The sequence below is a fragment of the Geotrypetes seraphini genome, chromosome 4 (assembly GCF_902459505.1).
Source record: "Geotrypetes seraphini chromosome 4, aGeoSer1.1, whole genome shotgun sequence".
Classification (NCBI taxonomy): domain Eukaryota; kingdom Metazoa; phylum Chordata; class Amphibia; order Gymnophiona; family Dermophiidae; genus Geotrypetes; species Geotrypetes seraphini.
Window position 1 is genome coordinate 256,685,424 of NC_047087.1, and position 288,358 is coordinate 256,973,781.

A 288,358-nucleotide genomic window follows, 5' to 3' on the forward strand; every position below is an offset into this window, starting at 1 on the left:
ACAGTGAGAGGGCAGAGTCTCAGCGGCAAAAACTGGGACTTAACTGTTCATTTTTTTTTTTTCTACCGTGTTTCCCCGATGATAAGGCAGGGCCATCAAATAAGACAGCCCCCCCCTTTTTAGAAAAAAATGTAAAATAAGGCACCCCCCCCCCCCGCAAATAAGCCACCCACCGATACCTGCGCTTACCCGAATCGGGTGGTACGGTGGGTGACTCCGTGTGGTCCCTGGCACCCCCGACACGATCGGGGCAAGAGGGAGCTCAAGCCCTCTTGCCCCCCCGACTCCCCGACACGATCGGGGCAAGAGGGAGCTCAAGCCCTCTTAACCCCCCCGACTCCCCGACACGATCGGGGCAAGAGGGAGCTCAAGCCCTCTTGCCCCCCCCCGACTCCCCGACACGATCGGGGCAAGAGGGAGCTCAAGCCCTCTTGCCCCCCCCCGACTCCCCGACACGATCGGGGCAAAAGGGAGCCCAAGCCCTCTTGCCCCGCCGATTCCCCAACTCCCCGACAATATCGGGCCAGGAGGGAGCCCAAGTCCTCCTGGCCACGGCGACCCCCTAACCCCACCCTGCACTACATTACGGGCAGGAGGGATCCCAGGCCCTCCTGCCCTCGACGCAAACCCCCCCTCCCCCCAACGACCGCCCCCCCAAGAACCTCCGACCGCCCCCCCAGCCAGCCGGATTGGCCCATCCGTCCCAAAGCTCCGCCTACTGGTGGGGCCTAAGGCGCCTGGGCCAATCAGAATAGGCCCGGGAGCCTTAGGTCCCTCCTGGGGGCAGGGCCTGAGGCACATGGTCGGGTTGGGCCCATGTGCCTCAGGCCCCGCCCCCAGGAGGGACCTAAGGCTCCCGGGCCTATTCTGATTGGCCCAGGCGCCTTAGGCCCCACCAGTAGGCGGAGCTTTGGGACGGATGGGCCAATCCGGCCTCATTCCGTCGTTGGCTGCCTGCCGGACAGGCGGGTTTGGCTCCCGTCTGTCCGGCCAACTACAGAAAGGTACGGGGAAGGGGGTTGGGGGTGTCGTGGGGGTCGGCCAGGGGGGTCGCGGGTCGGCTGGCGGGGCGGTCGGAGTTTCTTGGGGGGGGCGGTCGTTGGGGGAGGGGGGGTTTGCGTCGAGGGCAGGAGGGCCTGGGATCCCTCCTGCCCGTAATGTAGTGCAGGGTGGGGTTAGGGGGTCGCCGTGGCCAGGAGGACTTGGGCTCCCTCCTGGCCCGATATTGTGTGGGGAGTTGGGGAATCGGCGGGGCAAGAGGGCTTGGGCTCCTTTTTGCCCCGATCGTGTCGGGGAGTCGGGGGGGGCAAGAGGGAACCAGGCGGAGAGAGGGCAGTTAAGCGCAGTGCCTGCGCGGAAGGATGCAGCTCGGGCGACTTCGTTGTGTGAAACGAAGTTCGTTGTACGGATCAAGACATAAAGTTCGTTGTGCGCAGCGTTCGCTGTGCGAGGCGTCCGTTATGCGAGGCACCACTGTAACTTAGTGTGAAGTGCTCAGACCAACTACCCTTTGATTCAGTGATCACATCGAGCTGGGGTAAGTATAGGGACCATCATACAACTTCACTGTCCCTATCCCGCTCCTCGCCACAAAGATGTATTTATGTAGGGATGTAAAATATCACTTATCTTAATGAGTTGACTGAGTGGCAGGTGCGGTCAAAACATAAAACCCCAGCGGTGTTGAAGAAAAGTGCAAACTAGTGCAAAGTGGTGCATAAATGAGTGCTATTTCAATGCCTTGCCCCCCGACTCGAGTTTCGTACTCTTCATCAGGAGGGGACTCTGTTAAAAACAAAACTTTAATTAAAACCTATATTAAAAATCTTGTTATCTGTAACATATCTCAATAAATATAAATCCAACAATACCTAATATCGAATCTAATTTCTTTTTCATACCTGTAAGGCGTTCAAGACCGGGGACGGCACCGGAATAAGAGCTAACTTTAGATGAGTACTGCTGGAAGCTTTATATATCCCATAACTCCTCTCAACCCCTCTTACGTACTACCCAGAAATGACATCAAAAACGCCGCACTATATGTTTAACCATTCAATTTCGGAATTTAATCCATTGGCTTCAGGAGTCCCATTTGTTAGAAGAATTAAAATATACAGTTTTAATCCATATTAAACAATATGAGGGGGACATATCAAAACTTTTATTGCAAAAAGAACGTTTTATTTATAATTGGAACACACTTTCCTCTCATGGATTAAATTCCGAAACTGAATGGTTAAACATCCCTACATAAATACATCTTTGTGACGAGGAGCGGGATAGGGACAGTGAAGTTGTATGATGGTCCCTATACTTACCCCAGTTCGATGTGATCACTGAATCAAAGGGTAGTTGGTCTGAGCACTTCACACTAAGTTATTTATAGATTTAATTAAGAGCTGTGATAATTTTGTGATTTGTATTTGCTTCATCACAGAATATAATTAGTTTTCTCCCTACCAGTTTGTATGCAAAAGAAGGAAGCAGAAGAAGAAACACTGATTAGCCGTACTCTTCAACCTCTCCCTGAGTACGGGAAAAGTCCCTTTGAACTGGAAAACAGCTAACGTCGTTCCTCTGCACAAAAAAGGTTGCAGGGCAGAGGCTGCGAATTATAGACCGGTGAGTCTCACTTCGATTGTGAGTAAGCTCATGGAAACGCTAATCAAACGTGAATTAGACACTATCCTGAACGAGGAGAATCTATGCAACCCCCACCAACACGGTTTCACCAAGGGTAGGTCATGCCAATCCAATCTTATCAGCTTCTTTGACTGGGTAACTAGAAAGCTGGACCAAGGAGAGTCCCTGGATGTCGTGTATTTGGACTTCAGTAAAGCTTTCGACAGCGTCCCCCACCATAGATTATTGAACAAAATGAAATCAATGAGATTAGGTGCAACACTAACTCAATGGGTCAATGACTGGCTAAGTGGTAGACTTCAGAGAGTGTTGGTTAACGGTGCCCTCTCCAAAACGTCGAGGGTGACCAGTGGAGTGCCGCAGGGTTCGGTCCTGGGACCGATCCTTTTCAATATATTCATAGGAGATCTGACCCAGGGGCTTCAAGGTAAGATAGCATTGTTTGCCGACGACGCCAAACTATGTAACACTAAGTAAAAATGATTTGTCCGACAGCATGAAGCAAGACCTGCTTTTACTGGAACATTGGTCCACGACCTGGCAGCTGGGCTTCAACGCAAAAAAATGCAAGATCATGTACCTTGGCAACAATAATCCGTGCAGAACATACACACTGAACGGCGAGACCTTGGCTAGGACGGCAGCAGAGCGGGACTAAGGGGTGATCATTAGTAAAGACATGAAAACAGCCACCCAAGTGGAAAAGGCTACATCCAAGGCTAGACAAATGCTGGGTTTTATCTGTAGAAGCTTTGTTAGCCGAAAGCCGGAGGTCATAATGCCATTGTACAGAACTATTGTGAGACCTCATCTGGAGTACTGTGTGCAATTCTGGAGGCCACACTACCGTAAGGACGTACTGAGAGTTGAGTCGGTTCAGCGCATGGCCACTAGGATGATCTTGGGGCGTAAGGATTTCTCATACGAGGACAGGCTGCACAGATTGCGGCTATACTCTCTCGAAGAGCATAGGGAGAGGGGAGACATGATTGAGACATTTAAGTACATCACTGGCCGCATAGAGGTGGAAGACAACGTTTTCTCTTTCAAGGGTCCGTCGGCCACAAGAGGACATCCGCTAAGAATCAGGGGCGGGAAATTTCATGGGGATACCAGGAAGTACTTCTTCACAGAAAGAGTGGTAGACCATTGGAACAAACTCCCAGAACAAGTGATCGCGGCCAGCAGCATACAAGATTTTAAGAATAAATAGGATGCCCATGTCGGATCTTTACGAGGGCAGTGTAGAGGTGATGCCACCTGTGAGCGACCCCTTAGGAGGTTGTTTGGGGAGGGTTAATGGTGTGGGCAGACTTGATGGGCTATGGCTCTTTTCTGCCGTCATCTTTCTATGTTTCTATGATTGGGTTTGCCGATATGAAAAGAAGCGACTGCTGAGGCCCAGTTGCTTACTATCCAATCCTTGCCGACTCTGTTGCACTCTTCTGCCCTGAAATATCAGTATCAAGGTTACAACCCCATATAAAACAACCATCAAAATTAAAAATAAAACTGTAAAATATCTTTACATATGCGTAAGAATTCCTTTTTTATATATTCTGTATATAGCGCATTGCGAGCCCGTGGTTAAAACACGGATTTAAAATGTGTTCTGTTCGATAATCTGGCTATACAAAATAATTCACTGCATCGGTCACAAATCATTCCTTTTTAAAAATGTCCAACTCGGGCCAACAAAAGTAAACTGCAGCCACCTCTCCACCTTTGTTTTGAGCTCACTTGTGCTTTGCCGCCAATGACGTGAGGGAAAGAACCCCACCCACTAGTAAGGGCAAAGAGCTAGTGCATGCATAAATTGCGTCAATAAACAACAAGGATAGTCTGTGCATGTGTTTCATTGCTCTTACAGCGATCAGTGGGATCACTATAGGGTGTGCGTCTGATCAGATCATTTTCATATAGAATCTATAATGAATCGGTCGGTCGGCAAAATTCGGCCAAGAATCTCACAACGACGATCCAGATTGGTAAGTTTAGTGAATCGTGTTTCGACAATAGTGTCTTCCTCAGGGGTCCCCGTTGGTCCTAAGATAAGAACTCGTGGATTATTGATCAGTCCAAATGAACAGGTTCCGCAGTAACTCCGCATAAGAAGCTCTTTATTCATCATAAAGCAACAGCACAGAGGAGCATATCGCTGGGCTGCAATATTAACATCCACAGAGGCGACTAGTGACACCTAAGGTCAAAGTAGGTGTGGTTTCGGCCAGAAATGACCTTAGACACCATTAGGCATGATTCTCTGTCAAAGATAGGCACTGGTAATATAGGCATTTAAAACCCTGGTCTACATTACCGGTGCCTACCTTTAATGGGAGCAGCAATTCTACAAATGGCGCCGTAACGTGATTCACACGCAATTGGCATCAGTTTTGTAAGTGGCCACTGATTACCACACCATTTGCAGAATCTGGCCCTTACTTTCTGTTTTAGAATACCAGCATAATTGGGTACATTTATGCATATGGTCTTATATGTTGCACGTATATCTCCGGTCTAACAATTCTATAAGGTATGTGTGCGAGGCCTTCCCATGTGTATTCCCACCTGTAAAATAAGCCCTATGTTAGATATGCATGCATTTACCAAACATTGCACAAGTAGATTTTTAGCATTTATGAGCAAGTGTACACATACGATGCACACATATGCCAGTATTGTTCCAGCCAATCAAGTATCCCCTCATATAACGCCCTTCAAAAGTTTAGTGGTCCTCAGAAACACCACCTTGTGTTCAATAAGTTTTCACTACACAAAAGCTTTATGTGTTGCATCGTCATTGGATCAATAGATATTTTTTTATTATTATTATTTTGATTTTATCTTTAAATATAAATATTTCTTTCACACTCAGAAAACTTCATTCAGTATTATAGTTAAGTATTAGCTAGTACTTCACTTTCTCTGTGGTCTAAATCAGAGACACTATTTCACATGTTTCGCAGTATATTGCTTTCTCAAGGTGAAGGCCCTAATAGTATTATCGCCATCCTCAAAGACTACTTTATCTTAGAAGTATTGTTCCAACAGCACATCCCTCCCAGCTCCTCATCCTTTACTAAGGCACCCATTTCCTCCTACAAAGTCAAAAGAAAACTGCAGGTCCTTCATGCGCTCAGAGCATTACGTACGAACAAAGAGTTCTTGTTTCTCTATAGCTGGACCATCACTGTGGAATGCTTTGTCTGGGACGTTACAATTTTGTGGAAATCTGCAATTTAGGAAGTTGCTTAAAACCCATCTTTTGTTCAAGCTTTCTTTGAGAGAATATATAAGTTGTATTTTGAGTTATTACTGGAAAGCTATGTACTATATGTAAAAATTATGTTACTTGAGATTTGCTTAGACATACCCCATTTTACTAAGGTGCCCTATGCATTTATAGCACACAAGCTAACGCGTCCATAGACTAACATGCACGCGCTAGCGGTTAACTCACGCAAATATTTAGCGCACGCTACAAACGCATACATTTGCTTTTTTTCTGATCTGAAGTTTACCTTTGAAAGCTCATCATAAAATGTATTGAATTAGTCCAATAAAAAAAGTTTATCACCTTGTTTTTTTTGTTTTATTTCTTTATATTACCTTAGAAAGTGGACTAACAGAGCTACCACACCATTTCACTCAAGTTGCATTCAAGAAATTCCCCAACCCTATATGTCCTGTCTGTATGTCTGTCCAAATTAGATTGTAAGCTCTTCTGAGCAGGGACCATCTATTGCATGTTAAATGTACAGTGCTATGTACACCTTTCAGCGCTGTAGAAATAATAAATAGTAGTAGTAGTAGAGGTAGGTGCAGATTTTACATGCAAGTCAAAAAAGAGGCACAGAAATGGGTGGGTCATAGGCAGATTGTCGGCATTCCTTTAAGTTATGCAAATAGTTAATAGAATAGAGGTATCTGTATCTCAATTTAGGCTTGTAATAACAGTTCGTTCCGTCTGGCTACAGCCATTGGAACGAACACCAGTATCACACCACTCGCCAAGAGCTCCACACTGATATCTTATAAATAGAAGAAAATCAATATTTTTGGGGACCATCAGATAATATGAATAATCTAGTCACTTCCAGATTAAACATATGAAGTGACTGGATTACCGTATCCCATATTTAGATAGTCATCTGTTAATGGAAAAATCATATTTTATATGTTATCAAGGGTGCCTTTATGCAGATGAGGGTTCTTTCAAGAGTGAGACCAATGTTATCAGCATTAGATTTCCAAATTGTGGTTCAAAGTCTTGCCATGAACAAAATAGATTTCTGTAATGCACAGTTTTTAGGCATTACCAAAGCTAGGGTTCGTGCCTTGCAGATGATACAGAGCACAACTGCGAGGTTCATTACTGGAATGTCATGATATGATCGTATAACTCCAGTTTATTAAAAAAAAAAAAAAAATTACTTTGGTTGCTCGTTGAATTTTGAATTGCGTACAAAATTTTGACTATCATACACCATGTACCCTATGGAGAGGCACCATGGTATTTGACCCAAGCTTTGAGGAAATATATGCCAAATTGGGCTTTATGATCAGAATCTGCAATGAGACTAACCTTGGAAAATAATCATGAAGTACATTACAGAAAAACTTGTCTGGCAGCTGTCTCTGTGGCAGGTCCAAGGCTATGGAAGTCAATGAAAGGCTCACAAAGGCTGTATGCAGACGTCCAAGTCCTTTAAAAAATCTTTAAAGACATGTTGATTTGTAAGAGCATTCCAGATCTAAGTATTTTATAAATGAGCAGATGTTGATACCTTTCCTATGATGACTGAATCTGAGATGATAGTCTGATGCAATCTGTCTTGTTTGACTTGTGAATGATAAATTTTATGGGTTTGCTTTTTATTCTTATGTATGTGAAGGGATAGACATTTTTAAAATAAATATCAGTGTAAATTTAGGCTTGGGCATTTGCACCACCTAATTTTAAGCACGACTTATAGAATAATGCTTTTTTGGCACTGATTTTTTTAGGCGCCATATATAGAATATACCCCAGAATGCCCATGGTTGTACACAAAATTGTGCACAAAACCCATGCTACGTTGTGTACAAAGCCTCCTGCATTTTTTTTTACACCGGCTTCAGAGTCCAGTAGTCTGTTTTATGAATTGTGTAAGGCTGTACCTGAATGCAAGAATTGTAAGGGAGATCAGAAGACACCGAGATGAAGTAAACAGTCAAATCCTACAATATTTTACACTGGAAATTTTGAAGTTAAATTTTCTTGAAGTTTTAGATATTTTTTTTTTCCACCACCTTGGAATAGTTTTAAAAAATGTTACCAATGGAATTACAAACAACAATTTGTTTATTTCAAACATTTTGAATCACAAGCCAGAGGTTATGTCTGTTTAGAAGTTGTTTTCCTCGCTCTCCTTCCTGGCTTAGGGCTCCTTTTACTAAGGTGCGTTAGGACATTAGCGCGTGCTAGACGCTAACGCCTCCATAGAGCTTGCATTAGTATTTTCATCTATAGCATTGTTTTGCGCGTGCTAAAACCACTAGCGCACCTTAGTAAAAGGAGCCCTTAGTAAACTATGCATGGCATGAATTTTCAATGCAGTTGAATTTTCTTTGATTATATAGTTCTAAAAATTTAGAAACATTCATGGCTCCATTGTTAGAAACATTGTACTGTATTCCAATTTATATTATATCAATGTATAAACTAATAAAAATAGTTATCCAGTTCCAGCATTTATTTTGCATCACAGTAAAATGGTTTAATTCTTACACCCTCCTCCTCACCCTTTTCCAACATACAGTATCTAATGATAACTGATTGATGGGCAGGAAGTTGCCTTAATGAGCTTGGTAGCATTTCCACTTACTCTGCTGCATCATTGTCCAACCTAACATAAAGGGTCAAAAGCTGGTTATGATTCTGGAAAAGGAGGTCTGGATGAACTGCAGTGGAATACAAATTTTATGTTACTTTGATTCATTCTGGCATCCCACCCAGTTGTTGGTCAATTTTTATTAGCTAATCCTATTTAGATAATGTTTTAAAGGGAACTAGAATTGCAGAAAAATCCCACAACAGGTACAAGATCTGCATCAAGCCTCAGAAGTCAAGCCCTGGAGCTTAGGATGGCCAATTTGCCCTTCATTTGGAAGGCAAGTTCTTCATTTCGGAAGATAAATGGTCTTTCTTTAATACCTCTCAGACTGTATCTGACTGCTGAGCACCCTCCAGCACTGAGGTCTTATTTTCTTTGCACTAGTTATTCTGTTAATGCATCATCTGTAAATTCACTGCATATTTATACAGTGTGATGACTCACAGAAACAAAACACAGGGCCTTCAAGTGAATTTGTCGATTTCTCAGTCTCATCCTGTTGAAAATCAACACAACAATTTGCCCACACTTTGGAGAAACCATCCTGTTTTTCTTTTCCATGAAGGTGATCTCCAAAGGAAACCCAGGTAGTGCAGGAGTAAGAGCTGTCTGCACACGGCAGGCGGGAACATGGACGCTCTAGCCATCTGTTGCTCTTCCTGTTTGCCACTTAGGCCCTAGGTATCTTTTTGATCCCACTCTCCTGTTATTGAATAAGCTACTGTTCCATTAGTCCATATCTGTTGTTTGGGATCAATATTTGTTGCACTTAATGTCTTTGGGGTTTTTTTCATTTTCTTCACAAGTTTAGAAACGCAAAGTAATGCTGAGCAGAATATCATAGAGAATCCACTCAAGAGGAATGCTGCAGTGTAGCTACCTGTTGTGTCCACCAGCCAACCTATTGGAAGAAAAGAACAGTGGTGTAATTACTTGCACTAAGGTTTCCCACAAATGTCTTGGGGACCCCACAGCCAGCATACATGGAAACGCCCAGTACATGCACATTTGTCTCAGGAATATTCATTTTGGATATCCTGAACATCCAAGTAGCTGTGGGTTCTTAGAGCCTATTTGCAAAGCTCTTGTGTATATTATATTATGAATATTAACATCTCAGAAGAGAAACAGATAGATAGACCGTGAAGATATAAAGTTAATTAACAGGACAAGTCATCTAGTAAAAAAATATTGGTTAGGTGAATTTTGTCCTTGAATTATAATTTGAGGTTTCAGTATAACCGAAAAGCTTTTCTCAGTACAAGGCCAATGAACTCAGCAAATCCATTAGTGCATAAATTTTCTAGATATGAAAATTAGCTGTGTAGAAATTTTCCCTGTGAAAATAAGCACCGGATGAAAAAACAGATAACTGGACCTCATTAAGGTGTAACTATCTTTTCTGCAAAAAATCAACTTGCAAAGGCATCTCCACACTTTGGCTTTTGCAGAATTCTGAGGTAATGATACAGCTCTTTTATTTTAGAACAGTTACACATGTTTATTTATAGTGGATTATACATGAAAGCTTACTAGATGTAAGAGGACCATTTGGCAAATGTTTTCACAGTGAAGGCCTTGTACTTCCTTCTTAAGAGACAGTAATGTACGCCGTAGGCCTGCAGGAACAGGCCGCTGGAGAACCTTGTTACATCCAAGGAATATTTTTGGATTTATTTGCTCTTCCCCACCTGTGAATGGACACTTACCTGATTATTTATAGTAAATAGTATTTTCCTTTACCTGCACCCATTATGTGACTCTACTTTGTCTTAACTCTAGGCCCATCCTCATTCGTCTACAGCGCTGCGTGTGCCCGTTGGTGCTATAGAAATAATAAGTTGTTGATATTGCCACACCCATGGATTCTATAAAGTGAGGCGCCCAGATTTCTGACTACTGCAGAGTGCAAAGTTGGGTGCTCAAGTTATAGAACAGTGCATCTAACTTAATAGGGATTAAGTACCGTTGCAGAATCCGGGCCATAGTGCCTAAATATTGCACTGCGCAATTACAAAGGGTGCATGTACATGGGCAGGTTTTGCAGTTGTACCTGTAAGTTACAGAATACTATCACTTTAGCAACTGCCAAATTTATGCATATGTAGAACTCTTCTGTGAAAGCATGACATTAACCTCTATCTAACTGACCGACTGACTGACTGTGTGCATCTATCTACATATCTATGTAATGTGACAAATACATATTAGAATTGAAATGTGACTTTAAACTGACCTGCAATTGGTGGGCTTAGCAGGTATGGTACGGAATGAAGGAAAAACACCAAGCCCAGGGCAGATGATAAGAATGCTGTCCCGACCACATCGGCTGTCACGACAGGAATCAGAGCTACATAGGCACCGTCAAAATAGCCAAATGTAACAGAGAATGGAACAAGCAGAGGAAAGCTCCAAAGAAACGGAAGGATGAGGCAGCTTATCCCATCAAGTCCCACAGCAATGAGGTAGCAAACATTACGATACTTCTTCAGAAACCTGTGGATTTGGGGAAAAAAAAAAATAAGCCACAACGCTATGAGTAAGGTGGACCTGCTCAATTCCCATGGTTAGATAAACAAATCACAGTGATTCACTGGTTTCTTGTTTATAATCCAAGCAGAGGTATACCCCCCCCCCCCTTGGCCATAAAAGGAATTACCGGTACCTTGTTCTTACAACACAGGACCATGATAATAGATACTAGTAGGTTAACAGTTATCATGCTGAAGGAGCCTGGGACTGGTTTTCCAAGTACTGAAGGAGTCTGGGTCTGATTTTCCTAAGTGTTGAACTAAGTTTTCTCTTTAATAAAATGCTGAATTATGTTTAGCTGCAGACCTAACTTATCTCATGTTCTAGCCTGCCTGCCTTGAGTGTTAGCTTGGACATTCTAACTTCTTATGGCTATCCCAGCATAAACAACATGCAACAGAAAGACTGCAGGGCCTAGATAAGTGACTTGCTAGTGACCTGCTAGTGTGAGCTGAGGAACAATGATTGTTAAGAAAAGGAACACGTGAAAAGTTTTTTCTAGAATTCAGTTGTATAGCCAGAAGAATGTATAAATATCTCTGTAACGTCCTGTTTTCGGCACTTCTGAAGCCAGCTTGGAGCTCGGGAGTCGCATACGTATGCTAATAAACCATCTGTGCCTTCTTCAAGTCTCTAGGTTTTTTGGCTAGTTCCTACTTTAAAAGAGCTATTGGGGAAAAAACAGTGTTTTGAGGGAGGGGACTGTATCCCAGAGTTAACATGGATATTGTTATAGTATAACCGTTAAAGCAGCAAATAACACAGCACAGAAAGATTAAGTGGAGGAGTAACCTGGTGGTTAGTATAGCAGATTTCGATTCTGGTGAACTGGGTTCAATTCTCACTACAGCTCCTTGTGACCTTGGGCAAGTCATTTATCCATATGTTGGCTCAGGTGTAAAACTTAAATTGTGAGCCCACTAGGGACAAAGAAAGTACCTTTGTGTGCATATGTCTAATAGAGCTTTAGACATGATAAGAAGTGGTAGTTAAAACCATCTCAAGAGGTGTTAATTTACTTATTAAGGCCCTGATTTTATAAAGTCCGCCTAAAGTTAGGCGCCAATGTCGGCACTGATTCTATAAAACTTAGGCACCCAATAGAGAATCACGCTCAGCGTCTCTTAAGAGCTCTTAGACTGTGCTCAGCATCCTAACATTTAAGCGTTCCCAATTTATGCCAGGATTTTTCAATGCCTAAAGTTAGGCACCGATAGCAGAACCTAATGGCACCTAATTCACAAAGAGGCGTTTTGGGATAGTTGCCTTCTTTTTATAGAGTCAAACTTTCAATTAAATCCAATTAAGGCTTAATGAGAGGTGCTGAGTGCCAATATCAACACTGATTAAGCCTATTGCTCAATAAATATATCGGCATCTACCTTCAGGTGGACTTTATGAGAATCACAGTCTTAGGCCCTTTTATAAAGAGAGTCGACCAATGTGGTTTACAATACACTGAATAGTAATCAATTTTAATTATTTTCCCTATCTGGCCTGGCAGGCTTACAGTATAACTGTGGTACCTGGAGCAATGAAGGGTTAGATGACTTGCCCAGAGTCACAGGGAGCAGACTGGAAATGAACTCAAAACCTCAGGATGCTGAGACAGCAGCTCTAACCACTAGGCCACTCCTCCCCCTCCCCTTTAAGCTTGAAATGTCCGTAGCAAACTGGAACTATTGATTCAGTTTGCGGCTGTACTCACTTGAGGAAAGAAAGAGAACGGGGAGATATGATTGAAACATATAAGTACATCACGGGACGCATTGAGTCAGAAGATGATATCTTCTGGCTCATGGGACCCTCGACCACCAGAGGGCATCCGCTGAAGATTAGGGGAGGGAAGTTTCATGGCGACTTCAGGAAGTACTTCTTCACCGAAAGAGTAGTGGATCATTGGAACAGACTCCCACTCCAGGTGATAAAGGCCAGCAGCGTGACGGATTTTAAGAGAAAATGGGATACTCAAGTGGGATCTTTAAGGGAGTAAATTCAGGGGAGGGGATACTTGGAATGGGCAGACTTGGTGGGCTATAACCCTTTTCTGCTGCTTTTTTTTTTTTTTTTCTATGTTTCTATTCACAAAAAGAAAATTTGGCCTGCTGTAGACACTTAGGTGAAGGGATGCCATTCTAAAACAGGGCGAGATCGGCACAATGATTTCATGTGGCCTTGTGAAAAAATGCAGACTCTTTCCCTCTTTCCCCCCTTACCTGGCACAAATTAACCCTTATCTTAATTTGATTAGTCTTTAGTTGTAAAGGACATCAGACAGGCATTGCATACCTGCAGAGAATCAGGTTTTGTCTAAGTGTTAATCAGGATATGCCAACGTGCAGAGTTGAGGGTGACACGATGTAAAAGCATGTACCTTTGTCTCAACCAATCATTAGAGATGCACCTAGGGGAGTTACTATGATGTCATTAGCCTAGAAGCATAATAAAAGGGTCTAGGAGATAGCCACTGGCAACGCCTCCTTCCCAACTCCTATCCTGTGTGTGTGTTTGCTGTGTTCGCATCCCTACACTTAGGCCCAGATTCTATAAACAGTGCCTAAATCAGCTGGCGCCTAAAAAAATAGGCACTTGCCGCATGTCAGTCGCACTTAGGTGCTGTTTACGGAATCCCGGCTAGCGGTGCTTATGTAAAAACTTAGGAACCTGAAATGTAGGCGAAGGTTTTAAAGGCCTACATTTCAGACACCTACGTTTTTAGAGAATCATGCTTAGCGGCACCTAGGTCATACTCTGCCCATATAAACGCCCACTTAGGAACCACTAAACACCAGGCGATAGGCACAATTAACTTTTTTTTTCCAATTATTGCGCCTATTAAGGATATTTTGCCAATTAAGTTAGGTGCTTAACCCTTTAATTGGCAGATGGTGAAAATGGCTGTTTTATGTAACTTGATGTTGAACGAGAGCAACAGTGCCAAGGTAACAGGCATTTGGAGATGAAAATCTCCCATAAGAGCCATAGAAACACATGTTGCTTCTGAGCAACAATGCCAAATAAAGGGTAAGAGGCGCCTAACTTTAGATACCCTTTATAGAATTTGGGCCTTAGTTAAATAGCAATAATAGTTAAGCTCTGGAACGCGTTGCCAGAGGATGTGGTAAGAGTGGCTAGCATAGCTGGTTTTAAGAAAGGTTTGGACAAGTTGCAGGAGGAAAAGTCCATAGTCTGTTATTGAGAAAGACATGGGCGAAGCCACTGCTTGCCCATTTATTGGTAGCATGGAATGTTGCTACTCCTTGGGTTTTAGCCAGGTACTAGTGACCTGGATTGGCCACCGTGAGAACGGGCTACTGGGCTTGATGGACCATTGGTCTGACCCAGTAAGGCTATTCTTATGTTCTTATGTTTAACTGCATCATGCATTATCTACCTGTGATACCAACATTTTCTTTGCATTAACTGCATAGTAGCCCTTCCCTAAATGCTAGGAATGCCCCCAACAGCTAGTTGCATGTGTTAACTTGTTCTATTGATCACTCTCTCCTCAAAAATGGATTTCCTGTCCTATTAACCCTCTTTCTTCCTCCCCTCTTAAAGTCAATCAATTTGTACCTTTGCTTAATCTTTGTAAACCGCATGGAACTTCACGGTATTGTGATATATAAACTGTTATTATTATTATTATTATTATATGTAAAACCTTATTGCATAGTGTCTACAAGATGCTAAGCAATTCTATACAAATTTTGCACAAGTCCTCATAAACATAAGGCTCCGTGTTTTAAAATGGAAATAGCATCTGCAAAAATTTGCAAACACATTTGTATGTTATTTGCTATCTTAAAGCATGATATCACATTTGTGAAGCTGTTTGTACCTTCCTACATCAGCCTTTGCGTAAGGTAAATCACCACTGCTACAGAACAGAGAACATTTGTGACTGCAAGTTTACAACCGAAGACTTTACATGTGCAATAATGATTACTGTAAAGGTTTCTTAGAGTGAATTTTTAGTTCTTAGTGACTCGTCCCCCTAAGGGGTTGTCACAGTCACTTCAAATTGATAGTGGTGAAATGTGGCAACATGGCACTGTACTTCCACTAAATGGTAAGAATGAAAAAGAGAGACTGGGGAGGAAAAGAAAGGAAGATTAATGCTGGGAAGAAGAAAAGTTAATGGAGGGGGAAAGGGAAGGAGCAAAGAGGGAGGAGTGAATGGGGAAGAAGGTCTTCTAGACTACTGCACCATACTCTATCTCCCCTGCCTCGCAACCATGATAAAACAACTACAAACAGTTTAAAATACAGCGCTAAGACTTATGTATTCACTGAGGAAGCACGACCACATCACGGCGGCATACCTCGACTCACACTGGCTCCCAATAGAAGCAAGAGTACAATTCAAATTCTACTGCCTACTATTTAAAATCATAAACGGAGACAGCCCAGCCTACCTAAACAACCGGCTAATCCAAACTACCCCAACCAGACATAGGAGAACCCACAAACCATTCAAGCACCCCCCAATCAGAGACGTCAAATGAAAAAAACTGTACGATGGCCTTCTAGCCACACAAGCAGCAAAACTGGACCACCAACTCTCCAATTTACCGATAACGACCCCAGACTACAAATCGTTCAGAAAATAAATAAAAACCATGCTATTCAAGAAATCCTTGAAGACAAACACCGCAAGATTCTTCCCAATTTCTCTGAAACAACTCGCTCTTCTCTTCAATTCCTCTGGAAATGGCCAGATAACTTCTTTTGTAATCCACCTTGAACCGCAAGGTATTGGCGGAATAGAAATCACTAATGTAATGTAATGTAAACAATAGTTCTTGGTATCTGGAAGGGAGGAATATCTCTGCCGGCACAGATCCCAACAATCGACAACATTCCCTTGGAAATGGTGCATAACACTAAAATCCTTGGGGTAATTTTAGATCAGAAACTATCGTACTGTGAGCAGATAGGTTCGGTGGTAAGAAGCTGCTTCTATAAGCTCCACATGATAAGATCAATTGCAAAGGTTTTAGAAACAGCAGCATTAAACACCCTTATTCATTCTCTTATTTTCTCCAGACTAGATTACTGCAATTCTTTATATAAAAACATCACCCAGATTCAAGATGTCTACAGTTAGTCCAGAATACATCTATAAAACTCTTAACAAACTCCAAAAAATTTGATCATGTGACACCTTTATTACAAAATGCTCACTGGCTGCCAATTTCACATTGGATCACAGATAAAATAATCTTGCTCTGTTTTAAAACACGACAGTCAAACTTACCGGCATTTCTTGATAAACTCCTAATTCCATATACACCCCTTAGGACAGGGGTGTTAAAGTCCTTCCTCGAGGGCCAGAATCCAATCGGGTTTTCAGGATTTTCCTAATGAATATGCATGAGATCTGTTAGCATACAATGAAAGCAGTGCATGCAAATAGATCTCATGCATATTCATTGAGAAAATCCTGAAAAACCCGACTGGATTGTGGCCTTCGAGGAGGGACTTTGACACCCCTGCACTAGGACCTTACGATCTGCTTGTAATCCCCTTTTTAAAAATAATCAACACTCAAAAAAATGAAATTTTTACAACTTATGCTCCGCAACTATGGAATAAGTTACCTTCCCATCTCAGAGAAGAACAAAATCTTGATCGTTTAAGAGCTCACTAAAATCCTTCTTAAATAGAGATGCCTTTCAAACATAAAATCAAATAAATGTTGTTTCTCTCCATAGGAACCTGAACCTCAGGAGGCTTCAGACACCTTCCCTATTGGCTCATTTTGTACTACCCTTATTTGTTTCTTTCCTATAATTATTGTATTTCAACCCCTGTCCCTATTGTATCATGTTGGTCTTGTACTGTTCTAGTATATGTCCATAATTTGTAATATTGTTTCCCCATTTTTAAATTGTACATCGCTTAGAAGTATTATAAGCGATATAATCAAATTTTAAGTAAACCTGAAACCTGAGTAAGAAATAGAGAATGAGAATCTAGGACAGGGGCAGGAAGAAGAGAGAGGGAGATAAAGAAATTTTGGACTGGAGTGGGAGAATAGGAAGGGGTCACCAAAACTAATGGACAGGAATTTCTGGGATCTTGGAGGGAATTACAAATGTAAAAAGGAGATGTTTCTTCCCAGGTTCTGGTCTTACTTGCCCTCCTATCTGCACTCTTTCTCTACCCATCTTCAATCCAGGCCTCTTTCTCTCTCTAGCCCAAGGTGCACCTCTTTCAAGCCCCGCCTCAAGTACTCTAACTCCCTTACCAATCTCCTTTCTTCTTCTCTTCCCCCAAGCTATCACTCTTTTCCAACCAATTCTCCCAACTCTTCCTCTCCATCCTTCCAAACTACACACCCCTCCACCTCTCCCCTTTCTAATCCCTATATTACTATACAATTCAAATCACCAGTTACTGTAGGTCTGAACAAGCAGACCAGGCAGCACAAACAAAGGTTCCACCATGCTCTACCTGCCAGCTGCTGACCTGGTTCCTAGTTCCTACAATCCCCTGGAGACCCGTCACCCAGATTATTATTAATCGAGGAATTTCAGGAAACTGGACGTCTAGAATGAGCTACAAGTAGTAGAGTAATACTAAAATGTATTTTTCTCCACTAGAGGGCAGTCACTTAACATCACACAGTTCATCATTTCTTATGTTGCAGAAAGCTTTCAAATTATCATGGGATAAACCTTCACTGTCACCATTCTTTAACTGGCTAAGAAACTGAATTTCAAATGGTGAGTAAAAGAGTGAACTGTATGTAGAAGCTGGAGGGAAAGAAGTAACAGAAAAAGAAAAGGAATTAGGGTACCTATGACCAGTATACACAGTACGTATTTTGAATACCTAAGGGCTCCTTTTACTAAGGCGCGCTAGCGTTTTTAGCGCACGCAGGTAATTACCGCACGCTATGCTTCTAGAACTAATGCCAGCTTAATGCTGGCGTTAAGGTCTAGCGCACGCGCTATTCCACACGTTAAAGCCCTAACGCGGCTTAGTAAAAGGAGCCCTAAGTCACCACAGCTTCAATATTCAAACAAAGAAGAAAAAAAAGGAAGTCCTCATAGGTATCAAACAGCAAGCATTAAAGGGTAAGATCAAAAATGGGAAACCCTTAGGTTTAAATTCCGTGCAGGCTAATGCCAAAAATAAACTTCATCCTTAGCATGATCCCTTCTTTCTTCCTGACTACATTATATAGCTAAATAAATTGCTTTCCCAATTATTCAGTCTCCAAAAAATTGAAAATAGCATTAAAAACTCTTAAAAATCTGCAGGAGTCTCATGTCTCTGTTTCCCTATATATCATAAAACTTTTATTATGCAAAAATCCTGTCTTTTGGATTTACTCTTCCTTAGAATATACCATATGTGATAACTAGAAAAAGAACTCTTTGACCCTTTTTTAATGCACTATTTTCTTACAACTCTTTTTCCAAACTTTTTGAAACAAAATACTATATCATCTCAACAATGGTTATTAGAACTAGATAAACAATGGGCATTGCATATTCTAAATTAGTATCTGCCTTACCCCTCCCCCCTTTTATTAAACCGCGATAGCGGTTTTTAGTGCAGGGAGCCGCGCTAAATACTCCGTGCTGTTCCCAAAGTACATAGAATTCCTATGAGCACCGGGCAGCGCGAAGCATTCAGCGCAGCTCCCTGCACTAATAACCGTTATTGCGGTTTAGTAAAAGGGGGGAAGGTTAATTTGAAACAGTCCAAAAATAAAAATGATTTAATTTCTTGGATAGAATGAACAACCAATAAATATGGTCACTAAGGGGGGGATTCAAGAAAGGGCACTACGCGCTCTAGCGCCCGCTAATTGCTAAAGACGCTCATAGGAATATAATGGGCATCTTTAGCGGTTAGCGTGTGCTAATACAATTGCACATACTAACAAAATTGCACATGCTAAAGTTGGGCGTCCATGAAATTGTGGAAGGGCCTACAAAGTGACGTCCACATCCTTTGGACGTCCATGTGCCAATTATCGCTCATTAAGACCCTTAAATGGCTCATTAACTACTTAGTTTGGACACCTAAGTCCCACTCAGCATTAGACAAGACTTAGGCGCCCTTTATAGAATCAGGGCCCTAGCGCCCTTTCTTGAATCCCTCCTAAAACAGCTGATTGATATAAAAGTAAACAACTGTAATCCTTGCAAGAATTGCAAATACAATTCTTCTTTCACCCAAACCAGTATTATCATTGGATTCAATTAAAGCACCGTCCCCCTCTTTTACTAACCCCCTGTTTTACTAAGATGCCCTAACCAATTAGCGCACGCTAATCGAATTAGCGTATGCTAAACGCTAACGCATCCATAGAATATAATTTTATTTATTTATTTTTAAAAATTTCTATACCATTTAGAGATAAATGGTTTACATAATTTACATACATAAAATTATTTAAAAAATAAAAAATAAAACAGACACACAAACAATCCTCTGAGATCTTATCTGCAAACTAACACGAAGACTTATATAAAAAGATCATGTTTAATTTAACAACTATGCCAGAAAAAAACATTATTGACTAGAAAAAGGCATCTACAAATATTTAGCGCACGCTTAATCGGCTAGCGCACCTTAGGGCTCCTTTTATTAAGGTGCACTATGCTTTTTAATGTGTGCTAACCACATGCTAAACGCTAACGGGTGCATGTTAGTCTATGGACATGTTAGCGTGCGCGTAGATTTAGCGCGCACTAAACACGCACTTAAACGCTTAGCGCACCTTAGTAAAACAGGGGGGTTATAGTAAAAGGACCCCCAGGTGTTGTATTATTAAACATAATATTCTCTCAGATATGCTCTCACAACCTCCTTCTATCTTTGCATTTACTTAAGTCACCTTTAGGTTAGGTCACGTTGCTTCCCATATTCATCAGCTATACAATCCAGTTTGCATAACTGATACTAGATTTACATTTGCCATGCGAGAATCGCCAACGCGGCTTTGTAAAAGGAGCCCACTGTCTCCAGAACAATGATCATTATTTTGGTCAAAGCTTAGCAGACCATTAGCTTCTGCAAACATGATACAATCACTCTGTTTTCTTCATCCTAGATCAATATGGACTCCACAACAATTATATGTAGCAAAAGTGACCCCTACAAAACATAAGCTGGTCCTGCAAAGAGAAACAGAGCGCTTTATTACGTTTGCTGTGCTGACGGCCTTTGCAATTTTGTAGAGAAATTTGGAACATTATCATGCAAATCTCAGCACGTAGGAATTATCACCCGGTGCAACTGTCTTTGGATCTTTGATTTTCAGTGAAGACCTCTCTATATCGTAATCTAAACTTTATGACCTAACTTCCGTTGCAATCCAGTGCATTCTATCAAACCAGAAAGACAATCATCTTCTTTATGTGCATCTATGGTGGCAATTTGTTCTTCAAAACCTATAAGCTCAAAGGGCCGGATTCTCAAAAAAGCCACCGAAAGTTAGGTGCCAGCAGAGTGCTTAGATCGTGCCTGCTAGCACCTAACTTAAGTGTTTTAATTGGTTTAATTGATCACACCATTAGAAACCAATTTAAAACAGAATCTTTTTTTAAAAAGGCTCCACTAGGTGCCCTCCGAGACCAGCACATGAATCCATGGCACCAAGTGACGCCAAAGCCTGGAAATGGGCATGTTTAAGGGCAGTGCTGGCCTTTGGCATCTGGCTGCGATTTTACAAAGCCCCTATGCACTGGGAATGTAGGCCAGTAAAACTCTGGCCTACATTTCCGGTGCCCAGGGTCCTTGACAAGCCACAATTCTGTAAGCATCGACTGTCCATGATTGGCACACCGCGGGCACCACTTTTTCAGGCGCCTGCAGCATCAGGCACCGCTTACAGAATCAGCCATAAGAACATAAGAATTGCCGCTGCTGGGTCAGACCAGTGGTCCATCGTGCCCAGCAGTCCACTCCCACGGTGGCCGTTAGGTCAAAGACCAGTGCCCTAACTAAGTCTAGCCTTACCTGCGTACATTCTGGTGTAGCAGGAACTTGTCTAACTTTGTCTTTAATCCCCTCTTGTCTTTGTGTTTCCCCCCTATAACAGCCTCCAAAAGAGCATACCTGTGTGTCTCTCTAGACCAGTGATGGCTAACCTTTTTGAGCCCGAGTGCCCAAACTGCCGCACAAAACCAAAGAATTTCCTCAAAGTGCCAGCACGTCAATTAAACCTTAATAACAAGATTTTAGTATCTAAAAACTCTTTATAAAGTTGCCTGAACTATGTAACATCAGGCAGCCGCGAGGAACACATTGCCAGGCAGGGCCGGACTGGGACAAAAAATAGGCCCAGGCATTTTAGGTTGAGCAGCCCAATCACATGACCTCACGCAGGCCCCGCCCAATGGCCAGTCCGGCCCTGATGCCAGGTGAGCTGCAAAGCAGACACAGGCACACTCGCCTCCCGCCACACCGCATATCTTAATTGCGGACCTTCCCGCGTGCCAGCTGCAAGGCCTTATCGTGCCACAGTTGGCACGCGTGCCATAGGTTCGCCATCGCTGCCCTAGACGCACCACAGATGCCTTCCTCTTAGGTGTGCATCCTCGGCAGCATTTTTTTCTATAAATGTGTGTCCCAATGGCTGCCACCACCTTAAAACAGGATGCACGGTTCGAGAATCAGTCCCTATTTGCACGTATTTCCACTTGCTTTAGCAACAGAATAAAGTTGACCAGGGGATGTGAGTTTATAAAGACAACCTGGGCTATCTTAATTAAGCCTTTTTTAAAATTCAAGTCCCGTGATCTACATTCTTCTATTGCTACTACTGACTGTGGATTTCATTTGCCTCTTCTGTACTGATTGATACCCCTTCCCCTTGCTTTTTCATGATCCTAAAATCAGAATCCCAGGCCTAACTGGAATTATACTTCATTTGCATTTGGGGGCAATGCCAGATTCTACTGCAGCCAAGGAAATGCTTGTACAATAGGAATCTCATGTAAGTTTATGCCCATTCTTGTTCTGCATTACCTTCTGTCTGTCAGCCATCCAAATGTGACATTGCCCACAATTCCCATCACACCGAGGATGGACATTAGAAATGCAGCTTCTTGATGGCTCACACCAGCTCTCAACGCATAGGGCACCAGATAGACAAATGGAGGGCTGCAGCCATATGCCAAGAAGAGAAAAGACAGAGCCAGCACAATGAAATCTGGCATCAGAAAGAAGCTGTACTCCTGCCGTGAACAGTAACAAAGGCTTTTGTGTGAGCAATTCCGAATTAAAGGAGCGCAGGTGTAAGATCGCTTCAGATCTGGTTTTGGTGCCTCGGACGCATATCCTGGTTTGAGAAGCGCCGGAGTACTTAGCAGTTCCTCTTTCAGAGTGATAGGCCGCATCAAGGCTCCACACACGCACAGGTTTAAAACAAAACCTCCCAGGATAAGTAAAGCTCCTCGCCAGGAATACTCTTCTATCAACAGCTGGACAACAGGTGCCAAGATAAAGGTTCCAATTCCGCTTCCTGACATGGCTATCCCATAAGCCAGTGCTTTTCTTTGGTTGAAATATTTGCCCACCATTGCAATAGCTGGGGTGAAACAAAGTGCAAATCCAAGCCCTAGAAAAGAGAGAGAGAGGAAAAAAAAAAGATACTGTAAACCAGCTGACTAAATAACAGAGAAAATAGTCTGTGGACAAGAATCTGCAGTAGTTCTCAATGCTGTGTGACTGCAATCAGAAGACTTCAAAGCAAAATGGAAAAGAGAGAAATGGCAGTAGGTGGGACACAGCGGGCAGAACACTGTTTTGTTGTGGGGGGGCGGCAAAAGCTCCACTCTAGCCAGCAGAATCCTGTGGCACAGCCTCTCACCCAGTGGCGTATTAAGGGGGTGTGTGGACCACCCTAGATGGTGAGTCAGGTGGGGGTGCTGGCACCTCCCCGCCTCGCCCTGCCACATCATGCCACGCTTGTGCCATCACTTCCCCCTCCCTCTGTAGATCTTCGTTAGCACGCGCATCTGCTCCTGCCCGCTGCTTGTGCTAGCCTGGTTCCCCTCTGAATCACTTCTGGGTCATGGGGTCGGGAAGTGACATCAGAGGGAAATTCAACACTGGCACGTGGAGCATGCTGGAGAAGAAACTCATGCTGGCAGGGGGGAAGGGAGAGAATGAATGTGGAATAGGGGGCAGGAAGGAGCGGAGAGCACGGAATGAGCGGGGTCACGGAGAGGAGGGTGGGGGGGCACTTCCCTCGGCGCCTCCTACCCTTACTACGCCACTGCTTTCAACAGCTCCTGACTCCCACACCCACCTCCTCCTGGCGCTGTACTTTTAAATCTTCAGGTAGCCGCCGTGCAGCTTCAACGAGCAGGCCGGCCCCTGGAAGTAGAATGAAGGGTTCCGGGGCAGGCCTGCTCATTGACCCTGCAATACGCCTGCCTGAAGATTTAAAAGTACAGCGCCGGGAGGGGGGTGGGTGAGCGGGTCCCGACCGCCAATCCTTAGGGAGGCCATGGCCCCTGTGGCATCCCCCGTTCCAATGCCCATGGGTGGGGGTTCTGCAGGAAGGGATGCAGTGATCAGACCAGTACTTGTCCTGCAGCAATAAGAGCCAATTAAATAAATGGTAATTTTTTAAAAATGCAAGTTATAATTCAGCATTCTCTGGAGGCAATTTTATAATTGGACACCTCCATCTAGGTGCCTCGGGGCACTTGGTAGAAGCCTATTCTATAAAGGAACTCAGGTGCCTAAGTTCTGTTATAGAATTCAAAGTGTAACCAGATTTTGACGTACCTAATATTTAGGTCCTCTCACATTAGCCACAGAGGTGGCATAAGTGTGAGCACCTCAGTGCAGGAGTGATGAGCATAATTTACAGAACTCTGCAAGTTACGAGCATCAGTGGGAACCCTGTTTATATCCTGCCCATGTTCTGCCCCTGTATACACTCCCGTTGCAAATACTGTATGTGCTATGTAAGCTAGGCAAGTATTTGCAGAAACATAGACATAGAAAAATGAAAGCAGATGAAGACCTTTTGGCCCATCCAGTCTGCCCATCCATGCCATCGACTCTCCCTTTCACTCCCTTAGATATCCTATGTACTTGTCCCAGGCTTTCTTGAATTCAGATCCATGTGGTACAGTGGTTGAAGCTAGAGCCTCAGCACCCTGTGCTGTGCCTTGTGACCCTGGACAAGTCACTTAACCCCCCCCCCTCTCCAGTTGCCCCAAGTACATTAGATAGATTGTGAGCCCACCAAGACAGGGAAGGAAAAATGCTTGAGTACCTGAATAAATATTCAGAGCTGTCCTGGGAGAATGGTATAGAAAAATTGAATAAATAAAATAGATATAGTTTCATCTCCACCACCTCCCCCTGGAGGATGTTTCATGAATTCACCCCCTTTTCTATGAATAAATATCTCCTTAGGTTACTTCTGAGTTTCACCTTCATCCTATGCCCCGTCTTTTTAGAGCATCCTTTCATTTGAAAGACACTCAGTTCCTGTATATTTATGCCATGGAGGTATTTAACTGTCTCTATTATATCTCTAACTGAGACAGTTAAATACCTCCGTGGCATAAACATACATGAACTGTCCCCTTCCGTGCCTTTTTTCCAAAGTATACATATTGAGATGTTTAATTCTGTCCTAATATACTTTATGATGAAGACCACTGACCATTTATTAGATGCCCTCTGGTCTGACCCCATCCTGTTTATATCTTTTGGGAGGACTGACTAGTGGGATACTTGCACTTTCTTTAATTTTCTTATCTCAATTGCTTTCTCCTCTTATTCTTTTGAGAAAATATTTGAAGGTTCTGCTTTCCCAAACAATGAAGAGATCAGACTCTGCAAATGTTATCAAATACATAGAAACCGCATTTCCTAAGACACATGAGAAGGTGTGATGCATCGAGCGACATCTTCTGACAGTCTGGACCTTTCAGGAGTTTTAAAGATGTCTCAAGAAAGATATCATGGATCATTCCATCCTCTTGGTCTCTTATGTGTCTCGGCCCAGCAAATATATTTTAAAATTGTACTTCAAGAGGAAAGATGCAGTCTTTTGTGGCCAGAAAATCCAGAAATTCTAGATGCTGCACATGCAACAGAATTATGTAGGAGCATTCTAGAGTCACTGCTCATATTGCAAACTGTCTTCTAATTTTGTGAAACTGGCTTTACAACTAAGGTTGTCCAACGTCGGTCCTCAAGGGCCGCAGATTTCAGGATTCCCCCAATGAATCTGCAAGAGATCTACAGTATTTGCATGCACTGCTTCCGCTATTTGCAAATAGATCTCATGAATATTCATTTCAGAAATCCTCAAAACCCAACCTGGCGAAGGCTGAAAGTTGGACATCCCTGTTCTAAACCATATGGTCAAAGTTATTGAACAAGAATTAATATCATTCACTCTCCTCAAATAAATGATACTGAAATCCAAAATTTTCAACCACACGAAGTAATGGTCTACAAAATATATCGAACAGAAGAGGCAAAAGATAAACCTCGAGATAACTCACCAGCAGAGAGGCTGGAGCTGCCATCTAACCATTCCAACTGACCCTTTGATAATGGTTGGTAATATTAAGAGTGACTTATCTGAGGAATGGAGTTCTCTGGGGGGTGTATAAGGAGAAAGAAGCAAGGAGAGATATTGAGGGGCAGCAGAATGAACACACTTGTAAGTCAGCAATAAGATCTTGAACTATAGGCGATGGCAGATAGGGAGCCAGTGAAGTGACTTAAGGAGAGAAGTGATATGAGCGTAGTGAGGCTGGTAGAAGATGAGTTGCGCAGCAGAGTTTTGCACAGATTGTAAGGGGGAAAGGCGACACTGAGGGATACCAGTTAGGAGTAGATTGAAGTAATCTAAGTGTGAGGTTATGAGAGTTTGGACAAGAGTCCAAGTAGTGTGCTCATATCAAAAGTGACTTTGTGGCTCTGGGAGAGAAAGTGAAGCAGTCAGATGCGCAGATGGTATTCTCATCCATCCTCCCCGTCGAGGGTAAGGGCCAGGTCAGAGAAGTACGCATCCTGGAGATGAATGCGTGGCTATGTGGATGGTATCATCGAGAGCATTTTGGCTTCTTGAACCATGGGATGATTTTCAAAGGGCTGCTGAGCAGGGATAGTATACATCTATTAAGGAAGGGAAGAAGTGTCTTTAGCAGCAGGCTAGCTAATCTACTGAAGAGGGCTTTAAACTAGAAGTGATGGGGCAGGGCGATCAAAGCCCCCAGGTGAGTATAAGCCCTCAGGTAGGTAAATCACTGAATACCTCTACATGGATGGCAAAAGGGGGCAATGTCTGGAAGGCAGGATATACTAATGCTCAAAGTTTGGGAAACAAAGTTCTGGATCTAGAATCTGTGAAGGAAGAAGAGGAGTTGGATATAGTGATGATCATAGAGACATGGTTCACGGAGAACCATGACTATAATCTGTTTAGGAAAGACAGGGAAGGGAGTAGCATTATATGTTAAAGATCATATTAAAGCCACACATTTGCAGGATCTGCAGGGCAAGGAAGAGGCACTGTGGATCATTTTGGAAAGAGGGAATGGTGAATATATTTACACTGGTATGATTTACAGGCTTCCTTCACAAATGGAAGAAGTGGACAGAGATTTAATAGTAGACATTCAGACTATATCTTAAAAAAAGGGGGAAGTTTTACTAATATGTGATTTTAACATGCCGTATGTTGATTGGGGTATCCCTATTGTGGGGCCTTCTAGAAATAGGGAGATCCTGGATTCTCTAAAAGGAGAACTGTTCCAGCAGTTGGTAATAGAATCCACACGGGATGGGGTCATACTGGACTTAGTGCTTACAAACAGGGAAAGTGTTTCTGATGTTACAGTGGGTGATCATCAGGCATCCAGTGATCACTGTATTAAGACTGGTATAGAGAGGGCTCATTCAAAAGCAAAGGTTCTAGACTTAACAAAAAAAAAACTAACTTTGGTCTGATGGGGGAATATGTCAAAGAATTGTTTTCTGGATGGGAACATCTCGAAGGAGTGGAAATGCAGTGGGCAAAACTGAAAGGAGTAATTGTAAGAGCGACAAAACTTTTTGTGAGGCAAGTAAGTAAAAGTAAGAGGACGGCCGCTTTGGTTCTCAAAATTAGTAGCTGAGAAAGTAAGGAATCAGAAGTTAGCTTTCATAAACTACAAAAGATCGCAGAATGAGGAAGACAGGCAAAAATATCTGGAAAATTTGAGAAGCTGGTCGGGTAGTCAGAAAAGCAAAGGTACAAATGGAAAACACGATAAAATGGGGAGGCAAGACTTTTTTTTAGATATATCAGTGATAGGAAGAAGTGCAAAAGTGGCATTGTGAGACTCCAAGGTAAAAGGGAGGAACATGTAGAAGCTGATAAAGAAATATTTCTGGAGCGGGATGGCTGGAGATCTGGGAGCGGGACCGCAGAAGATAAATGCAAATAGGGATGGTGGAGTGGTAGACCCAGATCAATTTTCAGAGGGTTGTGTTCGTGAGAAGCTAGCTAAATTAAAGGTAAACAAAGTGATAGGGCCGGATGGTGTACATCCGAGGGTGCTGAAGGATGTCATAGGGAAGTTCTGGTGGTTCTGTTGACTGACATTTTCAATGCTTCTCTAGAGTCAGGAGTAGTACCAGAGGACTGGAGAAGGGCGGATGTGGTCCCTCTACACAAAATTGAAAGTAATAATAATAATAATTTTATTCTTATATACTGCCAAAGCCATAGAAGTTCGAGGCGGTTTACAGCAAGAAGCGCTGGACAATCAGCGAAGAGGTTACAGTCAAAGTCAGCGAAGAGGTAAGGAATAAGTAGGGAATTACATGCTGGAAATTGGTACAATGAGCGAGGTGATAAAATTTGCAGATGATACAAAGTTATTCAGAGTAGTGAAGACACAGAAGGATTGCGAAGACCTGCAACGTGACATAAACATGCTCGAGAAATAGGCCTTGACATGGCAAATGAGGTTTAACATGGATAAGTGTAAGGTGATGCATGTCGGTAACAAAAATCTTATACACAAATATAGGATGTCGGGTGCAGTACTCAGAGAGACCACCCAGGGAAAGAGTCTTGGGAGTACTGGTCAACAAGTCGATGAAGCCATCCGCACAATGTACGGCGACTACAAAAAGGGAGAACAGAATGCTAGGAATGATTAAGAAGGGGATCACAAACAGATCGGAGAAGGTTATCATGGCCCTGTACTGGCCCATGGTACTCCCCCACCTGGAATACTGTATCCAGCACGGGTCGCTGTACACGAAGAAGGACACAGTACTACCCGAAAGGGTCCAGAGAAGAGCGACTAAACTGGTTACAGGGTTGGAGGAGTTGCCGTACAGTGAGAGATTAGAGAAACTGGGCCTCTTCTCCCTTGAAAAGAAGAGACTGAGGGGGGGACATGATCGAAACATTCAAGATAATGAAGGAAATAGAATTAGTAGAAAAAGACAGGTTGTTTACCCTCTCCAAGGTAGGGAGAACGAGAGAGCACTCTCTAAAGTTAAAAGGGGATAGATTCTGTACAAACGTAATGAAGTTCTTCTTCACCCACGGAGTGGTGGAAAACTGGAACGCTCTTCTGGAAACTGTTATAGGGGGAAACACCCTCCAGGGATTCAAGACAAAGTTAGACAAGTTCCTGCTAAACCAGAATGTATGCAGGTAAGGCTAGACTCAGTTAGGGTACTGGTCTTTGACCTAAGGGCCGCCGCGGGAGCAGACTGCTGGGCACGATGGACCACTGGTCTGACCCAGCAGCGGCAGCGGCAATTCTTATGTTCTTATGTACTTCTGTGGTAAGCAAATTAAGGGAAATGCTTTTAAAACAGGGAATGGTAAAGTTTCTGGAATCTGGTGGATTACAGGACCAGAGGCAACTTGGATTCACTAGAGATAGGTCTTGTCAAACAAATCTGATCAATTTCTTTGATTTGGGTGAGCAGAGAATTGGATAAAGGGAGTGCGCTAGATGGGCTTCTTTGCATTAAAGATGCCACTAACCGGCAGTGTCGCTTTGTATAAGGTTACCAGATTTTAGATCGAGAAAAAGAGGATGCATGGCTCCACTCCCAGCCCCCTGTCCCACCCCTTTCTACCCCCAAGCCCCACCTTGTTACACCCTCCCCCCCCCTCCAACCCTAGCCCTACACAAACCTCATCTCTTCAGAGCGAGTCTGGAGTGCATGTGCGTATCTATGGATGTGACACAATGACATCGCACTCATGCTTGCATGCATGTGATGTCACTGCATAACTCTTGCGCATGTACAGGTGCACTCCAGACGCAGCTCTGATCTCAATGCTTTTCAAAACCTGGACAAAGTATTGGATTTTGAAAAACCATCCATACACCTGGACAGTCCTCTACAAAGCGAACATGTCCGGGTAAATCCAGACGTCTGGTAACCCTAGCTTTGTAAAAGGAGCCCTTAATATTGATTTTAAGGGTAAATGATCTAATTCTCCTCATATAAGTCGAGCAAATGCTGAAAACCAAATTTATCAATAAAGTTCCCTACAAATACTAGATTGGAGATGAGTCAAAAATCCTTTGAATTGTCTGCATCCTTAGCACTGCTGTTTTAAATTAAAGGTCGTACTACAGTTTCCTTTAAATTAGAAGGCAGAGATTCACCATGGTAGTGTGCAGGTTGCAGAACACTTTACCAGACTAGGAGAGGATCCAAGGTAAAACAGGATGGCTTAACAGACATTAGAACTTTTTCCACTATCCTAATTTGTTTTCAACCACAAGAGCAACTGGGAAAACAAAATCTCAAGTGCACATAAGTGAGCTCTTCAGGTGAGCCCAAGATCATAGAGTGTGGCACAGTGGTTAAAGCTACAGCCTCAGCACCCTGGGGTTGTGGGTTCAAACCCACGCTGCTCCTTGTGACCCTGGTTAAGTCACTTAATCCCCCCATTGCCCCAGGTACATTAGGTAGATTGTAAACCCACCGGGACAGACAGGGAAAAATGCTTGAGTACCTGAATAAATTCATGTAAACCGTTCTGAGCTCTCCAGGGAGAACGGTACAGAAAATTGAATAAATAAATATTATTTCTCTCTGGGTCTACTCAAGGGGAATGTTGTTCCCTCTGGAGTTTTCCCCAAAAGAGACATAAATGGCTTTCATTTTCAACCTAAAACAGTCACTAAACATTTGAGTAGTAAGATTCTTGCCTTCCAGAATACAGTAATTCATACCAAAAATATCTTTAGTTACTGAAATAACTCTTTTTAGCAGTGTTCTGGATCACTACCTGGCTATTCTCTTTGATTTATGTAAAGGGAGAAGGGAGCAGAGATTTTGAGAGGTTGTTCACTGAGACTGAAAGCTAGTTAATAAATGCCTTGATTAGCCAGCTTACATCTGAAAGTATTCTCTCTGGCTGTCCTAGTAAAATAATGGATTTTTTTTCCCTAAAGGAGCTCAGAACAGGTTACAAATCAAGCATTTTCCATATCTGTCCCAGCAAGTTCACTGGCTATCTAATGTACTTGGAGCAGTGGAGGTTTAAGTGACTTGCCCAGGGTCACAAGGAGCAGCACAGGGTTCGAACCCACAACCTTAGGGTTACCAGACTTCCGGGAAAACCCGGAAATGTCCTCTTTTTAGAGGACTGTCCGGGCTCCTGGATGGACTTTCCAAAACCCTGCATTTGTCTGGGTTTTGGAAAGCCCCTACAAGCTCAGGCCGCATCTGGAAGGCCTCTGGGCATGCGCGGATGATGTCACATGCAACTGCGCACATTCCAGGCCCTCCAGATACAACCAGAGCTTGTCGCAAAGAGAGGAGGCTTTCTGGGGGCAGGGCTGGAGGCGGAACGGGGCAGGGTCATGTGTCCAGAGCTTTCTTTTTTTAATATGGTAACCCTACACAACCTCAGAGTGCTGAGGCTGTAGCTCTGACCCCTACTGGTTGGACACAGTATATTGCAAATAAATGGGCAGTTTCTCTTACGACGCTATATTCTATTCCCTGATATTCATAGAAACATGACAGCAGATAAAGGCCAAATGGCCCATCCAGTCTGCCCATCCACAATCTCTTCCTGTCCCTAAGAGATCCCAAATGCCTGTCCCATGATTTCTTGAATTCAGACACAGTCTTTGTTTCCACCACCTCTGCCGGGAGACTATTCCACACATCCACCACCTTTTCTGTAAAGAAATATATCCTTAGATTACTCCTGTGTCTATCACCTCTTAACTTCATCCTATGCCCTTTCCTTCCGGAGTTTTCCTTCATTTGATAAAGGACTCCCCTCCTGTCCAATAATGCCACGGAGATATTTAAAAGTACCTATCTTATCCCCTCTCTCCCGTCTGCAGCTAGCCGGCTATGTCACATGACTTAGCCATCTATGCACGAAATTCAAACCGCTGGCTGGCTAAGTCAGGCCACTTAAATAACTGATCTGTCTTTGGTCACTATAAACTTAGCCAGCCAACGCTGAATATCGACATGGATGGCTAAGTTTTTAGTGGCTAAAAATAGACCAGATTCAATGCTAGTCATCAGAAACGGTTAGGCATTGAATGTCGGGGCTCAGCATTGACCGTGGGAGTCAATCTAACTTCCATGGTCTGAAAATTGGCCCCTATAAGCGCACACCTAGATTTGATACTTTTTAGATGGGCATTCACATGGGTGCAGTTTGGGTGCAACATGGGTGGGCTGCATACTTTCTATATGCAGTCTTTTGTAGTCTACATCCGAGCACTTTACGGCCAGTGTAAATGTTTGCACTTGATTAGAAGACTGTTTTCAGCTGCTAGGCCAGTATTAGATAAAGAAAAGTGGACGCCTACATTTCTTCATAGAATAGGTTTCAAATAGGTGCTTTTATCATGCTAAAATCTAGGTGCCATTTCATAGAATTGTGCTCAGGAGAATTACAACTAACGATGGTGCAGCTTAGGATGAAATCAGAATGGCTCATCTCTTCCACTTGTCAGGGTCTCGCTGTTTGGTTTAACCCTGTGCTGTGCAAAACAAATAGGCTGAATGTAGGGTTACCAGATTCTAATATTGTAAAATATTGTAAAGTGCCGGGTTTCGAAAAGCTGTCTGGACGCCCGGACATGTCCTATAAAATGAGGACATGTCCAGGTGAATCCGGACGTCTGGTAACCCTACTTGAATGAGTCCTAGTGTCTGCTACCTGTAAGGGCTCCGAGTGTAAGATACAGGTACTCCAGGCTTGTGGCAAATGAGCTTAGGATTAATCCAGCAGAGGCGAGCAGTCCTCCGAGAATGATTCCTACTTGACAGGATAAGTGATTGCTCACAAGGCTCCCAAGGGGTGCTGAAAAAACCAAAACAAAGCATAAAACTTCATAAGGAAAGGAAAAAGAAATCAGAGCATATATGGGGAAATTCTACAACCAGCGTTGAAACTTAGGCTGAAACCGAAACTTAGGCACCGCTAGCCACCTAAGTTAATTAACAAATGCTGTTAGAAATGGGAAAAAAAACCCCAATGTTCAAGCGCCTACCGGTGCCTAAATAAAAGGCGCTGGAATTGCATCCACGAAGGTGCTATCCAGCGCATAATGCCAATATAGACATGGCTAATGCCAGAAGTGGCATTAGGCGCTAGAAAGCACCTATGTAGCTACGATTCATGGCCTAGATAGGTGCTGGAAATGTAGACTCGGAAAAACCTGTCCTACATTTCCGGCGCCTATCTTGCCCGGAGGCGCATTTCAGCATACGGTGCCACCGCGTGATTGACATGCGATTAGCGTCCGCTTTTTAGGTGACCACCGACAGTGGCGCCATAGACAGAATCCGTCCAATAGAATATACCTTCACGCCTGGGTTCTCTATAGGGCGCCGACCTTGATGGGCACCAAAAAAGCGGCCACTGATTGCATGTCAATCACCCAAAAGTGCCCTATAGAAAATCCCGCCTCCTTGAAAGATAGGCGCTGGAAATGTAGGCCAGGGTTCCTATCTTTGTGGTGCTCATAGTGGCGTTTGGCGACCTGAAGTGCCTATGTAGGCGCGATTCCGGCATATATTATTTAGGCTCAAGTAGGCACTTTAACGATGCCATTTTTTGCCATTTTAAACGGCGTATGTTACTTAACTTAGGTGCTAGTTGGGCACCTACCGCCACCTAAATTTAGGCACCGTTTCTAGAAGAGGAGGTGGGTGGGGGAGTAGAGTCATAACTGACTCTTCTGACCGCCAAATTTTGGGGAGGCCACAGCCCCTGTGGCCTCCCCCGTTCCGACGCCTATGCTAAGAGTGACTTTTAGGGGCACAGTCATCAATGTGGGCTACTGTTAAAATGTGATATTGGTAAGTAGATTCCATTGCATAAATTGGGACCTGTGTTAAAACAACAAAATTTAGTGATAAAATAACACATCTTAAAGGTAGCCTTGTGATAATTATGCCTCTTACTCACATATTCAATCTTCATGTGTAAATGGCACTAATTACTGTGCAAGCCTTCTAAAATTACCTCCATGATGTATTCAGGAATTCTAATCCCCAAAATAAATTTCTGCACTTCCTTTCATGTTTAAGTAGCCTTAGATCCTCTGCAAACTAATTATATAATGGTTGCCATTCTATGCTGAGAACAAGTGCTGTATTTCAGTTCACACTAATGTGTGTGACCAGCACATGCAGAGTTAAAGAGCAAATGAATTCATTAACTTTGATGTATAATACTCACCACAAGCCATTGTGGCACAATCTGCTATGGAATGTATCCAAGCTGTTCGAGCATACTCTTGAGCAAAGTATGTTTGGAACTCCACAAAAAAAATAGAGATACATCTGAAAAGAAACCAGAGAGCCAAATGCAGCTGTTTACTTGAAAAATGAATGCTTAAATGTATGAAAAAGTACAAAATGCATGAGACACATGGAATTTGGAATATCTGAATTGCTATAAGGCTTTTGCACTGTTAAATAAAGCATACTGTACACTGAACAAATGAATACTTGGAGGTTCACATGTATTTTGAAAGCTGGCATACTTTTTTTTCATTCTGGCAGAAAAAGGTCTTGTTTCTACCTCTAAGGGCCTCCCTCCTGCCATATCAGTTCATACGGGGGGGGGGGGGAGGGACGACGATGGTAGGGAGGGAGTGGGTATCCCTCCTGCCATATTCCCACAGGGGGGTAGAGTTGAGGTGAGTTGTGGTGTCACGGCAATTGTCAGGGGAGGGGGGCACGTCATTGTCATTGGGTCGTTGGGGAGGGCCATCAGCGGTAATGGGGGATTTTTTTTTTTTTTAATGGGACAGATATTTTGTGTGTGTAATACATGCAAAATATCTGTGCCATTAAAAAAATTTTTTTTTTAACCCAGCAGACTTTGTTACCGTCAGGTCTGCTGGGTTAAAAAAATGTACTCACGATTTGCATGAAGATTATTATTAAACTACTCCTTAAGCCCGTTACATTAACGGGTCCTAGAATAGATTTGTGTGTCTGTCTTTCTTTCTGTCTCTCTCTTTCCTCGGCTGTCCACCACCACCCCTTGCCTTTTTCCCCTCTCCAGCAGTAGCCCTTCTCCCTTTCTTTTACCTCCCCTATGTCCAGCAGCACCCCTTCTCTGCTCCCCCTGTCCAGCAGCAGCCCTTCTCCCTTCGTTTTATGTCTCCCCTGTCCAGCAGCACCCCTTCCTTGATCCCCCTGTCCAGTAGTAGCCGTTCTCCCTTCCTTTTACCTCCCCAGCACCCCTTCCCTGCTCCCCCTGTCCAGCAGCAGCCCTTCTCCCTTCATTTTACCTCCCCCTTATCCAGCAGCACCTCTTCCCTGCTCCCCCTGTCCAGCAGTAGGCCTTCTCCCTTCCTTTTACCTTCCCCACTGTCTAGCAGCACCTCTTTCTTGCTCCCTTGTCCAGCAGCACCCCTTCTGGCCTACCAGCATGAACCTCATGTCCATATCTCTCCCTCCCCCTTCTGTCCCCTCCCTAAATCTCTCTGCCTCTCTCCATTTCTCCCTACCCACCGCTTCCCTCACTCTGTAACGCACCCCTGCTGGCATCTACTCCTCCCTCTCCTCCCTTCCACCTGCTCATCCGCCCGCCGTGTTTAAATTCAAAGAAAAGCACTGCACTGTTGCTGCACGGTGGGGGGGGGGAGAGAGGGACTGGCAAGTTTAAGTAGAGAGAAATGGATTCACCCTCCCCCGAGTTGCAGCTGCTGCCTGGGCTCCCAGCACACTGTCTGCCTGCAGTTCGCGCCCAGCCCCGCTGGCTCGTAGCTCACCAACCAGAATCTGGCACACCTCGCTGGCGCCCGCTCTCAGGCAGCCCTGGTAATACTCGCCCTTCTGGCTGCAGCGGATGAGCTGAGGCTGATTGGTCGCCTGAACCGGCATGCTGGCGAAAGGCCGTTAAGGCCCGTTTCCCATATTCCTGCCCCCAAGCGCCAATTTGGCCGCTTCCGAACGACCACCTTGCGGGCTCCTTCTTTTTGGCAGACAGAGAGAGGGCGGGAGGGGGGAGTTACAGCTGTGGTGATTGCCAGTGGCTCCGGTTGAGGCTTGGGAAGGCGACGGCAGGACTCCGCGTTCGTTTGCTCCCTCTGCCACATGTGATGATGTAGTAAGCGCGCATGCGCACTCTTGCCAGCACAGCACGACAGATCAGGGATCAGGGAAGCACAGGGTAACAAGTAGTTAAAATCTCTTCCCATCTATATAATAAAACGCTAAGCGCATGCGCGCTTAGCGTTTTATTATATAGATGGGAAGAGATTTTAATAGTTAAATTTTTGATATTTAGTTTTTAAACAATAAAATAATGTGGCAGTTAGGGTTGTGATATATAGTCATGATATTTTTTTAAGTGAGGGGTGTTTTGGGAAGTAAGTTTAGTAGGTTGTTCTACATCATTTAAATAGTTTAAATAATTCTTTTCAGAGTGACATAGCAACAAATGAATTTTCCCCGATGTAGGTCAGATGACTGAAACGCCCAAATGAGAATAGAGCATCAGGCAGTTGATAGGTAAGACCAACGTTGGACTAGCAACAGGATGTTTAAGATAAGTGTTGCTATTGTATGGGTTGAATTAAAAGTTTTTTATAAGGTAGCTTCTTGAATGAATTAGGAGTTGTGCAATTTGAAAAAGGAGTTTTTTTAGTAGTAGCCCCTCATGAATAAAATTAAGCATTATTGGGGATAATGATTAAATTTGTATGATGGGAATAATAACAAAATTTTTTTATAAAATGAATAAAGTTTAATAAGTGAGTTTGAAATACTAAGGGAAGTGAAGGAGGAGTTGGCATAGATGATTATACCGGGATAGCAGAATGTGGACCTGAGATAACTTAGGTTATGGGAGGTCCTATGCACCGAGAGCCACCAATGACATATGATATGCTTTTCCTCCTAATTGTTTCACCTAAGCCATTAAGAGAAGTTTTGTGCTAGATTTAGGGTAAGTTAAAACTATTAATGGGCTAATTTAAAAAAAATTCTTCTATAAATTACAAGGCATGAGATAGACAATCTGATCTGTATAAAGAGGTTAGTTTTTTAAATATCCGGGAACCCTATTAGTTTATTAAAATGTATTTATTGGGTTGGATTATATAGAGAAGGATCCGTTTTCTGTATTTTTGGTAACTGTGTTACTGACAAGTCTACAGCAGTCGGGTTTTAGGATAATAAAACCCAATTCAAAATAGCCAAGCAAATGTTAATGAATCAATCACTTGGCTATTTTGCATGGAATTTTACAAATTTGCATGGCCGGAGCGGAAAATGGGCAATCGAGGGGAAAAACACACAGTTGGCCTTTTTGTGAATCGGTTCGGTTAGCAGCGATCATCGCTAACTTTGGTGAATCAGAGCCTTTGTCCCCAGGTACAACTTAGATAACCGAGAACCTATTGTTCACTTCCCTCTCTCTATTCCCACATTTCTCTTCTGGTAAAGAGATCTTCCTATTCCCCTATAATGATTAGATCGATTAAACATATCCTGGATGTTAAGTCTTGTATCTGCAATGTCTTCTCTGATGATGCCACACAATTGCTTGTTGATAAACATTTCATTATTAGTGATCAAATTAATACTATGCTGATAATGCAAATAAATAAATACAATGCATATGCTACATTAATTCTGTCTATAGAATAAAAAACTGTTGTACTAATCACCTTTATTTTACTTCAAACACAAATTACAACACAAGTTGATGTGGTTAATTGAACACTCAGACCCGCAGCTGAGGTCCGGTGAAACAAGTTCACAGAGCAGCTGTTAAGGAGACCATCATTGTTGTTCACAGTCTCCTCCACCAAACAAAGACTAGATAACAACACATAAACTTGAAGAAAATAAAATAATAAATTTAACAGCAACTTATCTTTGAATGGTGTGGATGATACACATAGCTGCTCCGGGCTCCTCCATTTATTCACAATACCGACCCCCCAACCTAGGTTTCACCCGCTGGCTTCTTCAGGAGGGGTACTACAATTACAAGATGACTCAAATCAGCACTGCACCACACAGCTTGCTAACTTAATAAGCAATACATTTTGAAATACTCAATTTAAGCACTCTCTCTGCAACTTACCGGCACAAACACTCCATACTGCACACACACGCACTGCTGACAAGAGGAACTTCCCAGCAGGCCATGCTTTAAATACACTCCCCTTTACTACCTATTACATCATCACTCCTTACATCATGAGTGAAAGGTTATAGTTGAAACCATTCAATATCATTGTTTAATCCTGCTGGGGCCAAGGTATGCCATTGAAATATAAACTTCTGCTCTAAATAAAGAAGATGTTGAGTAATATTTCCAGATTTTTTATGAGCACACATAAGAACAGTATATTGTAATTCCTCAATGGAGTGCTGTTGTTCAATCCAATGAATCCAGTTGAATCAGGCAGATCCTAATATAACTCTTACTCATGAAGTAAGTAGTGACAGGGTATCCTTTTTGGATATCCAAGTAGTAAAATCTCAGATCAACTCTCAAGTATGTTATGATACTACTCTGTATAGGAAACCTTCCGATTGAAACACTCTCCTACACTATCATAGTCATCATCCAAAACCCCTCAGGGACAGCATCCCGGTGGGACAATTTTTAAGGTTGCGGAGGATCTGCTCTGACGAGTGGGACTTTCAACAGCAGGCCACGCTTTTATACACAAAGTTTTTGGAGAGAGGTTACCCTCCCCGGGTAGTCAAACGGGCATGGAAGAGAGCCCGTAACTGCCAGCGGGAGTGGCTATTTCATCCCCAACAAAGGGAGAACAGTGGGGCCGTGGTATGTGTATTGCCTTATTCCAATCGAAGTCAACAAATTAGAAAAATGATTTTGAAACACTGGCCAGTGCTGCAGGTACATGAGAGCTTGAATGACATCCCTTTATTTGCTCACACTAGGGGCCGGAATTTAGGTCAGATTTTGAAACACCGTGACCCTGTCCAACAGAATAGAGAGGGTCCTCATGTACGCTGTCATCAGTGTGTGTATTGCCCTCATGTCCTCAACACTGACCGAGTGATAATTCCTCAAACAGGGGGCAAGAAATTCTATTAAAGAACAGGTACTAATTGTTTGTCATCTGCAGTAATATATTGTATTATTTGCCCTTGTAGGCTATATTATATAGGACACACTCGGCGTGCTATTAAAATTCGCATTGCCAAACATTTGAGCAATATAAGATGCAAACGTGTTACTGCCCCCTTAGTCAGTCATTGGATTGAACAACAGCACTCCATTGAGGAATTACAATATACTGTTCTTATGTGTGCTCATAAAAAATCTGGAAATATTACTCAACATCTTCTTTATTTAGAGCAGAAGTTTATATTTCAATGGCATACCTTGGCCCCAGCAGGATTAAACAATGATATTGAATGGTTTCAACTATAATCTTTCACTCATGATGTAAGGAGTGATGATGTAATAGGTAGTAAAGGGGAGTGTATTTAAAGCATGGCCTGCTGGGAAGTTCCTCTTGTCAGCAGTGCGTGTGTGTGCAGTATGGAGTGTTTGTGCCGGTAAGTTGCAGAGAGAGTGCTTATATTGAGTATTTCAAAATGTATTGCTTATTAAGTTAGCAAGCTGTGTGGTGCAGTGCTGATTTGAGTCATCTTGTAATTGTAGTACCCCTCCTGAAGAAGCCAGCGGGTGAAACCTAGGTTGGGGGGTCGGTATTGTGAATAAATGGAGGAGCCCGGAGCAGCTATGTGTATCATCCACACCATTCAAAGTTAAGTTGCTGTTAAATTTATTATTTTATTTTCTTCAAGTTTATGTGTTGTTATCTAGTCTTTGTTTGGTGGAGGAGACTGTGAACAACAATGATGGTCTCCTTAACAGCTGCTCCGTGAACTTGTTTCACCGGACCTCAGCTGCGGGTCTGAGTGTTCAATTAACCACATCAACTTGTGTTGTAATTTGTGTTTGAAGTAAAACAAAGGTGATTAGAACAACAGTGATTTATAAGTATCACCTTGGATAAATATATTCCCTTGCTGTTTTTTGATTATAGAATAAAAAAGCCACAGTGCATTTACCTAGTGACTGCCCTGGTACAGACAGTGACAAAAAAGCAGCCAGCGACTATCATCCATCCCCAGCCACCATCTGGCGGAGCTGCATGCAAACTCCTCTGTGGTTGGACCATAACTGCAGCTTCTAAAGCTGGCACCAGTAGAAGTCCACAGCACACTTCAAAAGGTGGTTCCACTTCCTGGTTCTGAAGGGAATTTCAGGTGACTTGTAAGATCCTCATGGAACATTATCTTCTGTAGCAATTCTCATTTGCCATCTGGAACAATTAATAATAATAATTAAAACAACAACAACAACAACCGTGATTCATTATATAATGCATGGCTTCAATATCCTCCCAAAAATTAAACAAAAATTATCTAAAGAAATGTTAAATATCATTTATTATAAATAATCTATGATGTACAAATTCTATGCATTAGTACCAACAGCACAATTCATACAACAAACAATACCACTCCCTCAAAACACCACAGCATACATACACTCATGGTAAGCATTACTGGATTTCCCAAAGGAAATATGCAGTGATAATGTTCAAAAACCAAGTCTTATTATTGGCTGGTGGGGAAGGAGTTCTAAGGCTTTTTCCTACCTCATGGGGTTTTTGGCTTTGAAAGTTGGCCTAGGTCAGACATGGGCAACTCTGGTCCTCAAGGGCCAGAATCCAATCTGGTTTTCAGGATTTCCCCAATGAATATGCATTGCAGTGCATGCAAATAGATCTCATGCATATTCCGGCCCTTGAGGACCAGAGTTGCCCATGTCTGACCTAGGCCAACTTTCAAAGCCAAAAATCCCATGAGGTAGGAAAAAGCCTCAGAATCCCTACCCCACCAGCCAATAATAAGACTATAAAGACTATAAATGCAAGGAGTAAGTTACTTCATCGGCATAAAAAAACCTCCTCAAGTGGGTGTTTACACAAAAAAAAATGCCTTGTGCAATGCAGAGCTTCTGGCGTTGAACAATTCACCACAAGATCATTTGAAGACAGAGAAGTACTTATCTAGTATTGAATCCACTGCACACTGACGATGGCCAGCGTTTTGCTAAATTCCAGCTGCCTCAGGATGTGGAGGTGTTAATTATTCCTTCTCAAGAAACTCTGTATCTCATCATGGCTGCTCCCCTTTGGGAAACCCAGTAATGCTTAGCATGAGTGTAGGTATGCTGTGGTGTTTTTGAGGGAGTGGTATGGTTTGCAAATTCTATGCATTGACATAGCCTGGTCTGTGAATATTTTCCATGCACATCCCTATCAGTTAGCTTATCTATGGCCAAGTTCTAATGAATCCTACTGCTTTTGTCTAAACTTTCAAAGTAATAATTCATATCTGTGATAGATTGTCCACGTGTCCTTTTTCTCATTTTTACAGAATTGATGGAAACTGATGCTACAGTACAATCTCTAAGGGCACTTACCCCCTCCTTTACTATTTTTAGTCATAGATATGATATTATTTTATCTCATTTAAGACTTTATTTTAGTAATTTTATTTAATTGTTAACCGTTTAGACATTTACTTGATAAACAGTATATAAAAAATAAAGAAACTTGAAACTTGAGAGAGGAGAGAGAAGGGTCAGGTGCTGGGTGGAAGGGGGAGAAAGGAGGTCAGGCTCTGGATGGAAGGAAGTAGAGAGAGAGGGTGGAGATGCTGGATTGAAGGGGGATAGGGAAGAGGGGACAGAAGCTGGACGGAAGGGGAAGAGAGGAGGTCAGGATCTGGAAAAAAGAGGGAGAGAAATAAAGGGCAGATGCTGGATGAAAGGGAGGGAAGAGATAGATGCTAGATGGGGAGAGAGATAGTGGGCTGATTCTGGGAAGAAGGGGGATAAGAAGAAAGGGAGCAGACACAATAGAAGGGGAAGAGAGAGCAGGGGCAGATGCTGAATGGAAGTAGGAGATAGGGTCAAATGCTGAATGGGGGAAAAGAAAGAAGACAGAGTTAGTGAGAGACTGGGAAATAAGAGGAAGTGAAATAGGAGAACCTGAGTAATGGAAAGAGATGGCAAGCTGTAGATGAACACAGTATAAGAAAAAAAGAAAAGAAAAGGGAAACTGCAGACTGGACTAGGAAAGAATTAACAAAGCCATTCAAGCGTTTTAGCACCGACTGTCGCAGTAACAGCTCCAACACTCATAGAATTCCTATGAACATCCAAGCTGTTACTGCGGTGGTTGGCGCTAAAAACGCTAGTGTGGCTTTGTAAAGGAGGGGTTAAATTTGGACAGAGGCAGAAAAATAAATTGAAGAATGCCAAGTGGAAAAGAAAAGGAAAAAAGAGAAAAATGGCAAATTGATGAGAATTATTGGCAAGAGAACTACGAGGAAAACAAGGAAAGCAGAAAACAAAGACTGGGACCAACATATTTAGAAAAAGTAAATGAGCCTCTATTATTGAAAATTCAACATAACATAACTGTTATTGTATAGGACGATTGTTGGTTCCTATGTGTAATGTAAATCGGTTATGACGTGGTTGTATCTATAAAAATTTATTGAACTTAAAAAAAAGAAAAAGTAAATGAATTTTATTTTTAGTTTAGGATAAAGTAGTGTGGTTGCTGTGTCAATAAATGTTAAGAAATAATGAAAATGGAAATAAGGTGATATCTTTTTATTGAATGAATTTTAATACATTTTTGATTAATACTGTTTAGGGACCAAACTCCCTTTCTCATATCAGAACTGCTGTATACTTTCCTGACCTGAGGAAAGAAGTTTTGGCCTCTAAAAGCTAATTGAAAAATGTATTTAGTTCAATAAAATGGTATCATATTACCAAAATTTTGTTTTATTTGTATTTGTTAACCTATAGTGTAGTGATTGTAATCTATCAGTTTTGGAAATTTACTTCTGCAATTTGTATATTTTGCATAGTAGAGTGAAAGGTGCATTATTACTTTTTCTCTTACTCTAGTTTTGTACTGTGGCTTTTTGGGAGAGCATCAGGGAGCGGGCTGGAGAAAATTTTGAGAGGGGGGGCTGTAGAGGAGACATTAGGGAGGGAGCTGAAGAACATGGAGGGGGACTATAGAGGAGAGCATTGGAGAGGGGTGCAAGTAGAGTAGAATGTAGGACTGAATTTAAAATTTGGCCATTTTAATTTAACTATCATTTATATTCTACTCTTTTCAGAGAGGTCAAGGCAGATGATTCTATAATATGCAATGTCGCCTCAGGAACTGGCAGTTACATGTGAATTCATGCCTGGAGTGCAGCATCAACATGTAATTGCCATTATAGCAGTTCCTGAGGTGGCATTTCATATTTTAGAATCATCTGCCTTGACCTCTCTGAAAAGAGCAGAATATAAACAGTTAATTAAATTTTCTATGCACTTTGTCCGGGTTTTCAAAAGCGTCCAGCTAGCAGCGATGTCGAGAGGGCATCTGCGTGGATGCAATGTGGTGATGCGTGTGACATCGTCCCATCACACCAGTGTATGCGCAGATGCCATCCTGACAAGCGAACAGGTTGAGGGGCGAGGCTGGAGGCAGAACAGAGCTGGGCGAGGCTGGAGGTAGAACAGAGCAGGGCTTGGTGGGACTGGGCGGGCCTGAGAGCAGGGCCATGGGTCTGGATTTTCATTCCAGAAAATCCGGTAGCCCTATTGGTGTAGAAGGACTGAGGTTGAGATAGACGCTAAAGAATGACTTGGGGTGGTTTCCCGCGGTTATCCGTGGGGTCGGGAACGGTGATGAATTTTGTTACCATGTCATTCTCTAGTGTGGAAGTTTTTTTTTTTATTTAATTCATTTTCTATCCCGTCTAATGGAGCATTTATTGTTTTGAGTTTCTGTGAATTCATCTTACTGCTGGTCGTCCGTGTCCTCTTTTTTCTTTCAACCGTTTCTAGTATAATTGCTTTTCTAGGGATTTTGGCTGTCACATAATAATAGCAGAAATATGACCATTTCAGTCTAGTCATGTGAGTTTCTAGTGAGAAATTAATCAAAGACCTGTTTGTTCGATTTCTTGACTGTCCATGATATTTGTAATTTAAATTCCAATGTATAATAGACTGCTCAGTACCCGAAAGACTAGATCTGGGGCGGTTTTCAGAACAAATTAATAACACATGACCCAAACTATATAAAAATCTACATACAAATCTGACCTAACACAAATCAGAACCCCACCAGCCCCCAAGAACAGGAAGACTGATAGCCAGTAGAAACATTAAACTGACAATGTAATTTCTAGCCATCAATCAGCTCCAGCCTCCTGTCTGCTATTCCCGTCCCTTGTTATACTTTCCAAACAGGAAGCCCACACTGAAGGAGATGGGGCTGCAGGTGCCATTATATATTAAGTCTCTTATCACTTAACAAGACTCTTATATGCAGTAGTGGTGCTTTGGGAGACAGAATATCTGAGTTAGAGAATGACACGGGGACAAATTTTTCCCCGTCCCCCGGGGGAACTCATTTTCACGTCCTGTCCCGTCCCCGCGAGTTCTTTTCCTGTACTTGCCTCATTCCTGCAAGCTCCATTTTCATCGACAGAAGCCTGAAGCATTTTTAAAATCAAAAGTGTTTGAGGTTTGTGCAGTTAAGGCAGAGCTTACAGGAACGGGACAGGGGCAGCTACAAAACTCCTGGGGACAGGGCAGAGAAATTGAATTCCTTCGGGGACGAGGACAAATTTGTCCCCCGTGTCATTCTCTAATCTGATTGACCAGGGACTAGGGTGGTCGGTGGACTGCAGGTACCCAGAAGGAGGAGGAGGGTAAGGGAAGCATGCCAAATGTGAAAAAGGGGCTGAAGCACTTCCAGGGGGGTGAGGCTAGAGGTCGGACAGATGTTAGGAGTCTATAGCAACATTAGCATCAGCACTGCTTTATCGTAACAGGGTATCTCTCACTGTCTGCAGTGATAGGAGGTGAAGGGTCAGTGCTAAACATGGAGAAGAATTCGCTTTCCTGCTGTTTTTGTTTAAAATGTCAAAGGGGCTAATTTCTAGGCATGCACACAGATTTGCCATGTAAAAATCATTTGTATTAGCTTAAAAAAGAGATTCCACAGCTTTATAACTCAGGTAAGAACTGTAGCATGTTAAAAGTTGACGAGAAGTTTAAAGTATTACTTTTCATTACAGTGTCAAGAGAGTGGGGCATAGATTATCTTTTTTATCTGTGTCGCTGGCAATGAACTGCAGAGCTGGCCTAATGGAAAATCATTAAAAGACAGAAGTAGATAGTTATATATGACATACTGTACATATAATGGTGTCACAAAACTGTCCACAGAGCGAGGAGGTCAGAAAGAGGTATATGTAGTAACTCAGACACTATCCATGAAGAGTTGTTTTGGGGGGGGGGCTTGGGGGGGAGAGGAGGAAGGAAGATGCTGTCTTATCACTCATGAACTCACTTTGGCTTTTGTTACTTTTTCTCCTCCTTCTTCCTTGCTTTCTGCATAGGAATGTGCTGAGGCTAAAAAGAGGAGTGCCTGGGTACCCAGAAGAGCAGGTTTTTGTAGTCAGGAGGAGACCCAAAGGAAGATTAGTGGCTTAAGAGGACCTGCAGTGAAGAGAATAAAAGGGGAGTTAAGGCTTCTTGGTAGGGTTACCCGATGAACATGTCCTCTTTTTAGAGGACTGTCTAGGCTCCCGGACAGACTTTCCAAAAGTTGGCATTAGTCTGGTGTTTGGAAAGTCACGACGAGCACCGGCCACGTCTGGAGGGCCTCTGAGTAAGCACAGATTAGGTCACATGCATCCGCGCATGCTGCAGGCCCTCCAGAAGCGGCTGGAGCTTGCCCGGAAGAAGAGGAGACTTCCTGGGGGTGGGGCTGAGGGCGGAATAGGGCAGGATCATGTGTCCGGGGTTTCCCGGAGAAAACTATGGTAACCCTACTCCTTGAACTCAATATTCAAAAGAGTTTAAATGGGCGGAAGAGGATGAGACCCAGATGCTGAAAGCTGCACCATAATTGGCAGGCGCCTGCACAATCAGTGCCGGTCGTATGTCACTCAGATTTACAGCACTGTTTTCAGGATTGCGGCCTGTGTCAAAGGTAGGCCCTGGAAATGTAGGCCAGGGATTTCTGGCGCCTACCTTCTCAACGTAGAATCATGCTTAGCAGCGCTGAGAGAGGGACCTTGGGGTGATTGTGTCTGAGGATCTAAAGGCATCCAAACAGTGTGATAAGGTGGTGGCTGTAGCCAGAAGGATGTATATAAAGAGGAATAACCAGCAGAAGAAGGGAGGTGTTGATGTCCCTAGAGTATTGTGTTCAGTTTTGGAGGCCGTATCTGGTAAAGAATATAAAAAGTCTTGAAGTGGTCCAGAAGAAGGCGACCAAAATGGTAAGGGTTTTGAACCAAAAGAAGTATGAGAAGAGACTGGAAGACCTAAATATGTATACTCTGGCGGAGAGGAGGGACAGGGGAGATATGATACAGATGTTTAAATACTTGAAATAGAACCAAATCTTTTCCAGAGAAGAGAAAATGGTAAAACTAGAGGGCATAATTTGAGGTTACAGGGAGGAAGACTCAGGAGCAATGTTAGGAAATTATTTTCATGGAGAGGGTGGTAGATACCTGGAATGCCCTCCAAAGGACAGTGGTAGAGAGGAAAACGGTGATGGAATTTTAAAAAGCATGGGATAAACCCAGAAGATCTCTAATTAGAAAATTAAGGATGTAAATTAAAGAACTAAGGCCGGTACTGGATAGACTTGCACAAACTGTGTCCAATATGTGGTGATTTGGTGTAGGATGGGATGGGGAAGGCATCAATGGGAACTCCAGTAACATGGAACGTGAGAATGTTACTGGCCAGACTTAATGGTAGATATCCTGCAAACAGGATGGTTGGATAGGCTGGAGTGAGTTTGGATGGCAACTTCAGCATTTGGAACGTAGGACAATACCAGGTAGACTACAGTTTATGACTCAAAAATATCAAAGAGACAAGTTAATTTAATAATGTGTTTTTAATGGATATAATTAATGGACAGACTGGATGGACCTTTCAGGTCTTTATCTGCCATCATTTACTATGCTACCATGTTATTATGAACGTAAACCTCACCCATAACCAAGTCTCTTTTGACGTCTGGAGCCACTAACTGCCTCTTTTACAAAGCCGCGGCCCATAGAGATTCAAAGGGCTTCGGGGCTGTTGCCACGCGGCTTTGTAAAAGAGGCCATAAGTGTCTGTGAAGATGCGATTCCAGCATCATAGGCTTTAGGTACCTCGTGGTGCCTACTTTTTTCTTTTAATTTGTTTTTAATGGTGCAATCAATCACCATGCCATTAATAGCCAATTAAAACAATTAACAGAGGCACTGTTAGCGTGCCTTCTAGCACCTTCCTAATGGTGCCACTTTTAGAATCCAGGCCTGAGTGCCTCAGGAGTGATTATTCAGCTGCATTTAGGACGTTAGCAGCATGAGCTATTATTAAAACATTGTTGTACTGTTAACCCCAGTTATTAGTGACTAGGTCTCATTGCGTAAAATGGGGGCAATATTCAGTTGGCAGTAGTAAGCGTTTCTTTAAAGGCTGTCGCCAGCTATATTAGCCCCAGATATTCAGTGCTGCATCACGTGTAGGCATCATAACTGAAGCCCTCAAATGACTCAGGACCATCCCTACCTTAGCATACTGAAAAGGTCTTAAAAGAAACGTGTTAAATTAACAGAATATTTCTAGATCAGTGTCTCGCAAACTTTCTGGCCGGCGATACACTAAATCCAGTGCCCAAGCTGGAAGTGCGCGGACGTCAACTCAATGATGTCACACAAATGCGCGGAGGCCCATCTGGCCACGACCTGCTTCGATGAAGGGATCCGGGCGGTGCGGGAGAGAGGAGGCGAGACACCGGCCAGGAGGAGAGTCGTCCACGCCGGCTGACTTCCTACAGGATGTGCCTCTCGACGCGAGAGGCACGTCCTGCAGGCAATCAGCCAGCGTGGGCGATTCTCCTCCTCGCCAGTGTGTCATGGCACATCTGAAATCTCAGGAGGCACACAGTTTGCGATACACAGTTCTAGATTATGCCCTTTCAGCAGTTATATCCAACTATGATCAGTTTTGACTTCCTTTGTCTTGACTGCAACAAATAAAAGTTTTATTTTTTTCTATTCTGGAAAACATAGGGTTAAAAGGCCCTGCTAAAAGTAATGGATCTCTTTCTCTGCTTCATTACCGTCATGGATTCTCACTGACAAGACCCGTTTCATTCATTTTGTATTGTTATATTTCACTGACTTCCCGGAGAGACTTTTGTGCCCTGGCTGCCCTAACCCTCGCTCATGCAGAATTTGGAGAACCATTGCAGGGTTGGGTTGAACTTCAAAGCCCCAGAAGAAGATAGGAAAACATCAACACAGAAAAAGGTCAATGGGTTCGTATTCTTTTTTGCTTGTTTTGCTGTTCTTGTTTACTTTCATTTATTATTGCAACCTTTTCAGATTACTTTCTTTATTTGGCAGAAGTCACACTTCTTCCACGGAGAGGAAGCTATTCTAAATGCAGAGTTCTTATTGTAAGTCTCGTTTTTATTGTTTGCAGTCCCCAATTCCCCATTCCTCAGAATAGTAAACAACAAAATGAAATACAATGGTAGGGCTTTATTGTAGAGAATGACACGGGGAAAAAAAATCTGTCCCCACCACCGGACCACCATCTCCTTCATTGCCCCGTCCCCACCGTCCCCTTCACCGCCCCATCCCCTTAGCATCCACCCTTCCCTCTCGCCACCTCACTGCCCTTCGGTACCCCTCGCGCGGTCCGTGCATCTCCCTCCCTCCCCCTTACCTTCACGGCGCATTTTAAGGTTTGAGTAGCTTGCTGAAAGCCGCCAGAGTGTTCGTGCAGTTGTGTGCGTGTGTGGAAGTTGCGTCAGAGGAGAAGCTTCTGCCCATACACGCACGCGACTGCACGTATGCTCCGGTGGCTTTCAACAAGTCTCAAACCTTAAAACGCGCCGCAAAGGTAAGGGGAGGGAGGGAGATAGATTCGGGTAGGTAGGAAGGAGGGAGGGGGGGCCGCGTGCAATCGGTGACCGCGCGCGTTCCCTCCCTTAACTGTGGGGACAAGGCACTATGGGGTGGTGGATGGTCTTGTCCCCGTACCTGCGGTGAGCACCTTTCCCCCTGCACCGTTTTGTCGGATTACCTGCGGCTACTCACGGGTAACATCCACCGTGTCATTCTCTACTTTGTTATTCAAGAATTATCTCCTTATGGAGGAGTAACATACAAAGCTGCAGCAAAAGGTGGCCTTAGCGCTCTCACACGGGTCTTTCCCACATGCTAATGCTACATTTTGCAGCAGCCAGAAAATGGTCGATGCTCTATTTTCTTGTTAATTTTTATTTTTGGACTGAGTCAGAGAGGAATTTGATAGGTGCTTTGCCAGGGGATAGCCAGTGTTTTATTTAACTCTTTTAGACAAGAATACTTACTCTTAATAACTGGATTATCTTTTGGGTGTTTTGGTAAGGGGGTGGATATTGCTAGATGAATAGGAATCAGATTCCACAACTCTTGTTCTCATTGAATCCAACTAGGCTTACGAGAGGGTGCTGAAAAGTTCTCAGCCCAACCTATCAACTTCCTAAATTCTGAGCATTATTTTGCCATGGTATCTGAAAGGAGTATTATCTTATTTTGTTATGTGCCAACTTGCAGAAATGAAATGCTATGTTTTGACATTGTTTCAGATCATTGATTGAACCATATCCATATCATTCTCTTCTTGGTTGGGCTGAGAACTTTTCAGCACCTCCTCGTATAATCTGCATCAGAATCTTGCCATTGAAAGACGTAACATAGTAACATAGTAACATAGTAGATGACGGCAGATAAAGACCCGAATGGTCCATCCAGTCTGCCCAACCTGATTCAATTTAAATTTTTTATTCTTAGCTATTTCTGGGCAAGAATCCAAAGCTTTACCTGGTACTGTGCTTGGGTTCCAACTGCCGAAATCTCTGTTAAGACTTACTCTAGCCCATCTACACCCTCCCAGTCATTGAAGCCCTCCCCTGCCCATCCTCCACCAAACGGCCATACACAGACATAGACCGTGCAAGTCTGCCCAGTAACTGGCCTAGTTCAGAGATGACAGAGATGTAGGCTTTGTGGTACAAAACAAATCCAGGAACATCACTTTTGTCTCTTTTAAGCCTTTTAATGACAAGCCTGGAATTTTTGGAATGCAGGAAGAAACGTATTAACAAGTGTTCTACTTGCTGATAAAATTTCCTGTGATAGAGTATAGGAATCATACTAAGAATGAAATCAACTTTAATTGTCACCATTATTTTAATAGTCTAATGGCTCCATTTACTAAGTTGCGCTGTATTGCTGCACGCACTAGACGCTAACGCCACCATTGAGTTGGCGTTAGTCTTGGCGCATAGCGTGGGGTTAGCACACACGGCAATGCAGTGTGCGCTAAAAACGCTAGCGCACCTTAGTAAAAGGAGCCCTAAGTTTCAAGCCTACCCTACCATGTACATTGGAGAGGAGCCCAGGATAACATTACCATTTGGATGATGTCTTACAAATTTTCTCTACTGTTTCTGAAATAGTGGTATAAAGACATTCTAAGTACCTGATTTTCTGAGCTGATCACACCAAGCCAATCAAGGAGGTCAAATCTGGGGTCACATGAACAGTGAGTGGGAGAATCTCCATTTTTGCTGGTTAATTTTATATCCTGAAAAGAGAGAAAAAAAAAGGCCCTTATATAGCAGAATGGCCTTCTTCAGTAGTACCATTTGACTACAGCTATGGGTCACTGGTATTATTTTGAACCTGGTGCCAGCAGAGTGACTGGGGATCACTCTTGCTCCATCCCCAGTATGCACCAGGGATTGAAAGGGTAGAGGTGGTGAGCTTTTGAAGAAAGGAGGGGCCATTGAGGGAGTTGTGAAAACAGGGGTTCTCAGGGGCTTTGTGGAAAGAGGGCCAACATGGGAGGTTTTGTTGAAAGGGGGCTATCGGCATCATATGAGCTGAGGGGTTCTTCAGGGAGATATGTGCTGAGGGAAACATGAGGAGAGGATATACGATAGGGGATCTTTGGAGCAGGAGGATATATGATGGGGGGCTTTGAAGGAAGGGTCGGTTCAGCCATTATTAGCAACAGACTGCAGCTTAGCAGCCAAATGCACCTAGGCAATATTAATGATGCTGCCTGTGGTAACTACCCTCCCCCCCCCCCCCACCCAATCTCCTGTTGCCTCAAATACTCATTTAGATTAAAAGCTCTATGGGGCATGGATTTATTGTACTTGAATTCTAACAATATTTGGAAAAAATCGGCTAAAATTCCAAATTTAGTATAGGTACAAGATCCTTTATCCAAAAACCGAAAAGCTCTGAACACCGAAATTTGACGCAAACTTATAGTAGTCAATTTCCTCGACATGACACACTGAAACTGATACAGATACATGCTTTTCTCCTGATCTCTGCACAATTCAGGTCAGAGGGCTGGAAAGTGGCAAAAAAGAGTGGCAGATTCCACTCAGGGTGGCAGTGAGAAGCAGGAAAGGTCAGAAGGCGGACTTAACATTATCATCCCGAAAACTAATTCCTGATTCCAAGAATTTTGGATAAAGGATCTTGTACCTGTATTAGCAACATAGCTCCTATTGGGAAAACAGAAAAATATGGTGTACACAGAAACCAAATGCTAGCAGAATACCACATGCTGGTCACACTGATTAAAAAAAAACAAAAACCCAAACAACCCTACTAGCTACAGAATAAGTGAACTCAAATCAGAATATTATGACTGGTATAAATCAGACATTTACTTCTCGTGCTACTTTAACCTTGGATATACATACTAAATTGCAAGCCCAGGATTTAAATATAGAGATTTTGGCTCAAAAGTGTGAAAAGTTGGAACGGATGAAGGCATTGCATGCAGGGTTAGTTCAGAATAAAATGGTTGTCCATTGTTGGTTGCAAAATGTGGTGAAATCCCTTAGGTCCCTTAACTTAAGGATTCTGGATTTTACAAAGTCTGCTCTTCCACCTCCTTTTTCAGAGGTATCTAAGGGAGATTTTAGAAATTTCTGAGGAATATTATAACGCAGGCAGCAAAACTAGACAGCCACATCTCCAATTTACTGATCTCAGCGACAAACTACAATACCTTCAGGAGGGAAATAAAAACCAGGTTATTCAAGAAATATGTCAAGACAAACTCCTGATACAACCAATAACTTCACTTCATCACCAGACTATAAATATTCCAGCCAATAACTTCCCTATAATCTTCTGGATAGGACCGGAATCTCATCCTTTTGTAATCTGCCTAGAACCGCAAGTTATTGGCAGAATGAAAGACACTGGAAATTGAAAATTGGAAGACTGGGCATCCAAATGGCAGATGAAATTTAATGTGGACAAATGCAAAGTGATGCACATTGGGAAGAATAACCTGAATCACAGTTACTGGATGCTAGGGTCCACCATGGGGATTAGCGCCCAAGAAAAGGATCTGGGTGTCATCGTAGACAATACAATTAAATCTTCCGCCCAATGTGTGGCGGCGGCCAAAAAAGCAAATAGGATGCTAGGAATTATTTAAAAAAGGATGGTTAACAAGACTAAGAATGTTATAATGCCTCTGTATCGCTCCACGGTGCGACCTCATCTGGAGTACTGCGTTCAATTCTGGTCTCCTTATCTCAAGAAAGATATAGTGGTGCTAGAAAAGGTTCAAAGAAGAGCGACCAAGATGGTAAAGGAGATGGAATTCCTCTTATATGAGGAAAGACTAAAACAGTTAGGGTTCTTCAGCTTGGAAAAGAGACAGCTGAGGGGAGATATGATTGAAGTCTACAAAATCCTGATTGGAGTAGAATGGGTGTAAGTGGATCAATTTTTCACTCTGTCAAAAATTACAAAGACTAGGGGACACTTGATGAAGTTATAGGAAAATAATTTTAAAACCGATTGGAGGAAATTTTTTTTCACTCAGAGAATAGCTAAGCTCTGGAACACGTTGCCAGAGGATGTGGTGAGAGTGGATAGTGTAGCTGGTTTTAAGAAAGGTTTGGACAAGTTCCTGGAGGAAAAGTCCATAGTCTGTTATTGAGAAAGACATGGGAGAAGCTACTGGTTGCCCTGTATCAGTAGCATGGCATATTGCTACTCCTTGGGTTTTGGCCAGGTACTACTAGTGACCTGGATTGGCCGCTGTGAGAACGGGCTACTGGGCTTGATGGACCATTGGTCTGACCCAGTAAGGCTATTCTTATGTTCTTAGTGCAAAATATTTTATCTCATCACAAGAGGAGGTGGAAGAATGAATGCCAATGGAGAAGGGGAAGAGAATATAAGAGATGATATAGGTACTGCCTTTCTATGCTACAACCAAAGCAGTTTACATTTATCATATGCAGGTATTTCTCTGTGCCTAGTGGGCTCATGCACTAAGTTGTGTTTTTTGTTTGTTTGGGGTTTTGGGTTTATTTTTTTTTAACTTGGGGCAAGTTGTTAGAAGAGTGACTTTATTAGCCACTATTTTCTCTCCACATCTGTTCTGATACTGTATTTTAAGGTCACTGGAAGTTATTCATGGAACACCAAGTCCACATTTTTTCCAAACCTATCTCAAAAAGTCCAGGCTAGAAGGTAGAAGATTCTGGAGATTCCCTTAGGGACAGTATTTTTGGGTCAATTTGCTTGTAAAAATATAATTTGATATGCAATAACGCTTTTATGAATAGTAAGTAAACAGAATAGTTTGATCTAAGTATTGGGTAGGAGGTCCTTGAAGTTGAGTAGTCTCAGGACCAAAACACACGAGACAATCGAGTGCCGACAATACGGAGCAGACAATCGCGCACAGGACATCAGCACACCAGACTTAAACTTAATTTTAAAGTGCTCCGAGGGTGTGTGTGTGTTGGGAGAACCCCCCTACTTAAGTTAGTACTATTGCCACTGCCGTGGGGGGGGTGTGGGGGAACCCTCCACATTACAGAGGAAATTGATGTTTTTCCCTAAAAAAGGGGAAAACGCCTCTTCCCTCTATAATAGGGGGTTCCCCCCAACACCCCCACCCAACGGCAGCACAAACAGTACTAACTTAACTGCAGGGGGTTCCTTCCCCAAACCCCCACTCGGAGCACTTTAAAATTAAGTTTAAGTCCGGTGCGCTGATGTCCTGCACACGATTGTCTGCTCCGTATTGTCAGTGCTCGATTGTCCTGCGCGTTTTCGACTAGGAACCAAGTTGAGTGGGTGAGCATAATAATTTGAGATGATATGATATCTCTAAATATGAATGTTTCCTCTCTTTATTGCTTTTAGCTCCCTCACTTCAGAGTTCTTCTTGGCTTAATCCTCCACTGCCCCAGGTACATTAGATAGTTTGAGTCAGATAGGGAAATGCTTGACGCACCCATATGTAAACCGCTTTGAATGTGGTTGTAAAACTACAATAAGATGGTATATATAAGTCCCAATCCCTTTCCCTTTTTCTTGGGCCAAAATATCAGGCAGACTCAAGGAGGTATGAATTCATTGTACCAAATCTCTTATTTTCTCTGCTTCCTTTTCATTTCTTAAGTTGATATTCAACATTACTGTGAAATGCTGGAATTAAAAATAAAGTAAATATGAAGTGACTACAGATTATAAATAGAAATATGCCAACATAAACCAAACAGTTTCCCCAGAGTGATTGCTTTTCTTTGCTCTGCTCTGTACACTGTGTCCTCCCCTCCCTTCCTCTTTCCTGCATATTGCCTGAGAGGGGAAAAAGATGGAGCAGGAAGCAGAGGGTTGTTCTCTGCTGCCTGAGCTTTGGAGCACTGGCCAACAGAGTAATCGGGCAGTCATATATGCTCAAGCATATCATAGTTTTTGAGCTCAAACCCACACTTGTTGCATTCTAGGCAGTTACTGAAGTCTGCATAGAGGAAGAGCTGACCCTGCCCAAGACTAATCTATAGACAACATATATGATAACACTGAAATTATAATAGTATATGAACACAGATGGTATTAAATAGGTAAAATGTATGTATATTTAGGGTATATATATTCTACATAGCATACCCAGACTGTATACTCAACCAAAAGAAAGACTAAACGTAAAGGATAAATGCACCATACTATGATGCCCCAAAGCACCAAAACCAACAATGACCAGCATCTGAAGCTCAGGTATGAATAACTATCACAGAAACACTGTAACTCTATATTATAACACCAATACTAAAGCTTAAATAGTGAAGCTCAATTATAACACCTCTACTGAAGATCAAGTGTTGTAACACATAAGAACATAAGAATTGCCATACTGGGACAGACCGAATAGCATAATTTTTATTTTTTTTCTGAAAATTTTGTAGTCTGGGGTCGTGATCAGTAAATTAGAGAATTGGTAGTCTAGTTTTGCTGCTTGTGTGGCTAGAACGCCATCGTATAGTTTTTTTTCGTCTGACATCTCTGATTGGAGGGTGCGTGAATGGTGTGTGGGTTCTCCCATGTCTGGTATAATAATATTCTAATGTATATTTTTTACTCTGAAGATGAGTCTGATTGCTGTGTTTAAATCATTTGCAATTTGTTTTGTAAAGAGGAATTTAAGCCCGCGTATAGCAAGTTGTAGTAGTCAAGCTGTGGTAAGACCAGCATTTGAACTAGGATGGCAAAGTACATTACATTACATTAGTGATTTCTATTCCGCCATTACCTTGCGGTTCAAGGCGGATTACACAAGAGTTGTCAGGAAGTTACAAGAACTGTAACATTACATAAGAATTGTCGTAAGAATTACATAAGAATTGTTGAGAAGTTAAGGAGATACATGTTGGGTAATTAGAAACAGTTTAAATTAGATATGGGTGGAGTGTGTGGCAGGTGGAGTTTGGGAAGGAACTGGTCGTGTTAGATAGGTTGGATCAGTCTTAGTTGCTTCAACCTGTAGAAGGTTTTTCTCCATAAGCTAGGAGATCTGGGGTTCTTATGAGAGAGTAGAGTCGAGTATGATTCCGAGGACCTGGGCCATTTTGTCTATGTTTAGGGTAGATCCTGATGGTAGTAGCAGGGATGTGGGGACTATCTGAAGTGAGTTGTTCAACCATAGTAATTTGGTTTGGTTGTTTTTAGCTTGAAGCTCATAAGGGGGGGCGGAGGGCAGTCCGCCACGGGTGCCATGATGGTGGGGGTGCTGGCACCCCTCCTCCTCTCCACGCCCTCCGTCTTTTCCCACTCCTCCCCTCGCCACGGACGGGCCCTCCCTTCCCCCATACCTCTAGCTGCTCACATTTGCGAGCAACATCTTCAATGTGTTCCTTGCAACCACGTTAGCTCTCCCACTGATATCACTTCTGGGTGCCACACATAGGAAGTGATGTCAGAGGGAGAGCCACCGGGGTCGTGAGGAGCATGATGAAGTTGTTGCTTGCAGCGGTGAACAACTAGAGGTATGGGGGAAGGGAAAGGGGTGCCCAGTAGGGGGGAGCGGGGAAGGAGTGGGGGGAGGCAGAGACAAGGGCAGGGGAGGGGCACTTCTGCCCCGGACGCCACCCACCCTCACTATGCCACTGCTTGAGTTTGTTACGTAACACCCAAGAGTAGATTTTTTTCTGTGCCATGTGCTACTTTTGTGGATGTTTCACTCAAGTCAGTTCCAAGTGGAATGAGTAGAAAGATCTCATCTGCATAGAACAGTGTTTCTCAACCTGTGTTACGTGTTCCTAGGGGGTACATGGGCCACCTGTTGGGAGTATGCGGGCTGACCACTGCCCAGGATCTCTCCCTGCCTGCCCCCTGCTGAAGCCACCGTTGATTCCTCCCTAACACCCGATATGTTACATCCAGTCGGCCGCTGCCCCCATCGCCGCCACCTGACATGCTCCATCCAGTCATCCACCGCCACAACTCTGGCCAAGGAAGGGCCAGATGCATGCAGCGATTGCGCACTGCCTACCCACAAGCCTTCCCCCCGATATCAATTCTGACATTGGAGAGAAGGTTCCGGGCCAGCAAAGCAGCGAATGGCTGACCCAGAATCTTCTCTCCAATGTCAGAATTGACATCGGGGGGTGGGGAGGGGAAAGGCTTGTAGGCCGGTGGCGTGCAATCAATGCACGCACCTGGCCCTTCCTTGCCTGGAGTTGCGGCGGTGGTGGGGGACAATTGGATGGAGTGTGTCGGGGGTGGTGGTGGAACGGGGGGGTGTAGTATGGCACGTGGCAGGGAGAAATCGGCAGCTGCTTCAGCAGAGGGCAGGCAGATTTCGGCGCGGACCAGCTTTGGGGGATGGAGGAAGGGGGTGGGACAAAGGCTGGAAGGCAGTGAGAGGGAAGGGGCATAAACTCGGGACACAGAAGGAAGGGAGGGGCATGAATGTGGGACACAAGGGAGGAAGGAAGGGGGAACTAACTTGGGACATAGGAGGGAGGGAGGGAATAGAAAGGGACAATTGTTGGCCCTGAGTGTATGAGTGAGAGGGAAAGAGATAGTGCACATGGGGAACAGAAGAGGAAAATTGGGCATAGAGAGAGAGAGAAGTGAGGTAGAGATGCCTGGGGAATAGAAGGATGAGAGGGAGAAATGTTGGATATGGTGGTGGAGAGGAAACAGAGGGATAGAGTGAAGGGGATGCAAGGGGGAGGAATGTTGGGCATAGTGATGGAGGGAGAGATGTGGCATGGTGTTGGAGAGGGGTGATAGAAGGAGAAATGGGCATGTGACTGGTGGGCAGTGGTGAAAAATGCTGCACATGATCTGAGGAATGAGAGAGGAAGAAAAGTTGGACTCATGGAGGGGAAGTGAGAGATGTTGGTTGGGGAATGGAATTAGGTCTGGAGGAGAGGAAGCATGCAGGAGGCAGAAAGAAAGAAATATCGTATGCACAGTCAGAAGGAAGTGCAACCAGAGACTCATGAAATCACCAGACAACAAAGGTAGGAAAAATGATTTTATTTTCAATTTAGTGGTCGAAATGTGTCAGTTTTGAGAATTTATATCTGCTGTCTATATTTTGCACTATATTTATCTATTTTTCTATAGTTGTTACTGAGGTGGCATTGCATATTTTAAAGTCATCTGCCATGACCTCTTTGAAAACCTACCAAATAATTAACATTTTCTCTGCTTGCAGTGTGCTTTATGTTTTTAAATTTTGTGGTTACCATTACGTATTAATAAGTTTATATTGTGTGTATATGAAAAATGGATGGAAGAAATTACATTATAATTAATATTATTATTATGGGGGTGGAATCAGGGGCAGAGTTTGGGCGGGTCAGGGGCGGAGTTTGGGCGGAACTTGGGCATGGGTACTCGATTGGTATTTGTTAGGCTTAGGGGGTACTAGGCTTGAAAAGGTTGAGAAACACTGGGATAGAAGGCATTATCCCTACCACTACTACTATTTATTATTTCTATAGTGCTACCAGACGCATGCAGTGCTGTACTTTAAACCAAAGCCGGTGTTAGGGGGGAGCAAAGAGAGGCAGCTGCCCTGGGCCCCACAGCTCTAGGGGGCCCCGTGAGCTGGCATATCCTCCCCCTTGAAGGTCCTGCACCTCAGTGCAGCTGCCAGTCCACCCCCTCCGACATTTATTCCGGAGCAAAGTTGGCAGCCTCACTGAAGTGCAGGCCGGCTCTGCTCCAGAAGAAGTAAGTGACGTCGGAGGGAGTGGACCGGCAGGACCTTGCCGCAACTCCCTGCGTCTGCCGGTCCACCCCCCTCCGACATCACTTACTTCTTCCTGAGCAGAGCCGGCAGCTGCAGTCATCGTAGGACCTTGCTGCATGGCACTGGTTTGGAGGGAGAGAGAAAAGAGCATAGAAGGGTGGTAGAGGGAGTGAAAGGGGGCAGGGTGGTATGGAAGGATGTTGGGGAAGGGTGGTATGGAAGGGTGGTGGAGGAAGAGAAAGGGGGCTGATGCTGATGGAATTGATGTTCAGGGAAAGGGGAGAGAGACATAAGGGGGGTGGAGTTGGGTTGGAGGGAAAGAAAGTGGGCAGATGCTGATGGAAGTGGGGTGAAGGGAGAGGAGAGAGTGAAATGCCAGACCATAGGGGTGTGGGAGAGGGAAGGGAAAGAGAGGAGAGAGATGCCAGACCATTGGAGGAGGGAAGGGAAGAAGATGGATGCCAGACCAATGGGGGTGAAGGGAAAAATGGAAGGGGGAGGCATAATTTCTGGAAGGGGCATAGAAGGAGAGAAGATGCCATATAGAAGGGGCAGAGAGAGGGTAGATAGTGGATGAAAGGAAGAGAATGACAAGAAGATGAGGAAAACAGAAACCAGAGAAGACAAAGGTAGACAAAAAAATTCTATTTATTTATTTTTTTGCTTTAGGGAACATGTGTCACTGTTTCTGTGGTGTTGCATTGTATGCAGAGTCCAGCTGCTTGGTGGTTCAATTTAACCTTTGTCTACGTATTTCTATTTTATCCCCCCTTTTACATAACTGTAGAGCTTTTTTAATGCTGGCCGTGGTGGTAATAGCTCTGATGCTCAGAATTCTATGAGCATCTGAGCTGTTACCACCGAGGCTAAAAACCACACTACAGTTTTGTAAAAGGGGGAGGGGTTAGTTGTGATTACATATTCCATACTAGGCGAAGGTGTTTTCTGTGTTCTGTGTGTTCGAAAGACATGGTTTTCTGTTAGGATTGACGATGCAGGATTGATCTGTACTAGTCTGACTTGTTTAGTTTTACAATGGGTGTATTGCTGTTGTACTGCTCACAGCAGTATGTACGATGCTGCCTTTTCCTAGGTACTCATGTGTGACATGTGGACTGTTACTAAAAATCATGTTTTTAATACAGATGGGGGGAGGGTCAAAAAATGATGGGCCCCGGGTGTCACATATGTGTGAAGAAGTCATTTAAAATTGTTTTATACGTATATGGTAGTAATTGTGGGTATGGAAATTGAGAGAGGGGCCCCCTCCTTAATTTCTGCCCTGGGTCCCAGCATGTCTAAAACTGGCCCTGCTTTAAACACACAAGAGACAGTCAAGAGCTCATGAAAAGGTTGAATAATATGAGGGATAGTGGGGATAATCTTTTCAATTGAGAATATCTGTCATCTGGGATGAGAGGTTCAAAATCATTCCAGATTTGATCGGCTGTGCAAGGGTCTCTGATTTGGGGATCTGGCTGGAATACTGGATTGTAGTGTTTTGAAGGTTATTTATATCAGTTTATACTTCTTTGATCTTGTTTAAGAAAAAGTTAGCTAATTTCTGTGCTGGTCAACTAATTTCTGTGCTAGTTAGCTAATTTCTGTGCTGTGCGAAAATTCGCAGGAACCATTCAGGAAGCCACTTAGCGCCGACCAGCAGCACCAAAGCACATTCCTGCTCAGTACGGCTCAGTGGTTGTAAGCCAGAACTCACAGTAGGCAGTGACCAACCAGATTAGCAGCGGGCAGGATGGCGGAAAGGTATAGATAGGTATAGACCACTTCTCAGGCGATGGGCCTGATGGGCCACCGCGGGAGCGGACCGCTGGGCAGGATGGACCTATGGTCTGACTCAGCGGAGGCAACTTCTTATGTTCTTATGTTCTTATGTTCTTGCTCCTGCCCGCTACACCTCTGGACCACCAGGGATTCCAGTGGCAGAGGAGGTACGATGGGCAGGGAGGGGGGACACAGGGTACAGAGCTTGGCGGCCTGGCAGAGACCTGCAAAAAGTTTGGGAGGGGGCGGGTGGGCGCTGGCCCAAATTTAAACCAGGACCCCTATTTTTTGGCCCTAAAATCCCAGTTTATATTCGAGTATATACGGTAGTAATCTTTAGTAAAAGACTCCTCTAGGCCCCCTTTTATTACACGGGTTAGGGTTTTTTATCGTCGGCTGCAGCAATAAAAGCTCTGATTCTCATCGAATTCCTATGAGTGTTGGAGCTTTTACTGCCATGGCCAGCGATAAAAAACACTAACACAGTGTGATAAAAGGGGATCTTAATTTGTTTTTTTCTTAAAACAACCTCCTCAAGGTGACATGAAATTAACATCTTTCAACCCCTGACACTATCCTTCCGATATTTAGTGGTACTTAGCCAGCTATCTACCGATATTCAAAGGGAGACAGCCAGCGACCAACTATGTCGTACGACATAGCCAATCATTGCCAATATTCAGTGGCTTGCCAGCTAATGCTAGGGGCTAGATAGACTCACCTAAAAAAATGCAGGTGTATCTTTCACCATTTTGCCTTAGTGGGCCAGCCGCTAAGTTCAAGGTGGCAAGCTTTACTCCAGATAGTCAATGCTGGTTGTCAGATATGGCTCCAGCATTGAATATCTAGGATCGCTACAGATTGCGGGATGTAGCCAGGCTGTCTCCTGATGTCTCAATAACAGGACCTATGGTTTTAGATATTTTTTTTGCAAGTCTAACTAAATTTCAGGCTCCATAAAAATTCCATTCCTAAAGGACAAAATTTAGATAAATGTTAAATTACATTTTCCTACATTAGATTTCTGTTTTTCTCAAAATATTAAAGTTGAAAGGATCAAATGTCCTACGAACATTTCCCGTTTTGCGTCCATGGGAAAAATACCTATTACATCTGCCCCAAAGAATTTTGGAGCCAGCTGAGTTTGAGCTCAGCTTCTGGCAACGCCTCCAGGTACGGATGTTTTTCTTTAGCTACATGGGGAAAATCTTAAAACAAACAGAAATATATAAGACTGGCCAAGAGAATTGAGAACTGTCCTTCCCTCCTGGCATTAATACAACCTCAGCTCTTTATCTCAGTCTCATATTGTACAATTGTATCGATTAAGATACTATTAAAATGGGAACATTCTACTTTCTGGTTCATTCTCTTGATTTAGTTGAAGGCAGACCTGAAAAAATTAGTGGTCAACATTAGAAGATCATACTGGAAAATTACTGGCACAATTACAGATTTAATACAACCAGGCACTACAGGTCCTTTTACTAAGGCGTGCTAGACGTTTATATTCTATGGACATGTTAGCATTTAGCGCGTGGTAAAACGGCTAGCGCGCCTTAGTAAAAGGACCCCCTAGGTGAGGTAGAACTACAGGCAAATCGCACTCCCCAAACATAGGCAATTAAAACAGGAAACGATCCACAGGTTCTACGGGGTTCGAAGCTTGAAGAAAATCTACTTTTTCATCATAAAGGCTGACAACCAGGGAAGCCCAGTTCAAATGCCATTGCTGCTCATTGTGATGTTTGAGAAGTCTAGTGGTTAGAGCTGCTGCCTCAGCACCCTGAGGTGTTGAGTTCAATCCCCGCCTGCTCCCTGTGACTCTGGGCAAGTCACTTAACCCTCCATTCCCCAGGTACCTCAGTTAGATTGTGAACCTGCTGGGACAGCGAGGGAAAATACTTACGAGGGGGCCGCTGAGAAGTTCCCAGGCCAACCAACAATGTTGGGGGAAGTCTCCATCGAGGGTATACATTTAGTCCAGCGATTTTTCACTTTTTCCATCCTGTATAATAGCGTTATGCGCCGGTAGATGCCTCCAGAAGCACAATTACAGTGTCTTTTGTTTAGGCGCTGGTAGGCGCTTTAAATTTAACGTTGCTTGCTGTTTCAAACAGTGTTTACCAATTAACTTAGCTGCCTAGGGTTAGGCACCATTTATAGAATTTCCCTCCGGCTCTGATTCTATAAAAAGCACCTACCATTAGGCACCTAGATATATATCGTGACCTTAAAATTACAGGGTTCTAAGTGACAATTTTCAGTATTTTTAACTCCGATGACTTCCGGGTTCTATCTGACATGTAGATGTTACAACACTCACGAGGATTTATTGCAACTTAACCATTCCTTCATTTCATAAGAAATTACATGGTTCTATGTACAGAAATTAGTCTATGCATGGGATCACAAGGTTCTAACTGCGAGCCAACAGCATTGCGATGCTTTGTACAGTTAGAACCATTTACCAGTTAGAAGCTCTGACATCGGAGGGAAGCCTTCTGGGTCGGCTTCGGTGGAGGCGGGGAATGCAGCTGGAGGGCATGGGATTCCTTGCGGAAGTGGCAGCAGTGGTGGTGTCCATTAAGGAGGAAGGGGTCAGGAGACCCGTGCAGTGTCGCGTACTCCCAACAAGTGAAGTGGCTCACGTACCCCTAAAGGTATGCGTACCACATGTTGAGAAACTCTGATCTAAATTCCTTGAGAACATTGATGGGTTACATATCTGAGCAGCAGAATATGTATGTTTCAAGATGTACTTGTTATTTGCTTCTTTTTTTTTTTTTTAGGAAATTTAACCAATGCACACATTGCACAGAGAGAAAAAAGAGAGAAAAATTATATAACACCAAAAGATGAGGAAAGTAACATGACTAGAAGTGGCAGAGTTTACCTGGAGAATTTGAGTTAAGCTTCTTGGCTGCAGGAATGAATCTGGATATTCGGAACATAGGCACCAAGAAGCAGAAGGGCATCTCTGTGAAGGCACAAGAGCACAAAATCGTTCTGTCAATATTTAGCCACAGCAATCAGGGTTTTAAAAAAAAAATGCCAGCTGCAGTGATAAAAAAATATCAGAATATACAGCACCATTATCCGGATCAGTTCCAGTGCTGAATATCCAGATAATGTAGTCAGCATTGGAACTTATCTTCAAAATTATAATATTCGTTCACCATCCGGAGTACAATCTATAACTTAGAACATAACCAAACACAGATTTCGGGCCAGTTTTGGTACTGAATCCAAAGCCAATTAAAAAAAGGAAATAGCCAAAACATCCAACTACAGAATTCTGAGCGTTAATAGCCGTTTCAGATGCCATGCCAGCTTGTGGGCTCAACCTCCATCTCATGCAAGTTTCTCTAGGCAGGCAACGTGATTCCACTAAACCCGTAGCTAAGCAATTTAAGCTGTGTGAGAGGAAATTCCAAGCTTCAGTTCAGCCTGGACTTAATCTGTATCGCTGCTCTTAAAGATAGTGCAAGTATTGTGCCAGTTTCTTTCCTCAGCGCTATCCCTTAACTAGAAAGTGGAAGTTTGTTGAAAAAATAGCTCAGAAAAAGTGGTTCAAGCACAGCTAGGAAGGAAACCAAAGTATGAGGAGAGAATGGGAATGTCAAGGTAAAGGTCAACAGGCAGCATATTAGGGCTGGATTCAGTAAATGATGCCCAAATTTGGGCCCTGGGGAAAAAAAAAAAAAAAAAAGAGCACCAAACGTTATTCTATAAATGGCACTCCGAGCTTAGCGCTAGTTTTGGGCGTCAGGATTTACATCAACTAAAACCTGGTGTAAATCCTCGTGCTTAAGGCCCTCTTTTACTAAGCCATGGTAGATGTTTCTTCCATGGCCTTGGGGGCGCTAAAAGCTTCAACGCTCACCGGAATTTTAAGAGCATCAGAGCACTTAGCACTCCCGTGCCGCAGATGAAACCTCTACCGCTGCTTAGTGAAAGGGAGGGGGGACTAATTAGACATGGTTCTCCCATACTGCATGCATCTTGAGTAAACACCCTGACATGCCCATGCCCCTCCTGACGCTGAAAAATTTACACAGGTATCTTTATAAACTAGCATTCAGCAAGATGTGGGCATAAATCCAAGTTGTTGCCAATTAGTTCCAAAACCTGATTGTTAGCACCCAATTATTGGGGCTAACTGGCTTGTTAATTAAATTGCACGAGTAAAGTGGGCACACACCCAAATTTGTGCATGCAATTTGTAGAATGTGGGAGTAAATGATACTTTATTCTTGGACTGAATAAAAAGGTGTCACCTATAGCTAATTTGTTGACCCTTACTTCAAGTGGACTTATAAAGTAACCACAATTCTTGGTTTACAATGAAATGCCAAACCCACCTTCATATATGATGCCCTCTACATAACAGACAGCTCAACACAAAAGTACATTAGAACACCATGGAAGAACCAAGCGAAAATGTTGCCAGCTGGACATAAATGATCTTATGCACTTGTACTGTAGATACATCAGGGTGGGCAAAATTGTCACAGGGAGCCCCAAACCTGTCTGAAGTTGATAAAAGGGCAGCCTGCAAGCAAGGATTTGGGCCTCTTGTTTAGCATCTGCCTTGGCCCCCATCATGTGGGCAAGGGGGGCGTCCGCCCCGGGCACCATCTTGCTCAGGGCACTAGCACCCCTCCTCCTCTCTACCCCCCTTCCCAATCTTCCCTCTGCTGCACTTGTGCCCCTTCCTTTCCCCCATACCTTAACTTTGGCGTGAGTAGCCACCAACTTGTTGCCTGTGTTGGCTTCGGCGCTCACTCTGACATCACTTCCGGGACCCGCACCTACAAATGACATCAGAGAGCGCACCAAAGCCAATGCGGGCAGTAAATTGGCTGCTCGCACTGAAGTTAAAAAGGTTTGGGTAAGGGGCGTGTGCGGCAGGGGGCGGGGAAGAGGGTGGGGGAGGAGTGCCACCGCCCCCAGCCACCGCTCACCCTCGCTATGCCACTGCTAGTACCACTCCTGAGATACATGAACACTTTTGCAAACCAAAGGGATAAATACACAATACAATATGAATCACTTTGAACATTAATCACCTTATCAATTTACAGTACAGCCAACCAAAAGATGGCTGTATCCTAGGTACAGATACAGATGTATGCCAATAACATACAATAACAGGGGAGAGTTTTGCCAGAATGTTTTTATGGGGGGTGGGGAGAGGGCTTTCCTTCTGGATGCCTGCTAATGTAACTAAATAAGCACTGCCATACTGGGACAGACCGAAAGTACATCAAGCTTAGTATCCTGTTTCCAACAGTGGTCAAACTAGGTTCAACTACCTTGCAAGATCCCAAAAAAATAAAACAGATTTTATGCTGCTTATCTCAGAAATAAACAATATATTTTCCCAAGTCAATCTTAAATAATGATTTATGTCCAAACCCTCTTTAAACCCTGTTAAGCTAACTACTTTTACCACATTCTCTGGAAATGAATTCCAGAGATCAATTGTACATTGAGTGGAGAAATATTTTCTCTATTTGTTTTAAATTTACTACTGAGTAGCTTCATTGCTTGCCCCTTAGTCCTTGTATTTTTGGAAAGAGTAAACAAGCAATCCACATCTGCTTATTTCATTACATTCAGCATTTTATAGACTTCCGTCATATCTCCCCTCAGCATTTTCTTCTCCAAGCTGAAAGAGCTCTAGTCTCTCTAGCCTTTTCTCATACAGACTCTGTCCCATCCCCTTTCTCTGTACTTTTTCTGATTCCACTCTCTCTTTTTTGAGATATGGTGACCAGAATTGCATACAATATTCAAGGTACAGTCACACAATGGAATGATTCAAAGGCATTATAATATTCTCAGTTTTGTTCTCCATTCCTTTCCTAATAATTTCTAACATTCTATTTGCTTTCTTAGCCACTGGTGAATGTTCAATTATGGGTTCATAGGACATCACTAGTACGGAAGGAGGGCATGGGATCCCTGGCAGTGGTGAGGATGATTTCTATCAGATTTCTATGCTGTGTTGGGCATCCTTTTTAAAATTCTGCTATGCACTGAGAAGGCCCCATAATATAATATTGATATAGATACATATAGATAAACATACGTACATACACTAATACAAGATAGGTATGTTATATTTCATAGAAATATACTGTATATGAAAAAATGGATTCACTGCACATCTTTACTATTGAGAGGTACAGATTTTAAAAACGCTTAGTGCCACCTGAGTGCAATCTTTTTCTTGTGGGGACGGCAGGCTGTCTCTTGATTATGCCAGGGGAAGGAAGAAGGCAGTCCCGTTATCCTGCAGTTCTGGAAGGCCAGACAAGCAGGGAGGCAGACTTTCCCACAGCACCTCAGTATGCCAAGACACTATGAACAAAAATGTGACATTTTTGCATGAAATGGGGACTTTTTGACTGGTCGTGTATCCTGGACAAAGAATGTGGATTTCTGCTGCAATATATATGTGCAGTGGGCTAAAATATAAGTTAAACAGATATCTGGAGTATCTATTACCATGATGATGGTGCTGGCCAAAATTTGAGTGGGATTTATTTTATTTATTTAAGTATTTATATACCACTTATAGTCTAAATGGTTTTTATATTCAGGTACTCAAAATCTATCTAATGCACCTGGGGTAATGGGGGATTAAGGGCTCCTTTTACAAAGGTACGCTAGCGTTTTTAGCGCACACACAAGATTACTGCGCGCTAGCTGATAAACTACCGCCTGCTTAAAAGGAGGTGATAGCTGCTAGCGCGCGGGGCATTTTAGCGCGCGTTAAGCGCATGGTAAAACCGCTAGCGCACCTTTGTAAAAGGAGCCCTAAGTGACTTGCAATAAAATATACAGGCAAAGAGAGAAAAAAAATCTATATCACTGTCAATACCTATGTCCTCCTGCCTGTTGTACTGCACATAGGGCTCCTTTTATGAAGCCGCGGTAGCGGTTTAACGCGTGTAATAGCGCGTGCGCTAAACCGCCAGACGCGCTAACTGCTACCGCCTCCCTTTGAGCAGGTGATAGTTTTTCAGCTAGCGCAGGGGTAGTGTGTTATTAAACATCGCGCGCGTTAAAGCCGCTACCGCGGCTTCTTAAAAGGAGTTTTTGAATGATTTAGATTGCTATTTAAATAATTGATATTAAGAAGAATTAAATTGATACTAAGAAGAATTGAATTTCACTATAAGTAATTGGATCGGGACAGGAGGTTTTTGAGCCACTGAGGTCTCTACACCCTTTCTAGTATGTTTGCTTAAAACAAATATCAACAGCACACAGGGTTCTGAGGCTCTTTTTCCTCCGTAGTAAAGTAATTTTGAAGCAGATCAAACGTACAGAAGATTCTTTGCAATTCAATAAATATAAAAATGGAATAAATTAATCTTAGAGGGGTAATGACAGTGTGGGATTAAGTGACTTGCCCAGGGTCACAAGGAGCAGCATGGGATTTGAACCCACAACCTCAGGGTGCTGAGGCTGTGGCTTTAACCATTTGCGCCACACTCTCCCTGTGTTTATTTTGATTTGTCACCTAATCCACTTATAACAAAATTTGCAAGTACATTAATACACCAGCTGGAAAAATATGCTAAGGCCCCCTTTTATCAAGCTCCGACACTCATAGGAATTCTTAAGAGCGTCAGAGCATTTACCGCAGTGGCCCACGATTAAAAAAAAACCCTAACGCAGCTTGATAAAAGGGGACCTATATGATTAAAAGAGGTAAGAAATTTTGGAACAGGCTCTGATGAGCAGTTTGAATGCCAGTCCTCATGTATTGCTGATCTCCATAGCTTATGCATTCAGCTGTGCTACCTGTCATGTATCACAAGACTGCACCATTACTGATTTCCTGCTATTTAATACATCAGGCTTTGAAATATCAAAATCTGAATGCTCAAACTCTGAAAATACTGAAATCGCCCCTCTGACCTGTTGCCAATAAAGTTATCCCATCAAGTGCTTATAATCTACCCGCTTACCTATGGAAGCTGGTGAATTAAGAAATATAGAGAAACGAGTCTTCAATTAACATCTTACCCAGCCTGTAATTCAGTCCAGCCCAGTCATTGACTGTTAATCAACCACTCTCCTTCCACAGGTGAAATGTTAACTTTCTGCCCATTCCAGATTCTCAGTAATTGCTGACAGATATTCTATTCCTGGAAACGTGTAAGAGAGGGCCAAAGTACATCACACGAAACGGACAAAAACAAAGCACCAAGGACCATCCAGATAAGGGACAATCAATCACAATTTATTTCTGGACCCAACACGGGCCATTGTTTTGGCGAGAAACGCCTGCCTCTGGGATCTAAACGAAATAATTTGAAAAGCATTACATTTAAATAAAAATAGCAATCGTCTGTTTAAAATCAAAAGGAGAAATGCAATGTATAAGGAGCAAGTAAGATGAGACAGCATAAAGAGCAAATAAGGCCGCATAATAAGTGTGGATGAAACAAATAAATTGAAATGTAGAAACCAATCCATTAAGTGGAATTGTGAAATTAAGTCAATAATAAATAAATAATGGTGAAAAACACCTCCAATTGAAGACTGGAAATGACACTGAAATAATGAAAATGAAACCATAAGCGAGATGACATTTGAATGATGTGCGAGATAAAATAAAAGTTTAAAAAACCCAAAAGCTAAACAACGTGATGAGTCTGAGATTGGGACAGGAAATATACGATACCAAGATCTGTAACAGAGTAGACACCGAGGAGGGAATGGAAAACATGAAAAAGGATCTACAAAAGTTAGAGAAATGGTCTAATATCTGGCAACTAAAATTCAATGCAAAGAATGCAGAGTAATGCATTTGGGGGATTAACAATCGGAAAGGAGCAGTATATGCTGGGAGGTGAGAGGCTGATATGCATGGATGGGGAGAGGGACATTGGGGTGATAGTGTCCGAACATCTAAAGGAAAAAAAACAGTGTGGCAAGGCGGTGGCTGCTGCCAGAAGGATGCTGGGCTGTATAAAGAGAGGAGTAACCAGTAGAAGAACGAAGGTGTTGATGCCCCTGCAGTGGCGTACCTAGCATATGTGACACCCGGGGCTCATCATTTTTTGGCAACCCCCCCCCCCATCTGTACAAAAAACATGATTTTTAGTAACCAGCCACACGTCACACATGAGTACCTAGGAAAAGGCAGCATCTTACATATGTAGTGAACAGTACAACATCAATACACACATTGTAAAACTAAACAAGCCAGACTAGTACAGATCAATCCTACACCGTCAATCCTAACAAAAAACCATGTCTTTCGAACACACAGAATACAGAAAACACCTTCGCCTAGTATGGAATATGTCATCACAAACTAACCCCTCCCCCTTTTACAAAACTGTAGTGTGGATTTTAGCCACGGTGGTAACAGCTCTTGACGCTCATAGAATTCTGAGCATCAGAGCTGCTACCACACCGGCTGGCGCTAAAAACGCTCCACAGTTTTGTAAAAGGGGAGATAAAATAGAAATACATAGACAAAGGCTAAATCGAACCAGCAAGAAGCTGGACTCTGCATACAATGCAACACCACAGAAACAGTGACACATGTCTTCTAAAGCAATAAATAAATAGAAAATTTTTTCTACCTTTGTCTTCTCTGGTTTCTGCTTTCCTCATCTTCTTGTTACTCTCTTCCTTCCATCCACTGTCTGCCATCTCTCTGCCCCCTATATGGCATCTTCTCTCCTTCGATGCCCCTTCCAGAAACTGTATGCCCTCCCCCTTCCATCTCTCCTTTCACCCCCATTGGTCTGGCATCTCTCTCTTCTCCTTCCCTCTCCCACACCTCTCTTCTGCAGTCCCTTTCTTCCCTCATTTTCCTTTTTCAATTTATTTTCTGCATCCATCTAGATTATGTTCTTACTACCCTCTCATCAATTTCCTTTTTTACTGTCTACCTACAGCTCCCCACCTCTTTCCCTCACCCCCTCCAGTATTTCCCTAACTTAATCCTTTTCCCCCATCATGTGCCCTCCTTTTATTTATCCCCTCCTTCCATCATCTACCCTCTTCTCTCTCCCCACTTCCATCATCTGCCCTCTTCTCTCTCCCCACTTCCATCATCTGCCCCTTCTCCACACTTCCATCATCTGCCCCTTCTCTCTCTTTCCCCTACTTCCATCATCTGCCCTCTTCTGTCTCCCCCTTCTTTCCACTTCCATCATCTGCGCCTTCTCTCTTCCCTTCTCCTTCCATCATCTGCCCTCTTCTCTCTACCCGCTTCCATCATCTGCCCCTTCTCCCCACTTCCATCATCTGCCCTTTCTCTATCTTTCCCACCACTTCCATCAGCATCTGCCCCCTTTCTCTCCCTACAACCCAATTCCATGCAGTATCGTTCCCCCTTATGTCTCTTTCCCAGCATCTGCCCCTTTCTCTCCCTCCACCACACTTCCATACCACCCTGACCCCCTTTCTCACCCTTCACCATGATTTCATACCACCTTGACCCCCTTTCTCACCCTTCACCATGATTCCCTACCACCCTGACCCCCCTTTCTCACCCTTCAGCATAATTCCATAGCACCCTGACCCCCCTGTCACCCTTCAGCATGATTCCCTACCACCCTGACCCCCCTTTGTCACCCTTCAGCATGATTCCATAGCACCCTGACCCCCCTTTGTCACCCTTCAGCATGATTCCCTACCACCCTGACCCCCCTTTGTTACCCTCCACACCCTTTCATGCCACCCTGACCTCCTTTCTGTCTCCATCCCAAAGATCCCGCGATGACTGCTTCTGCTCCGATGGAAGAGGTAAGTGACGTCGGAGGGGGCTAGGCCGGCAGACGCAGTTAGTTGTGGCAAGATCCCGCGATGACTGCGGCTGCCGGTCCACCCCCCCCCCCCCGTCACTTACCTCTTCCGAAACAGAGGAGTGAAACGGCGCAGTCATCGCGGGATCTTCTTCACTTCAGCGTGGCTGCCGACTCTGCTCTAAGTACAGCAGCCGCGCTGAAGTGCCGGTTGAAGCAGCGTGGGAGGTTCTGGATCTGGCCGGCTGTGCACCCCCTTGGAGCGTGCACCCGGGGCAGACCGTTCCCCCCCCCCCCCCTTAGTACGCCACTGTGTCCCTGTACAGGTCGTTGGCGAGACCCCACTTGGAGTACTGTGTTCAGTTTTGGATATCGTATCTGGTGAAGGACACAAAAAGGCTTGAAGCGGTCCAGAGGAGGGCGACGAAAATGATAGGAGGTTTGCGCTAAAAGACGTATGAGGAGAGACTGGAAGCCCTGAATATGTATACCTTGGAGCACATGTGTCAGACACAAGGCCCGCATGCCGTATCTGGCCCACCTGGCTGTTTTATGCGGCCTGCGGTTCAGGGCCAGCATCAGGGGGAAGTAAATAGGGCTTCAAGTTGTCGCCTTGGTTTCTGTTTTGGCCGGCCCCAGCGATGCACCCCATTACCGGCCAGTAATTTACACCACCGGTGTGATTGGCAGTGCACCAGATATGAATTTAACTGCTAGCCCTAGCGACGCATCCCAGTGCCGGCCCTGCAGTAATTTAACAGTGCCGGTCAGTAATTTACACCGCCGTGTAGTTGTTAACTCGCGCGTGCCAGCAGATCACCAGAAATAAATTTAATTGTGCCGGCCCCAGCCATAATGAGTCGCTGGGGCTGGCACAGTTAAGTTCATTTCTGGTGCGCTGCTAGCATGCACGAGTTGACAACCACACAGCGGTGTAAATTACTGCTGAAGAGAGAAGGAAGCCAGACCACAAGAGTAAAATTGAGGCAGCGAGGGGGGGGTGTGGTGCTGGTTATAACCATAGGCTTGCCCTCTTGATTTCCACCTCCAGCTCCATCTCCCCTCCTGACTTCCTCCTCCAACTCCACCTCCCCTCCTGACTTCCTCCTCTAGCTCCACCTCCCTACTGGTCTGGCCCAGCAGTTCAATGTGTGCAGGGTAGGGGAGCATGAGTACCTCTCCTGCCTCTAGTAATATTCTGCACAGCCGCAGTGATGAGAGAGGGAGACGACAAAGGTAGGGGGAATTATTTTATTTTCAATTTAATGTTTCAATTGTGTCAATTTTGAGAATTTTAATCTGCTATCTTTTGCACTGCTCAGGAAAAAATACATTTGTTTATTTTTCTCTGGGGTTATACTGCATGCAGAGTCTTGAATCTTAGGGTTTCTTTTTTATATATTAGTACTTTTAGTTTTTGGCCCTGTATTTGCATAGGGGTTATCTGTGTTCTAGTAGGAATGAATGTTGAGAAGCAAACAGTGTGCTTTGTGTAGTTTAATTTTGTGGTTAACCATTATGTGTTAATAAGATTATACTGTGTGTGTATATATATGAAAAATGAATGGAAAAAAATTGTTATGATTAGTATTATCATGGGGGCGGGGTCTGGGGCAGAGATTGGGCGGGGTCTAGCCCGCGACTTAGCCTGTGTTTTGGATTTAGGCCCCTTAGTGTGACTGAGTTTGACACCCCTGCCTTAGGGGAAAGGAGGGACAGGGGAGATATGATTCAGACATTCAAATACTCAAAAGGTATTAACGTAGAACAAAATCTTTTCCAGAGAAAGGAAAATGGTAAAACCAGAGGACATAATTTGAAGTTGAGGGGTGGTAGACTCAAGAGCAATGTAAGGAAATTCTTCTTTACAGAGAGATTGGTTGATACCTGGAATGCGCTCCCGAGGGAGGTGGTGGAGATAAAAACGGTGACGGAGTTCATAAAAGCGTGGGATGAACACAGAGGATCTAGAATCAGAAAATAATAGTAAATATTGAAGAACTACGGCCAGTACTGTGCAGACTTGCACGGTCTGTGTCTGTATATGGCCGTTTAGTGGAGTATGGGCTGGGGAGGGCTTCAGTGGCTGGAAGGGTGTAGATCAGGGGTCTCAAACTCCCTCCTTGACGGCCGCAATCCAGTCAGGTTTTCAGGATTTCCCCAATGAATATGCATGAGATCTATGTGCATGCACTGCTTTCAATGCATATTCATTGGGGAAATCCTGAAAACCCGACTGGATTGCGGCCCTCAAGGAGGGACTTTGAGATCCCTGGTGTAGATGGACTGGAGTGAGCTTTGACGGAGACTTCAGTAGTTGGAACCTAAGAACAGTACCGGGTAGAGCTTTGGATTCTTGCCCAGAAATAGTTAAGAAAAAAAAGAAAAAAACCCAACAAATTTTTAGATTGAAATCAGGTTGGGCAGACTAGATGGACCATTCATCTACCGTCATCTACTATGTTACTATTTTATTTACATTTAATGCTTTTCATATTATTTTGTTTAGATCCACGAGGCAGGCATTTTTCATCGAAATCAAGCCAACGTGGAGGTCCAGAAATAAACTGTGATTGATTGCCCTTTATCAGGATGAACCTTGGTGCTTTGTTTTCATCCACTCTACCAAGTTTTTTTTCTTAATATGTGTCAGAAACATGATAAAAATATAACTAAGGTTAGTCCAGGCCACACAACAGCATCATCTCATATGCATGAATGTGTAAGAGAGCTAAGGTCATATTATAGACCTTTGCCTGTACCTCAGGCAGCTCTGATTTGTTCCTCAGAAGTCTTTTAGATACAGTCTCATAGACTATTCTCAGACCAGGTGAGGAGACATTGTCCAAGAAAGGTCTTGAGAAGGGCTTACAAATGAGCAAAGTACAATGACCACACTTGACTGTTGGCCACTAAAAATACAGTATTAGAAGAGGAAATAGTGAAGACCTGTTATGAAGTTCATGACAGGAGAGGAAGAGATGGCAAAAGTAATTAAACGGAATGTAGATATTATGCGAACTCACCTGCTTTTTGCACAACATTGTATCCGTGTGGCTTTTGCTAGAATTATATTAGCTTATTCGAGAAATCGTAATCTCCAAGAGCGTATATGTCCAACTTGCAAAGGCTCTATGCCACATCAGCTATTTAATAGTGGATATGGGAGGGTGGGACATTTTAAATGTGGCCATTGTCATATAGGCTCAATTACCCAGGAGGAAAAGATAATAAAAGCTATTCACTCAGATATAATACAACGTGTGACTCCAAAGGTGTCATATATGCTATTCAATGTTTATGTACTAAATTGTATATCGGACAAACCTCTAAGAAATTTCAAACTCTTATGACGGAACATAAATCATGCTTATCCTGTAAGGGCTTAGAGGCACCCTTAGTTGAACACTGTCTAACTTTGCAACATTCTTTTACTGATTTGAAGTGCTGGATTATAGAACAGCCACTCCTGCCGGTTCGAGGTGGTGATTATAAGAACATGCTGAGACAGCGGGAGCAATGCTGGATTTTTGCTTTAGGCACTTGCGCTCCAACAGGACTTAATTCATACATAGAATGGAATGCTTTTTTTTAAATGTTTTTTTCTGAAGTTGTATACTTAAATCCTTGTGATTTTGAAGTATATTTTTTGAATTTCTTTTTTTGACGGAGTTGTCACGTTTTGTTACGTCATTACATTTTTTTTGGCGTTGCTGAAGCCTATTTCCGGTACGCCGAGGGGCCATTTTTGGAGGCAGAAATTTTGAAGCGTTACGCTCGAGCTAAAAGTATGGTGCAACTTTATTTTTTTTTTTAGATTTTCTGAGAATGAGCTATTTTTTTCAACCGATGATTTTTTATTGTTGCTGCTTATTCCCCTGACGAAGCTTATTATAGCGAAACATGGGTCCTGTCGGGAGTTTGCTGAAGGGGGTCCGTTGAAGAATGTTCTATGTTTTGGAATTGATTCGGACCCTCTGCTATCCTTAGACTCTGCTTACACACCATATAAAGAAGATCTCTGCAGCAGAGTTATCTATTTACTTTTTTTGTTTTGAGTTTTCTTGGCTAAGATCATTTTTAGCAGTGAAAAGTTATGAGAAGCTACTTATTGATGTTAGATTTTTACTCAAACAAAGTAATAATTTAGAATGTGGAGTTTTTAAAACCGAGGATGTATCTGCATCTTTAAATTTTTTAATTAATGTTGCTCTGTCCGGAGGATCCAACGTGACACTGATCAATAATAACTGTTTGCTGCTTCTTCTCATACTAGTGTGTTCCTGAATGCATTTTTGTTTAGAGATTACTATAAGGAGCATTCATTCTGATTATTGTTATTTTGGTCATATTTGCTAAGATCAAACATTTGAAAGAATTTTTAAGTCCAGCTATGCTTCCTGTAATTAAGGATTTTGGGATAGCAGGTGGTGCGCCAGTAGAGCCCCGTGGACATTGCCGTACAAGTGAAGCGAGCTCTTTTATCCCAGTGGATAGCAAGGCATACATATTAAAATGCTTTACTACCTATAAGACTACCCATGTATTGAAATGTGTGAGAGGTATTAACAAAAAACAAAAAGAACAAAATCTTTTCCAGAGAAAGGAAAATGGTAAAACCAGAGAGCATAATTTGAGGTTGAGGGGTAGTAGACTCAAGAGAAATGTTAGGAAATTCTTCTTTAAGGAGAGGGTGGTTGATTCCTGGAATGCGCTCCCGAGGGAGGTGGTGGAGAGGAAAATGGTGACAGAGTTCAAAAAAGCATGGGATGAACACAGAGGATCTAGAATCAGAAAATAATGGTATATATTGAAGAACTAAGGCCAGTACTGGGCAGAAGAAACTTCTGGGGGGTAGATGTACTAAAGCCTCCGATCATCTAATGATCATCGCTAAATCAGTTTGTCCGGTTTAGCGACCGATCATATTTGCCAACCCGATACACAAAACGGCTCACCGCGTGTTCTTCCACGTAATCGCTCATTTTCCAATCTAGCCATGCAAATAATTGTCATTAATATTAAAACGCCATGTAAAGTAGCTGACTGATCGATACTTTAACATCAGTTCACCATGCACAAAAATAGCAATCACCTCTAGCAATCTGGAAAAAAATGACAGGTCTACCTGGGTTGGTTTTTTTTTTTCCTATGGGCACAGACTGAGCCAATCAGGGCCTTAGGCTCCTCCCCCTCATATTCCGGGAAACAGAGTGGGAGGAGCCAGATGGACATTTTTTAAGCATTTTAAAGCACGGTCTCTGTCCTGTATATGGTCATTCAGTTGAGGATGGGCTGGGATGGTTTAGATGGCCTGAGTGAACTTTGACGGAGACCCCAATAGATGGAACCTATTAACAGTACCAGGCAGAGCTTTGGGTTTCTGACCTTGAAATAGCTAAGAAAAAGGACAATTTAAATTAAATCAGTAATTTAAAGAGAGGGTATGGTTGGGCAGACTGGATGGACCATTTGGATCTTTATCTGCCATCATTTACTATACTATGTTTTTTTATGCTAAAAATGGCCTTAGCTCATGGGAAAGGGCCACATAAGAGTGTGCTAAGGCCACTTTTTTTTTTTTTTTAGCACAGCTTAGTAAAAAGAGTCATATAACACATAGCATAACCTAGTGCCTGGTATGCTTACACACCTAGCTGCCAGCGTTGGCACTTCTGACACCTGTAAGTGGCATGTAAGTTTAGGCATCAAGTTACAGAATTGCCCTGAATGTTTTTTTTAAGAGCATCAGTTGTTACCTTCATTGGCCAAGCCTATCTTTTCTACTGAATAGAGTTCTAGCATGTGACACACTGTTCACCAAAAGGCCTGAAACTCTGAAATGCAGCCTTTGTGAATTCCGTACCATCATCATTGTTTAAAGGGCTCATTTTACATAGAACATTGAGACCGGAATTCAGGTGTCCAAGTGTAGAGTAAGGACATGAAGGAGTGCACATGTATTTTGCCAGCAGACACCAAAGGAACAGCATTTTACAAATATACTGTGCACATGAAAAAAAATAAGCAGCAGGAACCCTGCAGTTTTTGTGCGGAAGTTTCGATACTTTCACATGGAAGTGGTTATTCTGCATCGTCCACATGTAAGTGGCACAACTTCCATGTGTAGCTCTCGCTTCTTACAAACCTACGTAGATGTCTAAGTGCAGCAATTAAGTAGAGAGGCTACAATTTTTATTTTTCTTCATTTTGGAGGCAGAAATAAACAACAGAGGATTAAGGAGATTACTCCTTTAATTCCTCATGTAAAGCCCTGGCTGAAATGAGCACTTTAAATTCTATATGCTTGTCAGTGGTGTATCGAAGGTAGGAGGTACTGAGACGGTGGTGCCCCCACGCCCTCCTCTCTGCCCCCGCCCCTTCCTTGCACCTCACGCCACACTCATGCCCTCCCTTCCCCTGCCGAACCTCTTTAAATCTTCACTAGCGTGAGCAGCTTCTCCTGCCTGCTGCTCATACCAGCATTGGCTTTCCCACTGATGTCACTTCCTGTTCCTATGACACGGAAATGATTTCATAGGGGAGCCAGGCCAGCGGGAGCAGAAGGCCTGAGAAGCTGCTCGTAGTGGAGAAGATTTAAAAAGGTACCGGTAGGGTGCGAGCATGGTGTGCGGGGGGCACAAAGCGTGGCATGGGGGCAGAGAGGTACCAGAGCCCCACCAAGATGACACCCGGGGCGGTCCACCCCTCCCTTACTACATACCACTGGCTCTCATACAAATGTAAATGCCACATTTCACGTTGCAACCTAACCTTGAGTTTTGCATTCAATTCTGGTCACCGTATCTCAAAAAAGATATAACAGAATTAGAAAAGGTTCAAAGAGCGACCAATATGATGAAGGGGTTGGTCGGTATATTAGTCCAAGAATCCCTGGCTTAACCTTTTCCTATCGTAATAAATTTTACGTTACGCTGTCTCCAATCGTAATTATTTTAGCAAAGTTTGGTATTATTCACCGTTATCATTTACAGCTATTGTAAACATAATGTAAATAAGTCATAAGTCTGTAAATTCAAATATTTTGTGTTCCTGGCTCTTTTATTAGTCCATACAGACTGTTTATCCACGATGGCAATGACATATTTGGAATGTCCCGTCATCCGGGACACACGATAGGAAAAGGTTAATATACCAGCGCCTAAGTCAATTTAGGCTCCACTAGGCTCAATTCTACAAATGGCACCTAACTGATTGGCATGTGGTAGGTGTTGCTTTTCTAGGCACTAGCCAAGTTATTTATTTATTGATTTGATTTTCTATACCGTTCCTCCAGGGGAGCTCTGAATGGTTTATATCAGTGGTTCCTTACCTTGTCCTGGAGGACCACCAGGCCAATCGGGTTTTCAGGCTAGCCCTAATGAATATGCATGGAGTAGATTTACATGCCTGTCAATTCTATTATATGCAAATCTCTCTCATGCATATTCATTAGGGCTAGCCTGAAAACCCAAATTGGACTGGTGGTCCACCGATTTACATGATTGTATTCAGGTACTCAAGCATTTTTCCCTGTCTGTCCCGGTGGGCTCACATTTAATGTACCTGGTGCTATTTATAAAAACTGCCCCATAAAGTTGGGTTCACTGTTAGAAGTCACCAACCAATAACCCCCTTCTAAAGTATGGTGATCCCTCCAAAACTACCCACCTGTCTTCCACCCCAATAGTCCTTTTGGATTCAGGTGGCACTTATATGGCAGTATAGTAGGATTTTGGTGAATTATGGTGGACTCACACTCCCAAAAAAATATGAATAAAACAGTACATACCTGTCTGTAGAACAGCAGCATCTGTTCTGGGAAAGGTCAGTATAAAAGCATCTCGCGGGTATCTTATTTAGACTGTTGGATAGACTAATGAGCCATAGAGAGGGGGACCCAGGCCCATAAGACACTCTAACCATTACATTTATGGTGGAAAGTGTGAGGTCACCAAAACCCACCAAAATCCTCCTAGGCTACAATATAAGTACTACCTGCAGCCATAAGGAGGTTATGGTGAGATGTATATCTGGTACCCTTTATGTGAAGTTCACAGCAATGCCTTCTAAAGTGCCCCACTGCTCTATTGGGATGTCTATGTTGCCAGTCTATTAAAAGCGTGGCCCTTCTCATATCTAAATGGTGCTGATTTGGCGTGTCCATTACAATGCTGGCCTCTCCAAATGGTCTAGATTTGGACATTTCCAACTTGAATGTTTCTGTGGCCTCACACTTTCCACCATAAATGTCGTGGTTAGAGTGGCTTATGGGCCTGGCTCCTTCTCTCTATGATTCACTAGCCCACTCAATAGGCTACTTAAGACCTATGTGCTATTGTAGTAGGCTTTCCTAAACCTGGTGGTGCTGTTCTAGAGACAGGTATATACTTTTTCATTCAGAGTTTTGTGGAGTAGGGGGGGAGGGGGGTGACTACTGAGAGAGTTTGGGGTGTCATTACTTAATCCTTTCAGTGGTCATCTGGTCAGTTTGGGTACTTTTTTGGCACTTAGACGCTTCTAAAACAGGTCTAGCTCAGAACATCTAAGTTCCGTCTAGGACAGGGGTGTCAAACTCAATCACATAAGGGGCTGAAATCTATAACATAGGCAAAGTTGTCATTTCTTTAATAAGACATTAACAATTTTTTCTGTGGCCCTCCAAGTACCTACAAATCCAAAATGTGGATTATCTGAAATTATCAGAAGCAATTTAGGAAAGATTTATAAACTACAACCGTTATAAGTTATAAATCCTTCAGCTGAAAGCAGTGCAACATGCAGAAAGTGAAAAACTGCAAGAGACAAGATTTTGGACCAACTATTTTGAGGCCCTCGGTATTATAAATGATTCTTTATGGAAAACTTGTGCCTTAAGTGTCCGACAGCCGCGTCCACAAACGTCCGTAACAAACGTCAGCTCCCACCTCCTCCAGCACCGGACACATGCACAAGCTGCACTGCCTCCAATGGTTACCTTACATTCTGGAACGTTGCCCGCCTCACTACTGTAACCTCACGCAAGCGCTTTCCTGCGTCTATATGGGATTGTCCTCTCCACTCAACCTCACAATCGCGTACAGACGCAGGAAAGCGCTTGCGTGAGGTTACAGCAGTGAGGCGGGCAACGTTCCAGAATGCGACTGCTGGACACTTAAGGCACAAGTTTTCCGTAAAGATCATTCTTTTAAATACCGAGGGTCTCAAAATACACTTCTCCCTCTGTATTCACTGTGATAGGGGATTAACAGACCCGCAAATACAGAAAAACCGCAAATAAACTTTTTCATGTTATTCGCTGTTTTCTATTAAAAACCATCGTGAATACGGTGAAACCGTGAATAACAAGGTGGGAGACCTGGCCTGTTCCTGAAAGAGAGGCAAAACACAGTGAAGAAATTGCTGGGAATGAGCAATTTTCTCTGTAAACGCTTGGAATCAGCGATTTCTCTATGCCAGTGGTTCCCAACCCTGTCCTGGAGGAACACCAGGCCAATTGGGTTTTCAGGCTAGCCCTAATAAATATGCATGAAGCAAATTTGCATGCCTATCACTTCCATCATATGCAAATCTCTCTCATGCATATTCATTAGGGCTAGCCTGAAAACCCGATTGGCCTGGTGTTCCTCCAGGACAGGGTTGGGAATCACTGCTCTATGCAAGCTAATGTAATTGTGGGGGGGGGAGGAGCCAGCAAGCTAAAAAGCCCAAATAATCGAAACGCGAATACGGAGGGAGAGGAGTACCTGGTCGTGAGTTTGAGACCGCTGATCATAGTGATCTGCCACATTTAACCCTTTCAGGACCATAAGGATCGTAGGCCAATTTTTGTGGTTTTGACGACATTTTTATGGTAAAAAGGGCTTGCAGAAGCCAAAAAATTGATTTTTTTTGTGAAATATCATTATTTTTTTAAATAAAATCACACTTCTGGCTTATGGACAGTGTGGCAAGTGAATCTTCTCGTCAATCTGGCAACGACGCTAATGAATGAATGTCGGAACCAGTTTGTTTACATAAAGGCAGTATCCTATGGAATCCGTACATATCAAATTTAGAACTGTAGACTATCCCAATCAAAATTTATAGGATTTTAAAGTTATGGGACAAATATGTCCCTTGGTCCTGAAAGGGTTAAAGTACACCTAAGAGATCCAAACTTCACCTATAAAACAGCACCTAAAGCTTCTAAGAAAGCATAAACACGGCGCCAAGGATCAGACAGAGAAGGGGGAGAGAAGCGCAGCTCGTGTCCCGACCTTCCCCCAAAGGAGCCGACTGTAGTACAGGAAAATGAGAGAGTTCAGCTCGACGGCTGTTTCCAGGTCACTCACTGCAATGCGACCGAGAAACTTCCATCGTTTTTAAATGCGGTTTCCCAAAGTTTTTAAAATTCTCTGCTAGGTACCCGGAAATTCGTTTAGGTTACCGGACAGCAAGAATCCAACGATGACTTTATACCGCATCTTTCATCCAGTGACTAATCGCCCAATTCGCGGAACGTGACTGACTTCACACCCACTGCAATTACTTCCTAATCGTGGACTCTGAAGTTGGCGCGAGTTGACGCTCCCGCGCGACTTCAGCAATAGCGCAGAGCATTATAGTCTCCCGCACTATATTATTGCCCTTGTGCTCTTTTTAAAAAAAAAAAAAAAAATCAGATAGTAGCTAAGTCATCCTGGCAAGCGCTCAGCCCTAAATCCCAGGGCTAAGCACTGCTGGCTGCTGATCAAAAGATCTCGCCATCACCTCTCAAGTTCTGAAAGTTCCCTGCACTGGGGGGAAAAAAAAAAAAGGCTCTGACAGACCTCTTAGCGCCGACGGACCCTAATACTTTCCCCTCCCTATGCTGAGACGGATCCGTCAGCACTAAATTGTCACCGAGGTCTGTCAGAGCCATAAACTAACTACAGGCCGTGCGGGTTTAGATCCGCGAGGTCCGTGTTTTACCCCTTCCCGCCTGCTCTCAATATGAACGTTCAGCCGCTTACCTTGAGCTCAGCCCATTCACTGAATGTGCGATGGCTTCTCTAGGAGGGGCTCCCATGCTAGACGCGACCCAGGTGTTCGCTAGAGTTCTGCCCCCTGGATTTAGACTGCGAGAAAGCCCGGCCTAAGGAATGTGAGAACATAGAACTGCAGCGTCGTTTCTCCGCCTATGGTTTCTTATAATCTTTAGGAGATTAGGTCGGTTTCCAGTGTGTTGTTTTCTTTTGAAGAAACCCCCACCCCCGTTATCATAGACTAATGAGACTTTTCCAGCTTTTCTGTTGGGGTTGTCTTTTTTTTTTGTTTTTAACTCAACCCTGTTTTTAGTATTGTATAATAAAAACAAATAGAAATGTGTTCATTATTTAGGGCTCCTTTTATCAAGCCGCGCTAGCGGTTTAACGCGCATAATACCACACGCTAAACTGCCGGCGGCGCTAGCCCTACCGCCTCCTCTTGAGCAGGCAGTAGTTTTTAGGCCAGCGCAGGGGTTAACGCCTGATGAAAAGTCACGCGCGTTAACCCCGCTAGCGCAGCTTGATAAAAGGAACCCTTAATGTAGCAGTACTTTGGTTTTCCATGGATTAGGCAAAAATCAATGTGCATGAGAATTACTTCATGAACCACCACCAGCTCTCTATAAAATAAATAGGGTATCTTATGTTATCTTTTTCACCTTTGCAGTCTTGCACCTTTGTAACTCAAAGCGCAATCTCCTTTCTCTTCTCCTACTTATGCTCTGAATATCGTTGACTGTATAATGCTACTCATTGTGAAACCGTGTAATACACAGACCCTGTAACTCTCCTGTTACTATCACTAGATGTTCAATGCTATACTCTGTAATTCGCTGTCTGTACAGTTTCTCTTCATTGTAAACCACCTAGAAGTCGCAAGATTGTGGTGGTATATAAGAATAAAGTTATTATTATTATTATTAATAAATATTTTGCCTTCTGAACAAAAGCTATATTGGAATTTATTAAATAGTAATTTATAGTATACATTTAAACAGAATTTGCAAATACAGAAAATTAAGTCAGGTGTCAATTAGTGTCTGAAATATGCATACTATTGCATCATTGTTTTCCAAGATCATAATAGTTCCAACTGATCTGTCACATTTACATCTTATAAGAGATCGAAAGTTCAGATTTACAACAACACAAAAACCTTATAAGAAAGCCGTTTAATTTGTAAAGCTAGTAATTTTTTTCTCTTGCCATCTTTAAAGCACAAACGTGGTGCTCCTTTCATCCAACGATCGATCATATAGAAAAGGGGAGAAAGCAAAACTCCTGCTCTGACTTTCCTCAAAGGACAAAAGCCAGGCTTGCAGGACCGAGCAGTTTCCCCTAAGCCAAGAGTGTCAAACTCAAATGTAATTATATTTGGTGCACAAGAAATTTCCCTCACAGATTATAACGCATGGTCAAAATGCGTGCAGATTGTGAAGTATTGCAGGCGGACCTTAGGAAATTGGAAGACTGGGCGTCCAAATGGCAGATGGAAATTTAATATGGACAAATGCAAAGTGATGCACATTGGGAAGAATAACCTGAATCACAGTTACCGGATGCTAGGATCCACCGTGGGGATTAGCACCCAAGAAAAGGATCAGGGTATCATCATAGACAATGCGATGAAGCCTTCCACCCAATGTGGAGCAGTGGCCAAAAAAGCTAACAGGATACTAGGAATTGTTAAAAAAAGGGATGGTTAACAAGACAGAATGTTATAATGCCCCTGTATCACTCTATGGTGCGACTTCATTTGGAGTATTGCGTTCAATTCTGGTCTCCTTATCTTAAGAAAGATATAGTGGCGCTAGAAAAGGTTCAAAGAAGAGTGACCAAGATGGTAAAGGGGATGGAACTCCTCTCGTATAAGGAAAGACAAACGGTTAGGGCTCTTCAGCTTGGAAAAGAGACGGCTGAGGGGAGGGATGATTGAAGTCTACAAAATCCTGAGTGGAGTAGAACAGGTACAAGTGGATCGATTTTTCACTCCATCAAAAATTACAAAGACTAGGGGACACTCGATGAAGTTACAGGAAAATACATTTAAAACCAATTGGAGGAAATTTTTTTTTCACTGAGAGAATAATTAAGCTCTGGAACGCGTTGCCAGAGGATGTGGTAAGAACAGATAGCGTAACTGGTTTTAAGAAAAGTTTGGACAAGTTCCTGGAGGAAAAGTCCATAGTCTGTTATTGAGAAAGATATGGGGGAAGCCACTGCTTGCCCTGGAGTGGTATCATGGAATATTGCTACTCCTTGGGTTTTAACCAGGTACTAGTGGCCATCGTGAGAACAGGCTACTGGGCTTGAAGGTCCATTGGTCTGACCCAGTAAAGCTATTCTTATGTTCTTATGTCTATTAGAACTGGCCCGCTGGTAGAGTTTTTTGACCCAATCGTCTCATGTCTCCATTAGGCACGTCATCACGTCTGATGTTTTTACAAGTTTCTGCGGTGTTCTCCAGCTCTTTTCACTGGATTCTTCTGCAATTGCATTTTTAGTAAGTATTGATTTTTTTCATAATTTTTTCTTCTTTTTAATCCCTTGTTGTATATAGTCTAATTTTGGCATTTTGTTTTCTGGCACTCATTCTTTTCTGGTGCTAGTGTTTTTCTGTATTCCTTTTCATTTTCTCTGCTTCATTTATTTGTTTAAGAGATTTCATAGCTGCCTGTAACTAGATGGTTTTACAAAAAAAAAAAAATATCATATAAAATAAAAAACATACAACACATATTATACAAATAACAACAGGTCCTTCATATCAGCCTTAATTTACAGCACTCGACAGCATATCAATAAAGAGAAATTCATAATCCTGGAAAAACACATTTATTGAAATGCTTCTATAAATAATGTAGTTACTTCTGAAATTCTACAAAAGCTCTTAGTGGTCCAGTCAACATATTCACACTGTGTTAATCCTATGAAAGAGATAGCGGAGGACCTAGTACTCTCATAGTGCGCTGCTGAGAAGCCTGTAAGCGATAATTGTATCGCCCCCTCAGATCGCATGTAATGGTTTTTATTATATTTTTACGCTTTTTCAAACATATGTTGCTAATTCACATGGTATTTTATTTCATCCCTTTTTGGTTTTAATCCCTTTGTAGTTTTTTCCAGTTTAAGTTTGGCTCAGCTATGTTAGTTGTACCTTGCGTCATTGTTTTTTTAACATATCGTTTTTAAAAAATATATTGTTTTTTAAACATATTGTCTACGCAGGGGTGTCCAACCTTTTGGCTTCCCTAGGCTGCATTGGCTGAAAAAACTTTTTCTGGGGCCGCACAAACGCTGCTGCAAGACAGAGGAGGGAGCTGGCAAGACGGTAAACAACTGGGGGCAGCAGAGGAAAACACTGCATCTCCCGCAACTTGGGCCGCACAAAATACTTCAAGGGGCTGCAGGTTGGACACCCCTGGTCTACAGTTTCCTTTTGGAGTTGTATACATTTTTTCAATAAATATCAAGGTTGGCCCGTGACTTTGTCCAAGTTTATAATTTTGGTTCACTATGTATTTGAGTTTGACAACCCTGCTCTAAGCTGAGCAGGAGTCCTCCAGGGACAGTGCTGCCAGTGGGGGTGTGTGTGGTGGGTGCTGTTTCACTATCACATTTTCAATAGTGAGGGACAGGTAAGCTCTGTAGAACTCCATGGAACCTATCTGACTCTATCTACTGAAAACACAATATTGAAACACCACCTCCCATTGGCAGCAATGCAGTTGGAGGACTCCTGCTCAGCTTAGAGCAGTGTCTCGCAAACGATTTCCAACCACAGCACACAAAACAGGTGGCTGCGTCTCGAGGTCACTTGGAAGTGTGCGGACGTTGATGTGATGATGTCATGTGCATGCGTGACATCATCACGTCGATGTTTAAGCATATGCGAAGGCCCTGCAGACAGGGCCTTGAACCGACAGTGGGGTAGGGGGGAGAGGTGTCAACAGGAGAGGCGTAGAGAGGAGTAGAGGTGCTGGGGAGGAAGAGAGGCACCGATGCCGGTTGACAAGCCTCTCTCTGTGAGAGGCACATCCTATAGGCCAGGGGTGTCAAACTCAATCACATAAAGGGCCAAAATCTAAAATAGGCTAAGTTGCAGGCCAAATTTTGTATTAAGATACTTAGGGGTCCTTTTATTAAGATACGCTAACCAATTTAACACATGCTAAATGCCCACCTTAATAAAAGGACCCCTTAGTCTTAGTAGAAGTATAGGATTACAACCTCTCCAACCCCACGCCGGCTCTGTGATGTAAACAAAATCAATAAAAAAGACTTTTCCCCTCTCTTTTAGGTCCTAGTTCACGCTTGCTGTCTAACACCAGCTCTGGCAGGATACATATTTCAAATTTGACATATTGTAATTACAAAACAGAAAATAAAATTATTTTTCTACCTTTTCTTGTCTGGTCATTATTCAAATCATGTTGGTCCCAGGCTCTGATTGTCTTCTGATAACTCGCTTGCAAGGGTCTTCTGCCCATTTGTCATTTTCTTCTTTCTCCATGCTAAGCATCCATTTTCCATCTCCGTCGTCCCCTTCCAATTCCCTTCCCTCCCCTAGAGGTCTGGGGTTTTTTTTTTTTGTCTCCATTCCCACAGCTGCAGCGATGGACCCCATCATCCCCTGATCCACCATCTCTCCTTTCCTCAACTACCCTTTCATCCAGCATTTCTCTCTCCTTCCCCACCACCCCAGGGTCCACCATCTCTCCCTTTCTCTTCCCAACCACCCTCCTATCCAGTATCTCTATCCCCCCCTCTAAACTATCCCTTGTGTCCAACTTCTCTCCTTTTCTGTTCCTTCCCTCCCTCCATCCCATTGTCTACCATCTCTTTCCCTCTCCTCTGTTTTTAGACCCATTATTTCTTTCTCTCCCCCACCCTCAGTCCGGCATATGCACGTCTCTTTGGACCCCCTCCTTTCCTCCCTCTGTGCACTTCTTTATACCGGGGCCCGCCTTCTTTCTAGCATTCTCTGGCTTCCCGGTCTCACCTTCAAAGCAGCCTGCAAAGGATCACCAGTGCTGTAGAAAACCTAGCAGGTTGCCGTCGGCCTCCGCAGCATGTTCCCTCTGCCGCAGTCCTGCCCCTCCTCTGACGTACGGGATTGCGGCAGAGGGAACATGCTGCGGAGGTCGAAGGCAGCTTGCTAGTTTTCGCTGCAGCTGACTGGTGATCCTCTGCAGGCTGCTTTGAAGGTGAGACCAGGAAGCCAGGATGGAGGGAGGGAAGGAACAGAGGGCCAAATCTAATTACCCTGCAGGCCAAATTTGGCCCATGGGCCTGAATTTGACACCCCTGCTATAGGCGGTCAGCCAGCACCGGCGACTCTCCTCCTTGCCGGTGTCTCACAGCGCACTTTGAAGTGTGTCGCAGCACACAGTTTGTGATTCACTAGCTTAGAGGGAACAGGAAAGTGAAAGAGTAGGTTTTCAGCTCATACAGCACGATCACTTCTACCCATCTGTTTCCAGATCACTCACTGCAATTCGGCCGAGAAACCACTATTGTTTTAAATGTGGTTTCCATATTTGAAAGTCTACTTGTCTGCTAGGTACCTGAAAACTTGTTTGGTTACTTGACAACAAGAATCCAACAATTACTTTATACTGCATCTTTCATCTAGTGACTAATCACCCATAACATAAGGATCTAGAATGACTGAGTTGTATCCATAAATCCCCACCTCCCACCTCTTACCATTAAATTAGCAATGCTCCTTCTACACTTGTCAGTATAAAACCTTAGACAAATCTCAGCAATAGACTACAATAATTAGGCAACAGACACTTTATTGTAGGAAAAACCTGGCCGCGGCTTTGTTTATTGATAAAACACAATTGAATAAGCGATTAACAATGCAAAGCCTGCCGAGCCACAAACACAGTGTAACTTTAAAATACCCAATTATAGTCCCCTGGCCCCGCCATATCAACTAGGGCCTGGGGGTAGATATGGACCTCCATGCCCCTTTTCCAGGTCACCTGACCTAAGGTGTATCCGCTCACCTGAGCACACTTCCAAATAACTGCTCATCACCTGATGAGCCAAATACCCTGTAGCCACAGGCCTATAAAACTTACAGGCCCCCCCCAATCAACAAAGCTGCAACCTAGGGTCACCTAGGATTAGCCAGCCTTTCAGAACATACATACAAGTCATCCCACAGCATATCCAATCCCAAAGCCCCACACAAGCGGCATCAGCCCACTCATTTCTTAATCGCAGGCTACCTCTGGCCATGAGCCATAGCCCCACCTGCCTGTTGACCTTGACCCAACCCCTGGTCCACCTTCTGAACTCACACTGCCTAGACCTAGGAATGATATCCGACCACACTAAATGCACAGCCGGATACCCTGCAAACACCCAGTGCCTGTCATCCTCGACAGTGTCAAATACATTTTTTCCATTTAGAGATGAGTAATAAAAAGGGTTGCAAGCCAAACTAGAGCAAATAGGCTCCACTGGACACCATGACAACCTGCACACCCCAACGCAGATGTAACACTGCTAACAACTTACTTCCACCCCTCCCCTGCGCTTTCCTACTTCCTGCCATGTATCCCCGTAGCATATGCTGGGAGGAGAGAAGCTGATATGCACGGACGGGGAGAGGGACCTTGGGGTGATCTAAAGGCGAAAAAACAGTGTGATAAGGCAGTGGCTGCTGCCAGAAGGATGCTGGGCTGTATAAAGAGAGGTTTAGTCAGTAGAAGGAAGAAGGTGTTGATGCCCCTGTACAGGTCATTGGTAAGGCCCCACTTGGAGTATTGTGTTCAGTTTTGGAGACCGTATCTGGCGAAAGACGTAAGAAGACTTGAGGTGGTCCAGAGGAGGGCGACAAAAATGATAGGAGGCTTGCGCCAGAAGATGTATGAGGAGAGATTGGAAGCCCTGAATATGTGTACCCTAGAGGAAAGGAGAGACAAGGGAGATATGATTCAGACGTTCAAATACTTGAAGGGTATTAACATAGAACAAAATCTTTTGCAGAGAAAGGAAAATGGTAAAACCAGAGGACATAATTTGAGGTTGAGGAGTGGTAGATTCAAAGGCAATGTTAGGAAATTCTACTTTACGGAGAGGGTGGTGGATGCCTGGAATGCGCTCCCGAGAGAGGTGGTGGAGAGTAAAACTGTGGCTGAGTTCAAAGAAGCGTGGGATGAACACAGAGGATTTAGAATCAGAAAATAATATTAAATATTGAACTAAGGCCAGTACTGGGCAGACTAGCACGGTCTGTGTCTGTGTATGGCCGTTTGGTGGAGGATGGGCTGGGGAGGGCTTCAATGGCTGGGAGGGTGTAGATGGGCTGGAGTAAGTCTTAACAGAGATTTCAGCAGTTGGAACCCAAGCACAGTACAGGGTAAAGCTTTGGATTCTTGCCCAGAAATATAGCCTCTGTTAGCCCGAGTATCCCATCTCCCTAAACTCTGTATTCTGTCATTTGCTAGCCTAGCAGTCCTGGCTAGGAACAGCCAGGAACTGGTTTCTCAAGAAGCATGCACTGGTTTTGTAAATCATAAGAACCTGACTAATGGGAGGTCGAATGTCAAGGTAAGCCGCCAGCTTAAGACACAAGGTAGGTGGTGCCACCAGGCACCCTTAGCCAAGTCGCCAACCGACCCCAACCAACTGGTCAGTTTTCAAGCACACTACGTGCAGTCTCAGCGTCTTACCATCTAACTGAGTGTGATCTTAATAATAAACCCCCCCGGAACGCTGGTCATCTGAGGGCTGCGCCAATAATGCACCCACTCTCATGTGCCAGAGAATGCCATTGAAAAACACTGCCTTAAACAATCTGTCCTCAGAAGCAGAGCAAACAGTCGTAGGCAAACCTGCAACCACTTATATAGCAGATCATGCATGCTAAGCAATCTGCCATCTGATTGGGCAGGAGTAATCCTCCCCCATTGTGGAGAGAATTCTACACACCATAACCCAGAAGCAGGGCTCTCCCAACAAATGCTTTACTGAAGAAAGTAAAATCATCCAGCTGACCTGCCATCTCTCTTCCGGAGGACCCCAAGCGATAAGACTCCACTACAAATTAGCTAACCAAGCATCTGGCACAGGGCATAAGATCAAAACTCTCATAAAGTCCACCATTTAATGGGGTCAGATAGAAGGGGCGCCTGAATGTCGCAGGGAAATAATAACAATAACTTTATTCTTCTATACCGCCATAGTCGGATTACTTCTAGGCGGTTGACACTGAAGAGAGCTGAACAATCAGTGAATTACAAAATGCAAATAGTGAAAGTACAACATATTACACAAGAAATAGACAGATGGAATATACAAATTTGGTGTGGTTTCTATCTGTCAAACAGTACGGTTTTAATTTCTTTCTGAAAGGCGCCGTAAGTCAGTCTGGCTCCACTGATGTAGTTACCTAACCAACACTTCTGTTTGCTTGCTTGGAACATAAAAGACCTATCCAGAAAGGACTTATATTTACAGCCACTGATCCTTAGGTATGCAAATAGGTTGCAGTTTCTGGTTGTCCGTGTGGAGCTGTATAGCATGAAATGAGGCAGGAGATAGGAAGGAGCTAGTCCCCAGGCCTGCATGAAACAGATACAAGCAAACTTAAACATTATTCATGCCTCCATTGGCAACCAGTGCAACAGTCTGTAGTTGAGACTTGTATACTGCCTTTTTGTAGTTATACAACCACATTCAAAGTGGTTTACAGATAGGTACTTCAAGCATTTTCCCTCTTTTTTCCGATGGGCTCACAGTTTATCTAATGTACCTGGTGCAGTGGAGGATTAAGTGACTTGCCAAGAGTCACAGGGAGCAGTGCAGGATTTGAACCCACAACCACAGAGTGCTGAGGCTGTAGCTCTAACCACTACGCCACACCCTCCTCCAAATTCCTGCAGAGTGGATGCCATCTACCACTGATGAGCCAGCATCTCCAGTCCTTCCTCCTTTGCCTCTGGAGCAATCGACATACTACAAAAATTGAAAATGAGATAACGTATCAGCAATTGCATTGTCATTACCAGGCACATGCTAAAGTTAAGGTGTAAGCCACACAACCCTAGCCCCCTAATCAATATATTGGCTTGAATACATTTGACCACCTGTTTGTTAATTACCTCAATCCCTCCTCTGTTGTCATACCAGAAAATGATTCTCTTGACATGCAGCCTATCAGGCCACAGCTCATGTGCCAGTAGAAGCGGAAACATCTCTAGTGAGGTGATCTGCTTAGTGATCCCTAGCCGAACCTAGTCATTCAGCCATTTTCCTGAACTCTGACAATACAAAGCAAAGCCAAAACCCCCCAGCTGCACCGAGCCAGCTCCATGTCACAATTGGTGCCTCGTTTATCTCTTTGCTCAGCTTGGCATGGATCACAATCTGGAGACGCCTGACTCGCAATGCATTTCATACCTTGATGTTCTGTAACTCCATACGAGATGACAAAACCTTATCTGAATTCCTTTTTCAAAAGTACATCTGCTGCTGTGGTACTGTATAACCTGATCTAAGGATGCATGACTCCCACATGCACCGCTGTGGGAGTTCAGGACATCAGTACCTCACTTTCCTGCAGTTGGAGCTCTGCTGGTACCCATTTTGGGACATTTGGAGGTGGTGTGATTTTGTCCACACTAAGAGCAAATGTGCTGAAATTTATAGTTGGGGAACAGACATATTGATTTTTTATACCTCCAACAAACCTCCTGGCCTGGTCCACCTCCCACTGCTCCTGCTCCTATTGAGGAGTAAAAGGAACATCCCGTGTTGGACCCTGAACCCCCTTGCCACCAATAAACCCCACCTGGTTTTGCCGCCATATGCACGAGACAAAGATTAATATCATGTCTCCCCCCCAAGACATATGGAAGTTTTCTTCCATCTTATCCCTGAATGCTTCATCGTAGCTGAGCCATACCAAACTGCCAAAGCGCTGATACAGTTTTAAAACCATATCTGCAGAAGCCAGCAGTAACCCATAATGCTGTGTGTGGGCTGCCCTCCAAACACTAGCCAACCTAAAAAAATAAGCACATCCAATTAACTATATTCCTAGACACTGGCAAAGTGTTTGCATGAGCCCCCTCCTTTTCAGCCTTCTTCTTGCTTTTCTTGCTGACCCTGCCCTCCATCAGTCTGACCAGGAAGTGACTTCAGAGGAAGAGCCGCAGCCAGAGCAAGTAGCAGGTTGGAGATGCTGCTCACGCCAGCAAGGAGTTAAACAGGTATGGGGAGAAGGAGGAGGAGAAGTGCCAGTGCTCCCACCAAGACGGCGCCACTCCACTGCCAACATGGCTACCCTCCAACCCACTGGATGGTCACAGTTGAGCAATATAGCTTGCAGGAGCTAACCAAAAGAGCTGTCCTAACTTATCTTGATAGTTATCTGGGTACTGACACTGAATATCAGTGGTACCTAAATAACTTCTAGTAGCCAGCTTATATCTGGATAGTCCGTGCAAATACCTGGGCATGGCCCAACACTGAATATCCAGGCAAAAATTAAATACCATAATCAATAACTGAAGTCAACACTGACTGTGCTGCTTAAATATCAGGGGGATAGTTTTTTAAATGGCACTGTAGGCATTTTAGAAATATGCTCACTTCTTTATTTACTACTATTAATTATTTCTATAGCGCTACCAGACACACGCAGTGCTGTACAGAGTCACAAAGAGTAAGACAACAGTCCCTACTCGAAAGAATTTACAATCTAAACAGGCAAAACAGACAAACAAGATGTCATGGATACAGTTAATAACTCATTGATTTAGCCCAAATTTGACTAGACTATTTTCTTTATCTTCAGATAAGTGATCTGAGCAATGGGGAGGAAGGAATGTTCACAGTGGTAGGGCCCTGGTAGAAATTCTGCCTTTGTCAAAGGGTAGGGAGAGAATCTGAATTCTTCTCACACACAATTCACTGGCTCTTGGGAAGACGGGGGACGGGAGAGGGTGTGACCCAGTTTTCAACCTTATGCTAATTCAACATCTTTTTGTATCTGTTACCAGATTGAATAGCAGCAATCATTGCGAAATCTTAATGTTATTGTAGGGTCATGAAATAGTTAACTGTTGTTTAAAATATTGCTCTGGCCTACATAGCTGAAAACAGTGTATAATCTATTGACTGCATCTGCCTAAAATGTATGTCCCTACCTTACCACATTGTAAGCTGAATAGATAAGAGTTTGAGCCATGATGTACCCTGCCCTTCTGTACATTTAACTGTAAGAGTTAGATAGGTGTCCTGCTAGTGACCTGCTAGTGTGAGCTTAGAACCAATGAGTGTTAAGAAAAGTAACATAATGTGATGCTTCTTTCTCCCATAGATTATATTTACAGAGAATGGGAGAGAACACTTTGAGCATAGTTTGTCAATACTTCTTTCGCCTTACATGTCCTTTGACTCTCCAGAGAATGGAAATCTGCATTGATGATGTTGAGGGTCCACTTATCAACTAGGCTCTTATTGTAGACCCCACTCGCCTGGTGTCTTTGTATTGTGATACATGTGTGCTATTTGATGTTTCTCAAGGTCATGGTACTACCCCTAATTCAGTTTTGTGTGGCTCCCTAGATTGACAGCGTTATTATACCAAATGTGCTAAGTATATAGGTCTGTATAACCTGATGCCTTTAAGAACTGCCCCTATGAGGAAACCTTCACTAATGGTGGAGCCTGTCCTTTATGAGAAAGAATACCCCGTCTGCCTCCCTTGCTATAGGTCCTAGCTCCGGCCCCTTGTGTACTACAGGCTACTGTAATCCCATGGTTTTCACTATCACTGACCCATATAACTGGAATGCCAATGTCCAAGTCCAGAAGGCCAGAGACTGCATGGCATTGTATATTGATGGTAAAAGGTGAGACCCAGGTACTGATGTATATGTCCGAATTGTATCCCACTCATGTGCTCCTGTCTATCACTCTGTGGTGTTTCCCCAGTTTTATGAAATTATGAAAGTAGATACTAATATCCTGTAATCACTAGAAATCTGTTTATATAGTTTGCTGAAACTATAGGTCAGACTCTTAATGTTAGCAATTATTTTGTATGAGGAGGGACTGGTATGGGAGAACAGTGGCTATGGGAGGCAAAGCAGCTGGACATGTTAAACCTGACTTCACAGACCCTCACTTTTACGTTAGGTCCACGACCTTCACGATGGGCCTTGTGAACCTCCATTGTTGCTTCCCACTGTCTTCAGCCCTTCAGACACTGCTTAATGGAACTTCCTATGAATGATGGTCAGCTCCTGATAGTTGATACTGGCTCTGTGATCTGTTTGCCTACTCTTGATTGCCTGCTAACTAGACTGGTTCATGTGTGCTTTGCATGATTCGTCCCAGCTTCTTCCCGATGGTGAACACCTGGGAGCCCCTGTATTCAACACCAGAGGTCGCCAAAAGCGGTCTACTTCCACCAATTCCCTTAAAATAGGTGAATGGGGTGATGACTGGCCTGCAGAACGGATTATTGCTGCTTATGGACCTGACACATGGACCGAGGATGACACCTGGGGCTATCAGACCCCAATCTATATGCTGAACTGCATTATTTGTCTATAAGCTGTACTTGAACTGATAACCAATGAGACCTCCCGAGCTTTGAGTACCATTGGCAGAGCGAATGCTAAAATGTGCACTGCTATTTATCAGAATCGTCTAACTTTGGACTATTTACTAGCTGCTGTGCCTGTGATAAATTCAACCTCTCCAACTGCTGCCTTGAACTTGAGTAAAGTGATTGAGAACGTTGTGGATCGTATCACCAAACTGGCTCATGTTCCCTGACGTGACCTTACTGCAGACTGGATCTCTGGTACCTTCAGCTCCTGGTTGCCCTCTGGTTCAGCATTGAAGATCATCTTGCTGGTTGCTGCCCTGTCTTCTCTGCTCCTTTGCTGCCTGCCCTGTATGGTCCCCATAGCCATAAAGCTGCTCCACTGAACTATGGACTCTGTTGTCAAACGTTCCACTGCTGCATTGGCCCTCTCCCAGTATCGTCCCTTACTCACTGGGGACCCCGACTTTCCTGACCCCTAACTTTATTTTGTCAGGCTTGGCTCCTTAGGTACGCCAGCCTGAAAGGGGGGAATGTAGGGTCATGAAATAGTTAACTGTTGTTTAAAATATTGCTCTGGCCTACATAGCTGAAAACAGTGTATAATCTATTGACTGCATCTGCCTAAAATGTATGTCCCTACCTTACCACATTGTAAGCTGAATAGATAAGAGTTTGAGCCATGATGTACCCTGCCCTTCTGTACATTTAACTGTAAGAGTTAGATAGGTGTCCTGCTAGTGACCTGCTAGTGTGAGCTTAGAACCAATGAGTGTTAAGAAAAGTAACACGTGAAAAGCTTTTTCTAGAATTCAGTTGTATAGCCAGAAAAATGAATAAATATCTCTGTAACTTCCTGGTTTCGGCACTTCTGAGCCAGCTTGGAGCTCAGGGGTCCAGCATGCATGCTGTGAATAAAACTTGTATTTTCTTCACGCCTCTGACTTTGTGTGTCCAAGTGACCTTTCATTATAAGAACTGAAAACCTGCTCGGTCACTTTTCAGTACATCCAGTGTCACTGCAAGCTTCCATTCTCTGGAGAGTCAAAGGACATGTAAGGCGAAAGAAGTATTGACAAACTATGCTCAAAGTGTTCTCTCCCATTCTCTGTAAATATAATCTATGGGAGAAAGAAGCATCACATTATGTTTTAAGAACATAAGCAATGCCTCTGCTGGGTAAGACCTGAGGTCCATCGTGCCCAGCAGTCCGCTCATGCAGTGGCCCAACAGGTCCAGGACCTGTGTAGTAATTCTCTATCTATACCCCTCTATCCCCTTTTCCAGCAGGAAATTGTCCAATCCTTTCTTGAACCCCAGTACCGTACTCTGCCCTATTACGCTCTCTGGAAGCGCATTCCAGGTGTCCACCACACGTTGGGTAAAGAAGAACTTCCTAGCATTCGTTTTGAATCTGTCCCCTTTCAACTTTTCTGAATGTCCTCTTGTTCTTTTATTATTCAAAAGTTTGAAGAATCTGTCCCTCTCTACTCTCTCTATGCCCTTCATGATCTTGTAAGTCTCTATCATATCCCCTCTAAGTCTCCTCTTCTCCAGGGAAAAGAGACCCAGTTTCTCCAATCTCTCAGCGTATGAAAGGTTTTCCATCCCCTTTATCTGACACGTCGCTCTCCTCTAAACCCTCTCGAGTAACGCCATGTCCTTCTTAAGGTACAGCGACCAATATTGGATGCAGTACTCCAGATGCGGACGCACCATCGCCCGATACAATGGCAGGATAACTTATTTCGTTCTGGTTGTAATACCCTTCTTGATTATGCCTAGCATTCTGTTTGCCTTCTTAGCGGCCACTGCGCTTTGTGCCGTCGGCTTCATTGTCATGTCCACCATTACTCCCAAGTCCCTTTCTCATTTAATAACATCCCTCCCATCATATAGTTGTACCTCAGGTTTCTGTTTCCCACTGTAATACTTTACATTTCTCAACGTTGAACTTCATCTGCCATCTCGTCGCCCATTCCCCTAGTTTGTTCAAGTCCCTTTGCAATTCTTCGCAGTCCTCTTTAGTCCGAGCTTCACTAAATAGTTTGGTGTCGTCCGCTAATTTATCTCACACTTCGTCCCTGTTTCTAGATCATTTATGAATATATTAAATAGCAACGGCCCGAGCACCGAGCCCTGCGGAACACCACTCGTGACCCTCCTCCAGTCCGAGTAGTGGCCCTTCACTCCTACCCGCCAACCAGTTAAAGATGGAGTCAGAAAATATCACTAAAACTTGGTCTATGACAAATCATTTCTTAAAAGCTAGATTAAATGGGGATCTGTAAACCAAGTTTAGATATTAATATAGTAACTTGTTGAAGACATTTCATGAAAAAAGGTATTATTGCACAAGGACATTCTGAAAATAATTTTCAAAGCCATTTCCTTGGGTAAATCAGTTACAATTGGCGCACAAATAGGGGGAAGGGGTGGAGAGGAAAAGAAGGAAAAGTGCTTCTCCTATGCAAAAAGTCAAACTAAACCAAAAGGTAGGGGTGAACCAATGGTCTTCTAAAGTGTCAATCAATGGACTTCAAAGGATAAAAAAATAGGTAATTTATAGATATGGAAAGCCCTAAAAAAAGGGCATTAACAACCAAGGAAAACAAAGAAATTGACTCTGGGAGATCCACAGAGAAGAAAATCCAGGAGAAACCAAAAGACACCGTGGAGTGACGATGTTCCTGAAATGGACTTTATTGAAAATTTAAAAGTTCCAAAAGTCAACATGAACATCTCAGCGGACTAGGTCCTTAAGGTTTTTATGTGGATTATTTTACTTTTATGTGGATTGTTCACGTTGACTTTTGGAACTTTTAAATTTTCAATAAAGTCCATTTCAGGAACATCGTTACTCCACCAAGGTCCATACAGTCAACCACATGTAGAAGACTTATAAACTCAGATGAACTCAGCACAGAGCCTAAGCATGCAGAGAGCAAGTTGAAGAAGATAATGGACAGTATTGATACCTATGGAAGCTTTATGGTCCTATACATAAAGTGACCATTTATTTTTTTCATCAAAATGGGACATCTATTAATTGTCAGTTCTGCCCCCCAATCCCACCCTAGCTCCACCCCCAATTTCTTCCATTCATTTTTCATGTACACATAATATCTTACTAATTCATAATGGTAACCGTATAATTTTTAAAAAACCACAAAGCACACTATACGCAGAGAAATATAATTATCATTTATATTTGGTGGGGTTTCAAAGATGTCAAGGCAGATGACTTTAAAATATGCAATGTCACCTCAGTGACTATAGAAAAATAGACAAATATAGTGCAAAATATAGACAGCAGATATAAAATCTCAAAACTGACACATTTTGATCACTAAATTGAAAATAAAATCATTTTTCCTACCTTTGCTGTCTGGTGATTTCATGAGTCTCTGGTTGCGTTTCATTCTGACTGTGCATCCATTCTTTCTTTCTGCACTCAGGCCCAACCACTGTCCCTTTCTATTCCCTCCCTCCTTCCTTCCTATTTCTTTAGTGCTCTCAATGCCTCCTTCCTATATCCTTAGTGCCCCTTCCCATGTCCTTAGTGCCCCCAGTGCCTCCTTCCCATGTCCTTAGTGCCCTTTTCTATGTCCTTAGTGCCCCTTCCTATGTCCTTAGTGCCCCAGTGCCTCTTTCCCATGTCCTTAGTGCCCCTTCCTATGTCCTTAGTGCCCCAGTGCCTTCCAGACTTTGTCCCACCCTCTCCCCCGAAGCCAGCATGCCTGCCTGCCTACCTCCTTCCCTCCCTGCCACACACACAAAAAAGTCTCCCTCCTTCCTCTCCCCCAGTCCGCTGCCGCTGCTGATTGCCAGCCTCTCTCCTTACCTCCCTCCAGCGCTGATTCAAACCTGCCACCACTGCTGCTAATTGCCGCCCAGAAGCCTTCTTCCCAATGTCAATTCTGATGTCGGAGAGGAAGTTCCGAGCCAGCCAATCGGTTTTAGGCGGCAATTAGCAGCAGCAGCAAGGGGTGGTGAGTTGTTGAAACGGCGCTGGAGGGAGGTACGGAGAGCAGTGGCGGTGGCGGACCTAGGGGGCTTGAATCAGACACTAGAGGGAGGCCTTTTTATTGCGTGGCAGGGAGGGAGAGGAAGCAATTGCCTGTCCCGTTGTCCCCACACACTGCTTCGGAACGCTGTCCCTGAAAACAGGATATTTCAGCATCCCGAAGCTGTGTGTGGGAACAACGGGACAGGGGATCTAAAAACGAGACAGTCCCGTTCAAAACGGGACGTATGGTCACCTTATCTATACATCAACTATGACAAAACTGAAGCCTTCCCCTTATGTATAGAGGAGTCAGACGCTTGGTATAAATTTGGGGGCAGGTTTCGCAAAGGGCCACCTCAAATATTTGGGAATCATACTGAGCCCAGATGTCAAGGTATTATACAAACGGAATGTAACAGACATTATAGACAAAATCAGACAACTTTGCAACAGATGGCAAGATCTCCCAATATCTCTGTTGGGAAGGGTGGCACTGGTGAAAATGGTGATGCTTCCCAAATTACTCTATCCTTTACAAACCATACCCTTGTGGCTACAAAGACAAGATATTCAGAACTTTCGATCTATAATAAGAACATTCATATGGAACTCCAAATAAGTTCACATTAGTTATGATAGCCTTACTATGCCAAAAGATGGGGAGGGCTGAGACTCCCAGATTGGAGACTGTACAATGTGGTAGCTCTGATGTGTTCGATTTTTGAGCAACTAACAGGCGGTAACAGATACTCACCTTTGTACCTACTGAGAAATTTTTCAGCCCCGACTTCTGTTATGACCTATATCCATGGATTGGGTGGCAACAAACTTCCCCCCTTCCTAGAAGCTCTATAATAAGCTTGAAAGTGGTGGAGGAAGTCAAAGGCTAGAACATGTGCATCACCATTCTTAACCATCACACAGAACCCAGAGTTTCCACCTGGAATCTCAGGTGGAGCTTTTAAAGCTTGGAGTGGGAACTACCGTATATACTTGAATATAAACTGACCTGAATATAAACTGAGGTAACCTTTTTCCCCCATAAAAGGAAGAAAAAAGGTTGACTCAAATATAAACCGGAGGATAATATTCAAGTGCAGTGATTTGCCTTGCCCTGTCAGGCTCTGCACCCTGTTCTCCCTCCCTCGCTGATCTATCAGGCTCTGCATCCAACCCCATTACTCACTCCCTCCCCTGCCAGTCTCTGCTCCCAGCCCCACACCCTCCCTGTCAGGTTCTATACCCTGTCCCCCCTCCCTCCTGATGACTTGCAGGCCTATATCGAGCCTGCCGTGAGACCTGATGGTCCAGCGGTGACCGGGACAGGAGGGATCCCTCCCGCCTCCTGTCCCAGCCGATTCTAAGAATTTTTACCTCCCTCCCACCTCCTCTGCCGCAAGTTCTCACAGGACCACGAGAACTCATAGCAGCCAATCAGCTAGTGGCTCTGCATGGGCAGGAGCGAAGGAAGGCTGCTCCTGCTGAAGTTCACTGCTGGACCACCAGGGATACTAAAGGTACGTAGGGGAGGCGGGAGAGAGGTAAAAATTCTTAGAATCGGCTGGGACAGGAGGCAGGAGGGATCCCTCCTGTCCCAGTTACCGCTGGACCACCAGGGATACTAAAGGTATGCAGGGGAGGCGGGAGGGAGGTAAAAATTCTTAGAATTGGCTAGGACAGGAAGCGGGAGGGATCCCTCGTGTCCTGGCCACTGCTGGACCACTAGGTTTTACGGCAGGCCCGACAGAGGCATGTAACAGGTTTGGGAGGGGGGCAGGTCAGCGTTGACTCGAATATAAACCGAGACCCCCATTTTTGGTCCATTTTTTTGGTCCAAAAATCTTGGTTTATATTTGAATATATACAGTACAATCTCACACTGGATGTTATTTTCCATCTGGGGGAGGGCAGTTCCCCTCATTCAGACAACTACCACAGCATTGGAATCCACCTCCCATACAATATTTATCTGCAAGTGAGGTACTTCCACAGCAAACTAAAAGGGCTCTGTGGTGAAGATATGGATGTTGGCCTACTCACAAAACTTTTTAGATCCATACCCAGTGCACAAAACCACCTGTCTTTTTGGTATAAATAGGAAAAGGAGTTGCAAGGTGACAAACACATACAAAGATTGGAAAGGGAATGGTCAGATGACCTAGCATCACCAGTAACAACTAATGACATCCATTACTAATTTCAGAATCTATAGTTATGTAAAAAATGTCTCTCTACCAGAAATGAAATATAATATATTACATAGGTCCTGTCTAACTAGAGAACAAGGAGCTAGATTGGGTCTCTGGCCATCTGCAAATTGTTTATGCTGAAGGATAATCAAGGGAATGCTATTGCTTTTGGCATAGTAAGGCTTTGGCTACACTCCTTTCTGGAGTGTAATCAGCTAACTGTATGGAACAAGATCTTCGAGATCCTGGAAGCTTCTCTAGAACTTAAGTTGGCATGAAACTACCCAGCTTTATTGCTGGGGATGAACAGATCTTTATAGATCAGGATCGTCCTGCTGGGGCTAGAAGGTTTCTCTTTCTCAATATTATGCTAGCAAAGAAAACTATCATGCAGTTCTGGATTTCCTCACAAGTACCCCCTGAACTTTGGGTGAATAAGGGGAAAACAAAATCCGAATAGATCATTTTGGGAGAACCGTCTTACTGTATTAAAGAAGCCCTTGACATAAATTATCACAGAATGCACTGAATAGCACACATTCTGCCTTATTATGACCTGCCAAGATTAAAACTTGCACACGTTCAGTGTCAATAGACAGACCTGATACCTAAATCATTAGCCATGAACGCTTGTTATATACTAGAAAATGACACGGGGACAAATTTTTCCCCATCCACACAGAAACTCAATTTCCCCGATCCCGCGAGTTATGTCTCTATCCCTGTTCCTGCCCCACTCATGTAAGCTCTGTCTTAACCGCACAAGCCTCAAACACTTATGATTTTAAAGACTTGTATTTGAGGCTTGTGCAGATGAGGACAGAGCTTGCAGGAATGGGGCAGGGACAGGAAAAGAACTCGCCAGGACAGGACGGGAAAATGAGTTCCTGCGGGAATGGGGAAAAATTTGATCCTATGTCATTCTCTATTACAGGGGTAGGGAACTCCGGTCCTCGAGAGCCGTATTTTCAGGATTTCCCCAATGAATATGCATTGAAAGCAGTGCATGCAAATAGATCTCATGCATATTCATTGGGGAAATCCTGAAAACCCGACTGGAATATGGCTCTCGAGGACCGGAGTTCCCTACCCCTGCTCTATTATATACCCAACCTAATTACAGCTTAACCTCGGTCCTATTATTGATTACTTTATTTTAATAATTATATATAAACTACCCCTATGCTTCTGAGTTATATGTAGGCAATTAGCTTTGAGCCCATATTGGACTAGGATCATTATTCCATATTTACAATTATAAGATAGATAGCATTGAGAGCTCTCCCTCCCAGATTTATGAATGTGTTAGAGGCCTGATGCCTAGAAACAGGGACACCTTACTGACATTTTGTTTAACAAACCGGTCTGTGAAATATGAATGTACCCGCAGGGAGCTGTAGTTGCATACGAAACCATAAGGTCACAGAGGCGGAGGAGATTTAAAAAAATGGATAAAGAAATTTATCTTAATATGTGACTCATGATTTGATGTTTGGGGGAATGTGATTGATTGACATACAATGCTTGTTGTTAATATCAATTTTGCTGGAAACCATAGGTCTATGTACTTGTGGATAAGTCACAATCTTCCCAAATCATTTTTGTATCATTTATGACAAAGTGGGTTCAAACCCACGCTGTTCCTTGTGACCCTGGGCAAGTCACTTAATCCCCCCATTGCTCCAGGTGCATTAGACAGATTGTGAGCCCACCAGGACAGACAGAGAAAATTGCTTGAGTACCTGAATAAATTCATGTAAACCGTTCTGAGCTCCCTTGGGAAAATGGTATAGAAAATGAAAGAAATAAAGAAACATCAACTGTTTCTGTATGTATTTTTATTTATTTTATTATTTATATACCACTTAAATCCTAAGTGGTTTACATTTAGGTACTTTATCATATTTTCCTATCTGTCCTGGTGGGCTCAAACTCTATCTAGTGTATCTGGGGCAGATGGGATTAAGTGACTTGCCCAGGAGCAGTGAGGGATTTAAACCCACAACCTCAGGGTGCTGAGGCTGTAGCTCTAATCCCTGCGCCACACACTCCTATGTATATGCAGTTATATATCTTGCTGTTATACCTATGATACATATCAATAAACAGAAATGGGGAAAAAAACATTGAATATACTGCATTGTAGTTAGATAAAAACGACAGGGTTTCCTCGAATGAAGTAGGAAAGCTAACTAGTCTTCCCCCTCCTCTGTTATTACAGCCATGCATGCACATCACTACTAGAGTCTGAAACAAAGCTATAAACCTGTCCTCTCACCAAGCCCATGTTGGCGATGTGCAGTCCCTGTTCTCTTCATGGCCTTTCTCTGTTGCCCATACGCAGGGAAGTTCCAATAACTCATGCTTGCTGCTTATTATAGCCGTGAGCCTCCAGAGATCTGAAAAACCAGCTGTGCCACATGCAGTAGCTGAAGGCAGGAACTTCACCTGAGCCCAGCAGAATCATTCTGCAGCAATGTAGAAAGAATGACCCTGGGCAAGTCACTTAATCCTCCATAGCCCCAGGTACGTTAGATAGATTGTGAGCCCACCGGGACAGATAGGGAAAATGCTTGAGTACCTGAATGTAAAAACCGCTTAGATAACCTTGATAGGCGGTATATAAAATCCTAATAAAACATGAAAACATGAATGCAATGTGGCATAATTCAGGGAGCTGAATAGAGGACAATACATTCTATTAGTTTGTAAGAACTTCTGATAGCAATAGCATAAAGCAACACAGCCCGTATGGTCTGGTACTCCAAACTCATTGCATCCTCACCAAATGTTTGGCACAGGGCAGCAAGATGAAGTTCATGAAGATTTGCCTGTTTTCACATATTCAATCTATCAGTCTGTACTGTACAGTAGTTTCCTGTACTGTTATATAGACCAAAGTAATTCTATAATTGGGCACCCGCAGGTATGCATGCCTTGCTCGTGTAAGTGCACAGAAAAGCAGCACTTACACATGTACGTGCACTATGTGCCATTCTATAAGCTAGTGTATAAGTGCTATAGCATGTAACTGTGAAAGGGCAGACACATGCTGCAGCATGTGCAAATCTCCAACATACATGCACAATTGTGGAGGAGCATCGTAGAAAAGACATCCAAGTCAGAGGGTCACAAATGGACGTCCATCTCACATGTATTTTAGAACACAATAGAGCCTGTTCTGAAATACATGCAAGATGGTTTCCTTGTGCTGGAAATATCCAGCATGAACATTTATTTTATAAACTGAAACATCCAAATTATGAATGAGGATTTGGGGGGAAATAAGGGACAGGGATGTCTGTATGGCAGCATTGACCCTGGAAAATCCACAGAGAAAAAAGTCCAATAGAAACAAACAAACAAAAAAAGAACACAAAACAACTGTGGAGAGACAATGTTCCTGAGTTGGACTTTATTTAAAAATATATATTAAAAAAATCAACATAGCAATCCACATAAAAACCTTAAGGACCTAGTCCGCTGGGAACGTTGGACCTAACACGGTCCGTGTTTCAACAGTAGAGTCTTCCTCAGGGGTCCCTGCTAGTCCTAGGATGAAAAATACGTGGAAAGACTAAACAATCCGAAAGTACAGATGCATAGAAGCTCCGCATATAACACGCTCCAAAAACCAAATCAATAACGCCTTATTGATTTGGTTTTTTGAAGCATGTCATATGCGGAGCTTGAGTACCTGAATAAATTCATGTAAACCGTTCTGAGCTCCCTTGGGAGAACAGTATAGAAATTGAATAAATAAACAGTGTGAAAAGTTTCAACCTCTGATAACCAGAGATGGTATAGTGACATCACAATACCTCATTCCACCAGTGCCTAGGAGCTAACCTCATTAGTGATGTCACAATGGTTTGATTGTCCAATACTTGGCTCACTTTTACTACATCTTGATTTCTAGAGTGGTGCAGTGGTTAAAGCTACAGCCTCAGCACCCTAAAGTTCTGGGTTCAAACCCACACTGCTCCTTGCAACCCTGGGCAAGTTGCTTAATCACCCCCCATTGCCCCAGGTACATTAGATAGATTGTGAGCCCAACAGGACAGACAAGGAAAAATGCTTGAGTACCTAAATAAATTCATGTTACTGTTCTGAGTTCCCTTGAAAGAATGATATAGAAAACTGAATGAATAAATAAATAACTATATTTGCTTTCCACAGGCCAGTTTAGTAAGTATCCTATTTGTGCTGCTTGAAGTTCAAAACTCAATATCATTTCTTTACTGCTGGAATACTGTTAACACAGATTGTTAAAGATAAGTACTCTTTGTTTTATGAATATTGAAATGAAGATATTTTAAGATTGTTAGACATATGAATATTTGATGGACAATGGGATTTGCACTTTTGTAAAAAATTGAAAAAGTTGGGACCAATTAAGATGTGTTCATAGATGATCTCATCTAGGATAGGTGGGAGAGGGGAGATATGATAGAAATGCTTAGATACCTACGTAATGTAAATGCGCATGAGTCGAGTCTCTTTCATTTGAAAGGAAGCTATGGAATGAGAGGGCATAGGATGAAGTTAAGAGGTGATAGGCTCCGGCGTAATCTGAGGAAATACTTTATTACGGAAAGGGTGGTAGATGCGTGGAACAGTCTCCCAGAAGAGGTGATGGAAACAGAGACTGTGTCTGAATTCAAGAGGGCCTGGGATAGGCACGTGGGTTCTCTCGGAGAGAGAAGGAGATGATGGTTGCCTCAGATGGGCAGACTGGATGGGCCATTTGGCCTTTATCTGCCATCACATTTCTATGTTTCTAAACTAGGAATGCCCCCTTCCCTGCCGCTCAAACACCCCCCTGCCACCGCTGCATACCTCTTGAAAAGTTTGGCAGCATGTGCAGCATTTTCCACCTTCTGCTCGTGCCAGCCTCGGCTCCCCTCTGACGTGATGTCCTGGTACCACGATTAGGAAGTGACAGAAGGGAGCCAAGGCTGGCCCGAGCAAGGGGGTGGAAGATGCTGCTCGCACCAGCAAACTTTTCAAGAGGTATGCAGGAGGGGCAGAGAGAAGACAAGTCACCGATGCCCCCAGCAATGCAGAACCCTCGCTCCCCTTTACTATGCCACTGGGGCGGGGAGGAGAGGAGGAAAGGCACCCATAGTGATGTGGCAAGGATGATTCATTGTGGCCATGATGAAGCAACCCTTACTGAAATGGCCGAGATGAATCATCCTATTCTGTGTCCTGCTATGTGCAGCCAAGTGTCACTCCTTGGGTGTGTGACTAGCAAGTTAGTTACTTCTTCATTTAAAGGCCTACATAAGAAGTGCCGCTGCTGGGTCAGACCAGTGGTCCATCGTGCACAGCAGTTCGCTCACACAGCGGCCCCTAGGTCAAAGACCAGTGCCCTAACTGAGACCAGCCCTACCTGCGTACATTCCGGTTCAGCAGGAACTTGTCTAACTTTGTCTTGAATCCCTGGAGGGTGTTCTCCCCTGGGTGAAGGGTCAAGATTTCACCTGCTTCCTCAAATAGAGGTAGTTTTGTGTTAAGCAAAGCCTTTCATGGAGTATATTCCACAGCGTGTGGACTACTCCAGAGAAGGTTCGCTGGCAAGTATCGCATCGTGTGATTTCCTTCAGAGAAGGTGTGGTTAGGGATACTCCTTGGGACGACTTTAGTGACCTTGAAGGTGTGTAGAGGAACATCCTGTTCTTCAAGTACTCTGAGCCATTTCCTTTGAGGGGTTAAACATAGAGTTTTAAATTTAGCTGTGTTTTGTACTGGTAGACAGTGAAGTTTTTACAAAAATGTTGTGATGTGGTCACATTGCCTTCAGTCATCAGTTAGACTTGCTGCAGCATTCTTAATCAATTTGAGCTGGTGCACATCCTTTGTAGTCAGACCAATGTAGAGTGCCCTACAATAATCCAATCTCAATCCACATCAACATCTCAATCCACATCAACCAGACAAAGAAGAACCCACACACTATTCACACACCCGCCAACCAAAAATGTCAAACAAAGAAAACTATATGACAACCTACTGGCCACCAGAGCAGCAAAACTGGACAATCTGCTGTCATCGACCAAACAAAACCTTAAAAAAGAAACAAAACCCTACTCTTCAAAAAATACATAAAACCTATATAACACAACCAGATTATCACAGCAAAAAAAAAATGTTCAATCTACTCCTTATGTATTTCCAAATATCATGACAACTCATATGTTATCCGCCTTATTTATTTAGCAATATGACAGTTCTTATATAATCCACCTTATGTATTAGCAATATCATGACAATGCTTATGTAATCCGCCTTGAACCGCAAGGCGGAACCGTAATGGCGGAATAGAAATCACTAATGTAATATAATGTTATCAAGGCATGCACAAGTGATCAAGATTTGCCTTCCCAGTGTAAGGAGAGAGGCTGTGTAGGTATCACAAATGATAGAAACAGCTCTTGATGGTTGCTTGGATTGGGGGGATCAGATTATGTGCTAAATCTATCTGAATTCTAAGGCTCCTGGTTTGTGATATGAGGGGGCGTTCGTATCTCCCACAAGAAATTTTGATGTCAGGTATGTGCCTACTTGTGTTAGGGACCCATAGACGTTCTGTTTTACTTGGTTTCAGGCAAAGTTTGTTCTTTTTAGCCCGTTCTTGAATTGATGTTAGACAGGTAGTCAGTTTATTCAGGGCTGCGGTTCAATGGGTATGGGCTGCACATCATCAATTCTCTGTTCTTCAAGTCTCCAAATAAATTTTCACATCAGTGCAAAGTGCAGTCATTTGGTTCTCTATTACTGGAAGCCTTTGATCTCCTAGGCCTGGTCTGAATTTATAACTTTCATGAGGTCTGTTTTCTGAAACCTGTTGACTTAAAGCCTTTAAATCTGCCAACCAACTGGCAGGATTGCTGATTCACAGAGCTTATAGGACTGCAGTGCCTCCTAGTGAACTAAGGTGCTTCTGACATGTGTATGTGGCTTGGCACAGCAGAACAAGAGACCTCAGATCTCAGTGGTGTGAGGGAGAAAAAACTATATTTCAGTTTACAGGTTGAAGTAATGCACTTTGTAGTTTCTGGTTCTGATATCCTTGGATGGTCCAATTCAGACTGGCTGATGTAGGCTTTTTCTTTTGTTAGCCAGTTTAAGCAGAATAGACATGTTAAAAATACATAAACAGAATTTATCCCAATAAAGGCAATTCTATAATTAGGTGTTTAAATTTACATGCCAATCTGCCTAGATGTACAGAATACTGCTGCAATGACATTTGGGTGCCTAAGTGGTATTCTAAAAAAAGTGGTATTCAATGTAGCTAAGTTTTTTTCAAACACTCTCCATTCAACATATATCCCACACCTAAAACCAGTATCGCTATTACTCAAAACAACGCATTCATATAGTGTTTGCAGAGTCTTCAGAAGTGCCTCCTGCCAGCCACCCAATGTATTAATGTGCTCCATGTTGTTTACGATTTTAAAAAATCACAAAGAACACAGAGCACATTAATAGAAGCAGGTTGATGACAACACTGGTGCCAACATTCTGGCTAAGCCATGAAAAAACATTGGGTGGCTGGCAGGAGGCACCCCTGAAGACTCTGCAAACACTAGATGAATGAGTTGTTTTGAGTAATAGCGATAATGGTTTTAGGTGTGGGATAAGTGGTATTCTATACATATGGGCAGGCGCGCAGGTAGGCAGGGCAGATATATAGGCCAGCAATTTAAAGAATACTGTTGTCCTCATGCCCAATTTAACAAGTAAAATAGTGGGATGTGGGAGGGGCCAGCTTGTCTTATCATTCCCTCTGTAATTCCCCCACCTGAGCACTGTTTATTATGCACCTCCTTGGCCAGTAAGTCTATCTCTTTGACGTTTTGTACAGTGCTGCATATGTCTAGTAGTGCTATAAAAATTATTAGTAGTATACAGGCTTTCCACACAGAAAATGTTTTTAACAAAATTACCTCCACTGCACTTCAAGGCTTTATATAACCTATCAAGAAGAGCATTATGAGAAATTGTTATCTGATGAGAAACAGAAACTAGAGTAAGGAGTCTTCTATTTACTGAGATTAGAATGTAATTTGGAGCCCAAGCATGCTGGCATTAGTTCTGTTCTGGAAGCTTTAAGCATGATCAGTTTTGGAGTTAAAGACTCAGTATCTCACTCCTTGTCGCATAGGGGTTAAGAACATAAGAACAGCCTTACTGGGTCAGACCAATGGTCCATCAAGCCCAGTATCCCGTTCTCACGGTGGCCAATCCAGGTCACTAGTACCTGGCCAAAACCCAAGGTGTAGCAATATTCCATGCTACCGATCCAGGGCAAGCAGTGGCTTCCCCATGTCTTTCTCAATAACAGACTATGGACTTTTCCTCCAGGAAATTGTCCAAACCTTTCTTAAAACCAGTTACGCTATCCACTTTTACCACATCCTCTGGCAACGCATTCCATAGCTTAACTATTCTCTGAGTGAAAAAAATTTCCTCCTACTGGTTTTAAGAGTATTTCCCTGTAACTTCATTGAATGTCCCCTAGTTTTTGTAATTTTTGACAGAGTGAAAAATTGATCCACTTGTATCCGTTCTAATCCACTCATGATTTTGTAGATTTCAATCATATCTCCCCTCAGCCGTCTCTTTTCCAAGCTGAAGAGCCCTAACCGTTTTAGTCTTTCCTCATACGAGAGGAGTTCCACCCCCTTTACCATCTTGGTCACTCTTTTTTGAACCTTTTCTAGTGCCTCTGTATCTTTCTTGAAATAAGGACCAGAATTGAATGCAATACTCCAAATGAGGTCGCACCATGGGTTCCTCCTTTGCTTTCCTTTTTCCAGTCACCTCTAATCTAGGTTTCTTCTGAGTAAGGAGCCTCAACAGAAGCTGGCAAATCCCTACAAACCATGGAAACCTCCTCCGCCAATAAGGCTGATCTGTAGACTAATTCCATACACTCGTATCGCCTCAAAAAACAGACTGGGCAATAGAATGTGTGGTTGAAAATATATGGTCCATCATACGCTTTAATTAAATGTTAAAACATTGAAAGATTTGTTAAACATTAATTTTCTGTCTCACACTCCTGTATTTTATTCATTTGTTCTTTCAAATGACTCCTTAGATAATTATTGTATAAATCTTAGACCCATTCATTTGGTAGCAGCTATTGTCTAAATATAACAGAACCTTATTATAAATTCCTACAAGTTGGAACAACCATATACAAAACAAGAGCTTTAAAGAAATGTGGTGAATACCAACAAAATTCTATAAGTGTTAAGATGGTAGAATCGACCCAAACTGGTGGTTTGTGTACTAGGCTAACTACTATGTAAGTCCAGCTCAAATTCGGCTGCTGCTCCTCCTTGTTGTCTTGGGTAGGGTTCTCCTATGGCAGGAGTAGGCAATTCCGGTCCTCGAGAGCTGGAGCCAGGTCAAGTTTTCATGATCTCCACCATGAATATGTATGAGATGGATTTGCATGCACTGCCTCCTTGAGATGCAAATCTATCTCATGCATATTTATTGTGAATATCCTGAAAACCTGACCTGGCTCCGGCTCTCGAGGACCAGAATTGCCTACCCCTGCCCTATGGCTACAGAAAAAGGAGTAAGACTGGAAAAATATGTCAATTAGCTCTTGTGGAAGGAAGAAAGCCTCAGATCATGTGTCCATTTTCACATACCAGCCCACTGGCCATTCAGCTAATGTGGACATCAATTTCAATCACTGGCCTTCCTCCATCCCCCTTAATTACTATGCAAAAATCATGCTGTGCAAACTCACATTGATAATATATAAATAATATGAAAAGTGTAAAATCCACTTATCTTAATAATGTCAGATGGTTACACATAACTGGATGAATTGCGGTAGACTTAATTACACATTTTGGTGGGCAAACTTATGTTCAACTTATAGGTATGAGAGAATGAACGCTGAATGTTTAGGACATAGTAATGCATTCAATAAAGTGTGGAATCCATTGACTACATATATAGGGTCACATTAGCTAACATTTACTTTTTCTTATTAGATTACTTCCTTGCACATCCAGGGTGGGAGGGAGGGAGGATAGTAATATTATGTATGCTATATAGTTTATGGAAATTATAGTTATATGTATATATTTCTAATTATTGCTAGTTAAGGGAAGGGGAGAAAATGATTTGTTTTAAAATGTTTATATGTGTAAAGTGCTTTTTCTGATTTGCTCTTGATAATTCATTGTAGTGCACTGTTATTATTTTAAAATCAATAAAGAATTAAAAAAAAAAAAGTCAGGCAACTTGATTTAGACTCATTCTGATTCATTCTGATTCTGACGAGCTCGCTTTGCAATATCTTCCTCAGAGAATCAGAGAAACCATAAAGTGTTTGTAATAACAAAGCTGTCAGAATCAGAATGAGTTTAAAACAAGTTGCCTGACATTATTAAAATATGTGGCTTTTACACTTTTCAATGCGAGTTTGCACAGCAGTTTCTTCCTCCTGACTTTAAAAAACCAAGGTGGCTAATGGCAACCCTCTCTCAACCATCTATGACTTAAAAAAATTCCAAGTGTCTATTGGCACCCTCCCCCGACTCTTCTCCAAACCACTGTACTTTGAAAGAGGCAAACAATATCCATTCACTCCTGCCTCTGCACCATCATCTTGAAATCTGATTGTACCTAACCCTGCACCGTGCATCCTGGGATGGACCAAGCAAGGTCAAGCTACCAAATGAGGGAATTTTTCATTTCGTGGCAGTCTGCACCCAGATAACCAAATAAGGAAAAAATGTCCATAATTGGCAAACTGACCTTGCTTTGTGCATCCCACTTTTTTAGATTTTCAAAAAGCTTTTGACAAAGTTCCTCATGAGAGGCTCCTGAGAAAATTAGAGTCATGGGAAATAAGCAATGTTCAGTTGTGGATTAGGAATTGCTTATCAGACAGAAAACAGAGGGTAAGGTTAAATGGCCATTTTTCTCAGTGGAAGAGGGTAGAGGTGTGCCGCAGGGTCCTGTACTGGGATTGGTGCTATTTAACTTATTTATAAATGATCTGGAAATTGGAATGATAAGCGAGGTGATTAAATTTGCAGATGACACTAAACTGTTTTAAAGTTGTTAAAAACACATGCAGACTGTGAAAAACTGCAGGCAGAACTTAGGAAATTGGAAGACTGGCGGCCTCTTTTACAAAGCCACGCTAGCGGCTGTGCTGTGCTAACGGCCCCGAAGCCCATAGAGATTTAAAGGGCTTCGGGGCTGTTGCCGCGCGGCTTTGTAAAAGAGGCATGGGTGTCCAAATAGCATATGAAATTTAATGTGGAGAAATGCAAAGTGATGCACATTGGGAAGAATAACCCAAATCATAGTTACCACATGCTAGGGGGTTAGCACCCAAGAAAAGATCTGGGTGTCATTGTAGGCAATATGTTGAAACCTTCCGCCCATTGTGCGGCAGCCTAAATAGCAAGCAAGATGCTAGGAACTATTAGAAAAGGAATGGTAAACAAGACTAAAAATGTTATAATGCCTCTGAATCGCTCCTTGGTGCGACCTCACCTTGAGCACCGAGTTCAATTCTGGTCACCTTATCTCAAAAAAGTTATAGTGGAACTAGAAAAGGTTCAAAGAAGAGCGACCAAGATGATGAATGGGATGGAATTCCTCTCGTATGAGTTAAGACTAAGGAGGCTATAGCTCTTGAGCTTGGAAAAGAGATGGCTGAGGGGAGATATGATAGAAGTCTATAAAATATTGAGTGGTGTAGAACACATACAAAGTGGATTGAATTTTTACTTCAGTAAAAATTACAAAGACTAAGGGACACTCAAAGTTACACAGAAATACTTTTAAAACCAATAGGAGGAAATATTTTTTTACTCAGAGAATACTTAAGCTCTGGAATGCATTGCCAGAGGATGTGGTAAGAGCGGTTAACATAGCTGTAAAAAAAAAAAGTTTGGACAAGTTCCTGGAGGAAAAGTCCATAGTCTGCTATTGAGACGAACATGGGGAAGCCACTGTTTGCGCTGGATCGGCAGCATGGAATATTGCTATGATTTGGGTTTTTGCCAGGTATTTGTGATCTGGATTGGCCACCTTGAAGACGGGATACTGGGCTAGATGGACCATTGATCTGACCCAGTAGGGCTATTCTTATGTTCTTATGAACTCTCAAAAAGAAATTGCACAATTGTAATACTAACCAGAGCGTCTTCTTAAGAGTAGCCCCCACACTATGTATTTTACTTCCAGAGGGGTTAAACTTAACTCAAGATTACTATTTTAGGAAACAGGTGTCACCAACTCACTTCACATCTAGACTAGCTTGCTGCATACCTTATAACAAAGAGCAGTCCCACATTCCTTATTCAGCTGGGCAAAACTTGCCTTCAGTTTAGCCTCCCATTTGCTTTCCCCCAATGATTTTGTCCTACTTATTTTTTTTCTGCCTGTGCATATCTGCAATTGCTCCCACTGGCTGCCTATTGAAGTGTCTCATTTGTATTGTACTGGCAGTGTATCATATTTATATTAAATGAATGTCCTTCCATACTATTATGATTTACCACTTGCATTCTTCCGACATTTATTATTTTTGTTATATGATTGTTCTACTGTACTGTTTTAATGAGCATAATTCAGATACTGTAATATCTGCCTGTTTCTAAGTTTACCTCATTTAATAAAATTGCGAAAGCAGCTATAAGCGCAGGCCGGCACGCTGAATGCTCTATGCTGCTCCTGACACTCACACAGTTCTTATGAGCATCAGGAGCAGTGCAGAGAGCATTCAGCACGCTGGCCTGCACTAAAAACCCCTTCTGTGGTTTTGTATAAAGGGGGGGGGGGGTATTGTATTTATGCATATATTTGGTCAGTTTACTATCCTTATGGTGTTAACACAATTGTAAGTTGGTTATGTCAAGCTTTACCTCTTGTACACTGTCTTGGATGAATCTCTCCATAATGGCAATTCATAAATACCAGATCAATCAACCACATTTTTTACCCCCATTCCTCAACTCTGCTATTTCTATTATTGGGGGGAAAAAAAATTTGAAGCAGAAAATCTTTTGCAAGAATAAATTACACACATCATTCAAGGCTTCAAAATTTTTTTTTTTAACTTTAAAATAATTCATCCAACAAAAGAAATAAAAAGTAACAAAGAACACATACCAAACAATACACAAACAAGCAAATAATTTGTCTCAGGAATACATGGCACAATGGTAGAATGTTCCGGGCTAAGAAGAGACCGATGGAGTACAATTGGAGTACAATTTTACACTGAAATGCCAATGACAATCAATAAGCCAAACACTCAATGGTCATTCTTCAATACTGGAACACTTGTTCACAAGTCAAATCATATTCTATTCAATTTAATATTTCAATATAGATAAATCCATTTAGCTTGAAGAACCTACCTACACAGTTTGACTCGGATAACATGGTGTAAGGATAACACGACTGCTGTTTCAACTATTCCCATCCCCCCCAAAAGTGTCTGCACAGTTTTATAAACGTGCTAAAATCTGAAGGAGGAAGAGGAGCAATGCAGTTGCACTATACCTCCAGCACTGACCTGCTCTGCTGGACACTCCGTGTAACAAAGGGGCAGTGTCTGCAGGCACCTGCAGCTGTAAAATGCATACTGCACAACACCCACAGCACAGCCCAAACTGATACCAGAGCCAGCATGCCATGTGATAAACTGGAAAAGCATAATCATCTTTGTTCCTTTGCACCTTCTAAGCTCCCTCTCTCTCCAAAACCTTGAGTTATGGGAATAACGCTTTTTCTTGAATGCTATTGTTGAGTGTTGATGAAAAATGGGAGCTAAATGATATAAGGGAGAACATTATAACCACGTGAATTATCTTCTATACACTTTGCCACACGATGCCCCTAACACTAGGGAGCCATTATTGGCAGGCTTGTTGGAGCATGTGGGAATAAATTACTTGAATTCTTATATTTACTGCATTTCCTCTGAAAAAGACTGAGGCTGAACAACAAAATGGCTCAAGACTGACAGTTTCAAGTGTCTCCAGTCACAAGATTAAACAATGAGTATCCTGCTTCACTGAATTTACAGAGGCCTACTATAGCTCTGCCTAGGGTACAGCAAATGTTCTGTCTGCCAACAATCTATTTCCAGATCTCTAAAACTGCCCTTCCCTCAGCCATCACCTCCCTCAGCTTCAGTGGTAAGTCCTTATAATGCAGTTAACATGGAAACTAAGCCTGTGCTCAAGCCAGGGGTGGAGCGAGTGCAAGCTTGGTCTCCATAGTCACTGCACTCAGTGGCGCAGCGAGGGTGGGGGCGCCCGGGGCGGTGGTGCCCCGCCCCCTTCTGCCGCACGTGTGCCCCCTTCCCCATCCCCGCACCTGTTTAATGTTCCTGGCGCAAGGAGCAACCCCAACCTGCTGCTCGCACCTTTGGCACTTCCTCTACGTTACTTCCTAGGCGCGGGTCCAGGAAGTGACGTCGGAGGACGAGCCGACGCTAGTGCGAGCAGCAGGTTGGGGTTGCTGCTCGCACATGGAACACTAAAGAGATATGAGGGAGGAGAAGGGGCAATGTGGTAGTGGGGGGAAGGAAGGAACAGAGAGGATGAGTGCCAGTGCTTCCAAAAAGATGACACCTGGGGTGGACCGCCCCCTCCCCCACACACTACACCACTGACTGCACTCTGACAATCAGATTGAGGTGCTGGTGTGCAGGTCCATGGAGGAGGGACATGGTGAAAAGGAAAAGCATGAACATCTTGGAGGGAAAGAAGAGGGGGAAGGAGGCCATGTGGCACCTGCATGGAATGATCAGACGCAGCATCAATCAAAATCTAAATGATTAGGCAAAATGGAAAAAAGAGAGCACATTGCCTTTGTTTTCTCGGCACGATGAAGAGCTCCTGCATTCTCGACTGGCAGAAGTTTGAAGCAGCAGGGCAACGGCTGTCAGGAGTATCATAGAATACAGACCTACATCCCTCATTAAATCTAGGGATATTGGGTTTATACTCTTTCCTCAAAATGGCTGCCCTGCATCAAAAGGAGTATAGCCAGTCTACACTTTCCTGTACTCTACATTTGCTTTCTATGTTGTTGTTTAGTACTTACAAGCACAAAACATACGATGCAGCTGAAGCCCTAACATTAAACCAGGGGTGTCAAAGTCAGTCCTCGAGGGCCGCAATCCAGCCGGGTTTTCAGGATTTCCCCAATGAATATGCATGAGATCTATTTGCATGCACTGCTTTCATAGTATGCTAATAGATCTCATGGATTGCGGCCCTTGAGGACCGAGACTTTGATACCTGTGCATTAAACCATCCTAACATTGCACGTGATCATTCATTTAATCTTAAAAATGTCAAGTCTTAAAAACTGAATTTGATTATTCTATCAACTACACATTATATTTTTGACTAAAGGTAACATTATTATTTAGGTTATGTAACTCGTTTCTTAGATCCTACATGATCCATTTTATAAAACCGATGGCATCTCCAGTGCAAATGCGTGTGGTCTTGAAGACCCATCTTCAAAATGGAGATTAAACTACAGTAACTTTTACATGGTTTATAGAACTAGAATCACAGGGTTTGATTTTTCTTTCAGAATATCACCACACATCTGGTCAGGATTTAAATAAAATCTCTACACATCTCCGTTTTTAACCATGCATTATAAATACATATCAATGCTAAACCCTAAAATGTCCATGGTCATTGCACAAGATTCTTACAATTAGCAGCCATCATATAATTTTTGAATCATTAGTTCTTTACATGAGCACATTATATTGACACTGTTCTTACTTGTGTGCTTACATTTGGTAGGTCAAATTGTACACTCCTACACAAAATGTAGCTCACCTAAAACAATCCATATATACAGAATCAGTACTTCACGAAGAGCAGGACAAAAGAATTTTCATCTACATAGACAGATCCCAAGGGAGAGGATGACAGTTGGTGGCTTAGTTTAGGAAAATTAAACACTGCTACAAAATAGGAACTACATCATCTTAAAAAATTCATTGGTTTTGAAACAAAGAAGAAAATCTGGAGACCACCAAATAGAACCAAAGCCAAGACTCTGCTTAATAGGTCCATTGATGCAAACATACATTCTAGAACACTGTTTTCCAGGAATCGGTGTCACTTCAAAAGACGACGGAGGCCTTGGAGTATGCTTTGGGAAGGGAAGCATGGCTTATGCAGTCTGGCAAGGAACAGTCACTTGAACTGCATAATCGCAACAGCACATCCATTCAAGTTTCAGCTTCAATAATGTATTTTTAAAATCCTACATTTCTGTTACACTGACAAAAGAGAAGTCTTCATTTTTGTAAGGCGCTAGGTAAAAAAAATAAAAGGTAGTCCCCTGTATGCAAGTACCAAGACACGAATGATGGACAGGGGCTGCCGATTGTGTTAACAGTTTCTTGGCGGACTCTTAACAGGGTGGTTAGCCATTGCCTTCCCCAGTCATCTTTATGTTGCTAGAATAATTATACAAACAATACAAGGCAAGGAATGTAGCTCTACCATTCAGCTTCTCCATGCTACTGAACATTTTAAACCATCAGTTAAAAACAGTTACCTTTGTGGAATGGATTATTCCAGGAGAAATAACATTACAGCAATAGCTCCCAGTAGTGCTGCCCGATTCACGATTCAAATCAATTCACCGATTCATTTCGGGTGAATCGATTTGAATCGATTCAAAACCCAAAAAAATCGGCCTCCCAATTCACCCTCGCCCCCTAAAGCAGGATCAGCAGCGCTGCCTCTTCCTGGCCGGCGCTGCTGCTCCTGCTTTAGAGGGCGAGGGGGGAGGATCAGTTGGGAAGTGCTGCAGTGTCCAGCTTCCCCCCTTGCCTCCCGCGCCTCACTTTACCTGATTGCGGCAGAAAGCAGCCTGCAGAAAGGATCGCGGGTACTTTAGCAATCCTTGCAGGTTACCATAGGCCTCTGGAGCTGTCGTCCCTCTGCCGCGATCCTGCCTCTGACGTCAGAGGAGGGGTGGGACTGAGGCAGAAGGATGCCAGCTCCTGAGGCCTATGGCAACCTGCAAGGATCGCTAAAGTACCTGCGATCCTTTCTTCAGGCTGCTATCAGGTAAAGGGAGGCACGGGTACGAGAGGGGAACACACAGGCCTTCCAGGGGGGACAGTCCTTCGGGGGGGGGGATGATGACAGGCCTTAATGGGGGAGGGACAGGCCTTCAGGGGGGATGTAGGCCTTCAGGGGGGGTGCAGGCCTTCAGGGGTGGGGTGTAGGCCTTCAGGGGGGACAGACCTTTGGGGGGACAGGCTTTCAGGGGGGATGCAGGCCTTCAGGGAGGATGCAGGCCTTCAGGGTAGGGGGTCCTGGTGTAGAAGTACACGGAGGAAGGGAGGGAAGGGAGGTTCAAAGATAAGTACATATGCCGTACTTTGGGGGGAAGAAATAATTGGTCTAAAAACAGAAGAGTGGGAGAGAGATGGTGGATAATGGGATTTAGGGAGGGAAGGGAAAGAAAGGGAGAGAAGTTGGACACAAGGGATGGTGTGGAGGGGGGGATAGAAATACTGGATAAGAGGGTAGTTGGGAACAGAAAAGGAGAGATGGTGGACCCTGGGGTGGTGGGGAAGGAGGGAGAGATGCTGGATGAAAGGGATGGAGAAGAAAAAAAGGAAAGATGCCAGACCTCCAGGGGAGGGAAGGGAAACGGAAGGGGAGAACAGAGATAGAAGATTGATGGTTAGCACGGAGAAAGAACAAAAGAAGGAGACCCTGGCAAGCAAGTTATCAGAAGACAACCAGAGCCTGGGACCAGATTTGACTATTGACCAGACAACAAAGGTTGAAAAACTAATTATATTTTCTGTTTTGTGATTACAATATGTCAGATTTGAAAAGTGTATCCTGCCAGAGCTGGTGTTAGACTACAAATGTGAGCTAGGATTTAACAGAGAGGAAAAGTCCTTTTTGTTTCTTTATTTTGTTTACATCACAGTGCTAGTGTGGTTAGGAGAAGCCAAAGGGGGTGAAAAAGCTATAAAATAATCCCTCCAGGATGTTTGAAAAAAACACCCAATTGGGCAGGAAAATTGAATCGCATCGAATCGAAAAACCAATTCTATAGGCTGAATCGAATCAAATTGAATTTTTTTTTCCTGAATCGGGCAGCACTAGCTCCTAGACCTTTAGCCAGATGGTTTTCAAGACATCTGCAATGGATGTATGTCAAATACTTGAATGTAAAGGAGGCAGTGCATGTAGATATCAAGAAAATCTGACTTGATGGGGTTCCCCCAATAAAGATTTGGGCATCACTGGTTTACACGTGTATTGTTTTAAATAAAAGTCACCCTCTGCATAAACCGAATAACCTTTTCCCGTGGGGGCAAAAAAAAACAGGGCAGAGTGCATCAAATAACATCTGCAAAAGGGCTATTAAAAATAATATGCCACAACTACAGTTCTTTCTTTTCAAATTTCCATACTGACACTGTATTATTTATCTATTTAATTCATTTTCTATCCTGTCCTCTCCAAAGTGCTCAGGACGGGTTAATATTGCAATATTTGTATTAAAGCAGCATAATTTTTCAGAAGTAAGGGGTGTACCTTCTGAGGATTTCAGCTGATCATTTAACTGCAAAGTTCCAGACGAACTATAGTCTGGAAAAGTGTCTCAAATCCCTCCCCCCATTGCATTCTGAGGAAATTCCCTTCGGGCTCCAATGAACACAGAGGGCCTACAATTTCATGTACTACGGGTCTTCCAGTTGTTGGTGAACACAACAAGGCTAGGGAGGAGAGAATTGAAATCCCACTACAAAAATGAAAAACTCCTCTTTATTATCTTTCAAAAGCAAAGGGGGCTTAAGAGAAGATAATGCCAGAGTACATCCAAATAAGCTTGTTATATCACTAAGGGGTTCATAATAAAAAAAAAAAAACGTCTAAAAAAGTGTCCTAAATGGCTACTTGGACGATCCAAAAGCCCGATCGTCCAAGTACCCATAACCAAAGCTGGTTTTTAGACGTATCTAAAACCAGCTTAGGCCTTTCCCCTGCCTCTAGATGTACAGAGAGAAAAGAGGCGTGTTTAGAGGAGGGGAAAGGGCGGGCGGAGGGCGGGAGGTGGGCCGACCTACACCTAGGCGTACAACACATATAATCAAAACATTTAACAGGTTGCCTAGTCGGCACTTATACCTTTTTGACTTAGACGAAGTCAAACCAGGTCTAAGTGCCCAACCCGGCCCATGTTCTTAAGGCCTCGCCCACAGGAGACGCCTAAGGCTCCTGGGCCTATTCTGATTGGCCCAGGCACCTCAGGACCTACCTGTGGGAGGGGTTTCTGCCGCCTGGGCCAATCTGGCCCCATTCTGGACCCGGTTGGCCTGCCGGACGGGCGGGCTTGGCACCCATCCGTCTGGTCAAAGTTAAAGGTACGGCGAAGGGGTGGGGGTGGGGGGTCGGCCAGAGGGGTCGCGGGTTGGGGCCGATCGGGGATTCTGGGGGGGCAGTCGTTGGGGGGAGGGGGGTTGTGTCGAGGTCAGGAGGGCCTGGGATCCCTCCTGCCCGTATTGTAGTGGGGGGTGGGGGGTAGGGGGTCGCCGGGGCCAGGAGGGCTTGGGCTCCCTCCTGGCCCAATCCAGTCGGGGGGGTCGCCGGGGCCAGGAGGGCTTGGGCTCCCTCCTGGCCTGCTCGTACTCGGTGGGGGAGGGGGCATGATCGCCGGGGCAAGAGGGCTTGAGCTTCCTCTTGCCCCAATGTCATCGGGGGGTCGCAGTTCGACGGGGCAAGAGGGCTTGGGATCCCTCTTGCCCCGATGTTGTCGGGGGAAGGGGGGGGTTGCGGTTCGACAGGGCAGGAGGGCTTGGCTACCCTCCTGCCTGGATCGTTGGGGGGGGGGATTCTGTAACCGGTGTTGTTTTTGACATGACACCGGTTACAGAATCCAGCTTTTAGGCAAAGGACTGGCTCCTCCTTTGCCTAAAAGCCCTTGTGTTGGACGTTTGGGGCTTAGGCGTTTTTTTTGGTTCATTATGGGCAAAAAGTGTAGACGTCGTGGGGGTGTACTTCTAGACGTAGTGGTGATCTGGGCGCTTAGTAGAGGCAGGCCATAATCAAAACAAGGACGTTTGTTTTGGTTATGGACACTTTCCCTGCTTCTGCTTTGAACATTTAAGGACTTAGGCCAAAAGGGGACTTAGACGGGTTTTTTTGATTATGCCCCTCCACATTTATCTGACTTCTAAACTTGACCAATACCTTGGGCTCATGAATTGGAGAGGAAAAGAATTTGTTATTATCATCGGTTCCTCACTCTTGATCTCGGGAACCCAAAATATCAATTAGAAAACTCATCTGCATATATTAGCATATGATTAAAACCAGTGGTGCACCTAGCATGTGGCACCCGGGGCCCATCATTTTTTGACACCCCCTCCCATCTGTATGAAAAACATGATTTTTAGTAACAATCCACACGTCACACAAGAGTTTACCTAGGAAAAGGCAGCATCTTACATACTGCAGTGAGCCAGTGGCGTACCTAGGGGGGGCGGGGGGGGCGGGCCGCCCCGGGTACCAGCCCTAAGGGGGTGTTCCCGGCCTTGCCGTTCAGTCCCCCGCCACCCCCGAAGGACCGCTCGCCCCCCTGGCCTCCCCGCACCACCTATGAACAGCCGCAGCAGGATCGCGAAGTCAGCGTCAGCATCCCTGCGCTGCTTCCTACGACGCGATCCCGCCCCTCCTCTGACGTCAGAGGAGGGGCGGGACCGTGGCGCAGGAAGCAGCAGGGATCGCTGACGCTGACTTCGCGATCCTGCTGCGGCTGTTCATAGGTGGTGCGGGGAGGCCAGGGGGGCGAGCGGTCCTTCGGGGGTGGCGGGGGACTGAACGGCAAGGCCGGGAACACCCCCTTAGGGCTGGTACCCGACGCTGACTTCGCGATCCTGCTGCGGCTGTTCATAGGTGGTGCGGGGAGGCCAGGGGGGCGAGCGGTCCTTCGGGGTGGGTCGGGGCATCAGGCCTTCAGGGTGGGGCGGGCGGGCAGGCAAGCAGGCTTTCAAGGGGGAGGGGGTGACAGGCAGGCAGGCAGGCCTTCAAGGGGGGACAGGCCTTCGGGGGGGGGGGGGGGCAGACATTCGAGGGGTGCAGGCCTTCAAGGGGGGCAGGCAGGCCTTCAGGGGGGTGCAGACCTTCGGGGGGGGGGTGTAGGCCTTTGGGGGGGTGCAGACCTTCAAGGGAGTGCAGGCCTTCAAGGGGGGAAAGGCAGGCAGGCCTTCAAGGGGGGGACAGGCCTACAAGGGGGGGGGACAGGCCTACAAGGGGGGGGACAGGCCTACAAGGGGGGGGACAGGCCTTCAAGGGGGGGTGCAGGCCTTCAAGGGGGGGTGCAGGCCTTCAAGGGGGGTGCAGGCCTTCAAGGGAGTGCAGGCCTTCGGGGGGGGTGCAGTCCTTCAGGGGTGGGGTTTAGGCCTTCAGAGGGGGACAGACCTTCGGGTGGGAGGTAAAGTCCTTCGGGGGGTGCAGGTCTTCAGGGGTGGGGTGTAGCCCTTCGGAGGGGGGACAGACCTTCGGGGGAGGGGGTCCTGGTGTAAAAGTACACAGAGGGAGAGAGGGAAGGGGGGGTTCAAAGATACATGCATATGCCAGACTTTGGGGGTTAGAAATAATGGGTCTAAAAACAGAGGAGTGGGAGAGAGATGGTGCATAATGGGATTTAGGGAGGGAAGGAACAGAAAGGGAGAGAACTTGGAAACAGGGGATGGTGTGGAGGGGGGATAGAGATACTGGATAGGAGGATAGTTGGGAACAGAAAGGGAGAGATGGTGGATCCTGGGGTGATGGGGAGTTGAGAAAAGGTGAATCTGTGGATGGAGACAAAAAAAAGGAAAGATGCCAGATCTCCGGGAGAGGGAAGGGAAACGGAAGGGGAGAACAGAGATGGCAGACGGATGGTTAGCACGGAGAAAGGAGACCCTGGCAAGCAAGACAACAAGAGCCTGGGACCAACAAGATTTGAATATTGATCAGAGAACAAAAGGTAGAAAAAATAATTTTATTTTCTGTTTTGTGATTACAATATGTTAGATTTGAAAAGTGTACATGAGACAGCTTGAAATGGGAACTTTTCTATTTTTGTGAATGGCAAGGCTGAGTTCAGTTAAAATATATGCTTTATAAGAAAATATAATAATGTGTTTTATAAAGTTTATAAGCATTGCTGGCATACTCGGTGAGGTGTTCCTAGTGTTGGTGGTGGTGGTAGCATGTCAGTGTGTTGAGAGGAAGAGGTAGTCTGGGAAATTCTGCTGAGCTAACTCTGGGCCCATTTCCATCCCCAGTTAGTCCACTCCACTCAACTGGTTCACACACTGAGTGGGTCTTTGGGTGTTATTTCTGGGTAGTTGTTTTAGAATCTCTTCCAGTGGTTTGTCAGTATCTCCTTCTGGTCCAAGGAAGGAAACTTTGTCAACCTTAGCATTGACCTTCAGAATATGTTTGTAACAGCGCTGCTTGTGTGGCATTAGGCTATGTAGTGATCGAAAGAAAAAAACAGACCTTTGCACATTTTTGCACTATATGGTGGGTGTATGAGGAGATTCATTTCCTGCACAGTTAAGTCCATTTTTTCTACTGAATAATAGTATAGGTACAATGAAAGTAAATAGCAAAAATGTTTGAGTAGATAATTAAGGAAATCTTTTTCATATTGCTTGCTTATGGACTGGGAAAAAAGACTGTTCAAGCAAATGTCTCCAGAACTGCTTTAATGGAAAAATGTGATTTTTTTTTTTTTAAGTACTTTGTGAAATTTATTGTTGTTGTGAAATTTATTGTTATACTTTGTTTAAACTTAAAAAGCGGTGTCATTAACAGTGAATCTAATCGAAAAATCGATTCAACAGGGTGAATCGGATCGAATGAAATATTTTTCTCTGAATCGGGCAGCACTATTGGCTACCATGAGAATGGGCTACTGGGCATGATGGACCATTGGTGTGACCCAGTTAGGCTATTCTTATGTTATGTTCTCATCTGTAGGGGCCTTTGTTTTCACTTCTTATTTTAATGTATTTTTTTCCTGGGAACTTATCAGTGTTTTTTTATAATGGGAACAAAAATGGAAGAGAATTAATGTGTGTGGAATGGGGGGGGGGGGGGTAACTAATTTCTTCAGCTAAATAATTCAATCCACTTCAAACAGACATAGGAGAACTCACGCACCATTCACACACCCTCCAACCAAAAACGTCAAAAGAAAAAAACTGTTCGACAACCTCCTAGCCATTCGAGCTGCAACACTTGACCCCCAACTCTACAACCTATTGACCTCGACCACAAACTACAAAACCTTAAAAAAAGAAATAAAAACCCTTCTATTAAAAAAACACATAAAACCAAACTAACATAATCAGAACTGTCCCAAGCATCACCTGCAACTACTCCATATGTACTTCTGATGTCATGACAATTCAGACATAATTTATGTTATGTTATGTTTGGAATAATGGTTACATAAATGAGGTTCAATAAAAGAAAATTTTCTGTGGGAGCATTTGTTGGAACTTCTGTTATGCTGATTTCTTCTATCTGTGGGCTTTCTTTAGCTAACCTACTTATCTGGGGCTTTCCACTTCTGCAGCTGCCCTTTTCACGGTCCACTTTGCGCTTGCACTCTCTGGGGAGGGGGGGTTGGGTCTGGGCTTGGTGGGGTAGGTGTGTCTGGTAGTTTTGTCTGGGTGGTGGCTGGGTGTTTCTTGGGTGCTTGTTGTGCGGATTGGTGTGTCTGGTGAGCGGTCTGGGTGTTGTTGCTTGTGGGGGTTTTTTTCATTATAAAATATGGCTGAGGGTCTAGTCCGGCTTATTATTCTTGTGGGTTCTGGGGTGGGATTTGTTTGCTTGCCCCAAGTTTTGGCCTTTTGTTGTGTATTGCTATGCCTCTCATTGGCAATTTTCTCTTGGGAGAGGCTTGTTCATGCTTGTTGTTGCTGTTACTCTCATTCTGTGTTCTTTTTGATAATGTATAAGTTTCTGTACAGACCATGGTTGCTTGTCTGGACCTTTTGCCATTCTCAATAAAAATACTTTGGAAAAAAAAAAAAAAAAAAAAGAAAATTTTCACTGCCTGTTTCTATTCTGACCATTTATTCCATTTCATGGTTATTGCAAAAAAAAAAAAAAAAAAAAAATTTTACATGAGGGGGGGGGGGGGGTGTCAAAAAATGATGGGCCCCGGGTGCCACATACCCTAGGTACGCCACTGCAGTGAGCAGTACGTCAATAAACCCATTGTAAAATTAAACAAGCCAGACTAGTACAGATCAATCCTACACAGTCAATCCTAACAGAAAACCATGTCTTTTCAAACACAGAAAACACCTTCACCTAGTATGTAATCACAAACTAACCCCTCCCCGTTTTACAAAACTGTAGTGTGGTTTTTAGCCACGGTGGTAACAGCTCAGATGCCAACACTAAAAAACGCTCTTCAGTTTTGTAACTAGGGAGATAGAATAAAAATATGTAGACAAAGGTTAAACTGAAGCATCAAGAAGCTGTATTCTACATACAATGCAACACCACAGAAACAGCAATGCATCTTCTCTAAAGCAAAAAAAAGAATTTTTTTTCTACCTTGTCTTCTCTGATTTCTTTCCTCATCTTCTTGTCACTCTCTTCCTTTCATCCACTGTCTACCCTCTCTCTGCCCCTTCTATATGGCATCTTCTCTCCTTCTATTCACTTTCCAGAAACTTTAAGCCTCCCCTTCCATCTCTCCCACACCCCCATGGTCTGGCATTTCACTCTCTCCTTTCCCTTCCCCCCAATTCCATCAGCATCTGCCCCCTTTCTCACCCTTCACCACGCTTACATACCACGCTGACCCCCTTTCTCACTTTTCACCACGCTTCCATACCACCCTAACCCCCTTTCTCACCCTTCACCATGCTTCCATACCACCCTGATCCCCTTCGCCATGCTTCCATACCACCCTGACACTTTCTCACTCTTCACCACGCTTCCATACCACCCTACCCCCTTTCTCACTCTTCACCATGCTTCCATACCACCCTGACCCCTTTCTCACCCTTCACCACGCTTCCATAACACTCTGACCCCCTTTCTCACCCTTCACGCTTCCATATCACTCTGACTCCCTTTCTAAACCTTCACCACGCTTCCATAACACCCTGACCTCCTTTCTCACCGTTCACGCTTCCATATCACTCTGACCCCCCCTTTCTCACCCTTCACCACGCTTCCATACCACCCTGAACCCCTTTCTCACCCTTCACCACACTTCCATACCACCCTACCCCTTCTCACCCTTCACACTTCCATATCACCCTGACCCCCCTTTCTCACCCTTCACCACACTTCGATACCACCATGACCCCCTTTCTCACCCTTCACCATGCTTCCATACCACCCTGACCCCCTTTCTCACCCTTCACCATGCTTCCATACCACCCTGACCTCCTTTTTCTCCTTCCACCACCCTGCTATGCTTCTTTTTCTCTCCATCGAAATCAGCAAGGTCGTAAATGACTACTTCTGCTGCCTCTGCTCTAGAAGAGATAAGTGACGTCGGAGGGGGGCTGTGCTGACAGACGCAGGGAGTTGCGGCAAGGTCCCGTGATGACTGCAGCTGCCGGTCCACCCCCTCTGAAGTCACTTACCTCTTCCTAAGCAGCGGCAGCAGAAGTAGTCATCCCGGGACCTTCGTGCACTTCAGTGCGGCTGCCGACTCTGCTCTGGAATAAATACGGCAGCCACGCTGAGGTGCCATTTTCTGCAGCACGGGAGCTTCCGGACCCGGCCAGCTGTGCACCCCCTTGGAGCATGCACCCGGGGCGGACCTCCCCTCCCCCCCCCTTGGGACGCCACTGATTAAAACCATTCTTACATCTTCCAGTGTTAAGGAACACCACCTCCGTAATGCAGATCTACTTACAGTAGCTATGGATAAGGGAGCTCCATTCTTAAACATACAGCACTTTAGTGTTGAATAGTTAGCAAGTAGTCATCCAAAGGAAGCACTGTATTGGTCTTGGAAAGATATTAATACAAAAGCCTGAGATGGACAAATTTAACACACCATTATTTTTTCAAAAGGCATCGATGAATTGGCAAAAGCTGCCTGAACCATCATTCTTACACATCAGCAGAGTATGTCGAAGTAACCTCAACCAATACTGACAAATGCTTTCATGGGAATGATCATTGTTCCTTGTATAGTTACATCATTTTTCAGGGCACTTTTCTCAATAAAATACAGCATTACAACAAGAGACATAATTAGTGTTTATGGGTAAATCTGCTACTTTTGCTGTTTTTACCTGAAGCAAGGAACACATTATGAAGCATTTTTGAAAACTGAAATCCAGAATGAAATCCCTTGGAGCACAGATAGTCCTCATCAGAAAAAAATAAAATAAAAAAGTGTACCTTCCTTATAATTAGATCATTTAAACATTATCCAGCTTTTTAAAAATCATTACATAAAATTAGGACAGTATTTTTGGCCATGTTGCACATTTGTGTTTTTTTTAAAATACAATACAATGGAAAAAAAAGGTTTATCTCCAGTCTGAATTTTGATGCACGTCCTTAAAATCCAAAAGATGATGACAGTCAGCTAAAAGGGATCATGATTTAAAAAAAGATATTACAGATACAGCTGGTACAATGGCTTCATTCCCTTGCTACTAGAGGCTTCCATTCATTCCAGGAACAGCAGCGGCCTCTGAGAGGGAACATCCTTTCTCCAAAACACCCTTCAGTGGTCATCATCCATTTTAAGTAACTCCAAAAGGGCTCCAACTGCTCCAAAATAACCCTAAGAAAGAAGAATACTCTAGAGTTACTACTTTTCTTTTGATTGCCACTATTACACTCTCAGTCAGTATTTCTGAACACAGCCCTCAGGATATACCTAAAAGAGAATGACATGGGGACGAATTTTTCCCCATTCCCACAAGAACTCATTTTCCCATCGCCTTTAGATTTTTTTCCTGTCCCTGCCCCATTCCTGCAAGCTCCATCCTCATCTGCAAAAGCCTCAAACACTTTAAAATCATAAGTGTTCAAGGCTTGTGCAGTTAAGGCAGAGCTTACAGGAATGGGACAGCGAAATTGAGCTTTCTGGGGATGGGGATAAATTTGTCCCCAAGTCATTCTCTACCCATCAGATACCTACAATGAATATGGGACAGATTTAGAATGGAGATAGTTCATGCAAATATCTCATTGTAACAAAACCTCTTCACCAGATTACTAAGCAATTCACTATGAATGAAAGATAGTATTATTATCGGTTCCTCACTCTTGATCTCAGGAACCCAAAATATCAGTTAGAAAATTGATCTGCATATATTAGCATATGATTAGCAATTCATAGTGAATTGCTTAGTAATCTAGTGGAGAGGTTTTGTTACAATAAGATTAATTTCCCTCCACTCTATATTTTTTTGATTTTGCAAATTATCTCATGCATATTTATTTATTTTTATTTTACAAATTATTCAATTATTACAAGCATATACTTGTCAAAGAAAGTAGAGTTACAATAAAGAATAAAAAGGAAAAAACTTTAACCTACTTAACATTATCATGTCCCTCTAACTAAACCAATGTGAAAAATGTGGAGTAAATGATTGTTATAGCACATAATTGTTATATCACAACAATATTATCCTCATTCCATATTCTTCAAATCCTATATAATAAAAGACTAAGCGCACATGCGCACTTAGGATTTCGTGTTGCCTGCCGCTGTGGTGTGTGTTCCGTGGCAGCCACCCAGCGGCAGGGAACATTCCCCTCCTCCCGCCCTCACTCACCATGGAAGCCAGGCAAGCTCTCTCCCTGCCCGCGTCCTCGGCAGGGAACACATCTCGGCCCTCACTCGCCGCCGCCGTCACTGCTGATCCTCCTGTAAAGAGCAGCCTGCGATGGTGGCCGGTTTTAGCGAACCTCGCAGGCCGCGATCCCGTGCGTCAGAGGGAACGTGCTACCGAGGCTGGAGAGCGGCCTGCGAGGTTCGCTAAAGCCGGCCACCATCGCAGGCTGCTCTTCACAGGAGGATCAGCAGCTGAGAGGAGCTGCCGCCGGCACTTTTAAAACTTAAAACAAAAATCTTCGGCAGCAGCAGGCCAGCCCGCTGGAAGAGAAGGGGAAGGGGCCGAACAGAGCAGGCCAGATCGCAGGGAGGGGCTGAACGGAGCAGGATAGCTCAGGTAAGAGAAGGGAATTGCTTCAGCAGGGACCTGGAGGGGAAGGGAAATATCACTGCTGCTTCTGCAAAGGAAAGTGGGGGGGGGGAGAGAAGGGAATGGGGGGGGAAATGCTGCTACTACTTCACAGGGACCTGGAGGGGAAGGGAAATATCACTGCTGCTTCTGCAAAGGAAAGTGTGGGGGGGAGAAAAGGGAATGGGGGGTGGGGAAAATGCTGCTACTACTTCACAGGGACCTGGAGGGGAAGGGAAATATCACTGCTGCTTCTGCAAAGGAAAGGGGGGGGGGGAGAAAGGGAATGGGGGGTGGGGGGAAATGCTGCTACTAATTCACAGGGACCTGGAGGGGAAGGGAAATACTGCTGCTGCTTCTGCAAAGGAAAGTGGGGGGGAGAGAAGGGAATTGGGGGGTGGGGGAAAATGCTGCTACTACTTCACAGGATCTGGAGGGGAAGGGAAATATCACTGCTGCTTCTGCAAAGGAAAGTGGGGGGGGGGAGAGAAGGGAATGGGGGGGGGAAATGTTGCTACTCCTTCACAGGGATCTGGAGGGGAAGGGAAATATCACTGCTGCTTCTGCAAAGGAAGTGGGGGGGAGAGAAGGGAATGGGGGTGGGGTGGGGGAAAATGCTGCTACTACTTCACAGTATCAGTATTCGCCGCCGCCGCCAAACTTTGCAACATAGTAGGTGAAAGCAGTTTGCCTGATAATATGACGAAGGATCTACTGCTGTTGGAACAGTGGTCAGCAACATGGCAACTAGGCTTCAATGCTAAAAAGTGTAAGGTAATGCACCTGGGTAAGAAAAACCCGCCAGAACTTACGTACTAAATGGTGAGACCTTGGCCAGGACCACGACGGAACGTGATCTAGGGGTGATCATTAGTGATGACATGAAGGCTGCCAAGCAAGTGGAAAAAGCTTCCTCCAGGGCAAGGCAAATGATGGGTTGTATCCGTAGAGGTTTTGTCAGCAGGAGACCTGAAGTCATGATGCCGCTATACAGGTCCATGGTGAGGCCTCACTTGGAATATTGTGTTCAATTCTGGAGACCACACTACCGGAAGGATGTGCTGAGAATCGAGTCGGTTCAACGCATGGCCACTAGGATGGTCTTGGGGCTAAAGGATCTCACATATGAAGAAAGACTGAGGCTGTACTCACTTGAGGAACGAAGAGAGAGGGGAGACATGATTGAAACGTTTAAGTACATCACGGGCCGTATCGAGACGGAAGAAGATATCTTCTACCTCATGGGCCCCTCGACCACCAGGGGGCATCCGCTGAAAATCAGGGGAGGGAAGTTCCATGGCGACTCCAGAAAATACTTCTTCACCGAAAGAGTGGTGGATCATTGGAACAGACTCCCACTGCAGGTGATTGAGGCCAACAGCGTGTCAGATTTTAAGAGAAAATGGGATATTCACATGGGATCCCTAAGGGAGTGGAACCAGGGGGCGGGTATTTGGAATGGGCAGACTTGGTGGGCTATAGCCCTTTTCTGCCGTCTTTTTCTATGTTTCTATGATCTGGAGGGGAAGGGAAATACTGCTGCTGCTTCTGCAAAGGAAAGTGTGTGTGGGGGGGGAGAGAGACAGAAAGAAATACAGACAGACAAAGGAGGCCAGGGAGAGAGACAGACAGAAATAAAGACAGACAGAGGACCAGAGAGACAGACAGAAATAAAGACAGACAGACAAAGGGTGCCAGGGAGAGAGAGAGAAAAATAGCAGGAGGGAGAGAGACAGAAAGAAAGGAAGAAAGAGACAGGAGCAGGGAGAGAGACATAAATAAAGAAAGACCGACAGGCATATATTCTAGCACCCATTAATGTAATGGGCTTAAAGACTAGTAAGGATATATTGACTGATTGGATATCCTAAAAAATCTGAAGATTGTCATGTATATGTGGAGAATGGAAAGACCTCAGCAAATAAATTCCCAACTCATTATAGAGTCAATCTATTCTGTGGGATTTTATTATAATCATTGGTCAACCACCTCTTACCATGATACTATAAATAAATGTATTCAACATTATCAAAAAATAAGGAACTTAGCTGTAAATAGCAGCTCAGAACTCTTTGTCACTGATCTCAACTGGGCCCATTTCGCCCTTGGCTTCTTCAGGAGATAAAAAAAAAAGCTTCATACCAGAGCCATGTTCCAAAAACATGCTTTTAAATATCTTGCATTCTTATGCATTCATTGGCATACTCAAAGAAATTCTCCTGCATAACCGACAGCAGCATTCTCAAAGTGCTACTTTCAATAATGAAATTAAAAGTCTGGAACTTCTAGCCTGGCCACTTAATACAATAGTAGAACAATAGCCTAATAATTAGAAAAGATGGGTGGAGACCCAGAGATGCTAGGTAGAGAATGATATGGTGACAAAATTTGTCACCATTCCCATCTCCATGTCAACTGGGTAGCGAACTTACGAAGAAGTTTGGGGAGGGAGCAAGAGATGGTAGAAAGAGGGTGAAAGATGAGGAGGAAATACATAAAAAGGAGACTTAGAAAAGATCTTCAAGTGTGGAAATGTGTTTCAACTTGTCCAAGCTATGGTATTTTCAAAAATCTACTATGGATGCAAAGGTTGGTCAGTAAAGAAGCATGACAGGAAGAAAATCAATGCCTTTGAATTATAATGCTGGTGAATACTGTGTACATATACCATGATGGACACACTTCAGAGTCTGAACCCAAAGTTCTTGTCAGCTGATCCTTGGCCAGCACGTCTGATTAAGGGCTTTCAACTCATCTTATACCCCTAGTTCTCCCTTTGCTTCAGTCTAGCTTATTCATTGGCTTAGGCCCAGTCACTTCGAAATGCAATAACAACCCCTCTCTTAAAGCCTTACCTGAAACTCAATGACCTTACAAAGCTTCCGTCTAATATCTGACTTTCCCTTCTTTTCAAAATTGCTTGGGAAAGTCATTCTCAGCCACCTTGCCTCTTCCCTAGAAAAGTCTTTGGCTCTATGTTTCACCCCTAGCAAACAGGCTTCAGGAAAGGGCACAGTACAGAAAGCCTTCTCACAGTACTATATAATAAAATCAGAACTTTATTTGATCCAACAGTCCTGTAATAATTGCTTCTCTCGATATTTCCTCTGCCTATGAACTTATGTATTATGACCTTCTATTAATGCATTTACATGATTTGGGGCTATCTGGTACTGTCTTGTCTTGGTTTAAATTATTTTTCTCATAGTGTAGCCCTCAAATTTTTCATGGCAATTTCCATTATGTGTGGGATACCATAGGGTTCCATGCTCACACCCACCTTATTTAACAGTCTCATTCAATAACAAGGATATAGTTCCTATTGTTATGGTAATAAGGTTCAGATAATGCAACCCTTTTGCACTTTGCTGCTCAACCTCTAATAATCTCACCAATTGACTACAACTAGTCTCTGCTTGTAAGGATAATCTGTTATTCCTCAAATCTTGCAAGTGTAAAGACATTCTTTTTCAAAATCCCTATTTTCCTAACCCCCCTATCCCCCCCCAAAGATTAATGATCATCCCCTCACCTTTAACGAGTCAGTCAGGATCTTAGGCACTACCATTGACTCCAATTTATCCTTCAAAATCCAGACTGATTCTGTGCTTTTTTTGCATTGTAAAGAATCAGGTCTATAAAGGCTACACCTGGACTACTGTCGTGCTCTTTACTCTGGTTCACCCTTATCTGCATGAAACTCTTCAACTTATAATATTCACTGCATTGACCTCATTTCACCACTCTTACTATCTGAGCACTGGTTGCCTGTTTCGGTACGCATCAAATTCAAACTTTTTACCCTGGTTTACAAAGGCCTCACTTTCTCTGCTCCTGATTATCTAACCTCCTTATTCAATTCATCACAGCAAACCTTTTCTCCACATACCTCCTCCCTCCCACATATGCCTTGATACCTCATGTGACACTTCTTTCAGTTATGCTGGACCACACTTATGGAACTCTGTACCACAAGATATCAGGCTGGAACCTTCATATTCCAAATTTATAAAACTGATTAAAACTAGACTTTTCCCGCAAGACTGTGGACCTGATTTGCAACTTTCTCTTGCTGTCCATCTTCCTCGTATTCATGATAGAGAACTTGCCTTTCTTCTTCTTCCCCTTCACATTCCTTCCCCCCCACACACACACTTTTTTTTCTTTTGAATTTTTTAAATGTCTGCAATCCGCTTAGCAGTGCTGGATTCCAACTAGTAGCCTATCAAACTTCTACAAATAAATACCATGGACTACCCAAAGAACAAATCAATCAGTCCTGGAGGAGATCAAACCTATGTTTTTCTTGGAAGCTCAAATGACAAGTCGTTGACTTTCATACTTCGGGCACATCATACAAAGTGAGAGATATTTACAGAAAGACATCATGCTTAGTAAGGTTAAAGATCAACACAACAGAGGAAGACTAGGAATGAGATGAAGCGATACAACAGCAGCAGCTGTGGATGCCCCTTTAACAACAACTAGCCACTTCACTGAAGACCAAACATAGCCGGGACAGCTATCCAGAGTCAACATCAACTTGATGGCATGTAACGCATACACAGAGGAAAGAGAAAGGCACTGGTTTACAAAGATATCGAAGGGGGGGCATCAAGCTGACAGCTCAGCCTGTGCTCCAAAACATCTAGTTATAGCTCTGGGAAACATGCATAGTAAAAGGCACACAAGCATGCCGAAGCAGGGAGCCATGCCACAGGGGTGGGCAATGGGTGCAACATATGGAAATACATTTGCTTGCCCTTGATACCTCTTGTTGTCAAGCTTTTCTACCTACGTCTGTCTAGAGGTGTCACAGACATGCATGACCAGCAGCACTATGGCCCATATTCTATAAACAGCGTCTTAACGTAGGATGTCATGCGCACGTATGATGTTATTGCATCAACGGCCGCGAGCTCGGGGGACTTCCAAAACACGGACAAACTGCCAAGTTTTGAAAATCCCTGCAGATACCCGGACAGTCCTCTAAAAAAGAGGATATGTCTCGGTTTTCCCGGACGTCTGGTAACCCCTCCCCCTCCGCACCCCAAAATTGCCAAAGCTGTACATTGTAATGATGCTTAAATATGAGTTTACCACTTATACATCATACCTCATGCTCCAAAAACAATGCTTTCAGCTGTCCTTTGGACCAGTAATCCATGGCATAAGATAGCAGCTTCATGGAGACCATGTTAATTCTGAGAAAGTTTCCAACAAAAACCACTCTGTCAATGTTCTACAAAAGGGAAAAAGACATGACCAAGGATTCATAGAGACAAAAGACAAATAGCAGCACATGGAAAAGTGTTAGAGCATGATTTTTCCTCCACAAGTATTTGAATGCAAAATTGCTGAATAGCATACAGTTTTTCCTAAGAACTGATGGTGCCAGACTGAATGCAGGCACCGTATTTCTTTCCATGTCCAGCAGGTGGTGGCCTTCTGGGTCTCCACTACACTTTCTGTCCACATTTTCTGCAAACCCATGTAACGAAGTCACCCCACTCTTCCAGGTGCTCTAGTTCACCATGAAAGGATTGTTTCTTTCACCGATGGGTTGCCTCTTTGCACAGGTTTCACACACAGTAGCAAGGTTATGAAAGAATGTACAAATTTTCATTCTAGTGATCTTGTGATGCAGTTCTCGGCGCTTTGATAGCCCTGTACAATGCTGCTTGAACTCCATGCCACAAGCCAACACTGTAAAGAAGCTGAAAGCACAGAAGATGTGAATCTTGCAAATCTGGACTGTGGAACACAGTATTACATAAACTTGATGGACAGGGGAAAACTATTCCCCTGTTTTAATTGCTGATCATCATGATTAGGTTATACCCAGATATTCAGTGTCAATATCTGATTAAGAGGCGTAGTTGTCAGAGTGGGCTACCGTTAAGTCATGTTATTTTACCACTAACTTGTATTAGTTTAGCACAGGTCCATTTTATGCAATAAGACCTGGTTACTAATATAGCTTTGCCTCTACGGTAGATAGGCCTATGAACTAGAGAATGATACGGGGACAAATTTTTCCCTGTCCCCGCAGGAACTCATTTTTCCGTCCCTGTCCCATTCCTGCAAGCTCCATCCTCATCTGCACAAGTTTCAAACACTTTAAAACCATAAGTGTTCGAGGCTTGTGCAGTTAAGGCAGAACTTACAGGAATGGGGCAGGGACAGGGACAAAACTCACGGGGAAATTGAGTTATTGCGGGGACGGAGACAAATCTGTCCCCGTGTCATTCTCTACTATGAACATTCATATTACAGCAATATACAGCACAGCTATCCAGAAAGCCACCTGGATAACTTAGGAAGGCTTTTTATGTCCTAAATTATCTGGGCAGTTTTCCGGCTACCGGCACTGAATATTCCTGTCTCCAGGTATCTCTCTTCTCCATCCCAGGACTGCCCAGTGCTATTCAGACAGTTCTGCAGAGATTTCCAGTGCATTATCTAGATCAGTGTTTTTCAACCTTTTTTGGGCAAAGGCACACTTGTTTCATGAAAACAATCACGAGGCACACCACCATTAGAAAATGTTAAAAAATTTAACTCTATATTTGACTATATATAAAGTAATTCTCTTGAATAGGAATCAAATAAACACAAAGAAAGTATTTTATAATGCTGCCACCGCCAACAACACCGTTGGCGGCGGTGGCACTCAAGTGGCTAAAGAGCCGCAGTTTGCCGGCCTAGGGACAACACTGGAGGGTGGCCAGCTGTGCACCCCCTTGGGACGTAAACCCGGGGTGGGGCAGACCGCCCTCCCCCCACCCTGGTATGCCACTATCTGTACCTCACTCCCTCCCTATGACCAAAAATTCTCCTTTCTTCTATTCCCCGTGTACACAACCATCTCTTTCCCTCCCTTCCTCTCTCCAAAGTCCATGCCTTCTGTGTCCCAACACTCATTCCCTCCCCCACCTCAGCATCTCTTTCCCTCCCTTCCTCTCTCCCAAGTCCATTTCTTCTGTGTCCAAAAACGCATTCCCTCCCCCACCTCAGCATCTCTTTCCCTCCCTTCCTCTCTCCCAAGTCCATTTCTTCTGTGTCCAAAAACGCATTCCCTCCCCCACCTCAGCATCTCTTTCCCTCCCTTCCTCTCTCCCAAGTCCATTTCTTCTGTGTCCAAAAACGCATTCCCTCCCCCACCTCAGCATCTCTTTCCCTCCCTTCCTCTCTCCCAAGTCCATTTCTTCTGTGTCCAAAAACGCATTCCCTCCCCCACCTCAGCATCTCTTTCCCTCCCTTCCTCTCTCCCAAGTCCATGCCTTCTGTGTCCAAAAACCCATTCCCTCCCCCACCTCGCATCTCTTTCCCTCCCTTCCTCTCTCCCAAGTTCATGCCTTGTGTCCAAAACGCACTCCCTCCCCCCTTTTGTGTTCCGTGTTTGCCTCCCAGCCCATCTTTGCAACTTTCTCAGCAAAACGAAGCTCAAGCCGCGAGGCTTGTCTTCTGCTTCCTGCCTGCGCTGCCGCACACAAATAGCCGAACGGAAGTATTCTCCGACGTCAGCGCTGACGTCGGAGGGCAGGCTTTGCTTAAGCCCTCCCTCCGACGTCAGCGCTGACATCGGGGAACGCTTGCGATCGGCTATATGTTAGCTGCAGGGCAGGCAGGAACAGAAGACGAGCCTCGCGGCTCGAGATGTATTGAACTCCGCGGGTCCCCCGTCCAGCTCTCTCCTGTCCACGTGGGGCGGACCGCCCCTCTCCCTAGACTGGTGGTACTGCCCTGATGGCGGCCCTGACCGTACGGCACACCAGGCAACATCTCGCGGCACACTAGTGTGCCGCGGAACAGCGGTTGAAAAACACTGATCTAGATAACACTACTAAAAATCTGGGTACATCCATAGGCAGCATTACTTATCCAAATAGCAGCACCTGCTACCAAGATAAGAAGCTTTAAATATCAGGTTGATTATTTTAGGAGTCAACAATTATAATATACATTTTACTTCTGTTTAAAAAAAAAATACAAAAAATGAAATCCTCCTTCAAGTTTTGGTTTGAGTCACAAAATTCATATAATAAGATACTACTACTACTATTAATAATAACAGTTTATATACCGTAGGACCGTGAAATTCTATGCGGTTTACAATGATTAGAAAGATGCTACAAATTGAGTAGAACTTACAAATTGAGTAGAATTTACTTAGTTGAAGATGGCAGCAGATGGAAGGTATTCAGGGTCAGTACAGAAGTGAGATTAGCAGTTAGGTTTCTTAGAAAATATTGGCAAGTTTATTAGTTTTAATTTTCCTTTTTTTTTGCTGCTAAGCTGAGCAGGTGTCCTCCAGCTGCATTGCTACCACTAGGGGGTGGAATAGTTTGTGACATCTAACTTTGGGATCCGTGCACAACTTTTTTGTTTTTTATTGGCTTGGTAAATGACTGCACCAACTTTCAGCCAATCAAAAAATAAAAAATTAGCAATTAAGAGTTTGGCGCTGAACTCTTAGGATGCCAAGAGATGCCTAAGTTGAGATGCCCTCCGACATCTACCTGGAAAGTAGGTGGTTAGGGACAGAGAATAGGTGTGGTTGACTTAGGCATCCGAGTTATGCGCTGGTAAATTAGGCTCAGTAAAACCTGTCCTAATATACAGGCGTACCTCTAGGAAGTCTAGCGATGACTACGCACGCGTAGGCACCATAGGCAGGATTCTATAAACAGATAAATTAGTAGGATAAAAAAGAAAAGAGAATATAATAATAGAAGCAAAAAAAAAAAAAGGAAAATGAAAACTAATAAACTTGCCAATATTTTCTAAGAAACCTAACTGCTAATCTCACTTCTGTACTGACCCTGAATACCTTCCATCTGCTGCCATCCAGTGGCAGTTCTGAATAGTGTTGCCTTCATCGCAAGATTACTCTCAATTTCCATACTTTCATGGATTGATCTCCCTGTTACTTTAAGCTTCCTGCTCTCTCTCTCTCTCTCAGCTAGAAAAATCCACCTCAAAAATAAGCAAGTTACAAAGCAACTATATGAATGTGGCACGGACAAGAACTGAGCGAGTGATCTTACCTCGTTCAATGCACACATGCGAGCGATGGAGCCAATATTATTTGTGATGGTGACCAATGTAGCTCTGGCTAGGTCCTCCTTTGCAATGGAATCTCGCTTTTCTTTGCTCATCATGTGCCCAAAACTGTTGTATACAAATTACTCAGTTAATGTTCTCTACATTGTTACTCAAAACATTCAGAATCCCCTTTGTAACCCCTCCCTCCACAGCGTGCAAATATGCTTCTTCTCTTTACCATGTTTTGTGAATTTTATGCTTTTTTTTTTTTTTGTAATCTGACAAGATCTCATTGAGGTACAATCCGTTCTTGCTATTTGCAGTGGCATGGCTCCAGAAAAAGCTCACAAACCACGAAATCATGAACAACAACAAAATGTTGCGCCTATGGGAAAATAGAGATTAGGTTCCAGCAGCACATTTCAGGCCTCAGAATTGCAAATAGTGAAAATAAATCATATAGGAAAAATAGGGTTAGGTTTCTTTATGGGATAGCATTTGAATGTGGCAAACATATTTTTAATAGAAGTAACATTCTTAAAATAATTGCACAGAACAGTGTGAGAAAATAAATACAGTAATGTACTGTACAACCACAATAAGCAATTAGTCTGCTCATCAACCAATGCAATACACCATTAGAAGTATCGCTATTAAAAAAAAATTGCAAACAGTATTGAAAAATGTATAGTATAGTATTGCACTACCACACTAAGCAATTAGTCATTGTAGTGTTTTCTCCTGTGACAAATGCACCAAAGCCATAGGAATTGAATGGGCTTTGGTGCATTAGCTGTGCTGGGACATGTTATTGTGCCCTTAGTGTGCTTACCATTAGGACAAAACAGTTCAGACGTATTGTCGGTACTGGGTTCCAGCTGTAGTAGCTGGTTGTGTGGAGTATCTTATCTAAGGTCGAGTTTGTTTTAAGTCATTTTTGGAGGCCTGGGAAACTGCAATAAATCACTGGTGACTGAAGAATATCTGACAGGAGCTGCTGCTAAGTGTCCCCTGAGGAAGGCATTTTCTACACACCGAACAGGGATCCTTGTTGGGACCACCGTTTTCAAATAAAGACTTTATCATTGATTGAAAAGACACCTCCCTTGCCTTTTGTTTGACACACTACCATGATTAAAATATAGCTCGACAAAAAACAGCTTTACAGAAATACAGGTGTATAGTATACTCTACTGCGCTGTATCATTCAAAGTTAACTTCTGTCAGATTGACCATTGGAGAGGGAGAGGCTTGCAGCTCTAGAATGACAGTAGAAGATGAAGATGTCGATGCTGGTAAGTCGACCTCAGCCTGATCAACCTCTGGCATATGAGTTGAGGCTGGTAGGTCAACCTCTGGAGAGTGACAGGCGTGAGGCTCCAGAAAGACAGTATCTGTAGAAGATGGCTATGTCGGCACTGATAGGCTGACTTCAGCGCGCTCAACCTCTGGCATGTGAGTCGTAGCTGGCAAGTCAACTTCTGTCACATCAACCTCTGGGGTGAGATACTTGTTGACTGTTTGGCTTTCCTTCTCAAGTTCTTAAGCCTCAGCATAAGGGGCAAATGTGGAGCTTCTCAGACTCTTGAATTTAGGCTACGTTCCTGTATGTCATTGAATAGTATTTCCTGCTACTTTTGCTGATGTGAGAAGCATGATTTTTGGAATGCTGGGCACCTCTCCATCATCACTATCTCTGATGACTTGTTGCACCATCTCATCCAGGTCTTCATTGCTGGGATCTATAGCACTCTTCTAAAATTTATTCCATGTCTTCATGTGTCATGTCCTCGAAGCCTTCACTGCTGATTTTTTTTTTTTTAGCACAGTGTACAATGGTTTCCACATTTCTATTCATGTTTTCTGCAATACCTTCAAAGCCTTCAAAGTTTGTTACACAGTCTGGCCAAATTTTTTTCCAACAATTGTTCAAAGTAGCCTCTGTGATGCCATCTCAGGCTATTTCAACATATTTCATTGTGTATTGTCACTATCTTCCAGTAATCAAACATGGTGGTTTCCTGGTCAGCATCTACAGATTCATAGGCTTTGCTGTACAGCTCTAGTGTGTAGTAGCTTTTGAAATTCTTTATTATTTCCTGATCAAAGGGCTGGACAAGGGATGTTGTGTTTAGGGGCACAAAGAGAACTTCAACATCAGGGTGTGTATTTTCCAGGTCTTGCTGACAGTGTATTGGTACATTATCCAAAATAAGAACATAAGAATAGCCTTATAGGGACAGACCAATGGTCTATCAAGCCCAGTAGCCCATTCTCACAGTGGCCAATCTAGGTCACTAGTACCTGGCCAAAACCCAAAGAGTAGCAACATTCCATGCTGCTGATCCAGGGCAAGCAGAGGCTTCCCCATGTCTTAATAACAGACTATGGACTTTTCCTCCAGGAATCTGTCCAAACCTTTCTTAAAACTAGCTACACTATCCGCTCTTACTACAGCCTCTGGCAATGCGTTCCAGAGCTTAACTATTCTCTCAGAGAAAAAATATTTCCTCCTATTGGTTTTAAAAGTATTTCCCTGCAGTTTCATCCAGTGTCTCCTAGTCTTTGTAATTTTTGACGGAGCAAAAAATCGATCTACTTGTACCTGTTCTACCCCACTCTGGATTTTGTAGACTTCAGTCATATCTCCCCTCAGCTGCCTCTTTTCCAAGCTGAAGAGCCCTAACCGTGTTCCATCCCCTTTACCATCTTGGTCGCTCTTCTTTGAACCTTTTCTAGCGTCACTATATCTTTCTTGAGAGATAACGTTCAATTTCTGGAACGAAAACAGTTGTTGAACTAATCCCAAAATTCTGCAGACATCATACAAGCTTTGAGGTGCCATCTCCAGTAGACCAGCATACAGTTCAGGTTCTTTCCTTTAAATATATACAAGGATTTTGGGCTCTGTAGATCATAAGAGGTTTGCATTTGAGATCCTCCCTGGCACTGTCACACAGCAGTAGGGTGGTGCAATCTTTAAATGCCTTGAATCAGGGAACTGTGGCAGGGAGACAGACCTCAACTCTCCTCACAAAAGCAGAATTAGGAAAGAGGCTGATAATTACTGTCTTCTGTTGGTCCAGTAATCATTACTACAGAAAGGACAATAGAATTTTTATCCAGCAGGTTACAGGATCCAATACAGAACAGGTTTTAATGGAAGATCATGTCAAAGACATCTGATCAATTTCTCTGACCAAAACATTATGTTAGGGATGAGTGCTGGGTGTACTATACTTGAATTTCAAGGAAGGCTTTGGAAACTGTCCCACACAAGAGGTTCATAAAGAAGCTGAGGGAGGCCTGGAGTTGGTTGAATGGAGCTCACTCCAAAGAATGAGTTGAGAACTTTGAACCTAAGAAGCTGAGGGAGGCTTGGAGTTGGTTGAATGGAGCTCACTCGAAAGAATGAGTTAAGTACTTCGGTGATCAGACCTGGTATCAATTCAGTTCAATAATGTTATAAATAGCAAGGACTGGTAGGGGCTGCTTGTCTTTCTGCAGATGACAGTGGTCTACAGTCCAGCAGGAGTGATCAAGAGTCTGGCAATTAAGTCATAATGCAGACAAAGTCTAGTATTGTGTATTTGAATGTTTATGTTGATATAAATAATATTAGATGTATGGTGAAGTACCCATATGTATCAACACAGAAAGGAAACACCAGTAGAAAAAAAGGGCATGCCTCCTTTAACAAGGTCATTCTCAATGCCACACCTGGAGCATTATGTGTAATTATGGAGAGTTAGTGTTGATTTAGAACACAGACAAAGGTTTGGCTGCTTTATCAGTTTTAAGTACTTTGATATTTCTGATTAGTCTTTTGGATAAAAGGTTTTGAAACTTCAATTTGGGAGGTTTTAAGTATGTTTTATTACTAGTGGAGTATATTGGTTGTCTGTATGTGAACGTTTATTAGAATATTATCTGTTTTTATGTTTACGAAAATGTATTTCAAGTTATTCACTTCACAATTCTTTGAATTTGGTGAGAATATAAATATGTTAAATAAATATGAAGGTTAATTCATAAGCCATGGCAACTATTTTTTCTCTGTCAAAAATGTGCCAGCACTGGAAATCTAATATACATGCTTGAACGTGTGTGACATGTACTTCTTAGGGCTCCTTTTACAAAGGTGCGCTAGCGTTTTTAGCGCACGCACCGGATTAGCACGCGCTATAGCGCGCACTACCCGAAAAACAACCGCCTGCTCAAGAAGAGGCGGTAGCGGCTAGCGTGCATGGCATTTGAGCGCACGCTAGTCCGCGCGTTAAGACCCTACTGCACCTTTGTAAAAGGAGCCCTTAGTGTTGCCACCAAATAAGAGATGAGTGCAGGCCGTGTCTGGTAGGGGAGAAGCAAAATAACATGACATCTGAAAAGGCAATATTGAAGTTGTAGCCAATAGGTAATGCTATCATTTCAACTGCTTTTTTTGGGAGCAAGACACAAAAGCACATGTAGAAAGTAATCTGACATCAGAGTGCAGCGACGGCTAAAAAAAGCAAATAAAATGTAAGGAATTATAAGGAAAGAAACAGAGAATAAAACCAAAGAGTGTTCCTAATCACACCCTCTTCAAAGAGCATCACATAATGATACCCACCAATAATCTTTCCTTGGAGTAGCCCCCATTCTAGAATGTACTACCTGACGGCTTCCATCTACCAGTCACACATCGTGTAACTTATAAAATATGCCTGCTTACATATAAAACTCTTCTTTTCAAAACCCCAGCTTTCATTCATAAATATTTGATTCCATATACTACTAATCGAATATTAAGATCTACAGAACAACATCTGCTATCGGTCCCCTCTCTTAAATTCATAAATACTCGACGACAAGTTATCTTTTCTGTCTCAGCACCCCAAATCTGGAATTCTCTCCCTATCTATCTAAGGGAAGAAACAAACATAGAAAAATTCAAAGGTAAGCTGAAGAGTTTTCTCTTTAAAGATGCCTTTTCTACTTAATCCTTTCTACTCAAATTAATAATAATTCTTTTATTTCTAATCTTTTACTGAAATATTCAGCCTTTTCCTTTCCTTATGTATTTTCCCTACTTGTTTTTCTATCTTTAAAATATATTGTAACTTTTACCCACGCTTTTCCTCATGTATCATGTTTTGTTTTGTTCTTTTTCGTTTTTGTCAATAGTATTTTTTTTTTTTTTTGTCAATAATATGTTCAGTTTTATTCAGTGTATTATTCCCCTTTTATTGTAATTTTAGTAACATGTACATCGCTTAGAATGTGGATTAAGCGATTAATCAAATTTTTAATAAACTTGAAACTTGAACTTGAAACTTCACCCAGGGCCTTTAATGGAAGAAGTAACTAACTTGCTAGTCCAGTGTATTGTGGCATACTAGGGTGCCTCCTGAGACGCTGGGGAGGAGGAGAGGTGCCATCTTCCCTGCTGGCATCCCCCACTGGCAGCTCAGGGCCCATCTTGTGGGCCTGCACGCGTAGATGTCAACATGATCACATCACACATGTGCGTGATTTATTTATTTATTTATTTATTCAATTTTCTATACCGTTCTCCCAGGGAAGCTCAGAACGGTTTACACGCATTTATTCAGGTACTCAAGCAGTTTTGCCTCTCTGTCCCGGCGGGCTCACAATCTATCTAACGTATCTGGGGCAATGGGGGAATTGAGTGACTTGCCCAGGGTCACGAGGAGCAGCGTGGGTTTGAACCCACAACCTCAGGGAGCTGAGGCTGGAGCTTTAACCACTGCGCCACACTCTCCCGTTGACGTCCATGCACGTCCAGATGCTTCGAGCTGCGGCCACTATGTTTCGTGTGCCATAGCTTAACAAAGTTTGCGGGACACTGTGCTAGACACACAAACACAAAGTGTGACACTGCACATACTGTAGCTGAATATTATTTGTCTGCTCCTAACCTAGATGAGATTACATTCATGCACATTTCTGAATGCATGCAACTTTCTTTAAGTTAGTCCCCTCTGTTTTTTAACACCTGTTACTCTGTTTCATCTTTGCTTTTACCTTATGCTGTCTATTAAAATGTTTTACTGCATATTGTGTTGACATTGTAACTAGAGAATGACACGGGGAAAAAAATTTATCACTGCTCCCGCCCTGTCCCCACGAGCTCGTCCCCGTCCCTACCCCATCCCCACGAGCTCAGTCCCCGTTCCTGCCCCATCCCCGCGAGCTCAGTTCCCGTCCCTGCCCCATCCCCGTGAGCTCAGTCCCTGTCCCCACCCTGCAAACTGTTAGATCCCATCCACACAAGCCTCGAATAGTTATGATTTTATAATCCACATAGAAAATGGAAATCCACATACAAATCGGAAGGACCTAGTCCGCTAATGGAACAGGACCCAACACGGTCCTTCCGATTTGTATGTGGATTACCATTTTCTATGTGGATTATTTTGTTTCTTTGGAAATTGGTTTTTCAATGTACATTTGGAACTCTGACTCTTTCATTAAAGTCCATATCAGGATCTTCGTCTTTCCAGTGTTTTTTTTTTTTGGTTTGTCTTGGATTTTCATCTCTGTGGATTTCTTAGGATCATTTTTCTTTGGTTTGTAAAAGCAGTTAGCACAGCTGGGTTTAAAAAAAAAAAAGGTTTGGAAGAAATCCTGGTGGTAAATTCCATAAATCATTATTAAGGTAGACCAGGGGAAAACCATTGGTTGCATGTGATTATTGGGCAGACTGGATGGACCTTCCAGGTCTTTATCTGCTGTCATTTACTATGTTTTGGGGATCCTGCCAAGTACTTGTAACCTGGATCAGCAGCTATGGAGAAAAAGATGCTGAGCTAGATGGACTTTTGCTGACACTGAACAGACAAGTCTTATGTTCTTATCAAAGTTATTTATTTCTCCAACAGACACAATATTTCATAGCCATCCTTTATTAAATTCACTTAATTTATTTACACTTCACAGACTCCACTACAAGGAGGGATAAAGAAAATATTTAAGATCTTAGAAAAATACTAATGTATACACAGACCTTGATGCTACTGCAGATCCTTGAAGGCCAAACCGGTCGTAGTCACCTCCATAAATATCTTTCACCAGTTTATCCACATTGGTACTATCACCTTTGGCTGCCATTTCTAGAGCCTCTTCAAAGGTCTCACAACCTGTCAGCAAGCAGCACAGACCTAGGAATGTCCCACCTCCAAGACTAGAAAAAAAAAAAGACAAACAAAGATGAGAAATTATGTTTTATTTACAGACTCCTTTCCTTGAACAAAGTTCCACCCAAACCACTTTAGAGCATAAAATATAATAAAATAGTAAAACACATGCAGGTCCTTTTACAAAGATACGCTGCCAAGCCAACTATTCTATTCTTATGGGCAGCTGGGCAGTGCACCTTTACCAAAGGTGTAGTGGTTAGAACTCCAAGGTTGTGGGTTCAAACCTTGCGCTGCTCCTTGTGACCCTGGGAAAGTCACTTAATCCTCAACTGCTCCAGGTACATTAGATAAGATTGTGAGCCCACCGGGACAGATAGGGAAAATGCTTGAAGTACCTGTATGTAAACCGTTTTGGGTGTGGTTGTAAAACTACATAAAGGCGGTATTTAAATAGAAGCAACTGAAAAAAAGCAAAATACAAATCTATAGCAAGACAGCTCACCTTACCCTCACTATTCAAGGAAATAACAAAAAAAATACATACAATAAAAAGAAGCCAGCCAAATTTCAGTTTTGGTGCCAAAAATGGACCAAAATCTTTTATCTGCCTGGTTTCATTTTCAGTCAAAAGGTTATGGTCACAGCTTCACTTTCAACCAAACTAACCATGTCTTTTCAGTGAATGCCAAAAATGTGAACTTTGTTCTGCTTGTTTGTCTCCTTCCCTCCTTTTCTCCCTGCTCACCTGTACGTGTTCTCAGGCCTATCTTATAACCCTTGGAGGTCTAAGAGATTGGAGGACTGGAGAGAAAGAGATGGGGGGGGGGGGAGACAAAGAAAGACAGACCCGTAGGGGAAAAGGAGGTTGGAAAGAGAGGGAAAGAAAGAAGCACCCACAGGAGAGGAGGGGGGTTGAAAGGAGAGAAAGAGAGAAGCACCCACCTGGGAGGAAGGGGGAGTTGGAAGGAGGGGAGAAAAGAAAGCACCTGCAGGACAGGGGAGGTTGGAAAGAGAAAGAGAGAAAACCACCTGCAGAGGAGGTACGGGGTTAGAAGGAGAGAGAAATAAGGAAGTACCTGCATGGGTGCTGGAAGGAGAGAGAAGCACCTGTGGGAGAGGGGGTTGGAAGGGAGGGAGAGAGAGAGAAGCACTAAAAGGGCGAAAAGCTGACCAAGGAAATGAGTGAAGGGTGGGGGCAGAGCCATGTATCCTCTTTTTTGTCTTCACAAATATGGTAACCTTTGATATAACATTAGCTGTCACTCCAAATAAAGTCAGTCATTGTAGTTTCAGTTTTCATTAGCTGAGGCCCAACCATAGGCAGTAGAACATGTTTTGTTGGGGGGGAGGCAAAAGCTCCCCGCCTTAGACTCACCCAAGCTCCACCTCAGACCCCGCCTCCATAATAATGCACTAATTGTAATGCTATTTCTTCCATTCATTCTTTATAATGCTATAATGTCTTTCCCTCCTTCTAACCCCTCTCCAATATGGCTTTTTAAATTAACCTGTATAAAGTTTATTTCCATGCATTATTTTACTGAAAGAGGCTAAAGTGTTACTTTGTTTGGGGTTTCTTTTTTTAGTCTGTACTGGCAGTGGAAGGGAAATTACTGTCCTTAGTTAATCCCTAAATCTTAAGGCATTTTTCTCCCTTTTCCATTCAGAAATCCTACCCATTACATAAACACAATCATTACAGCAGTTCAGCACTAAGCTGCGGAACTGAGATGAATGATAGGGAAGGCTTTCACTATAGTTTTCCACTTAATAGCTCTTTGAGACTCTGGTCTCTCATATGCCCTTAATTGGCATTTGGCACCATTATAAACAATCTGAGCAAAAAGTTCCAAATCAGCAAGGTTTACAATTATCTGGTACACAGAAGCTCCTTCCAGCTAGAGAATGACACGGGGACAAAGATTCATCACCATCCCTACAGTGAAGTGTATTTCTCTTCCCAGTCCACTCACCAACCCTGCATTTTTCATTCCTGTCCACTCACCATCCCTGCAGTCTTAATTTTCTTCCCTGCATCTTCCTGCTTAAAGCAGAAAGATGATTTTATACAATTTTATAAGCCTAAGGCATTTAAAAAAAAAAAAAGCCAAACCCTCACCAAAATACAGAAAAAGGGGCCACAAATTAGAAACAAAAATAAGTAGACAAAAATTGAACTGGGAACCCCAAAAAGTTAAACTGAACAAGTAACACTGGAGAAAAACAGAAATGTATTTCCTTTTCTGCTGAACACAATACAAAGACATCTGCTATACACATTTCCCAAAGCTAACGTACTGTATTTCAGTCAATAAATTCAAAATAAAATGCTTTTTTTTTAACACCTTTTGTTGTCTGGAAATGAATTTTTCCATCAAGTCAGTTCCAGTTTCTCTTTTTTCTGCTTTTCTTCCTCTCCCTCCTCCACACCCATGTGCAACATGTCTCCCTCTCTCACAATGTTCAATATCTCTCTCATTCCCTCCCTTTTCAGTGGGAAAAAAGAGAGGGGGGGATCCAGGGCACATCTTTCCCACCCCTCTACTGCTAAGTCCAACATTTCTCCCTCTCTCATCCCCTGGCTCCTGTACAGCATCTTTTGCCCCTTCCCACCATCCCCATGCCCAACATTTATCCTTCTATCAACCCTCTTCAACACCATGCTGCATCTTTTCCTCCTTTCCCTCCACCACCATGTCCAACATTCCTCCCTCTTGCATCCCTTTTAATCTGTCACACCCTTCCCTCTCTACCACAACATCCAATATTTCTCCTTCCCTCCTCTCCACCACTATCAGGTTCAAAAATTCTCTCTCTTTCTTCCTTTTTCCAAGTGGACAATCTCTCTCTCCCTCCCACTCCACTCACCTATATCCAACCATTATCCTTCTCTTCCCTCTCCTACTGGCAACATCTGTCCTTCCCTAGCTTCCCAACCTCTTCCCACTCATGCAGTATCTGTCCTTCCTTGCCTTCCCAACCCTTCCAGCCTGTGCAGCATATGTTCTTCCCTCCCTTCCAAACCCCAGCAGGATCCTATAGCACAATTTCTCTCTCCAGCTCCCCACTCCCCCACCTACCTCCTCCCTGGCTACTGTAATTTTATATATTCAGCCAGCAATGAGGTGAGCACTGGGAGTGGCGTAAGACTCTGATTGGTCAGATCCCTTAGGCCACTAAGGGATCTGGCCAATTGGAGTCTTAGGCCACTCCCAGTGCATCCCTGAATGCACTGGGAGGGAGGCCTAAGATTCCAGTGCTAAGGCCCCTTCTATGGGTGGGGCCTTAGGAACTTGGACCAATCAGGGACTTAATCCCCACCCCAGTGCATCCCAGGATGCACCAGGAAGGGAAAGGCCCACCATTCTGTGGAGAAAGGCCTGCCAGCCAGAGGGAGTAAGCATCCCTCTGGCCGGCCTATGAAAAATATGTATGGGGGGTCCAGGCATGTCTTCAGGAGGGGGGTTCCGGCAGGAGAGAATAGGCATCCCTCCTGCTGGGGATGTTAAGAGAGGGTGCCAGCAGGAATGTCTGGGTATCCCTCCTGCTGGGGGATGTTAGGAGTGCCAGCAGGAGGCACTGGGCATCCCTATTGCCAGGGATGTTGCAGGGGGTGCATTTATCTGTACCTTTTCTCCTCCATTGCCAATTCCAAACTTTGTTCCTTTCATCTAGCTGCCCATATACCTGGAACGAACTACCCGAGTTCATCCGTCATGCCCCTTCTCTTGTTGAAAAGTAGACTGAAAACCCACATTTCTTTTATATAGCCTTCAATCCATAACCCTACTCCCCACTGCTCACCACCTTAGCCAGCAGATTAACCATCCTCCCTGGCAACCTATCTGTCTGTGCCTCCACCCAGCCTTGGATCGGATCCGTGGGCTTAGTGAATCTAGTCCTTTGAATGCAAGCACAAACGTGTTTCCTGATTTAAGAGCAGATATAAATGTTCACACATAACGTTTGCAAGTATGCACATTGGTCAAAGTATGATAACATCAAGCACATACTTGTGAGCTCTACCTGTGCTCCATCTCAAACCCAGCCCTCAGCTGCACCTTCCTGCACAGTGTGTACCTTCTTTTAAAGAAGGGCATTTATGTATTTAGATTTTCTACATTTATGAACAAGAGCTGTATAATATAATGGCAATTGTACAGTTCGTGGCTTGATACTATCTTGTCATCAAGGGTCATTAAGGTAGCACTCCTTCCTTAAGTATTTCTTTTATGTTGTTGTTTCTCAGCATCATAAAATAGAAAATTAAGGACGACAGTATGTATAGTAGCTATTGAATTTCACTGCTTATTCTGGAATTTGATTCTTAGATATTTAAAAAAAAAAAAATCTAAAATATCCCAAATGTATCTTAACTGTATATCCTTAGAAATGTAAAGTTTAATGAATCGCGTCCTTCCTGCTTTGCTTGCCGATTCCCCTCATTTGCATGCACGGATCGGGATCGGATCAGTACACAGGTTAGTGAATCGGGTCAGAGGGAAATCGGGTCGCAAAGGGCTTGCAAACCGATCAATACACGATCGGTTTGCTTAGTGAATCTAGCCCCTAGTTCTACTACGCATGTTAGTATGTTATAAAGACAGCTAGGCGCCCATATATCATTATAAAAGGGCAATTCTATAAAACTAGGTACCCATGTTTGCACACCCCAAACGCACATATGAGTATATGTATAGAATACTAGCATTTAATCGTGAAAGCACTAGCAGGGCATCTAAGTGCAACTCATTGAAGGCGTGCATAAATGAAAGGGGGCTTGTACATAGGTGGAGCATGGTTGGGACTCCCAGGTACATCAAGTTTCAAGTTTATTAGGTTTTTATATACCGCCTATCAAGGTTATCTAAGCGGTTTAACAATCAGGTACTCAAGCATTTTCCCTATCTGTCCCGGTGGGCTCACAATCTACATGTGTAACTTTAAGAATATTAGAACACAAGAAGGCAGGGATCTTCAAATGTTCAGGCAGCACAGATAGAGAGCAGTCCACATAGACCATATGGTGAGGTTTAAAAGATTAAAAACAACAACAAAAAAACAGTGTCTGACATGGCCACGTTTCGCTTATGTAAGGCTGCAATAGGGGCAGATATACTAGACTGAATTAATGAAACACATTTCCCTCTAGAACAGGGGTCTCAAAGTCCCTCCTTGAGGGCCGCAATCCAGTCAGGTTTTCAGGATTTCCCCAATGAATATGCATTAGATCTATGTGCATGCATTGCTTTCAATGAAAAATAGCCAGAGCAGTTCTCTGCACAAATTCTCTTGGCCTGCTGTTACTGCTGTGGCTATTTGCCATTATTGCTGTTAGTTCTTGAGGAAGTGTGTTTCATGGTGCCACATTTGCATTCCAAGCAGTGAAGTGTTGGAATGCCCTTCTCTCTTTAATTAGATCAGAGCCTTGCTAGTTAAAGTTTAAAAGACTTCTGAAAACTTTTTATGTGGTACATTATTAAATTAAATGCTAATGGGCACCTTGTCATTGCAATTAACTGGAACTGGCTAGCATTTTCCTCTTATTATTATCTGAACAGACTCTCATGTGGAATACAACTATTTTATTACATTGCCTTGTATTAATTCTATTTGCCCCTGGTACAACCTTGGCCATAGGCAAAACGCTGCCATGTCAGCCACTGTTCTTTTTTTTTTTTTTTATCATTTCTGCTGTAATAACTAGCTTACTACCTATCTATTTTTATGTGGTCTGCTCTTTATCTGCATTTACAGAATACGACCAGTTATGGGTGTCCCTGCCATATTTATACAATTGCAGTTCTGCCAGGTCTATTGTGGGAGTGCAAATGCTAGGCTCTTAGGTACCGGGTTTCACCGATATTCTAAAACAGAATCTGGGCACCTAGAAGTTGTTACAGAATTGGCTCTCAGGCAAACACAGTGGAGTTGACCAACAAGTCAGGAAGAGGAAGTCAGCATCTTAAAACAATGCCTTGAAATCAAAATAAAGAATGTCACACCACCAGCCTCATATGGCTGTGTTTCAGCACTGCCTGCATCAGAAGTTCATTGGTTCCGAACACCATAAAAAAAGAACCGAGATGAACACTGCAAATAGTCCAAAACAGTGATTTTATTGGTGCCTCCAAATGAACTTGCCAATGGTTGCAAACTGCAATCAAAATAAGCAGGTCAACGGTTATTAACCGGCTAGTTATGCATTATTATGTGTCTTAGATTTGTACAACAGTTTGCAGCCATCGGTAGGAGACAGAGATTTGAATGCATCATGGATAGATACTGGTTTTGCTTTATTTGCTGAACTTATAAATATATTTACCTGGTCCCTGTAACTCTTTTATAGTTGTCCTTGGAATAAACAGCAAGGATACTGACCCCAGAGCCTATGTTAACCAGCAACATAGGGTATGGATTATCAAGGCAGTAAGGCATCTTCTGACACTGTTCAGGGTCAGTAGGATTTTCATAATAATAGCACTCAGAATGACCATTAAAACCAACGGAATCGACATAAAGCAGGCCCTGGATCAAGCAATCCAGTTCATCATATTTATGAAGCTGCAAATTGGCGATCTGGAAAAAAAAAACCAAAAACAAGTTAGGGTTAGGGTTAATAAATAAACAAGTGCTAACAGTAGAGCAACTGCTAAGAAAAAGGGTTCTCTGATAGCACTTTGAACATTTATACTAAGCGTTGCATAATGGCTCAGTCCAACATTAATCAAAGTACAATTCAATCTCAACTTCCTGTTGAATTAACTTGGCATTAACTTACTCTCAAACAATATTCAAACCAAGAGGCTTCCTTCCAGTTGAAATCTCACCGAGCAGGTGGGCTGCTGGTATTCAGAAGCACTTAACCAGGCAGTATCGCCGAATATTGGCTCCAACTACTGCGGCACTGTTCAGACGGTGCCAGAGCAGTCCTGGAAGTTACGTTTGCATCTGCAATATTCAGATGATGGGGCCTAGGTCAGATGCTACAGAGGTGGCCCCCTAAAGCTTGCTTGCAGGTTGTCCCTCTTTCAACTTCAGGAAGGTTTGGGGCCCCCGGTAACATGGAGGCTCAGGGTAACTGTCCCATTTGCCCACTCCTAACACCAGGCCTGCAAACAGCAGTCCTAACTTTGCCCTGATAGTTATGTGGATACAGCATGGAATATCGGCTCTAACCATATAACTTCTAACTATCGCCACTGGCCTGGATATTCCATGCTGGTGTCTGGACATACTTGGTATTGACATCTGGGTCCAACTTGGCCAGTGGCAGTAAGCACTTTAACGCACACACTGACTCCAGTTGAACATTCACTGCATAATCTGCAATGTGCTTAATGAAATGAGAGGCTGCTGTAACTGAAGTCTGTTGGAGTCCATGAAAGCTACAAAGCCTCTCATGCAGGATGTTGATTCTTAGTTGACCATGAGGCACTAAGTGTGATTTCCCTTCACAGATGTTACCTGCCAGCAAAAACTCTTCAAAAAAAAAAATCTTTATTGAAAGCAATGGGAGAGAGGGCTATGAACCGAGAAAACACAGAGGCCCTCGTTAATATGCAGTATACTGCACTATTTTACTGAAGCAAAATTTCCTATGGAATTAATTTACCTCCCTAACACAGGTTAGTGAATGGTGTGATCAATTAAAAACTGCATTGTTGCAGCCATTAATAAAGCACATTCCAGAGCATGGCAAAGATAGAGGGCCCCAAGCCAAGACAGCCATCTTTACAAGGATCAGGCCAATGCATTACAAAACACCCCCAAGATCTTATTGCAAAACTGCTATTTCAAATGGTACCTCCCAGGGGTCTTCCTAATGGGTTAGTGTGTGTGTGGGGGGGGCGGGGGGGGGAGGTGAGGGGGGCAAAGATATGATTTCCAGACTGATTTAGGAGAGTGTGGCATAGTGGTTAGAGTAACAGCCTCAGCACCCTGAGGTTGTGGGTTCAAACCCCACACTGCTCCTTGTGACCCTGGGCAAAGTCACTTAATTCTCCACTGCCCCAGGTACATTAGATAGATTGTGAGCCCAGCGGGACAGAGAAGGATATTGCTTTAAGTACCAGTATGTAAAACGTTTTGAGTATGGTCCCTATATAAGCTAAGTAAAAATTCTTTTTTTTAATGTAAAGTTGCGAATGATTATACAACTTTTCAGGAGGATTTTACGCCGATCATATAAGTTAGTGTGCGTCTGCTCAATGGCTAACAGTGCAATTTTTGGGCTTAGGAGGCTTTTCCTCCTGATTGTTAAGTCTACTAAGACTGAAGTAACTTTGGACACGACTGAATGAAGTTGGTCTCTTGTGGGATGTATTTTGAAATTCATGGCTCCAGATTATTGATGGTTATAGGCCAATTAAGCACCTGCCTAGGACCCAAATGTTTAAGAGGGGTCTTCTGAAATGTGTAGTTCAGCGGTTTCCGAGGCAAATTTAACCCTTGTATGTTAGCTCACGGCAGAATGAAGAAAGACGTGAAGGTGATCAGATCACCACTGCTCGCAGCTCACTGTTCTCCACACTGTCTGTGCATTGCATTCTACAGTTAGTCTGAATCAATGAGCAGCACATAAGAACATAAGAATTGCCGCTGCTGGGTCAAACCAGTGGTCCATCGTGCCCAGCAGTCCACTCCCGCAGTGGCCCTTAACTGAGTCTAGCCTTACCTGCGTACGTTCTGGTTCAGCAGGAACTTGTTTAACTTTGTCTTGAATCTCTGGAGGGTGTTTTCCCCTATAACAGCCTCCGGAAGAGCGTTCCAGTTTTCTACCACTCTCTGGGTGAAGAAGAACTTCCTTACGTTTGTACGGAATCTATCCCCTTTTAACTTTAGAGAGTGCCCTCTCGTACTCCCTGCCTTGGAGAGGGTGAACAACCTGTCCTTATCTACTAAGTCTATTCCCTTCAGTATCTTGAATGTTTCAATCATGTCCCTTCTCAGTCTCTTTTCAAGGGAGAAGAGACCCAGTTTCTTTATCTGCTGCTTCTCCGATTCTCTGTTGTTTTGGGGGGGGATTCTGGTCAGCAGAATGGATGCGAAACAAAGCTCTTCAATATAGCTTTTATAATTTGTGGTTCTTTGATATTTTGGTGTTTTTTTCTTTTTCGTTTTCTAAAAAGAAACATAGAAACATGATGGCAGGAAAGGCCAAATGGCCCATCTAATCTGCCCATCCGCAGTAACCATTATCTCTTTCTCTCTCCGAGAGATCCCACGTGCCTATCCCAGGCCCTCTTGAATTCAGACACAGTCTCTGTTTCCATCACCTCTTCTGGGAGACTGTTCCATGCATCTAACACCCTTTCTGTAAAAAAAGTATTTCCTTAGATTACTCCGGAACCTATCACCTCTTAACTTCATCCTATGCCTTCTCATTGCAGTTTCCTTTGAAATGAAAGGCTCAACTCATGCACATTTACATTACATAGGTATTTAAATGTCTCTATCATATCTCCTCTCTCCCGTTTTTCCTCCAAAGTATAGAGATTGAGATCTTTAAGCCTGTCCCCATACACCACACTTATTAAATACTAAATCACCGAAATCAAATTTTAAACCTTGCTTGAAATGCAATGGAAAGATGTAGAATTTCAATACACATACAAAGTGCCTTTTATGTATGGTTCCTGACCATGATCAGAAGACTGTGAACACTTTGCGCGGATGTCACCAAGGTCAGGTCAGATCATCAATCATTTTTGAGAGCATTTTGAAGCTGGTCCTTGAAAAACTGGACAAGAAAGCCTTCCCTGAACAGCAAGCAGCTCCTGCTGCACAGACCAAGTGAGAATCTGCCATGGAAAGACTATCAATCTCTTGGTGCAGTAACCCTTCAGGACCACTAGAGAAAGATAATGGGGGATCAAACTCACCCTAAAGGTTTCCAGGCTCACAGCGATTTCTGGAGCAGTGTTTCTCAACTCAGTCCTGGAGTACCCCCCCTTGCTAGTCCGGGTTTTCAGAATATCAACAACGAATATGCATGAAATAAATTTGCATAGCATGAAGGCAGTTTCTATAGATCAAGTTTATGCATATTCGTTGTGGTAATCCTGAAAACCTGACTGGCAAGGGGGTACTCCAGGACCAAGCTGAGAAACACTGTTCTAGAGCACCTTCAAAAATCTATGGGAAATCTGCTTGGATCAAAGCTAAGCATTGATGGAACACAAACTTACTGGCACAGATACCACCAAACACCAAAAGCACAGCACCACCACTTCTTCTGTAGAGACCTTCTGACACTGTGAAATTCAAGTTTAAAGCAGACTGACTGTTATTGTGCAATCGCTCGCATGGCTTACTCCTTCAACGCCAGTGTTGGTTACAGAAGAGGTAGAGTCTTCCAACTTCTTTCCAGTTTCCACAGTTTTCTTCAGATGATGTTTACACATTTTGTCCTTTTAAGCACACTGGGCTCCTTTTACAAAGGTGCGTAAGGGCCTTAACGCGCGGAATAGCGCGCTCTAAAATGCCCCGCGCGCTAGCCGCTACCGCCTCCTCTTGAGCAGGCGGTAGTTTTTCGGGTTAGTGCGTGCTAATCTAGCACGTGCGCTAAAAACGCTAGCGCACCTTTGTAAAAGGAGCCCACTGTTTTCTATGCAACAAAAATTAAGAATATAGTGTGCTTCTTTATATCTGTAAAACAGTTTTTCAGAATGATTGTGTATGCGCATACATACATGGAACAGACTTTTTACATTACAATTTTACATTTTAGTAAGTAGGAGTAAAGTTAGCCTGGATCATTAGTTGTACAGAAATGAATCAGTCAGATGTCCCTTGGAACTATTAGGAGCTCTGTGTTTCGTCCCTATGCCAAAGCCATCATTTGCATTTTCAGCTTCTAAGCTGAACCAGTTGACCAACAGCGTGATACATCTTTAATGCGTCCTGACAGATCAGTGGTGGCCATTAATCACATGTTGCATAGCAACAAATGAACATGAAGAAAAAAAAATCACTTCTGTCAGACATACAGCGGCCAAGGAGAGAGAAAGAGAGAGACGGAAAGAAAGAAAGACAGACACACAAATCTATTCTAGCACCCGTGAATATAACAGGCTTAAAGACTAGTTTCTTTAATAAGACATTGACTATTTTTTTCTGAGGCCCTCCAAGAACCTACAAATCCAAAATGTGGCCCTGCAAAGGGTTTGAGTTTGAGACAGGACTCTGCCATCTCTAAAGAATCCAGCATAAATACCCTGCTTATCACAGTAAAAAAGGGGTTTAAAAAAAACACACAAAACCATTCTGCGGTTGACCCCAAATTTGGTAAAAGTAACTAATTTTAGAAAGAATATTCCAACTATGCAAGTTTCAGTTTAGTTCTACCTAATGGAAAGGATAATATATTGTCAAGGAGATTTTTAAAAAACTGATTTAAGGCCCCTTTTACAAAGCACCGAAGTTCACAGGAATTGAACGGGCTACCGCGGCTTTATTAAAGGAGCCTTAGAGGGATACTTATTATGTTGCAGTTAAAGAGCTCATTTTATTGCCTTAATATTTACCACGAGTGTCACCAACCTACAGTACCGCAATACCACTGGTTAGTGACTCATATGGTAAACAAAAATTTACTTTGCTGCAGCTGGAAACGTCATGTGACTGCAGCAATGGAAAGATGATGGGCCCTAAACTGAGTCTATACTAAAGCCATGAAACCCTCGACACCAAGGGCTTGATTCTGTAAGTGGCATCCACAAGATAAGTGATAAAATGATACACATCAAAGCTAGTATTCTATAAATTTGAAGCTAACTTCAGGCATGAGCGTTTACATTTGCCAAAGGCTGCTCATGCCCAACTGATCAGTATTATTCTAAGCAGGTATTCTATAACATCACATCTAATTTCTGGGAACATCCCTGACCCACCACATCGGCTTTGGAGAGGAACACATATTATAGAGCACAGGGCAGATCCACGTGAAACTTTACTGAAAATTAACCTCCCTTTTATGAAACCGCGTTAGGCTTTTTTTTTTTTTTTTTTCAAGCACCGGCCGCATTGGTAAAAGCTTCAGCTGGCAATAAAAAAGCCTAACGTGGCTTCATAAAAGGGGACCTGTAAGTCATGTATTTGCTGTATGATTTTTTTTGTTGTTGTTTCCCTCTATACCGTCATAAATTGTTTTTAGAAGTGTGCATCGCCTTGAAAACATGATTAGGCGATTAATCAAACGTCAAATAAACTTGAAACTTGTAAAAGCCAATAAATATCACCTAATTAGCTAATTAGTTTTTGTGTACAACTTTGGGCAACCTATTCAGAATCCAGGAGCAAATGTCCCCATCCTTCATCCCAAAACTCAAATCCTCAACTCCCCTATACCCAAGAGTCCAACTATATTCCCCCCCCCCGTCTCCCTATAACTTATCGGGAGGGGGGGGGTGGAGGAGATGAAGGATTGGTCACCAGGGTCCACAGGGGATAGAGATGTAAGCACTATATGAGGTATCACAGGGTGGAAGGATGGGATCTGAGTATCAGGAGGATATCAGGGGTGGTTCAAATGCAGGCACTGGACACTTTAAAAGGCTTTCCAGAGCACCAGGTCACATCTTAGTGGCTCAATGTCCTGTGAAGGGAAAGATTATCAAAGTCACAAAAAAAAAAAAAGGGAAGACCCAAATTTTCACATGAGAAAAAGGATAGCCCAAACAAATGAAACTGTGGAAATCCAATGTTCTTGATGCTTATTTTATTCAGTTAATGCCAGCTCACAGTTATGTGTTATCCTTTCATCAATAAAGCAGACACAGATGAAGCAGCTATATATCAAACCAATCTCTCTGGAACTGGCACTATCCCACATAAACAATATCAAGAAGCAACTCATTTAATGACCTCAGCGGTGCAGCTGTGTGTCAAGTTTCATACACAGATCCAATAGCACCAAAATCTTCATCGGTCTATTTTTTTATTTTTTATTTAGATGTTCATTTATCAGTATCAATATTCAAATACTCATCTCTTGGAGAAGCATAGCAGGGGATCTTCATCCAACATAGACTATGTTTCGCCCAAGGGGCTTTATCAAGGTATTTCCCCTTAGTTATGCCGGTTCCATGAATGCCACTGTAAAAATTGACACACAGCTGCACCGCTGAGGTCATTAAATGAGTTATATCTAAGGTGGTTGCTTCTTGATATTGTTTGATTGGAAACCTTAGAAGAATATACTTTAGTGTGTACCTAATTTATCTGTGTACTGATCAATATACTACAGAACCATAGAAACATAGTAACACCCAGTGGCTTAGTAGCAGGTTTGAACGCTGTCATACAAACATTTGGAAAGCTAAGAAATTGAACATTCCACTTTGCTACCCAGTGATACACAGATTGTTTTGATGTACACAGTGCTATCAGGTTATCAGTTCCAAAGACTGAAGTCACCACACAGAGGCTGGCAGGTAGAAACAATACTTAGAAAACTTGAATGCCAGCCAAACATTTTAAAAAACCAAAGAAAGAAGAAAATATTTCTTTGTTCTCTTTTCCCTACAACAACTTCTTCCTAGTCACTCATTTTTCTCTGCTCCCTGTCTTTTCTCCCCACTTTCTCCTTCCAGCCACTTTTCTTGCCTGTGGTCCAGAAGTCGTGTCTTACGTAAGGCTGTAGTGGCTCGGCTGGCTCTAGTAAGGGTGGAATCCCAGGCGGGAACAGTTATAACACCCCTCCTTCATTGGTCCCAAGCAGGATCATCAGTGGCAGTGGCGTAGCAAGAGTGAGATGTGTGCCTCTCCCACACTCTTCTCCACCACCCCCACCCTCATCCGCTCCTTCCCCCCCCCCTCTCCTGGCACATGCAAGCATCCCTGCCCCATACCTCTTTAAGGTTCCTGATGCGAGCCGCAACTCCAATCTACTGCTTATGCCAGTGATGGCTCTTCCTCCGATGTCACTTCCTAGGCCCAGGTCCAGGAAGTGACGTCAGGCTGGGGTTGCTGCTCCAGCCGCGAACATTAATGAGGTATGAGGGAAGGAGCTTGCATTCGGTAGTGGGGGGTGAGGTGAGCGGAGAGGAAGACGGGTGCCAGCGCCCCCACCAATATGGTGCCTGGAGCAGACCGCCCCCCCTCCCCTTACTACACTACTGATCAGTGGCAGAACTCCCATTTCTTTCCAAATCTTGCTCACCACTTTTTTAAAAATTGTAAGAAGAGAAGCAGCTCAGATTATGCAGGAAAAGCCATGGCAAAGCAGTAGATGCTATGGGCTATTCTGAGGCGAGTGCTCACCTCACGACTACAAGCAGCAGTTTGGAATTAGGCAGGGGAGGGAGTGGGGGGTGAAAGGGTTCTTTTTTTCCTTTTACCCATTCCTTACTTGGTGTCACAGCTGGCTTGGAACAACTGGCAATGATCCTTGTTGCACAGCACCTCAGGTTAACTGCCCTTTTCACCCTCTCCTCAATTCAGCCCTGAATGGCTGACCCTGTTGCAACAGCAGCTTCTTTTGATAGCTTCTTCTTGGGCTGCAGCAGCAGGTGCCAGGTATCTGGAAAACTAATATTGCTATTCCTGTACGTGATAAAATGATTGAAAACAGGGACTTGGACACTATTTGTGACCATCTCTGGGACAAGGGGAAATATTCTCAAAACCCACTGTGCCTTTAACGATAGTCACTAAAACCAGTTCTAGCCAGTTTAGCATGGAAGTATTCTACCGGCCAATTCTCATAAGGGCTCACTGTGGTCTTTTTTGAACTTCCTGGCAGACTCAAACTCTGCCATGAAAATGTACTACCATGAGGTCATTAATATTTAAATGAGCACGCCAGGCAATTCTCTATTATTGCCAGCTGATTCCCTAACCTTGCTGTCTTACATTTGTGGGCAAAATTTTCTGGCAGGTCGGAGCTGTTATAGCCTTAGTTTCTAGTCAGTGTCTGAGTGCTGATTGGCTCGGGCAGTGACAGAAAAGTAAGGGTCAACAACTCAGACCTACCAGAAAATTTTGCCTCCTCCCTCCGACAATTCTGGCAGGAGGGATGCCCACTCCCTCCTACCACTGCCCCGACACCTCCCCTGGCAGCGGGACGGATGCCCACTCCCTCCCACTTCCACCAAGCAACCCACCCGACAACAACCCCCCCCCCCCTCAGCAGCAGGAGGGATGCTCACCCCCTCTCACTATTGCCATCAAGGAACCCACCTGACACTCACACACTCCCTAGCAGCGGGAGTGATGCTCACTCCCTCCCACCACTGCCATAAAGGAACTCCCCCCCCCCAACAAACGACTCCAACATCTTATGACAGGGGTGTCCAACCTTTTGGCTTCCCTGGGCCGCATTGGCCGAAAATTATTTTTCTGGGGCCGCACAAACACTAAGAATAGCCAATGAGCCAAAAAAAGGTTGAGCAGGTCCCAAATTTGCAATCACTAATATAGAAGATGTATGTATCTAATAATAAACCTTCATTAAAAGGGACACTGTGGAGAGGAACCCTAAAAAGCAGTAATACTTACCCTGACTGAGTGATCCAGGCTGAAGTTACAGGCGGCACTGAACTTGCGGCTCTTGGAGCAAAAGCTCTGCCTGCAGCGTTTGCTCAAAGCCTTCCATGCACCTCTTGCGGCTGATCTGGAAGCGTTCCCTCTGATGTCGCAACATCAGAGGGAACACTTTCGAGTCAGCCGCAAGAGGCACATAGGATCCGCTGCTCGCGGCTTTAAGCAAACGCAGCAGCAAGACAGAGGAGAGAGCCGGCAGAGCAAAACACCGCATCGTGAGCAGGGCCGCACAGAATTCTTCACGGGGCTGCATGCGGCCCGTGGGCCGCGGGTTGGACACCCCTGTCTTATGACATAAATAAATCAAATGAAAAACTATAACATACATCTTACAAACAAACAAATCAGTAATATATAAAGATGACTGCTGAGCTGAAGCTCTTCCTAATGCCGTTCAGAAGCAGGGGTAAAAGGGGGGTGGGACCTAAAGAGTAACACACCCTGATTAAAAGGTGAATATCCATTTAAAAAGAGCCACAAAAGAATAAAACATTTCATAACCTTATAAAAAAAGGACAACAGCAATTTACCACTACTGCTAATTTACTTGGATATAGTACAAAACAAATACAATTGAACAGCTCAAGGACAATATTAAACTGTGGCAGAAGGGTTGAAATGTGTTCTTTAAAAAGAACTCCATCCGGGAATCTCCGATACTGTACCTTCTTGCCTTGCAAATCTTGTTTGGCAACATTTAGATCTGAACTACAGTAACCTCCTGTAGCACTTTTGCTTGCGGTTTTTTTCCACAGCTCTGCCTTCCCTTTTGTCACCTGCAGGCTGGGTGCATAGTTGTATTGTTTCAAGTTCCTCACAAAGCTGGAAGGATTTCATAACAGCTCACATTATCTGTAGCTGATAATCACCTTTCGTCATTGCTTTAGCCTTTGTTGTTTTCAGCACCCTTTTGCTAAACAGGCTTGTTTGATGCATTCTTTGAGATCACAGATGGAGTGATGAAGACGTCACATGAAATGTGGTTTTGACTCATTTAATTAACACCAGCGATACTAACAAAATATTAAAATATAGCCATTATAATCAGCCAGATTAATAATAATAATCAGTTTATATACCGCAGGACCGTGACGTTCTATGCGGTTTACAATAATTAAAAATTACAACTAAAAGAGAAGTTAGATAAAATTAAAAAGAAATTAAAAATCAATGGTTATAAAATACTGTAATGATCTTTCAGGGGTCTCAAAGTCCCTCCTTGAGGGCCGCAATCCAGTCGGGTTTTCAGGATTTCCCCCATGAATATGCATGAGATCTATGTGCATGCACTGCTTTCAAGGCCTATTCATTGGGGAAATCCTGAAAACCCGACTGGATTGCGGCCCTCAAGGAGGGACTTTGAGATCTTTGAAAGATGGTCCATTATAAAATCATTACTAATTAACTCCCTAACTATTTCGTAAACAGATATGTCTCTACGGGCTCCTTTTACGAAGGCACGTTAGGGCCTTAACGCGCGGAATAGCGCACGCTAAAATGCCACGCTAGCCGCTACCGCCTCCTCTTGAGCAGGTGGTAGTTTTTCAGCTAGTGCGTGCTAATCCGGTGCATGCGCTAAAAACGCTAGCGCAGACTCAGAAAGCATAAGCAGTGGTTCCAGATCCTTACCCCATAATGCTGCCTGATATGAACTTTTCATACCCACCTAACAACTGAATGTGCCACCAGCGCATACAGCAGCTTCACTAACGGGAAATAAATGCTCACAAGATCCATATTTAAAAAAATCTCTCACATAGGCTCTATGCATTGCTTAATATTTAAAAAAAACAAAAACCTGAGAGGGTAGATATTCACAGAGGTTTAAGCAGGCAGCAGAGGATCCTACTTATTTAAATCTCTTATCAGTGGACTGGGACGAAATACCCGTTCTGACCACCATGCCACTGTCCAGTTAGTGCCAGGGTGGTCTGGAGGCAGAATCAAGGAACAAGATCCGGCAAAATTAATACAGCTAAAGATCAAAGTAAGGCTCTTTTTTCTCTATGGAAATCTATAAGTACATTACCTAATCAAACAAACACACTATCCAAACCATCTGAAGAAGAACTAGCCTCTTTTTTTAAGGATAAAGTTTTAAAAATCCAGTCATCTTTTTCTAAAACAATGGTTTCTTTTAATCCATTAAATGTGGAAAATTCTTCTTTTGATATTCCTGTGGATAGATATTGGCATTCGTTTGACATTATCACAGAACCCCCAACTATTGCAACTTTACACTAAATTTAGTCCAAAAACTTGTATACTTGATTCTGTCCCTTCATATATCTTTTTTAATATTCCTATCTTCATTATCTCTTGGCTTACAATGTTGGTCAATCATAGTTTTGCTAGTGGTTTATTTATATTAGATATAGGCTGCATTGTATTAAATCCATTATTTAAAAAACTCTGGTCTAGATCCATCTCTGGCCCTTAACTATCACCCAGTTACAAATATCCCTTTATTAACGAAGATCTTGGAAACCATTGTCTCAAAGCAATTATCTGACTATCTGGATAAATTTTCTGTACTCCTTGACATCATCAGAGACGCGGCAGAGCAAATCATGGCAGTAGAAGGACCCAAAGCAGCGTGTGTACAGTGCTGCAGACACTGCTGGAGTCGCAGGTTTGTCAGGACCGCGGGAAGGGAAGGGGGGACGGAAAGGAACTAAGGGAGCAGGCCAGACCGCAGGAAGGGAAAGGGGGAGGGTAGGGGAAATGCTGCTGCTGCACAGGGAAGTAGTGTAGGGGGAGGAAAATGGAGGGGGAGGGAATGCTGGTTAATAATAGGAGGCACTGAAACCCCCCCCCCCCCACATACAGCAGCCAAAGAGACAAACATCAAAACAAACACAGACAGAGAGACCAAAAGTAAGAAATACAGACAGCAGCCAAAGAGATAGACAGAAGGTGACAGTCAAAAAACCACACAGAAGAACAGGGATCTAAAGAGAGAGATTTAAAGAAAAAAAAAAACTAAACAAAACTTTGGACAAGGAGAGAGAGACAAACAGAAAAAAAAGACACATACAGAAGGACAGGGGGCTACAGAGACAGATTAAAAGAGACAGACACTAGAGAATGACACGGTGGCGGTTACCCGCGGCTAGCCGCGGGTAACCCGCCAAAACGGGTAAGAAAAAATAGTGGCCTCTGCGGGACGGGGACAAGGCCTTCACCGCCCCGTGGAGCGGTGAATGGACTTGTCCCCGCAGTGAGGCAATCAAGATCGCGCGGTCCCCGCCATCTCCCTCCCTCCACCTCACCTTTGAATTGGAAGAGCACCGCCGGTTGAATTTCTGCCGGTCCGTGCGAAGAAAAAAAAACAAAAAAAACAGCCTCTCCTTTTCTCCTGCTGTTATCGCCATGCTGCAGCTACTAAAGCCGACAGGAAGTCTATCCGACGTCAATTCTGACGTCGGAGAGGACATTCTAGGCCAGCCAATCGCTACCTGGCTGGCCCAGAACGACCTCTCCGACTTCAGAATTGAGTTGGAAAGAAGACTTCTGGCTTTAGCAGCTGCAGCATGGCGGTAAGAGAAGGGGAAAAGGACGGAGGCTTTTTTTTTTTTTTTTTGAGCGGCAGGGAGGCAGCAGGCTGGCTTTGGCTAGGTAGGGAGAAAGGTAGACAGGCACAGGCAGGCAGGCTTCAGGGGTGGGGGTGGGACAAAGTGTGGAAGGCAGTGAGAGGGACATAGGAAGGAGGCACTAGGGGCACTAAAGACATGGGAAGGAGGCACTGGGGGCACTAAAGACAGGAAGGGGCAATAAGGACATGGGAAGGAAGCACTGGGGCACTAAAGACATGGGAAGGAGGCACTGGGGGCACTAAAGACAGGAAGGGGCACTAAGGACATGGGAAGGAAGCACTGGGGCACTAAAAACATGGGAAGGAGGCACTGGGGACACTAAAGACATGGGAAGGAGGCACTGGGGACACTAAAGACAGGAAGGAGCACTAAGGACATGGGAAGGAAGCACTGGGGCACTAAAGACATGGGAAGGAGGCACTGGGGGCACTAAAGACAGGAAGGAGCACTAAGGACATGCGAAGGAGGCACCGGGGGCACTAAGGACATAGGAAGGAAAGAGGGAGGGAATAGAAAGGGACAATTCTTGGGCCTGAGTGCAGAAAGAAAGAAATGAAAGAAAGGATACACAGACAGAAGGAAACGCAACCAGAGACTCATGAAATCAATCACCAGACAGCAAAGGCAGGAAAATGATTTTATTTTCAATTTAGTGATCAAAATGTGTCAGTTTTGAGAATTTATATCTGCTGTCTATATTTTACACTATATTTGTCTATTTTTCTATAGTTACTGAGGTGACTGAGCTTGCGGAGATGGGGCGGAAGCAGGGTTTTAAAATTTTAGTCCTAGTAGTTTGCCGGTCCACAAAATAATTCTTTTATTTCTGCCAGTCCATGGGTGTAAAAAGGTTGAAAACCACTGATGTAGAGTATGCCGGCTTTCTTTTTCACCAAGCCGTGCTCGCGTTGATCAATCTTCTCCTCTCTTGCAACTTTCTGTTTCCGGTTGCGTCAGAGGAGAATATTGAACAAATGAGCACCCGCACATGCGGCTGGGCGAAAAAGAAAGCCGGCATACTCTACATCTAAGGTGAGATGGAGGGAGGGAGATGTCGGAACACTGCAGTCGGTCGGGTGTCTGCTGTTTTTGTATCACTGTCTGCCTGCGCTCATGTTCCAGATCCTCTTGCATTTTTAGTGTGCACAATTGACCTGATTTGAGCTATAGGTGAACATGGGGGACACCTCATTGAAAGGGAGGACAAGTTAATTGATTTATTTTATGTTTGGTTTTTACTACAGGGCAGAGGCACTGAAACAGATTCTCAGTGCAGTAGTAGTAGTGGCAGAACTCTTTTCTGTCTTCATGGTGTTTCGCAGTACTGAGGCTTATATGGATGCTGCGGGGACGGTGACGGGGCGGTGAATGGGATGGCAGTGGTGGTGACGGGGCGGTGAAAGGGATGGCGGTGACGGTGATGGGGTGGTGAAGGGAAATGCGGTGACGGGGCGGTGCAGAGGATGGTGGGCCGGGGACGGTGCAGTGATGGGGACAGATTTTTTTCCCCGTGTCATTCTCTAGACACCAAAACAAAGATATACAGACATACAGCGGCCAAGGAGAGAGAAAGAGAGAGACAGAAGGAAAGAAAGAAAGAAAGACAGACACACAAATCTATTCTAGCACCCGTGAATATAACAGGCTTAAAGACTAGTTTCTTTAATAAGACATTGACTATTTTTTTCTGAGGCCCTCCAAGAACCTACAAATCCAAAATGTGGCCCTGCAAAGGGTTTGAGTTTGAGACCACTGCCTTAGCCTATTCCTTGGTAAAAGTTTGGAACGATCTTCCCTCGATTATCAGAACGTCATTATCTCTATCACTTTTTAGGAAAAATCTGAAAACATTTCTTTCAGAGATTCTTAACTGAGGACTGATCTAATTTATTGAAAATTTTTCTATTGCCTTCATTATTGTTTTATATTATATTCTTTTAAACTTTGTTAACCAGCTCGAGTCCTTGCTGGAATGATCTGGTATATAAGATGGAAATTAGATTAGATTAGACAAAGCCACAGACTTAAATAAATGCAGAACCATGGGATCGTCCCTAGATTCCAAAACCCCAGAAGGATTCGTAGATCCAGCACACAGTCCCAGGACCCCTGTCCCAGGAAGCACTGTGCCTGTAAATAAGGGGTCAGCAAGCTGGTCATCCTCATAAAGATTTCCCACATCAGTATCAGGCAGCGCAAGAACAGCGGCAGACTGAGCCGAGGACGTGCCTATAGAAGCAAAACCACTGAGAGATGCATCGAAGGCAGGGGAAGAACGCCGGCTTTGAAACTCATGCCACAAATCTTTCATAAATTCTGAGAAAGCCTCCGGCTTCTGGTCATAAGATCACCCTTTCATAATTTAATTTTGCATTTCTTAGGCTGTAGAGGCTCCAAAGCCAGGAGCACGGAACTAGCAGCCATGCCAAGCCCAGAAAATAAAGAAGGCGACCCCACTGGTCTAGCCGACCATTTTGTAACCTGCTTAAACAAGGAAGCGGGTAAGCTTGATGCTGCCACCTCTCCTGGCTGCGGCACGTGGCACAAGGACGCTCTTAAGGCACTAAATTTGCACAATCCTGGCAAGGATTCAAAATAGAAGAGCCTAAGGACTCCATCCCATCAAGTTTTGAGGCAAATTAGGAATGCTAGGAATTATTAAAAAAAGGGATGGTTAACAAGACTAAGAATGTTATATTGACTCTTATCACTCCATGGTACGACCTCACCTGGAGTATTGCATTCAATTCTGGTCTCTTTATTTCAAGAAGATTATAGCAGCACTAGAAAAGGTTCAAAGAAGAGCAACCAAGATGATAAAGGGGATGGATCTCCTCTCGTATGAGGAAAGACTAAAAAGATTAGGGCTGTTCAGCTTGGAAAAGAGATGGCTGAGGGGCAATATGATTGAAGTCTACAAAATCATGAGTGGAGTAGAAGAGGTACAAATGGATTGATTTTTCACGCCGTCAAAAATTACAAAGACTATTGGACACTCGATGAAGTTACAGGGAAATACTTTTAAACCCAACAAGAGGAAATATTTTTTCACTCAGCGAATAGTTAAGCTGTGGAACGCGTTGCCAGGGGATATGGTAAGAGCGGATAGTGTAGCTGGTTTTAAGAAAGGTTTGGACAATTTCATGGAGGAAAAGTCTATAGTCTGTTATTGAGGAAGACATGGGGGAAGCCATTGCTTGCCCTGGATCGGTAGCAAGTACTGTATATATATATATATATATACATATACACACTGTTTACATATACACACACTGTTTGCATTATATAGATATATAGACACACACACACACCCTGATCTCATCATTCCTAACTCTGAAAAATATAAAATACAAGACATTTCGCAGCAAATAGCAAAAAGTGTAGAATTCACTTTCCATTGAAATTCACAGAACCATAGTATATACTTTCACAAAAATCTAAAAGCATTTTTTTTTTAAAGAAATCTCTCCCAGGGTGTTAAAGAGACTCAGACTAATAATGCAAGTTACTCAACATAAAGACAATGTAAACGGTTGCCTGCTATTTTTGATGTACAGTACTCCCCCGATATTCGCGGGGGTTCTGTTCCAGGAACCCCCGCGAATCTTGAAAAATCATGAATACGGTTTTTCGTGGGGGAGACTGGAGAGGGCAGCGGGAGAGGCAGGAGAGAGCAGCCGGAGTGCCGGCGAGTAAAGGAAATCACTCGCTATATGCTCTGACTGCTTCTTCCTGCACTAAAGTTGGGCCTTACCAATCAGGAGCTGTGTGTCAAAGCAGCTTTTGATTGGTAAGGCCCAACTTTAGTGCAGGAAGAGGCGGTCGGAGCATACAGCGAGTGATTTCCTTCACTCACTGGCGCTCCGGCTGCTCTCTCCTGCCTCTCCAGCTGTCCTCTCCTGGTCGGCGGTTTATGGTCAGAAAATACCGCGAATGACTGGGACTGCAAACCGCCAACCGCGAAAGACCGGGGGAACACTGTATTACCTAAAACTGTACATACAATGTGATAATTCTTTATAACATATTTAACTCTATACAGAATTCCACGTAGCAATATGCTGCTTGTAACTCATCTAGAACTCTGATTAATGATGATTCGGCATGATACACGATTACACATAACATAATATAAATATCATTTTTATATTGCCAATAAATTGCAATATATTAGAGAATGACATGGAGAAAAAAATTTGTCCCCATCGCTGCGAGCTCTCCAGTCCCCGCTCCATCCCCATGAGCTCAGTCCCCATCTCTGCCCCGTCCCCGCAAACCGTCTGATCCCATCCACACAAGCCTCGAATAGTTTAATAGAAAATCGTAACTAATTTTATTAAAGGATAAAAAGAAACAATATGCTGTACAATTGTCATTTTATAAACACAAATAATACACAGGAAGGATCATCAAAACCCCTGTCTCCCCTCCCCTTCACAAATATCCCCTCAATTATTGAGAAAACTGAACCCAAGCCAAATTATTACAGAATGCTACACAGAAAAATCATGCTAGCAGAATACCAGTCACACATGACAAGAATAGTGTTAGGGATTAGTGCAACTAGGGCAACTGCCCCCTGGTCAGAGAGAGCCCTAAGCCAGCTGGAAGCTAAAGAAGCATGGCTTGGGCTTTGCAGTCTCCAGTTATGTCTAACACCAGCTCTAGCAGAATACATATTTCAAATCTGATATATTCTAGTCCAGTGGTTCCCAAACCTGTCCTGGGGGACCCCCAGCCAGTCAGGTTTTCAAGATATCCCTAATGAATATGCATGAGAGAGATTTGCATATAATGGAAGTGACAGGTATGCAAATCTCTCTCATGCATATTCATTAGGGATATCTTGAAAACCTGACTTGCTGGGGGTCCCCCAGGACAGGTTTGGGAACCACTGTTCTAGTCACAAAATAGAAAATTAAATTATTTTTTCCTACTTTTTGTCTCATCATTTTATTCTTCAAATCATGTTGGTCTCAGGTGCTGGTCTTTGTTTTGTCTTCTCTTAACTCACTTGCCAGAGTCTCCAGTCAATTTAACATTTCTTCTTTCTCATCATTCATTTTTATCTCTGTGTATGTATTGTTCCCAATGTTCAGCATCTCCCTTTTCTATGTCTCCTATACACCCCTTTCTAATATTTACCTTGTGCACATCTCCCTGCCTTCATCATCTCCCCACTCTATGATCCCCTCCCCTTGTGTACAGTATCACTCCTCTATACCCCAGTGCCTCTCCATAAGTCCAGCATCTTCCTTCTGCATTCTTATTCTCCCTCATGTCTTGTCATCTTCTCTCTGTGTCCATATACCCTCCCATGTCTGGCATTACTCCTGTGTGTCCATATAACAACCGCATGCAACATTCCCCTTTTTGTCCCCTGAATAGTAAAAATGTTCCTATGCTCCCATCCATGCCCACCATCTCTCCCCTCTTTTTGTATATCTGTGTCCAGCTTCTGCCCTCACACCAATGTGTCTCTCACACTCTCTGTTTCCTCCCTTCCGCCCTCCATTATGTTCAATATTTCACTCACTCGTCCTTTATCCCCTTGGTTCAGCTTTTCTCTTTCCCTTTCCTCTTCTCTCATCCTCCCTGCAGGCCCTGCACCTCTCTCCCTTCCCTCTAGACCCCCTTCCCATGGGTCCAACACCTCTATCCCCTCCCTTCAGTGCCCTGGTGCAAGTCTGGCACCTCTCCCTTCCTCCCAGTTCCCACACTGGAAGTTACATCAGAAGGAGGGACTTGACCGGAGAAAGGTCCTGGAGCACGCTTGCAATGTTGCCTCTTCATCGATGAAGCTTCTATGAGGCTGATAGACCCGGGGCGAGAGGTGCAAAGGGGCCAACCCCGTAGGGGAGTCATAGTTTGTTTAATTTTTTTTGCAGTTTGACCTGTGATCATGAGGGAGGGAGGGGGGTTGTTGGACCCACTATCATGAGTGAGGGAAAGGGTAGGCTGCCGGATCTACAATTGTGAGGGGGGAAAATGGCGGAAGCACTGATAAAAGAAAACATCAATGAGCATTTTGAAAGAAACGAACTTCTGATAACCAGCTAACATGGTTTCTGCAAGGGTAGATCGTGCCTAACTAACTTATTGCACTTCTTCTAAGGAATTAACAAACGGATGGACAGAGGAGACCCCATAGACATCATATACCTAGATTTCCAAAAAGCCTTTGACAAGGTGCCTCATGAACGTCTACTCCGGAAACTGAAGAACCATGGGGTGGAAGGAGACGTACATAGATGGATCAGAAACTGGTTGGCAAGTAGAAAACAGAGGGTAGGAGTGAAGGACCCTGGAGGAGAGTCACGAGTGGTGTCCCGCAGGGCTCGGTGCTCGGGCCGCTGCTATTTAATATATTCATAAATGATCTAGAAACAGGGACGAAGTGTGAGATAATAAAATTTGCGGACGACACCAAACTATTTCGTGGAGCTCGGGCTAAAGAGGACTGCAAAGAATTGCAAAGGGACTTGAACAAACTAGGGGAATGGGTGATGAGATGGCAGATGAAGATCAACGTTGAGAAATGTAAGGTTTTACATGTGGGAAGCAGAAACCCGAGGTACAACTATACGATTGGAGGGACATTATTGAATGAAGGTACCCAAGAAAGGGACTTGGGGGTAATGGTGGACATGACAATGAAGCTGACGGTACAGTGCATAGCGGCTGCCAGAACAAAAGAAGTTATCCTGCCGTTGTATTGGGTGATGGTGCGTCCGCATCTGGAGTAATGCGTCCAATATTGGTCGCCTTACCTTAAGAAGGATATGACGTTACTCGAGAGGGTTAAGAGGAGAGCGACATGTCTGATAAAAGGTATGGAAAACCTTTCATACGCTGAGAGATTGGAGAAACTGGGTCTCTTTTCCCTGGAGAAGAGGAGACTTAGAGGGGATATGATAGAGACTTACAAGATCATGAAGGGCATAGAGAGAGTAGAGAGGGACAGATTCTTCAAACTTTTGAATAATAAAAGAACAAGAGGACATTCAGAAAAGTTGAAAGGGGACAGATTCAAAACGAATGCTAGGAAGTTCTTCTTTACCCAATGTGTGGTGGACACCTGGAATGCGCTTCCAGAGGACATAATAGGGCAGAGTATGGTACTGGGGTTTAAGAAAGGATTGGACAATTTCCTGCTGGAAAAGGGGATAGAGGGGTATAGATAGAAGATTACTGCACAGGTCCTGGACATGTTGGGCCACCGCGTGAGCGGACTGCTGGGCACGATGGACCTCAGGTCTGACCCAGCGGAAGGATTGCTTATGTTCTTATGGGCTGCTGGCCAGGAAGGAAGGGGAAGCGGAGAAGGAGATGACTTGCAACAGTCATCCTTTACTGCGGAAACGAGGCCCTTTATTGCTCCCGCAGCGTGGTGAAGCACCTTGTTCACAAACTCGCAGCAAATGGCCAAATTTTTTCCCCGTTCCTGCAGCTTTGTTCCTGTTTCTGTATGGCATACATCACTGACTATTACCTAACAGTCTATGTTCATTTCAATATCAACTGCTCTCTCAAACATGGCTGCTACAGGTGCAAATTTATATCTCTGTTCTGCTGTTGACTACACAAATGGATGCTTCTAGCAAGAGCAGGGCCTTTACAGTCAAAATAATTGCTAGCGACCTGTTTAAATCCAAAGGCCTTATTATCCAGTCCATCATTCTCACATGAATGGGTGACAAGCCTTTATGTATTTTATTGTAAAAGCTGTCTTTAATTTTATCTCTAGTTCATATGCTGGTACAAGTTGCTGGATTAATACCATTGGAAAATTTTTTTTCCAATTAACCACAAAAAATGATGCACCCTGGGCAACGACAAAGCTGCTTCCCAATTCTATCCTATCCAAATGACCTACACTTGTTCTAAGGTAGCTTACCTTGTAAGGACTGAGAAGGCTATTCAGTTTTCAAGTTCATTCACTGCTTAGCCTCTATGGAATGATGTCTTGTCCATGGGGAACCAGATACCGATAATTCAATTTAAAAAAATGACATTGGAAGTGTTGAATAGTAAAAATGTTTAGTCACCAGTAACTAGTGAGATCTGAAACAATGACCCAAAAAGATCACAATCTTTATATGTCTTTATAAAAATCAGATTTTTCCTTTAAAGCTGCATTGCTTTCTATACCTGGGAAGAATTGTATTGGTCACACATAGGGAATTGGACTAATTTATAATACTTGTGATTAGCTTTTGAGAGCTGCATTTTCTGATACAAGCTCTCAAAAGTTAGTCATTATTCCCCGGATTCTACATATGGTGCTCCAAACTACACTCACAAATATGGTTGCATATCCAATCTGCATATGCAATTTGATAAATGAGCCAATTAGGTCCAATAATTGAGTACTAACAATCAGCAGCACTAATTATTAGCATTTATTTTAGCATGCAACTAAAAAGGGGGTGTGGCCATGGGAGAGGCATTGAAATTCACCAAAGATGAGTGCAGTATTATAGAATTCGGGGGATGCACGTCTAATTTATATGCAAGCACCAGTTCCAGTTAGTGTAAATCCTCATGCCTAAAGTTGGATGCAGATCCTTGCAATACACGCTATTCTATAAATGGTGCCCAACTCAGACCGAGAATTACAAAAAATGCACCCAGCATATATAGAGTACAAAGAATTAACACTAGAGATCTTCTGTGCTCAGAGTCACATTGACATTGAGACCGCTGAAAGAGCTATAGAGGCCATTGTGAAGCGGTTTCGTTTCCCAGCCATTGCACATTTAGTTGTTAAATATTTTGTGATACTTCAATATATGCTTCGTGTTTCAAAAATATAATAAAGTTTGTGGAAACTTAGCTTAGTGTCTTTTGTGTGGTGGGTTCTGATGCGTTCTGCCAACGGCTGCATCAGAGAACCCTGAATCAGCTCTTTGCCGTGGTCTCTACTTAAATTCTCCCAAAGTTTGAAAACTCAGACCACCATTTATAGAATAGTGTTCTGCATGAATTTTTATTTTTGTTAAGCCCAAATTTTGGCACCATTTACTAAATCTAATTAAGGGCAATTCTATAAACAAGGTGCTAACATTTATATACCCACTACCTACGTAAATGTTTAGCACAGTGGCCTACATAAGAACATACCCTTACAGGGTCAGACCAATGGTCCATCAAGCCCAGTATCCTGTTCTCACGGTGGCCAATCCAGGTCACTAGTAACTGGCCAAAAACCAAAAAGAGTAGCAACATTCTATGCTGCTGATCCAGGGCAAGCAGAGGCTTCCCCATGTCTTAATAACAGACTATGGACTTTTCCTCCAGGAATTTGTCCAAACCTTTCTTAAAACCAGCTACGCTATCTGCTCTTACCACAGCCTCTGGCAATGCGTTCCAGAGTTTAACTATTCTCTGAGTGAAAAAATATTTCCTCCTATTGGTTTTAAAAGTATTTCTCTGCAGTTTTATCGAGTGTTTCCTAGTCTTTGTATTTTTTGATGGAATGAAAAAAAAATCGATCCACTTATACCCATTCTACTCTACTCAAAATTTTGTAGACTTCAATCATATTCCCCTGAGCCTTCTTTTTTCCAAGCTGAAGAGCCCTAAACTTTTTAGTCTTTTCTTCATACGATAGGAGTTCCATCCCCTTTATCATCTTGGTCGCTCTTCTTTGAACCTTTTCTAGTGCCGCTATATCATTCTTGAGATAAGGAGACCAGAATTGAACGCAATACTCCAGATGAGGTCGCACCATAGAGTGATATAGAGGCAATATAATATCTTTAGTCTTGTTAATCATCCCTTTTTTAATAATTCCCAGCATCCTATTTGCTTTTATGACTTCCGCCGTACATTGGGCAGGTTTCATCATATTGTCTACAATGACAGCCAGATCCTTTTCTTGAGCGCTAACCCCTCAAGGTGGACCCTAGCATCCAGTAACTGTGATTTGGGTTATTCTTCCCATTATGCATCACTTTGCATTTGTCCACATTAAATTTCTTCTGCCATTTTGATGTCCAGTGTTCCAATTTCCTAAGGTCTGCTTGCAGTTTTTCACAGTCCACATGCGTTTTAACAACTTTGAACAGTTTAGTGTCATCTGCAAATTTAATCACCTCGCTTGTCATTCCAATTTCCAGATCATTTATAAATACGTTAAATAGCACCAATCCTAGCACAGGTCCCTGCGGCACACCACTATTTACCCTTCTCCACTGAGAAAAATGGCCATTTAACCCTTCCCTCTCTTTTCTGTCTGATAACCAATTCCTAATCCACAACTGAACATTGCCTCCTTTCCCATGACTCTTTAATTTTCTCAGGAGCCTCTCATGAGGAACTTTGTCAAAAGCTTTCTGAAAATCTAGATAAATTACATCAACCGGCTCACCTTTATCCACATGTTTATTCACACCTTTTAAGAAGTCAAGCAAATTGGTGAGGCAAGATCTCCCTGGGCTGAACCCATGCAGACTCTGTCATTAAATCATATTTGTCTATATGTTCCACAATTTTAATTTTAATAATTGCTTCCACCATTTTGCCCGGGCTGTAATTTCCCAGATCTCCCTTAGAACCCTTTTTAAAAATCAATGTAACATTGGCCACCCTCCAACTTAAGTTGGGGGGCGTGGGCATCGGGCATTCTACACACCTAACTTTTAAGTGCTGTTTACAGAATAACGCTGAGCAAGGTTTTTTTTCAGCACCATATACAGAATTTACTCCTATATCTTTTAGCATTAGGATATGAAAGGAAGCAATGCTGGTTTACAACATCATCATACCTAGAGAGCCTATTTTAATTTTTACCCAGCGTGAATATGTTGGAAAAAACCTCCATATCTTATTATATATCTTTACGCTTTATTATATATCGCTTTACGCTTTATTATATATCTTTACGCTTTAATATTTCTGTTCCAAACCCTGGAAGTTCCTGGAGGAAAAGTCCATAGTCTGTTATTGAGAAAGACATGGGGGAAGCCATTTCTTGCCCTGAATTGGTAGTATGGAATATTGCTACTCCTTGGGTTTTGGCCAGGTATTAATGACCTGGATTGGCCACCATGAGAACGGGCTATTGGGCTTGATGGACTATTGGTCTGACCCAGTAAGGCTATTCTTATGTTCCCCATTGTAAGTACAGTCTATACCATAGAGTGCATTCACCTGTTTAGATTTGTGTTTCTTTCTTTTAGAATCCACTTTAAGCTGGTATTGGGTGTCCACTAGCATCATATAAAAAACACCTTATGCTTTGAAGTCTGATGACACTATTATAATTATCTTGCAATTTCTTCAACCCAAATAAGCCAATTTATGTTTCAACAGACATTGTAATAAGTGGCTTTTATTACTCAACAAGTACTTTTAGGCAGCAGACCATGAAAACAAAAAACTTTCTAGACTTTTTTCACTTTAAATGTTATGGTGGATTTCACAGTACATTTTTTTTTTTAATGTTCTCTCAATACATAAAGATCTCCACTTTATGATCCCCATCTAAAATTTCTACTTGATAACTTTGCTGCGCAGGCTCCTAGAATAACAAAGGTTAAGAACAGAAAAGTGATCTAAGCAAAACCTTTTTTTTTCTTTCCATTCTCCCATACTGTACCGGTAAGTAAACATGCAAATGTTGAGGTAAACCACACCAATTCATTTAAGGTGATATAATCAAGGATGCATTCTCCTTAAATAGCATGCCTGTCGCCCACATACCGTTCTAAAGTCCTCCTCAAACTTGTAAGCCCCACCTCCTGTGGCACAGAGTGTTGTGTGCAAGCTGGAGAAGTTCTTCTCACTGCCCATCTGGATGAATCTGAGCATGGCAGAGCTGGGGAAGCGGATAAAGTGCAGGTTCCCCGTGCGCCCGCACATGCTCAGATTTTTCAGTTCAAGGTGGACGTCTCTGATCCCAGTTTTGCCATAGGCTGTATTGGAGGTTAAATACTTCCTAATACTTTTCAGGTTCTCCACCTCTTCCTGTTCTTCTTCTGCAGTGATGTCCTTTGGCTCAAAGTAAACCAGCTTAACCAGTGTTCCACCAATGTCCATTCCAAACCATGGGAACGCTAAGAGAGAGAGAGAGAGAGAGAGAAATATTTTGCAGTGTTTAGAACTATTTTTTTAAAAATTCACATTAATGGGAACATATACACATATCTCTCTCTATATAATCACATAAAAAGCCTTAATGTACTAGGAAAAAAAGTATAAAAGTTGACAACTAAAGGCTGACTGAATTTTGGTTTCAGTATGGAAAACCAGCCCAAAATCCAGGTTTGGTTATTCTTTGGTTTTGACGAAAATGCTCATACATTTCCAACTGAAACCGAAACTTCCTCCTTCGCCCACAACCACTCTCTGCCTGGCCCTCCCTCCCAACCTATATCATCCCATCCCACCCCTGGACACACTACACCAGCTCTCTTCCTCCCTCCCCCCCCAAGGCAAGCGCCCACAGGTCTTTCTTCCCTCGAGGTACATACACACAACTCTTTCTTCTCCTCCCAAAGAACACCATCCACAGCATTCTCTCTTTCCCCTTCCCCCCAAGGAATATTTCTACATGTATAGCTCCATTCCTTCTCCTCCTCATAGGCACATACACAACTCTTTTCTATTTCCCACAACAATCACACAGCAAGGAAGGGAATGGCTCCATATTAAGTTATGTCCTCCTCTTCTGTTGTCTGGTGTTGTGACAGCCAATTTTTTTTTTTTAGTCAAGGTTTATTTATTAAGTTTTTAAATTTTTACAAGACATGGTTAAGAACAGTCTTATGCAACAAGTTATAACAACGATATGCTCCATGGAAAACAAATAGACATAGAAATCATAAATGTAAATAACTGGTGTACAAACATGAGTCTATGATAGTGGCTGAAGCATATTTGAACTTCATAATAAAATAAAATAAAAGACCATTCTATATGTTTAAGCATGAATCAAAGAGAGAGAATGCAAATAAAAATAAGAAGAAAGGGGGGAGAGAGAAAAGGAGAGGAGAGAGGAGCGGAGCATTCAAGAGGTATTGGAATGGAGGAAAGATTTCAATAAATCCCATTTCAGTTGAAATTGTGTAAATCTGTTGGAAGACTTAGCCAAGTAAGCCTCAGTTCTATACGTGAGACATACAAGGTTCCACCATTGCGAATGAGAAGCCTTGGATAAGTCTTTCCAGCAGGTAAGCAGAATCTTTAAAGCAAAGGAAAGCAAAATATCAAACAGAAAATGGTCTGAGTCAGCAATTGTGGTAGAGAGAGCGAAAGATTTTAATAACAGCATTTGGTAAGTTAAAGGAATGTTAATGTGGAAGATGGAACAAATCGTGTCCCAAGTTGAGGCCCAAAAGGAGGTGATTGTGGAACAATTAAAAAGCAGATGTTTCAAGGTGCCTATTTCAGCTTGACAGGACCAGCACAGATTAGAGTAGGAAGGATTGATTCTGTGTGATTTGATAGGGGTCCAATGCGTTCTATGAAGGAAAAAAACCATATGTTGGAGATTCGATGCTGAGCGGGATGTATGAAAAGTGGTATGGAAGATATGAATCCAAGCCTCTTCAGGAATCGATGTTTCTAAGTCTAGTTCCCAAGAAGATTTTAAAGGGGTCAAGGAATCAGGGAGTAGCGTTTTAAGTAATTTATAGAAATGTGAGGCGGTATGTCCTGTAGACAAAAATTGACGGGAAAGCGAATAGAGGGAGGGAGCCGAATGGAAAGGAAGTGGATACAGGCCCGACTTATTGATTGAGGATCTTAGTTGGAGCCATCTGTAGAAGTGAGAAGGATTTAGGGAGAAAGTAGTCATTAGCTCATTGAAGGTGAGAAAGGACCCATTCGGATAACATAAGGAGCCTATATCCCATATGTGACAACTATACCAAGAGGGCCATGATATAGGTTTTTTATCAATTAAAAGGAGTTTGTTGAACCATATAGGGCAAAAGGCAGATTTATTCCAGGGAATATCAAGACGTGCATCAAGATCAGAAAGTACCTTGTGAGTGGTTGATATTAAGGGGTTTTTAGAGAGATTTGGAAAATTTTTATTGCCCATCAGTCTAAGAAGGGGAAAAGGGTTCAAAAGAGAAGTCTCTAGTCTTACCCAGTTAGGCATATCAGAAGGGGAGGAAGAGGAAAATCATTCCGCCCCTTGTCTTAGAATGAAGGCCTTGTGGTAGCAGTAGAGGTCAGGAAAGTTGACACCGCCCTGATGGGTAGGAGATTTCAGTTTGCGTAGGGAGATCCGATGGGGTTTGTTGTTCCATAAGAAGCGTAATAGTTTTGATTCCATTTGTTTGTAGAAAGCCGGAGGGAACAGGAGAGGAAACATGTTAAATAGATAGGTAAGCTTTGGAACCACCATCATTTTAAGAGGGTCTAGGCGACCCCACCAATTAAGATGAAGGGGCAACCACTTTGAAAGGGAGGCTGAAATATGATTAAGAAGATCTATGGAAATCAAATGCGCAGATGTACGAAGGTCCCTGTCGAATGAGAGTCCCAGATATTTGAGCCCTGTGGATACCCAGGTAAAAGGTTGAGAAGCAATAGTAAATGGAAGACATGAATCATTGAGAGGCATAAGTTCCGTTTTATCCCAGTTGATCTTATAACCAGAGAATATTGAGAAAGAGGAGATCAATTGTATGAGGGAGGTCAGAGAGGCTTCCGGGTCAGAAAGATATAGTAAAACATCGTCTGCATAAGCGGAAATTTTAAATTCAATATTGGCTACGGATACTCCTTTGATGTCAGGTGATTGTCTAATAGCTACTAAGAGAGGTTCCAGAGCCAAGTTGAATAGGAGTGGGGACATGGGGCAACCTTGACGAGTGCCTCTATGTAGTACGAATGGAGAGGAGGCTTCATCATTGACAATCAAACTGGCCGTAGGATTATTATAGAGTAATGAAATCATATGAATAAATTCAGGGGGTAAACCAAATTTAGCCAAAACAGCAAACAGATATTTCCACTCCACTCTATCGAATGCTTTTTCAGCGTCTAGAGAAACAAGAACAGCAGGACTAGCGGACGAAGAGGTGGAGTGGAGTATATGACACAAAAGTCTGGTATTATCAGCACCATAACGACCTTTCATAAAGCCCACCTGATCCCTATGGATCAGTCAGGGCATAGCCTTCTCTAGTCGGAAGACCAGTATTTTGGTAAAAATTTTATAGTCCAGATTCAATAGTGATATAAGACGGTAGTTCTTCACGAGCTGGGGATCTCTGTTCGGTTTCGGTAAAACAATAATGTTTGCTTCGAGGAAACGACGAATGCCTTTCGGGGATGTCTGGAGACTCTGGAAGTAGGAGAACAGATGGGGTTGTAAGAGTGAAGAAAATGATTTGAAGAATTCTGAAGTTAAACCATCGGGACCCGGTGCTTTGGCCGGAGGCAATGAAGAGATAGCATGACAAATTTCTTCAGACGATATTGGTTTTTGCAAAGAACTTTGTTGAGATTCAGAAAGAGATGGTAGGCATAAGGAATCAAGGAAGTCCGAGATGGAGTTGGTTTCCGATGAGGATTCAGAGGAATATAGGTCCTTGTAGAAGATGCGGAAGTCTTCTAGGATATCTTTAGTAGTAGTGTGAAGTTGGTTATTGGGCGATTTCAGATGTGTGATCCTTTGTTTAGATCTTCTACCTTTAAGATAGGTGGCTAGCAGGTGTCCTGCTTTGTTATGAGAAGCATAGTAGGTTGCTGAACGTCGAAAGATGGATGCAGAAGCAAGCGAGCTAAATATTTCGTTGTATTGAAATTTGAGGAATTGCAACTGTTTATAAAGTGAAGGATCATGACGGAGGTATAGTTGAGTCTCGTAGGTGTGAATGTCTGTTTCCAACTGGTGGAGTGAAGATTTGCGCTTCTTACGTTGGAAGGCAGAGTAGCTGATAATCTCACCCCGGAGCCAAGCTTTATAAGACTCCCAAATAGTAGTAAACTCAGAAACTGAGTCAAGGTTGTTGGAAAAAAAGGCTTGTGATTCCGTTTTGATGTGTGAAAGAAAATCTTCATCGTGAAGCAGAAAGTTGTTCATTCGCCATTGCCTAGAGGAGGGGGACGAAGACCAGTCGAGAGAGCAAGAAACAGCAGCGTGATCTGATAACGTAATGTCATGTATACATGAGGAGGAAACAGTGTTCACAATGTCCTTTGAACCTAAAATATAGTCAATTCTGGAGAAGGTATGATGCGGAGATGAGTAGAAAGTGTAGTCTTTGGTGGTAGGATGAAAAATTCTCAAGATGTCAGACCATCCGTAGGTATCCATAAGTTGGCGAACTGCAGAACGGGCCCCAAACTTGGCCGGTCGGCAAGTGGAAGATCTGTCTATGAAGGGGTCAATGGGGAAATTAAAGTCCCCTGCGAATATGGTGAGGGATGTCAAGGACGAGGTGGAGAAAGCTTGGAACGACTGGAAGAAGGAGGGATCATCCGAGTTGGGGGCGTAGATGTTGAAGAGATTTAATGGTCGACCTGCAATGGTGCCCTCAATATGGGACCATCTTCCGTTGGGATCAAATTGGTGTGAAGAGAGCTGGAAATTAAGTGACCTCTTCATTAAGGTGATGACTCCATTTTTCTTGCCTTGAGCTGGTGCAGCAAAGGAATGTTGGACCCAACCACCGGTTAGTTTCTGGGCTTCTTCTGAAGAAAGGTGGGTTTCCTGAAGCAGGCAAATATCAGCATCTAGATGTTTGAAGTAGTGTAAGATCTTTTTCCTTTTTATGGGGTTGTTTATGCCCTTAACATTGAGGGAAACTAGATGAATTTTAACCATGTAGGAGAGACTTGAATGCTAAAGTCCAAATGGTTGCAGACAGCTGGATGGATAAGAATGATGTAGAATCTGAATAGTTGCTCCTCAGAAACAAAATAAAAAGGAAGGGAAGGAGAAAATCAGGTGATTCATGCCCAGAAAAAGCTGAGAAAACGTAACAAACAAAGCTCCATAAATGGGGTCTCATGTTGACAAGAGGAGCTCAGCAGAAGACTCCACAGCCTGCCATTGTGATGTTAGCAAGAAGAAATGGGTGCAGCCCATCCAAGTGGAGAAGAAAAGAGAATGTTGATTCAACAGCTCAGGTCATAGCGCCCATAGAGTCATCTAGGTAGCGTTGTAAATCAGAAGGGTTATCAAAGTTTTTAGTCACATTTTGATACGTCACCCGCATTCGGGCTGGATAAAATAAACCATACTGTGCTCCAATGTTTTTGAGTTGAGGGCGCATAGAAAGGAAAGCCTTCCTCTTCTGTGCAGTTGCTTTTGAGACATCCGGGACAAATAAAATCCGTTTGCCGTCAACTGTAAGATCAGGAGCGGATTTAGCTGATTGAATGATTTGGATGGCTTGTGGATAGCGCAGAAGCTTCATAACTATGGGCCTTGGAGGTTTGGAGGGCGCAGGAGGGCCCGAGGGGACTCTATGCGCCCTCTCAATTTCCAGGGGAGGCGAAAATTGAAGATTTAATTTCTTGGGAATAAAAGCATGTAAAAATGCCATTATGTCTGTCCCCTCCGCTAACTCGGGTAGGCCAATAAGACGGACATTGCTCCGTCGCATCCTATTGGAAATATCCTCCAAGTCATGTTGCAAGATGGAAATCTTGTGCAGATCGCGTTGGACCGAGAGGAACTGGGAATCATGTGCTGAGAGTCTTTCTTCGGCCAAATCGATGCGGGCGTTGTGCTGCTTTAACTGCAGCATAATGTTGCACATCTCTGTTTTAATATCAGCGGTCGCTGCAAGATTTTCTTGCATAAGTTCCCGGAGTACCTGGAGATCGTGTGAGATTGACGCGTCGCTTTTGGATGCGTGGGAGGCTGCAGCCTTGGTGGGAGATGGCGGCTCTTGTTTGGAGCGCTTAGGCGCTGGATGCGGCGCGGCAGAGCTCGCGTTGGAGGCAGGGTCCGGCTTACTTTGTTTAGAGGACATTCCGGCGGCTGCAGGAGGTATGTGGAAGCTGAGCACGAGTTCGAAAGGGCAGCAAAAGATCTTTTATCGGCAGGGCTGTAGCGGAGGAAAAACGCTAAGCAGCCATCTTGTAGTCAGTCACGTGACACCCCCCCGTGACAGCCAATTTAAAATGAACAGCTGTATGGTGTATGAACAGGCCCCAGAACTGAACCTTCAGGCACAGCTCTTACTGACAGCTTAAATTTTGAAACCAGACCAGCAATGGTGTCTGCTTAACAAGACAAGTCATTGCTGCTTTTAACATCTATTCTACTTTATACATAGATTGAAAGGTTTAAGTACAGAACTATATAGAACTGTGTCTTAATTCAAGTCTGAATTTAACCATAATTTCTATTAAGATTTCAAAGCATTTCTAAGTGACTGTGTGCAAATCAAGGAGGTTTTTTTAAGCCGGTGAGGTTCTTCTACTCTGTCAGCAAGATTTATTCTGGCTGAGGACTGGGATCTGAGGCTTTTTTCCTCCTTGTTGAAGAGTAACAATTGGTATAAGAGTAATAATTCATATTTAATGTGATCAAAAGAAGTGAGTTGTATTGGATTTAAAGGAACTCACTTCACCTGCATTATTTTGATAGTGTTAATAATGGGGTTCCACAGAGGTCTGTGTTGGGACCACTGCTTTTTAATATATTTATCAAATGATCTAGAGATAGAAACATAACATATAAGGAATGGCAGATAAAGGCCAAATTGCCCATCCAGTCTGCCCTTCCACACCATCCACTATCTTCTCTTCTCCCTTTATTTCCTTTGACGTGAGGGAAGGCTTCTTGGGCAGTCATGAGCCTCATGCTGGAACCAGTGGCCCAGCTTCATTGAGAAATGTCACTGGGAGGAGAGAATCGGCCAGTGGAGGTAAACACCTGCGGGTGCACGAAGGGTCAGGCTGCTGGATCAGCCGTTCAGCTGCGAAGGGAGGAGGGAATCGGCCAGAGGAGGTAAATACCTGCAGGAGGTATGAATTTGGGACGCAAAACAGAGGGAAAGACAATGAGGGGCGCATTGGGACACGAAAGGGAGGAGGAGGGTCAAGTTTGGACAGGAAGGGAGGAAGAAAGGGCATGTTGACACAGGAAGGGAGAGGCAGGACCCTGGTTTGTTAATTCCGAGTTTGACATTAAGTAGAGTGTTCTTAAACCGGGAACTGCCTGTATGGTCACGTGATGCAGAATTCCACGTTGAGCGTCACTGCCCAAGAAAAAGATCTAGGTATCATTGTTGAGGATACGATGAAACCCTCAGCCGAGTGTGCTGTGGCTAAGACAGCAAATAGAATGTTAGGAATTATCAGGAATGGAATGAAAAAACAAAGATAAATAATTAGGGCTGCAGAAGATAAAAATTTTTAATCATTATTAATCTCACTGTGTGTTAGCGATTAATGTGTCAAGATATTTTATTAAAAAAAAAAAATCAACAAAAAATTTCTGAAATCAAGCATAAACCACTTATCTGTAGTTTCCTCTCTATCTTTCACCTACTACCTAGTCCCCCATTTCTTTTCTCTGTACTCACTCTCTCAGCTCTATGCTGGTCTCTCTTTTCCCCACAGACTCTTCATATGCAGTCTCTCTCCCCCTACCATCCAGTTTCACCCTTCTTGGATCTCTCTTTTCCCTTCCCACCCCCTTCCTGAGTTCAGCAGCATCTCTCTCCCTGCACAATGTAGCACCTCTCAGCCTCCTTTTCCTCCTTCCCTCGATATAGCACCTCTTGCCCTCCATGCCTACCCTGTCCAGCGCTTCTTTCCTCTATACCCCCATTCAGCACCTCTCCCTCCTTGCTTGCCCTCCCCTGGATGCAGCACCTGAGTCCAGCACTTCTTTCCCTCTCATTGCCCCCTTTTACTTATGTATCACCTCTCATATCCCCTAGTATTCGTTTTCACACTGATCACTACACAATCACCACAGGGAGACTGGGCAAAACTGGTTAAATCTGATCTGGAGCAGGAATGCATCCACAAGATGTATCCTCAAAACCCAAAGCCAGGACTGCTTCTGTGTCCTTTAAGACTGCTTTCCACAAGCTTGGCAAGTCCACTCACTTTTCTCCTCTTTTTTGCCAGCTTTTGCCCCTACAACCCCCCTTAATATTTTTTCCTTTTTCCCAGCTTTTGTTCTCCCCTGAATATTTTATTAATCTTTTCCCAAGCTTTAATCCCCCAGCCTCCCCAAATAGTTTCTCTTCTATTTTCCCAGCTTTCCTCCTGCCCTGATGTCCTGAAATATTCTTTCAACAGCCCCCCTACCCAGCCCATCTTAGCCCAGTCCCGCCCCTTCTCAATGGTCCAGCAAATCTCCTCCTTCCTTCCCTGCCCTCCCCAAGGTTCCAGCATATCTGCTTTTCCCTTTTTTCCCTAAATGGTCCATCATATCTTTCTCCCTTTCCTGCCCTCCTTAATGGTCCAACATGACTCTTTCTCCCTTCCTCTCCAATGGTCCAGCATAACTTTCTCCCTTTCCTTCTCAATGGTCCAGCATGTTTCTCCACCTACCACTTATCCAATCTCACTCTCCCAATGGGCCAGCATTTGTTCTTCCCCCCCCAATGGTCCTGCATCTCTGCCTCCTGTTCCCTCCCCAGCTGTGAAACTAGCATCAACTTTGGCTTCTCAAGCCCCCCCATCGGGTGTAACACAAATGCCTGAATTTTTTTAAGGGCTTAATATCAGAGTACCAATCGTCTAGATCTTTGCGCTCTGAAAGTTCATCACTGCTGAAAACGAAGGCTAACCCAAAGTATGTGGAGACGGAGGCCATGACTTTTATATGTTCAGGGGTTAAGATGTAGAATGACCTGGTTGGTCAAATCCGTAAATGTAGAGATAAGAGATAAGAGCTCATTTAGGAAAATGCTGAAAACACAATTATCAGCCTCTTTTAGAAAGCCGCGCTGCGCTAATGGCCCCGAAGCCCATAGAGATTTAAAGGGCTTCGGGGCTGTTGCCGTGCAGCTTTGTAAAAGAGGCCGTATATGTAGACACATTTCTTTGAGAAATTGATCCTATGTAGGACTGAATCTGTTTGTTTTGTTTTAATCTGGTTTTGAATTGTACATATTTTATGTATGTAACTATTTGTAAACCGCTTTTGGAACAAAACAGTATATAACCTATCTCTTTGACAAATTCCTCTGACTCCTTCCTGCCTTGTAACTTCTCTGAAACACTTCCGGATATACCTAGCTACTCCCGGCTTACCAATGTAATTAGAAATTTTTCTCTGTAACATCGCTGTCTGTGTACAGTCTCTTCCTCTGTAAACCGCTCTGAACTGCTTGTGGTATTGCGGTATACAAAAATAAAGTTATTATTATTATTATTAATTTTAAAAATAAATAAATAACTTTTGAAAAGTTTTATTGACTGGAAAGTGGTTGGCAGCCCTGCAGTGATGTATACCCATTGTTGGGGCCCTATCCACAACCCTCCACTCTGACAACTTCCTGTGGAACCATTAGAGCACAGGTGTCAAAGTCGGTCCTCAAGGGCCGCAATCCAGTCGGGTTTTCCCCAATGAATATGCATGAGATCTATTAGTATACAATGAAAGCAATGCATGCAAATAGATCTCAAGCATATTCATTGGGGAAATCCTGAAACCCGGCAGGATTGCGGCCCTCGAGGACTGACTTTGACACCCCTGCGTTAAAGTGAAGACTATGGGAGATTCGAGCAGCCACATTCCAGCTATTAAAAAAAACCTTTTAAAAAAGTACACTCAGGGATCTTGACAGGCCAAGCATTTACAAAAAAAACCCCCAAAACCAAAAACCCTCCAGGTATGCCTGGAGGTGGGGGTGGGGAGGGCTTGAGAAGCTAAGGGAAATGTTGTTTTTCTAGGGAGAGGCATCTATGTGTCAACAGGGAAGGAGCTGGGAAGAGTAAGGTAATCCTCAGGGTTCAAGGAAAAAAAAAAATGTACCTGACGGGCTGACAGCATTGGGCTGCGGGAGGAAAGTTCTGTGGCTGGCAGCCAGCAGTCAGGTTACTTTTGAGCTCCAGGGCTGCGGGGCACATGGAGGAAATGGTGCAGACAGTATTGGTATCAGGCTACAGAAGCTGAAGAGTGCAGCTGGTTGGAGCAGCAGAGTACCAGATCCACGGTCTGAAAGAAGCTGGAGTATCTGTGTTATTATATCCCCGAAACCGCTGGTTCTGTCTAACCCAGAAATAGGAAGCAACGTCAGAGCTTGATGTAACTTCCTGTTTCTGGGTCAGACAGAGCCAGCAGCCGCATGCACACGCCAACATCAACACCGCAGCTTCTTTTATAGCCTGAGAAGCAGAGAGTTCTGATATAGGAGCAGCAGATCAAATAACCGTGTTAGTGCGTTATAACAAATTATTACTTATAATGACTGGGGTTGCCATTCAACAAATTACTTATACTGTAATTGGAAGAACTGGAGCAGGATAAATTATAAATTTTGGTGGAAGTCCCTATGTCACATGTATAAAATGGAAAGATTTATTGCAATACAGCGAGGATGTTTTAGGAAATTTCAAGATGTATGGGAGCCATTAACAAATTATTGTACTGATTAGATGACATTTTTTCCCTTAAATTACAGATTCAATTATGACGGGGAGGGGGATTATTTTATTATTATAATATTGTACAATGTATGTGATTATATAATAGGAAAGGGTGGGAAGAGTGGGTAATAATAGCATATTATTTATTATATTGATGTTTATTAAGTGATATATTTATGATTAATTTGTCTTTGCATATTGATACACTTATTGTACATTTGAAAATGAATAAAGATTTTTTTTTTAAAAAAAGAAAATAAAATAATTTTCCTACCTTAAAAAAAATATATATATTTAGTGCGTTAATCTGCTAAATCTGCAGCTCTAGTTAAAATGCCTTTCTATTGCTCCATGGTGCAGTCGCATCTTGAATACTGTGTGCAAGTCTGGTCACCGCATCTCAAAAAAAGATATACACTCCCCCCTCTGTATTCGCAGTGGTTAGGGGCAGAGCCGGCCTGCAAAGGGTGATGAACCGGGACCCGACACTGTCTGTGTTTTGAAAAAAAACCTCTTTCCTCAGGGGTCCTAAAAGTATTTAAATCACATTCTGGGGTTCCATACGGATTACAACTGGATAGAAAGGCGATTTGATAGACTGATAAACGAGACGAGTTGGCTCCTTCGCAGTACAAAATTGAAAGCGACATATGCCTATTAATTTCTTATTTATAAAAAAATGAATAGTCTCCAACCTGTAACTCCATTATACAGCACAGCTTTTAAATTAGTTGAGAAGCTGACCCCTGTTTGATCCAGACCTGCCCTTCAAAATTCTCCTTTATTCAGTGTGCGTCTTGAAGAAACAGAGTTCAGATTTATGAAGTCATTTGCTAACCATTAACACATGTTATCTACTGCAGGGCTCATTGCATAAAATGGGCTCTAGTGTAGCTATAGATAATGCACTTTATCACAGTATCAGTATTATTGCACAGTTAATATATCATTCCCTTCATTTAGTAAGGGTTGGTGGTTTGTTTTTTTTAACTAAGAGCAGTAAGCATTAGTGCGCATTTACCACAGCTTGAAAGGGCTTATTTCGGGTTGCAATCAGGTGCCCCATGATAATTTTGCAATCTGCATATATATCACATGCAAAATAATAAACAGTGGCCTACCAAGGGGGGGAGGCAGTCCGCCCTGGGTGCAGCCCATAAGGGGGTGCTCCCAGGTCTGCATCGGCATCATGGTCGGGGAACTTTACTGCTCTGCTGGTGTCGGGCTTTCCTCTCTGCAAGGTCCTGCCTTTGCAGAAGCAGGAGGAAGGCCTGATGTCAGCAGAGCAGTGAGTTAGGGCTGCTGACAAAGAGAACACTCTGAACAGGATTCTTACGGCCCTCTGGGGCCTTCCCTCTGCCGTGTCACTGATGATGCAACAGAGAAAATAATAGGGGAACAATGAAGTTTATTAAATGTAATCAAAGATTAAAACCTAATACACATTTCAGTACAGAGTTCATCTCCTTTGTTTTTGAACCCGACATGGTCTGTGTTTCGGCTTCCAATAAAGCCTGCCTCAAGGGTTGAGTTGTTGATCCAGTAGATGGTGCTGTGGTGATTATAATCTCTAAAAGAAAAGTGATATCTCCGGGTCTGGGGTAACAAACACTCAAGCCTTGAAATTGCTTAAAAACTCACTCATGAGACTGAGTGACAGTGCATGTGCAGATGACGTGACAGAGAGAAGCCCTGGCAGAGCAGACTGCATAAAAAAATCTCACGGTGGGGATCGGTCAGGTACGGAGGGATGGAATGCTGCTGCACAGGAGAAAGAGAGGAAGAATTGTTGGACATGCGTGGGGTTGGAGAGGTTATAACCCTATGTAATGTTATATTGTAATACTGTGAATGTTAAACTGTAACCCGTTCTGAGCCCTCTGAGAGAGGACGGGATATAAAACTAACTAAAATAAATAAATAAAATTACTAAAAATATTTTATAGGGGGGGGTTATCCGGGTGTCATATACCCTAGGTACACCATTGATAATAAATATTTTTTCACAGATAAAGACAGGTTGTTCACCCTCTCCAAGGTAGGGAGAACGAGAGGGAACTCTAAAGATGAAAGGAGATAGATTCTGTACAAACATAAGGAAATTCTTCTTCACTCAGAGAGTGGTGGAAAACTGGAACGCTCTCCCGGAGTCTGTCATAGGGGAAAACACCCTCCAGGGATTCAAGACAAAGTTAGACAAGTTCCTGCTGAACAAGGACGTACGCTGGTAGGGCGTTGGTCTTTGACCAAAAGGGCCGCTGCATGAGCGGACTGCTGGGCATGATGGACCACTGGTCTGACCCAGCAGCAGCACTTCTTATGTTCTTATGATTCAAGTATTTATATTCTGCCATTTTAGCATAGGTCAGGAAAAGAGGATATCCAAACTAAGGTAAAATCTAAAAACACAAAAGAAAAACCAGCAACAAAAGAAATTAAAAACCAACACCACACAATTTTTTTAAAAAGATAGGGGCCATAATCACTAATAAGCAAATATAACCAGCTGTGAAAAAAGGAAGGAAAAATTATGTTCTTACCTGTTAATTTTCTTTCCTTTAGGAGCAGCAGATGAATCCAGAGACTAGTGGGATAGCTCACATCGACCAGCAGGTGGAGATAGAGAAACTGATTAACAGGTGGTCTTATAGACTGGCATTCCTCCTGTACATTCAGTTATGCTCCTTGCCCAAGCATCCCGAGATAGGAGAATGAGCATCCAAAAAACTTCTTTCCTGTAGCGAATCTCAAATAGTAAACTATAGAACACAACTACCAACAATAACCCAACTGAAACACACCACACAGAATACCGACAGATCGTTCATAGTTAGGGTGGGGCTCTGGATTCATCTGCTGCTCCTAAAGGAAAGAAAATTAACAGGTAAGAACATAATTTTTCCTTCCTTAGCACAGCAGCAGATGAATCCAGAGACTAGTGGGATGTAGCAAAGCAAAACTCAAACCGGGTGGGAAGCTAACGCCGCCTCCGCAATAACCGAAGCGCCAAAACCAGCCTCCGCACGGGCCGCCACATCCAACCGGTAATGTTTCGAAAAGGTATTCCCAGAAGACCAAGTAGCCGCGCGGCAAATCTCCTCTAAGGAAAGTCCTCCGGACTCCGCCCAAGACGTAACCAACACTCGAGTCGAATGAGCACGAAGCTGCTCCGGTAACCGCTTCCCCGCTATCAAATAAGCCGAAGCAATTGTTTCTCTGACCCAACGAGCAATGGAAGTCTTAGATGCCGCCATACCTTTGTTCTTGCCCACGAACAACACGAACAGGTGGTCCGACCTACGAAAGTCGTTAGTCACCCCCAAATAATGCAGAACAATCCTGCACACATCCAGGAAACGCAACGACAAGAAGCACTCTCCCCAATCCTCCCGCCGAAAAGCCGGGAGGAATAAACACTGGTTCACATGAAAGGAAGAAACCACCTTAGGCAGAAAGGACGGCACCGTCCGAACAGACACCCAACATCCGAAATGTGCAAAAAAGGATCCCTGCAAGACAGCACCTGCAACTCTGACACCCGTCTGGCTGAAGCCATAGCCACCAAAAACACCGTTTTCAAGGTGACATCTTTCAGAGTAGCAGTAGATAAAGGCTCAAACGGTGCCGCCCGCAAACCCCCAAGTACAAGTTTAAGACTCCACGCGGGACAGGTTCGTTTGACAGGAGGCCGAATATGGTGAACCCCCTTGAGGAATCGACGCGAGCGCAGAACGAGAGACCCGGCCCCTGTAACAAGCAATGGCCGCCACCTGAACCTTCAGGAAATTATAGGCCAATCCTTTAGCTACGCCCTCCTGCAGAAAGGAAAGAATAGCCGACAGAGACGCCTGGAAGGGCGAAATACCCTGCCCCCTACACCAAGACTCAAAAACTCTCCAGACTCTAGCATAGGAGGCAGAGGTAGAAATCTTTTTGGCTTGAAGAAGAGTGGAAATAACCTGTTCCGAATAGCCCCTATGTCTCAGCCGCGACCGTTCAAGAGCCAGGCCGTAAGACCAAAGTGGGACGGATTTTCCATGGAGATCGGACCCTGAGCCAGTAAGTCCGAAGTCACCGGGAACGTCAGCCGATCGCCCGCCGACAGTTGAATCAGGTCCACGTACCACGGCCGACGCAGCCAATCCGGAGCCACCAGGATCACCCTGCCCTGAAAGAGAGAGATGCGGTGCAACACCCGACCTATCATCGGCCAAGGAGGAAATACATACAGAAGGCAACCCGGAGGCCACGGGAGGGCTAACGCGTCCACCCCCTCCGACTCCTGTTCCTTGCGTCTGTTGAAGAATCGAGGAAGCTTTGCATTGCAGTATGAGACCATGAGATCCATCTCCGGGAGACCCCACCACAGGACCAGCAGATCGAACGCCTGAGTGGACAGCTCCCATTCGCCTGGATCGAGAAGATTTCTGCTGAGAAAGTCCGCCTGAACGTTTTCGTGACCCGCAATGTGTGTCGCCGAGAGAAGAGGAACATGCACCTCCGCCCATCGAAACAGAACCATCGCCTCGTCGGCCAACTGAAGACTCTGGGTACCCCCCTGGCGATTGATACACGCCACCGCCGTGACACTGTCCGAAAAGACCCTGGTCGGATGGTCCTGAACCATGGACTGAAATGCCAGAAGCGCAAGCCTGATCGCCCTCAACTCCAGCATATTGATCGACCACTGGGCCTCCTCCGGGGACCAAATTCCCTGCGCCGAGGCTTGAAGGCACTGTGCTCCCCAGCCCAGAAGACTGGTGTCCGTCGTAATTACGACCCAATCTGGCATCGCAAGTGGCATGCCCCGGAACAGATTGACCTCACTGAGCCACCACTGCATGCTGCGGGACGCCTGAGGACTCCACTGGAGATGCCGATTGTAGTCCTGAGACACCGGGGACCACCGGGAAAGAAGAGACTTCTGTAACGGCCTCATGTGGAACCGAGCCCAGGGCACCACCTCCAGAGCCGCCACCATCGAGCCCAGAACCTGTACATAATCCCAAACTCGAGGCCTGGGTGACCGAAGAAGCAGACGAACCTGAGACTGCAACTTCTCTCCCCGGTCCCGGGGCAGAAACACCTTCCCCAGACAAGTGTCGAACCTCACTCCCAGATGTTCCAATGACTGGGACGGGGACAGAGAGCTCTTGGGAAAGTTGATGATCCACCCCAAGGACTGAAGGAGAGTAACCGAAAGACTCTCCTGCTTGGAAGAGGCGCGGATCAACCAGTCGTCCAAGTAAGGGTGCACACGAATTCCCTCTTTGCGCAGAAATGCTGCCACCACCACCATCACCTTTGAAAAGGTGCGGGGAGCCGTGGCAAGACCAAAGGGCATCGCCCGAAATTGATAATGCTGGCCTAGGATCGCAAACCGAAGAAACCTCTGATGCAGATGCCAGATCGGAATATGGAGGTACGCCTCCTTGAGATTGAGGGACGTGAGAAACTCCCCAGGTTGAACCGCTGCAATAACTGAGCGAATAGTCTCCATACAGAAATGGCGAGCCCTGAGAAATTTGTTGACCCTCTTGAGATCCAGCACAGGTCTGACCGACCCCCCTTTTTTGGGCACAATGAAGTAAATGGAATACCTGCCGAGACCTACCGCCCCCAGATCCAGAAGCACTTGAAGAGTTAGGTGGACCGAGGCTCCCTTGGCCGCCCCGTGGCACGGGGATACCAAGAAAGAATCGGCGATGGGAGAGGAAAACTCTAACTTGTAATCGTCTCGAATAATGTCCAAAACCCACTGATCTGACGTTATCTTGGCCCACTCCGCCAGAAAGGCAGACAGCCGCCCCCCCAAGGGAATGGCGGAGGGAGCCAAGATCCCGTCATTGTGGAGTGCGATTTGCTGGAGCACGGGCTGGCTGAACTGATGTGGGTTTCGCTGTACGAAAGGAACTCTTTTGTGGAAACCTAGGTCTTGAAGTAGAGAAGGAACCGTAAGCGGGCTTACCTGGCCTATATCTCTTAACATCCCAGAAGCGTGGTCTGGCAGCCGACGACTTCAAAGAGGGTCGAGGCCTGTCCTCCGGTAAGCGCTGCGTTTTGGTATCGCCAAAATCCTTCACCAATTTGTCCAAATCCTCCCCAAACAACAAACGGCCCTTAAAAGGGAGTTTCACGAGCCGAAGCTTGGACGCCGCATCAGCCGCCCAATTACGGAGCCACAAAGATCTGCGAGAAACAACCGAAAGAGACATCTGCTTGGCAGAAGCGCGAATAATATCATACAAGGCATCCGCCAAATATGCCAGACCAGACTCCAAATCAGCCAGTTCCGAGGGGACAGAACCCCCGGACTCCATCATATTATCTGCCATCAGCTGAGACCATTGCAGACATGCCCGCGCAGCATACGAACTGCAAACCGCGGCTTGCAAGGTGACCGCTGCCACTTCAAAGGACATCTTCAGCGAAGATTCAATCTTCCTATCCTGGACATCCTTCAGCGCAACACCCCCCTCCACTAGCAAGGTAGTCTTTTTGGTGACCGCGGCCACCAGCGCGTCAACCCTGGGCAACTTAAACTTCTCAAGTTCATTCGGAGCAATAGGATACAATTGCCGCATGGCTTTCGACACCCTTAGACTGGCCTCCGGCGTGTCCCATTTGTTCGCGATAAGCTCCTGCATGGCTTCATGCACCGGAAAGGATCTAGGTGGCTTTCGCGTCCCTGCCATAAGGGGGTTCGAGGACCCAGAAACCTGAGGATCCTCCTGCGAGATGTTCAATCCCTGCAATGCCTTAGAAATTAAAGAGGAAAGTTCTTCCCTGTGAAAAAGCCGGAGCGCGGAAGGATCATACAAGTCCCTACCCTGGGGCTCCTCCGCTTCCAAGTCCAGCACCTCACCTTCCTCCAGCGACTCAGGAAGAGTAATAGATAAGGGGGAGATGGGGTCAGGGTCCCCCTCGTCCGCGGCCGCCAGACTGCGTCTCTTCGCCGCCTGAGACTGCGTCGGAGGGGAAGTAGCATGAGAAGCAGCAGCACCAGCAGTAGTAGTAGTAGTAGTAGTGGAAGTAGAAGAAACAGGCAGCAAAGGAAAAGTTAAATGGACTGGCTGAGCAGGCTGAGAGCTATGCAAAACAAAAGCACGGTGCATCAGCATGATAAACTCCGGCGAAAACGAGCCCATGCCAAATCCCGCCGGCCCTGCCTGCCCCGTGCAGTGAAGCGAAACCGCGGTTTCCCCCAGCGCTCCCAGCAGCCGCCGAAGTCACTTCAGACGCAGGCGCACACTGAAGCATGGCCGACTCAACCGCGAGGGAAGAGGAGCTCGATCGCGCCTCTCCCGCGCGTGAAAATTCCAAATCATACTTCGGCAGGAATGAATCCTCTGCCGGCGCATCTGCACAACCGGCAGAGCACAGTCCCGATGGTGTTCTGTGCTTCCCACAGCACGAACACCGCTTCACAGCCTCTGCCGCCATTTTTTTTTTTTTTTTACAAACGGAGAAAGCCCGCTAAAACCGTCGATGCAGCCCTTCCATCAGACAAACACCCGGTACCGACCAAACTGCACCAGACACCCTCAAAACAGCAAAAAACACTCACCCAAATCCTCACAGCACAACAGCAAACGAGTTATGGCTGGCAGTTGCAACAAGAAGCTGACCAAAAGGAACAGCCCAGCACAGTATAGGGAGGCTCAATACAATTTTTTTTTTTTTTTACACTGGAAAGAAGAAAATGCAGAGCCCAAGTGAACCCCTCAATCTACAGGAGGGGAGGGTGGAGAAGGGACCTGGGGGGCCCAGGTGTAGCTCCCAAAGCCGGCACCGCTCAGCCAGGCACCCCTGTCTCTCTGAAGAGAACAAGTCTCAACAGAAGACTAGAAATTCACACAAAAAGCACCAGGCACAGCCAGAATCCAGGAGCTAGATGTATAGCTACGAACCCCTGCTGGGAGATAGAGCAAACTGAATGTACAGGAGGAATGCCAGTCTATAAGACCACCTGTTAATCAGTTTCTCTATCTCCACCTGCTGGTCGATGTGAGCTATCCCACTAGTCTCTGGATTCATCTGCTGCTGTGCTAAGGAATCAAGGTTTCAGGAGCTCCCTAAAAACTGAATGATCATGAATCTGTTGTGTTATATAACCCTGTTTATTAACAGCAGAAAAGTACCAAAATAATAATGAAAATCTTTAAGTGATGATTTCTATAGTACAAACCCACTGTTTCATGTTCTGTTGCAAAATGCAGAATCATCTCAGCCATGGGCATCGGAACAGGGTTGGCCAAAAGGGACATGGCCCCCCACCAAAAAATTAATGGCTGGTCGGATGAGATAGCTCTCCCACCTCCCCCCTGGCCACTCCCATTTTAAATCTTTGAGCAGCAGCAATGATCGAGTCTGCTGCCGTTGGCATTCCCCAGAAGTCATTCTGCTGTGTCCAGTTGCTGTAGAATGAAGACTTCCAGGCCAGGCCAACGGCAGCAGGCTCACTCGTTGCCACTGCCGAAAGATTTAAAATGAGAGGAGTCGGGGAACAGGTGGGGGAGCCAGGAGCTGGAAAAAGAGGTCTAGGGCAGAGCTTCCCCCCCCCCCAACAAAAAGTGTTCCGCTGCATATGATCTCAGCAAACAGGCCTGCAATCCGTTTCGCAATCTACTAGTTAAGTCTTAATTCAATGTAAAGTTTTCCAAGTTTCCAAGTTTTATTTGATATACCGCTTAAAAAGTTGTCTAAGAAGTGTACAGAGTCATAAACAGATAAAATCTGGGGGATGGACATAATTTAGACAACAACAGTCTTAAATGACATATTGAAACATGAGGGAGAAGGGGAGAAATACAATTTATAATAGGAGAGAAGAACAATAAAGGTCAAATACAGTAGGAAGAGGGTATGCTCTTCCTTCTTTCTGAAGTCTGAGGATTACTCATCATAAGCATCCTTAAATAGGAAGGTCTTTAGATTTACTTTAAATTATATCAAAAATATCTCCTGCCAAGTCTAACAAACCTTCAGACTATCGAGTAAATTCTGCATAAAGACATATGCCAAACACTGGACTGATCCAATACAGTTGTAGCATGAGGCACTTATATTTTGTTAAACCAGACTTTGACAAATTTTCTTTTGATTAGGAGCCAGCTGAGATCTTTCCTTTTACTCACTTCCCCAAACTTCCCCCACTCCGAGTTATCTACTGCACAGGTCAAAGCAGATTATATCATTAAAGATACAGATAGCAGAGACAAGGCAGAATATCAACTTCTTACTAACCATAAACCATAACAAGTTGAAGAGTGAGGGAAAAGGGGGAATCTCTTCTGAAGTCAGTTCCCTTAGGGTCGAATTTACTAAGGCTGGTTTTCTATTCTGTATCCAAGGGAAAAGAAAATTTAGTAAATCAGATCCATATTATACCCCTACTGGTCATTGGTAGAAATTCAGAGCCAGCAGCCTCCTCTCCAACTAGTCTCTTTTTCCCTCACCCTATCCAATCATTGCTCAATCTCTCTCTTTTCAGCCTGTTCTTTACCACCAGTCTTCCTCTCCTATCCCACCATCTTCAACTTCTAATTCTCACCCCAGTTAGCTCCAACATCTCAAATGTCATGTCAGTCATGCCCCAGCCTCTATACCTGCCTCAGAAAACCAGGTCAACCACATCTCCAGCTTGGAAAATACTAAAAAGATTTGGGCTCTTCAGCTTGGAAAAGAAATGACTGAGGGAAGATATGATTGAAGTCTACAAAATCCTGAGTAGAGTAGAACGGGTACAAGTGAATTGATTTTTTACTCCATCAAAAATTACAAAGACTAGGGGACACTTGATGAAATACTTTTAAAACAAATAGGAAGAAATTTTTTCACTCAGAGAATAGTTAAGCTTCGGAATGCATTACCAGAGGCTGTGTTAAGAGCGGATAGCATAGCTGATTTTAAGAAAGGTTTGGACAATTTCCTGGAGGAAAAATCCATAGTCTGTTATTGAGAAAGACATGGGGGAAGCTACTGCTTGCCCTGAATCGGTAGCATGGAATATTGCTACTCCTTGGGTTTTGGTCAGGTACTAGTGAGAACGGGCTACTGGGCTTGATGGACCATTGGTCTGACCCAGTAAGGCTATTCTTATGTTCATCTCAGTAAGCCTGTTAGCCTCACCCTTATCGAGCTCCCTCACTGATCTTCAAGCTGCCATCCATGAAGCAAGATCTTTTGTCCTCTCTTCTGAAGCCAAAATCTATAAATTAATCTTTCACACATGGCTATTATTAATGGGCTGCTTTGAGTTAAGGAACATTTATATATACTCAATTATTCAGCCAAAATCTTCATAGGTCCTTATTTTCATGAATCCAACTGTTTCAATAAATTATTCATTTTTTCAAAACAATTCAGTGAAAAGTCACTTATCTATTCATTTAATCGTTGTGAGGATTACACCTCCTGACATGACCATGTTTCAAAATTTCTTCTTCAGGGACAAGAGTACTCACATAATTTAAATCACTTTGCTTCCAACTATTACTTCAGCTCAGTTATTGCTCTACAGCAGTTTTGATTTCCTTATTATAAAAATCTAAACAGGAATACCATGCTCTCTGCACCATGTACCTAAGTATGAGTCTGAATCAATAGGTCAAACTTTCAGAATATCCCTAATGAATATGCTTGAGAAAAAGAGTGCATAAAATGGAAGTAGTAGATTTGTAAATCTTGCATGCATATTCATTAAGGATATCCTGAAAACCTGACCTGTTGGCAGCTCCTGAGAACCAGAAGTGAAAACCAAGGGTCCAAGGGCTAGAGTTACTAATCTGCATTAACATATCTTATTACACTTTAATGCTTGCTTTTATTTAATGCAGGTTAAATCATCATCAATAGGGTTTATTTACCAATAGCACACATTAATGCAGGATGATTAATTTAGCTTTATGTTTGTACCTAAGGCAAAAAAGGGTTAAGTGACTTGGTTAGGTCACAAGGAGCAACAGTGGGAGAAATGGGATTTGAACACTGGCTTACACTCTACTGCTTTAGCCACTAGGCTATCTTTGCTTTCTCCCCAGTTCTCACACCAACTTCATTATCCATCCCTTCTTTCTACTGGACCATGTTGACTCTATTAAAATCCTAACCTTCCATGTTGACTCTATTAAAAAACCTAACCTTCCATAACCATATAAGTTCTGTAATTAAATCATGTTTTTTCAAGCTGCGCCTGATTCACTCAATCTCTAAATTCTTAGAACCAAAATCCATTAACAATATGGTACATTCATTAATGCAAAATTAAATTACTGTAATAGCTTATTTATAGGAGAACCCCAGAAAGAATTAAAATGTTTACAAATAATTCAAAATGCCGCAATACAATTAATAACAAAATCTAGAAAATCCGACCATGTTACCCCCCTACTTCGAAATGCCCATTGGCTGCCAATTAATCAAAGAATGTCTTACAAAATCTCTCTCAACATTTAAAACAGTTCATTCTAAACTGCCCCAATTTATTGATAAATATCTTATCCCATATGACCCACCCCACAGTCTTAGATCATCTAATCATAAATTGCTGATGGTCCCCTCCCTTCATATAATAGGAACCAAAAGGCATGACTTTTTCTCAGTCGTAGTCCTCAATTTTGGAATACCCTACCAGCTCTTGTTAGAGAAGAAGCTAATCTCGAATGTTTCAAAAGCCTACTTAAGAGTCATTTATTTAAAGAAGCTTTTAACATTTGATTTAAATTTTACAGTATCCTTTTTAACTCCCTTAAGGAATTAAGCAGCAACGAGCCCTTTCCTTTTGTTTTTTTTTCCTTTGTCTTTTGTTCCTATCCAAATTGTATTTCTAACCCTATTTCCTTTTGTCTCCCGTCTGTCTGTCTCGTTTATTCCTTTTTAATGTGCCAATTATTAGTTGATGTTTCTTTGTAATTGCTTTCTTTTTGTAAGTATTAATGGTATTGTTAATGGCATTTTTATTATGTTCATGCTCTTTTTATATATATATATATATATTGTAAACTCGCTTAGAAATTAGATAAGCGATTAAATCAAATTTTAATAAAATCTTGAAACCTTATTTCTCTCCTTCCCTCCAGTCCTTTTTCCTTCACTTCACCTCAGTATTCTTCCCCTCTCTCGTTCTCATCCCCTTTATCTGATCCAGTAGCCTTCATGTTACACATGGGTATTAAGAGTTAAGACTCAAAAATGTGAGCTCTTAGTCTAGATTTGTATAGGACCAGAGAGAGAGAGAGAGAATAACATTGATTCAGAAGTCTATTCCAGGTGCAAGAGCATTTAAAGTAAGACATGAAATGGAAGGGTATAAAAAAGTGACCTATCTAATGAACAGAATTCTCAGGGAAAGGTATAGGGAAAGTTACTGCATAATGAATGTATTTTAAATATTTTTGAAGTCAGTAAGTGGAGTTTGAGCTGTATATGGAAATGGATAAGGAGCTAATTAAGTGAATTGAGGAGAGGGGTTGTATGAGTGTAGCGACACTGACAGAAGATAAATGGTACAGCAAAATTTTGAACAGATTGAAGGGAAGAGCGAATTTATTGGGAGACCTGTGAGAAGCAAGTTGAAAGTAATCTAAGCAGGACATAATGATAGTGTGGATAAAGGTTTTGGTAGCATGCTCATACAAAAAGGGACACATTTTGGTGATGTTATAAAAAAAAGGACAGGTCTTGACAGCTTAGTGCAGAGAAAGAAGATGACCCTAAGGTTATGAGTTGAGGCTGGAGTTTGGTATAATTTACAGAATGGGGTATATGGGCAGTAAGGATGTCCAGAGCAGAGACTAGTATTATAAGAAGAATTTGTCTCATTAACAGACTCATATAACAGAGGAGGAGAGGAGAGGAGAAACAGTGGTAGAGAGAATGCCATGGTCAATTTCCTAACGGTAACTGGATAAGACTGAAGGGAAGGGTGATTAGGGGTGAAAGTCATCAGATGATGGTCAGAGAAGGGAAGACAGATTATCATGCAGCTCTTGTATCTGAGAAATGCATATAGAGTGACAATGTTGAATATTTTAAAGAACAAATTTCTCTGTGAACTGTAGTAAAAGGTAAGATTTAAGAGATCCTTAATGGAATGTCTAAGAGCTTGAGAGGAAGCGTCATTTGCAAACATATTGAGCTCTGGTATGCAGCATAAACAGATGAGGTTTTGAAAGGTGATTGCACTCAAATGGCAGTGTGGCTTAAAATCTACAAACCTGATAAAAACCTCAGGAAATAGTGATGCCAAGTACTACTCCTGAAATTTTTAATTTGGAAAGTCTATGGGCTCCTTTTACTAAGCTGCGGTAGCGTTTTTAGCGTGCACTAACCCCCATGCTACACGGAAAAACTAATGCCAGCTCAATGGAGGCATTAGCGTCTAGCGCACGCTAAAACCGCTAGCGCAGATTAGTATAAGGAGCTCTATATCACTAAGACGAATAAAAAAATTTAATGTTTATGGCCTATTTTGTATGTTATTTTCCTCCTTATCTATATTTGTGGATAGGCAGCTTATAAGTAATTTTAAATAAAAATAAATAAATAATTGTACATTTCATTTAACTAATAATTAGCTTCTGTGTGCATATGTGTATCTTTAATAACTTGCAAAAGCCTATAGGTTTGAATTTGAGAAAGAAAGAGTTACTTGTAGGCTAATGGAAAGTTTGGAGTTTTGCAGTTTTTAGTGGTCCTTTTATATAGGAATATAATGGGTGTCTGAGCATTTTAGTGCACCTTAGTAAAAGGATCTCCTAAGTATGTTAAAGAAATTAGGGCTTCAGTTACGGTTTCTCATTAATTAGTCTTCTTATTTCTAATTTGTACATTAGTTTAATTTATACCCTTTTTATTGTATAAGACTAGTTTTAATTCAATAAAGGCAAGAACTTGCCATTTTTATTAGGGATTTGGGGTTTACAAACATTCTCAGCCATTTTACGTGTACTGCAAGAGAACAGTCCTTTTTAAATTGGTATAAGGTCCCCTTACTTGTCTAAATAGAATCTGGTGCTTAAATTAGGTATCGAACCAACTTGTAAAGTTGATCTGCACTACTGAGTTTAGGCATTATGGGCTCCGGTGTGTGCAGTAAAACCTGTAGCGCACCTTCGTAAAAACGAAGGTGCGCTACAGGTTTTACCGCACACACCGGATTAGCGTGCGCTAGCCAAAAATCTACCGCCTGCTCAAAAGGAGGTGGTAGCGGCTAGCGCATGTGGCATTTTAGCGCACGCTATTCCGCGTGTTAAGGCCCAAGCGCGCCTTTGTAAAAAGAGCCGCATGTATATGAAAGGTTCAAATAGTTCTGAGTTTGGTCTTCATCATGAAATTTAATGGGAACTTTTCATAACTGATCAAAACATTTTTAGAATATTTACAAAAATGAGTTCTTTTTGCTCATCTGCCTGGACAAGGTTGTGTGACCATTTATAAACATTTGGGTCTACACAGCCAAACACTGTCCAACAAACAGTCTACAAAGATTATCCCATAAAGCAAACCAAAGTATCAATGCAGAAAGACCACGACTAATATCTCACCATCTCTAGGCCTCTCTAATCATCACATATAAATACCACCTCTTCCCTATAAAATATAGCCTGAATTGGTTTACAAATCATATGGGGGACCTTTTACTAAGCTGTAATAAAAATGGCTTGTGCTTTTTTTAGTCTGTGGATTTACCCATATGCTGAGGCCACTATTAACATAGCTGTAAAATGGATAATCTTCCATATTTCCTATTAAAAACCAAGTGCTAATTTCTCTGTTAGTGTGTGGCCATTACTGCCACCTATTTACCACTAATTGGATAGCAAACAGCGATGTAGCTGCGTTGATTAGCAAAGAGCATGCCTATTCTCTGCTTCCAAACATGCCCATGCTATAAAATAAAACCAATTTTTTAGCACATGGGTAGCCTGCACCAATTCTAAAAATACTGTGGGACATCTAGACACACCCATTGTAGTAGTGTGAAATTTAACCTGTGGTAAGCATGTGTTAATGCTTACCACAGCTTAGTAAAAGGGCCTCATAGTTAATTAAAAAGCCCAAAAAAATCCACCCCAATCAAATACAACTAAGCCTCTTGATAAAATTTGTGAAACAAAAATTTCTATAACCCCCCCTTTTTACAAAGCCACAGTAGTGGCTGCCACCCAACAAACACTACGATGCCAATTAAATCCCTATGGGCATCGGAGCAATTACCACAGTAGCAGCCGCTACCGTGGCTTTGTAAAAGGAGCCCTAAATTTCTCCGATACTGAAGATAAGAATCAAAGTTCTTGACAGACCCAAGAAGAGTGTTCTAAGCTGAAGCTGCCCTATATAAGAACGGTTGCTCCATAGCTTTCTTAAAACAAATAGACTATGGACTCCTTTTACAAAGGTGTGTTAGTGTTTTTAAGTTTCAAGTTTCAAGTTTATTAGGTTTTTTATATACCGCCTATCCAGGTTATCTAAGCGGTTTTACAATCAGGTACTCAAGCATTTTTAGCGCATGCACTGGATTAGCGCACGGTACCCAAAAAACTACTGCCTGCTCAAGAGGAGGCAGTAGCGGCTAGTGCGTGCGGCATTTTAGTGCACGCTATTCCGCACATTAAGGCCCTAAAACGCCTTTGTAAAAGGAGCCCTTAAAGAAGGAAAAGATCAACATGTGAACTCAACTTTGCCTTTGGGTCAGCTTTCCTGTGGTGGGAGCCAATGAAGTTTCACAAATACAAATTATCCCACTTTGAAGTGTCAAATATGGGAAAAGAGGGTAAAAGGTCTCAGAAACCCGCTTGATTTAACACATAAATGTGTAGTATCAAGACTAGGTGGGTTAGAGTCTCAATCATTGACCCTAATCTCCACCTCCTCCCCATTGTTTTACTTAAATGTTACTGTAATCAATATATTATGTACTCCAATTTTTCAAAGAATTTATAACGAAATATTTTCACTTATCTTTAATGTGTAGAGTCACTAGCCTGCCCCGACAGGACCCGTTTCGCCATGAAATGGCTTTGTCAAGGATTCTAAGGACACTATTTTAGGCAGCATTAAAGTGCAAAGCCAAAACTACAAACAAAAGATTAGCTTTTAGTAAAGTAAGTGGCCATGTGAAGAAATAGTGAAGGCAACAAATTAAATTTTACTTGGATCAATGGCAACCAATGCGTTATAGACAAGAACATTTAAATGACAGTGGGAGATGTTAAACACTTACTGTGGGCTTTACTTTCACAATGTAAAAATCCCGCAATAAGTGCCCATGAAAGGCTGGAGTGGAATCTGGGAGACAGGCAATGGCAGCTATTATATAATAGGTAACCATGTCATAATTGTCATAACTTCTGGTAGAATGGCTACACTGAGGGAGGAGTAGCCCAGTGGTTAGAGCTACAGTCTCAGCACCCTGAGGTTGTGGGTTCAAGCCCAGCCCTGTCCTTCCTCATTTAGCCCCTGGGCAAGTCACCTAATCCTCCATTGCCCCAAGTACGTTAGGTATATTATGACCCCACCTGAATGTAAAAACTGCTTAGATAACCTCCACTGTTAGACAGTATATTAAAAAATAACTACCTTAACCCTCATGAGGTGGTGTTAAATGCAGCTATGCTACTGACCAGTAGTGCAGCAGCTGTCCATCGACAGTCTAATTAAAAAAAAACAACTCCAGTTGCCATGATCACCATATCTACCCCCCTCCTCAACCTTATTCACCTCCATCAGATTATCCCAAACCAAGGGCTCCTTTTGTCACGCTGCACTAGCGGTTTAACGTGCGTAATAGCGTGCGTTACACTGCTGGCTGCGCTAGCCGTTACCGCCTCCTCTTGAGCAGGCGGTAGTTTTTAGGCCAGTGCAGGGGTTAGCGCCTGATGAAAAGTCACGCGCGTTAACCCCGCTAGCGTGGCTTGATAAAAGAAGCCCCAAATCCCTCCCAATCAAGCTCCCCCAAGAGTAAAAATCTTCCCAGCAAACATAGCTATATACCTGACTCCTCCCCTTGGACCATCACAGGATTCACTCAGGGGTTGTCCTGGTAGTCTAGTGCTCTCACTCTGTGCAAGCTTTGGAAATCAAAATGTTGCTTAGTACCATTAGGCTACTACTAGGGGTAGTATCATTAAGGGTCAGCCTGCCATATAAAGTAATTGCCAGGTTATCAGATCAGAAGGGGAGGTAAGGATTGAAGAGGGAGACTGGAGCGGGGGAACACTGTATGGGGGGGGGGGCAGGAGTAAAAGGTGCAGCTGTGTATCTTTTTTGAGGACCAGTGGATCACATTACAATACATGATTCTTCAGTCTGCCAAGGAATGTAATGCAGGCCCATTTGGCAAGTGTCTGCCCTTTCTGGTAATTGCAGGGCACATGTTGCCACATCGGCATTTATCACACCTTAAGATTTGCACTTTAAGAAACAGGCCCTAGTGTTACCTATGCAATATACTTGATTTTCTTTCCTGCATACATAAATGGCTTGTTGCATGTTCTGTAGAAACTACAATAATACTATAAAATGTAGCCCTCTCTAAATAAAACTATGCATTTATTTTCATACTACAATTCCTATCCATTATGTGAGGGCTGAGGCAGATGAATTTGAAGGTTGCTTTCACCTATATAGGTCATTGGTGAGGCCACACTTGGAGTATTGTGTTCAGTTTTGGAGGCAGTATCTGGTGAAGGATATAAAAAAAAGACTTGAACCGGGCCAGAGAAAGGCGATGAAAATGGTAAGGGGTTTGAACAAAAAGAAGTATGAGAAGAGACTGGAAGACCAAAATATGTATACTCTGGAGGAAAGAAAGGACAGGGGAGATATGATACAGATACTTGAAAGGTATTCATATAGAACCAAATCTTTTCCAGAGAAAAGAAAATGGTAAAACTAGAGGGCATAATTTGAGGTTATAGGGAGGAAGACTCAGGAGCAATGTTAGGAAATTCTTTTTTCACAGAGAGTGTGGTAGATGCCTGGAATGCCTTCCCAAGGGAAAATGGTGATGGAATTCAAAAAAAGTGTGGGATAAACAGAGGATCTATATCTCGGCATAACAAAGACCTGCCTTCAAAGACTCCAACTGATACAAAATACCGCTGCAAAATTAATCTTTGGACAAAGTAAATCTGACCATGTGTCTCCTTTGCTTTTAAACCTTCACTGGCTCCCGGTCCATCTCAGGATTCACTTTAAATGTGCATATATATTACTTTTAAAATTCTATATGGTATCTTTAGCCCTCTTATCCCTTTATTATGGAATGCTTATAGATTCTCCTATGCAAGAGGCACCCAACAATTCAAACTCTCCCTCACTTCGGTGAAAGGAATCCAAGAAATCAAGAATTTCAGTCAATCCTTGGTTTTTAAATTTTCTCAACTATGGAATGAACTTCCTCTTATCTTAAGGTGTCCTGATCCTTTTGAACTTTTTGCAAATCTTTAAAAAATATTTTATTTGCCAAACACTTCAGAAATCAGTCACATTAATATCTTCTTACCGTTACTTTTTTGCATTTCTTTTAGTTACTGTTAACCGAGTCGAGCTCCATTTTGGTTGAAGACCCGGTATACAAAGTTAAGTTTTAGTTTAGTTTAGAAGTATGTATAAGAACTAAGGCCAGTATTGGACAGACTTGCACAGTCTGTGTCCCATATATGGTGATGGGCTGGGAAGGGCATCAATGGGAACTCCACTAACTTGGAACATGAGGAGATTAGCGGCCAGATTTTTAAGGTAGATATCTTGCAAACAATGGGATGGTTGGATTGGCTGAAGTGAGCTTGGACGGCAACGTCAGCATTTGGAACCTAGGACAATACCAGCTGGACTTTACAGTCTATGGCCCAGAAATATCAAAGAAGAGACAAGTTAATTTAATCATGTATTTTTAATGGGTATAACTGATGGGCAGACTGGATGGTCTGTTCTAGTCTTTATCTGCCGTCATTTACTATGTTACCTAGATGTCATTTAACAATTCTAAAATAACACATCCAGAAAGCTATAGTACAAGACAGAACATGGAAAAATACTTTTACTGTACTTGAATAGCATACCTGTAATTATTGTTGAAAATTAACCTTCAGCAGAATTAACTGGGTATTAAAATCAGAACTAATTATATAATTAGAACTCTTTTTCACTGATGAAAAGTGCTATTTATTTTTTGAGCCTCTGAGCTATTTGCAGATCAGCCTTTAGCTAGTAGAACTCATTCATTCATTGGTGTAAATGGCACTACTTTTTTCCAGTGTTATGTACAAAAAGTACAAAATTCATATTATAAAAACTGAAATTACATGTTGCACACTATTTGTTACAGCATAACTGGGTCAAAATAAACCACCTTATAGACTACTGTATTGCGTTTGTATTTACCGCCGACAGTGCACCGTACTATAACTAAGAGAAAGAATGACAACCCACCTCTCAATTAAGTGCTCATCACTATCTGGAAACAAAAATACAGTACAGTATACGTATTTTTGTTTTCCTAATCTTAAATGTTCAAATGAATTCTAATTCTAATATGACATAAACTGATTGTTATTACTTACTGTGTCTCCTGCCATTTATAAGCTTCATTTAAATCTCTTAAGTCACACAACAAGGAACAAGAAGCAACCAGCTGATCGATCGACTGCTACTTCAGATATCTTTGGAAAGAGATAATCCAAGCAATGCTCTGTGGATCTACATTCTAAACTTATACTACTTTGATGCTCTTCTGGCCAAAGTCACATTCACATTTTTTTTTCTGGATGTTAATTGCGAAATGGCTGAGAATGCTAGACTTGTGCACACAGTAGTTACTACCGGCCCACCAAAGCTACAGAAAGCATGCTTTTCTCACTCCCATTGGATGATCACTGACCGAGCCCACATGGTGTCAGGGGGAGTGTCAGAACAAGAGACCGTCTTATTGGCTGTGACCTGCTTGGTATTTAACCACCAGTTACTAGAGCTTGTCAGACTATACACCAAATGACCCGGTATTCACCAATCCATGATTGCGATCTACAAATAGCGAGCATCTATACAAATAAACTAAAACCAATGCACTAGTTCATTTTAGTCTCGCTCATATTTTTTCTGCTGCCCGTGTAAATAAAGAAGCTTCAGAAACAGAACTGTGGTATCCTAAAGCCTCTCCATCCCCAAGCTAATATTGGGCAAAAACCACTCGCTCAGAATAAAGAAGAGGTCACTTATTAAATTGGAGGTATATTTAGCACATAGTGGAGACGTAAACTTCGGGAAAGGGGTGAGCTACCCGGTGTCCCAAAAAGCTCACAAGTACATATAGCACCGGAAAATACTTGCATCTCCGGTGCTAATGAGACTGCAAATCTGCGAGAGGATACTGCAGCATTGCCAATAGAGCGAGCGGTTTTCCTATCAAATGAGGCTCCTCTTCTTTTTTTTTTTTTTTTTTTTTTACCTCGCTGTCGTTTACAATGAGCCACAGTTCCCCCTCCTCTCTCTCTCCTTGCTTCTGCATTCAGCTCCCACCAATACTGCAAAAAGAGAATGTGGAGCAAAGGCAGCCCTCTTCAGCGCATGCGCATCAAAATGGACTATTGCCTGCCTTGAAAAGCAGCCAGTGCTGCTTCCGTTTCCGTAGTCACGGCTACTGCGCCTGCTCCTTGTTGGATTCCCTCCCCCGTCCCGCTAAAAACAAACAAACAAAAAACGTGGGACATGTAATTTTAGGGGTGAAGCTACTTGTAGGTTCTACTTTAAGCTTCTTTTACAAAGCCGCGATAATCGTTCCAATGCCAATAGGGATTTAATTGGCGTCGGAGCGTTTGCCGCGCGGCTTTGTAAAAAAAAAAAAAAAAAAAAAAGGGGGGGGGGGAATAGTTATTAAAGAGTGGAGAAAAGATCTGAGACTGCTGTTCCATAAACTGAGACTTTCTGCTGCAGCTTGCATGTAAGATAACCATGCAGATGTGGAGGCAGCCTTGGAGTAACCATTAAGCAAAATAAACAAGTGCTTAGGGCACCAAGGGAAGTGGGGGGTACAACAAGAATTTTTTACTATCATGCTTTTAACTCTTCCAAATGCCAAACCCATAGGTGTTGGAATAGGGGAAGGGGGCCATGCCCCCCCAAAAAAAATTGGGAGTAGGACTTCTTGTGCAGCTCACAGCTCCCCACCAGGATCCAAAGCCCCCCTCACTTCATACAAGAAGGGCACCGATACATGTAGTGATTCTCCAGCGCTGCCAGGGTCCTCTCTGCACTGTTCTGCTGCAGTCCATCCCCCCTCTGAAGTAACTTTTTGGCCAGACTGGCAAAGGAACCTGGTGGAGAAGGCTACAGGCAGTGCTAGAGAACGGAGAGTAGTGCTGCCCGATTCACTTCGGTGAATCAATTCGAATCCATTTGTTGTCTGAAAAAATCAGACTCACCCATTCAATGACCAAAACGTCATCTCTGGTGAGACCTGACATATCTCCAGGCTTTTCTAAAGCAGCAGCAGGGACTGTTCAGCAGAGACAAAGCTCTGAACGGGCTGCTGATGGCTTGCCCCACCAGGGCCTTCCCTCTGCTGCTGTTACTGATGACGTTGATGATGACTCAGCAGAGGGAAGCCCTGGTGAGTTAAGCTGCAATCAGCCTGTTCACAGCACTGCCTCTTCAAGACCAGCCATTGCTGCTTTGGGAGGCCCAGAGGTATGTCAGGTTTCACAGTGGGAGAATGGTTGGGGTGCTGCCGCACAGGGGGATGGGAGACAGGGAGGAAAGGAAAATTGCTGCACAGGGGGATGTGGCTTAGACCCAACTGTTTATGTGAACTGTGATTTGGCATGTGCAGAATTCCACCAGGGGTTGTTGGGTTATCCCTTAGGCATTAGTTCAGCTGGCCTTAATCCTACTTTGCTATGGTCATATGTAGAAGGTGCAGATGCAGGCAGGGCAGGATTAACCAATAGGCCAAGTAGGCACGTGCCTAGGGCCTGATGAAGGAGGGCATCAACATTGTTTTTTCCAAACGGTGATGGGCCCCTCCAGCATCGATTGGCAACGCAGGCCCCCCCGATCGGCAATGCGGGCCTCACCCCGATCAGTAACGCCCCCCCCCCCCATCGACGGAAAGTAAGACAAGCAAGCAATGTGGGTAAGAAAGGCAACAAGAACTGTAATTGTGCAAGCGGTGCTGTTTGCCCAAAGCTTCCCTCTGATGCAGCTTCCTGTTTCCGTCTGGGCGCATGGTGGGGTGGGGTGGGGCGAGGCAGGGGGCCCAGTGTACTTGTGTGCCTAGAGGCCCTCGATGAATTAATCCTGCCCTGGATGCTCAGAGGTGGAGTACAGGAGAGGAAGTAAATATAAGATACCAATGTTTCAGGACATACACCACAGAGTCTGTCTAGCATTAGGTTCTCCAATTACTGAAGCTATCATTCAGAGACCCACTCTAGCCTATCCAAATCTGTTCAGCTATGATCAAGGTACTGATGGTAGAAATCTGCCCAGCACTGGCCTTTCTTCCTAATTACTGAAGTTCCCATCTAAGCACTGCTAAGTTTGTTTGGTTCCATTCTTTCTATACAGGATTTCTTTGTGTTTATCCCACACCTTTTCTAATTCCATTGCCATTTTCATCACCACCTCCTGCGGGAGTGCATTTCAGATATCTTGCACCTTCTTGAAAAAGTACTTCCTGACATTATTCCTGAGTTGGCCCCATGCAGCCTAAAATTAATGTCCACTAGTTCTACCACCTTCCTGTGTTTGTAAAAGGTTTGCTTATAGATTAATATCTTTCAAATATTTGAATGTCTATATCATATCACCCTGTCTCTCCTTTCCTCCAGAGTATACATCAAGTCTCTCCTTAAATGTCTTGTGGTGCAAACCCCATACCACTTTTATCGCTTTTCTGAACCGCTTCAGATCTTTTTATATCCTTAGCAAGATACTGTAGGACCTCAAAAATTTAACACATTAAACCAAGTAGGACCTCACCAATGATTTGTACAGGGGCATCAATACCTCCTTTCACTATGCAGCCCAACATCCTTCTGTCTGCGGCCACCGCCTTGTCACATTATTTCTTCACCTTGAGATCCTCAGACACTATCACCCTAAGATCCCTCCCTTAAGCTGTGCTTAGCAATCTCTCACTTTCTAGATAATACATCTTCTTTGGATTTCTGCACCCCAAATGCGTCACACTGCACGTCTTCGCATTACATTTTAACTGCCAGAACTTTGACCATTCTTCTAATTTTTGGAACATCCACTCTGTTTGTGATCTTTGTGTCATCCACAAAAAGGCAAACTTTCCTGCTAACCCTTCAGCAATGTCTCTCACAAATATAATAAACAGAATTGGCCTCCTGACTCCTGAGGCACTCCACTACAACTCTTTCTTTCATCCTAGTGAATTCCATTTACCACCACCCTCTATTGCCTGTCAGTCAACCAGTTTGCAATCAAGTTCACCACTTTGATTCCTAAGTTCAGCCCTGTCAGCTATTCATGAGTTTTCTGTGATGAATAATATCAAAGCCTTTGCTGAAATACAAGTAGATTAGATGTAGTGCATATCCAGTCAAAGAAATCAATCAGATTTGTTTGGCAGGATTTTTCTTTGGTAAAAGCATGTTGCCTCAGATCCTGAAATGCATTGGATTCTAGAAAGTGAACTATCTTTTCCTTTGGTAGTATCTCCATTATTTTCTCTACCACCATCATGAGGCTTGCCAGCCTGAACCGAAGGGAAGTATTTGTTTATCATTTTCATTTTGTTCTCATCGCTCTCCACATAGTTGTTCTCAGCATCTTTCAGCCTTACAATTCCATTTCTAACCTTTCTCCTTTCCCCAATATTTCTGAAAAAGGTATTACATAGTAACATAGTAACATAGTAGATGACGGCAGATAAAGATCCAAATGGTCCATCCAGTCTGCCCAACCTGATTCACTTTAATTTTTTTTTTTTTAATTATTTATTTTAATTTTTCTTCTTAGCTATTTCTGGGCAAGAATCCAAAGCTTTACCCGGTACTGTGCTTGGGTTCCAACTGCCAAAATCTCTGTTAAGACTTACTCCAGCCCATCTACACCCTCCCAGCCATTGAAGCCCTCCCCTGCCCATCCTCCACCAAACGGCCATACACAGACACAGACCGTGCAAGTCTGCCCAGTAACTGGCCTAGTTCAATATTTAATATTATTTTCTGATTCTAAATCTTCTGTGTTCATCCCACGCTTCTTTGAACTCAGTCACAGTTTTACTCTCCACCACCTCTCTCGGGAGCGCATTCCAGGCATCCACTACCCTCTCCGTAAAGTAGAATTTCCTAACATTGCCCCTGAATCTACCACCCCTCAACCTCAAATATTGTCACATCTTACTTCTTTAGCCATTTCTTCTTCCACCTGCATTTTTGCTAATTTATCTAGACATAGGCTGACAAAGGATGAATTATCAGCTTTGAATAAGGATCTGTCTTTTATACCAGTTCAACACATTCAGGTATTTGAGACAAAAATAGATATCGAGAGATTTTTTCCATATATTACATTTGAAGGAACATAAACATAAATAGATTTGATTGTTAGAGTTCATTTGTGATGGGTTCTACCTGGTCTATCTAGTTTGGGTTTTAACACGTTTAAAGAATTAGTAAGAAGAGATTTTAAGCATTTCTCTGAAGAAACTTCACCAACCATCTAACTGTACTATATCAGAAAGAAAGGGATTTCAAAGTTTACACAATAAGCTGGACATTTAGATCTGCTACATGGGCAAAGGCAGATTTATAGTAGGTCTAAATCTGGATGGCTATGAGAGAGAAATTAATAGTCAACTATCTATATCTACAGAATATATAGAACTAAGATCTGACCCTACTGATCAAACAAATTACTCAATATGTGTTAACATTTGACTCTTAGATCCTCTTTTTATTATGGACTTTTACTTTAGCACTGAAATATTTTTATCATGCTATTGTTAGAGAGGGCAAATTCTAAAAACCATTTAGCTACATACTACTACTATAAATGGTTAGTAATATATAGTAAGGTGAGGCAACATTTTAGATGAAGATCACCAACTTTACCTCCACCAAATTACATAAATGTAATGAAGGTTGAAGAAGAAACTAGAGAGGCTTCCTGGATTAGTTTTTCACTAGGAAACAAATGTACTCACCATTTTAAAAAGCCATACTAGTGGCAACGGCCCCAAAGTCCTTTAAATCCCTATGGGCTTCAGGACAGTTACTGCTGCGGCTCGCGCTAAACGGGTTTATAAAAGAGGCCTTTAAATGGGAAGGCTTGCAAAAAAAACATAACTAATTGCTTATTAAACATTTTTATGGAAAATTTTGCAAGTTGGGTTTCTTACATTTGCTAAAGTTTAGGACTCATTGGCAGAAATGGTTTCCCTTCCTTTCCTGTGGCTGTCAGCTTGAGAACTAGGTCACAATTTTGAGCTAAAAGAAGATTTACAGCCAAATTCAGTTTAACCTGGCCCTGCTCTGACCTTTGCAGTATCTGTTAAATTCAAACTATCACAAGCAGCTGGTAGTGTGCAGCCTTCTGTAACATACATACTTTTAGCAGGACTGCAAGGGAAAATATTTAGGATGGTACAAAAATAATCTATGTTGACTATATTTTCAGATTGATGCATGTTGGTTTCCACTGAACTTTCACCTGCAAGAAAAGGAGATGGAAATCCATGATTGTTTCCTTTGAAAATTATATATAGGATTGCACTTTGCATCTAGGAGGGAAGTTAGAAATACCGGTAAATACCGTATTTTTCGCTTCATAAGACACACTTTTTTCCACCCAAAATTGGGTGGAAATTTGGTTGCGTCTTATGAAGCGAAGGTAACTTTTTAAAAACACCCCTGCCCACATGTCGGGGATACGCTGGCTGACTGCTGCCCAGCTGCCTGCCTACCGCCGCTGCTCCCTGCTGGCCGCCACTGCGCTGCAACTCCAGGAAGGGAAGGGAAGGGAAGGGAAGGGCTAGCGTGCCGCGCCGGACACTGCCTTCCTCCCTCCCTACTGCGTTGAAACCTGCCTCCTCTGGCCTGGGACCATCACCACGCCGCCACTCAAAGAAGTGAAGGGAAGGGAAGGGACAGTTATGATGTCGGGCGAAGGCTTGTGGGCCGGTGATGTGCAATTGCTGCACGCTGGCCCTTCCCTTCTTTGAGTGGCGGTGCGGCGGCAGCGGATCCGGGCCAGAGGAAGAGGAATCGGCAGAGGGTAGGCAGGCTTCATCAGCATGGCAGAGAGGGAGGAAGACAGTGTCCGGCATGGCAGGAAGGACAAAGGCTTGGAAGGCAGTGAGGGGGAGGAGGCACGAACTCGGGACATGGGAGGGAGGGAGGTCGAAGGACAAAGGATGGAAGGCAGTGAGGAGGCAAGAACTCGGGACATGGGAGGGAGGGAGGTTGAAGGACAAGGCTGGAAGGCAGTGAGGAGGCACGAACTTGGGACATGGGAGGGAGGAAATAGAAAGGGACAATTGTTGGGCCTGAGTGAAGAAAGGAAGGAAGGAAGGAGACTCATGAAATCACCAGACAACAAAGGTAGGAAAAATGATTTTATTTTCAATTTAGTGATCAAAATGTGTCAGTTTTGATAATTTATATCTGCTGTGTATATTGTGTGTATATGAAAAATGAAAGGAACAGCCTGGCAGGGAAGCGGATACAAGGTGCAGAGCCTGGCAGGGAGTGAGGGGGGCTGGGTGCAGAGCCTGGTATATATTAGTACACAATTTGGTTCAGAATGTTTTTTTTCTGGTTTTCCCACTCCAAATCTACAGTGTGTCTTATGGTCCAGTGCGTCTTATGGAGCAAAAAATATGGGGTATTTCTGGTTTTCCTGAACTTAATGTTTACCCCCTAGTGGTGGAGTGGTGCAATTACCTCTAAATATAAATTGATGAAAAGGTCAGAGTATCTAGTGGGGTCCCCAAATAACTCCACTCAACCAAGTTCAACAAGAAAAAGAATAGTAAAATTTATTAAACAGAGACAAGAGCAGTGTTATGTAAGCTCTTCTAATGGGTACCAATTTGTATGGCTAGATGGTATTTAGCAGTTGGTAACTTTACAATGGTAACAGGATGTTAAAGTTGCCACTTAAAGTTGGTAGAAGTTCAAGTTAGATGCTATAAATTCAAACCCATTTCACACTAAAATGGTTAAGGGGCTGGAGGAGTTGTGGTACAGTGAGAGATTAGAGAAACTGGGCCTCTTTTCCCTTGAAAAGAGAAGACTGTCACTGAGAGGGGACATGATTGAAACCTTCAAGATAATGAAGGGAATAGACTTAGTAGATAAAGACAGGTTGTTCACCCTCTCCAAGGTAGGGAGAACGAGAGGGCACTCTCTAAAGTTAAAAGGGGATAGATTCCATACAAACGTAAGGAAGTTTTTTTTCACCCAGAGAGTGGTGGAAAACTGGAACGCTCTTCCGGAGGCTGTCGTAGGGGAAATCACCCTTCAAAGATTCAAGACAAAGTTAGATGAGTTCCTGCAGAACTGGAACGTATGCAGGTACGGCTGGTCTCGGTTAGGGCGTTGGTCTTTGACCTAGGGGTCACAATGGGAGCGGACTGCTGGGCACGATGGACCACTGGTCTGACCTAGCGGCAATTCTTATGTTCTTATGTTTATTTACACACAAAATTATCTCTTCATTCCCCTCAGTAATACAACTACTGGAACTAACAACCTGTAAAACACATAACATCAGATAAGTACAAGACTATTCCTCCTCACGTTTACGGTTTTAATTTTCTTCTCTAAAGTTTTGGTACTTTGTTCTCAAATTCTTCTATGTTTTTTCTTACCAGTGTCAACAAATTCACATTTAACTAGGATTCCTTCAGGTAAGTATACTCCAATGCACATTTACCAATAACTCAGTCGCTCTTTGGGTACCATGGTCCGTGTCTCCGCAGGCAGTTGGGATCAGCTCACCAATTCAGGAACTCAGGGGTACCTACAGACCTAACTTAAACAAATCAATAAAGCGAAACCCTAACTTCCGGTTCTCACTGTCTGTGAAGGGTAGAGGTTTCTGACAAAAGGGACCAAGTGGACTAACTAAATACAAAAGAAAAGAAAATATGCAAAGGGAGTTCCTATCTTTCTCTCCCCAACAGCAGCAACTTCTGAGCTCCTTCCCGTTCAGCTTTTCCCACTTGTCCTGTGCTAATTACAATTACTGACTGACTAACAATAAACTCAGAGGCAGGCTTTAATTGGAGTTCTTGGAAGCAAGCTTTAAATCAAACTTTGCAAAGGCAGGCTTTCACATAAAGGTTCTTGGAGGCAGGCCTTAAATAAAGTTCTCAGGGGGATGGGCTGCAGCTGCTTGGGGCTCACCTGGACTTTCTCCTCTCAGGGGCCTCATATGCAGCTCTCTTCTCTGCAAGTTTCTACTGCGGGCCAGTGAGGTAAATGCTCCAATGCTCATAGGAATTCTATGAGCGTCAGAGCATTTACTTTGCCGGCCCGCAGTAGAAACCTCTACTTCAGGTTTGTAAAAACCAGCATATATTAGGCAATAAGGGGCAAATTCTGTAAAGGACGTCTAGAAGTTAGGCGTCGTTTAGATCACAGTTCTTCAACCGCCGGTCCGCAGGAAATTTATGCCGGTTTGCGCAGGGCCGGCAAGATTGACTCCCTTCAATTTCCTGCCGGTCCGTACAGGGCCGGCAAGATCAACATCTGAAGTCTTCGCTGGGCCGGAGAGATATTGGGGAGCCTCCGACAGTGGCTTTCTCCCCTCTCTGTAGCTCTCCTTTACTTCCCAGCGAAGCGATTCACGAAGTCAGCCTCAGGGCTTTTGCTGAGTCGCGGCTGCCTTTGATGATGCAACTTCCTCTTTCCTCAGAGGCGGCGCGACCCAACAAAGGACCCGAGGCTGCCTTCCTGAATCACTGCGCTGAGAAGTAAGGAGAGCTGCTGGGAGGGGAGAAAGCCACTATTGGAGTCTGGGAAGCTGCTGGGCAAGGGGAAACAGGGACAGCTGCTACTGGAGAGGGAGAAGGAAAGATGCTGCTGGGAGGGGAGGATGGAAAGGAATCTGGGAAGCTGCTGGGCAAGGGAAAAAAGGGACATATGCTACTGGACCTGGAGGGAAGGAGAAGGAGAGATACTGCTGGGAGGGGAGGAGGGAAAGGAGTCTTGGAAGCTGCTAGGCAAGGGAAAAAAAAGGGACAGCTGCTATTGGAAAGGGAGAAGGAGAGATGCTGCTGAGAGGGGAGGAGGGAAAGGAGTCTGGGAAGCTGCTAGGCAAGGGAAAAAAGGGACAGCTGCTACTGGAAAGGGAGAAGGAGAGATGCTGCTGAGAGGGGAGGAGGGAAAGGAGTCTGGGAAGCTGCTGGGCAAGGGAAAAAAGGGACAGCTGCTACTGGAGAGGGAGAAGGAGAGATGATGCTGGGAGGGGAGGAGGGAAAGGAGTCTGGGAAGCTGCTGGGCAAAGGAAAAAAAGGGACAGCTGCTACTGGACCTGGAGGGAAGCTTGTGGGCAAGGGAAAAAAAGGGACAGCTGCTACTGGAGAGAGAGAAGGAGAGATGCTGCTGGGAGTGGAGGAAGAGAAGAGAATTACTGCTGGACAGGAGGAGGAGGGAAGGGAGAATGAAAAAAGGAAAGAAACAGCTGGCAGAGAGATTAGAGGAGGGGAAGGGGAGACACAGGCATGAGAAAGTAGAGAGATTGATGATAGGAAGGGGTCAGCAGAAAAATAAGCAGAGAGGGACAACGATGATAGATCTGGTGTAGGAGAGATAAAAATGAAGAGAGCAGTGAAGCTGGAATGAATCATGTAAAAAGGAGAGAGGGGGCACAAGCTGGATGGAAAGGGGAGAAGGGCATAGAAAGAAGACAGATACCATTTGGAAGGGGGAGAAGACAGACAGTGGATGGAAGGGGCAGATGCTGGATTGAAGAGACAGAGAGGGCAGACGCTGGAAGGAAGAGAGTGAAAAGAAGATTGAAAGCAGAAACCAGAGACGACAAAAGGTAGAAAAAAATAATTTTATTTCTATTTTGTGATTAGAATATATCAGATTTTAAATATATATCCTGCTAGAGCTGGTGTTAGACATAACTGGGGACTGCAAAATCCAGGCAGTGCTTCTTTAGCTTCCAGCTGGCTTAAGGCGCTCTCTGACCAGGGGGCAGTTGCCCTAGTTGCACTCCCCTAAAACTATTTCTGTCATGTGTGACTGCAGTATTCTGTTAGCATGATATTTCTGTGTAGCATTCTGTAATAATTTGGCTTGTTCAGTTTTCTTGATAGTAGAGGGGATATATGTGAAGGGGAGGGGAGACAGGGGTTTTGTTGATCCTTGCTCTGAATTATTTGTATTTATAAAATGACAATTGTACAGAATATTGTTTCTTTTTATAATTTAATAAAATACATTCAATATAAAATCATAACTGAGGTTTGTGTGGATGGGATCAGATGATTTGTGGGGACCGAGCTCACGGAGATGGGGCAGAAACGGGGTTTTTACATTTTAGTCCTAGTAGTTTGCCTGTCCACAAAATAATTCTTTTTTTTCTGCCGGTCCACAGGTGTAAAAAGGTTGAAGAACACTGATTTAGATGTCCAGCAGCAGAATGCACAGTGCGATTCTAGTAAGCATAGATGCACAATAGATAATCGTGCTTAGCAAATGTAAACGTCTATATAGTTAGGCATGCTTTATAGAATCGCCTTTTAGGTGTCGCATAGATGTTTTCACAATGTCTATAATGTTATCACATTTTAGTGTTATGATTTCATTAGAATGGTGATTTTATGCTGTTTTTTATATTAAAATTGTATGTAGTAAAATGGCATGCACAAGGCAGCCCAATTTTACAAAAGCACCACTATTATATTTTATCTTTGGCTACTTTATCTGTCCTGGTGGATACCTGACTATACTAGGGATTTGATCTATTGACCTGTGGAAGATGGAAGCAGTGCCTTTAACCACTGAGCCACATGTACTTCCTTTTAGGTAGGGGTTCCTTCCTTAGGAGATCATAGTCATCTCAGGGTAAAAATAAGTTTCCCTCTAGAACCTGGAAAGGGCAGAGTGCAAATGTAAATGGCAAAGTCCACAATCCATACTCTCTTATGAGACCAAAAAGAAACTGTTATAGTTAAGGTACTGAACATAAGAATTGCCTGCTGGGTCAGACCAGTGGTCCATCGTGCCCAGCAGGTCGCTTACACGACGGCCCTTAGATCAAAGACCAGTGCCCTAACTGAGACTAGCTTTACCTGCGTTCGTTCCAGTTCAGCAGGAACTTGTCTAAATTTGTCTTGAATCCCTGGAGGGTGTTTTCCCCTATAACAGCCTCCGGAAGAGCGTTCCAGTTTTCTACCACTTTCTGGGTGAAGAAGAACTTCCTTACATTTGTATGGAATCTATCCCCTTTTAACTTTAGAGAGTGCCCTCTCATTCTCTCTACCTTGGAGAGGGTGAACAACCTGTCTTTTTCTACTAAGTCTATTCCCTTCATTATCTTGAATGTTTCGATCATGTCCCTTCTCAGTCTCCTCTTTTCAAGGGAGAAGAGGCCCAGTTTCTCTAATAGCTCATTGTACGGCAACATCTCCAGCCCCTTAATCATTTTAGTTGCTCTTCTCTGGACCCTTTCGAGTAGTACCGTGTCCTTCTTCATGTATGGTGACCAGTGCTGGACGCAGTATTTCAGGTGAGGGCGTACCATGGCCCGGTACAGTGGCATGAAAACCTTCTCTGATCTGTTTGTGATCCCCTTCTTAATCATTCCTAGCATTCTGTTTGCTCTTTTTGCCGCACATTGCGCAGATGGCTTTATCGACTTGTCGACCAGTACTCCCAAGTCTGTTTCCTGGGGGGGGGGGGGGGGTCTCTCCAAGTACTGCACTGGACATCCTGTATTTGTGTATAAGATTTTTGTTATCGACATGCATCACCTTACACTTATCCACGTTAAACCACATTTGCCATGTCGCGGCCCATTTCTTAAGTGTGTTTATGTCACGTTGCAGGTCTTCGCAATTTTCCTGCGTCTTCACTACTCTTAATAACTTCGTATCGTCTGCAAATTTAATCACCTCACTATTCGTACCAATTTCCAGGTCGTTTATAAATATGTTGAAGAGCATGGGTCCAAGCACCGAACCCTGCGGCACTCCACTCGTGACGCTTTTCCAGTCCGAGTATTGTCCATTTACCCCCACTCTCATGAGTATTTCACCCTCAGTTCCATGGCTTGCAATTTTTTGAAGTAGTCGTTCATGCGGGACTTTGTCAAACACCTTCTGAAAATCCAGATATACAATGTTGACCAGGTCACCCTTGTCTATCTGCCTGTTTACTCCCTCGAAGAAGTGCAGTAAGTTCGTCAAGCAAGATCTTCCTTTGATGAAGCCATGCTGGCTGGTCCTCATCAGATCGTGTCTGTCAAGGTGATCAATGATGCGGTCCTTTATCAGCACCTCTACCATCTTTCCCGGTACCAAGGTCTGTAGTTTCCCAGATCTCCCCTCGAACCTTTCTTGAAGATAGGCGTAACATTCGCCACTTTCAATCTTCTGGAATCCTTCCTGATTTGAGTGACAGATTGGCTATTAGGTGAAGCAGTTCAGCTATAGCCCTTTTCAGTTCCTTGATAACCCTCAGACGGATGCCATCCAGTCCCAGGGATTTGTCGTTTTTAAGCCTATCAATTTGCCTGCATACCTCTTCTAGACTGACCTTCAACCCTGTCAGTTTCCTGTCTTCGTTTCCTGCGTATAGCCTGTTGGCTTCCGGTATGTTGTGTATATCTTCTTTGGTAAATACAGACACAAAAAATGTGTTCAGTTTGTCGGCGATGGCTTTGTCCTCCTTTAGCACTCCCTTTATTCCATGGTCATCCAACGGCCCTACCGCTTCTTTCGTGGGTCGTTTCCCCTTAATATATCAAAAGAACGGCTTTAAGTTTTTTGCCTCCTTGGCTATTTTTTTCCTCGTAGTCTCTTTTGGCCCCTCTTACCACCTTATGGCACCTGCTTTGGTGTTGTTTGTGCTTTTTCCAGTTTTCGTCCGTGGGGGTTGTGTGGATTTGAACCTATGACCTGTGGAAGATGGAAGAAGTGCCTTTAACCCATGACCTGTGGAAGATGGAAGAAGTGCCTTTAACCACTGAGCTATAGGAGTTTCATTTTAGGCAGGAGTTCCTTTTTTTTTGTGACATTCTGCCATCTAGGTGCATATTGATGATGTCACAATCATGTCAAGATTTTGCATCAGATGTCTACTTGCTCTGCGCCACAGCTATTGTGAGTAGGGTTTCTTTTCTAATTTTCTTAAACTTTGGGAATGAGGTTTAGTATGCAATACATTTTATCATGTGCTTTGCTTGAGCAATGCATTATTAAACTTAATTTTCCATTATTATCCAAGAGGAGTCCTCTTTACATCAAAATTAGGTTTAATATGCAAAACATATATATTTTTCATGTGCTTTGCTTAAGTAATGCATTATTAAACTTAATTTTCCATTATTATCCAAGAGGAGTCCTCTTTACATCAAAATTAGGTTTAATATGCAAAACATATATATTTTTCATGTGCTTTGCTTAAGTAATGCATTATTAAACATCTTTTTCCATTATTAAAGAGGAGGCCTCTATACCCCAAAAAATAGAAGCCCCGTTCACCTATATGCTGGCGCCTCTGGCATGCCAAAGTGACACCTAAGTTGCGCCAACATAATTCATGCCCAACTGATGCCCAAAAGTAGACCTGGTTTTGCAACGCCTACATTTTAGGCGAGAATGTAAACACGTTAGGACACTGAACGGCATGCAATTCTGTAAATGAACGTCCATATGAAAACCATGTCTATCCCGTAAGGCGCAGCTTTTTCCGATGGGCATCTATGAAATTGTGGATGCCTATTTTGTGAATTGCGCACAGCCTTTGGACATCTAACTTTCAATTATTACTTGTCCCTAATTGTTTTACTTTTACTGAAGTAAATTTCTTTAATGTATTTTTCACTGTACTTTTACTTAAGTATAAAATATATTTATTTATTTAAATATTTATATACCACTTATATCCTAAGTGGTTTACATTCAGGTACTTTATCATATTTCCCTATCTGTCCGGCATTTACTTTTATTTAAATACTTTGATGTAGTACTTTGAACAAAGAATTGCAGTAATACAGTCTCAATAGTATATATTAAAAAGCACAGTTTAAAAAAAAATCTAATTTGACTTGAATGTATTCAATGCAGAACCATAAAAGAAGCAGACACTATGGTGTCATGTGAATTTTTGAGTGTTAAAATGGGGTCATATTGTATGGGGGGCACGTATTCTGAACTGGTATGTGGGGCTGCATCTATATTGCTATTTTCTGGAGAGCGATCCTTAGATACTTGCAAGCATATTTTACAACAGTCCATTAATTTCCATCCAGGAGGTATTCTAATAAGACAGGTTTCTTCTTTGGCAATTAAGGGCAAATGTTTGAAACTTTCGGTATTAAAGGCTTGTATAGTGGGTAAGAAAAGTATTCTTCAATATTGGACTCAGGATATGATCCATCCTTTTGGCACTGGCAAAATAAATTGCATGAGTTACTGATGTTGGAGCTTAGGGACCTGCACCTCACTTTCAAGCGACAACAGCTCTTCTATTCCATTTGGGGCCCCTACGTACAAATATTACTCCCCATAGATTCGTAGTTATCTTTTAAATCAACTTGGGGACACTACTCTATACAACTGACGTACTGATGGAACATTTGACTTAGGATGGTGGTTCATTCCTGTTTTGTAACTTTATTCCCTGTAGTTGGAGAGTTAATATTTTTATTTGTAGTTTTGGGATGAAGGGGGGACTGGGGTAGGGATTTTAGGGCTTTTAGAGAACTGCTCTGGTTCTTTATCATGGGAGGTATAGAGTTTGGCCCTCTGAATAGGGTATATTGTCCTTGGTCCCTGTGAAGAGAACATTAACTGACCCTGGAGTAGATTTCTCTTTTTGGGGATTATCTTATTTATATTTTTGGGCTTCTTGTAGAATCCTTGGTTAGTTTTTGAGTCTGGGATACATAGAAGTGATTGGGTTATGCTTTTTCTTAAAACCTGCATGTATTATGGATAATTATTTTCTGTTACGTTATCTGCACAGTTTGGCGTTGTTTGCATTATAATGGCTTTTTGGATGTCCATATGCATTGACACATATTATCTAGGGAGGGATAGGAGGGATGGGGAAGGGTTAAAGACAGAATTAGAAGTTGAGTGTATAGTGAGACACAAACACTGTTAGATTTTTGTACAATTTGCATGGTTTATTGTATTCTGCATTCCAATAAAAAAGATTAATCATAAAAACATTGACAGCGGTGCTCAATACACGCTGACTATAGCCAGCCCCAACAGCCTCTTCTGCACATGTGATGTGTCTTATTAAAAAAAACAACCCAAAACTTACCAATAAAACAGGGGTTTTTATTGGATAAAACATTGGGACGCATTGAAGCAAACCACAATTTGTAAACATTAGCATAAACTCATATAAAAACATATCCCAAATCTCTAAGCCAATGTAACTAAAGGAGCAATAAAACCTGCTACTCTTTAGACAGTTTAGCTCAGGGGTCTCAAAGTCCTTCCTTGAGGGCCGCAATCCAGTCGGGTTTTCAGGATTTCCCCAATGAATATGCATGAGATCTATGTGCAGGCACTGCTTTCAATGCATATTCATTGGGGAAATCCTGAAAACCCGACTGGATTCCGGCCCTCAAGGAGGGACTTTGAGATCCCTGGTTTAGCTGTAAATAAATCTATATCCACATAGCACAACCTCAAGAGTATAGGATAACAAGTCCAAGTGTTACTCTTAAGGGATAAAATACTTCAGTGTCTAATAGGGAAAATCAAAACAACCCATATAGACAGGCTAGTTGCAAATATCACTTGCAGCCAGCAGACACATCATCGGTCAAAAACTCCCAAAAAGTTGAGGACACAATTTCACAGTGAATTTCAACAGTCTTAATTCTAAGTCTCAAAAAGTTTTCAAAAAAACACTTATCTGAAAATTGTTGTCTTCTCAATCAAATTGCAAACACAAGAACATGATCCTGGAGCTTGGAAGCAGGAGAAAATCACTCCATAGGAGACAAACTCAGAGCATAGCAGCTACTAAATATAACAGGGTTCCCTGTTTCGCTGGTGCGCTTCTTCAGGGATTTGAGCATCGATTCACCCGCTTCAATTTCTGTCAAGCGGGTGAATCGATGCTCAAATCCCTGAAGAAGCGCACCAGCGAAACAGGGAACCCTGTTATATTTAGTAGCTGCTATGCTCTGAGTTTGTCTCCTATGGAGTGATTTTCTCCTGCTTCCAAGCTCCAGGATCATGTTCTTGTGTTTGCAATTTGATTGAGAAGACAACAATTTTCAGATAAGTGTTTTTTTGAAAACTTTTTGAGACTTAGAATTAAGACTGTTGAAATTCACTGTGAAATTGTGTCCTCAACTTTTTGGGAGTTTTTGACCGAGGATGTGTCTGCTGGCTGCAAGTGATATTTGCAACTAGCCTGTCTATATGGGTTGTTTTGATTTTCCCTATTAGACACTGAGGTCTTTTCTCCCTTAAGAGTAACACTTGGACTTGTTATCCTATACTCTTGAGGTTGTGCTATGTGGATATAGATTTATTTAACAGCCTCCCTTGGTTCTATTTATTAGCTGTAAATAATACATATTTATATAGGTTTTCTTTTCTCCGCTGCTTAATCTCTAGTCTGCTGTTCAGATGTTAATCACTGTGCACATAAAAATCAACTCACCTTTGTGCTAGAGTTATGTCTGTATTGTTGTGGTCAAAGTTCTAGGTAATCAGGGCATTCACATTAGAATGTTTATTGTAAGTGATGGGCACATTTCTACTGACTATTTCCACAGGTGCCTTGACTGCTTTGATGATTTTTGAACTTTGCTCAGTTTGGTTTATTTGAGTTTTTTGACAGCAATCACTTAGGATCTGGAATGACAGGACAGTAGTCTAACCACTTACTTGCACCATGACCTCCTAAACTTTTTGTCAGACCATAGCTGCAGTCTATGTGTTCAAAAGGCACAAAAGGTCTTACCAAAAAAAAAAAAAAGTTCAATTTTGGAGGCTCAGAAGTTGATTAAATTGATTTTTTTTGTTTGTTTAGATTAACATTAAAGGAAAACAATGCATGTGGATTTAAAAATGAAGGGGTCAATATTCAGCCTTGGTGCTCAGCAATTTGCTGACCACTGCTGGCGTTATGCCCAGAAATTCAATGCCAGGGCATGTCTGAGCTTTGACACTGAATTTCCAGGTTTCTGCATAGCTGGGTGTGTTGTTAAGCACTTAATTGGCTATGTACCACCACATAAAGGACTTATTTATGCAGTTACCTGACTCTGCCCCCAAAATAGCTAGAGTTCAATGCTAATCAAACATTTTCAGCAGCAGTAATCAATTAAATACCAGTTAGCCCCGATCAAGTGATTTTACCAGCCAAGAGCCATTTCTGTCTGGTTAAATTAATTTGAATATCTGCCTCAGATATACGGTAGTTAAAATTTATTTTTTCTATCAACCAAACATTTACCGTACTAACATTCATTGACATTTTAATTTATAGCCTCATGATCATGCTAAATGACTTGCACACAACACATTAACACTATCAGTTGTCAACATTAAGAGCATTAAGCACCTCGCTGCTGAGTTGTGGTCTCAAGGACATTGTGAAGGAGTGGCATAGTAGCAGGTATCCCTAGAAACACTCCGTCACTGATGTGGCAGTTAAGCTACCTTTCAGCAGGTGGTACCAACTTGAGCAATGTTAGGCTGTCTGGACAGAGGGCTGGGACTCAACAGGAAGCAGGAAGTAAAAATCCTCTGACAGGACAGAACAGAGATGCCCCAAATATAGGGTTATCATATTTGCTAAGTCAAAAAAGAGGACACCTGATCTTTCCATGCCCCACCCTGCCTCTCGCTAGTCTCGCCCCTACACTGCCCCACACCCCCAGCGCATGCTGTCTCTAGCCCCCCCCCCCCCCCCACTTGGGCGCTGGGTAATGCTTTTGTGAGTTTCCCCGTCCCTGGTACCTTCTCCAGCACTGCTGCAATTTAAGAACTTTGGGCAGCCATCAGCATTAGTAATGTGATGTGATCCTTCTGCTGTTGGCCTGCCCCAGAAGCCTTCACTCTGCAGGACTTCCTGTTCCTGTATAGGCCAGGTGGAAACAGCAAGCTGCATTAGAGGGAAGTGGATTGCGGCAGAGGAAAGCTTCGGGGCAATGTCGGCAACCTGTGAGAATGGCTGCTGCACCGGGGTTCCTCTGAAAAAGAAGATTTCGACTTTGAAAGGTGACTGGGAAGGTGAGGGGAAGGGAGGGAGAGAAATGGACAGAAGGAGAAGAGATACCTGGACCACAAAGCCCTTGGAGCTGTTTCAAGTTAGCTCAGGGGTGGGGGCAGGGATGGATGAGAGCAGGGGAAAACACAGGCAAGGGGAATGGAAGGAGAGAGAGATGCCAAACAATGGGAGAGGAGAGAGATGCCAGGCTGTGGGAAGGGGAGAACGATACCAAACCATAGGAGAGGGGAAGGAGGAATAAAGTGATGTCAGACCATGGGAGGGGGAGAGAGAGAGGGAGGAGATGGTGCACAGGTATGGAGGGGGAGAGAGAGGGAGGAGATGGTGCACAGGTATGGAGGGGAAGGTAGAGAGAGGGAAGAGATGGTGCACAGGGATGGAAGGGAAGGGGAAAGAGAGGGAAGGGATGGTGCACAGGGGTGAAGGAGAGAGAGGGAAGAGGTGATGCACAGGGATTAAGGGGAAGGTGAGAGAGAGAGAAGGAGGGATTTAAATAGGGATAGAGGGGAAGGGGAGAGAGAAAGCACGAGGAGGGGATGGTACACAGGGATGGAGGTGAAGGAGAATGCTGTTTATGAATAGATGGGAATAGGGGACAAGAAAGAGGGAGGATATGGTACACATGGATAGATGGGAAAGGAAGGGAATTCATGAAAAACTAGATAGATTTGAAGAAGCAGAAAAATGGAAGAAAGTTGAATGCTAAAAGTTAATGCGAAAGATGGATGTAGCTCCATTTCCTCAAAACAATCAGGGAATGTAAATCAAATACTGGAAGTCAGTAAAGATATTTGAAAAAATTAGAAAAACTGACTTCAATAAAAACCTGTCCGATGTTTATATGGTACGCTCAGAGAAGTAAAACTCTAAAAGAGGGGGAAGGTAACCCCCTCTCGCGGTAAGAGTTTACCGTCCAGTCATTTCAAACTTCATACTCAAGAGCACTCTCTGAGACTTTAAGTTGATTTAATTTATATTTTTAACTTTTTTCAAAAATTTTTCAATATATAGTTATGTCAACTATCCTTAGTTTTATGTTTAAAACAGTTTTATTAGGTTTTACATTTACATAGAAACAAGATCAGCCAGATCATCAAGCAATTTACCTAAATATCACAACTGTACCCAATAGGTCCCCCCACCAACCCCCAACCCCTGCAAACCCCCTTCAAACCCCCCCCCCCCACCCTCCACCTTCCCACCCCCCATGGGAACAGCCTCTTTTACAGTTAGGTCAATTCAACAATCTACTGCGTACAACCGGTGCTAGTGTGGAACAGAATGGTATCCAACAGCGTAGGTACAAAATACCAGCCTTAGAGTTCATATCTGCAATGGATAATCGTTCATAACCTGCCAACTGGATCATTTGCGTGCGCCATTGGGAAACCGTTGGCGTATGTGGTGACAACCAGCATTGAAGTATAGTTTTAAGTCCCACAAAGATGGCCTTTCTGGCAAACGCCGCTGCACCTGGACGGATGGGCTTCATGGTAAGTTTTAACGTGAATAAGTACGTATTAGTAGGCATCCAAGTGCATTTCCAGATAGATTGTACATGTAGGCAGATACGTTTCCAGTAGGCCTGTATGCCCGGACAGTGCCAGAACATATGACCCAAAGAGGCTCTCGGGGCCATACACTTCAAGCAACAATCAGTAGGACTGATACGTGCCCGAAACGCCCGAACAGGAGCAAAATATGCCCGGACTAGGAACTTGTAGTATCGTTCTTTTTCTGCTACTGACAGCTGAAGTTTCATGCCCATTGAAAAACTCCGTTTCAGTATGTCCACCGAAATAGTAATCTGCAAATCTTGTGTCCATCTAGAGGCCAATAAAGCATAGTCCAATTCTCCAGCCAATTCTTGTAGAAATCTGTGGTGGAAACGTAGAGGTACAGGTTCCTGAGCCGTTAGGCAAAAGGCTTCTGATAGTTGGTCTCGAATAGTACCAGTTAAGGCCGCGTCTGACAAAGTACTGACATAATGATGTAGCTGTCTGTATTGGAACCAGTCCGCCGGTGTTATTACAGAAGAATCACATAACATTTGAAAAGATTGTAACTGTCCGTTAGATTGCAGTACATGAAATAAATAAAATAGACCCCTCCCGTTCCACCAGGCCTGGGCGCCCAAATCCATACCTGGGAGAAAATCTCCATTACCAGCCACCGGGAGATATGGTGTCACATCGGATCGAACGGCTAATCGCCGGCAGAGAGTCCTCCAAAGCCTACGTAGGGGGAGGAGAAACACATCACCATAATCGGTGTCCCGTTTAGGCAGGCACTTAACATGTAACATATAACTGAAATGATATGGGACATGTGCCAAACATTCCACCCTTGTGGCTGAGAAGTGGGATGTTTCACAGAACCAGTCATTCAAGTGCCGCAATAAACAAGCCTCATTAAACCTCCCCAGGTGCAAGAGACCCAGACCCCCTTGAGAGATAGGTAAAGTTAAATTGTGTATGGGGATTCGGGATCTCCTGCCTCCCCATAAAAATCGAGATAATGCACGATGATGAAGCCGGATATGTTTGTGCAGTAAAAAAATTGGTAAAGTTTGTAGAACATAAAGCCACTGTGGAATCATCATCATGTTGTATAATGCAATCCTGCCCATTAGTGTCAGTGGATAGGATCTCCAGGCCTGCAACCTTTGTGTAGTTTGGGTAAGCAGTGGTTTAACATTAAGTGAATAGAGCGTTGCCAGATCCCTCGGTATGTGGATACCCAAGTATCGGATAGATGATGGGGCCCAAACTAGAGGGAAAGGGCCGGGCCACGAATCACACAGCGAGGGTTGTAAAGGAAGCACTAGAGATTTCTGTTTGTTCAACGTCAGGCCAGAATATATGTTGAATTCATCCAATATCTCCAAGGCACGCTGCAAGGAACTATGTGGTTGAGCTAGTGTAAGTAAGATGTCATCTGCAAATGCCAGCACTCGTATCTGAGAGGAGCCCTCCCTCAGCCCAACCAGAATATCATCCTTTAATAAGGTTCGTAGTAGAGGGTCTAGATAAAGAAGGAATAGCAGCGGGGATAATGGACATCCCTGACGAGTGCCCCTACCGATGTTGAACGGTTGTGTCAAGAAACCATTTACTAGAAGGGAAGCTGTTGGAGACGAATATAACACCCGCAAGGAAGACCCAAACCAACCCCCCACTCCCATGTATTCCAGTACCTTAAATAAGTATGTCCAATCTACTTGGTCAAAGGCCTGTGCGGCGTCTAGACTGACCAATATGCCCGGGTTGGACGCTTGTTGGGCTCTGGACATTGCCAGCAACACCCTTCTAACATTCACTACCGAGTGGCGGCCCTGGACGAACCCTGCCTGAGCCTGGGATATCACTAGCGGTAAGAGTGGAGATAATCGATTTGCCAACAGGCGAGCCAATATTTTTATATCGACATTCAGGAGGGATATCGGACGATAGGAGTCAACTTCGTCTTTAGGTTTGCCTGGTTTTGGTATTAAGGTTATGGTGGCCGCATTGGCGTGCGAAGGAAAGCGGCCCTTCTCCAATGCCACCACATAATAGCCCAGGAGAGGTTCACACACCTGCAGAGACATCATTTTGTAAAATTCAGTAGAAAACCCGTCTGGTCCCGGGGCAGTATACGATTTTAACTGTGTGATTGCTTTTTGTATCTCTGTGCCCTGGATGGGTCTGTTTAAGGTTGATCTCTGCAGGTCAGTGAATCTAGGCATACCCGCGTCTTCCAAATAATCCAGGACATCGGGGCCCATAGATGTCGTAGGGCTAGCATAGAAGTTTGAAAAGTGTTTATAAAACGCTTCAGCTATATCAGTTGGTGTAGTATGGTAAGTGTGTGCCCCAGACTTCACCCGGGGAATATATCGGTCATCTTGCCAGTGTTTAGTTAGCGTGGCTAACAACCTGCCGGTTCTATTACCATAACGGTAAAACCTATATTTTCTGTATAACAGGGAACGCTTGATCCTTTCATGTAGCAATGCATTCAAAGCTACTTGCGCTGAGTGCATGTCCTCACGGAGCAGACGAGACGGATTGTGAAGATATCTGGCTTTCAATTGAGTATATCGCTTCTCCAGCCTAATAATACCCTGGGCGATTCTCTTGCGGCGAGCTGATACATAAGAAATTATCACCCCTCTAAGTACTGCCTTGGCCGTGTCCCAAAATAGATCCGGGGTTTGTACATGTTGCCCATTGGTCGTTAGAAACTCTTCCCAGTTAGTTCGTAAATATGTTTGGAAAGAAGGGTCATCAGCCAGATAGGAGGGAAATCTCCACCGGAAGTCCCCCATGGGGGGAGCAGTCCAGGATATATCCAACCAAATAGGACAATGATCGGATAAGGCTAAAGGTCCTATCGTCGCCTCTGTTACTCGAGAGAACAAGGATTCAGTTATTAGGATGTAGTCTAATCGGGAAAAGGTTCCATGTGCTCGTGATTGGTGTGTGTAGTCTCGTTCGAACGGGTGAAGTAGCCGCCAGGGATCCACCATGCCCAGGGATTTACACAAAAAGGGCAGCCCCCTAGTGTCAGTTGCAGTTGGAGACCCAGACACTCTGGTTCGATCAAGGGAGGCATCCAGAACTTGATTGAAATCCCCAACCACTAGAAGAGGAACTGAAGTGTCCCTAAGGCCTAAAGTAATCAACGAATTAAAGTATGTGGTTGAGTAATTGTTTGGCCCATAAGTTATCAGTAACCGGAAATCAGCACCTTGCAAGGTTATATGCAACAGCAATGATCTACCCAGCGTGTCTTTATGGCAGGAAGTGACTACACATTTTAAACCCTTTCGAATCAGCAAGCAAACACCAGCTCTTTTGCCTGTAGAGGAGGCATGAAAAACAGATCCTACCCATCCCCGCTTCAATTTCTCATGCTCCTCAGCAGTCAATTTAGTCTCCTGCAAACAGGCCAAATCCGCCTTGTGGCGTTTCAGTTGTTGCAGGATTTTAGACCTCTTTACAGGAGATGTTATACCGGCAACGTTCCAGGAAATAATTCGAAGTGTGTTATCCCCCATGTGTACCCCCTATAAATTGTATAGTGACAGTAAAACTCCGAACCCACGCCTGGGCGCCCAGCCTCCCCCAGACGGTCAGCAGAAAAACCCAATCAAATTGCAATAACCGCAGTTGTAAACATAGCATAAAAATATCTAATCTGACCCGTGAAAAACACAAAACTGAATCATTTTCTGCCCCCCAAGGCTGTTCCCATCCCCCCCCCATCTAACCCAACCCCTCCCCCCAGTTCCCCAACATTCCCAACTAGCATATCCCGGAGGTATATGCAAGAGGTCCGAAGAGACACCCACGGAGCCCCAATCCTTCAAACAACCGAAATACTGTCTCAAAAAAGAAAGCCTCAACATAACAACATATTCAATTCTAAAATCCTGAAATTTCATCCCAGCCAAACCCAATACAGTTACATGGTATGATCCTCAAGGAGGGTCCCCCTGGGATTCCAGTCGGGTGTTAATGAAGTCAGCTGCATCAGAAGCCTCTGTAAATGAATGCCATGCGCTTGCATGCAGGATTTTCAGGGTAGCCGGATACAGAAACAGAAAACGCTGTTTAAGGTCTTCCAGGCGTTTACAAAGTGGATAAAATCCTTTTCTTTTTTCAGTTAGAGCCGTCGAGTAATCTTGGCTAATGCGAATAGTTGATCCTCGCATCTTTAAGGCATCTTTTTTTACCCGGTACTGGTGTAAAACTGCTGCTTTGTGTCTGTAGTTCAGGAATTTTGGTATCACTACTCTCGGTCTGTCTTCCTGAGCTGGCCTCCTACCCAACCGATGGGCCCGTTCCAGGCAGAGAGTGCCAGATTCCATAGCTTCCGGGAATTCCAATTCAAGCCAGCTCTCCAATTCCGCAGGTAGGTTAGCATCAGGAATCAGTTCTGGAACTCCCAGAAACCGCAAGTTACTGCGTCTGGACCTATTTTCCAGGTCATCAATTTTTTCAGCCTGTCTATGCACAGTTTCTTGCAAAGAGGCTAAATCCATTTCATGAGAGGTGATAGTATCCTCTGATGCAGACACCCGATGTTCCAGTTCCGTTGTGCGGGCCGTAGTGTCAGTTAGAAGTTGTTCCAGTCGGGTCAGTTTAGCAGTCAGAGCCTCCAACTGCGGCCCCAGCGCCTGGGTCACCGCCGCTTTGATTTCAGTCAGCGCGGTATCTGTAAACTCCGATACCGCCGTCCCCGATGCGGCCGCCATCTTGGTCGCGCCCGGATTAACTTTTTGTTTTCCAGCCTTGACCGGCTTCGATCGCGTCGTCTCTTGCGATCGGGTCAGGTATTGCTCCATCGAAGCCCGTTGCTGGGCGTCTGCGGGGGACCCGGCCAGGACGAATTTTGATGCGGTGAGACTTAATAATGTGGATTGGGGCCCGGAGCCGATGTGAGAGACGTCCTCACCGGCTCATAGCGTCACGTGACCTTCATCCTTAGTTTTATATAGTTTTTAGTAACATATAATTGTTGTCTTTGATATATGTATCATTCATTATATTTATATATATTTATTTATTTATTTACTTGATTGGCCTCTGGTATTCATTTACTTGTATGGCTTAGAAAATTTTTTTAAATAAATTTTTAATTTTTGTATGATGTGTTTTAATATGTTGTGTTATGTTTTGATGTTTAGTGACCCCTGATGCAGGTGTTCCTCAGATGCCGAAACACAGTGCTGTATCAGGTCCACAGCTTCTGCTTGTGTCCTTTTATGAAATAAACAAGTTGGTTTTACATCAGTGATCTTCATTGGAGTGTTCATTGTGTGTTCCAACTTCCTGTAGTAAGCTATGACATTTTAAAAGGTTATTCAAAATCATCATAGACATGATTCACCAGAACCTCTAGCTCATCCTTGCTGAACTTTGGGGCATATGTCTGCCTGCTTTTGACCTCAGCACTTTAGAACTGCACTTCCTCCTCCATCATGTTGGCCTGGTGTTCCATGCCTAATAAAGGAAACAAAAACATTTCTTACTTGATTATGTTGCAAAAAGGAGAGCAAGCAAAGAAACAATCCCATGAGATACAAGAACCCCTGCATGCATGTGCTTGGTTATGTTGCAAAAGGTAGGGTTACCAGATTTTAGGCCTGTAAAGTCCGGATACATGGCTCTGCCCCCAGGCCCTCCCTGTTCTGTCCAAGTTCCACCCCAGCCCCACCCCTGATCCTCTTCTTGAGCTCTGAGCCGTATTTAGAGGGCCTCCGAGTATGCACAGGTGTGATACGATGACATCACACGCATGCACAATGTCCTCCAGATGCGGCCCCGAGCTCAAAGCTTTTCAAAACCCAGACAAAGTGCTGGGTTTTGAACAGCCACCCGGATACCCAGACAGTCCTCTAAAAAGAGGATATGTCTGGGTAAATCCGGACATCTGATAACCCTAGTAAAAGGAAAAGCAAACAGACAAACAATCCCAACAGGGATAAACCAATCCCCCTCCCCCACTGTATGCATCTGCTTTGTAATGTTGAATTACCCACTTACCACAGATTGCTCACTACGCTATGACAAAATGTGGATCTTTGCACCATATTCACATTGAAACTCATACACTCCAGTGACATATTCATTGTCATCATTCTATAAGACCCCTGATGAAGACTGTTGATTGAAACACAGACTGTGTCTGGTCCTGTTACTCATTTAAGGTGGTTTATTTGTGCGCAACAAATTGTTTATTGAAATAAACATTGCCTGCAGTTTCATTATTTAGATTATTGTATAGTATTTGACTTATTGTATTGTATTGTATTTAGACTCATTGTAATGTATTGTATGGTACTGTATTGTAAGTAGACTTATTGTATTGTATTAAGACCTTTTGTTATTCGCTGAATGTCCAGCCTTCTTACAATGTAAACCGCCTAGAAGTCGCCTGACTATGGCGGTATAGAAAAATAAAGTTATTATTATTATTATTATTTTGTTTTGGTTTCACTGTTTCTTTACTGCAGACTTGTTGGATTTTGTTCTTTTGTCCATATTTGAGTTGTTGCCAGCTACTTGTGACCTGGATTGGCCCATGTGGAAACAGGATACTGGGCTAGGTGGACAGTTGGTTTGACCCAGTATAGTTATTATATTAAGTCCAAAAGGAAAACAGAAACTTGTTTTCCACCTTAATTAAGTTTTTAAACCCCCTATCTAGATTCCACTATGAAGGCAGCGAAACATTTGGAAAAGAGTTAAAGTGTGTTGAGATACAAAGATCCGTTTTAGTAGACCAGGGCTGCCCAAGTCCAGTCCTCGAGATCTACTGGCAGGCCAGGTTTTCTAGATATCCACAATAAATATGCATGAGAGAGATTTGCCTGCACTGCCTTCTTGGTATGCAAATCTCTCTCATACATGTTCATTGCGGATATCCAGAAAACCTGGCCTGCCAGTAGATCTCAAGGACTGGACTTGGGCAGCCCTGTAGTAGACAGTAAACCCTGCCTCTCTTAATCCTCTAGGCCGGGACAGTGATTCCCAACCCTGTCCTGGAGGACTGCCAGCCAGTCGGGTTTTTGGAATAGCCCTAATGAATATGCATGAGAGAGATTTGCATACAATGGAGGTGAAAGGCATGCAAATCTGCGCCATGCATATTCATTAGGGCTATCTTGAAAACCTGACTGGCTGGTGGTCCGCCAGGAAAGGGTTGGGAACCACTGGGACTCTCCTTTTCCATAATATCCCCTAACTATCTTTTTCCTTTGCCTACTGGCCACCTTTATCGCCCTTGCGTCGCTTTCCGTGCCCCACCCCCTGCGTCTTACGTCCTTCGCTGGATTCCATGCGACTGCTCTGCGTCGGTCTCCCAGGGTTCTGTGTGTTGAACTGCGCGGGATTGGTTGAATTTGAAAAGCGACGGCCGAGGTAACTGGGCGTGAGAGGTAGGTCGTTATGCTTTGCTCTTAGGGGGTTTCTGTTATGTAGGTTACCACGTTTTTTTGTTATTCTTTGGGAGATTAGTGAAATGCTTTGCACAGGTCGTCGGATTATATGCATAAATTAATAGGTGCTGCTGAGGGAACCGGTGGGCTGTGCTACTGAAGTGGCGTGTCTTGGTCTGTGGTTTTAAAGTTCTCCTGATTTTTTAGTTTTAAGCACTTTGGAAAGCCCCTTTTTTATTGAGGGTAAAGCAACAACTGTGGGGCGCATTTTATTTCTTAAGCTATTATTTATGTTTGGTTAGTATGATTGCTCCGTGGTGTGTAGGGGATCCATCTGGTAAGTGTGTGTTATGGACGAATCTAAGGTGTTGCAACCTTATCTGATTGATTTTGGATGATTGGAGGGAATGCTCTAACCTACACGTATAAGTTTGACACTTTTGTTCCCCACCCATGCCCCTTCCATAGTCCCCTATGAATGCCCCCTTGTTGCATGCTATGTGACACGCATGCATGCTGCCATTACTGAGTACTGCCGAGTGCTCACATAGCACTTAATGCACCTGGCTGTTACTTCCTTGTATGTAAGCCTATAGAAACACTCGGAAATAAGTTTCCATTTTTGTCTGTGAAAAATTTTATTCAGTCTGTAAAGGCTATCTTTATAACCTGGAAAAGTTTTCATTGAGTGAGTGTGGCAAAAGAGAAAGCAATATAGTGCTTCCACAAAAAGTATTCATAGAAAACAGGGCCTTAAAACTGGGTTATTATTTGTGCACTCAACTGCTACATTTAGGTGCACGCATTTACATCTGCCATAGACATGGTATAACTGATTATGCTTAACATAGGCATGTAAATGCCAAATTCCCTAGTATTCTCTAACTCAGTCTGAGTGCCTTGATGCTATTATAGATTTGCACTCAGCATGCTGCATTTAGGTACATAACTTTGTTGCTCTTTATAGAATTATCCCCATTACGACTGGGTGATTGATAAATGCACATAAATAAAATGCTAATTATGTAAAATCTGGCTCCCAGATCCTACCACTGCTTCTATTTATCATTCTATAGGCTGAAAAGTGTACATGGCGCTGTACATTCAACATACGATCCCTGCTCAGAAGAGCTTACAATCTAATTTGGACAGAGGGTTGCAGAGTTTCTTGCAGAGAATGATAGAATGGACATAGAGCTGAAAGAAGCATAAAAAAGTGGACTTTGAGCTTGAATTTGAATACTGCTAGAGATGGCACCTGATGTGAAGACTCAAGCAGTTTGTTCCATGCAATACAGTGCATCAAGGTAGAAGGGATGAAGTCTGGAGCAGGTAGTGGAGAAGGAACTTGCTGATGAATAGAATTCATGGGTAGGAGTATAGGGGGAGAAAAGTGTGGAGAGATATTGAGGGGCTGCAGAGTTAGTGCACTTGTAGGCCAGTAAGATGAATTTGAGCTGCATTTGGAAATGGATGGGGAGCTGGTGAAGTGACTTAGGGGTAATGCCAGTGTGGCGGCTCTCATGGAATATGTCGTGCAGTAATATTTTGCATGGATTGAAGAGGAGAGGTGATGAGTGTGGATAAAGGTTTTGGTAGAGTATTCAGAAAGGAGAGGTCAGATTTTTGGTAATACTGTAGAGAAAGAAGCGACAGGCTTTTTAGCATTTGTTGGATCTGAGCGGAGAAGGAAAGAGAGGAGTCAAAGATGACCCCCAAGGTTATGAGCTGAAGAGACAGGGAGAAGGAAAATGTTGTCCACAGAGCGAGACGTGGGGGAGGGAGGAAGTGAGTTTAGGCAGGAAGATAAGCTCAGTCTAAGCCGTATTCAGTTTTAGATAGTGGTGATGCATCCAGGCGGCAATGTCGGACAGGTAGGCTGAAACTCGGGTCTGAATTCCTGTAGAGGTGTGGAGATTAGATTTGGGAATCATCGGCAAAGAGGTGATGCTGAAAACCATGGGAGGAGATCAGTCCACTGAGGGAGCAGGTATCTATGGAGAAAAGGAGAGGTCCTAAGACAGAACTTTGAGGTATACCGATTGACAGCGGGATAGCAGTGGAGGCAGATCCCTCATTGCATATACTGAAAGTGCAATGGGCGAGAGAGAGGATGAAAACCAGGAGAGAACAGAGCCTTGGAATCCCAGCGAGAATAGTGTATTGGGGAGTATGTGGTGATCAACAGTATCGAAAGCAGCAGATAGATTGAGAAGGATGAGGATAGAGTAGGGGCCATTGGAATTGGCCAGGAATAAGTCATTAGAGACTTTGGTCATGGAAACTGCCCTTGCTATTCCATACACCCCCCTTTGGACATTTTGATCAATTAACAACTACCATATGATCAGCCCGAGTCTGCGTATGGCTTAATATGAGTCTATATGCCATAGTGCCTTCTTTTTTTATAGCCCCTGCACTATGGAATTCACTACCTTTATTAATTCATGGGGAACTTTTCTGCCCCCATTTCAAAGCTGTATACCTTGGCTGATTTAAATCAGGTTCCTCTTGACTGGATCCTAAGAAAATTTGTTGCGGCTGGAGGATATCTGCGCATGAGCAGACATCGATGTGATGATGTTGCGCATGAGTGTGATGTCATCGCATCAACATCTGTGCCCTCCCGCCACAGCCCCGAGATTAGTGTGCTGCAGCTTAAAACGTTTGTGACACATAGGTTTAGGGAATGAAGAACTTTTGTGCACGAAAGAGGAGCAGGACTTGGGTGTGATGGTATGTGAAGATCTTAAGGTAGCCAAACAGGTTGAAAAGGTGACGTGAAAACTAGAAGGATGCTTGAAACTTGATAGGGAGAGGAATGGCCATTAGGAAAAAGGAGGTATTGATGCCCCTGTATAAGACTCTTGTGAGACTCATGACTCATTTAGAATATTGTGTACAATTCTGGAGACTGCGCATTCAAAAAGAGATAAATTGAATGCAACTAAAATGGTTGATGAACTACAGCACATCATAAAGCGTATGGGGACAGACTTAAATTTCTCAATCTGTATACTTTGGAGGAAAGGTAGGAGAGAGGAGATATGACAGATCTTTAAATACCTATGTGGCATATAAATACACTTGAGGTGAGTCAATTGAAAGGAAATTCTAGAGTGAGAGGGCATAAGCTCAGGAGTAATCTAAAGAAATACTTTTTTTTCCCAAAAGGGAAGTACATGTGTAGAATAATGTCCAAGTAGAGATGGTGGAGACACTGTGTTTGAATTCAAAAAAGCATAGGACAGGCACATGGGGTCTCTTAGGAGATAGTGGATCCTGTGGATGGGCCATTTGGCCTTTATCTACCATCATGTTTCTATGTAAGTGCTATTATTTTATAATTGTAGTGTGTAAATGGCACTTACGTTTAGGCACTAGCAAATTTAGCACATTAATAACATGATTAACGTGGTAAATCTTTAACTCCGATTAAAAAAAAATTAAACCGTGATTACCTTGTCTGTGTTGGGAGGACGTTTTGTCAGCATCAACATGTCCGTGCTGCAGCTAGCTCTGCCTGACCCAGAAACAAGTTATATCAAGTTCTGATACTATAAAAAATTGGCTAAATTCCAATAAACTAGCTTTAAACATTAAAAAAACCAAATCGATGCTTTTTACCTGGAAAAAGGACATAATTCCGAGTACCCCTTTTGCCCTTAATGATATTCCCTTAGAACTGGTACCTTCCTTAAAAATTTTAGGTGTCATTGTCGATGACAAACTTTCGTTTCACGATCATATAAGCAATATAGTTAAAACATGCTTTTTCAAATTACGTCTGATACGCTCGATCTCTAAATTTCTCGAGCCTAAATCCATCATTATATTAATTCATTCTCTGGTCATAGCCAAAATCGATTACTGCAACTCTCTTTTACTCAATATTTCGCAAAAAGAAAAAAGAAGGCTCCAAATAATACAAAATATGGCGGTTAAACTTATCTACAATGCTAAAAAATATGACCACGTCACACCCTTGATGATTGATTCCCATTGGCTTCCAATTAGCCATCGCGTCACTTTTAAAATACTACTTCTAGTTTTTAAATCTTTAATTTGTAACGAACCTCAATTTATCACCAGAATGCTTACCCCTTATAACACCTCCCAGTCTTTCCGTTCGATATCTCAGAACCTCCTAACTGTTCCATCCCTGAAAATTTAGGCGCCAGAAGACACAATATGATTTCGGTTATGTCCCCTCAACTGTGGAAGTCACTGCCACAGTATATCAGAGAAGAAAAAGACCTTTCATCCTTTAAAAAAATCTTAAAAACTTATCTTTTTAAAGATGCATTCAACCTTTCACTGATTGACCAATAACCAGAAGTCTTAGGTTCCCAAAAAATTTTTTTACACTCCCTCTCGTTTACTCCCTTCCTGTTTTTCCGCTCTAACAAGGAATTGTAACTTTTCCCCCCTATCCTCCACGATTCATGTTAGTCTTATTTTGTAAGACTGAAGTTATTTTGTCTGTCTCCACAACCCTGTTTTTAAAAAGTTGTACATCGCTTAGTAAATTAAATAAGCGATTCATCAAATATTAATAAAAACTTGAAACTTGAAACTTCCTTTTTCTGGGGTCAGACAGAGCCAGCGGCAGAACTGATATTATAGCCTCTTTCAGACCCAGAGAAGCAGCAGGTTCTGACGAAGACAAGGTAATCTGTGGAAGCAAGGAGAGAGAGAGTAGTTGCATAAGGGATGCAAGGAAGGAGAAAGATGCTGGATTTGGGACAAAGAAGGAGAGAGTTGCTACCTTGATCATTACAACTATCAAAAAGATAGGCAGTTTACACTTATTTTTGTTCTTCAGCAATCCCACTGTTCCCTCTCTCATCACCACATCAAATATTTCTCCCTCTCATCTCTCTCTTCCCATGCATCTGTACCTTACGCCTCTCCCACCACCATGTCCAATATTTCTTTCTCCTTCCCTATGCCAAACAATTCACCTGCTTTCTTCATTTCCACATGTGCACCATCTATTTCCCTCTCACTCGGGGAGAATTGTTGGGCACGGGTGTCTTTCTATTCCCTTCCTCCCTTAGCATCTTTCCCTCGCTTCTCCATTCTTCCATCCTATATCCCGAGTTCATGCTCCCCCTCCCTCACTCCATTCTGTGTCCCAAGTTCATGGTTTTTCTCCCTCACTCCATTCTGTGTCCCAAGTTCATGCTTTTCCTCCCTCACTTCATTCTGTGTCCCAAGTTCATGCTCCCCCTCCCTCACTTCATTCTGTGTCCCAAGTTCATGCTCTCCCTCCCTCACTTCATTCTGTGTCCCAAGTTCATGCTCCCCCTCCCTCACTTCATTCTGTGTCCCAAGTTCATGCTCCCCCTCCCTCATTCCATTCTGTGTCCCAAGTTCGTGCTCCCCCTCCTTCACTCCATTCTGTGTCCCAAGTTCGTGCTCCCTCTCCCTCACTCCATTCTGTGTCCCAAGATCGTGCGCCCTCTCCCTCACTCCATTCTGTGTCCCAAGTTCATGCTCCCCCTCCCTCACTCCGTTCTGTGTCCCAAGTTTGTGCTCCCTCTCCCTCACTCCATTCTGTGTCCCAAGTTTATGCTCCCTCTCCCTCACTCCATTCTGTGTCCCAAGTTCGTGCACCCCTCCCTCACTCCATTCTGTGTCCCAAGTTCGTGCACCCCTCCCTCACTCCATTCTGTGTCCCAAGTTCGTGCACCCCTCCCTCACTCCATTCTGTGTCCCAAGTTTGTGCACCCCTCCCTCACTCCATTCTGTGTCCCAAGTTCGTGCTCCCCTCCCTCACTCCATTCTTTGTCCCAAGTTCGTGCTCCCCTCCCTTCCTCCATTCTGTGTCCCAACGCAACCCTGCTTCTCCCTTCCTATGCCAACACAGTCCCTCTTCCTCCCTTCCTGTCCCAACGCGACCCTCCTGTCCCAACATGCTACTCGTCGTCCCCCTCCATTCCGCATCCCAATTTTGTGCCTCACGTGTTTACCTCTTGCTGGCTCCCTCCTCCCAAGCACACTTCTGTTGTCAAAGCTGCAAGCGGTAGCTCCAGCAGATGGTTCCCTGATCTTGCAAAGCTTGTTCATGTGGCCCACTGATCCAGAAGCGTTCCCTCAGAGCAAGAGGGAGGAGGGCTTTGCGATTTGAGACCGCTGCCACACTTGTTCTTTGGGATTAAAAATTGGCTTGCGGATAGGAAACAGAGAGTGGGAGTAAATGGACAATACTCGGACTGGAAAAGCGTCACCAGTGGAGTGCTGTAGGGTTCAGTGCTTGGACCTGTGCTCTTCAACATATTTATAAACAATCTGGAAATTGGTACGACAAGTGAGGTGATTAAATTTGCAGACGATACGAAGTTATTCAGAGTAGTGAAGATGCAGGAGGATTGCAAACATTTGCAACATGACATAAACACGCTCGAGAAATGGGCCGCGACATGGCAGATGAGGTTCAGCGTGGATAAGTGTAAGGTGATGCATGTTGGTCACAAAAATCTTATACACGAATACAGGATGTCCGGGGCGGTACTTGGAGAGACCCCCCAGGAAAAAGTCTTGGGAGTAATGGTCGACAAGTCGATGAAGCCACTCCACTCGACGGGGCCCCATTTCGGAATCTTCATCAGGAGCAGGGAAACAATACTGAAAAGACAAAAGTCCATTGAATAAAGGCCAACAACCATAAGTCCTGCGCATCACAGCTCGGCACAATCACACAAAAGCTCCTGACGAAGATTCTGAAATGTGGCCCTGTCGAGTGGAGATTGAGTGACATTATGAACTTAATGGGATTCAGCTAAGTCTGACTTTTATTTTAGCTGTTTTTTCAACTGCATTTTTTCACTATTTTGATTATGATTTTTCTGGGGGTTTGAAGACGCCTCGTAGTCTTTTTGCTTCTGTTTTGAATTCACATTCAGGGTTTATTATTGTTATTATCACTATTTAAATTTAACAAAAACATTTTCAGGAACATTATAATGTATGGGGCGGTGTTCATTTAGACTGTTTTGGTCTGGTGCTGGTCACCTATGGACACTTGCCCAGGGCTTTAATTAAGATAGGACATATGAAGAGTTGATTGAGCCCATACTGAGGTTCCCTAATATTTATGCATTTTTAGACGGGTGTGAATTTGCAACAGGTATCTTAAAGCTATTTGTCAATTTATTTTGTTACATTGTATTGTTTTTTTATTGGCAATTATATTTATGAAGACATTTATGATATACAGTATTTTTTTTTAAAAACTGCTGCTTTCCATATTTACAGACATGGAGCCTCATGGAAATCAATTGCCACCTCTCAGACCATCATATATGGCTGGAACAGAGGAATCTGTAAGAACAGACCCAGTGCGTGTGGAAGATCTTCGGACTAACCTCTTTGAGGAGTTTTCTTTGGCATGCTCAAATTTTGCCCCAAGTCAGGTAAGAACATAAGAACATAAGCAGTGCCTCCGCCGGGTCAGACCATAGGTCCATCCTGCCCAGCAGTCCGCTCCCGCGGCGGCCCAAACAGGTCACGACCTGTCTGAATCACCAGAAGGGGCCCCCTTGCCACCTTGGTTTCCCATTGAGTCCTATCTTCCCATCGAAGTCCTAACCCTCCGGTCTTGCACATGCACGACCTGGTTGGGTTTCTATACTTATTACCTGGTTAGCTTTCTATACCTGTGTTACATCCCAGCACCTCTCTCAGTATCCCACGATCCCTTTATCCCTCAGGAATTCGTCCAATCCCTGTTTGAATCCCTGTACCGTACTCTGCCTGATCACTTCCTCCGGTAGCGCATTCCAGGTGTCCACGACCCTTTGTGTGAAAAAAAACTTCCTTGCATTTGTTTTGAACCTATCTCCCTTCAGTTTCTCCGAATGCCCCCTCGTACCTGTTGTCCCCTTCAGCCTGAAGAATCTGTCCCTATCCACCCTCTCTATGCCCCTCATGATCCTGAAGGTCTCTATCATATCTCCCCTGAGCCTCCTTTTTTCCAGAGAGAAGAGCCCCAGCTTATCCAACCTCTCGGCGTATGGGCAGTGTTCCAGCCCTCTTACCAGTTTCGTTGCTCTCCTTTGGACTCTCTCAAGTACTGCCATGTCCTTCTTGAGGTACGGCGACCAATATTGAACGCAGTATTCCAGATGCGGACGCACCATCGCTCGATACAATGGCATGATGACTTCCCGCGTCCTGGTTGTTATGTCCCTCTTTATGATGCCCAGCATCCTGTTGGCTTTTTTCGAGGCTGCTGCGCACTGCGCAGATGGCTTCAGTGATGCATCCACCAGCACACCCAAGTCTCTCTCTAGACTGCTGTCTCCCAGCAATGCCCCCCCAATTTGTAGTTGAACAACGGGTTCTTTTTCCCTATATGCATGACCTTGTATTTTTCCACGTTAAAGCGCATTTGCCATTTGTTTGCCCAGTCTTCCAGCTTGTCCAGGTCCCTTTGCAGGTCCTCACACTCCTCCCTGGATCTAACTCTGCCGCACAGTTTGGTATCGTCTGCAAATTTTATAACCTCGCACTTTGCCTCCTTTTCCAGGTCATTGATAAATATGTTGAAGAGTAACGGCCCCAGCATCGATCCCTGTGGCACACCGCTCGTGACTCCCCGCCAATCAGAATATTGACCCTTTACTCCGACCCTCTGCAGTCTACCCGACAACCAGTGCTCGATCCATCTGTGCACATCCCCTCCCACCCCGTGGTTCCACAGCTTCCTAAGCAGCCTTTCATGTGGCACCTTGTCGAAAGCCTTTTGAAAATCGAGGTAAATGATGTCTATGGGTTCCCCATTGTCCACCCGACTGCTTATTCCCTCAAAGAAGTACAAAAGGTTAGTTAAGCATGACCTTCCCTTACAGAATCCGTGCTGGCTTGTTCTCAGTAGGCCATTTTTCTCGATGTGCTCGCAAATACCATCCTTGATCATAGCTTCCACCATCTTCCCTATAATTGAAGTCGGGCTCACCGGCCTGTAGTTCCCGGGGTCACCCCTCGATCCCTTCTTGAAGATAGGTGTGACATTCGCCAGTTTCCAGTCCTCTGGTACCTCTCCAGTTTTCAAGGATAGGTTGCAAACATGCTGGATTGTGCCCGCTATTTCTTGTCTTAGTTCCTTCAGAACCCTTGGGTGGATCCCGTCTGGGCCCGGCGATTTACCGTATTTCAACCTGTCTATCTGTTTGAGGACATCCTCCTTACTTACCTCTATGTGTTCCAATTTTTCAGCCTGTTCCCCACTTATGAGCTCCTCTGAATCCGGTATGTTAGATGTGTCTTCTCTTGTGAAAACCGACGAGAAGAACGTGTTCAACCTCTCAGCTACCTCTTTATCCTCCTTAATCACTCCCTTCCTATCCCCATCGTCCAACGGCCCCCACCTCCTCTCTCGCTGGTCGCTTCCCCTTTATGTAACTGAAGAATGCCTTGAAGTTCTTCGCCTCCCTGGCCAGCCCCTCTTCGTAGTTCCCTTTTGCTTTTCTAACCTCCTGGTGGCATTCCTTTTGGCATTTCCTTTGCGCCTGGTGATTTTCCTCCGTTGGGTCCTTTTTCTATCTCCGGAAGGATACTTTTTTGTCATTTATTGCCCTCTTTGCTTCTGTTGAGATCCAAACCGGGTCCTTTGATCGCTTGTTCTTGCCGCCTTTCCTGAAACTGGGGACGTACATTCTTTGTGCTTCCTGCAGGGTGTCCCTGAATAGGGTCCAGGCGCTTCCTACAGTCTCCATCCTAAGGATGTTTCTGAGCTTCCTCCCCACCATTTCCCTCATAGCAGCATAGTTCCCTTTCCTGAAGTTGAGCGCAGTTGTTGCGGTCCTCCTTACTGTGGGTGTCCCCCTTTCCAATGTGAATCTGATCGCATTGTGGTCACTGTTGCCTAGTGGTCCTCCCACTTCTACCCCTCTTGCAGGCCCCCCTAATCCGTTTAGGATGAGGTCAAGAGTAGCACTCCCTCGCGTCGGTTCCCTGACTAGTTGCTCCATGAAGCAGTCCCTCACAGCTTCTACAAATTTTGTTTCCCTAGCGCAGTTGGAGTGACCCGTACTCCAGTCAATCACCGGGTAGTTGAAGTCCCCCATCACTGTTACACGTCCAGTCCTGCATTCTTGTCTCAGTTCAGCTTCCAAGTCGTGTCCGACTCCTTCCGGCGTACCAGGTGGGTGATAGTACAGCCCCAGTTTTATGCCTGCACCCTTGTTTCCCGGCAATTTGACCCATAGTGATTCCAGCCCCTCTGCCTTCGTTGCCATATCCATCCCGACTGAGTAGATAGAGTCCTTTATATATAGTGCTATGCCTCCCCCCTTCTTGTGGGTCCTGTCCCTCCTGTAGAGCTTGTACCCCGGCAGCGCCACATCCCATTGATTCTCCTCTGTCCACCATGTTTCTGTAATTCCAATTATATCCAGGTCCTCCCCCTTGGCCACGACCTCTAGTTCACCCATCTTGGCCATGAGGCTTCTTGCATTTGCGTATAAGCACCGCAGGTCCCGTCGTTTTTCCTCCACCTCTGTATTTACCTGGGCCGCCTCCCCTTGAATTTCGGGCAGTTCTCCTGTTCCCTGTGCTTCTGCTTTGCCCTCAGCCTTTACCCTCGTAGCTTTCGGTTTCCCCACATTCCCGCCACCCCACTTCCCCGCTTTTCCTCTGGGTTTTCTAGCCCTACCGGCCCCCTCCTGGGCTATCATCCCTTGAGCCTCCATTTGATCCCCCTCGCCTTGTGGCACCTCTATATTGCCCTCAGCTTTTGCCCTCGTGCCACCCAGTCCCCTTGTGTCTCCATGCCCCTTAGTCTCCTCCCAGCAAGCTCCCTTTACCTGATGTTTCCCTCGCTGTCTGATCATAAGATCCACCGGTCTCTCTAATTCCTCCTTGCAGTCAGCCCGTTCAGCATCTGTTCTGGATACTGTTGTCCGAAGCGTCAACTTCAGATCAGCTGTCGACTTTCCCCCTCTCCTCAGTTTAAAGCCTTCTCGATCTCCTTCCTCACATTGGCTGCCAGTAGTCTAGTTCCCGCTGTGCTCAGGTGCAGGCCGTCCCGCCGGTAGAGCTTACTCTTTCCCCAGAAGGACGTCCAGTTCCTCACAAAGTGGAAGCCCTCCTCCTGGCACCATCTCCTCAACCATGCATTCACAGCCTGGAGGTCTGCCTGCCTCTTTGCATCTGCTCTCGGTACAGGCAGGATCTCTGAGAATGCTATCCTCCGGGTACTCCGCTTCAGCTTTCGTCCCAAGACCCTGAACTGGTCAGTCAGTGTGGCCATGCTGAAGTTCCTCCGGCTCACATCATTCGTTCCGACGTGGATTATCACCGCAGTCTCCTCTGTCTCTGCTCTGTCCAGGATCCTCTCGATCCTATTAGTGACGTCTCGTGTCTTGGCCCCCGGGAGACAAGTCACTAGCCGGTCCTCCCTTCCTCCAGCTACGTGACTATCTACCTCTCTCAAGATCGAGTCTCCCACCACAATAGCAGACTTCCCTTTCCTCAGCAACCTCTTCTGTCTCAGGTCCGTGTCCTTGGTGTAGTGCGGGGTCTCTCCCTCGGGGTCCCGGTGAGTCACGGTCTCCTCCTCTTGCGTGGTTCCTCCGCTAGGTCCTGCCCCGGTGTCACCTTGTGGATCCTGGGTCTCGTCTGCCGACATCCGTCTGTGCAGCTGCTGGTCCTGTTCCCCCACCTTCCTCCTATAGGCCTCCTCGATGAATCTCTCGAGGTCCCTCACCTGATCCACAATGGGGCCTGCTCCGTCTTTGTCCTCGGTTGACCAGCTCGTCTCCTCTGTGTTGCGCAGTCCCTCCAGTTCCTGGACCCTGACCCTCAATCTGCCGACCTCCATCCTCAGGCTTTCCAGTTCCTGACACCGACTGCATATGTACTCCCGCCTTCCCAAGGGGAGGTAGTCGTACATATTACACTCTGTGCAGTAAGAAAACAAATTTCATGTTATTTCTTAGCAGGATGGATTTGATTTAAATCATGGTTTTCTATAGAAAGACATGCAAATAGGGAAGTCGTGGAACAAAAGATGTTATGTATTAGTGATGGGCAACAAAACAAAGGAGAAAGTCCAACTTTGTCTGCAGAAAAAACCAAGCAGGAGAAACAAACAAAACTGCAGACTGTGTACAAGATGCAGGCAAAAATTTATTGTACCAAAATTAAAATGCAAATAAGTAAAATAAAACCCTGGGCAGTAGGTGATGTACTCAGTTGGCAGGTAAAGTTATGGTTCTACTTCCATGGGTGGACCCTCATCTTCCTCTTCTGTTGGCAGATCATTTTATGGGTCAGGAAGAGTTTGGATAGACTTTCTCTCCGCAAAATCTGAGCATGGCCCATTTATTGTATATTACAGTGTACAGCGCCGTGTACGCTCTAGAAAGTGTAAATATTAGTAATAGTGAAATCTTCTACATCCTGGATATTGAGAATTTTGGCTCAGGCGTTCCAGCTCTTTTTATGGAAGTGAGATCTCCTAGAACTAGACCTCATGGCCTTGTCTCAAAATTCTAAGCTTCCTAGCTTCTTCGGCGGGCACAGGGAGTGGGAGTCGGAGGGGGTAGCAGCGTGGCTTCTTTCTCGCCTCTGTTTTTTTCTATTTTTTTTTTTTCGGTGTTTTCCCCTGCCTGATGATGGCTTGGATTTGCCATCTCAAGCTTTGCTTTCAGGGCACAGTATTTGTAGAATCTATGGATTGGCTGTGCCATCCTTGCTATGCGGTTCTGTTGAGTCTTTTGACAGCCGGATTGTTGAATTTCCTGGTATCTCAGGATTTGCTCACCTAGAGTCCGATCAACATGGATATTCGTACTACTTTGGTATTGCGACCTAGCTTTTGAAAAGTCATGACTGACGTGTAAGGGTTATGCGAATCAGGTTGTTTCTTTTCTTGTCCAAGCGATACAAACGTCTTCACCGGTGACTTCTGCTTCCTTTTGGAGGTTTTTCCTTACTTGGGTACTTCTCCACATTTGCACCCTTACAGAGTTCTTTTTTGACACAAGTGTATTGCCGAGGGCTTAGCGTTCAATTCCCTTCAGCTTCAAGTGCCATTCTTAGCTTGTTACAAGGGCTAGGTATATTGCTCTTCACTTCCTTCTCAGCTTCATGTAGTTCAGTTCCTAAACGGAGTACGGTATATTTGTATACCTCTTAGAAAGCCAGGTCCGGAGTACAGTCTTAAGGTACTTCTTCGCAGTTTACCGAAGGCTTCATTTCATCCTTATCTTTTGATACTGTAAAGGGCTGTGCCATTGAACACAGGGTTTCTTGTGGCCATGGCTTCAACTCGGCGGTTTTCTGAGTTGCAGGCTTTGTTTGGCATTGATTCCTATTTCTGATTTACAAAATCTGGGGTGTCAGTTCGGACGGTCCACAATTTCTTTCTAAGGAGGTGGCATCCTTTCTTTTATGTCACTCTCACTTTTCCTTCATCCTGGGAGGAGAAATTGGGAGATGTGCTTTTATTCACTGCATTTTTTTGAAAGTGTGTAGCGTTCTCAGCGAGCTTTCTAATGACTTTTAGTTGTTTAGATCACCTTTTTGTATTCTTCACGAGACGCCTCAAACGTATGGCGACATCCAAAGCCTTCATCGCTTTGGGTCCAGGAGGACATTCTTTATGCTTGTTTGATGGCAGGGAAGCGGTTGGCGAAAGAACTTCATGACCATTCCGCTGGAGCGATGGCTACTTCTTGGACTCGGTCCAGAGGTTTTTTCCTTGGAGGAGTTTTGTCTCGCAGCTACTTGGTCTTCCGAGAGTGCTTTCTCTCAGCATTACTGGTTGGATGTGGAGGCGCATGCGGTAGATGTGTTTAGTGCTTTGGTTGTTGCGGAGGCGGTGTTTGCTTCCCACCCAGATTGAGGATTGCTTTGCTACATCCCATTGGTCTCTGGATTCATCTGCTGCTGTTGCTAGGGAAGGAAAAATTATGTTCTTACCTGTTAATTTTCTTTCCCTTAAACGCAGCAGATGAATCCAGAGCCCCACCCTTTCTGGATATTGTCTGTCGGTTTTTTCTTTTCCAACTTTCGAAGTTTGTTATTATTGAGTGTTGTATTCTGTATTATTGCCTTTTGAGATTTGTTATGGGAAAGAAGTTTTTTTTACCTGCTATGCCTATTGATGGTTATGGATGCTTGGGCAAGGAGCTATACTGGAGATACAGGAGGAGTGCCAGCCAATAGGACCACCTGTTAATCAGTTTCTCTATCTCCGCCTGCTGGTAGATGTGTGCTATCCCATTGATCTCTGGATTCATCTGCTGCGTCTAAGGGAAAGAAAATTAACAGGTAAGAACATCATTTTTCCTTTTATGCGGCGGATTCTGCAGAAAGGAGTTGCTTGTACTCCAGAGTTGTGTTTTTTAGGTGCGTCTGGAGTCTGTACCTTTTGGGGTTGCGGGACCTTGACTTGGATTAGGAAACTCAGTCTCTTGGGTTGTAAAACAATCCTTCAGGTGTAGAGTACTGCCCAACTACGTTCCTATTGGAAGAAGCTTTTTCTTTCCATTTTGGAGCCTTATCTTCATTCCCTTTCTCCTCGAGCTCGCAGTCAAATCTTAAACAGCTTAGGTGACTTTCCTAGATAGCCTGGAGACTTTAGTCATTGTTCTGGAGTCTTCTTAGTCTCTGAGATTTTGCCACTGGTGTGCCTCTTATGTTAGATTCTTGCTGGATTAGAATCGTTCCACTCCCGCTCTGCCTTTCATTTGTTACTGCTCAGTCCTAGCTTTTAGCATGTGCTTGGAGGACGGGGGGTTTTGTGGTGGTGGTGGGAAGGGTTGTGGGGTATGCCTTTTTTTTCTTCTTGCTTTGAGATTCTGGGGTACTTTGAGTTAAGGGATTGGTTGCAGATTTTGGCATGTTTGCCTGATCTGAGGGCTGTAAGAGTCCAAGCCTTCGGTCACTATCTTGGGATGGGTTGTAGCTGTAAGTCTGCTTTGGTTTCTTGTTTGTTGGGGAATTTGGGGGGATAGGATGGGGGATGGGAGTTTCTTTACTTTTCATTTGTATTGAAAAATGTTTGACCCTGGATTGTGGGCACCTATATGTTATAGCCTCTCTTGTTGTATTCAAAGGTATTGGATCAGTTCTCATTGTTCTTTATTTTTTTGTTGTCATCAGTAAAAATTGTTTATTCTTAAAAACAGATTTATTCCCCAACAGAAGGTAATGTCAAAATATACATTTGAGAAATGGCAAGGGTGGGAGAGAGGTGGCATATGTGAAACAAGATAAGACGTTTGGAGATGGCTGTTAAAAATGCATACTCAGTGAAACAGATGCTGAAAAATAAAAGCATGGGGGTGAATGTAAAGTAAAACTTTTAAAGATAGCTAAGGTTTTCACTGGTAGTATGGACTAAGTAATTGAAATGTACAAAGAAACTTACCTTTGTCAAAGATTAATGCTGTAGAAATTCCCTTGTGGCTATGGAGATCCTCCAAATCACAGTTGAAAAGAAGGTTTGGGAGAACAACTGCAAATTAAGCAGTGACTGGATCACATGACAAGGTGATTGTGTCCAACACAAAGTTTCTTCAGTATTCAATGTTTCAATGTGCAGAGGCACTAAGCAGGATAAGTCATATGAGATATGTTGTGGACTCTTAAGATAAGCAGCAGGAAGGAACTAATGGAGGTTGAAAAAATAAACTAAAGAACAAAGAAATAAGCAATCGTAGATTTTCAGTAAGGGAGTAAAAGAAAATGCGACTTACCAAAATCTAGTGTAAATGTATTTAGAGAAGCGTTTTTAAGTTGCTCTGAATAGGAATGCCATGATCTATCTCCACCTCTTGGTCTTGGGGATATAACCTTAAATATGATGTATTTGAGATTAGAGGTTTCATGTTTGGCTAGATTCCAATGTTGTACCACAGGGACAGATACAATATTTCTGTTGATACAGCTAGAGAATGACAAGGTGGCTGTTACCCGCTGAAACGGTGGGGAAAAAAGTAGTTGCCGCGGGTACAGGGACAAGGTCATTCACAGCTCCTTGGAGCAGTGACTGGCCTTGTGTCCGCAGTTAAGGGAGGGAATGTGTGCGGTCACCGATTGCACGCAGCCCCCTTCTTAAAGATCGCCGTCGTCTGTCCGGGCATCTCCCTCCCCATTACCTTCATGGCGCTTTTTTCTTTCAAGAAGTAGCCGGAGCCTTGAAGTCACGTGTGGCTGCCGGAAACTTCTCCTCTGATGCAACCGGAAACAGGAAGTTGCGTCAGAGGAGAAGTTTCCGGCAGCCACACGTGACTTCAAGGCTCCGACTGCTTGTTGAAAGAAAATTAGAAATCGGCACAAAGGTAAGGAGAAGGAAGGAAGGGAGGGAGAATAGATTGGTTAAATGGAGTTGGTGTGTGTGTGTGGAGGTAGGACTTATTAGGCACTGCCTGGACTGCATGAAGAGTGCTGAAGGGGGTGGAAAGGAACAGATGCTGAAGGGAAATGGGGAAGAGAGAGTGAGGAGAAGACGGAAATGGGGAAGAGAGAGTGGGGAGAAGACGGAAATGGGGAAGAGAGAGAGAAGGGGGAGAAGACGGAAATGGGGAAGAGAGAGAGAAGGCGGAGAAGAGAGAGGGAGGGAATACGGAATGGGGAAGAGAGAGAGTGGGGAGAAAATGCTGAAGGGAACTGGATTGAAGGAGGAGATAAAGAAAAAAAGGCACATGCTGGATTGGGGAGGAAAGGAGGAGAGAGATGCTGGATTGGGGAGGAAAGGGAGAGAGAGATGCTAAAAACCACCTGGGGGAGGGCAGGAAAGATGACAGATGCCAGACTATGAGGGGAGTGGAGGGAAGAAGATGGGTGCCAGACCAAGGGGGGTGGGGAGGGTGGGGTTGGTCGTTCGCGGTATTTTCCGACCGTGAACCGCTGACAAGGAGATGACAGCTGGAGAGGCAGGAGAGAGCAGCCGGAGCACCGGCAAGTGAAGGAAACGCAATGCTGTGTGTTCCGACCGCATCTTTCTGCCTCTTTGACACGCAGCTCCTGATTGGTAAGGCCCGACTTAGTGCAGGAAGAGGCGGTCGGAGCATACAGCGAGTGATTTCCTGCACTCAACAGCGCTCCGGCTGCCCTCTCCTGCTTCTCCCGCTGCCCTCTCCAGTCTCCATCACGAAAAACCGTATTCGCGGTTTTTCAAGATTCGCGGGGGTTCCTGGAATGGAACCCCTGTGAATATCGAGGGAGTACTGTATTAGTTGTGTTGATAAACATTTATAAACAAAGCCCTGCCAGCTGAAGATCTTTCTGTAGTTCGGCAGCCAGAACTTTGATTTATAAAATGACAATTGTACAAAATATTGTTTCTTTTTATACTTTAATAAAATAACTATTCGAGGCTTGTGTGGATGGGATCAGATGGTTTGCGGGGACGGGACCCGAGCTCACAGGGCGGAGACAGGGACAAATTTTTTCCCCATGTCATTCTCTAGATACAGCTTCTATGTTCTATAATGCGTGTACAGACCATGCGTTTTGTCTTGCCCACCTATAGAAGGTTACATGGGCATGTGATGACATATGACGTTGCAGTTCGAGCAGTGTTTTAGCGGATATGGTTTGTTTGTTTGTTTGTGGAAGAATTTCGAAACTGTTTGCAAATGCTACTTCTGTATCACTTGGTAGACTGATATACAGGTAGTTCTTATGAATGGGTTATGTACCTCACTGCTACCAGCAGGTGGAAGCACAAACTTGTATATCAGAATACTTGTATATCAGTATCCCCTCTTGCAATCCAGTTTCCTCAGTCTCCATTAAAGCAGGTGGTAAGACTAATTCAGCTCCCCTCTTAGTACTGTTGGAATTTTGTTTTGGACTCCTGGGTTTCCCTTTTGTGCCGGATAGAGCTTGGACGGATCATGTTTAGGGATCCATCCGACCTTGGGGTGTTAAACTCGAGGGGGGGCGGTGTTGCGTGCTGGGTTCCTTCCCTCACCCTCCTCCACCTCCCCACATTTTTGTAGAGGTGCCTCAGCCCCCTGTTTGGTCAGCCCTCCAGTTTTGAGAGCCGTGGAGTCTGTTCTGACTAAGTGAAAAAAAAATCCTGAGGTGTGCCGGTCTAAAGGGCTCAATTCCCTTTAAAACTGCCATTTGTATAATTTTTTTTCTCATCTAACCGGCACTTTTATTAGAGCTAGGGTGTTTTTCAGCACAAAGAGCACAGCCCCACGCGGCGGCGATTTTGCCCCCTCTACTTCTCTCTCATCCAAACGCCCGAGGGTCTCTTGAGATGAGGATTTTTACCCAGAGGAGCAAGATGTAATTGATGAGGACCTGGACCCTTGAGGAGAATTCCAGGATTCTCTTGGGGGGGGGGGGGGTTGGATTCCACCAGCGAGAGGTTCGAGTAACCCCCAGCTGGTGAAGATGCATCTGTGGTGCACATTTTTCAGCAGGAAGAGCTTCACGAGTTAATTCTGCAAGTCTCCTCGATTTTGCACTTTGAGGACACCGTGTCTGAGCCCCCACGTATGGTGGACCCCTTGCTTAAGGGGATCCGCTCTGCTTCCTGCTCAGGATATTCAGGATATTATGTTTGCACAGTGGCAGGTGCCGGAAGCCCCTTTTTGTTTTGTGCGCTCCATGGCCCCCCTGTATTTCATTCCTGAAGGGGATAGGGACACTTTGAAGTCACCTGTAGTGGACACGGTGGTCTCGGCCATTTCTAAGAGGCATGTTGTGCCTGTTGAGGGTGGTTCAGCCTTGAAGGAACCGGAAGAGCATAAGTTGGAGACCCTCCTTAAATAGAGTTTTGATGTGACAGCTCTGTTGGTCCAGGTGGTGATGTGTGGCGGGCTAGTGGCTGGGGCATGTTGGGCCCAACATGTGCTTGACAGTAAATATGAGAATTGGAGCTTGCTAAAGCAAGAAGTTGTCAAAATTGAATTGGGTGCTTATCTCTCGGATGCCATGTATGACCTCTTGCAAGCTTCTGCCAAGTCTTTGGCCTTTGGAGTGGCAGCACACCATACCTTGTGGCTTCGCGCTTGGTTGGTGGATTCGGCGTCCAAACTAAGTTGACAAAGTTCCCTTTTAAAGGATCTTTCTTGTTTTGGTGAGGACCTGGACAGGTTGTTTCACACTCTCACTTAATCCAAAGTGCTTCGTTTGCCTGAGGATAGGCCTAGGCCGCTGGTTTGAGGAGGCGCTGCTTGTGGGTGTGATTTCCGCCGCTTCCGCTCTGGTAGAGGGGCTGCCTCTTTTCCATCTTCTGGGCTCTCTAGAGGCAGATTCTTCCAGCGCATGCAGTCCTTTCATGGGGCCTGCCGGGGTGCAGGTAGCACCCCCGCCGGGCCCCCTTCCGCCCATCCTGCTCAATGACTCCTTGCCGGTGCCCTTCTTGGTTCCGGTGGGCGCATAGCTGAGAGAATTTTATCCAAAGTGGGCAGACATCACGTCCGATCAGTGGGTTCTGGAAGTGATCTAGGACGGCTATGTTCTGAGTTCACCCGGTCCTTGCCAGACCATTTTCTTGCAGGTGGCATGGAAACAGCAGGCCTCTCATCAGACCCTTAAACAACTGTTGGATCTCTGTGCGGTGGTTCCAGTTCATCCGCAAGAGTGGGGCACAGGTTGGTACTCGATTTACTTTGTGGTGCCAAAGAAAGAAGGAACCTTTCGACCCATCCTGTATTTGAAGGGGGTCAACAGGGCTCTTCATGTGCCTTCCTTCTGCATGGAAACTCTGCGGTCTGTGATTCTGGTGGTCCAGCTGGAGGGGTTTCTGACCGTTCTAGATCTGACCAAGGCCTACTTGCACATTTCGATTTGGGCCTGCCATCATTGCTTCCTGCGCTTTGCGATCTTGGGGCAACATCAGTTCTGTGCATTTTCCTTTGGTCTGGCCATGGCTCTGCAAACGTTCACCAAGGTGATGGTGGTTGCTGTGGCAGCATTGCGCAAAAAGGGCATTCTAGTTCATCTCTACCTGGACGACTGGTTGATTCGAGCGAAGTCGTTACAGGAGAGCACCCAGGTCAGGTGCTCGGGTGGTGGAGTTTTTGCAGTTGCTGGAATGGGTAGTCAACCTTGCCAAGAGCTGGGTGTCTCCCTCTCAGTGCCTGGAGTATCTAGGTGTGCTATTCGATACCTCCTTGGGGAAGGTCTTCCTTCCAGAGGCCCGGGTAAGCAAATTGCAATCTCAGATTCACCTGCTTATGGCATCCCGGTGTCCTTGGGCGCAGGATTTCCTCCAAGTCTTGGGGTCAATGGCGGCCTCCCTCGATGTAGTGAGGTGGTCATGGGCCCACATGCATCCTCTTTAGTATGCTCTTCTTCAGAGGTCATCGCTTCAGAGGCACTGTCTGGTTCACCCTGTACCGCTTCTGGGCTTAGCTCGAGGCAATCTTCGTTGGTGGCTCCAGACCCCCCATCTTGTGCAAGGGGTGAATCTGGACCAGCTGTAGTGGACGGTGCTGCTCACGGATGCCAGTCTTCTTGGTTGGGGAGCTCAGTGTCTAGGTCACTCAGTTCAGGGCACCTGGTCCACGGAGGAGGCTTCTTGGTCGATCAGTGTCTTGGAGACCAGAGCCATCTGTCTGGCGTTGCTAGCCTTCCAATCCTTTCTGATTGGTAAGTCAGTCAGGGTTCTGTCAGACAAAGCCACGGAGGTGGCCTATGTCAATCATCAGGGGGGCACCAGAAGCAATTTGGTGGCACAGGAGGCGACTCTTTTCATGGTCTGGGCAGAGTTGCACCTTCAGAAAATATCAGCATCCCACATAGCCGGAGTAGAGAATTTTCAAGTGGACTTCCTAAGTCGTCCCGGATAGTAGCTTTTCAGTTGATAGTGCAGTCTTAGGGTCAGCCCCTCATAGACCTGATGGCCGCAAGTGTCAACGCCAAAACACCCTGCTTCTTCAGTCATCGCCGAGATGGTCAGGCCGAGGGCCTGGATGCTCTTTTTCAACCATGGCCAACAGAGGGGCTGTTGTATGTGTTCTCTCTGTGGCCATTAGTGGGCAGAGTTCTTCTCCGCATAATTCGCCATCCGGGCCTCGTGGTTCTAGTGGCTCTGGATTGGCCTCGACGACCGTGGTATGCAGATCTGGTGGTGGATCCTCTTCCTCTCTTAGATGGCCTTCTAACTTAGGGTCCCATTCCAATGTTTGATCCGGGTTCCTTTTGTCTTAAGGCTTGGCTCTTGAAAGGGATCGCCTAGGTAAGAAGGCGTATTCAGATAAAGTGATCTCAACTCTCTGGGGGTCCCGGAGGCTTTCCACCTCTCAGGCTTTTGTGAGGGTTTGGCGTCTATTTGAAGAGTGGTGTGATGCGTGTTGAGTGGTCTCTTTTTGCGCTTCCCTGCCTAACATCCTAGAGTTCTTGAAGGATGGCCTGGATAGGGGACTGGCATGGTCTTCTCTCTGGGTTCAGCTTATGACCTTGTCAGCCTTTCGGGGGTTAGTGAAAGGTCAGCGTTTGACTGCCATTCATGATGTGATTCGCTTCTTATGGGTGGCCAAGTTGCTCACAAGGCCCTCTGTTCCTTCTTGGTATCTGAATCTGGTTTTGTCAGTTCTAGTGCGCCCTCCTTTTGAACCATTGGGCGACTGCTCTTTGAAGGACCTTACTCTTAAAGCAGTCTTGGTGGCCATTACTTCAGCTAGACGTGTTTCTGAGCTGAAGGCTCTCTCTTGTAGGGCTCCCTTCTTGGAGTTTTCTAGGGAGTAGGTTGTCTTGAGGCCTTTGCCTTCTTTTCTGCCAAAAGTAGTTTCTTCTTTTCATGTCAATCAATCTGTAGTCCTCCCGGTGTTGAGTAGTCAGGAGGGCTCTTCTGAGCAAAGACAGCTGCACAAGGTGGATGTCAGTAGGGTCCTTCGCTCTTATGTGCAGCAGACCCAGGAGACCAGGAAATCAGATCATCTTTTTGTCCTTCTAGCGGGTCCTCGTAAGGGGGATGGCGCTTCTAAGGCTACTATTGTGCGCTAGATCAAGGAGACCATTGCTTCCGCTTATCTTCTAAAGAAGAAACCTGTTCCAGAATTTCTCAAGACTCATTCCACTAGGGGTCAGGCAGCTTCTTGGGCTGAGTGCTTTCTAGTGCCTCCAGTGGATATTTGCAAGGCTGCAGTTTGGTCTTCTCTGCATTCCTTTGTAAGACACTACCTTGTGGATGTTTAAGCGCATCAGTATGCAGTATTTGGTGAACGTGTTCTTGGTGTCGGCTCTTCGAGGACTATATCAGTCTACCAAGCGCTATAGAAGGAGAAATTAGGTTCTTACCTGCTAATTTTTTTTCTGTTAGCTTGTAGACTGGTATAGTCCCCCACCCTTTCTGTCTTTGTGCGGTGATTGCGGGTTTTTGTTTTGCTCGTGTGCAGATTTTGTTTTTTCTGTGTGTTCTAGAATTTTTTCTAGGGCCAGGGAGAAGTAAGAACAGCAGCTATGGCTCACCTGTCTTAGCTGATGATCTGTGGGGATGTTTGCTATACTAGGATTCAGTTCTACACATGTTCCAACAGTAGTTGGTTTTTCCACTCCTGTTCGGAGTGTGTTATACTGTTTTCAGTTGAAGTCTTTCCTAGGTTCTGCTTGGCTATTAGGCAGACTGGATTGCAAGAGGGGAAGCTATACTGGTATACAAGTTTGTGCTCAGTCTCCACCTGCTGGTAGCAGTGAGGTTTATAATCCATTCGTAAGGACTATACAAGTCTACAAGCTAACAGAAAGAAAATTAGCAGGTAAGAACCTAATTTCTCCATTTTCTATACTGGAAGTGTCCCTTCGTTCTTTCCACTTACTCTAAGAATTGAGGGGATTGGAGGTAATGCTGATGGGACCAAATTTTCTTTTATATTTTGATGTCTGGAGTAGGCAATAGTTGGAATTTTGTCTTTCAAGCATTCGTGATTCTCTAGAATGTGCCAGTGTCTTATAATGATCTTCTTTAGGTCATTTGCTAGATGTGAGAAGTGCATTGTGCAAACCAAATCAGGAGAGATTTTTACACATTTTTTTTTGTGAGATCTTCTCTGTTACAGTGTACAGCTTTTTGGTAGCAATCATGTATGCATCTCCTCAGATAACCTCTTGTTAGAGAAGCATTGTGCCATTTCTTCTGTTTGTTGGAAATCTGAAAAGTTGGTACAGTTTCTTTTTAGCCTTAGGAATTGGCTATAGGGTAAGGTTTTTCAGTGATTTATTGTGAAAGCTGGTAAAGTGTAAAAATGCATTCTTATTAGTTGGTTTACGATAGATGGTAGTCATCAAACGGTAAGAGTCCTTTTTGATCATAAGGTCCAAGAAATTGATTTGATTTGTGTGGTGAGACATTTTGTATTTAAGGTTTAGGTCTCGTGTTGATCCAGTCGAAGAATATATATATTTTTTTCATGTAATTTTTTTTTGTCTTCTGGTTTTTTTGTTAATAGCACATGTTCTTCTCCTCAACACCCCCCTCCTTGTCCAAGCAACTAGGTGGGAGGACTGTGCAGGTGTTAAAGATTTCTGTTCTCAAGATCTTAAAAACAGTGAGCAAGACCTCAAAGGTTCTAGGATCTTATGTATGATTAGTTTTGGACCATTTCAGCCAGGGCAGGTTTGATTCAAATCATGCTTTAAATTGTTAATGAGGATTATTCTATTTAATCATTTTTTAGATTAGCTATTTTCAAGTGAACAACAGTGTATATAAATTACTATAAACCATTGCTTAAAAATAGCCTTCCTTGGTTTTCAGCATCTGACTGCATCAACAAATAATTAAGTTCAGTTATATACTGTTGGCATATATCTATTGACTTGAAGAATAATTCTTGTTATGGAATCCTTTACATCTTTCTTGGTGGGAAAGAGTTCAAACGATTAAAATTATGATTTTGCCTGTAGTTTGTTACCAAATGAGTATGATACCAAATTTTTTTCAGGGGTCCTTTTATAAAAAGTTAAATGGTATTCTTACAAAATTTGTCTGGCTGGGTAAAAGGCCTAGAATTTCTTTAGTATCTCTACAAAAGCCAATTGAGGAGGGTTGGGTAAATTTTCCAAATTTTTATAGGTATCATCAAGCCTATATTTTATGCCAGGGGATGTATTGGGTCCTCCCAGAACTCATGGAAAATGCCCCTGATTGGTTATATTTGGAATGGCGTCTCATGTTTCCTTTACATCTTGTTCATGTTCTCAGTATTAAAATGCCTAGGAAGTACAAAGAGAACAGAATATTACCGTATTTTCGCGGATATAACGCGCGCGTTATACGTGATTTTACGTACCGCGCATACCCCTCGCGCGTTATATGCCTGAGCGCGGTATACAAAAGTTTTTAAACATAGTTCCCACCCCGCCCGACGCCCGATTCACCCCCCCAGCAGGACCGCTCGCACCCCCACCCCGAACGACCGCTCGCACGCGCTCCCACCCGCACCCGCATCCACGATCGGAGCAAGAGGGAGCCCAAGCCCTCTTGCCCGGCCGACTCCCCGACGTCCGATACATCCCCCCCCCCCCGGCAGGACCACTCGCACCCTCACCCCGAAGGACCGCCGACTCCCCAACAATATCGGGCCAGGAGGGAGCCCAAACCCTCCTGGCCACGGCGACCCCCTAACCCCACCCCGCACTACATTACGGGCAGGAGGGATCCCAGGCCCTCCTGCCCTCGACGCAAACCCCCCTCCCTCCAACGACCGCCCCCCCCCAAGAACCTCCGACCGCCCCCCCAGCCGACCCGCGACCCCCCTGGCCGACCCCCACGACCCCCCCACCCCCCTTCCCCGTACCTTTGGAAGTTGGCCGGACAGATGGGAGCCAAACCCGCCTGTCCGGCAGGCAGCCAACGAAGGAATGAGGCCGGATTGGCCCATCCGTCCTAAAGCTCCGCCTACTGGTGGGGCCTAAGGCGCGTGGGCCAATCAGAATAGGCCCTGGAGCCTTAGGTCCCACCTGGAGGCGCGGCCTGAGGCACATGGGCCAAACCCGACCATGTGTCTCAGGCCGCGCCCCCAGGTGGGACCTAAGGCTCCAGGGCCTATTCTGATTGGCCTACGCGCCTTAGGCCCCACCAGTAGGCGGAGCTTTAGGACGGATGGGCCAATCCGGCCTCATTCCTTCGTTGGCTGCCTGCCGGACAGGCGGGTTTGGCTCCCGTCTGTCCGGCCAACTTCCAAAGGTACGGGGAAGGGGGGTGGGGGGGTCGTGGGGGTCGGCCAGGGGGGTCGCGGGTCGGCTGGGGGGGAGGGGGGTTTGCGTCGAGGGCAGGAGGGCCTGGGATCCCTCCTGCCCGTAATGTAGTGCGGGGTGGGGTTAGGGGGGTCGCCGTGGCCAGGAGGATTTGGGCTCCCTCCTGGCCCAATATTGTCGGGGAGTCGGCGGTCCTTCGGGGTGGGGGTGCGAGTGGTCCTGCCGAGGGGGGAGAAGAATCGGACGTCGAGGGGGGGCATCAGGCTTTCAGGATGGGGACAGGACTTCAAGGGGGGACAGGCAGATCTTCAAGGGGGACAGGCAGACCTTCAAGGGGGACAGGACTTCAAGGGGGGACAGGCAGACCTTCAAGGGGGGACAGGCAGACCTTCAAGGGGGGACAGGACTTCAAGGGGGACAGGCACGGAGAGGCGGGGCAGTGCACCGAAAGTCAGGGCGGGTGAACGGTGAGTCGGGGCAACCAGAGGAGAGTCGGGGCAGTGCACCGAAAGTCAGGGTGAGTCGGGGCAACCAGAGGAGAGTCGGGGCAGTGCACCGAAAGTCAGGGTGAGTCGGGGCAACCAGATGAGAGTCGGGGAGGGCGAAAGGAGAGTCGGGGTGGCCAGAGGAGAGTCGGGGAGAGCGAAAGGAGAGTCGGGGTGGCCAGAGGAGAGTCGGGCAGCATGCGCGTTATATGCCTGAGCGCGGTATAGAAAAGTTTTTGTACATATCATCGTGATTTCTGCGCGCTATACCCCTGTGCGCGTTTTACAATGGTGCGCGTTATATCCGCGAAAATACGGTAATTGATACTTGGAAAACATTGCTATGTTAGTAATTTAACACCTATTCCATTAAGTAAATCTACAAATCAGTCTTTATGGATAAACTCCAAGATTCAAATTGGCGGATTATTGCAGGTATTCGTTCTCTAAATGATGTTATTTCAAATGGTAAACTGCTTGAGTTTTCACAGTTGCAACATAGATTTGGTTTTAATAAGTCACAGAGTTTTAAGTGGTTGCAACTGAAGCAGGCTATTCAGGTGGGGTTCCCTGAATGGAAAACTCTTAATAATCAATATACTATGGAGTTCCTGTGCTTTCAGACGGATTTCCTGGGACATCAGGCCGCGCAGTGGTATAAATTACTATATGGATATTTGAATAAAAAACAAAAAACTGGTCTTAGAGACATTTGGAGCATTGAGATTAAGCATCATATTTCTGCGTCTCAATGGCCACAAATTTGGTCTTGGAGAATAAGGTGTACAGTGTCCGCATCTATGAGACAAACTTGTTTTTTTCTGTTACATAGAGCTTTTTGGACCCCAGTTTGTTTACAAAAGTTGGATAGCTCTAAGTCTAATAGATGCTGGCACTGTAACTTGGAAGCGGGGACGTTGGATCATTTAATATTTTATTGTCCTTGCATTATGAACTTTTGGAAATCTATTTGGTCTCAAATAAATTGTCTTCTAGAAAATCACGTAGCTTTATCTTATGATACTATTCTGTTCGGCATGTCAATGAGAACTAAAAGTCAAATTTCTTCAAGTAATAACAAACTTTTATTGATAATGACAGGTGTTGCCATCCAACATATTACCAATAACTGGAAAAATTATACCAATCTTAATTATTCATTTTGGTGGAATTCCCTATGTCACATATATATATAAAATGGAAAGAGTTATTGCTTTGCAAAAGGGAAATTATAATAAGTTTATAAAGATTTGGGGACCATTGGCAAATTACTGTAATGAGTAGACATCATTTTCTCACTGACAATATTTTTTCTTTTTGGGTGGAGGGATTGGGTAAGAATCAGTACTGTATAATTAAATATATGAATGTTATATGATATGTTCCTTTAAATTAATTGAGAAGGGATGGGTGGGAAGGGATTTAAATTTTTTATCTATGTATGATGATGTGAAAGTATTTTCAAGTATTTCTGTAAATGTTTATTAAGGAAGTAATCTTGTACACTTGTGTAAGTTTTAAAAATGAATAAAGAAGTTAAAAAAAAATTGTTTTAGTTAATTTTCTTTTCTTTTTTTTCCTCTATGCATCTTGAAGAGGAACAGTGCCGAAGGCAGAGAACCTCTTGAAGTTTACATCCGAGTTAAACCTTTTAGTGCTTTGGAAATTGAGCAAAATGAGTCTCAGGTCTGTAAAAATTTCATTTAGAATATGAATTTGTGACAATGCTATAACATTTTTTTTTAATGCCCACACTTGTAAACTTTCTTTTTATTTTAATGTTTTTAGGACTGTATATCTATTCAAGACGACTCCAGTATTTTGCTGAAAGCCCCAAGGAACTCAGTGGATCGACTGAGTGAAAAAAGCTATACACAGTTAGCACAGAAATTTACGTTTTCACGTGTAAGAAATACATCACACACAAAACAATATCTCTTTGTGTCTTATAACCCATTAGAACACAAATGCCAATTGTTTAAATGTTAATCTAATCTCAAAAATTTCTAATACTTGCATTTCCAGATTAAGTCCAACAATATTACTGAAAGAAGTCGGTAATAACACTGAGAAAATTTACAATAAGTAAAATATTAACAACATAACAAATATATTTATGTACACTTATTGTCTGTTTTAAAATGACTCAAGAAATTTAGTTACTTTAAGAAGGGTGGGGGGTGAGGATGTATATTTTTATTCTAGATGATATGATTAAGAATTTCAAGTGTTATATTGAAAGTTTAATGGATATTTTATTGTACACTTGTTTAAGATTTAAAATGTATAAAGAATTTAAAACAAAAAACAACATAACAAATCGCCAAATTTAATGTTTGATAGAGCTATATTTAAAATTAAATTTTTAATAGTGATTAATTGCACGATTAAAGTTGGGGCATAGGCAGTAATTGGGGGGGCATAGGAGGGGACTTGGGAGGCCATGCGTTTCCTCATGCTGGTGGGGATGCCAAAGTCCTGCCATTTAAAGAAATCTGTTGCCAAAGCCACCTCCATCCTCGTGCTTGGGGAGTGCTGGCATCGGTGGCTGGAGCCATGCTGCTGACATCTCCACTTCTGAAGCAGTATGAGGAGGAAGGGGGCAGCTCAGGTAGCAGATTTCTTTGGCTGATAGGGTTTCATCTACCCCACCAGGTAGTGAACAGGTGGTACAGCTTTGAAGGGGGCCTAAGCCTAAGGGAGGGAACCCAGATCTCTCTCGCTGCCCCTTTCTGACATAATTTCCTGCATAGTTACACATTTCTTCCCCCCAGTTGCCTGTGCACTTAATATACTCGAATATAAGTTATCCAAGTATAAGACGCGGTACCTTTTTTTTACCCCCCCAAAAGGAGAAAAAAGGTTTACTTGAATATAGGGGAGGGGGTTTAATAATATAATAATTTAATAATAATAATGTGCCCTGCCCCTCCTCCCTCCCTCCCCTGCCACGCTCTGCATCCAGCCCCCCTCCCTCCCTGTCCGGCTCTCCATCCTGTCCCCCCGATGTCCTGCAGCCCTCCACCAGGCCTGCCCTATGACCTGGTGGTCTGAAACAGGAGGTATCCCTCCAGTCTCCTGTCCCAGCCGACTGCCGATTTTTTATTTATTTATTTTTTTTAACCTGCCTCCTCCCGCATACCTTTTTGAATCCCTGGTTGTCCAGTAGTGTACTGGGCAGTAGCGAGCTTTTCGCACTCCTGCCCCACGCTCAGCCCCTCCCTTAATGGCCGCCTCGTGTTCTCACAGCCTAGCGGTATATCAGGCAGGAGAAAAATTTCCTTGCTCCTGCCCGGTGCCGAGCTGCTCACTGAATGGTTCCCATGTCATTAATGACGTCCTCAGTGACGCAGCAAAGGGAAGGCCACAAGCAGCCTGTTCAGAATACTGCCTCTGCTGGCCAGCCACCACCATTGCGGCTGCTGCTTTAGGAGGCCCGGACGTTTGTCAGGACTCATGAATTGGGGAGTCTGATTTTTTTTTTTGCAGAGCGAATCAATTCAAATCGATTCACTGAAGTGAATCGGTGAATCGATTCAAATCGGGCAGCACTAGTCCACACCAGTGAGTTGTATACCCTATGGAGGTAGAGTAAAGAATGACTAGTTTCAGTGACATAACAGTAGGTGCATCCTGGAACTATTCAGTATTTTTTTCCACTCCTGCAGCATCTGACTACGGTCACTTGAGTACCTTGATTACCGAATTTTCCAGATAGCTGAGCCACAGTCCATTTCTGGGTCTCGGCACATTTTGCTCCTCCTTTTGGGAGTCCCCTGTTTTATGCCCTTCACGCAGCTGAGTCAGGTCCTGTAAGGTTTCTGCTAGTGGGGATCTGACCACCTCCTCTTCTAGATCCCTCAATCAATTCTAGAAAGAAAAACTCAGATTGGAAGGAACATGGATCTGATAGCTTGACTGCTTAAAGCTTTTTTTTTTTTTTTGGGGGGGGGGGTAGAAAAAGCACCCAGAAAACTGAAAGCTGTTGTCTTTACTCCAAAGCATGGCACAGAGGGATTGCACGAGCAATTCATTGCAGATTTCCCTACAGACTCCTGGTAGCCGGTGCTTTCCATGCTACAGTAAAGTAGTTCTTGTGGCATGTGCCAGATATCTGCTGGCTCCATTTGCCCCGATTGCAGGATGGGGTCCTCTGGAATAATGAGCACCTGTGAAAATCCCCTAAAGTTGTTTGCGGTTGGTCCAGTAGGTCGGAATGCCTGTCGGATTTGGCCTATTTAACAGCGAACATGTGGTTTTTAGCAGGAGCATTGGCCATTTAAGATCCTGGCCATGTGGCTCCCGGGATCATATTTCATCAATGGATCCGCCCCTAGGGAGTCTGGAGGTAGGCCTACAGCCTTACACAGCAGGGACATGATTAGTTGGCTTTGGATCTGGGTGAGATTTTGAGTCCCTTCTGATGGCAGCCTTTGTGGCTTGGACGAGACCTGATTTAGCTGTGTGGATGTCTTGAGGTGGGAAGGGGACATGGTTGCCTCAGCTCCTTCACCTTTGTTTGCTGCCTTGCTGGTCTTGCAGCCCCTCTCCTACCACAGGTAAGCGAGCCTGGGCGGTTGGGGGGTGGTTGGACATTCTTCTGGTGCTCATCTGGGGGGGGGGGCAATAGAGGAAGAGGCATTGGAACACTTAGCCTCTCGTCTCCTGCCCACTCAGACTCCTTGGAGCCTGGGGAGCTGTCCCCAGTTGAGGAGAGACAGTATCCAATGGTGCATCTGTTTCAGAAGGAAGAGCTCTCAACTCTTTATCAGGTGTTTGTGGTGCTTCAGCTATTGATGATTTCTCCTCAGGAGTCCCTGAGGGGGGCACTCATCTTGGTGGGCCATCTGAGACTGGCCAAGATTTTTCTCCTCTATTGGTTCTTCTTTGAAATATTTTATTTGGTGCTCAAGGAATGGGAGGGCCTAGGTTCTGTTCTATGTGGGACCAGGCTAATGTCTCTGACCTTCTCCTGAAAGAGAGGGTAATTGTCTTGTCTTTCTTCTCCCTGTAGTTGACTCTCTGGGGTCACTAAGTATACCATCCTCTTCAAGGAGGGACAGATAGCCTTTAAGGATCCACATGACTAGGCTAGAGATTCTCATCAAGCAGCTCTAGTTCCACAGCTCTTTTTTAAAAATATAATTTTTTAAAAATTTTTTTTGCAGTGTCTGTGGCTTCATGCACTGCTGTTGGATATGGGGCCTCAATTTGGCACTGTCCTTATATGAAGGGCACATTAGGGCTCTAGAGGCCAGCTCTCCAGTAAGTTTTGGAAATCCTGGGCTCCTCAAGTGGGCCCACCTGTGATAAGTGACCCAGGGACTTTAGTGAGAACTCTGTGGATGAATGGACTCTGATCTTTTTGGCATCTTCCCTGGAAGTTATTTGCCTAGAAGAGGATGGTGACCATGATGGTTTGTTGCTGGGGGTTTCCTTCTCAGGGGCAGGGCAGCTTTCCCCATTTGAATTGCTGTTCCTCGAAAGCCAGATGATTTTCAGCTCCACATTTTAGTGTCAGTGCCAGAGGTGGTCTCAGATGGAGATCATATTTTAAGAGCATCTGCAGAAGTCTTTTACAGCCTTTCCTCTCTAGAGTTCTCTTGTAGATGATCATGGCAGAGTGGGAGTTTTCTAGATTTGGTCCTTTAGCCCACAAAAGAAGATTGGACAAACCTTTGTGTCCCTAAGGTGGATTCCTTGATAGCTGTAATGAAGACTGCAGTGCCAGTGGAAGGCTGCTTGGCACCAAAGGACTCCCATGACTAGAAGATGGAGTTAGACCAAACAGATGATCTTCTCTTCTGCACTTAGTGTGCAGGCAGTAATCTGCAGTAGTGCTGCCCGATTCAGGGAAAAAAATTTCAATTCGATTCAGCCTATTGAATTGGTTTTTCGATTCGATTTTCCTGCCCAATTGGGTGGTTGTTTTTTTCAAACATCCTGGTGGGTTTATTTTATAGCCTCTTCACCCCTTTTATAGCCTCTTCACCCCCTTTTCCTTCTCCTAACCACATTGGCGCTTTGGTGTAAACAAAATAAACAAACAAAAAAGACTTTTCCTCTCTCTCTTAAATCCTAGTTCACGTTTGCGGTCTAACACCAGCTCTGGCAGGGTACACGTTTCAAATCTGACATATTGTAATCACAAAATGGAAAATAAAATTAGTTTTTCTACCTTTTATTGTCTGGCCATTAGTCAAATCTTGTCGGTCCCAGGCTCTGGTTGTCTTCTGATAACTTGCTTGCCAGGGTCTCCTTCTTTCTTCTTTCTCCGTGCTAACCATCCATCTGCCATCTCTGTCCTCCCCTTCCGTTTCCCTTCCCTGCCCCGGAGGTTTGGTATCTTTCTTTTTTTTCGTCTCCATCCACAGATCCACCTTTTCTTTACCCTTTCATCCAGCATGTCTCCCTCCTTCCCACCACCCCAGGGTCCACCAGCTCTCCCTTTCTCTTTTCAACTACTCTCCTACCCAGTATCTGTATCTCTCTCCCTTTCTGTTCCTTCCCTCCCTAAATCCCATTGTCCACTCTCCCTCTCCTCTGTTTTTAGACCTCTGTATTTCTTCATCCCCTCCCTCCCCCAGTCCGGTATATGCACGTCTCTTTGACCCCCCTTCCCTCCCTCCATGTACTTCTACACTAAAATATTCTCTACTCCCAGATGGGCTCACAGTCTAAAACTATAATATGGATAAAATAAGGAGGAAGAATGAAATTAAATCTTAATTTAAAAAAACAACCATCCCACTAAAATAAAATTGAAATAAGATAAGAAAAATAATTAAACCAAAACTGAATATATAGAATAATTAAAAAAAAAAAAAAAAAAAAAATCTAAATAGATAGAAACCTAGCAGAAAAATCAACTAAAATCAGGTCAATCCCTGATCAGTGCAAGGCCGCTGTCAGATGGAGGAATTTTGCCCTTAAACGGCCATGGCACCCAAAGACAGGCGCCTTCCACATTTTTAGTTATTGAAATCTTTCTTTCTTCGGACTGCAGCTATGGGTGTAGATGGCTAGCACGGGCAGTAGCAGGGCTGTAGGAGCTCCTTGAGTGCTGGCGATCGCAGGGTGTGGGCGAGACCTCCGCGTTCATTGAAGCTGTGATGGCTGCAACTGGGTGAGTGCCGGCGGCTGCAAGACGGGCTGAGGGAGCGCTGGCGGCAGAGGCTGAGGTCCTGGAGGGCTCCACACCTGAACGGGCTTGGTGATAGATGGCAATATGTCTCAGATGGCTGCTTGTGGAAGCAGGGGTATCTAGCTCCTTTGCATCTCCTGCTCATTCCTGTCAGTCTCCCTCTTTTCACGGGCTGAGCTGTCTCTATCCCGGTCGTCAACTGTGCTTCCCAATAGTGATGCTGACGTCGCTCCTGTGGTTCCTCTCTAGCCCGGTTGGCTGGGCGGAAGAAGCGGCAAAGGAGACTGGCAAACAAGAGCCGGGGATGGACTTCCATCTCAGAACAATGGTTAGGCAAAAGCAGGAGAGCAGGAGGTCAGGGGGGAAGCCGGAGGACACTGCAGCACTTCCAGACTGACCCTCCCCCCTCGCCTCTTAAAGCAGAAGCAGCAGCAGTTGGCCAGCAAGAGGCAGCGCTGCCATTCCTGCTTTAGGGGGTGAGGGGTGAGGGTCAGTCACCAAATCGGGAGGCTGATTTTATTTTATTTTTTGTAAATCGATTCGAACCGATTCACCCGAAGTGAATCGGTGAATAGATTCGAATTGGGAATCGGGCAGCACTAGTCTGCAGGGGATATGTGGCAAGGGTGGTGTTACAATAGTAGCTCCTGAGCCCAATGCATCAGAGATAACTTGGAATCTAATATGTCCTTTGTAACGTATGTTCTCTTATGATTTGATCCGTATATGTTCTCAATTGATGGCCTAGGTGATGATGGCCCATAAGTGGCTGTGACTATGGCTTTGTTATTGGTTTGTTGTCTTGGTCTCTGAGCAAATTTACCCTCAGAAAGTGATTCCAATTGGAAGAGGCTAGTCAAGGACCTGGAAGAAACCTGTGCTTGGTGTCTTCCAAATAAAAAGGGTTCCATTGGAATCTCCAGACTAGGTGGTAGTGACAACCAATATGAGTCTAAGACTGGGGAGTTCTTGTCCAGGCTGACTGAACCTGTGTATTAGTTATCCAAACACTGTAGTTTACTACATTAAAAACAAGTAATACAGTTTGCAAAACATGACCATATAAACCATTTATGAGATGCTGGTGGTCCTTTTTGAGCATTCAGTTTTACTGCCCAGCATACAGACCCTTCTGCACATGAAGTCTTTTTATCATGCACATATCCTTTGGGGTAAGGAGGATAAAAAGGTATCCATGTATAATAACATAAAAATAGCCATAGTGTGTCAGACTTTTTGTTAAGTTTTTTATTGATTTTTTCATATAACAACAAGTGTCATATTTTTTCATACAATTATTTTAACAATATACTTGATATATCTATAATGTACTTTATATAAAACATATCTTATATTATCTTTATTATGATTTTATATATCATATAAACTGTAATGATTTTATCAATTATTATTTAATTATGAATCCTCTTCCCTCCCTCCATTTTGTTATTGTCACATAAGAATAACATCTATTATGATAAATTATTTATAATTTATGACAAAGAGAATAAAAACCTTACCCCCTCCCACCCTCCCTCCTTTAACCATTATCTTAATATGGGAAAAATGAAAATCAGTCATTACAAAAATCTGTTAATGGTCCCCAAATCCTCTTAAACTTATCAATATATCCTTTTTGTGTTGCAAATGTACGCTCCATCTTGTATATATATGGCAAACTGAGTTCCACCAAAAATTATAGTTTAATCTGTCGCAATTTTTCCAGTTATGTGTAATTTGTTGAACTGCTACTCCAGTCAATATAAATAAAAGTTTATTGTTATCTGATGAAATTTGACTCCGAGCTCTCATTGCAGTACCAAACAGAATCGTATCGTATGTCAAGGCTACCGGATTTTCTAACATCCTATTAATTTGAGGCCAAATTGATTTCCAAAATATTAATATGAATGGACAATAAAATAAAAGATGATCTAATGTCCCTGCTTCTAGATGACAATGCCACATCTATTAGACTTAGAGCTATCAATTCTATGTAAACGTGTAGGGGTCCATAAAGCTCTATGTAAAATAAAAAACCAAGTTTGTCTCATAGAAGCTGACAATGTGCATCTTAACCTCCAAGACCAAAGTCGTGGCCATTGAGATGCATTAATCTGTGTGTGTCAGACTAATGGTCCATCTAGCCCAGTATCTTGTCTCAAGGTGGCCAATCCAGGTCACAAGTACCTGACAAGAACCCAAGCAGTAGTAATATTCCATATTACTTATCTAGGGAAAACACTGGCTTCCCTCATGTCTATCTCAATATCAGACTATGGACTTTTCCTCCAAAAACTTGTCCAAATTTTTTTTTTTTTTTAAACTATGCTAACTGCTCTTACTACACCCTCTAGCAATGTGTTCCAGAGCTTAACTCCTCATATTGGTTTTAAAAGTACTCGTATTTCCCTGTAACTTTGAGTATCCCCTAGTTTTTGTAATTTTTGATAGAGTAAAATATCAATCCACTTGTACCCATTCTACACCACTCAGGATTTTGTAGACTTCAATCATCTCTCTCCAACTGTATATTTTCCAAGCTGAAGAGCCTAATCTCTTTAGTCTTTCCTCATATTAGAGTTTCACCCCCTTTATAATCTTGGTTGCTCTTATTTGAATCTTTTCTAATTCTGCTATATATATATATATATATTTTTTATTATTATTTATTTATTTATTTTTTTGAGATATGCCAACCAAAATTGAATTCAATACTCAGAGGTCACAGAGGCATTATAATATGTAGTCTTGTTTACCATCCCTTTGTCTATTGCTTCAAATACATACATAATCATTGTTCCAATGCAGTAGGAATGTTATGCTGAACCTTGGGGTACTCTGTCCATTCTCAGGAGCATACTGCAAAAAGATGTCACTCCAAGTACACCTTTTGAAACTTCCTCCTTTTCCCAGGAGTCTGCTGCCCCCTTCAGTTTCCCTTGCGGCAGGTGAGTATGAAAAGTGTCTTCTGATCTGCTCTGTTTTTTTTGCTCTTGTTGTGGCCTTTTAAATGAAATCAGAGATTCCTTTTGATAAGAGTTTACTCTGCCTGTGTGGAGAGAAGCAGATTTTAATTCTGCAACTGGTAGGTGTATCATTTGGGGATCTGGTTCAGCCAGCCTGCTGAAGATTAGTGGAACTCGGGATCTGTTCCCCTGGTGTTTGCTCACCCCTTTAACTTGGTTTGGGGCTGGAGTGCAGGCTGTTCAGGCGCTTATAGTGTTCTTTGGGGCGCTTAGGTGCCCGCTACGTTTCACTTCCCCCTCTTCCTCCCCTACCTTTTTATCCTGAATGATGGTGACAAATTCTGTCACAGTGTCATTCTCTAGTTTGGTCAGCCCTGAGGTGATTTTTTTAAGCTGTTTGTTTTTTAGCACCAAAATTCAGCAATGGTGGCCATCTTGAATTTTCACAAATTATTATTTTTCTTTTCTGAGTTCTCAAACTTCTCCAAAACAACTAGTTTTGCTTCCAGAGTGCCAGGGATGGAGTCTTCTGACTCTAATACCTCTATGTCATGCTTTGTTTTTGAAGGATGGGTGACTAAAGAGCTCCCTTGTGCCACATGCCGCATCAAGAGAGTCAGGCAGGCGGGAGCTTCAAGTTTTGCTCCCATGTGGGGCATGGCATATTGCTTTTGAGCGTGTTAGGGGAGCAAAAATTTCCCCAGGAACCCTGGAACAGTGGCACGGTGCACCAAACTGACTCCTGCTTTGCAGCCAAAGAGGAGGCATCTTCTCCTTTCTAAAGGGGAAGGAGAGTGTCTTACTAAGTTATTTACCTCAAAGTTTATTAATCTGCTCTGGCAGGCATATGAACATGGCCAAAATATGCAATTTAGGTCCGCTGAAGAACGGGTCTTAGCACATGCCTCCTAAGACTCCTTAGAGCACCGCTTCTATGGGAGCGGAGTGCCTCCCTGGCTCTGATTGTCAGTCGGACAGGGGATGAAAGTTCAGTCTTGATCCCCTTGGAGTCTCAAAGTGAGGCCTCCTTGATGGTAGATTTGGCCGCCTATGTTGAGGATCAGGATGGCCTATGTCAATTGGCAGGAAGGCACCGGCAGCACATCACTCAAACTAGAGCGAAACTCATTTATACATTAAAGTTTCATTATTGACTGTTACAACGTTATATGAGCAGATTGGTTTCGGGAGTTTCCCGTGTCTCTCCTTCTCCTGAATGCTTTGGAATAAACTGAAGGGGGAAGCAAACTCCCGGGTGAAAGAGGAGGTTTCAAAAACTGCGATTGACATTTTTCTGCAGTATGTGCATGAGAATGGACAGAGTACCCTAAGGTTCAGCATACCATTCCTATCTACTGGAAAAGAAAAGATATTATCAAGGTAAGAATCTAATCTTTTTCATAAATACATGCTGATCACAGAACATTAACAATTCATGAGTTAAAAAAAATTATTATATAGGTACAGACCCTTGAATCAAAATTCTCTCTCTTCTGAGAAAGCTTAGGTGGAACAGAAATGCCTTCAGAAGATGGCTAACTTTTAAATAAATAAATAAATTCCAAACTAATACATTTTTTTATTTCGACAATTGGTATATGCAATTTTCAAATGGCTTCTTTTGTTAACTATCATTTAGGTATTTGGACCAGAAACAACACAGGCAGAATTTTTTGAAGGCACTGTGAGACAGCCTGTGAAAGAATTTCTGCAAGGACAGAATCGTCTCATCTTCACCTATGGCATTACAAATGCTGGAAAGACCTATACATTTCAAGGTACTTTTTCCTTTTGCTTATGGATCTTATCACTATGGGATTGATGGAAGATGAAGAGTGAGACTAAGGGCTCAGAAAAAATTTTTTCATGATGCTTAGTTAATTTAAACATACAAACTGCTTTAATGCACAAACAGTCTTTATAACTTGGCAAGAGATCATCTGCTTTGCTTTGAGACATTAGGAGCCCAGTGTTCTCCCCAGAAATGTTTTCCAGCCGGGTGGCATGAAAAAGTAGCCTCTCTTTTACTAAGGTGTGCTAGCGTTTTTAGAGCACGCAAACCCCCGCACTATGCGGGAAAACTAACGCCAGCTCAATGCTGGCATTAGCGTCTAGCGCGCGTGCTAAGCGCACGCTAAAACCACTATCGCAACTTAGTAAAAGGAGCCCTAAATGTGTACTATTTTTATTAGTTAATTATTATTATTATTATTTTCCAATGCTCAATATGACTTCCTTTTAAAATGACCACGTCAAAATGATCTACCAACAATAAAATTTAAAAAAATACAAAGCATACTGTACACAGAGAAAATGTTAATTATTATTTATATTCTGTGAGTTTTCAAAGGGGTCAAGGCAGATGACTTTATGCAATGTCACCTTAGGAACAACTATACAAAAATAGACAAATATACCTCTCCCTTTTTGCTAAATCGCAATAGCGATTTTTAGCACAGGGAAATGCGTTGAATGCCCTGCGCTGCTCTTGATGCTCATAGGCTCCCTGCGATAAAAAAACGCTACTGTGGTTTAGTAAAAGGGGGCCATAGTGCAAAATATAGACAGCAGATATAAATTCTCAAAACCACTTTTTGTCTGATGATTTCATGAGTCTCTGGTTGCATTTCCTTCTTCTGACTGTAAATCCAATATTTCTTTCTTTATGTCCCTCCCCTTTTCTTTCTGTCTCTTTTTCTTTCTCTCTCCCCCCTGTCTGCCTTTCTCTCTCCCCCTGTCCCCCTCTTTATTTCTGCCTTTCTTTCTCTCTCTCTCCCCCTGCCTGCTTTCTTTCTCTCTCCCCCTGCCCCCCCAAGCCATCGCACCGATTTCTCCACTTCCCCGATTCTTTCCCTATCCCCTAAGCCACCATGCCGATTTCTCTCTGCTGGCTCGCCGACACATACAAGCGCCAGACACATACAAGCGCTGGACTCACAAGACTTCACCTCTGACGTCAATTCTAACGTCGGAGAGGAAGTTTCAGGCCAGCCAGGCAGCGATTGGCTGGCCCAGAACTTCCTCTCCAACATCAGAATTAACGTCGGAGGTGAAGTCTTGTGAGTTCAGTGCTTGTACGTGCCTGGCCTGGTCAGGGAGGCAGGAAGAAAAAGAATGGAAAGGCAACGCGATCGACTCACATTGCCTTTGCGATCTACTGGTCGATTACGATCGATCATTTGGGCACCCCTGCTGTTATGGTATCCTGTCCTGACCTGAGGAAAGGGGTTTAGTCCCTAAAAAACTGCCTTATTTCCATTTCCTATTTATAAACTTTAATCAATACAGTTACAATACTACTTGATTCTACGTAAAGCAACAAAACAATTTTTTTTTCTACCTTTTGTCATTTCTGCTTTAATCATCTTCTCTTCACTCTCTTCTTTCTATTCAGCGTTTGTCCTCGCTCCCTTCCAAGCAACATCTGTCCTCTCTTTGTCCCTTCCACCCAGCCTCTGCCCTCTCTCTCTCTATACCCCTTCCATCTACTGTCCACCCTCTCTCTGCCCCTTGCATCCACTGTCCAACCTCTCTCTGCCCCTTGCATCCAGTGTCCACCCTCTCTCTGTTCCACATGGCATCTTGCCTCTTTCTATGTCCCTTCAATAAACTGTATACCCTGTGCCCTTTCTCTCCTTTGTACAGGATTCATTTCAGCTTCACCCCTTCCCCTATGCTCTCGCATCTCTCTCTTCTCCTTTCCTTCCTTCCTTCCCACTCCACCCCATGATCTGGCATCTCTATCTCTTTCACTTCTCTCCCCCCATGCCCTGGCATCTCCCTCCTCCCCTCCCCCCATATGTGCTGACATCTCTCCCCTCACCATAGTCTGGTAGCTTCTTTCCCTCCCTCCCATGGCATCTCATACCTCTCCTCTCCCTTCCCTGTTCTTACTTCTCCCCTCTCTCTCCCCAATTGGGTGCTGCTGCAGCAGCACTTCTCTTCCCCTCCCCAATTGGGTGCAGCAGCAGCTTTTCTCTTCCCCCCAATTGGATGCACCAGCTTTTCTCTTCCCCCTCCCCCTCCCAAAATCGGGTACAGCAGCAGCAACATTTCTCTTCCCTTTCCATTCCCCCCCAAAAAAATGTGTGCAGCAACAGAACATTTCTATTCCCCCTCCCCTCCCCCATTCGGTGCAGCAGCAGCATTTCTCTTCCCATCCCTCCCAGCTCACACACCCGTCGGCAGAGTCACTAGGCAAGTTGTAAGCTTCCCTCCAGCTTACAACTTGCTGCTTTTACCTGCTTCGGGCCTTCCTCGTTGCCGGGTCCTGCCTACTTTCTGTTTCCGCGAAGGCAGGACCCGGCAGCGAGGAAGGCCCGAAGCAAGTAAAAGCAAGTTGTAAGCTTCCCTCCGGGGCTCTATCGTGTGCGTGCCGGCTTCCATTCTCTTCCCTCCGAAACCGGAAGTAGCGTCCCCGGGGGGGGGGGGGGAGAAGGGAAGCCAGCATGCACACGATAAAGCCCCGGAGGGAAGCTTACAACTTGCTGCTTTTACTTGTTTCGGGCCTTCCTCGTTGCCGGGTCCTGCCTTCGCGGAAACAGAAAGTAGGCAGGATCCGGCAACGAGGAAGGCCCGAAGCAAGTAAAAGCATGCTGGCAAAAAAAAAAGGCAGGCGTCAAACAAAATTTTCGGTGGCAAGTCAGCCTGGGAAGGAGCATCGGCGGCGGCAGCAGGATTAGCTGGGCGGTCATCTAAATCAGCCGGGTGCAGCGCCCGGCTGTAAGGCCCTGGGGAGAACACTGGGAGCCCTTCAGTTCATGACATGAAATATAGAAAATGGTGGCAGATAAGCCATATGGCCTTTATCCACCCTGCCTATCCACACCAGTTATTAAACTCGAGTTGTTTTCTTTCCATCAGATGTCCTTTGTATTTGGTGTTGGATCAGGACTTCCAAGCTTAAGGGCACTTAAAGCCTACCTTTCTAGTTTGCTTTTCACAGCAGTGGAACATTCTTGCTTTACTCCTGCCACTGTACTGTTCTGATAGTGATACTGTCAGCTTTTCAGCATTATATATCTTGTATATATAAAAAGCACAGCAGTGGAAGTAAGGAAAAATGTTCTGTTGCTGTTTTTGAACATTGATGCTGAGCCTTGGCTGATAGTGGCAGATGCTGGGAGTAGTGCAGGAGAAAGGAGCAAATGATGGGGGAGTGAGAAGGAAGACAGTGAAAAATATTGTGGGAGATGGAGAAGCAAGGTCATAAGCAGGGGAAGAGAGGATATAGGGTTGGTTGCTGGGTGTAGGATGAAGAAATATGATGGTAATATTGGAGAAGGAAGTAGATGGGTGTATCTTAGAAGTGGAGGAAGAGAAATAAGGGTAGATACAGAGAAAACTGAGCTGGACTTACTTCCGCCATCCAGCTCACACAGTCCTTCAATAACTTGAGGACAATCCAACACTAAAAACTACCACTTTCCTGCTCATACCTGGTTCAGAGGAAAGCCCTTTTTGAATCCACCTTCAAGTTCCGAGGCCCCAAAATCTGGAACAGCCTCCCGGGCAGCTTGCACCAAACACCTAGATACTTCCAATTCAGGAAAGCACTGAAAACACATCTGTTCTCTTCACTGCACTGAGCTAGTCCTATGCAATCATTTGTATAATGTCTGTCACTGTATCCTTTCTAATATTATGTAAGTTGTAATGATTCCTAGCTGACATTTGCAGGACAATACGATGAAACCTTCCACTCAGTGTGTGGTGGTGGTCAAAAAAGCAAACAAGATGCTAGGAATTATTAAAAAAGAATGTTATATTGCCTCTATCACTCCATGTTGTAACCTCACCTGGAGTATTGCGTTCAATTCTGATCTCCTTATCTCAAGAAGGATATAGCAGCACTAGAAAAGATTCAAAGAAAATAGACAAAGATGATAAAGTGGGTAGAACTCCTCTCGAATGAGGAAAGACTAAAACGATTAGGGCTCTTCAGCTTGGAAAAGAGACGAATGAGGGGAGATATGACTGAAGGCTACAAAATCTTGGGTGATGTAGAACTGGTACAAATGGATCGATTTTTCACTATCAAAAATTACCAAGACTAGGGGACACTTGATGAAGTTACAGGGAAATACTTATAAAACCAATAGGAGGAAATTTTTTTTCACTCGGAGAATAGTTAAGCTCTGGAATGCATTGCCAGAGATTTTGGTAAGAGCGGATAGCGTAGCTGGTTTTAAGAATGGTTTAGACAATTTCCTGGAGGAAAAGTCCATAGTCTGTTATTGAGAAAGACATGGGAGAAGCCATTGCTTGCCCTGCATCGGTAGATGGAATATTGCTACTCCTTGGGTTTTGGCCAGATACTAGAGACCTGGATTGGCCACCGTGAGAACGGGCTACTGGGCTTGATGGGCCTTTGGCTATTCTTATGTTATGAGCTAGGGAGTAAATAGTATCCTGCTTGCATCCCTGTAGCAAGTGTTTTGACAAGATAAAATTCAACTCTAAAGGGGAGAAGGGAAGGTATATGGAATACATATTCCTCTGTTAGCTAGGCCAGTGCTTATCAATCTTTTTGTGGCCAAATAAAATTGTATAACTCCTAGGAGGTTCAAAATACCGTTATACCTATGCAGAGCCCACCTAAGTCTTGACTCGAAACATGGGTGTTGTGACCCCTATTTGGGGTCCCTACCCACAGTTTGGGAAGCGTTGAGGCTAGATTTTTTTACTGGCTAGTTCCAGTGCAACAATGGTAGACGAGAAGGTGTGCATGCATGGTGAACTCTAAAATGTTTTCTGAATGTAGTAAGCAATTTCTGTGTGGGGCTTTGTTTGATGTAACCGAGGTGAGAATATGTATCCTGTTGACCTTGGAGAAATCTGCTACAGCAGGGGTAGGGAACTCCGGTCCTCGAGAGCCGTATTCCAGTCGGGTTTTCAGGGTTTCCCCAATGAATATGCATTCATTGGGGAAATCCTGAAAATCCGACTGGAATATGGCTCTCGAGGACCAGAGTTCCCTACCCCTGCGCTATAGGTAAGTAACTTTATTTTCTATAAAGTTAAAGGGCAATACTGAATTCATGATATAGCTTCTTGGTTTGATAAAATAAATTCTGTTGGACTGAGTGCATAGTGTTTAGCCTTCTTTATATGTATATCTCTATATGTAGGGTAGTTTTTCTCAAGTACCTAATTTCATTTTAGTTTGATACATTGTAAACCGCTTAGGTGAGTAAAATGCAGGAGCGGTATATCAAATCTTAAATAAACATAAACATATCTCTCTTTCCCTCTCTCTCGCCCCCATAGCTTTCTTATTTAGTGTTATACTGGAACTTGTTTACAGTTCAGTCAAGTTGCTTCATCCCTTTAAGTTTTGTCTTTTACCCCTCCTTTACCTGGATTTACAAGAGTAGGGTTTGAGTTCACAAATGCTGAATGGTTAATCTTGGCAGTATCCTATTGGAAAGTTTTAACAAACAGTCCATTCTTGTTATTCACAGTAATACTTTTCCCGAAAATGTTTGCGAACTATGAAATCGCAAATAATGAAATGTTGTCTATGGGAAAATAGAGATTAGTTTCCAAAAGTACACGTTATGCTTCAAAACTGCAGAAAGTGAACATTGGATTCTGTTGGGAGAAAAAGGTTAGGTTCCTGCATGGGACAGCACTTGAAGTACCTGTAATTCACTCTCCAGATGCTTGGGAGCCATATATGGAAGCAAAGCCTGTCCGTGAGAGAGTGAAAGCGAAAAAGATGTTTTCTATTAAGTGCTGGTTTGCGAATATGCAAACTCCGCTGAATCAACACGCCTCTCTCAGGAATGATCCTATCCTGTTCTTATTTAGACAACCGAGTCTTTCTTCGCTCCCCTCTTCTCCCCCCCACTTTTTTAAGGCCCCCCTCTCCTTAAGCTCCCTATGAACCCATTCTAACCTCTCTATGTAAGTCACCTAGAGCCTGAATAGGTATGAGTGACACACAAATGGAAGATTAGATTAGATATTTGCATGTTCACAATGTGTGATTTTGCCTAACGAGAATGGACTGTATATATAAACTGCTTCCGGGTATCTTATCAGATAAGAGTAGCATGAATAGTAAAGTACTTTTTGTTTTTATTGCTACAGACCTGTGCTTAATAAAAGAAATGTTGAACTGTTGGTAACAGTAAGTAAGGGGAGCCACATGTTAATTAATCAGAAACTTATCTCCTTACCATACTTTTGTTTTTTTAGGCACACCAAATGATGCAGGTATTTTGCCAAGGTCAATGAATATGCTGTTTGATAGTATTCAAGGACGATTATATTCAAGGATGGATCTGAAACCTCAGAGATGCAGGGACTACATAAGATTAACAGATGATCAAGTGAAAACTGAAATTGAAGCTAAAAATGCCATACTTCGTCAAATGAAAGAGGTAAGGAGGTTTTCTAGTGAAAAAAGGATTTGAAATGTTCCATTAAGAAAAGATGTTGCTTAGTAAGCTAAACTTATAAAATTAATTTTGTGTGATCCTATTTTATTTTGTTCATTGAGATTTATTAACCACCTTTATGAAGAGATTCAATCAAGGCTGTTTACAGGTACAATTTTTTTTTTAACAGTATAACAACAAGAAAATAGCTTTGTGATCAGTTGTTTGGAAGCAAAAGCTTTATGGTTGGATCTACATAAAAACACTAGAATTGCCATACTGGTTTTATTTAACATTAGAATTGCCATACTGGGACAGACCGAAGGTCCTTCAAGCCCAGTATCCTGTTTCCAATAGTGGCCAACCCAGGTCAAAAGTAGCTGGCAAGATCCCAAGGATTAAATCAAATTTTATGCTGCTTATCCTAGGAATAAGTAATGGATTTTCTCCAAACTATCTTAATAATGGCTTATGGACTTTTGTTTTAGGAAATTATCTAAATCTTTATAAAACCCTGTTAAGCTAACTGCTTTCACTACATTCTTTGGCAATGAATTCCAAAGTTTAATTATATGTTGAGTGAAGAGATAATTTCTCTGGTTTTAAATCTACTACTTAGTAGCTTCATCTCATACTCCCTAGTCCTAGTATTTTTGGAAATAGTAGACAAGTGATTTCACATCTATTTGTTCCACTCCTCGTGATATTTTATAGACCTCTATTGTATCTCCCCTGAGCTGTGTCTTCTCCAGGCTGAAGAGCCCTGGCAACTTTAGCCTTTCCTTATAGGGAAGTCACCCCAACTTTCTTACCATTTTCATCGCCCTTCTCTGTACCTTTTCTAATTCTGCTATATCTTTTTTGAGATGCGGCAACCAGAATTGCACATGGTAATAGAGGTGTGGGCGCCCCATAGAGCGATACAAAGGCTTTCACATCTCAACTTTATGCTTAACTGATTGAGGAAGCTCTTCTCCTAGTCCCCCTGCTGTCCATGAGTGCCCTAGATGCTTTAATTCTTGGCCGCAAGCCCCCTTTCTGGTCTCACTTGGGTGGGTTTTTTTAATTGTAGCAATATTCTGGGATCTCTGCTCCTAACTTGCCCTTTTCTACAGTATGAGATAATGGAGGCCAGATTGCCTGTCACTCATTTCCAGGTAGAGTCCCCTTCCAAAATAGAGGAAAGTATAAAAGGCCCTGCACATAAAAGCCCATGACTTCTCTGCAAGAAAGTCTAAGTGGTAGGAATGGCTATGATTACCCACATGGTAGGAGTGCTACATTTTGTGGAATAGCCAGAGTATTTTCTGGGCTTGATGAACTATAAGCTTAAACAACGGATAATGAAGAATACAGATCCAAGATGAAATAGGTAGAAAAAACATTTACGATTAAAGTCCAATTCCATGGGAGGTTAGCTATAAAAGGGAAAAAATAACCTCATGGTTTCATTTGAGGAAAGGATGGGTGTAGACTTCAGCATTGCCTTGGGAATCCTGCTGCCCAAGTACAACATTGCATTACAACCCAGTACTGAGGGAAAAGGAACCTGTCTTCAGTTGCATTCCTTATTAACCAGTCTAATTATAGCTTTACTTATTTTAATACTTGCTATCCTAAGAAGGAGAACAAATGATTTTTGCTATCTTTATCTCCATCTCAGGAAATATATCCTTCAGAAAATTGGAAAGACTAAAGGGACTCTAGTGTGTTTAGAGCACTTATATAGGAAGGGGTGTGTGTGCTAAATTAGATACACTATTATTATTATTTAAAGATATATGCTGTAGTCTTCTATAAGAAGAAAAATAGAATGGTGTAGGAAGAAAGTAATCCAAGAGACCAATAAGTAACAAGAGGAAAAGAACCAGTGCTCCCCCACAAATTTGCGGTCCGCGATTCGCGGTCCCGGTAATTCGTGGTATTTTCAGACTGCAAATGACCGGGCAGGAGAGGGCAGCTGGAGAGGTAGGAGAGGGCAGCCAGAGTGCCGGCGAGTGAAGGAAATCACGCGAAGTATGCTCCGACCGCCTCTTCCTGTGCTAAAGTCAAGCCTCAACTCCTGATTGATGAGGCCCGGCTTTAGTACAGGAAGAGACGGTCGGAGCATACTGCGAGTGATTTTCTTCACTTGCCGGCACTCCGGCTGCCCTATCCTGCCTCCCCTGCTAAAACAGGTATTCGTGGTTTTTCAACATTCGCAGGGGTTCTTGGAATGGAACCCCTGCGAATATCGGGGGAGTACTGTACTTGACTTTTGTGTGTGTGTATTGCTTTTGATAAACTGCATATACTGTACTTTATTTCTGGAGATCAGGTAGATAGTGCAGCTTCTTCAATTACCATGCGACTTGGGTCTGAACCTTTGTCTCAATACTCTAGAGAGGCATCTCCCTCCTATTCTGTGGTTCCAAGGTCTCGTACTCCTTCTCCAGATGAGTCCTCCACAAAATCTACTTCTTTTGCTAAGTTTGTTTTTGATATGGGACAGGCCCTCAAACTGGATCTTCATTCTGATTCTAAGTATACTCTAGAATACTTAGCGGACATGGAACTTTCTCATCCTCCCAAAGAGATTTTGAGATTACCTATGACTCCACTCCTTAAACTTTCATACGGAATATGGAAACTCCCTATTCTATTACGGCTATTCCATCCAAATTGGAATTCAGATACCGTACTGTTCCCTATAAGGGATTTGAAAAATCTCAATTATCCCATCAGTCCCTGGTGGTGGAATATGGAAACTCCCTATTCTATTACGGCTATTCCATCCAAATTGGAATTCAGATACCGTACTGTTCCCTATAAGGGATTTGAAAAATCTCAATTATCCCATCAGTCCCTGGTGGTGGAATCATCTTTGAAAAAGACTCATCCTTCCAAGCTTTATGCTGAAGTACCTCCAGGCAGGGAGGGTCGTACCATGGGTTCATAGACAACAACTCGGAAGACAAAGGTGCGCGCCGACAACTGAGCACAAGATGGAGGCGCGCGCCGAAGAAAATTACTGTTTTTAGGGGCTCCGACGGGGGTTTTTGTTGGGGAGCACCCCCAGTTTACTTAATACAAATCGCGCCGGCGTTGTGGGGGGTTTGGGGGGTTGTAATCCCCCACATTTTACTGTAAACTTAACTTTTTTCCTAAAAACAGTGAAAAAGTGAAGTTTTCAGTAAAATGTGGGGGGGTTACAACCCCCCAAACCCCCCACCGCCCCCACAACGCGGCGCGATCTGTATTAAGTAAAGTGGGGTGTTTCCCCCCATACCCCCTCCGTCGGAGCCCTAAAAACAGTAATTTTCTTCAGCGTGCGCCTCTGCGCTGCGCTCAATTGTCTGCTCGCGCCTTTGTCCCGGCGCGCTTTTGACCTGACACCGTACCATGGACAAGTTTGGCCGCCATTTATACCAAAACTCGATGATGGCCAACAGGGTTCTTAACTATAATTACACTTTTACTACCTATTTCAACCATTTTTTGAAATTGTTACCTTCCTTTTATCCTGACATTTCCAACCCACGTCTTCCGGAGTTTAAGCAAATCCTCAAGACTTTCTCAGTTAAAACTGAGCAGCAGGCTCCTATTATACTTTTGAATTATCGTCTCGAGTTTCTGCCTTTGCTGTAGCCATGCGTAGACTGGCTTGGCTACGTATTGTTGACATGGATCCCAATCTTCAAGATCGATTGGCCAACTTACCTTGTAAAGGTAATGAATTGTTTGATGATTCCATTGAAGTGGCTACTAAGCGCCTCTTGGAACATGAGCACTCTTTTGCTTCTCATTCGACCGAAGCCAAGACACCTCCAGCTCGGGCATACAAACAGACACAACGTCGTTACCCTCAGAAAATGACTCCTGCTTTTTCCAGGCCTCCACCTCGTTGTCCTCAGCAGCAGCAACGTCAACAGAAGTCTCAAACTCCTGCTGCCACCAAGCCAGCTCAGTTTTTTTGACGTTCCCAGCTTGAGCATTCCACCTCCCTGCATCGGAATTCTCTTCTGCCCATTGGGGGTCGTCTTTCCCATTTTTATCATTAGTAGGAAATGATTACCTCTGGGTTCTCACCATTCTGCGAGAGGGATACTCTCTTCATTTGCTTCAAGTACCTCCAGATCACCCTCCAAGAGAGCGTCTTTCCAATCGGTCGCAACTTCCTCTTCTTCAGGAAGCTCAGGCTCTTCTTCGCCTTCAAGTTTAATAAAATCTTTGATTAATCGCTTAATCATATATCTAAATGACGGGTGGAACACCAGGCAGAAAATCTAGTCCACTTCTGGCCATAACAGTGCCGAGTGGACGGCTTTCTGGAAGCTACCAAAATATCTTGTACAGACTGAGAGAACTGGAAAGAGTCGATTAGGTTGAAAGGAAGCAAGCTGTTAAGTGTAGAGACTGCAGGTTGGGATGGAGTAAGGAACCCTGACTCCGAGTAAGCAGAGAAGGAAAAACTGGTAGAAGCAGAGGCTCCCTGGTGCTGAGTTGAAGTAGAAGGGAGTACCACAGTTGTCTGGGCCACCGAGGAGCTATCAGAATCATGGTGGCATGTGCTGACTTGAGTTTGACAAGAGTCCTGAGAATCAGCGGAAACTGAGAGAAGGCATAAAGAAACTGATCCCTCCAGTCTAGAAGAAAAGCTTCTGCCTCGAGACGCTGAGGAGAGTATATCCGGGAGCAAAATTAAGGCAGCTTGTAGTTGAGGGGGGATGCAAAGAGATCTATCTGCGGGGTCCCCCAGTGAGCAAAAACTTGACGAAGTGTGGGAGAATTGATTTTTCCACTCGTGAGATTGTAGAAGGCGACTCAATTTGTCCGCCAGACAGTTGTGTTGACCTTGAATGTAGATAGCTCTGAGAAAGATGTTGGCGATGAATCGCCCAAGTCCACATCCTCAGAGCCTCCTGACACAGAGAATGGGAACCCGTTCCACCCTGTTTGTTGACATAATACATGGCCACCTGGTAGTCCGTCTGCACGAGAACCACAGTATCATGAAGAAGGTGTTGAAAAGCTTTGAGAGCATTGAAAATCGCTCTGAGTTCCAACAGATTGATATGACAACGACGGTCCTGCAGAGTCCACAGACCCTGGGTACGAAGGCCGTCGACATGGGCTCCCCAAGCATAAGTGGATGAGTCCATTGTGAGAACTTTCTAATGAGGTAGAGTGTGGAACAGCAAACCTCTGGAAAGATTGGAAGAGAGCATCCACCAGTGGATAGACTGCCTCAACAAAGGAGTTACTGTAATCTCTTGAGAAGGCGGGTCGATCGCCTGTTGCCACTGGGATGCCAGGGTCCACTGAGGAATACGAAGGTGAAGCCTGGCAAAAGGAGTCAGGTGAACTGTAGAAGCCATGTGACCGAGTAGAATCATCATTTGCCTTGCAGAAATTGATGGAAGACGAGACACTTGATGACAAAAGGCGAATGAGGGTATCTCGACGTGATGGAGGTAGAAACGCTCTGAGGCGGACAGTATCCAGGGTGGCCCCAATGAATTGGAGAGATTGAGATGGGGTCAACTGGGATTTTGGGAAGTTGATTTTGAACCCCAGACTTTGGAGGAATAGAATATTATCCCAGGACAAACAGGCAGCATATTCTTAACGCATGGGTGACGTCACCGACGGAGCCCCGGTACGGACACTTTTAACTAGAAAGTTCTAGTTGGCCGCACCGCGCATGCGCGAGTGCCTTCCCGCCCGACGGAGGAGTGCGTGGTCCCCAGTTTCTTCGTTTCCACGGAGCGAAGAAGACGCATGTGTTTTCAACGGCCGTTGAAAAGTCAGTTCCTGCCTTCCCGCTCGCGTAAATTTTCGTTCTTTTTCTCTTTTTCCCTTCGGGTTACTTCCCTTTTTATTTTCAAAAAAAAAAAAAATTGTCGATTTTTCTTTATTTTTCAGGCCGGCCCCAGCGGGGCCTGTTGCCACCATACAGGCCTCCGTCTTCGATTTTGCGGAGGCCGTGTTTCCCTTCATGCCCCCTCAGCCGGGCTTTAAGAAGTGCCAGCGGTGTGCACGCCCGATATCCCTCACCGACCTGCACAATTGGTGCCTGCAGTGCTTGGGTCCGGATCATCGGGCTGACACCTGCACCCGCTGTGCCACTCTTAAAAAGCGCACATTGAAAAATAGGCAGATCCAGCAAAATATTCTTTTCGGTACCGGATCTGCCATGGAACCTGCCGCGACGTCGACAGCACCTCAAAAGTCGGCACCGACTACTTCGACGCCACCGGATCCTTCTTCGGGGTCGCTGGCCCCAGGTAAGCCGGCTAAGAAGCCTTCCACTTCCCTTGAGCGCCCTCCTGCCACGGCTGCGACTCCGGTCCTCCCGGCATCGCGCCGACCCCACAAATGCTCCGCTCCGATATCGGTGAGTGCCTCGTCATCGGCCTCCTCATCGCCGGAGCGTGGAGCGGCACCTATGGTACCGAAGAAGAAAAAAGCGGTACCGGTGCCTCCCCTGGAAGACCGCATCGCAGCCATACTCCAAACCCAATTACAACAGCAGCTGCAGCAACAACTCCAGCACCTGTTGCCGGCAATGTTGGCCCCACACCTTCCGGTGCAGGACCGGTCCGAGCCTCGCACGGTCCCATCGGTGTCGACCCCCTCGGTACCGCTTAACATTTTCATGCCAGTGCTCTCGGCTGAACCACACCGTTCCCATCCTACGGTGCAGGCCCGCTCTGATACCGACCCTTCCCGGCACCCGGAACGGCGCCAGTCTTCCTCTCCCGGTACCGCCTCGGTATGCTCCGGCAAGTCTCTCTCTCCAAGACACGCCATACCGAGCCCTCCACACCGACGTCCCGCCGTGCGCACCCTGACATCAGGGACCTGGACTTATGGGAAGAATCCCCACCCGGTACCGAGGAAGATGCTTCATCGACAGACGAGGAACCCTCGATGGCTGATACCGGTTCAAAACCCGAACAGTCACCAAATTCCTCAGGGAGATGGTGGCTCTTTCCATTCCCTTAGAGTCCGACTCTAAAAAGTCCCAGGCTTTTCTTGATGCCCTAGACTTTGAGCAACCTCCCAAGGAATTCCTTAAGTTACCCGTCCACGACATCCTACGGGAAACTTTTTACAAAAATTGGGAGAACCCCTTCACTGTCCCCGGGGCCCCTCGCAAACTGGATAGCTTGTACCGGGTCATTCCAATCCCAGGGTTTGACAAGCCTCAATTGCCCCATGAATCTCTGGTAGAGTCCACCTTGGTAGAGTCCACCTTGAAGAAAACTCAGGGCTCCAGTGTCTATGCCTCCACCCCTCCTGGCAGAGAGGGGAAAACTATGGATAAGTTTGGCAAGCGCCTTTTCCAGAATGCGATGCTGGCCAACAGGGCAAATAATTACACCTTTCACTTCTCCTTCTACATGAAGCATCTGGTGCAACAACTCTCCACCTTACAAAAATACATCCCTGAACGTAAGGTCCCCCTCTTCCAACAGCAAATTTCCAGTCTGCTCCAACTCCGGAAATTCATAGTGCGCTCCATTTATGACTCGTTTGAGCTGACCTCTCGAGCATCTGCCATGGCTGTTGCCATGCGGCGTCTGGCCTGGCTGAGGGTTTCTGACCTCGACATCAACCATCAAGACCGCCTGGCTAACGCACCTTGTCTTGGCGATGAACTCTTCGGGGAGTCCCTGGACTCAACAACCCAGAAACTCTCGGCACATGAGACCAGGTGGGATACTCTGGTGAAACCTAAAAAGAAGACTCCGCCTGCTCGCCCCTACAGACAGCAGTCTTCCTACCAGCGCAGGTTCTCGGCCAGACCTCTCAACCCGCCACAACAGCAGCCTCGCCGACCTCGTCACCAGCATCAAACTCGGGCTCGCTCCCAGTCTCACCAACCTGCCAAGCCTCTTCCTCCGTCAAAACCATCTCAACCCTTTTGACTCCTTTCTCCAGGGCATAGCCAGTCTCCCACCATCATTGCCTCTTCCTCAGCCTATCAGAGGACGCCTCCAACTTTTCCTCAGCCGTTGGGAGGTCATCACATCAGACCAGTGGGTCCTCAACATCATTCGCCACAGCTACTCTCTCAACTTCCAGACTCTTACACCAGACAGTCCTCCCATAGAGTCTGCTTTCCACTCCTCCCAATCCTCCCTCCTCCTGAGGGAGGTCCACTCCCTCCTTCTTCTCAACGCCATCGAAGAGGTACCCTCAGACCAAAGGGGTCAGGGATTCTACTCCCGCTACTTCCTGGTTCCCAAGAAGACAGGAGACCTCCGTCCCATCCTCGATATCCGGGACCTCAACAAGTGTCTGGTCAAGGAAAAGTTCAGAATGCTCTCCCTTGCCACGCTTTACCCTCTTCTCTCTCAACACAACTGGCTATGTTCCCTAGACCTCAAAGAGGCCTACACTCACATTCCTATCCATCTGACTTCACGTCGCTACCTCCGATTTGAGATACAGCACCGCCACTATCAGTACAAAGTGCTACCCTTTGGCCTCGCATCATCGCCCAGGGTGTTCACCAAATGCCTTATTGTGGTGGCAGCCTTTCTCAGGTCTCACAACCTCCAGGTGTTCCCCTACTTGGACGATTGGTTGGTGAAAGCACCTACGTCTCCACTTGTGCTACAAGCCACTCAGCACACCATCTCCTTCCTCCATCTCCTGGGGTTCGAGATCAACTACCCCAAGTCGCATCTGCTTCCCACACAGCGACTTCAGTTCATTGGAGCCGTTCTCGACACCACTCTGATGAGGGCGTTTCTCCCCTCCGACCGCCAACGGACCCTGCTCCACCTCTGCCGTCAGGTGCTTCTTCATCACTCCATTCCAGCTCGGCAGATGATGGTTCTCCTTGGCCACATGGCCTCGACGGTCCATGTGCTTCCTCTGGCGCGACTCCATCTCAGGACACCTCAATGGACTCTAGCCAACCAATGGTCACAGACCATGGATCCTCTTTCTCATCCCATCTCTGTGACATCATCTCTTCAGCAATCTCTTCAATGGTGGTTGAACTCCTCCAATCTTTCCAGGGGTCTACTCTTTCATCTACCCCCTCACTCCATGATCATAACCACAGATGCCTCCCCCTATGCATGGGGAGCTCACCTGGGAGATCTTCGCACCCAGGGACTCTGGACCCCTCAGGAACGTCAACATCACATCAATTTCCTGGAACTCAGGGCCATGTTCTATGCTCTCAAGGCCTTCCAGCACCTTCTCTACCCTCAGGTTCTTCTCCTGTGCACAGACAACCAAGTCGCCATGTACTACATAAACAAGCAAGGCGGCACCGGATCTCCCCTCCTCTCTCAGGAGGCCATCCGCATCTGGACCTGGGCCACGGCCCACAGTCTCTTCCTCAAGGTTGTCTATATCCAGGGTGAACAGAACTCCCTGGCCGACAATCTCAGCCGCATCCTTCAACCTCACGAGTGGACTCTGGATCCTCCCAGACTCCGCTCCATTTTTGCTCGGTGGGGCACTCCTCAGGTGGACCTCTTTGCAGCTCCTCACAACGATCAGCTGCCCCATTTCTGTTCCAGACTCTTCTCTCCTCATCGTCTGGCCCCGGATGCATTCCTGCTCAACTGGACGGATCGGTTCCTCTATGCCTTTCCTCCACTGCCTCTGATGTTGCGGACATTATTCAAACTCCGCAGGGACAGAGCCACCATGATTCTCATCGCCCCTCAGTGGCCTCGCCAACACTGGTTCTCCCTCCTGCTCCAGCTAAGCTCCAGAGAACCCATTCCTCTTCCTGTGTTTCCTACTCTACTTACACAGCAGCAACAGTCTCTACTTCATCCCAATCTGTCCTCACTCCACCTGACAGCTTGGTTTCTCTCGGGCTGACCTCTCCAGAGAATCTGTCTCAGCCTGTCCGTCGTATTTTGGATGCCTCCAGGAAACCGGTCACCCTCCAATGTTACCATCAGAAGTGGACCCGGTTCTCCTCTTGGTGTCTACTACATCACCACGATCCCACCTCATTGGTGGTGGAAACTGTACTGGACTATTTGCTCTCTCTGTCCGACGCTGGCCTCAAGTCTACCTCAATCAGAGTCCACCTCAGTGCCATCACTGCGTTTCATGAGCCTATCCTCGGAAAACCTCTCACGGCTCATTCCCTGGTTTCCCGGTTCATGAGAGGCCTCTTCAATGTCAAACCACCTCTGAAGCCTCCTCCAGTCGTC

The 288,358-nt window shown here is 43.9% G+C and overlaps 3 protein-coding genes and 1 long non-coding RNA gene across 22 annotated transcripts in view; 2 read left to right on the plus strand and 2 right to left on the minus strand.

The window, feature by feature from the left end:
* Positions 1-7,574: 7,574 nt before the first annotated feature.
* SLC16A12 (solute carrier family 16 member 12) lies at positions 7,575-99,310 on the minus strand. Of its 12 annotated transcripts, none has more exons than XM_033940165.1 (9): positions 99,167-99,310; positions 62,924-63,007; positions 50,179-50,283; positions 39,597-39,850; positions 33,754-33,857; positions 32,227-32,370; positions 22,050-22,641; positions 10,759-11,018; positions 7,575-9,423 (listed from the first exon to the last, which is right to left on the minus strand). In XM_033940165.1, the coding sequence occupies exons 4-9, from the start codon at positions 39,704-39,706 to the stop codon at positions 9,200-9,202; spliced, it is 1,434 nt and encodes a 477-aa protein (XP_033796056.1). In that variant the 5' UTR covers positions 39,707-39,850; positions 50,179-50,283; positions 62,924-63,007; positions 99,167-99,310; the 3' UTR covers positions 7,575-9,199. The 12 variants fall into 12 exon arrangements, with proteins under 12 accessions (XP_033796056.1, XP_033796052.1, XP_033796053.1 ...); XM_033940161.1 differs by lacking the exon at positions 99,167-99,310 and adding an exon at positions 81,809-81,974; XM_033940162.1 differs by lacking the exon at positions 99,167-99,310 and adding an exon at positions 81,244-81,553.
* LOC117358674 lies at positions 81,035-86,156 on the plus strand. Its single transcript, XR_004539053.1, has 3 exons — positions 81,035-81,139; positions 84,242-84,326; positions 86,124-86,156. It is a non-coding gene; the product is annotated as an uncharacterized LOC117358674 (long non-coding RNA).
* A 27,024-nt stretch (positions 99,311-126,334) lies between the features above and the next one.
* PANK1 (pantothenate kinase 1) lies at positions 126,335-207,348 on the minus strand. Of its 4 annotated transcripts, none has more exons than XM_033943818.1 (7): positions 196,859-196,922; positions 175,904-176,256; positions 151,381-151,634; positions 144,923-145,099; positions 137,916-138,039; positions 133,982-134,107; positions 126,336-127,454 (listed from the first exon to the last, which is right to left on the minus strand). In XM_033943818.1, the coding sequence occupies exons 2-7, from the start codon at positions 176,237-176,239 to the stop codon at positions 127,395-127,397; spliced, it is 1,077 nt and encodes a 358-aa protein (XP_033799709.1). In that variant the 5' UTR covers positions 176,240-176,256; positions 196,859-196,922; the 3' UTR covers positions 126,336-127,394. The 4 variants fall into 4 exon arrangements, with proteins under 4 accessions (XP_033799711.1, XP_033799709.1, XP_033799707.1 ...); XM_033943816.1 differs by lacking the exon at positions 196,859-196,922 and adding an exon at positions 206,296-207,055 and having other exon boundaries at positions 126,337-127,454; XM_033943817.1 differs by lacking the exon at positions 196,859-196,922 and adding an exon at positions 207,180-207,348 and having other exon boundaries at positions 126,339-127,454.
* Positions 207,349-233,800: 26,452 nt separating this feature from the next.
* The window catches only part of KIF20B (kinesin family member 20B), a 237,092-nt gene continuing 182,534 nt past the window's right edge, over positions 233,801-288,358 (plus strand). Inside the window, exons 1-6 of one of the 5 annotated variants that reach the window (XM_033943513.1) lie at positions 233,801-234,079; positions 241,340-241,497; positions 261,280-261,369; positions 261,472-261,588; positions 271,436-271,574; positions 277,999-278,183. In XM_033943513.1, coding sequence (XP_033799404.1) covers positions 241,342-241,497; positions 261,280-261,369; positions 261,472-261,588; positions 271,436-271,574; positions 277,999-278,183 — 687 coding nt within the window. In that variant the 5' untranslated portion in view covers positions 233,801-234,079; positions 241,340-241,341. The other 4 variants (XM_033943516.1, XM_033943517.1, XM_033943515.1 and 1 more) reach the window with 4 other exon arrangements.

Excerpts from the sequence above, each read along its gene's own strand:
- SLC16A12 (XM_033940171.1), bottom strand. The coding sequence starts at position 39,706 with ATGGTCCAACCACAGAGGAGTTTGCATGCAGCTCCGCCAGATGGTGGC. Across the intron at positions 32,371-33,753 it reads TTGTGCCACAATGGCTTGTG|CACCCCTTGGGAGCCTTGTG; the intron begins GTGAGTATTATA and ends TGGTTTTTTCAG. Across the intron at positions 11,019-22,049 it reads GGATGGCTGACAGACAGAAG|GTTTCTGAAGAAGTATCGTA; the intron begins GTAATGCAGAAC and ends CCAAATCCACAG.
- PANK1 (XM_033943816.1), bottom strand. The coding sequence starts at position 206,323 with ATGAAGCTTATAAATGGCAGGAGACACA. Across the intron at positions 151,635-175,903 it reads TTGAGGAGGACTTTAGAACG|ATCGCCAATTTGCAGCTTCA; the intron begins GTATGTGGGCGA and ends TTTTTTTTCCAG. Across the intron at positions 138,040-144,922 it reads GGATCTGCAGTAGCATCAAG|TTTTGGGCACATGATGAGCA; the intron begins GTCTGTGTATAC and ends TGTATACAACAG.